Source organism: Schistocerca piceifrons, chromosome 7 (genome assembly GCF_021461385.2).
Source record: "Schistocerca piceifrons isolate TAMUIC-IGC-003096 chromosome 7, iqSchPice1.1, whole genome shotgun sequence".
Classification (NCBI taxonomy): domain Eukaryota; kingdom Metazoa; phylum Arthropoda; class Insecta; order Orthoptera; family Acrididae; genus Schistocerca; species Schistocerca piceifrons.
The window spans coordinates 390,955,268-391,243,625 of NC_060144.1; the positions used below are offsets into that span (position 1 = coordinate 390,955,268).

Consider the following 288,358-nt stretch of genomic DNA (forward strand, 5'->3'; position numbering starts at 1 on the left):
CACACCTCATCCCAATGGCTATTCCCCCTCTACACTAACAGTATTGCAGAGTCTCTCCAGCGATATTGTAATCCTGCTTGAAACCCAGGAACAGGTGCTTCAATCTGTTGAAACTATATGCTTCCAGAGACCTTTTCAAGTCTCAAACATATATAATTATATACTGAAGCGGTGAACGAAAATTTGTACTACAGTTGTCTGAGACATAAAAATGTCTCTGGAACTATGTAACTGCATTCGATTAAACCACATACGCCTGGGTTTCAAGCAGTATCTCTCGTTTCATTCGGTGCAATAAAGGTGGAGAGCAACCGCAGTGATGTTTGAGTTTAGGGAAGAATACTAAGTGGACTGAACCACGAATGAGAATTGGCATTTGGGAGGAAGGTGTGCAAAGCCACTATACCAGGGTGGCATAGTGGTTACCACAACTGCCCAGTTCGTGCGGCTCCACCCGTAGGAGGTTCGAGTCCTCCCTCGGACATGGGTGTCTGTGTTGTCCTTAGCGTCTGTTAGTTTAAGTTAGATTAAGTAGTGTGTAACCTTAGGGAGCGATGACCACAGCAGTTTGGTCCCATAAGACCGTACCACAAATTTCCAATTTTCAACCTTGCTACAAATTTTCATTTGTCGGTTCAGTCTGCATATATACATCACATGTGTTTTATACTTGAAAATGCATCTGGAACCATATAGCTTCACTTGATTGAAGCACTTATGCGTTGGTTCCAGGCAGGATCCCCCGTTTCGTTCGGTGCTGAGGCGACCTTCCAGTACAACTGGGCAGCCTTTGAGATACTATTCGAATTTAGAGGGAAATACCAAGTGGGCTGAAGCCTGAGTGAGAATCTGGATTGAAGTGGGAGACGTCTTCAGATAGTGTAGTTGTGCAAGGTCACTGTGTCGGGTAGCGTAGTAGTTAGTGCTTCTACCTTGTGAGCAGGAGATGTGGATTCGAATCCCGGCTTTGGTAGAAATTTTCATTTGTCGCTTGTGTTTACGTATATACACAATAATATTAAAGTAACAATTTGTCAGTTGATATCACGCCTTTCTTTTGTTGCTACGAGCAAGCCTCCTATCTTCGCTCCAGCTTCAACAGGTCTCATTTATTTTTCGTCTACAGTTTTGCGAATATTTGTCGTAGACTGTGCTCCTTATAATGATTGTTACATACATTTCCGACCTTCGGTTAAGTGGCAGATTTTCCTTGTTCGAAGTTCCCCAGCTTCCTCTTTTTTGTTAATATTTTTTTTAATTTACCATCGAGGTGCCATAGTGTTTAGAACACTGGACTCGAATTAGGCAGGATGGCGGTTGAAATCCGTGTCTGGCCACATTGATTTAGGTTTCACGTGGTTTCGCTAATCGCATCAGGCAAGTGCCGGGATGATTCCTTTGAAATGACACGACCGATTTCTTTCCCCATCCGTCCCTTATCCGACCTTGTGCTCCGTCTCAAATGACCTCGTTGTCGACGGGATGCTAAACACTGATCTCTTCCTCTTCCTGCCTGCTACTAGTTTTTTCTTCGTCTTCTATATGGCCAGAAGTCTTGTGACACCCCATTACATAGGACATTTCGGCCATAAATATAATCGCAGACGTAATTGAGCACATTGCCGTCAATTAATCATCTACATTAAATTAATACTGACGGCATGTGACAGAGAATAATTCTGGTGATACTAACTGATCCTCCCTTCCCTATTCCACTAGCGAATGCGCGTGGCGTGAATGACTGTCGGTAAGCCTCTGTATTAGCTCCAATTTCTCCCATTTTCTCATTATGGTTGTTTCAAGAATGTATATGGCAGGACGTAATATGTTTTCCGTCTCGTCCCGAAAGGTACTCTCCGAAATTTCAAAAGTAAACCTCTCCTCTGTTGTACGCAACGCCTCTCTTATACCATCTGCCGCTAGAGCTTCTACGTATCTCGGTAACACTCTCGTTTGACCAAACGATCCCGTGACCAAAAGCTCTGATCTTCGTTGGGCTTTCTATCCCTCCCTCTCTCCCTCCCACCCCCCACTCTCTCACTCACGCTCTCTCTCTCTCTCTCTCTCTCTCTTCTTCTCCTCTTAGCGTGGTAAGGATCAAAGATTGATGAACCTTATTCAAGAATCAGCCGAAGAAGCGCCCTGTAAGCGAATTCCTTCGTTAGTGAGTTGCATTTCCTTAAGATCCTTCCTACGACTCTCAGTGTGGCATTTGATTTTCCTACTATTTGTTTTATGTGACCGTTTTACTTAATGTCTCTGTGGATAATTACTCCTGCGTCATCAATATGTATGCCTGATACATTACATTTACTGACGTTCAGGGTTAACTACCAGAGCCTATACATCATTCTACAAATCGAGGCTGTCTTCTGGCGTGGTTACTTTCTTAAAGAGCTCCCGACGCTTGCTACTATAACATTTATAAACTGAACTATCGGATTTCCTTGGGTCATTTTGGAAATAACCTTTAAATCTCGATTTTTGTTCCATACAGAGCGATGTTTTGAGTTCTTTCTGCAAGGAAGTCTTGAATCTAGTTGTAAATATGATCCAGTATTCGGTAAGCTCGTGATTTTTTCACAAACGGCAGTGCGGGAAGATGTCCAAAGTCTTCCTGATGTCAAGGAATACGGCATCTGTCTGAACGCTGTTGTATACGTCGCTATGGATCTCATGGATGAACAGAGCAAGCTGAGTTTCGCGAGATCTCTGTTTGCGGAATCCATGTTCATTTTTGAAGAGGAGATTTTCGTTCTCCAAAAACGGAATGATTTTTGCGCGTAAAAGATGTTCCATGATTTTATACTATACTGAGGTAAGTGAAATAAGCATCTGTCCTATGACCTTCTTGGAAGTAGGAGTGACCTGCGCTTTTTCTCAGTCGCTAAGTACCTACGATTAACTGCTTCTAGAAGTGGAGCAAGTTCTTTCGCATAGTCTTTGTAGGATCTTACAGGTACCTCATTTGGTCTTGACGACTGTCTGTTATTAAGCGATTGTAGTTGCCTTTCGGTTCCGCCATTGGTAATCTCAATATCTGCCATTTCCATGTTCGTATGATGATTGAGAGGAGGGGCCGTATTACAGTCTTCAGCAATGGAACCGTTTCGGAACACCAACTTCAGTATTTCGACCTTCTCTCATTTAACTTCCGTTTCGCTAACGCTATGATCACTGAGTGACTGAATAGATGATTTCGAAACGTTTATTGGTTTTACTTAAGTCCGAAACCTCTTAGGGTTATTACTTGGATCGACTGACAAAAATTTACTTTCAATGTCTTTGAACGCTTGTGCCATTCCTCTCCTTAGGCTCACTCTCCTTTTCATTGAACTTTTGTTTGTCAGTTACGTTTTGACTTCAATTAAATTTTTGATCAAGCTTTCATCGCTTACGTAGCAGTTTCTAATACCGCTATTAGACCACACTGGGTCTTTCTCATCCCTTCAGATCTTGCTCGGAAATACTTGTCTTAGGCGTATTGAACGACGCTTTGAATTTTTTCAATTTGTGCTCCAAATCTTCGTTCTAATCGCTGAATATTTGATGATGACTACTCAGATTACAATTTGTATGCTGTCACTCTTCCTAAGAAAACATATTTCCCTGCCTTTTTTTAACAAAATGGTTCCAATGGCTCTGAGCATTATGGGACTTAACATCTATAGTCATCAGTCCCCTAGAACTTAGAACTACTTAAACCTAACTAACCTAAGGACATCACACAACAGCCAGTCATCAAGAGGCAGAGAAAATCCCTGGCCCCGCCGGTAATCGAACCCGGAAACCCAGGCGCGAGAAGCGAGAACGCTACCGCACGACCATGATCTGCGGACTTTTAACGTTCATTGTAATACTCGTAGGCATAGTTGATACATCTTCTACGTTTTTGACTCCGCATGTTTAGATCTGTTTTTTGCTAGGAGGTTTAAGACGTTACATTCACGAGAAGTTCTCTGATTATCTGCTCGAAGTAATTTTCTAAGAAGACATTCTGAATAGTGTCTCATAAATACCTGTATCTGACACCAGTTTCGATTGCATGCTTCTCCCAATCGATAACTGGTGAAATCAAATCAGCCCCTATTGCAACGGTATGATCAGGAAAGTTATTAACGATATTCTGCAAGTTCTCTCTGAAGTACTCTACCACTACAGGTGATCTACAAAAGCATCCAATTAATATTCATTGAACGACCTTTTACGCTTCACTTCACTCAGAGCAATTCAAATTCCAAATCCATGATAACCTCGACAAATATTATTGAATACCGTACTGAAATAAATACGTCACCAACAATGGTGACTAACCTATCCCTACGATGAGTATTCGAAACAGATTTAGGGTTTCTTTGCTATTTACTTCCAGTACCAACCATCTTCCTGTTACTAATACTATAAGGCCATTATGACCTTCAATAAGTGATACGTCATTTGGATGCAGTTCACTAATAGCATATTAACCATTTATATGCCTGATTGCGAGGACGAGCATTTTCTGAGAGCATTGTGGCTGATAATCAGTTAAATTCCATATTTCTTCTGTCACCCAAAGATTTCTTTTAGCCCTCGTCTTTTTACCTACTTGATCCTCTGTTGCCTTCACTATTTCACTTCTCAAAGCTACCCATTCTTCACCTACGGTATTTATTTCCCCCATTCTTGTCCATCGTTCCCTAACGCTCTCCCTTAAACTCCCTACAACCTCCGGATCTGTCAGTTTATCCAGGTCCCATCTCCTTAAATTTCCACCTTTTTGCAGTTTCTTCAGTTTTAATCTACAGTTCATAACCAATAGATTGTGGTCAGAGTCCACATCTGCCCCTGGAAATGTCTTACAATTTAAAACCTGGTTCCTAAATCTCTATCATACCATTATATAATCTATCTGAAATCTTCCAGTATCTCCAGGCTTCTTCCATGTATAGAAACTTCTTTCGTGGATCTCGAATCAAGTGTTAGCTCTGATTGAGTTATGCTCTGTGCAAAATTCTACCAGGCGGCTTCGTCTTTCATTCCTTGCCCCCTTTCCATATTCACCTAAAACGTTACCTTCTCTTCCTTTTCCTACTATGAAATTTCAGTCACCCGTGATTATTAAATTTTCGTCTCCCTTCACTATCTGAATAATTTCTTTTAACTCATCATACATTTCACCAATCTCTTCGTCATCTGCGGAGCTAGTTGGCGTATAAACTTGTACTACTGTAGTAGGCGTGGGCTTCGTATCTATCTTGGCCACAATAATGTGTTCAATATGCTGTTTGTAGTAGCTTATTCGCTCTCCTACTTTTTTATTCATTATTAAACCTACTCCTGCATTACCCCTATTTGATTTTGTATTTATAATCATGTATTCACCTGACCTGAAGTCTTGTTCCTCCTACCACCGAACTTCACTAATTCCCAATGTATATAACTTTAACCTATCCATTTTCCTTTTTAAATTTTCTAACCTACCTGTCCGACTAAGGGATCTGACATTCCACGCTCCGATCCGTAGAACGCCAGTTTTCTTTCGCCTGATAACGACGTCCTCCTGAGTAGTCCCCACCCGGAGATCCAAATGAGGGACTATTTTACCTCCGTAATATTTACCCAAGAGGACGCCATCAACATTTAACCATACAGTACAGCTGCATGACCTCGGGAAAAATTACAGCTGTAGTTCCCCTTGATTTCAGCCGTGCGCAGTACCAGCACAGCAAAGCCGTTTTGGTAAGTGTTACAAGGCCAGATCAGTCAATCATCCAGACTGTTGCCCCTGCAACTACTGAAAAGGCTGTTGCCCCTCTTCAGGAACCGCACGTTTGTCTGGCCTCTCAACCGTTACCCCTCCATTATGGTAGCACCTACGGTACTGTCATCTGTATCGCTGAGGTACGCAAGCCTCCCCACCAACGGCAAGGTCCGTGGTGCTTGTTACAGGCCTTTTATCAGACCACGCGAAACACTCATGACTACTTGTTCTTCCTGTTCTTCGAGTACTCCCTCATTCGTTCATTAAAGGTTCTCTTCTTTCTTCAGTCCACTTTCGCTTTAGGGCTTTAGGTGCTGTTTTCTATGACATCACTTGCCACTTGGACACCTTGTGTCTATAGACGCCTTTGACTACGACACCCGCTCAATCTATCTGAGTGCTTTCCACATCAGTTCTGATTTGTGCTATCCGGGGTGTAGTGGTCTTGAGTCCCTGGAGGTACCTGAGGATTCTGTTGGCTATTCTGGTCTGTGGGAGTCTGCTGATGTGACCATAAAATTTTATTCACCTCTTTCTACTGTCCGCTGCGCTGTTGGAGAACTTCTCTGTGGTGTCCTTTGAGTGAGGTCTATCTCCTACATCCCTGTGTTTTAGTACAATAATTTTCCTAATGATTTTTCTTTCATGTGTGAGAATATTCTCAAGGTCGGTCTTTATGTGTAAAATCAGAGTCTCACTGGCGTTTTGCGCCTCAGGTTTGATTACAGAGTTGTATTGACGAATTTTGGTGCAGGTGGACAGACTTTTCTTGTTGTAAATACCCTGTGTTTTGTATAAGGCTGTCTTCATTTTCAATAACCTGTGTTCTAGGCAATTTACCCCTTTCCAGTCGGTTCGAGCACTTCACCTAGTTACTTTAAGTGTGTGACCCTGTTAATCTTGCCATTTTTTTGTTCAGATTTGGTATGTTTAATTTCGTGCAGAAGAACTGAGTTTTATGAAAAGAGATCTGTAGCCCATTAATTATATATATGGTGTCTGTTCTTTTGTACGACATGACGGGAGTAACGAGGCTAACGAGCCGGGGCACTATTTCTGTAGTGTGTGACATAAGTTGAGAATTTGTGTCTGATATGGGGGTGTGCTAGGGTAGTCCATGTAGTTGCAGCGACCACTGTGCCTAGTGAGCAGGAGGTACGGGTTCGAAAGTCAGTCTGGAACAAATTTTCAACTTGTGCCATTAATATAAATCAAAGCTCAGAGGCTGGTAATATCTGTAATTCCCTTGTGTCTTTACTGCAGCATCAAAGAGATGAACAGGCACCACATACACCTCGACACAGACAACAGAACGGAAGTAAAACCAAGAATTAATCAATAAAACCACATTAAAATGTCCATTACTTCACAGTCGTTTAGCGCACGAAAATTGTAATATCAAGCAGCTCAATAACATGCATCATCAAATTATTTTATCAAATTTTAATATTAGAGAAAATTTAGTTATCTCAATTTTTGAACATCACCCATGTCGTCATCTTGTAAACCCACTTCAAATAATTATAAATAATGATTCCACATCAAAATACTGGCGATCTTTGAGGAACACCATTTAAAATTGCAGCCTATGTCATTTCTATGTTGGTATGTCCCCTTGAACCAAAAAGAATGTTACTGAGAAAGTATTTCAACATATAAACAATTGCATAGTCAATTTTTTACACTTTAAATAGAACAGCCTTGGAAAAAATAAGAAGACTGCTGTGTGCTATTAAAACCAGATGTGTGTCTGTTATGCTTGTCTGGTAACAAATTGTTCTATGATTTTAAGTTGGGCGCACGTGAATCATATTGGCATGTAAGCAAAATGATGTTAGACTATTTGTTTTTTACAAAACATATACGTAATATGGCAACTGTGTGAATGCAAGTCTTTTAACTGATGTGATTTTATCAAAATAAGTCATTAATTTTCAAATAGCGAATAGTTTTGGAGCCCTCGCATAAGCAACTCAGTACAAAGGTAAATATTTACAGCTATTGTGCGCATGAAAATTTTTGTGCTTGTGATAGGATATTGTATTAATTAAACTTTCGCTACTTGAGAGAGCCGCCATGAAAAACGAGTAATTAAAAAAAATAAAAAAATACTTTATGTGGAAATATTTACAAGGGAATGCGAAAGAGAAATAACGAATAAATCGTTGGAATAAACATCTTTTACTTTTCACACGAGAAGGTAACATTTGTTAGTTGCATATCGCATTTATATTCCAGGCTAAAAAGTTGCACAAGATGAAGACCACCTCCATCCACAACAGCCTGAAGTCGCAGTAGAGATACGATCTCACAACTGTTCACAGCACTTTTAGAACTGTGAAACATGGAATGTTGAGCTGTCATGACACAGGTTGTGCACTGTTTGTAGATCGCACATTGCATACTGCATTATGAACCATGACAATTGTGCTGTCGCCATCGCACCGGTTGGTAAAGATGTAGCAAGAAGATCGATAGTAGGCGCTAGATCAAGCGCTCCTATTAGAGGACAGGCCAAAGATAGACTCGCAAGCAAAAGGCCGCCAACGCCCTCACAACGGCAAGTATTTAGATCGAAATTACAATGAAATCCAGACCTTTAGCTGCTTTCAGACGTTGATAAATATCAAAGGGAACAATTGCAAATGTGTGCCCCACCTGGGACTTGAACCCGTGATCTCCTGCTAACAAGGCAGACCCTGTATCCGTACGAGCCATCGCGGACACAGAGGATAGGGCGACTGCAGAGACTTACCTCTGGCACGCTCCCCGTGAGACCCACACTCCCAACTAACTGTCCACACACTACATTTGTAGTGCCCCTGCCCACTACACTCATTACTCGCAGCAGTCAATCTACCGATTCCCGTAAGAGTTCGGGCAATGTGAGTGCATCCGTGCTTAAGATCATTGCCCGGTAAGCATTATGTATATGAAGATGGTATCTGTTCTGTCGAACATGTCCGAAAGAACAGATACCATCTTCATGTAGTATTTAGATCGTAGCTGCTGACCGGAGGGTCTCATTCACTAGCACTAGCACAGTCTTTCAGTTACTAGCTCAGTCACTGACGCACCAACTAGCACTCCAGTTTGGCGTCTGTCAGTCATCGCATAGCGGGACTTGTACCCTGTTGAATATAAGTAGCTTCCTGTTCATGTAAATAATGAACTCTGTTACTACACGTGTGCAGTTGTCTTGGAGAAATAAGATACCACCAGCCACCAAAAAACATCCTTGATTCTTATGGCACAATACTCTACAGTGCCGATGAGGATACAAAAGCAACAGGAACTTCTTCAACAACTGGTAGCGGAACTGGCCGTCGGCCTCTCCCAGGCGTAATTACCAATCGCCAGTTAATTCGAACTTCATAATCATGTTTTCAACCCCGGAGCGGAAAGAGGATCTCCCCGTATTCCTGCAATTCGTCGATAATTGGGAATAACAGCAACACTACTCCTGTTATTTTGATAAAACAGCTTTACGAGTATAGTCCTGCTCACATCGTCCAGAAACATGTTGACTCTCGGCAACTGATGATTGTGTTTGAACCCTATTTCGCCGCACCAGCACTGCCCCCCCAGCGGCAACTCACTAACAAAGTTAAATCCTGCAGCACACAGTCTCAACATTTCCTATCAAGTTAGGTAGTCATACGGTAAATAGTTTTCCGCCTACACTGGCTCAAGTAGCGGAACTTTTATTACAAGCACCCTGTATCCAATATAAAGTTTTTTCTTCTGAGGGAGTAATTTCTTGTTGAATGGCAAATTTCAGTTTAGCACCATTCGGTGCGCCTACTTCCATCTAAAACCCATTCTAGAGCAATTACAATGTATATGTTTTCCTGTTAATTTGCTAGGTGGAATCTACTCAATATGAGTTGTAATTACGCTTTAAATTGACTTGTGTCAAAAAATTTTCGCTACTAGTGAAGTGTGTTACAGAGTACGTTCTACCAGCAGTGTGCAAATTTTCGCCCAGTGGTCTGATTAGGAATTTTCCAAAATTGTAAAGTCAGGTAGCTACAGATCTCAAATCAGTGATCCAGGAATCATGGATAATTTCTCTTACTTGGCGAATACTACTATCTCATTAGCAGTGGATAAGGTAAATTGTAATCCACCAATAAAATATTTTCCTTGCTAGGTCTGTGCTAATTAAACTGCGTAGGGAAATTACGTTCTTCGTGTAACATCTTGGCCACATGTATCACGGTAGTGAATGATGTTTGATGAGTGGAAGCAGAAGGCACACGAAAAGTTCAGTGCTATCCGCATCCTTATCTAGACACTAGCTGACACACCTTAGTGGAAGCATGATTATTTAGCAGAGGAAGCATTCTTCTCAGCAAATCAGCTAAATCGCTGCTCTACAGCCGATAGTTTCAAAGACCTCTACTGGGAAGGTACCGAGATGTCACGGTACCTGGTCCCCGTGGAGGTTCGAGTCCTCCCTCGGGCATGGATGTGTGTGTTTGTCCTCAGGATAATTTAGGTTAAGTAGTGTGTAAGTTTAGGGATTGATGACCTTAGCAGTTCATTTTTTTGTCACGGTGCCTTAGATAGTGTAGCTCAGTTTCCACGACCACCCCATGATTTCTGTTTTACTGTTGTGCATTCATAGTCTGAAATATCATCGCCAGAGTACGTTACTACAGCAATGGAACGTGACATCGCCTTGAGAGGGCACTAGGTTGGTGGATGCACAGAGACTTACCCACAACGAACCCCACACCCTCTCCAGAGGTGCCGCCAGTGAGCACGGGAACCCTGTTGAAGCGGCCTTCCTTCAGTACTTTGATCGGATGCTCCGTCACGATGGCGTCCTCCATTTCGGGCTCGATGACAGGACTGAATGGCAGGTGGTTTATCTTAAACTTTTCCTGAAACGTAAGTATGCTGCATCATTTTGACTATTCGTGAGAGTAAGAGAGACATTCAAATCACACACACACATGCACACACACACACACACACACACACACACAACATAAAAACGGTATTTTAGAGTTAAGTTGAAAAACTTGTGTATAGACTGAACAACATCGGGGATAGGTTACAACCCTGTCCCACACGTTACTGAAGTGCGGCTACTTTTCACGCCCTTTGAGTCTTACAACTGCAGGCTGGTATCTGTATTAGTTGTAATTTAACTTTCGCTCCCTGTATTTTATGCTTGCTACCTTCATAATTTACAAGAGTGCATTTCAGTCATCACTATCGAAAACTTTCTTTACATCTACAAAAGGTTTGCCTTTCTTCAACGTATCTTCTGGTATAAATATGATCAATACTGTCCGGAGTGTTCCATTTTTCGAGAACTCAAAGTAATCTTTCCCGAGCTCGGCTACCACCACTTTTTCCACTCTACTGTAAACAGTTCGAGTCAGTATTTTTCAGTCATGTCTTAGTAAACTGATGGTTAGTTATTATTCACACTGTCAGCACATGTTTTCTTTGGAATCGCAATCATTACATTCTTCTTAAAGTCAGGGTGTATTTCGCCTGTCTCACATCTCTAGGACACCACGTGGCACAGTTTTGTCACGGCTGTCCCTCCGAAGGTTCTCCATAATTCTGAGGCAGTGACATCTAGTCCATTTAAGTCTTTCAGTACTCTGGCAAATTCCTCTCGCAGTATCATATCTTCCATCTAATCTTCATACAGGTCCTCTTTCCTTTCTTCAGTATTGTATTAAGGTTCAATTCACCCTGTGTAGCTCCTCTATACACTTGTTATACCTTTGAACTTTCCCTTCTTCGCTACGTACTGGCCTCCTGTCGGAGCTCTTGATATCCATACAGGTGCTTGTTTTCCTCCAAATGTCTCTTTAATTTTCCTATAGGGGGCACCTGTCTCTGCCCCAGTTATTCATAGGTTTACAGCTTTGCATATGTGCTATAGCCATTCGTCCTTAGCCGTTTTACAGTTTTCTCCAATATCAGATTTTAGACTCCTGTATTCCCTTTCACCATTCTGATTTGCAAAGTTTTTAAATTTTCACCTTTCATCAACAAAATTTACTCTCTCATATCAACTATTTTCAACTGAGCCTTGTATTTTTACCTAGGGAGCTATTCTGAAAGTAAGGAACGATCGGTTGCGAAATGGAAACCACACTGAAAATAAAAACTTTGCTTTGCAACCTTCCAGCAATTTCTTCACATAGTCCCCGCTCCAATTTTCCAATAGCCTCGTGGTAAAAGGCAGACTTCTGTGCTTTCCGACAATTTTCTTCGCCGGTTTGCGGCTCGTTGTTTGTGCCAAATGTTGTCTTCATAGTCAGCGTTTCATTTGAGCTGAGATGAAAAACCGATGGAGCCAAGTCCAGGCTGTTCGGTGGATGATCAAACACTTCCCATCGAAATCGCTCCTGAAGCGTCCTCATTACCGTTGCAGTGTGCGTCCGAGATCTGTCATGAAGAAGGAACTACATGATATTACGTTATGTGGGGTTGCATCAAATCAGAGGAAATTTCCCGGATGGCACCCATACTAGGCAGGAAATACTATTTTCTATGTGTCTTTACGAGCTCTCTATGCGCTCAGAACTGGGAAGGGCGACGTGACGCTATCTACGAGCATACAAAAGACACAGCCCAACATTTCTGCCCAAAGTTTCATAGGATTTAATTGTTTCCAATTCGCGACTGATCATTCATTACTTTCTCAGTAGCCCTCTTATTTTAATCATCTGCTGCACTCCCTGTTTTATCTCTCAAGGTTACCCATTCGTACTGTGTTATTTCTTTTTCATGTATCTGCCAATCGTAGCAAAGCGCCGGCCGTGATGGCCGAGCGGTTCTAGGCGCTTCAGTCTGGAACCGCGCGACCACTACGGTCGCAGGTTCTAATCCTGCCTCGGGCGTGGATGTGTGTGATGTCCTTAGGTTAGTTAGGTTTAAGTAGTTCTAAGTTCTAGGGGACTGATGACCTCAGATGTTAAGTCCCATAGTGCTCAGAGCCATTTGAACCATTTGTTTTTTGTAGCCAAGCGCTGCATTTGGCATTCACGACAAGCAGCGGTTCTTTAGACCCATCCAAGTCCCATCTCCTTAATTTCCTACTTTTCTACCGTTCTCTCAGCTGCAGTTCATAACACATAAATTATTATCAGAGTCCATATCTTCCACTGGTAATATCTTACAGCCTCAAATCTGATTTCCAAATCTCTGTCTTATCCGACTAGTTAATCAGGCTCCTACTGAGTTTAGCAATCTAGAACTTACAAAACATTAAAACACATGTAGGTCTAATTTTTCATTCATTACTTTCTTCGGAAAGGATTTTGTATTTCCAGACCGCAATAAAACATGATACCGCTGATGATGGTACAAATATGCCGAAACATATTTGGGTATTAAAAGTAATGACAGATTCAATGTATACCTGAAATGCTGGAGGACAAATTGGCATATTTTTTTCGCAGTAGCCGCACTACTTACTACTTTCCGTGTAGTTCGGTCAAGAGATGCTTGTCAGACAGGTTATAAATTGACAATAAATGTATGTTGAAGTTGGAAATTTCCCTTTTCAAGGTTTTATGTCCAAAGATTTGCATACTTCTACCAACGTAATAAATAAAATTTTGGATGTTGCCCTTTCGACTGGTTTGTCTACTTATCTCTAAATTTTTGTGGGTAATTGTGTACTTTTTCGACTGAAAAATTATTAGTGCCACTGTTCTTGCTAAACCACAGTTTAAAAGATTTTTGACAGAAATCTGGTAAAAGTGTAGGCCTACACCCACATATAAATCTGAAATGAATGAAAGTCCCCGAAGCGAAATGAATGAAAGTGGCGATAATTTCAGTGAAGATGCAATAACATTACATGATACATAAACTGTTGTACCATTAGATAATCTGACTCAGACTTCCACTGTCACTGAAGTTTCCACGCAAAATTTCTGAGTTAAGTGTTGTTTTATATTTTAACTTCGAAGTTTTCTCATTTTACAGACTATCAGTCGTAAGTATGACTTGATAAAAATAAAGAAATGTTAAGGCAACGTCCCAGGCACTAACGCTTTTGAGGGAGCTTTTGTCAATTTTATTAACCGAGTTCACATGTCATGCCCCGTTAAGGCATCGAATTTATTGGTCTCACAGTGTACGTTGTTTGACAATTTCTGAGTTTTGGTGAGGCGACTTTTTAATTTAACTTTACATTTATTTTCATCTTTTGTATCCTGATACTGCATAACAAACACCTATCATTGTAATGCTCCTTTAATCTTAATTACAAATCTGATGATGCCTGGAACCGAAAAGTCTCTACAATGGAAGAAATACACTGCCAGAAAAAATTCAACACCCTTAAGAACTTTGTTGAGTGACACCAAATTACAATTTATGCGTACTAAGGAGCTGTAGTGTTAGTGAATCAGTTGTCACGTTCATCGGTAATCAGATGGCGCTCAGACAACTGCCTGTACACCCTCTATTTTGGCTCTTCAGGCAATAAATTTTCCGGTTTTAGAGGCGAACAGTGCTTGCAACATTCATTCTAGCGTACAACCATACCCCACTGACGAGTGTGCACTCTTCTATATCAGCTTCAAGCCATCTGAACGACGTCGCACTGTGTGCCTGTAGGAAGCTTAATGAACGTATCGACGGAATGCTAACTTTTTGTGCACAGTGTATCATCAATGGGCTGTGGAACAAACCCACACCTATAGACCAGGTTTCCGACGTCCGCGTAGTACAGATGCTCTTCTAGATCCATTCACTGTGCGAACAGCGATCGCCGAGCGAACAACACGCAGGCACGAAATCCGGATACATGTTGCATTTGCTATGTTATCATGAACCAGACTGAACCGTCTGCTTACAGCAGGATTAAGATCGCGTGTGACTCTGTTCACGCTATCACTGACACCACCACACCACCATGCATGGTTGCGTTGGTGTTGCCACAGAGTTAACTGCAGAGTGGAATGGCGCTCTGTTGTCCACAAAACACATTCCATCCAAGGCTTCGTAGTGTAGGGGCCATGAGGAACAACTTGCGTCCACATCTGTTGTTTCCGCAGAGCAAAGTGACCAGGAGTCGCTACATTGTACAGACTTTTATCCCCGTGCTACTACCATTTTTTTCGACAGGAAGGTAATGTGCTTTTTCAGCAGGACAGTGTAGCCCACATACGGTTGCTGTGGCGTAATATACTGTTTATCTTTACAACTGTCCTGGCCAGCAAGAACACCAGATCCCATGCTAACTGAACGCGTATGGACAAAATATAGTGGAAACTTAGCGTTCTCGAGGGCCTGCAAGAATCACTGCTGAATTGCAACAAGAGGTGTTAGGGACAATGCGTCACAGGACTGCACTCGACACCTTTATGAGTCATTTTACAATACACGCCTGCGTTTCCGCCAGAGAGAGAGTTACACTGTTCGCGCACCCTTTACTTTAACATGTGTATTTCATTTGGTGTGAATTTTTTGTCGTGCACTCCTTCGACGATGTACTACCTGTCACCTCACTGGTGTTTGAGACTGTTGCCTTTCTTTTCCGGGGGCGTATATGAAGCGATGTAAACGTGTTTACTTGCTAAATTTTACTGTCTGTAAAGCATCACCATGGTACATTTAAAAATGGTGGAGGTGGCTGGGAGTGTGAAATCGTCGAAAATGACGAATATTAGCGTTTTATCTCCAGTATTTGATGTTGGTGGATTTCACGGTGACAGTCTCCGTGAAAATTGATACATCTGGATTGGTTGAAGTATGGGAATAGGAGAGAGGTAACACGGAAAACAAAGACGCAACAAATGTGGAACGGTTTCAACCAAGATCGGTACACATATTATCGACAAACTGAAAAAAAAATAGAAACTGGTGACAGGTTGCCTTATACCACTGCATAGGCATGGGGCTGGAAACTTTGTGACATGGGAAATAATCCCAAACGATTAACATTTGTGAATAGAATGATTTGTAGGTCGTTGACTGATTGATCGTGATCCCAATAACACTTCATCACAATTCGTGGCACAGGGATGGGAATGATGTGAAACAGAAGTAGGAGTGGTGTTCGGTAATTAATGCAACGCATTTTTTCCCACCCAGTTTCGATTGAAGGAATGCGGAATTTACTGTGGAATATTCCCTCATCAGTACCTACAATTTAATGATATTCATACAAGTGGCGGCACCAAACATAGCGCTCAAAATAACGTCTGTAACGGAGGTGCATTCCAAGCAGAGAGCTGTCATTTAGTTCCTCTTGGCGGAAAACCAGAGCATCGCACATACTTATAGTCGCTTCCAGAATTTCTACGGAGACCCGGCAGTGAACAGAAGCACCGTCAGTCGTTAGACGAGGCGTCTGTCATAATCGCAAAAAGGTCACACAAACCTGACCGAGATCCCTAATGCCGGCCGGCCGCACACTACCGTGACTCCTGCAATCTTGGAACGTGCGAACACTCTCACAACCCAGTACTTTGCTACTCAAGTGGACATTTCCGCTGGTAGTGCTGACATACTCCGGTAGGTGGGGCAATCAATGGTGTGTGCCAGATGGGTTCCACATCCCCTAAGAGAAGACCAGAAAGACCGGCTGTGCGAACTGATTGCGCGTTACGAGGTTGATCGTGACAGTCCTTTCTGAAATATCGTCACAGGTGATGAAACATGCATACACCTCTTCGACCCTTAAAGAAAACGGGACTCCATGGAGTGGTGCCACATCACTTCTCCTTCGAAGAAAAGGCTGAAATCCTCACCCTCAGCCTGTAAAATCATGGCGACAGTCTTCTGACACTGTTGTTGTTGTTGTTGTGGTCTTCAGTCCTGAGACTGGTTTGATGCAGCTCTCCATGCTACTCTATCCTGTGCAAGCTTCTTCATCTCCCAGTACCTACTGCAGCCTACATCCTTCTGAATCTGCTTAGTGTATTCATCTCTTGGTCTCCCTCTACGATTTTTACCCTCCACGCTGCCCTCCAGTACTAAATTCGTGATCCCTTGATGCCTCAGAACACGTCCTACCAACCAATCCCATCTTCTGGTCAAGGTGTGCCACAAACTCCTCTTCTCCCAAATTCTATTCAATACCTCCTCATTAGTTACCCATCTAATCTTCAGCATTCTTCTGTAGCACCACATTTCGAAAGCTTCTATTCTCTTCTTGTTTAAACTATTTATCGTCCATGATTCACTACCATACATGGCTACACTTCACACAAATACTTTGAGAAACGACTTCCTGACACTTAAATCTATACTTGCCATTGCCAGTGTACATTTTATATCCTCTCTATTTCGACCATCATCAGTTATTTTGCTTCCCGAATAGCAAAACTTCTTTACTACTTTAAGTGTCTCATTTCCTAATCTAATTCCCTCAGCATCACCCGACTTAATTCGACTACATTCCATTATCCTTGTTTTGGTTTTGTTGATGTTCATCTTATACCCTCCTTTCTCAAGACACTGTCCATTCCGTTCAACTGCTCTTCTAAGTCCTTTGCTGTCTCTGAGAGAATTACAATGTCATCAGCGAACGTGTCCTCGCTAATGGCGCGACGATCAGTTCGGAAGTATATCTTACTAGACTTAGGAAACTGAAGAAACGACTTCTGCGTCTTCGTCGCCATAAAAATGCAAACCTCTTTCTCCATGAGAACGCACCTAGGAGGAGCCCACAAACCTTCATTTACTGTTCTTCCTCAATCACCTTACAGCCCGGATCACGCAGATTTCGACTTCCATCTGCTTGGCCCAATGAGGTATTAACTCTGCGTGCAGCAGTAAGTGGATGATGGAAAGGTTATTGATGCAGGAAGTCGTTGGCTCCAACGTCGACGTATAGAATGATACTGTGCGGGGATACAGGCAGTCCCAATATGGTAGCGGAAGGCCGTTGCATTGAACGGAAATTATATTAAAAATACGATTTTGCAAACCAAAAGATTGTTGAATTACATGGTGTTTTTGAATCCTGAACAAAATCCACCGCTTTCAGAAAAAAATATGTGTTGCTTTTCTTATTGAACTCTCCCTGTAAGTAATCGTGGAACGCCAAGTGGTCAGCTGCTATCCCGGCCATAAAGAACTGGCCCGTAAGGTGAGAACAGTCCAAACAGCAGCGCTCACCTCCTCGGTGAGGAGCTCGTCGTCGCGGTTGATGAAGAGCTGGGCGTCCTGCTGTCTGAGGAAGGCGACCAGCTGCTCAGAGTCCTGCGTAGGCGCGCCGAGCAGCGCCGCCAGCCGCAGCGCCATCTCGCGGGGTCTGGGCGCGATGCCCCAGGGGGCCACCGCCTGCCCGTTCTGGCTTATCACGCCGCGGAACAGGCCTGTGCACACACAGAGTTAACCGTATGTTTCAGAAAATTAGCGAGGACGTAAAACACCTCAGATCAACAGCCACGAGGCAATTTGTATTCTGATTTGATCCAATATAAATGGTTCTGAAGGCTTGCGACTGTGACAAAAATAGATTTCTAGAATGAAATTTTCACTCTACAGCGGTGTGCGCGCTGATATGAAACTTCCTGGCAGATTAAAACTGTGTGCCGGACCGAGACTCGAACTCAGGACCTTTGCCTTTCGCGGGCAAGTGCTCTACCAACTGAGCTACCCAAGTACGACTCAGGCCCCGTCCTCACAGCTTTACTTCTGCCAGTACCTCGTCTCCTACCTTCCAAACTTTACAGAAGCTCTCCTGCGAACCTTGCAGGACTAGCACTGGCAGAGGTAAAGCTGTGAGGACGGGGCGTGAGTCGTACTTGAGTAGCTCAGTTGGTAGAGCACTTGCCCGCGAAAGGCAAAGTTCCCGAGTCCGAGTCTCGGTCCGGCACACAATTTTAATCTGCCAGGAAGTTTCAACAATAGGTTTTTATATAAATAATTCTTCTGCTACCAGTCACGATTTTCTTTGTTTCATTTTTCACACGACGCGATTCGGGAAATGATTCCCATTTTCAAGTGCGTTTTTTTGTGTTTGTTGTGCCATTTTTATGTCATGTTGCCGTTGAGTGGGCGTCTGCTTCTTTTCGTTGGCTTTACTGCAGTATATTAGAAACACGTGACATTTAGTTGGTTGTCAATTCTTTGTGTAGTTAGTGGCTTAATTTAGAAGAATTTTTTACTTACAGCATCCTTATGGTCCATTTGTGCATAGTCCCACACACACTAAACATCACACACAACTTACTGTGCACATTTCAAATCTAAAATTTGTATTTTAATGTAGGTGAGGTAATGCAGTATCTTCTCCAGATTTCTCGGAGTCATAATATATTATTACACTGTCTTAAGGCAAGAAACGACAGACATTTCAGAAGTAATGCGCAAGAAGGTATCACTGTGGAGGGTTTGATGGAACAACAATGAAAATTACATCAGATGTACCATGACTGTTGAAGACCATGGGTCGTGCATCAAGCTCGAAACTTTACCCGACAGAGATTCATTGTGCGTTAAGCGAAGTTTGTGGCGAGTTTACAGTGGATCGTAGTACCGTTTCACGTTGGGTTAATCGTTTTCGTAGTGGTGAGGGAATGACTTCCATAGTACCAAGGGAGCTGTAGAGGGCAAAAACTGTAGAGGAAGACAGAGATTGGAATACATTCAGCAAATAATTGAGGACGTAGGTTGCAAGTGCTACTCTGAGATGAAGAGGTTGGCACAGGGGAGCAAGTAGTGGCGGGTCGCATCAAACCAGTCAGAAGACTGATGACTCAAAATTTAATAAAAATAAAAAATAAAAAAATAAATAAAAATAAAAATAAAAAGAAATGTGGTCGTATGAGCATAGCCGAAAAAATCCACGACCTGGAAGGCCAAAAAAGTTCGACAGATGAACGAAGTGTGGAACTTATGGCAGATGCTCTTAAAGAAATCCACAGTCTGATTTGTGAGGAACTCTCCGAAGCGTAGGGAATACCCTAAACGTCAGCATTCCGTATTCTGACATATGATTTGAAGAAGTGAAAAATTTCTGCAAGAAGGTCCCACAGTGTTTGACTGCCGAAGAGAAGCAGAAACTCCTGTACATTGGAACCTTGCTCAAATAACGATTCTGCCGTGCAGGTGAAGGATTCTTGTGTCGATTTGCCGTTATTGATACAGCGTGGATTAAAGACTTTGACCCTGAGGTTAAATAACAGTGGAGAGCTTCAGATTCTCCACATCCAAAAAATTTCGATACGCTCAATTAAAGCTAAAGCAAATGACAATTCTTCCTTATGATCACCAAGTAATCATCATCACAGATAGTCCCAAGTGGAACAAATGTCACAATATTGTGTTACTGTACTTCATGCAAAACCGCGAAGAAAAATCCACAAAAGCCAATCTCGGTTGGTCTATGCTGGGCCACTCTTTCTCCACGACAATGCTCTCATATCGGCAATGTTGTAGTCCCAAATCTGCGCAAATACGATGCTAAATGTTGCCGCGTCCTCTCTACAGCCGGACATGAGTCCACCAGAATTCGACTCGTTCCACATTTCCCACAACTGAAAAACACCTATGGGTGGAAGTCGTTATATTTCTTTGGAAGAGCTTTCTACCACTGTTATTCGAGCCATTCGTCTAACAAAGAGGAATAATGTCATTGATGGAATAATAGAGCTTCAGAGACTCTGGGATTCAGTCATAGAGAAGCAGGGAGTCTATACTGAAGGACTGTAAAGAGACACAGAAAAAAGGGAGTAAAAAATAGTGTGCATTATTTACTAAATTATCCTTTATTTGCACCCCTAACTGCAGAAACAATTTATTTACAGCTATTACTGATTTTCACTGGTACGTTATTTACAGACGTCGGACAATTTGTGTGTATACTGTCATCAGTGGCGTGGTTATGCTTTTGTTCTACAAAACAGTTTATTCTTCCATTAGGTAAATTCCCAGCCACTGCAGGCTTATTTTCAGGTGGTGGGTGTTTACCAGTTGTTTGTATTTTGTTCTGGAGCGGCCAGTCCCTGGGACTGTGGCGATATAAGGCACAACGACAAAATTATCAGTAGGACGGGTATACACGTATATACAACGCATAAAACCGAAATTATCAGAGTAGGAAGAATTTCTTGAGATCTGACGTACAGGTACAGACAATCAAATATTAAAAATTTCAGAAAAAATGGAATATTTATTTAAGAGAAGGAACCTCACTAATGGACCAAGTTAGTAAAGTGTTGTTTCAACTCTGGCCCTTAGAGAAGCAGCTATTCGGCTTGTCGGGTGACTAACAGAGCTGTTGGGCGTCCTCCTAAGGGATATCGTGCCAAATTCTGTCGAACTGCTTCGTTATATCGTCAAAACCCCAAGCTGGTTGGAGGACACTGCTCACAATACTCGAATCATTCTCAACTGGAGGGAGATCTGGCGATCTTGCTGGTCAAAGCAGGGTATGGAGAGGAGGAACTCTTACCGCATGTGAGCGGTCACTATCTTGCTGAAATGTAAGCCCAGGATGACTTACCATGTATGGCAACAAAACGGGACACAGAACATCGCCGACGTACTTTTGTGCTTTAAGTTTGCCGCGGGTGATAACCAAAGGGGTCCTACTAAGAAATGAAAAAGTATCCCAGATCATCACTCCTGGTTGTCAGGCCTTACAGAGGACGACGGTGAGGTTGAGATCCGCTGTCCGGGGCGTCTCCAGAAACATCTAGCCGGTCATCGGGACTCAATTGGAAGCGGGACTCATCACTGAAGACAAATCTACTCCAGGCCGATGACGCGTCTGGACAGCAGTGGGATACCTACCTGAAGATCACCCACGATACGGCGCGACAGCCACCAGTTACGGGCTGTGGTGCCATTTCTTTTCATGGCGGGGCCACTTCTGTTGTCACTCGCGGCATTCTTGTGGCGCAGCGGCACGTCGACGATATTCTACGCCTCCTTTGCCATTCAGGGCAAGCCAGCTTGCACTTTCATGGTGAGAATTTCGACTGCTTGTCTTCATGCTTGTGAAAGCCTACATTAGCCAGCAAGGTTGCCAGGTCTCTCCCCTGTTGGTAACTTTTGGAACATTACAGGTCGGCCCTCAAACCGACTGGGGATATTAACGATCTCTTGCACCAGTTGGACAGAATTTTGCATGGTATCCCTCAGAAGGTATTCCGACAACACTGTCAATCAATGGCAAGCCGAATAATAGAAAAGGTTAGAGACAGAGATGGACCAACGCGTTTTTGACATGCTCTGCTTATGAAGCCCTTTATTTTGAAAAAAAAATTATAAAATCATCCAATTTCTCTGAAATTTTAATCATTTGCTTGACTTTGTATGTACGTAACATGTACCGATGTCAATCCCATTCCGATGACTCCTTCGTGGTGCTTCGATTTTTATTTTATTTTTTTGACTGTATATTTATTCAGTACGCCACTTGCTCTCCTCAAGATCTGTTCAAAACACGTAGTGTACCATTCACGTAATCATGACGTTATTAGAGACATAAAAAAAGACTTTGTGTCTCCACTACTAGCACACCCAATTTTGGTCGCAATGGATGAGTGGCTGTTAATTATAGAGACTGAGTTCAATGAAATTACTTTACTTCTTTAAACAGTTTCAAATTACAAATTGATCAAGCTCTTGGATGATCGGTTGCCGACACCCTCTGGATGACTGAAGATGGAAGACGTCCTCCCGGTTCTTCTTGTGTAGTTATGAATCTCGGTCGAATCTCAGGGAGAGATCACGCAAGACCGGCTCGTGAAACTTGGCCATGGCCGAAACTTCCATACGCTACGGCAGGATCCATGAAACTACTACAACAATTACTACCTTCCTTCTGCATGCGGCTGAGCACAGACTAAATATCTGGCGCCAACAAAGACGACCAAAATATAAAGGCTTAGAGATCGATAAACAGATAAATGTCATTTAACGTGCCCTCCTTTAAACAGTGCGAGTGTGATCCTTAAGGTCTCTGAGGTGCAACGCCAATGCCAGGAACCCAACAACTTAACACTACTGTATGTTTATCCATCACAGACGTCTAGTGTGGCATGTAACTTAAATAACAGATCTTAATTTTATCAATTAAACAACCTAAATGGTGGGAGAAGCAGAATTAAGGCTTTAGCATCAAAACTTATGATCATAAACAAACGAAAACACAAGGAAAAATGAACGTCGCTCATTCTGTCAACATTTTTCAATTGAAGCTTTCTGTGAAAACAGTATAAACCAATTAAGAGAAGGGATGGATGCAACTCGTCTATACCGAATATTGACTGCACAACCGGTGTGATTTAACACACCAGACTAGGGACCATACCTTTTGAACTACACAAATATGAATTATGTGGGAAGTATACAGTGCGGGAGCAGGCATTTAACATATATATATTTACCAGAGGAGCTGATTTTTTCAATAACTGGGTTGACTATGTTCCAGCTCTTTACATAACGTAAAAGTGTGGAGCACAAAATTAGATAAAGTTAAGTAAATATGTGCATTGGCAACCCACTGGCTGGAACAGGGCAATAATTTCACAAAATTGTTGTGTTCCTTGAGGTGTATACGTGAGGCGTCACTATCGCAACATTGTCTTTAATTTTTGGAGAAACATTTTTTTATGAATTTAACTTGGTCATTGAGGGTTTTATTTGGCGACTTTATGAGTGTAAATGTCAAGTTATTCACGACGTTAATGCAGTGTACTGAGGTACCACACAAGAAGAGTTTGCGACATCTGGTACTTGAAGTACCTTGACATCGCTGCGCGCAAACCAATCACGCTGACTGCAAGAATTACACCTCTTGGAGACGCAGCGCCATCAGGAAGAGAGACGCGCACTTAAGTAACAGTGCAGGAGGACAAGTTGTGAACTGCAAGTTGTAAGTCAGTCCGAGTTTTGCTAGAGACTTCCTGCGGAACGTTCATCATGTCTTCTAGTCGCGAATGAGAAAGAAACAGAAGCAGATAGATGAACAGTTTTTAGTTTTTAGAAGAAACAGAACAGTGCATAAAACTATCGTGTATGGACAGAGACTGCCTGCCTAGAGATTTGACTAACACGGGAAGCACCCCCCCCCCCCCCCCCCCCCCATCGCACCCCCATTAGATTAGGTGGTAACAGGGCCCAGTGCATAGCCCGTCAAAAACTGTTCACAGATCAAGCATGAAAACAGGAAGAAGGTACAGTGGACTATGAAAAAAGAAGAAAACTCGAAACAGTGAACAGCACAAGCTCACGATGTGCAACATCGATCGTACGTGAGTAGCTGCGGCGTCGTGGTCATACGGTCATGGTGTTGGACGGCGAAGTGGGAGATCCGCGTTAAGACTCCCTCACAAAATTATGAACTTTCCGTCCGGTTATTGGAGCGTCTGTTCGTTTTATTCAGATTTGTGTCTGTGTCGTCACAATAGCGAGGTGTAAGGAAGGGACCTACACACTTACGTACCTCATGTTTGTTCTACAAAAGTACCACACGTTATGGAAAAATGGAAATGAGCGTTTGGCGTCATTGGCCGGGAGACCCCTTACAGGGCAGGTCCGGCCGCCTTGGTGCAGGTCTTATTACATTCGACGCCACATTGGGCGACCTGCGCGCCGGATGGGATCAAATTATTATGAAAACAACACACAACCCAGCCTCTGAGCGGAGAAATTCTCCGACCCAGCCAGGAATCGAACCCGGGCCCGTAGGACAGCAATCCGTTGCACTGACCACTCAGTTATCGGGGCGGGACTCAGCTATCCGGTTTGGAGGTGTTGATTCTCGAATTGCTTTGTTGTAACATAATTCACATTATTTATTGTTTTCATTCCTGTGTTAGATCTATGCGACATCTCTCCTGTTCTCACTATTCATCACACTAAGTTACGACGCTAATATATACTTATCACCTGACACATAATCTGTAACCAACGAACAGTATGACATTTGATAAGATTACAGTAGGAGAATAGACACGTCAGTGACCGGAGGGAAAGTTTATAATTCTGTAAAAAAAAGGGGGGGGGGGGCACGAAGAGAGATTTGACCACGTATCTTCCGCTCTGCAGTCCAACACCGTGACCACACAACCTCGACGTCGTGATTATTGTAATGCGCTTGATGTTGCACATCTTGAACTTGGACCGTTGACTGTTTCTATGTTGCTTCTCTTTTCACAGTTCAGTACACTTTCTTCCTGTTTTCATGCTTGATCTGCGTCGAGTTTCTGACGGGCTGTCCACTGGGCCATTTTACCACTGAATCTGAGGAGGGTTCGATGGAGAGTTTCCCTCGTGAGTAATGTTAGTTTGGAACTGTTCTTCGAATAGTACACCAAGGCAGAAGATTGGTTTTCTTCTGACTTTACAGAATAATGTTCAGTTTGTATTCATGATGATGTAGCCAACGAAGGTCAGATAGGCTAATGCTAAGTTTGCTATTTGGTATGATAGTGGGCCTATGAATGGGCGAGTAGCATATATAGGTTTGCCTTCTGTGGCGCAGTGATTTGGCTTGGAGTGCATGTCTCCCATACATAGGCCCACCATTACACCAAATAGCAAACTTATTTAAAAAGAAAAATATCACAATCAGCTTTTCCACAAATACTAAATTACAGAAAAAAGTAATCCATGATGTAAAGACCTCCAAGAGTCCCTACAGTAAATCAGAAATATACAAACTGAAATGCCATATATGCCAAAAATTGTACATTGGACAGACAGACAGAAGTTTTGAGGCTAGAAACAAAGAACACATTGATGCTTTAAGGCTTTGAAACTTGAAAAATCTGCATTTGCAGCCCATATTGCTGAAGAAAACCATTCAGTGAGAAATATTGAGAACAACTTAAAAATTTTAGATCTAGCAGAAAAAGGAGACACTATGAATATATTAGAAGAAATAGAAATACACACACACACACACACACAGAAATAGCACCATAGACTATATCCTTAATGAACAAACCGAGATATTTAACACCCCTTTCCTGAAAAATTTCCAAAAAATTTTTTCCACCCTCCAAAGCAATAATATTCCTACGCCTATCTGCAGATCAAGTAGCAAATTTATATGTTACTACAATTCTCATGATGCTAAATGGAAATTAATAATGTACTGTCATACCTATACAGTACTAAAAAAATTAGTATTGAACAACTATATAATTAATGTAACAGTATTCGCTCTAAAGCTCACGTAATCAATATATCTCTGTACTAGAGTAAAAGGCGTTTCAGTTGCAACGAATATATGACATTTTTCAAAACATGGGACATCTTCATAATGTTACGATACAACATAGCATCTTTCACACTCATATGTTTGTAAGCACTTTGTATGTATCAAAACTTGTGGTGCGCATTAGTAATCTGGCCTGTGACAGATCTAAAGTGTTCAGTGAGAGAAAAATGTATGTGTGCAACGATAAGAATGCAGTGAGAATGTATTCACATCTGTTGGACGAATGTAATGAAAACAAACACTCCAAACCGACATATCACGTAAGTCACATCCAATGAAAATCTGTAACGCAACCATCTGTGTGGCGTGCTTATAATTACGTATATTTACATTTCAGAAAAATTAATCTGTAAAAAAACGAACCAAATGTAATGAAAGCATGAAAACCGTCTGAAGATGAATCATAACGATTCGAAACCGGTAACGGTACCCTATGAATAAAGGAACTGAAAATAAATTTGTGGCTGTTTGCTGTCTCAACACCATCAACATTTGTCTTCAAATAACAGCCACAGCCTCCAACCATGTCATCATATGACAAAATTTCATTAAGTGTATTCATTGTATCCTTTAATTAGGACTATGAAGGTATGGATTTCAGTTTCAGTATATGAATCTGGTTGACTGATTGTGATGTGGAACCCTGTTGTATACAGCTAATTCGAAGAATCTCATTTTGTGTTCCTTTGAGTAGCATTATGTGCCAATATTGTTAACAGAAACACAAGTGATGGTTGGGGAGGAGCGGTGGTCTTTATAATGGAAAGGTTTGCTTATTGTTATGACTTGATATATTCAACTCCCTTTGTTACCTGATGTTCAATTAAAATCTCTGTATTTACATTGTTAGTAAAATTCTTTGTTCTTGATTTCAATATTGGAGTCATTTAATAGAATTAGTGATCTACATATGTTTTATAATATATAGTCTTACCTGTATACTAGGGAAGGTTGTTTGGCTGTTGGCCTACAACACCTGAGGGCGATCTGTACTTTCAACATGACAATGCACCACTCTGCACATACTAAATTGTGTCATACAAGTTTCAGTACCAGTCTAAAAAAACGTAAATGCTTGTATGGCTCCTCTTTTTACCTTACCTGCAACGCACGGACATCTGCGACGAGGACATCTGCAAAGGCTACGAGAAATCACTTGATACATTCTCAACTATTGTGAAACCTCTGAAACATCATTTACTCGTTTAGACGTTCTTATTATTTATTCACTTACACTTCTCGTACGCTACACACATCTTATTATTAATTGACTAAGTGTGTCCGGTTATGCGTAATAGAGGGCCTGAAAAACGTAATCTTAACAAGTAAATACGATATTTCAGTCTCTGTGTTGTTCAGAAGTACGATGCAATGTTGCGAATTTCAATAATTAAAATCTCTCCAGTGTACAGGAATGTACATAATTAATATACGACTACAGGTTGTAGACACATGGTTCGCGACTTATAGAAGTTTGGGACTGTCCATGAAGTATGCTCGGATAGCGTAGTGGTATACCTTTGGCTTGAAGTAGTCTGCTTGTTGTGAGGAATACAAGTTAACGTTCAAGGATAACTCAAATCCCGAAAAGAGGCCTAAGGAGCATATGGGTGAATAATCTCCGATGCCTTACTTGACAGCCGTTACTGCGAGGATGTTAAATTATAAATTAATATGGAGTTTCACTAATCTGCGGTTTGTCCCAGAATGTGACACTGTAAGAGATTAATTCGCAAAATGCACTACAGGAAGGGAAATCAATTAATAACAGTGTTAACAGTGTTTATCGACAGGCATAATGAAACAACGGTACCGGTTGTGTGATAACCCGAAGATATTTCCATAAGACAACAGCCTGAAAAATAAGCCTACATTCTTTTCTTGAAGTCACTAGGATTAGATATACGTGTGTAGATTGGTACAACGAAGAGGCTCAACTGTGTCTGGGTTAGGCGAGAGCTTTTCGTCGACATATATCATTAAAGCACGCCCGAGAGAAGATACACAACAAACCAGTTGGCGCTACGTTTGGAAAAAAAAATTGGCTGTGATTTAAAGGTCAGAAATTGGAAAATGACAGTGATCCGCTGGAAAATTTGGGAATATGGAATAAATGTCAAGTAAGTTTTATGAAATAGCTCCGAGAAAAAGGGATAAAACTGACAGTAATTGTTAATGTGAAACATTTGATTACGTGTGATTTAGATTAGTAGTCTTAAAGTAGAAATATTTTGCCACAGACAAAAAAAAAAAAAATACTAAGACGACCGCTGGCAATAAGCGGGAAATCCGGGTTCGAGCCCCGGACCAGCACAAATTTTTGTTGTCGTCATTCCATTACACAGATGATGGCTATCTGTATTCAGAACTGTGAATACCTTTCATGTAGTTAACAAGAAAGATAAATATATAAATAATAAATAGATATCTTTGGGTACTGGGGTGGTCCTTGTCTTTTATCGTTTTCTAGTAGAGTCCACATTACAACTCGTTGTCGGCAGCATTAGTCTGATAGGTGTTACGCGATGTTAGGTGTAAAGGCTCTGATACTTCGACGGAAATGAAAGGTGTTACACCAAGATGCATTGGTCCCATATTTATCAAACCTTGGAAACGTTCATCAAAGAACGGGTATTGTAAACTTTCATTCCTTTCGGAAATGACGTCCATCATCAAGATAAGTATGCTACGTAGCAAAGAATATACTCTTCCTTTCGTTGCGGCAAGGAAGCAGACAACCACAGAGTGTCATCATGAAGAACTTCTTGCCGTGTTTGGAACATGTTCTGTGTCATTTCATGAAGACTGCTGACTAAAGACTGGTATGAAGGTATACGTTTACTGATAGCATCCCAGACACGTCTACCGGGGGAAAAGTGATATGACAGGCAAGCCAGTCATGGATGTGTTCATTCTTCGATGAGTCTGTGGTGTGAAGTGAAGTGTTCAGTATTGCATTATCCTGCTCGAATATGACATTTGGTTCTCCGGTCTTGACGGGTTTGAGAACAGGTTGTACCATTCTTTTCACATATTGGCAAGCATACAAACTCCCTTCTTGTAGTGGCGTCCAATAACTCTCCACTCAGTGATTTCAGAAGATGGGAAGGGAGATGTATTGAGAGTCGCTGCTTCCTGTGGCGTTTCATCAGGCTGTCGACGGATACATTGATGTCGATCTGACCGAGAAACAGGAGCGAGATTCATCGTGGGACACCATGGGATGCCACTCAGTGCTCCGTAAACCATGCTAGTCTCTGTTGGCTGATACAGCGTCAGCAGTAAACGATGCAGCTTGAGGTTTCACAGCAATCTATTCCTGACGGTCCGTGGCCGCGCATTCAGTTGTTCTCATTCGTGTATCCGTCAGAACCAGTCTAACAATCCTACGATCTTCTGGTGGTGGTCCTTCTTGCCGCGCTGTTGTCGCAACTCGTTCTGCAGTCATTGCAGCATAATCAGCTGTTGGTGTTATGTGTCGGTACGATGCTTCCATGTCACTCATGCCAATGGCTTGATCTATGTCAGAGTCCAAATGATAGAGATAAGTTGCATGTGCACGTCCTCTGGAGAGGCTGTGTCGTGATCTACATCTGAAAACATCCAGTAACGTCATAAATATTTAAGAGCTATCTTTCGCTCACTCCATTCTTCATCCATAGTACTGGTATTTTTCTATATTGGAAATGTGGTCGAATAAGGATAATATTCCAGAATGGGGAGACGAGGTACTGGCAGAAGTAAAGCTGTGAGGACGGGGCGTGAGTCGTGTTTGGGTAGCTCAGTTGGTAGAGCACTCGCCCGCGAAAGGCAAAGGTCCCGAGTTCGAGTCTCGGTCCGGCACACAGTTTTAATCTGCCAGGAAGTTTCAAGGATAATATTGTAAACAACATATCCCACAGACGTGTAAATACTGATGTATCACTTTGGAAGTGTTCGGTCAGGGTGCTCATGGTGTAACACTTTCCTACGAGCCGCCCTTGGTGGGGCCCTAAGAAGACCCTGAAGCGCCCTAAACGTCTGTTAGCCAGACAATATATCATCAAGTTCGGCACTGCTGCCGTAACCTAATACCATAATAGTACAGACGCGATCATGGATTCTGACCTACCTGCAGACCTGGAGGAAAGCAGGTGGTGTGAAGTGGAGCAGCCTCCTGCACTTTCACCGCCGATGGTCACCTTGCTGGGGTCACCTCCAAAGGCTGCGATGTTCTTCTGCACCCACTCCAGAGCCATCACCTGATCTTTGAGACCCGCATTACCGGGAACCACCTCGTCTTCCAGACTGAGGAATCCTGTAAATAAGACTAACACTTGTAAAGAATATATTACCGTATATAGCAAAGAAAGAATCGTATTGCACTGTTGGCTGGGAGACTTGGATCCGCAGGTTCAGCAGCCTGATTGGAAAAAGGATTATATTTCTTCATATAACGAGTTTCAGTGTTCTATTGTGATGCTGAAAACTATGAGTAAGAGAAGATTGAGGCTCAAAAACGTTACTGAAAGAAATGCCACCAACGCCGAATAGTGCTGTAGGGTATCGTTGATGTCAACGGCTCCTTCCAACAGACGAATTACGAGTGTTATGGATTATTAGCAGCAATCGAGATGGCAAGAAGTAATTGTGATAACCAGTTTCGGCTTAAACAGCTAGCAGTCTTCAGATTAAAAAAGGACAAATACTACCGTGTCTAATCGACAGGCCGGTGGTAGACACATTGCCATCCCACTGGCCTAGATATGAGACACAGCAGTGTTCACAGTATTTGATCTAAGGATGACTCTTGGTTTTAGCTGAAACTGATTATCACGATTATAAATAAGATTTTGCGATCTTGACTAATGAAGATTTACTTGTAACAGTCCATAACCTTTAACATTACCAATCGCCAGTGTCCAGTCTGGCCATGTCAGGAAACAATAGGACGAACTATCAACGACAGTTTCTCAGACCGCCCTTCCGTTAGTCGATCCTAGACATTGGAAATTTGATCCAAGGCATTGCTGCAGCAGCAGACGATTAAGAAAATGACGTAGCCCCCTCTCTTTACCAGTTGAATATTGACACCCAAAATTTCTTCTAACAAGAGGATTCGAAACTGTTACATCTGAACTGAGAGCCAGAGGATAAGTGTGCGCTAGTGAAGCCGTCTATGGAAGTACTTTCATACTTAAGTGCTTATAATGAAGACTGCGATTGAATAGTATGCAATTCTAATTTACATTTTTTTGTGAAATCCCTGTGTCTATTAACGTATTCTGTCTCGTTGCATAAAAAGAGAACACTTCACAAGAGATAGAAATTTCGCTAAAAGTAGCTGTACCCTCTTGTTGCGGTTGATTTTAACTGAAAGCCATTGAAAACCACTAATAGAGTACCGTACCTCAACCTGTTCAAATATTTAGACTTACTGGGTGTATGGATTCGGGATTTTGTGAATATGAACTGTGGCAGATTGTTGGAAACCATTGGGGCTATCATTTTCAATGTGTAGCAAAGTAATATGAGTTGCAAGTTTTTTGTGACACATTTATGATTAGTTTCAGTAAAAACTCACATCATTCATTTCAAATATAAGCTGTTTCAGTTTGTTGCATTTTGATTAGGGTACATTCTCCAGAATTTTGAAGGGATCGGAAAACGAAAAGTTTTTACGAATTTTTCAGAAATTGTACTTTATTTCTAAAAGGCGAAGGACAGGAAACGGACATTAAATGAAACGGGAGTGAGACAGAGTTGTATCCCATAAGACATTATTTAATCTGGAACAGAGTGAACAAACTTCAGGAGAAGTAGGGGAAAGGTAATGAAAATACAGGGAGAAGAAATGAAAAAACCAAGAAAGTTTGCCAATAGAGACGACTAAGGACTAAGGGCTTGGACGACACTTGAACGGAATGGATACTGTTGTCAAAAAAGGTTATAAGATGAACGCAAATAAAACGATGGGAACAGAGCGGGAAATGTGACGCTCTATGTAGTGGACAAGTTTTCTATTTGGACATCAAAATTAATTATGACGGTAGTGGTGACCGGGACAAATATCTCACGAAATAATAGTCAAACGAATAAACTACAAAGAACGAAACTTGTCTAGCTTTAAGGGGGAAACCAGATGGCGCTATGATTGGCCCGCTAGATGGCGCTGCCATAGGCCAAACGGGTATCAACTGCACTTTTTTTTAACTAGGAACCCACATTTTTATTACATATTCGTGTAGTTTTTTTTTGGTCATCAGTCTACTGACTGGTTTGATGCGGCCCTCCACGAATTCCTTTCCTGTGCTAACATCTTCATCTCAGAGTAGCACTTGCAACCTACGTCCTCAATTATTTGCTTGACGTATTCCTATCTCCCCTCCCCCCCCACGAGTCCTTTTGTACTCCCCTCCTCTACCTTCCCCACTCCCTGGCACATCTGCTAAGCACCCCCCACCCCTCTTATGGATCCTCCTCATCCATTGGCTCCTTTCCCCCCCTCCCCCTTCACTTTTCCTCTCCTTCCCCCCCCCCCCTTTTTCCCGTCATCTGACCAGTTTCCCCCCACCTGCTCTCGGGTGTGGTATGTCATATTTGTGCCAACTTTTAACGCAGTGTTTAAGTGAGTGTTCAGTGTTGTGCGTCCTTCCACAGTGCTGCGAACAGAAATCATGCTGTCGCTGGGTGTGCTTTTTATATCTCTTGCGAACAGAACCCAGACTGTCGCCGTGTTTTTTAATTGTCTGTCTATTATTTTTTCTGCTTCCTGTGTATTTTCTTAGGATCATCCACCCTGTGTTTTATGTTTCACGCTCCAGAATTTTCTGCCATTTTACCTTTAAATCACCGATTTTATCGCCAACTGTTATTATTTTTTATTGTCTTCATATTTTTAAAATGAACTCTGTAGGCTGAAGAGCGGCGTAATAAGCTGCTGCCAGCCCGCCCCCTTTAGGGGGAATCGAAACTCAATAAAGGAAAAAAAAATTCCAATCTCTGTCTTCCTCTACAGTTTTTGCCCTCTACAGCTCCCTCTAGTACCATGGAAGTCATTCCCTCATGCCTTAGCAGATGTCCTATCATCCTGTCCCTTCTACTTATCAGTGTTTTCCACATATTCCTTTCCTCTCCGATTCTGCGTAGAACCTCCTTATTCCTTACTTTATCAGTCCACCTAATTTTCAACATTCGTCTATAGCACCACATCTCAAATGCTTCGATTCCCTTCTGTTCCGGTTTTCCCACAGTCCATGTTTCACTACCATACAATGCTGTACTCCAGACGTATATCCTCAGAATTTTCTTCCTCAAATTAAGGCCGGTATTTGATATTAGTAGACTTCTCTTGGCCAGAAATGCCTTTTTTGCCATAGCGAGTCTGCTTTTGATGTCCTCCTTGCTCCGTCCGTCATTGGTTATTTTACTACGTAGGTAGCAGAATTCCTTAACTTCATTGACTTCGTGACCATCAATTATGATGTTAAGTTTCTCGCTGTTCTCATTTCTACTGCTTCTCATTACCTTCATCTTTCTCCGATTTACTCTCAGACCATACTGTGTACTCATTAGACTGTTCATTCCGTTCAGCAGATCATTTAATTCTTCTTCACTTTCACTCAGGATAGCAACGTCATCAGCGAATCGTATCATTGATATCCTTTCACCTTGTATTTTAATTCCACTCCTGAACCTTTCTTTTATTTCCGTCATTGCTTCCTCGATGTACAGATTGAAGAGTAGGGGCGAAAGGCTACAGCCTTGTCTTACACCCTTCTTAATACGAGCACTTCGTTCTTGATCGTCCACTCTTATTAGTCCCTCTTGGTTGTTGTATATATTGTATATGACCCGTCTCTCCCTATAGCTTACCCCTACTTTTTTCATAATCTCGAACAGCTTGTACCATTTTATATTGTCGAACGCTTTTTCCAGGTCGACAAATCCTATGAAAGTGTCTTGATTTTTCATTAGCCTTGCTTCCATTATTAGCCGTAACGTCAGAATTGCCTCTCTCGTCCCTTTGCTTTTCCTAAAGCCAAACCGATCGTCACCTAGCGCATTCACAATTTTCTTTTCCATTCCTCTGTATATTATTCTTGTAAACAACTTCGATGCATGAGCTGTTAAGCTGATTGTGCGATAATTCTCGCACTTGTCAGCTCTTGCCGTCTTCGGAATTTTGTGGATGATGCTTTTCCGAAAGTCAGATGGTATATTGCCAGACTCATATATTCTACACACCAGCGTGAATAGTCGTTTTGTTGCCACTTCCCCCAAAGCTTTTAGAAATTCTGATGGAATGTTATCCATCCCTTCTGCCTTATTTGACCGTAAGTCCTCCGATTGTAATACTGGATCCCCTATCTCTTCTAAATCGACTCCTGTTTCTTCTTCTATCACATCAGACAAATCTTCACCCTCATAGAGGCTTTCAATGTATTCTTTCCATCTATCTGCTCTCTCCTCTGCATTTAACAGTGGAATTCCCGTTGCACTCTTAATGATACCACCATTGCTGTTAATGTCACCAAAGGTTGCTCTGACTTTCCTGTATGCTGAGTCTGTCCTTCCGACAATCATATCTTTTTCGATGTCTTCACATTTTTCCTGCAGCCATTTCGTCTTAGCTTCCCTGCACTTCCGATTTATTTCATTCCTCAGCGACTTGTATTTCTGTATTCCTGATTTTCCCGGAACATGTTTGTACTTCCTCCTTTCATCAATCAACTGAAGTATTTCATCTGTTAGCCATGGTTTCTTCGCAGCTACCTTCTTTGTACCTATGTTTTCCTTCCCAACTTCTGTGATGGCCCTTTTTAGAGATGTCCATTACTCTTCAACTGTACTGCCTACTGCGCTATTCCTTATTGCTGTATCTATAGCGTTAGAGAACTTAAAACGTATCTCGTCATTCCTTAGTACTTCCGTATCCCACTTCTTTGCGTATTGATTCTTCCTGACTAATGTCTTGAACTTCAGCCTATATTGTGATCTGAGACTATATCTGCTCCTAGGTACGCTTTACAATCCAGTATCTGATTTCGGAATCTCTGTCTGACCATGATGTAATTTAATTGAAATCTTCCCGTATCTCCTGACCTTTTCCAAGTATACCTCCTCCTCTTGTGATTCTTGAACAGGGTATTCGCTATTACTAGCTGAAACTTGTTACAGAACTCAATTAGTCTTTCTCCTTTTTCATTCCTTGTCCCAAGAGCATATTCTCCTGTAACCTTTTTTCCACTCCTTCCCCTAAAACTGAATTCCAGTCGCCCATGACTATTAGATTTTCGTCCCCCGTTACATACTGCATTACCCTTTCAATATCCTCATACACTTTCTCTATCTGTTCATCTTCAGCTTGCGACGTCGGCATGTATACCTGAACTATCGTTGTCGGTGTTGGTCTGCTGTCGAATCTGATTAGAACAACCCGGTCACTGAACTGTTCACAGTAACACACCCTCTGCCCTACCTTCCTATTCATAACGAATCCTACACCTGTTATACCATTTTCTGCTGCTGTTGATATTACCCGATACTCATCTGACCAGAAATCCTTGTCTTCCTTTCACTTCACTTCACTGACCCCTTCTATATCTAGATTGAGCCTTTGCATTTCCCCTTTCAGATTTTCTAGTTTCCCTACCACGTTCAAGCTTCTGACATTCCACGCCCCAACTCGTAGAACGTTAACCTTTCGTAGATTATTCAATCTTTTTCTCATGGTAACCTCCCCCTTGGCAGTCCCCTCCCGGAGATCCGAATGGGGGACTATTCCGGAATCTTTTGCGAATGGAGAGATCGTCATGACACTTCTTCAATTACAGGCCACATGTCCTGTGGATACAAGTTACGTGTCTTTAATGCAATGGTTTCCATTGCCTTCTGCATCCTCATGTCGTTGATCATTGCTGATTCTTCCGCCTTTAGGGGCAATCTCCCACCCCTAGGACAAGAGAGTGCCCTGAACCTCTATCCGCTCCTCCGCCCTCTTTTTTTTTTTAACATCTCATTTTGTTCGTTAAATCTGCTCGGGGCGGACGTCGTAAGACACCCGTTTAAGTTCGTTGTTGATCGATTAACTCAGTTTTTTTTTATTACAGAGGGCTGCTAACCTTCTGACCGAACACGCTGAACTACCGTGCCGGCATTCTTTGACAAGGTCGTTGGCAGAATGAAGGTGACTTCTTATGACGGAAGTCTTCGGCCGACAATAATGATTATTTATCAAAATTTAGGCAGTGGCGGGGATCGAACCTGGGACCGAAAACGTTTTGATTGTGAATCAAAGACGCTACCCCTAGACCACGAGTAACGTATTCGTATAGCACGTAAAGAAATATGAATATTTTAGTTGGACCACTTTTTTCGCTTTGTGATAGATGGCACTGTAATAGTCACAAACATACGGCTCACAATTTTAGACGAACAGTTGGTAACAGGTAGGTTTTTAAAATTAAAATACAGAACGTAATTACGTTTGAACATTTATTTAGGTCGTTCCATTGTGAAACATGTATCTCTGTGAACTTATCGTTTCTGAGAACGCATGCTGTTACAGCGTGATTACCTGTAAATACTCAAAATGATGTCCGTCAACCTCAAAGCATTTGGCAATACGTGTAACGACATTCATCTCTACAGCGAGTAGTTCGCCTTCCGTAATGTTCGCACATTCATTGATAATGGAGTAACGCACGTTGTCAGGCGTTGTCGGTGGATCACGGTATGAAATATCCTTCAACTTTCCCCACAGAATGAAATCCGGGGACGTCAGATCCTGCGAACGTTCTGGCAATGTTGTATGGTGCTTCGACGACCAATCCACCTGTGATGAAATATGCTATTCAATACCGCTTCAAACGCAAGCGAGCTATGTGTCGGACATCCATCATGTTGGAAGTACATCGCCATTCTGCCATGCAGTGAAACATCTTGTAGCAAAGACGGTAGAACATTACGTAATAAATCAGCATACATTGCACCATTTAGATTGCCATCGATAAAATGGGGGCAATTATCCTTCTTCTCATAATGCCGCAACATACATTAACCCGCCAAGGTCGCTGATGTTCCACTTGTCGCAGCGATCGTGGATTTTCGGTTGCCCAATAGTGCATATTATGCCGGTTTACGTTACCACTGTTGGTAAATGACGCTTCGTCGCTAAATAGAACGCGTAAAAAACATCTGTCTTCGTTCCGTAATTTCTCTTGTGCCGAGTGGCAGAACTGTACACGACGTTCAAAGTCGTCGCCCTGCAATTCCTGGTGCAGAGAAATATAGTACGGGTGCAATCGATGTTGATGTAGCATTCTCAACACCGACATTTTTGATATTCCCGATTCTCGCGCAGTTTGTCTTCTACTGATGTGAGTATTAGCCGCAACAGTAGCTAAAACATCTACTTGGGCATCATCATTTGTTGCAGGTCGTGGTTGACGTTTCACATGTGGCTGAACACTTCCTGTTTCCTTAAGTAACGTAACTGTCCGGCGAACGGTCCGGACAGTTGGATGATGTCGTCCAGGATACCGAGCAGCTTACATAGCACAAGCATTTTGATCTCAATAGCCATACATCAGCACGATATCGACCTTTTCCGCAATTGGTAAACGGTCCATTTTAACACGGGTAATGTATCACGAAGCAAATACCGTTCGCACTGGCGGAATGTTACGTGATACCACGTACTTATACGTTTGTGACTATTACAGCGCCATCGACCACAAAGTGGAAAAAGTGGTCCAATTAAAACATTCATATTTCTTTACGTACTACACGAATATGTAATAAAAAATGTGGGTTCCTATTTTAAAAAAACGCGGTTTGTATCCGTTTGACCTATGGCAGCGCCATCTAGTGGGCCAACCATAGCGCCATCTGGTTTCCCCCATCAAGCTAGACGAGTTTCCTTCTTTGTTGTTTTTTCGTTTGATGCTTATTTCGTGAGATATTTGGCCCGGTGACTATCAATGGACCACCCTGTATTCATTGGAAGAAACAGAAAATTTTGTGGTAAAGAGAAACATATAAGTGTAGAATATAAATTTTAGTCTTTGGAAACCTTTTGTGGAAGTGTATCTGTGGAGTGTAGCCTCATATGGAGGTGAAACAAGGACGATAAACAGAACAAACATGAAGGGAATACAAGTTTTTGAAATACAGTGCTACAGAAAAATACTAAAGATTGGATGGGTAGAACCAGTTACTAATAAAGAAGAATTGAATTGAGTTGAGGAAAATTAGAGTATTAATGGCACATCTTGAGTAGAAGAACGGATTAACTTGCATAACACGTCCTAAGGCATTAGATTATTCATCAAAAAGGCCACAACAATCAACCTTGTAATCAGCGAACAGATGACAGTTTTGTATGAGAAAGCCTGCTATATGACCACGGTAGAAATTTCAAGCGGTTGCACCCAGCAGAACTGCTCAGCCCTCGATTTCGACCTAGCGCCAGCCTTCTTGCTGGTGGTGTATGCTTACTGCGCTGCCGCCGAAAACAGACCCATCCGTACTGATGGCTAAGTTGTTTTAACGGCATGAGTCGACGTCGCAGCACGGCGATAGCTGCGCGGTGGTTGTTTACCAAACTGGATTTTAAAATGTGTCGGAGGTTACGTCCTACCTAACGGCGTCTTTCTTCTGGTGTCACAGTTTAGGCCTAATTTTCGATAGAGATATTATGCGAATATACTTGTGTGGCAGATAGCGTGAAGCTTGTATTACAGATCTGAGGTAATCGCTGACAAATAAAAATATAGTCTGAACGTACCATTCAAAAGACGCAATCTTGTAAACGATAGCAACAACCAGTGTCCACATATTGCAAGTACACAGCATTTCTAGAATTATTTTTTTCCAGGAATGTAAACTAACGCCCACTGACGATGTCTCGAAAACATGTGAGTTAAAACGAATACCAAACTGTGTTTTGCTACAAAGTGAGCCGTGCCGCGAGGATCGTAATTTACACTGTGGCTGCTCTTCTGCATTATGTGAACTCGAATGAAATGATTACACCCCGGCATGTAGTTTTGGCGGGAATGTTGTGTGACTCACTCCTAGTATCACTCAGAATTGTATAGCGTTGTGTTAGCCACGTTTAATGCCATTTGGTTAAACCAGCATTGATATGAAAGCCTCAAAAGATAGAGTGTTCTGATCAGCCTTACTGTTCAGTTATTCATGAGTTTTATTCTTTTGTTACCGTGTTTTATAATAAGCTTTTGAGGGTTATTTAAATTGGGCTGTTACTGTGTACCAAAGGTAACAGGACTTGCTCATGTAATTTTACTTCCAGAACGAGACTAGATGTGCGACTAATTTATTCATCTATTTATGTTTTGCTTGTTGGTGAGAAAATTGTGTCTGCTTTCAGAAATTGTTGTACATCAGGAACCGTGCCAAACGATAACGAACTGTTCTCGTTCATTCATTAAATGTCTGGCGTTACCTTGTGACCTTGGTACCTGCCTGACATTTGAATTCTATTGTGTAATGTTCATTCAAGAAACAATTGTGTATTTTCATTTCAAGAAAGGGGTTTTTGATTTTATTCTGTGTCATCAAATTAATACTGGGTACTTAAAAGAGGTACCATTTGTCTGAGGGAAACTCATTACCTTTCTATATTGTTTCTTTTATTAATAGTTTGATCGGTTCAGAGTATTCGAATTTGTTATACGTATTTTAAGATATCTTTATATATGTGTGTTCTAGAGGTGACTGGTGCTTGCGATACAAGACCAGTGTGTGCTGCGGCGCGTCCAGACTAGTGGGAGATACAGGAATTTGATTTATGTCTCACGGTGCGTCACTCTGAAGTGGGCTAAGTGTGTTCTGCTGAAGCAGCTGGTCGTTGTTTTTGCATTGTTAAAACTGCTATAGTTTACCGTAACATGGAAGGTCTAATAAACTGTGTTACTGCTACGAACTATGTTCAGTTTCCCGTTAATCGGTCCTTCCACTCCCTAAGCACCCACTGCGTTTGACCGTGTATCACAAGATTCCGCAGTTAATCACATTCTGTATTTTGGAGGAATAGGAAAGGAGATCATGCCGTTTGGTGCATCTGTACAGAAACGTCCTTATTGAAGTATGGTTGCTGTTGTGGTCTCGGAGCGTATAGATGTGGCAGGTCGTGAGTACTCACCCAGAGCGGACAGTCGGTAGTTCATGGTAACGACGACGATGCCGCGGTCGAGGAAGAAGTCTGGGCCGAAACCAGCCAGCGAAGCCCCTCCATGTTGGTAGCCGCCGCCTGGTATCCAGGCGAGCACGGGCAGCAGCTCCCCGGAGGCGTTGGCCGCCGCCGCCGCCTCCTCCGGCACGAAGACGTTGAGGTAGAGGCAGTCCTCGGAGCCCTTGTCCGGCTGCAGGCACAGCGGCGCCTCCTCCAGGGCGTCCCGTACGCCCTCCCAGGCGACAGGGGGCCGGGATTTCTGCAACAGGCAACACTTTGTTCCCCTGACTCACTCGGCATTTGGCCCCTTCACTGGTGGGCTAGGAAGTCGGATGGCGAAATGAGCGGTATATACGCTCTTAATTATGTATTTCTCAGTTACAAGTTACTCTACCCTTCAGCCCCGAGGGTGTCCAAACAATTTGTCACATTTTCCGTGTCTGTCAAATTATTTTCCGGTGTACTGGCTTGTTTCATGTTTGGAAGAAGACAAATGAAATTTTGGAAGAAATGTTGATCTTTTATTATCGGCCGATTTGACGGAGACCTTGTAGTCAATAAAATCACTCTGAGTAGATTGTGATCAACGCAACAAGGTCGCGCAGACGTTTCCGATCTCAGGCGTGCCACCCGGCCGCATAATGGTGGAATGTGCTGACACTCTCATTCGGGGCCATCGACGGATCATAACCAGACACTTCGCTGCTCAAGAGGACGTCTCTGTTGGTGGTGCTGACACACTCTTTCACCAGTTGAGTACCCAATGGGGTGTACCCACTGGTTTCGTAGCCGCATAACACAAGACCACAAAGAGGAACCAAGGACTATCTGTGTGGAATTGCTTGCGCGTCATGAGGTTGATTGTGACAATTTTTGTCGAGTATCGTCACAGGAGACGAATTATGAGTTTATCACCTCGAACCGGTAACAGAGAGGCAAACCATGGAGTGGTGCCCCACCACCTCTCCTCCGAAGAAAAACTTAGTAGTCGCACCCCCAGCCAGTAAAGTCATAGCGACGGACCTCTGGGGCTATGAAGGGGTTATTCTGTATGATGTCCTTCGCCATGGTGCAGCGATGATCTCTGAAATGTATTGTGCTACTCTCTGGAAACTGAAAAAAGGACTTGAGTTTGTTCTCTGCCACAAAAATACGAACGAACTTCTCCTTCGCCATGACAACGCAAGGCCCCACACAGGTATGAGCATCCGCGAGAAGCTTACAAAACTTCATCTGACTGTCCTTCCTCATCCAACTTACAAACTGGATCTCGCAACTTCCGAGGTCCCTCTGCTTAGCTCAATGAAGGATGCACTTCCAGGGAACCAGTACGTGGCTAATGGGAAGTCATTGGCTCCCAAGTTCGTCAGTGGAATGGTACCATTCAGGGATGCAGGTGGCGTAAAGCCGTCACATTGAACGGGTATTATGTCTAAAAATAGCCAAAAGAATGGGGAATAATGTGGTGCAGTGGAATGCTGAATGAAACCAACCTGCTTCCAGACAAAAGTATTGCTTTACTTAATGAACAATCCTCGTTAAATAAAAGAGTCATAGGGAAAGAAAGAAAAAAAAAAGATTTCAGCCCATGTTACTATAACAAAAATTCGCTCTGGGAGCATAGCGCATTAACGTGATGCTTCCGGGATTCGGAGAGGAGAGCATGATCCGAATCGAATACGCTTGGCAGATTAACGATGAAGGCTTTTAGGCTGTTTCCCACATTCACTTAGGTAAATGCTGGGCTAGGATCCACGTCCGGCTTCAAATAAACGCTACACAATCATTTGGAAATCGTTCTCGCACTTGCACATGTGATTTACTCGAAACGCAGACAGAAAGGTACAAAGACCCCTCCCAGGCGGTGTGGTGACGTCAGTGTCATCCGGCCACCAAGTACGACTGACATCTCCGCAACCACGTAGGGAAACGGTAACTGATAAGCAAGAAGAAACAGAAAGAGAAAGAGAAGGAGATATTTCCATTATAAATCAGTCTATGAGGTGCATTGAGTCATAAAACATTTTCCGGTTCTCACATATCTACAGAGAAACTGGAAAAGTTTACGTTTTACTTTTAAATCTGATAGCGAAGTAAAAGTTTTTAAAAGTTTTATTGTCCATTCGGAGAAACTTTCGATATAACCATCAGTTTCTGGGTGTAATATTTCCTCTATCAGAATTTCATGGGTACATTTAGCTCTCAGTTTCAACTTTTTTCTGTTTTTTTTTTATACACAGTGATAACTCAATGCAAGAAACGCTCTTGGTTCATTCGTTGCCTTTGGAAGTACTGTAAAAATACTCATACTTCGCTACGGGATACATATAAGGTGAGACCTGAAGTACTTCAAAACTGAAATAAAGCTTGACAAACTTGGTTTTTACCTCCCTCGCTTTTTTGACAATCCCTAGTAAATCAAACAATGAATTTAACAAATTTCATCATTTGCAGTGGTCTTCAGAGGCAGTAAAGTTGATCCAAGACGGAGTGAGAAATCTGTGAACGAGATGCGGAAATCCTATCAAACGGGTTTGATCCTCTTGTAGGCAGAGACCAGGTTGATATCAATTGTCGGAAGTTGTGTTATGTTGGTTGCCCACGGATTACAAAGGACAAATACACTTCCATTATTCACCATTCTGTAGCGGATAATGGGATATATTATACTGTGAACACCAAACGCCACTTAACTTGTACTTTAGATTTCACATGCCTGTTGGCTATCTTAACTTAAGCTTCATCCTTATAAGAGTTTATTCCCACTACAGAAAAAAGCCATTCCAACATCAGATAGAAAGTTTGCGTACATCACGGCTACTGTGTGTTGCTGAAACTTTCAGGATAACATCGCAACAGGATGCCCAGAGGAGACTCACGTGCATCTTACCGATATATGTCAGATTTTGAGAAGTTGAATCATTCTTGAAATACCGTAATTTAATAAACTCGTGGCTATTTGCCCAAACTTGCTACTGAACGATCATATTCTGTTTCCTTGTTCACAACTTTTAACAGCAGATACTGCAGATAAAACTATCCACACTACTTTGTAGCCTACTGCTCTCAAGATGTGTCTCACTTGAATATTAACTTCTTTAACATGATACTGCCTCATACAGTCATCAAACTTCACTGTTTTTTGCTCAATTTGTTTCTTTTCTCTGAAAATTGCTGTAATTTGTCATAAAATTAATTAACTGAACATGTCATATACAGTGACGGGAAAAAAATCACAACTCTAAAATATATTTAACGTAGAGCAATAAAATTTCGGAAACATTTTTGTCTTGGTAACATATTTAAGTGATTAACATTGCAAGATCATAGTTTAATGTAAGCGCGAGATACGCCACTGCAAATCTGAAGTGCTAGTACATTAATAACAGTTGTAGCCACCAGAGTGTTGAATACAAGCATGAAAATATGCATAAATTGTGTCGTTCATGTGTCGGATATCAGTTTATGGCATGGAGTTCCATCCTGTTGCATTTTGTCGGCCTGTACAGGGATGGTTAATGCTGATGGTTGGTGATGGAGGAGCTGTCGGCCGATTATGTCCCATATGTACCCGATTGCAGACAGATATGCTGATCCAGCAGGCCAAGGCAACGTGTCGACATTCTGTAGAGCTTGTTGGGTTACAACAGCGCTATGTGGGCGAGTATTATCGTGTTGGCAAACACCCCATGTATTGCTTTTCATTAATGGCTGGTCGAATCACTAAACTGACGTACAAATTTACTGTCAGGATGTGTGGGATAACCACGAGAGTGCTCCACCTGTCATACGAAACCGCATGCCAGACTAAAACTTCAGGTTTGGTTCCAGTGAGTCTAGCATGCAGACAGGTTGGTTTCAGCCCTTCAACTGGCCTCCTTTTAACCAACACATGGCCATCACTAGCACCGAGACAGAACCATGTTTCATCATAAGTACAAGAACTTCCATGCTGCCCTCCAATGAGCTCTTCCTTGACATCACTAAAGTTACAAATGGCGGTGATTTGGAGTCAGTGGAAAAGACGCTACAGGACGTCTGGATGGGAACTGTCCTTGGAGTAAGCGATTTGTAACTGTTCGTTGTGTCGCTGTGGTGCCTGTCTATGTATCGATGGATGGGTATTTGTGTGAGAACTTAGGTCTACCTTTTATTGCCAAGTGTAGATGTGAGACTTGGCCACATATTAGTTCAGAGCAGACATTAATTAAATTCTGTCTTATTCTAATCAGTCAGTAGTACAGTAAAGAGACAGTTATTCGAATTTTGGTTAAGAACAGTAATAGTTAGGTCATCATTCATATACTACAGTGTTCAACAGTATCTGAACGACCTGAAGTGCGTTTCGCCTGAATTGTATGCAACTCACACTACCTGACAGTCTTGCAGGTCCTCTGATCTCTTTTCTGTACGGTCGTTTGACTATACAAAATGGCTACTACAAGAGGCCACATGAGATAACGGTTCTGTAAGCCTATCAATCCAGATGCAAATTAAATCACAATAACGTAAATAACAGTAAACGCGTTTTTAGGGATGACATCCATTACGCCTGTGAAATCAAAAATTATTGCAATAAATGACATTTCAAAAAGCAAGTTTCAACTTGAAATTATTTTAGCAGCATTTTTGTACTGGGCTGAGACCCGGCTCTCCAATTAGTAATTATTTTCCAGTCAACTAACCACGATAGATCCTACATATGTTTGCAATCACAGTGTGCGCAAGGTTTAAACTTTAAACAACAGGGCATAACCTCTTCTGATGGGCTGGGATTCAACCCAGAACCTTATCGGATTGTTAACAAAGCGGAATCAAATGTTAGAAATCGGAATTTTTTACCAATGACGTGCTGATTGGAACTGAAATGACAAGACGAATAAATTTTGACCAACCAAATTTAGAATGGAGCACGTATCGTCATTGACGTCTAGTCACGAATAGACGTTAAAAATGGTTTATTTCACCAATATCGAGATGTAGAAATGTCTGAACTGGAAGTAACATGAAGTAAAATTCTGAGCTGGCTGGGATCGAACACTGCACATATCATCGTCGTTGACTATCGAATTTCTTTCACCAGTAACTAAGACAGGCATTTTGAATCTGAAATGATATGTCGAAAAGTTGTGTGGCTAACTGGAAGTCAAAACTGGTGCCAGTCGCTGTTGCTGAAAACTCACAGAGAGGTTTTAAAAATCGTAACAATTTGTCACCTGCAAAAAAAAAAAAAAAAAAAAAAAAAATGTTCACATGGCTCTGAGGACTATGGGACTTAACATCTGTGGTCATCAGTCCCCTAGAACTTAGAACTACTTAAACCTAACTAACCTAAGGACATCACACACATCCATGCCCGAGGCAGGATTCGAACCTGCGACCGTATCGGTCACGCGGTTCTAGGCTGAAGCGCCTAGAACCGCACGGCCACGCCGGCCGGCTGTCACCTGCAGCTTGGTGTGCTGCAACTTGAATGGCACGATGAAAATTTTTGTGCCACACCAGGATTCGTAGGAGACACCCGCTCTTATGGAGACGTTGAGGAGTTCGGACTCTTGCGGAAACAATGGAACGAGAGAACTGCACCGTCTCGAAGAGGCCAAACCCACCGAGAGGAGAGATCTGAGTTGGAATCCCGGCCGCGCCGGATTAGCCGAGCGGTTTAGGGCGCTGCAGTCATGGACAGTGCGTCTCGTCCCGGTGGAGGTTCGAGTCCTCCCTCGAGCATGGGTGTGTGTGTTTGTCCTTAGGATAATTTAGGTTAAGTAGTGAGTAAGCTTAGGGACTGATGACCTTAGCAGTTAAGTCCCATAAGATTTCACACACATTTGAACATTTTTTTTGGAATCCCAGACCAGTATTAACAATAGAAACATCTCCATATCAGATACAATAAGAAATAAGTGTCCGTTGACCTTACTCGACTAATCGCTTATTAACTTAAAAAAAAATTCGTGTAAGAAGGCAAAGTCGTGACAAAAGTTTCTACCTGGCGTAACTACCGCCTCCGTCATGGGCCAACCTGCAGCGACTCTCCTAAAGTAGACAGTGAAGTGGTGTCATATTTAAAGCGGATTTAGAACAACTGTGCGTTCCCTACATTACTCAGCTTGCGTTACCAGAGGGGAAGAGGGTCTGCTGGTGGTTGTTAAAAATGGTTGCCTGATGCGTGAATCGATCACAGACCTTAAGCATACACAGCTATAATCATTCTAACAGACCATCAACTTACAGGTTGGTTTCTGACTATATTTTAAAGAAGGATGCTCCACTCGGAAAGAGAATTATGATGCTCTGAAAGTTCACTACAACCTGTTCCGCCATTTTCTTGATCGTCTCCATCGATATTTGCGAGCAGCCAACCCCATGCGTTTTTTTGACTCGCTTTTTTAACCGCTGACGTAAAATCATATATTAGCCAGGTGCAAGAAGTGACAACACGGTAGAATGCGGAAATTTCTGTTGGAATTCCCCTCCACTTGTGATTATGTGCTGAAGTGTGAATTTAAGATCTACTCATAATTACAGCGCAGTGTAAACGCAAAGGCCAGATATGGCACGCACCCTCATCGTGAAGCTTATAAATCGCGTTTCGTCTGATATAATTACGTTGATAAGGGCTTAGTGACCTTTCCTCATGCATCATATTATGTGAAGAGTATTGATGTATGCAATCCACCAGCTAAAAGTTCACTTCAAAAACCAACCAAGTGCGAGTAGGACTGAGAATTCCGTTCAAACTTGATTTTATTTATAGATAATAAGAACAATGATAATAACGATAATAATAATAGTACCAATAATTTCATTTGGTGCACTGCCATGGTGCAAGGTGTTTTTTCTGTTCTTCTCCCTCCCCCTCAGCCCTACCTTACGCTCGCGGTAAGCTCCTTCGTCGGCGTTGCTTCTTCGCCATTGTTATTCGTGTTTCTGCAACAGCAATGTCTCGAATGAGATCATTAAATGATCTCTTTTAAAATAAAGAATAATGCCTCACTTGCAAAGAACAAAAAATTAATGCCATGTACATGAGTAAAATGTGGCACATATGATGATAAAGCAAATAAAAATCTCTTTTGTTTCAAAATGAGCGAAGATTTTCTTCATAGCATATCTCAATAAAGAGAAACGCACCTGGTGGGAAAAATCACCCACTATTGTAGTTGCAACGACAGAACAAAAATACCCCCAAGTAGCGCAAATAGTGATTTGTTTTGCGAGTTCTGGGACTGCTGGGATTGTACTAAAAAAATGGTGGTGAGTGGCATGGTTTGATCATTTTCGGCCGGGGTAGCGTGCAGTTTAACACCTGTTTTATTCAAAGAAATACAGCGGTACCTTGCACCTATTGAGAGAGAAACTGAAATTGTAAGCTTTCTGAAGGCCGCTTCTGTATTCACGGCTGTCATAAAAAGCCGTAAGTACTTTCTGTGATTTACTTAAGGATTTGGCAGCTTAGGTGTACCGGTATTAATACCTCGTCGTTAGTGCGCTTAGTTAAGAGACATTGATACGAAAATTCTGCCTCATTCAGGATTGTGCTGCAATAACTATTGGGCTATTTGTTAAAGCATTCATTGGCGCATGTGAAGTACTGTCTGTTATTTAAAGGGAGCGCCATATAGAGGTTAAAATATGGCGATGGTAAACGCTGCTGTTCTAAAATTGAATAGTAAATTCTCAAGTTATTTCCAGTAAATGTAATATTTTATTTTTTGTGAGCCGTATGTTGGGGCCGTGTAGAGTGGGATGTAATACTATTGTAAGACGGGTTGGAACGCACTAGATGCACTTGAATCTTTTTTTTTTTTTTTTTTTTTTTTTTTTTTTGTTCACTGGCAGCTGTCTCCTAACGGCCAACAGTTTGATCTCGGCCATCTTCTGTAGGTATTTATCATGCACTATCTGACTGTATAACCTGCTCGTCTGGAGCGGTATTTACCGCGTATTCTAACCACGTATGTGCAGTAGAATTTACCATTCTAAGCTATCCATTTCAGAGTCTAACATTTTCAAATTATCACCAGTTTTGGTGTCATTGTAAGTGCACGTTCCTTCAGTAATGGATTTGTCGCCCGTATCTTATTGAGCCAAAATTGTGTAATACTTATATTAACTAAGTTTGAGAGAATTTATCTTTAGACCTGGGGATCCGGTCCTCCCACTCAGCAGCCGATTCTGCTGGCGTCAAAGAAGCGCGTATGGTTTTACTGGGGTCTTGAGATTGATTCTCACAGGTGGCATCGAATGCTGTATTTAGCTGTTCGTGTGACAGGAATTATATCACGACACTATGATCAATGTAGACGACTTGAGTACCGATCAACATTCTTCTTACTAACTGGCGTTTGTTCAGTTGCCCAGTCGTGCCTCTCAACTTCCGATGTTTGAAGTGTTCCGCTGGACTTCTAATATCTCTGTCACAAGAGTTTGCTTTTCCAAGAAAGTTATGTATTGGCATTAAAGTACGTTGCCAAAAGTGGAAGTTACTTTGAATTGATCTGTCTGCTGTCATATCATTTTTTGACTTACTTTGAAATGCGGAAGTTCTGTGTAACCTATATTAACTTCTACCAGCAGCACAACAGTTGTTGCCTCTGCCTGGCAACTCACATGCAATTGTCGGTGTGTTTTTGTAGAAATAGCAAAAGACTTGTGTGTTCCTGGTCTGTTCTGTGCTGTGTGTTCAGGAATTGAGTATAACTCAATGCGGAGTGGCCCCGCTGTGACGTGCGAGCAGGGATTAGTTACACATGTCGGGTGTGTGTTGGCAGTCCAACGGTTAGAATTGTTCTTGCCGTCCGTAACCACAAACTGTTGTCAGAGGCGGTTTGTAACATCATTGGTGGTGTGTTCTCGTTTGTTTGGATGGCAATTTCGTCATTCGGTTAAAGTTTCACTGCGATTAGTTCCACTGTGACCGGCCAGAATAACAAGTCGCTTAGGAATGAAATAATTAGGAAGTGCTGGGAAACTGAGGCGAAATGGCGGCATGAAAAATGTGAGGAAATAGAGCAAATGATTGTCGGAAGGACTGACTCACAACGTATTAATGTCAAAATAACCTCCGATAACACGAAAAGTAAGGGTAGTAACTATTTAATGCCGAAGAGAGAGCAGATAGGCGGAAAGAGTCCATTGAAAGCCTCCATGAGGGGGACGACTTGTGTGACGATGTGATGGAGTCGACAGGAAAGAGATAGGGAATCCAGTACTAGAATCTGAATTTAAAAGAGATTCAGATGTCAAAACAGGCAGAAGGGATAGATAACATTCCATCAAAATTTCTAAAACGATTGAGGGAAGTTGCAACAAAACGACTATTTAAGTTGGTGTGCATGAGTCTGGTGATATACCATCTGACTTTCGGAAAAGCAACATCAACTCGATTCTAAATATTTCAAGAGACGGTAAGTGTGGGAATTGTCACGAAATCAGGTTAAAAGCTCGTGCATCCAAGTTGGTGACAAGAATAATATGCAGACTATTAGAAAACAAAATTGAGGATGAGGTAGATGAGGGCACAAGGGAGACAATTCTGACTATGCGGTTTATAAAGGTGCAAATATGTTGTCAATTCTGAGAAACATAGGGGCAACCTATAAGGAAAGATGAGTAATATACAATATACTAAGAGCCAAGAAGGAAAAGTAATAGGTAAGACCATGAACGAAGTGCAAGGATTGAAAAGGATGTAGTCTTTCGACCCTGATTATATGCTCTGTAACAGGCAGTAAACATATGCGTTTGAGCATAACGATGCTCCTCCATGATACTGACAAGAGGGAGATTGAGTTAATAATTAAATCACTAAAGACCAAGAACTCTCATGAATATGACAGGGTACCTATCAGAATATTGAAGTATTGTTCTACGTATGTTAACCCAGTACTTAGCCATATCTGTAACTTTTCCTTTAGGAATCGTCGGTTTTCTGACCGATTAAAATACTCGATAGTGAAGCTACTTTATAAAACGGGAGACAGGGATAATGTTGACAATTATAGACCTATTTCTATGCTATCGGTGTTTGCTAAAGTTATCGAGAAGGTTGTATATACAAGGTTACTGGAGCATTTAAATTCACATAATTTGCTGTCAAATTACAGGGATAATGTTGACAATTATAGACCTATTTCTATGCTATCGGTGTTTGCTAAAGTTATCGAGAAGGTTGTATATACAAGGATACTGGAGCATTTAAATTCACATAATTTGCTGTCAAATTTACAGTTTGGTTTTAGAATTGGTTTAACAACTGACAATGCTATATTCTCTTTTCTCTGTGAGGTTTTGGACGGATTAAATAAAAGTTTGCGAACGCTAAGTGTTTTCATTGATATAAGGAAGGCTTTTGACTGTGTTGAACACAAAATATTACTGCAGAAGTTGGACCATTATGGAGTAAGGGGAGTAGCTTACAATTGGTTCGCCTCTTACTTTAAGAACATAAAGCAGTAGCTAATTCTCCGCAATATTGAGAGTGGTAGTGATGTTCAGTCCCAATGGGACACTGTTTAGTGGGGTGTTCCCCAAGGGTCGGTGCTGGGACCACTGCTGTTTCTTATTTATATAAATGATATGCGTTCTAGTATTACAGGCGGTTCAAAAATATTTCTGTTTGCTGATGACACCAGCTTGGTAGTGAAGGATCTTGTGTGTAATATTGAAACATTATCAAATAATATAGTTCATGAAATAATTTCATGGCTTGTGGAAAATAATTTGATGCTAAATCATAGTAAGACTCAGTTTTTACAGTTTCTAACCCAAAATTCAACAAGGACTGATATTTTGATCAGACAGAATGGGCATATTATAAGCGAGACGGAACAGTTCAAGTTCCTAGGCGTTCGGATAGATAGTAAGCTGTTGTGGAAAGCCCATGTTCAGGATCTTGTTCAGAAACGAAATGCTGCTTTATTTACCATTAGAACAGAATCTGAAATAAGTGAAAGTTCAACACGAAAAGTAGTTTACTTCGCATATTTTCGTACGCTTATGTGATAAGGTATTATTTTTTGGGGTAATTCTTCTGATTCAGAAAGGGTATTTTTTGCTCAATAACGGTTTGTTCAAGCTATATGTGGTGTAAGTTCGAGAACCTCTTGTCGACCCCTATTCAATAGTCTGTGAATTCTGACATTGCCCTCACAGTACATATTTTCTTTAATGTCGTTTGTTGATAGCAATATTAGCTTATTCCCTAGAGTTAGCAGCTTTCACTCAGTTAATACTAGGCAGAAATCAAATCTGCATGTGGAATACACTTCCTTGACTCTTGTGCAGAAACGAGTGCACTATTCTGCTGCACCCATTTTCAATAAGCTACCACAAGAACTCAAAAATCTTAGCAGTAGCCCAAACGCTTTTAAGTCTAAACTGAAGAGTTTCCTCATGGCTCACTCCTTGTATTCTGTCGAGGAGTTCCTGGAAGAGCTGAAAAATTAAGCAAATTCCAGTGTTACATTCTTGATTTTCTTTATTTACACTTACGAATTGTCCCCTGAATACGTTTCTTGTATTTCATTTTATCTGTTTCTACTATCGCGTTATAATTTCATTTATTGACTCGTTCCATGACCATGGACACTTCTCCTTAATTTGGTCCCACGGAACAATAAACAAATAATTAAATGGGAGGGGACTAGCTAATTTTGTCAGCGACGGTACAATCAACGAAATGTCACACTTTCAACGTCACTAAAGGTATTGTTGCAGTCGCTCGGTAACGTGATCCGCTAGTATCTCGTCTTTGTCACGCCAAGTAGGAGTCTAAGCAGTCGAATTCGCATCTGCTGAACAGCAGCGGCAGAAGTCGAGTCTATCGAGCAGCAGTCGCAACAGTCTTGCTTGACAATGTTGAGGAAGTGGAGCCATAGTCTTTTCCAGAGGCCGGTTATGAGGAACGACGGTCCGATGTACTGGAAGCTGTGCTTCCTGGACTACATGGGGACCCCGCTGGGTGTCGTGGCGCTGGCGGCGTTTGGCATGATAAGTGCAATGTGTGTGCTGTCGGATGTACAGGAAGTTACGCAAAGCGGTGCGCAGGAAACGGAAGGGGCGGCCGGAGCCGGCAGGGCTGCGGATGGCGAGCGGCGGCCCAGACTGGTGAGCCCAGAGACAGAGAGGTACCTCAGACTGTCGCTGACCATCTTGAACCTAGAGAACCACCTGCTGCTGGTTGCTGCTGTCCTCTGGAACCCGTTCATAGTGCTGCCGTGGCTGGTGGTGCAGTCTGTGGAGGTGGTGGTGGAGGTGCTCCGGTTGGTCTGCCGGCTGTTTTTGTGGGACGTCAGAACTAGCGTGACGCAGTTCTGTGTCGCAGGATCGGCTGTTTACAATTTCCTACAGGTCGTGTGTTTCTTGTTCAAAAAGCTTTCATACTGTTACAATTGAAGAATTCACGGTTCTACTATTCATAATACACTGTACTAATTCGTCTCAGACGCTGTGTCGTTGCGTTTACGTAAACTACCCGAAACCTAAGCAATGTGTAAAAAATTATCCAATACAGTTACATACGATCCTGCTCGCGCTACCTATCAAGGAAGATGCTGGGGAACTTTCTGAAATAATACGTCTCAACTGAACATTGATACCTGAAACAGATGAAAGTGGTCAAAATTGAACGGTGTTGTGGTATTTTCGATTTTGTTGTGGCACAAAGACTACTGCATGTTCCAGACATATCTTGTATTCCTGCAGTATATTATACATTGTCTTACGTTTCAATATATGATAATTATACAATTATAAAGTGCCGGCAGTGTTTTCATTTGTGGTAGCATTGATTGATCTGTTGGTAAACTAGTGATTTTAATCTGTTTTTTGGGTCTACAGCAGGGAATAACGGGACTTTATTACTTTTAACTACTAACCCCTATTGTTTTTTTTATCGCGTTCACTGATACAGTTGTCGTACCAAACGAGGCCTATGGCCGCACTATGATTAATGGAACTAGGTGGAATTTCTGCCCTGAAAACCAGTAAAACAATTTCTTTATTATGATGCAACGGAAACAAGTAGAACAGAATCCCCTTATTGAGACGAGCCCAATATTTAGCCTATCTCACATATATTTTTTAAATCATTTGCTGATAATCTGAAAATGACCTGGGGTGCTTGAAGTAAAAGATTGAATTAAACCTTTCGATTTATTACAGCTGCTTTGTATATGCAGAAAGATTAATTGGGTAACAAGTAATGTTCTTAAAAGCTACTGAACATACGAAATGCGCACTTGACAATAGCTTTGCACTTGAAGTGATCACCATGTCGAAGTGATCAGCATGGAGGCTAACTAATAACTTATTAGTTATTCACTGAAATTCACGGCTCTGATAATATTAAAACTTCACGAACCTATTTGCACGGGACAAGCAAGAGCATGGCTATAAAAAAGTCGATGTCAATTAGTGACTGAAGAAACACCGAATACACTGTTCGACCTAAAATAGGGTGCTGTAAAGAAGCTAGATTAAGACACACGTGCCAAAGACTTTCAGGAAATCGGAAAGTGCTTCGGACAATGAACTGGAACTACTAGCCAGCTCTGATCACTGACAAACAGTCGGTACTCTAGCAAGCAGTTCCATTGCATCTCACCGTCATGACCTCATGGTACAGCAGCACAGCATGTCCTCACCCGCCAACAGCACCTTCAACGCGGCCGCCTGTAACTCGTCCCGTCTTCAGCTGCCTCGCTTGCTCCACTACACCCGCGAGAGTTCGCACTTTCTGGCGAACCTTCCGGCCAGCCACAGTACCTAGCTGACGTAACACGACGGTTCGCGTCAAAAGCGAACACTATGAATATATGATTCGCCCGTTTTAAAGGACAGACTCTCCCGAAATATTTCCAAACTTCTACCAGAAACTTACAGCTGGCAATGGACGTACACGCCCACAAATTCTGCAGGAAAGATCGTTCCAGCAACGTGCCCCAAATAATGCACGACAAGACGGAGAAGTCTGATGTTCTCTGCCACCAACTCTCTCCTTGTTCTACGATTCACCCCCCTCCCCCCCAGCCCTCTCCTGCTATAGTCCTGCACATCGTATTGTTCTGCCCTTAGTTTCTAAGCTTGAAGAGAGCAGAAAATTTACTTTAGCCCACAACCGAACTAACAGAATGGATTTCATATTTCATCCCAGATAGGGATTGTTCATGCAATAGTGTCTGCTGATCATAAACGGAGAGTCAGAATGAAAATGAAACACATAACTCATATATCACTTGTCACAAGCATTAGTCTGAGTAGAAAATGATAAAGACGTAATATGAAAATGATAAAATACCGTATCTAATTGATTGGCTGTTCTCTAACGAAAGATGTACTCAAATCAGCTGACGTCTTTCACAATAATACTTATCAAGTGAACACTGATGGCAGAAAACCTGCGAAGAGGTCACGATTGATCTGTGTGGTGGCGTTTTCCACTTTTTTGTGGCACAATGACAACAGCAAATGCTTCAGATGGTCTTGTACGAAGGTTGGTTATTTAAAATGGTTCAAATGGCTGTGAGCACTATGGGACTTAACTTCTGAGGTCATCAGTCCCCTAAAACTTAGAACTACTTAAACCTAACTAACCTAAGGACATCACACACATCCATGCCCGAGGCAGGATTCGAACCTGCTACCGTTGCGGTCGCGCGGTTCCAGACAGTAGCGCCTACAACCGCTCGGCCACTCCGGCTGGCCGGTTATTTAAAGCTCACTGAGAATTAATCTATAGTTCAATTTGATCCATTTCATCATTGTATTATCTTGAGACTGCATTACACTTACAATGGTCAACGATGATTACACTTGCTCCTGTTTTACCGTTTAGTCAGCTCCTTTAGTAACACCTGTCGTGCTTATGTTGTACTTAACTACTTAGCGCTCTATCATACTTACGTTACACCATTGACAGATACTGTTTCCAATGAAACATTATATAAATCTATTAAAGATCTAAACGCCGAGAAGAGCAGTAAGGCGCGCGTCCGCAGAATGGCAGGAGGTGAGGACGAGTCTCGGTCGGATCACTGATTTCTGAGACTTCGTTCTAAAGTAGCCTTCACCTCTCAACGATGTTAAGTGTCCACGTTGAACTTAGGTCCTCTTTGCCTGGCTAGTTAAATGGGTTAGGTTACGCATACACAAGTCTAGAGCTTTTGTTGTCATGTTATAAAAGTGTAGCTATTTACGTTTTCAAGGAATTTATTTTAAGCGGAACATCGGCTTTTATTTTCAAACAAGAGATTTTTTATTTGCTTTATCATTACAACTGGCACATTTTACTCATGTAGTGGGCATTTATCTTTTGTTCCCCACAGGGAAGGCATTATTCTTTACTTTAAGAAGAGATCATTTAATTAGTTCATTCGAGGCACTTCGGTTATAGGCAACGCAATAATAATGTTAAAGAAGCAGGCCGACGAAAGCGCTCATGGAGAGCATAAAGAAGGCCTAAAGTGGAGGAAACAGGTGGATAAACAAAAAATATAAACGAAAAAACTAAAAATATTAAAAAAACAGGGGTGCCAATTGAAAGACTTGCACCAGGGCATTGCACCACACGAAATTATTATTATTATCATCATCATGCATACACAGAATCAGGCTTGTACGGAAGTCTCAGAGAACGAGTTCTACTTGCAGTCTTCCAGGATTTAGCTAAACTTTGCCCTCGTGGGTTACATACAGCAGTACTGTTCACATAATGTCACTAAGTCCTTATGTAATAACGTGAGTTGAATTAAAGTTTAAGAACTTAAAGATGAGAGTGTGTGTGGACCTCTTCCTCCCTGTCTCGTCGTCGAGAGGGGGCAATTTTAAGTAGACTCCGGATTGGGTACTGTCTTTCTAACCATCGATATCTTTTAAGGGGCGAGCCTCCCCAGCTTTGTCCCCACTGCTCTCAATCGTGGACGGTGAGACACCTTTTACTTCAGTGCCCCTATTTTACTCGGCTACGCGCCCGTCTCCAGCTATCGCTTGATACATCTTCCCTTTTAGCGGATGGCGCGCCCTCAGCCGACCAGTGTTAGCGAGGTGACATCGGTCATTTGAACCTCTTTTCGTGGAAAACAACCCGCCCTCAATAATAGTTTCCTGAGATTTTCTTCCATTTTTAGTTTCCCTACTTCTTGAGTTTGGCTCCCATACTGCAGATTTAAATTTCGTTTTTTACCCTTCACTAAGCTACAGAATGGGCACGTATGAGCGTATCAGTTTTTAGCCCTAGAACCATAATCCAAAAACAGAGAAGATTCACAAGTGGAAAGTAAATCCTTCAGCAAAAATTCACCCATCCTACTGTGTGGCCAGTTCGTGCAGCAAGGTGCTATGTGGCTTTATCTCAGTGATTAAAAATCGGGCCAGAAACGCGAATTGTGTAGGCACCTAGTGAATATCGCTGTGGAATAACAAGCAAATGAATGCAACGAACTCGTTGTAGTCAACTTCAAGAGAAGCATCCATCATTCCTACACATTCAAGAACCAGTCCTCTGTGTACGTTGGTGGTCTGTTGGAATGCTGAATGTCCGGAGCCGATTCACCTCTTTTAACAAGCACAAACAGACCGTCTTCACCTCTGATAATGCAACTTGAACAATGTAGGGAACGCACAGTGGTTCCAAATCCACATTAAACATGACATCCCTTTGCTACTTGTCGGGTGGAGAGTCGGTGTAATCGGGTCATGAAAGAGGCGGTAGTTCCACCAGGTGGAACCGGTTTCACGAGTCTGTTTCCTTACAAGGGAAGCTTTTTATTTATTCATTTACTTGCTTCTTATTCTATCTGAACTTGGCAGCCCCACCCTGTGACTGAATAACCAACGAAAGGATAACGTTCTACGCGTCGGTGAGTGGAATGTCAGAAGTTTGAACGTAGTAGTAGTATTCAATCTTTTATTACTTTTAGAGAAAAGCAGCGAACGGTGGACGTACAAAGTTTCCTTTATTTATCTGTTTCATTTAGTATTTTGATTCTGCGTATCATGAAATGGTAATGCAAAAATCTATGCCAGACTGTTAGAATTTTTCAATCTTTGGTAGATGTCTGTCTTTATTACTGCAAATAATATTAATAAAAAAAGGAATATTCGTTTAGTAGTCAGGTTAAGCTCGAGATGAAAAGAAAACCGATTGTTTCAGTCATAGCCGCCATCCCTAGCTTACACTCGTGCAGTCATCTCAAAGTGAGTGGAAGTTTACAGATAACTGTATGGGTGCCCTCCTGTCAGCAGATGAAAAACAGACAACAAAAATGTGGCGCACTGTCAATGGTACGTCACAAGCATGGCACCCTGGCTGGTCCTGTAACTGGAAGATAGACTTATGCTTGAGCAGAATTTATTCAGCACGGAGGCGTGTCAGCAGCACTTTATTGCGCCTCCGTGAGTATAATGAATTGAGCTGCTGCTTCACAAACCGCCAGTAGTTATCTGTCATTTGCAGACTGACTATTTCTACAGATTATAGTGCATGGAAGATGAATGTCCACGGCGGCGCAGCATCGCACTACTTACCACGAACCGCAGCTCCCCTAGCGGCGGCTCGGCGAACGGGATGGCGAGGAATCGCTGGTAGGTCGTCCCCAGCACCGTCTGTTCCACGCTGCCTCGCAGGTCGCCCTGCTCCACGGTGGCGTACGTGTACTGCGCCTGCGGTCAGTACAAGGTGGAATATAAAGATGTGTTCCATGTGTGTCACTGAATGTATACTCCCAACTAATTGGAATAGTAAGAGAAATAAATAAATACACATATGAATTAAAATATCTGACATGATGCATGTAAAATGATGAACACATACTTATTATAGAAATGGATATACGAAAGTAAGGATACTAGGAAAATTCTCTCAATACAGTTTCATTTACTTAATTTTGTTGCAGTAATTTCCGCCACATAGAATACACCTCTCCATCCTCAGAAACCAATCCATAAACCAATTCTCCCACGTTTCTCTACAGAGTAAGGCACACTCGTTGTGCCAAACCCTCGGGAGGTCTTTATGACTTGAAAATTGCACTCCTTTCAGCTTCATTTCACTTGCGGGAACGGCAAGGAGCAAGGCCTAGACTGTAATATTCGGTGCTGTGCGGTGAGCTGGAGCGTTGTCGTCATGGAGGAACCAAGTGTCCATCCCTTACTTCGATCGAAGGTTCTTCGAAGACTGGATGACTCTTCGCAGCCACTGCTCAGAGTACCACTTAGCTGTGACTGTCTTCTGTGTGCCCAAAAAAACAGGCTCCACAATTCCACTCGATTTGATAAGAGCAGCTATCATTTTCTTGACATCTTGGGTTGTCGAGTGTTTTGCCATATATCAGCGTCGTACTTGCACGATATTTCGGTAGCGTAACTCGTTACCTTCATCAGGTGTGACCTGAGACTACTCCTCGAGTGGATCGCAGCGAGCGGGCGCGGACCGCAGAGGGAGCGCCTGGTGGAGGGGAAAGGCCACAGTCATAAATACTGGACCAGGTCCACTCGAGGAGTAGTCTCTGGTCGCACCTGATGAAGGTAACGAGTTACGCTACCGAAATATCGTGCAAGTACGACGCTGATATCTGGCAGAACACGCGACAACCCAAGATGTCATTAGATCGCCGGGAAAGCCTGAAGAATTAAATCATTTTCTTCTTTACTGATCGGGGGTTTTCTGACAGCAACGGGTGTGTCGTCATCTTCAAAGGCCCAAACTTTGTTTTGAGTGTTAAACGGCACGTCGTAATAGTACAGCCACATCTCTTCACCTCTCACGATCTTATTCACATACTGAGATTGTCCCTTAGAATACTTCTTTAACATCTCCCGGCACCAAGTCATTCGTCGTGCCATCTGGCTCTTCCGACAGTCTACGCGGTAGACAGAGACAAACAAGTTTCCTTACTTGCAAATGATCATGCAGAATCAAACGAAGGGCTGGTGCATTTAGCCCCAAGGTATCCTGTATCCGCTTATAGGTCACTCGCTTGTCATCGTCTAGCATTTCCATCACAACATCAATGTTTTCCTCCGTATCTGACGATGGTGGTCTTCCCGTCCTCTCAGGGTCCTCCAGAGTGAAAATTCGCCTTTGGAATTCTCTGTACTCCCTGAATATAGTTCTACGATATGGACACACATCACTAAGTGCAAGAGTCAGTTCTTTAAAGTACTGGTCTATGTTTAAACCTCGCTCGAAGTTGTGCCTCAAAACTGCTCGAGTCTCACTTTGTGACCACGATGCCACAGCAAGCACTTCAAACTAACCCTACTAGTGAACCACTCCCCCCACAACTTGGCAAAACGTTTACAATGCAAGTATGAAGTATTCTCAGAACACAGTAACAATGAGCTTCCTGCGACTTAGTGTTGCGTCGAATTGCAAAACTTCCATAGTACTGTATGTCTGTCCACATCTCCCCCTAAACTACTAAAAGGACTTCAATCATTGGCACACTTATCACTTAGTGTCTGGAAAGAATCGCTGTATGGGTAAGAACCGCTTCACATACCAAAGGGGCAGGAGTGGGCGAAACACCAGTGTGCCCCACGATGCACAAATAGTTACCATTTACTCATCCTTCATTCAAGAATGAGACCACTTACCAACAAACTTTACACATAATTTGAAATCTTTATGACACTTTTTCTCACTAATAGCCCTCACATACTGAAGGCAGAAAAAAAGTTATGGCTTACTACACTCCTGGAAATTGAAATAAGAACACCGTGAATTCATTGTCCCAGGAAGGGGAAACTTTATTGACACATTCCTGGGGTCAGATACATCACATGAACACACTGACAGAACCACAGGCACATAGACACAGGCAACAGAGCATGCACAATGTCGGCACTAGTATAGTGTATATCCACCTTTCGCAGCAATGCAGGCTGCTATTCTCCCATGGAGACGATCGTAGAGATGCTGGATGTAGTCCTGTGGAACGGCTTGCCATGCCATTTCCACCTGGCGCCTCAGTTGGACCAGCGTTCGTGCTGGACGTGCAGACCGCGTGAGACGACGCTTCATCCAGTCCCAAACATGCTTAATGGGGGACAGATCTGGAGATCTTGCTGGCCAGGGTAGTTGACTTACACCTTCTAGAGCACGTTGAGTGGCACGGGATACATGCGGACGTTCATTGTCCTGTTGGAACAGCAAGTTCCCTTGCCGGTCTAGGAATGGTAGAACGATGGGTTCGATGACGGTTTGGATGTACCGTGCACTATTCAGTGTCCCCTCGACGATCACCAGTGGTGTACGGCCAGTGTAGGAGATCGCTCCCCACACCATGATGCCGGGTGTTGGCTCTGTGTGCCTCGGTCGTATGCAGTCCTGATTGTGGCGCTCACCTGCACGGCGCCAAGCACGCATACGACCATCATTGGCACCATGGCAGAAGCGACTCTCATCGCTGAAGACGACACGTCTCCATTCGTCCCTCCATTCACGCCTGTCGCGACACCACTGGAGGCGGGCTGCACGATGTTGGGGCGTGAGCGGAAGACGGCCTAACGGTGTGCGGGACCGTAACCCAGCTTCATGGAGGCGGTTGCGAATGGTCCTCGCCGGTACCCCAGGAGCAACAGTGTCCCTAATTTGCTGGGAAGTGGCGGTGCGGTCCCCTACGGCACTGCGTAGGATCCTACGGTCTTGGCGTGCATCCGTGCGTCGCTGCGGTCCGGTCCCAGGTCGACGGGCACGTGCACCTTCCGCCTACCACTGGCGACAACATCGATGTACTGTGGAGACCTCACACCGCACGTGTTGAGCAATTCGGCGGTACGTCCACCCGGCCTCCCGCATGCCCACTATACGCCCTCGCTCAAAGTCCGTCAACTGCACATACGGTTCACGTCCACGCTGTCGCGGCATGCTACCAGTGTTAAAGACTGCGATGGAGCTCCGTATGCCACGGCAAACTGGCTGACACTGACGGCGGCGGTGCACAAATGCTGCGCAGCTAGCGCCATTCGACGGCCAACACCGCGGTTCCTGGTGTGTCCGCTGTGCCGTGCGTGTGATCATTGCTTGTACAGCTCTCTCGCAGTGTCCGGAGCAAGTATGGTGGGTCTGACACACCGGTGTCAATGTGTTCTTTTTTCCATTTCCAGGAGTGTACATTTTCGTTGTTCACACAGTAAAACTGACGCATAAAGCATGAGGTTTTAACTTATTACGTCTTTACTCCTAACTGTATTCGCACTACACGTTTTGTAGACGGTATTCTCATATATCTCTGAAAGTAAAAGCAAAATTATGTCTTTATAAGACATATGCTTTAGGAGATATTACGTCATAAACACTGAGATGCGTGAAAAACCGTAGCATCATGGCTGACGTCTCAAAATATTCCATTTTTGCTACTAACTCTGCCCGCAACGTATTAATCAGGCAGTATCCATACAAGTCTCTGAATATACCTATAATTTAATATCATTGTGCAACACGTAGTTCAGGAGATATGATGTCATAAATATAGAGCATCGTGAATATGTATTTCGAAATTCGCCAGAGAACCAGGTGAAATATGTGTAGAGATAGGTATGTAATATGTTAAATATATGTGAAATATTTGACATGCCCCTAAGTGATCAAAGCCAAGGGTAAACAGCTCATCCTAAGCTCCTCGAAGATTTAAGTCAAATGTGGTGCGATCTGGAAAGAAATACTGTTGGTGCAAAAGCGATGAGTCTCCTTTTGTGGTGGCAGGAGGAGGGGGGGGGGGGCATTTACGTGGAGAGAGATATGGGGAGGAGGAGATGGACAAAGAGAGGGACACGAAGAGGTGGACAGAAAGAGGATCGGAAGGAGATGGACAAGAGAGGTGGGGAGGGGCGGAGGGGGAGCAGGAGGTGATCAGAGAGTGTGCTCCCTGCCGCCGTTGGATAAGCAGCTGCCAGCAGCAAGTCGTATACTCTTAGCTCACTTATTTGTTACATAGTTTAATCCTTAATTTCTTTGCGTATTTTTGGATACTTGCATAGTATAATTAATAAATTTCGAGCGTATTATAGTATTTGAGAGTTGTAGCATCACGTTTTAGTTCCTGAATAGCGTAAAATCGCGCAGTCTCCTTATGCCGCCAAACAGTGTGTCAGCAGTGCGCAAGTAGCAGCATTACTGCATTTACTAGGCAATCTTGTATTTTAATAACCGTTTAAATTTTACGTCGAATTGTTTGTGCTCTCCCTAGATTAGTTCAGACGTTCTTTGTACAACAGTATTTAGCATGCCAGTGGGCATCACTGTGGGTTTGTCGGGGAATGGCCAGCTCGTCCCACACACACCCCGATAGGACTTCTAACGTGGCTGCCCAGGATACTGCCCACATTGAGGCTGACCCCTCATCCGTGGTAGAGTGGGAGGTCGTCTCGAGGTGTGGCAGGGGGCAAAAGACATTCCGGAAGGATGAACGGAAGGCGTCTCCAGTTTGTCTGACGAACCAGTTTCAGGCTCTGTCTCCGGCTGATACTGATCTTCGGCCAGGCATGGCCTGTCCTGTTCCAGAGGTTGCCCCTCAGTCTGCAAGATCCGGGCGGTCGCAGAGGGTGGGCTTACTGGTAGTTGGGAACTCCAACGTCAGGCGCGTAATGCGGCCCCTTAGGGATATGGCTGGGAAGAAAACCAATATGCACTCTGTGTGCATACCGGGGAGTCATTCCAGATGTGGAAAGGGTCCTTCCGGATGCCATGAAGGGTACAGGGTGCACACATCTGCAGGTGGTCGCTCATGTCGGCACCAATGACGTGTGTCGCTATGGATCGGAGAAAATCCTCTCTGGATTCCGGCGGCTATCTACATCTACATCTACATTTATAATCCGCAAGCCACCCAACGGTGCGTGGCGGAGGGCACTTTACGTGCCACTGTCATTACCTCCCTTTCCAGTTCCAGTCGCGTATGGTTCGCAGGAAGAACGACTGTCTGAAAGCCTCCGTGCGCGCTCTAATCCCTCTAATCTTACATTCGTGATCTCCTCGGGAGGTATAAGTGGAGGGAAGCAATATATACGATACCTCATCCAGAAACGCACCCTCTCGAAACCTGGCGAGCAAGTTACACCGCGATGCAGAGCGCCTTTCTTGCAGAGTCTGCCACTTGAGTTTGTTAAACATCTCCGTAACGCTATCACGGTTACCAAATAACCCTGTGACGAAACGCGCCGCTCTTCTTTGGATCTTCTCTATCTCCTCCGTCAACCCGATCTGGTACGGATCCCACACTGATGAGCAATACTCAAGTATAGGTCGAACGAGTGTTTTGTAAGCCACCTCCTTTGTTGATGGACTACATTTTCTAAGGACTCTCCCAATGAATCTCAACCTGGCACCCGCCCTACCAACAATTAATTTTATATGATCATTCCACTTCAAATCGTTCCGCATGCATACTCCCAGATATTTTACAGAAGTAACTGCTACCAGTGTTTGTTCCGCTATCGTATAATCATACAATAAAGGATCCTTCTTTCTATGTATTCGCAATACATTACATTTGTCTATGTTAAGGGTCAGTTGCCACTCCCTGCACCAAGTGCCGATCCGCTGCAGATCTTCCTGCAATTCGCTACAATTTTCTAATACTGCAACTTCTCTGTATACTACACCATCATCCGCGAAAAGCCGCATGGAACTTCCGACACTATCTACTAGGTCATTTATATATATTGTGAAAAGCAATGGTCCCATAACACTCCCCTGTGGCACGCCAGAGGTTACGTTATGGTCTGTAGACGTCTCTCCATTGATAACAACACGCTGTGTTCTATTTGCTAAAAACTCTTCAATCCAGCCACACAGCTGGTCTGATATTCCGTAGGCTCTTACTTTGTTTATCAGGCGACAGTGCGGAACTGTATCGAACGCCTTCCGGAAGTCAAGAAAAATAGCATATACCTGGGAGCCTGTATCTAATATTTTCTGGGTCTCATGAACAAATAAAGCGAGTTGGGTCTCACACGATCGCTGTTTCCGGAATCCATTTTCATTCCTACATAGTAGATTCTGGGTTTCCAAAAACGACATGATACTCGAGCAAAAAACATGTTCTAAAATTCTACAACAGATCGACGTCAGAGATAAAGGTCTATAGTTTTGGGCATCTGCTCGACGACCCTTCCTGAAGACTGGGACTACCTGTGCTCTTTTCCAATTATTTGGAACCTTCTGATCCTCTAGAGACTTGCGGTACACGGCTGTTAGAAGGGGGGAAAGTTCTTTTGCGTACTCTGTGTAGAATCGAATTGGTATCCCGTCAGGTCCAGTGGACTTTCCTCTGTTGAGTGATTCCAGTTGCTTTTCTATTCCTTGGACACATATTTCGATGTCAGCCATTTTTTCGTTTGTGCGAGGCTTTAGAGAAGGAACTGCAGTGCGGTCTTCCTCTTTGAAACAGCTTTGGAAAAAGGTGCTTAGTATTTCAGCTTTACGCGTGTCATCCTCTGTCTCAATGCCATCATCATCCCGGAGTGTCTGGATATGCTGTTTCGAGCCACTTACTTATTTAACGTAAGACCAAAACTTCCTAGGATTTTCTGTCAAGTCGGTACTTTCGAATTCACTGAACGCTTCACGCATAGCCCTCCTTACGCTAACTTTGACATCGTTTAGCTTCTGTTTGTCTGAGAGGTTTTGGCTGCGTTTAAACTTGCAGTGAAGCTCTCTTTGCTTCGCAGTAGTTTCCTATCTTTGTTGTTGTGCCACGGTGGGATTTTCCCGTCCCTCACAGTTTTACTCGGCACGTACCTGTCTAAAACGCATTTTACGATTGCCTTGAACTTTTTCCATAAACACTGAACACTGTCAGTGCCGGAACAGAAATTTTCGTTTTGATCTGTTAGGTAGTCTGAAATCTGCCTTCTATTACTCTTGCTAAACAGATAAACCTTCCTCCCTTTTTTTATATTCCTATTAACTTCCATATTCAGGGATGCTGCAACGGCCTTATGATCACTGATTCCCTGTTCTGCACATACAGAGTCGAAAAGTTCGGGTCTGTTTGTTATCAGTAGGTCCAAGATGTTATCTCCACGAGTCAGTTCTCTGTTTAATTGCTCGAGGTAATTTTCGGGTAGTGCACCGAGTATAATGTCACTCGATGCTCTGTCCCTGCCAACAGTCCTAAACATCTGAGTGTCCCAGTCTATATCTGGTAAATTGAAATCTCCACTTAAGACTATAACATGCTGAGAAAATTTATGTGAAATGTATTCCAAATTTTCTCTCAGTTGTTCTGCCACTAATGCTGCTGAGTCGGGAGGTCGCTAAAAGGAGTCAATTATTGACCTAGCTCGGTTGTTGAGTGTAACCTCCACGCAAAATAATTCACAGGAACTATCCACTTCTACTTCACTACAGGATAAACTACTACTAACAGCGACGAACACTCCACCACCGGTTGCATGCAATCTATCCTTCCTAACACCGTCTGTACCTTTGTAAAAATTTCGGCAGAATTTATGTCTGGCTTCAGCCAGCTTTCTGTACCTATAACGATTTCAGCTTCGGTGCTTTCTATCAGCGCTTGAAGTTCCGGTACTTTACCAACGCAGCTTCGACAGTTTACAATTACAATACCGATTTCTGCTTGGTCCCCGCATGTCCTGACTTTTCCCCGCACCCGTAACGGCTGTTGCCCTTTCTGTACTTCCCAAGGCCATCTAACCTAAAAAACCGCCCAGCCCACGCCACACAATCCCTGCTACCCGTGTAGCCGCTTGTTGCGTGTAGTGGAGTCCTGATCTATCCAGCGGAACCCGAAACCCCACCACCCTATGTCGCAAGTCGAGGAATCTGCAGCCCACACGGTCGCAGAACCGTCTCAGCCTCTGATTCAGACCCTCCACTCGGCTCTGTACCAAAGGTCCGCAGTCAGTCCTGTCGACGATGCTGCAGATGGTGAGCTCTGCTTTCATCCCGCTAGCGAGACTGGCAGGCTTCACCAAATCAGATAGCCGCCGGAAGCCAGAGAGGAATTCCTCTGATCCATAGCGACACACATCATTGGTGCCGACATGAGCGACCACCTGCAGATGGGTGCACCTTGTACCCTTCATGGCATCCGGAAGGACGCTTTCCACATCTGGAATGACTCCCCTCGGTATGCACACGGAGTGCACATGGGTTTTCTTCCCCTCTCTTGCTGCCATATCCCTAAGGGGCCCCATTACGCGCCTGACGTTGGAGCTCCCATTTACCAGTAAGCCCACCCTCTGCGACTGCCCAGATCTTGCAGACTGAGGGGCAACCTCTGGAACAGGACAAGCAGCCATGTCAGGCCGAAGATCAGTATCAACCTGAGACAGAGCCTGAAACCGGTTCGTCAGACAAACGGGAGAGGCCTTCCGTTCAGCCCTCCGGAATGTCTTTCGCCCCCTGCCACACCTTGAGACGACCTCCCACTCTACCACAGGTGTGGGATCAGCCGCAATGCGGGCAGTATCCCGGGCAACCACAGTCGTAGTCCGATCGGGGGATGCGTGGGACGAGCTGGCCGTCCCCGACAAACCCCCATCCGGACCCCCACAGTGATGCCCACTGGCAACAGCCTCAAGCTGTGTGACCGAAGCCAACACTGCCTGAAGCTGGGAGCGAAGGGATGCCAACTCAGCCTGCAACCGAACACAGCAGTTGCAGTCCCTATCCATGCTAAAAACAGTTGTGCAAAGAACATCTGAACTAATCTACTGAGAGCGCAAAAAAATCGACACAAAATTTAAGCGGTTATTAAAATACAAGATTGCCTAGTAAGTGCAGTAATGCTGCTAATTGCGCACTGCTGACACACAGCTCGGCGGCGGAAGGAGACTACGTGATTTTACACTATTCAGGTACCAAAACGCGATGCTACAACTCTGAAATACTATAATACGCCAGAAATTTATGAATTAAACAATGCAAGTACCAAAAACACGCAAAGAAATTAAGAATTAAACTATGTAACAAATGAGTGAGCTAGGAGTATACTACTTGCTGCTGCAGCTGCTTATCCAATGGCGGCACGGAGCGCCGGCCGAAGTGGCCGTGCGGTTAAAGGCGCTGCAGTCTGGAACCGCGCGACCGCTACGGTCGCAGGTTCGAATCCTGCCTCGGGCATGGATGTTTGTGATGTCCTTAGGTTGGTTAGGTTTAACTAGTTCTAAGTTCTAGGTGACTAATGACCTCAGCAGTTGAGTCCCATAGTGCTAAGAGCCATTTGAACCATTTTGAGCGGCACGGAGCACACTGATTTGTTGAAGACTGCCAGTCTCGATAGTAAGATGAAAGCAGAGCTCACCATCTGCAGCATCGTCGACTGGACTGACTGCGGACCTTTGGTACAGGGCCGATGGAGGGTCTGAATCAGAGGCTGAGACAGTTCTGCGACGGTGTGGGCTGCAGATTCCTCGACTTGCGCCATAGGGTGGTGGGGTTTCGGGTTCCGCTGGATAGGTCAGGAGTCCACGACACACAGCAGGCGGCTACACAGGTAGCAGGGGATGTGTGGCGCTGACTGGGCGGTTTTTTAGGTTAGATGGCCTCGGGCAAGTACAGAAAGGGCAACAGCCTCAACGGGTGCGGGGAAAAGTCAGGACATACGGGGACCAAGCAGAAATCGGTATTGTAATTGTAAACTGTCGAAGCTGCGTTGGTAAAGTACCGGAACTTCATGCGCTGATAGAAAGCACCGAAGCTGAAATCGTTATAGGTACGGAAAGCTGGCTGAAGCTAGAGATAAATTCTGCTGAAATTTTTACAAACGCACAGACGGTGTTTAGAAAGGATAGATTGTATGCAACCGGTGGTGGCGTGTTTGTCGCTGTTAGTAACAGTTTATCCTGTAGTGAAATAGAAGAGGATAGTTCCTGTGAATTATTATGGGTGGAGGTTACACTCAACAACCGAGCTAGGTTAATAATTGGCTCCTTTTACCGACCTCCCGACTCAGCAGCATTGGTGGTAGAACAACTGAGAGAAAATCTTGAATACTTTTCACGTAAATTTCCTCAGGATGTTGTAGTCTTAGGCGGAGATTTCAATTCACCAGATATAGAATGGGACCCTCAGTTGTTTAGGACGGTTGGCAGGGACAGAGCATCGAGTGACATTATACTCAGTGCACTACCCGAAAATTACCTTGAGCAATTAAACAGAGAACCGACTCGGGGAGATAACGTCTTGGACCTACTGATAACATAGAGACCCGAACTTTTCGACTTTGTAAGCGCAGAACAGGGAATCAGTGATCATAAGGCCGTTGCAGCATCCCTAAAAATGGAAGTAAATAGGATTATAAAAAAGGGAGGAAGGTTTATCTGTTTAGCAAAAGTGATAGGAGGCAGATTTCAGACTACCTAACAGATCAAAACGAAACTTTCCGTTCCGACAGTGACAATGTCGAGTGTTTATCGAAAAGGTTGAGGGCGATCGTAAAATGCATTTTAGACAGGTACTTGCTAAACTGTGAGGGACGGGAAAATCCCACCGTGGTTCAAGAACAAAGTTGGGAAACTACTGCGAAAGCAAAGAGAACTTTACTGCAAGTTTAAACGCAGCCAAAACCTCTCAGACAAACAGAAGCCAAACGATTCATTGGGAGAGTCCTTAGAAAATGTAGTCCTTCAACAAAGAAGGTCGCTTACAAAACACTCGTTCGACCTATACTTGAGTATTGCTCATCAGTGTGGGATCCGTACCAGGTCGGATTGACAGAGAAGATAGTGAAGATCCAAAGAAGAGCGGCGCGTTTCGTCACAGGGTTATTTCGTAAGCGTGATAGCGTTTCGGAGATGTTTACCAAACTCAAGTGGCAGACTCTGTAAGAGAGGCGCTCTGCATCGCGGTGTAGCTTGCTGTCCAGATTTCGAGTGGGTCCGTTTCTGGATGAGTTATCGAATATATTGCTTCCCCCTACTTATACCTACAGAGGATATCACGAATGTAAAATTAGGTAGATTCCAGCGCGCACGGAGGCTCTCCGGCAGTCGTTCTTTCGCGAACCATACGCGACTGGAACAGGAAAGGGAGGTAATGCCAGTGGCACGTAAAGTGCCCTCTGCCACACACCGTTGGGTGGCTTGCGGAGCATAAATGTAGAAGTAGATGTAGAGAGGGGATGGATAAAAATGATGCGATTGACACAGGGGGGAGCGTGGGAGATGGGGAAAAAAGAGGGAAAGGAGGAGATGAACTAATAGAATATTGGAATAAACACGTTCACGGGCAATGCTGACCACTCAACTAGTTAATAATTAAGAAGGAACTGCCAAATTTTCACTCTAGAAATCGCCTTCTCCCAAAGATACATCTTCTAATTAATGGTGAATAATGGTGACGGATGAAATGCTTTGGACTTTTGACAAGTCTCAATACAATTTTAGTAGTCAATGTGAATTACATGATGCCCTCTCCAAACTCACTCTCTTTTAGTGGAGAGTCGGCGACTACAATCCCCCGATCCTCGATGGGTACTACTTCAAAATTATGTTTACTGAGCATGTAAGGTGCTCTTATGGGAACGCAGGTCAGGCATTCACCAGCACGCCCAGCAGTAGCTGATACTACAGTTACAAAATAACGCTGTTTTCGTCACAGACACTCATTAGTATACTTTTTTAACCTCAGCTGGCTGTACGTTAGCTTCAGAACCAGCTCTCTATTACCAATCTTACAGGGGAAAATAATTCTCAAACACGAAATAAACTACTCGTGTGAGTAAAAGAAGACAGTCTGAAAATAAATCTGGACGAAATTCTATAGCTAAGGAAGAACGAAAACTATAAATCAATTAAATGTTTTGTGTGGTGTTCAACTCGAAAACTGGTTAGCTCCAGCTCTTCGCACATTCTGTGCATCTTGGGGAGAACTCACTGTCCTGCTTACGCTGTTTTTATTTTTCAAACAAACACTTTATTTCTTGCTTTTTTCCTCTTAGCTAACTTCCTACCCTTGGACATTTTCAAACTATCTGGTAGTGAAACGAATGACAGAAGTTACAGCTGCTTCAAGAATGGTAAAATAAAGTTAAAAATGTATAAAAAATTTTATATATCTACGTCAAAGGGAAAAACTGTATACACATATCTTATTTTCCACACAACAGTGTTGAGGAAACGCCATCTGATGGTATCCCTAATACACGTTGCTTATGAACATGGCTGTAACGGGAACGAACTGTATACACATTACTAGTTTGCAAAACTCACATCTTCATATCTGAATAACTGCTGCAACCAAAATCCATTTCAGCTTGCTAACCATATTCATACCTAGGTCTCCCTCCAAAATTTTTACTTCCGCATTTCCCTTCATTATGAGACTGTCTATTCATTGAGGTTTCACAATATGTCTTATCAACCGAAGCCTTCTTTTAATCAAGATGTATTACTTTCCCCAATTCGATGCACTACTTCCTCCTAAATTTATCGATCCACCATTCATTCTGCATCATTCCTTCAATTCGATTGTCTTCCTGCCTGAACCGCTTATCGTCCATGACTCACTTACGTACAATGCTACACTCCAGAAAAATACCTTCAGACAGTACTCCCTAGCACCTAAGAGTAAATTTACACTGGATGTTAAGAAATTGCTCTTTTTAAAATATGCTTTTCATGCTAGAGCCACTTGGCGTTCTCCCTTCTGTTCCGTCCATCATCAGTTGTTTCCAAAATAGCAAAACTCCTGTACTATTCTTAGTATCTAATTTGCTAATCTAATTGTCTCAACTTCTCCAGATTTTGATGGACTTCTACCAATTTGTAAGGCTCCAGTATCACTGCTTGGGAATTTTCTTGTCGATACTTTATAGTCGAGATTTATCAATCTGTTATCACAAACCTCCTTCTTCTCGATTAGAATTATTACATTCTTCTTGGAGCCCTAAGATATTTCGCCTGTCTGAGATACCTGCTTGCATCGACTGTCAGTGCTCTGTCAAACGCTTCTCGCAATATTATTTCTCTCATCTCATCTGCCTCTACTTCCTCTTCCCATTCCATAGTATTGCTTTCAAGTTCATTTCCCTTGCACAGCCATTCTATACTTTCTTTCTACCTTTAAGCTTTTCCATCATCGCCTAATCTGCTTTGCCATGTGAGCTCCCGATATTTATGCAGCTGCTTCTCCTATCTCGAAAGGCCTCTTTAATTATCCTGTAGGAGATATCTATATTTCCCCTGGTGATACATGTTTCTATGTATTTGAGTTTGTCCTGCAGTCGTTCCTAATAATCCATTTGGCATTTCATATCAATTTCATTTTTAAAAGTCTGCAATCTGTGTCACCTGCTTCATTTGCTCCTTTTTCACATTTTCTCCGTTCATAAACTACATTGAGTACTTGCGTGTTATACAGAGAGATTTCTCTTGTGATCCTTTGCTACCTTCACCATTTCATCTCTCAAAGACATCCAGTCATCTTCTATCGTATTCCTTTCTCAGGTTCCAGTGTACCGTAGGCTAATTCTCCCCCTGAAACTCTCTTCAACATCTGGTTCTCTGAGTTTATCCAGGTTATACAACATCTAATTCGTACCTTTTTGCATTTTCTTCTGTTTTACTCCGCGATTCATAAATAAGAAACTATTATCAGGGTCCCCAGCAAACGTCTTACTGTTTAAAATAGGGTTTCTAGATCTCTGTTTTACCATTATTCAATCAATCTGAAATCTTCCAGTGTCTCCACGCCTCTTCCATGTGTATATTCTTCTTTCGTGATCCTTTAAATAAGTACTGGCGATGATTAAATTACACTCTGGGCAAATTCTACCAGCTGCTCCTTCTTTTACTTTTCCACCAGTCCATGTTATCCTACTATTTTCTTTTCTTTTTGCTGTTCGTAATATCGAAATTCAGTCACACATCACAAATTTTCCTCTACTTTAACAATCTGAATAATTTCTTTTATCTCATGATGCATTCTTTAAATCATTATTAGACCTATTCCTCCTGCGGCTGTTTATGTGTTGATAATCCTGTTGTCACCAGACCATAAGTCCTGTTTTCCTATCACCACATTTCACAAATTCCCAGTACATGTAACTTCAACCTAACAATTTATCTTTTTAAATTTTCTAAGCTACATATCCGATTAAGCGATGTAACATTCCACGCTCCTACCCGTAGAATTCCTGTTTTGTTTTTTCTTGTTGAGGATGGAATACTATTTAAAAAAAAATCTTCCGTTGCACAGAAACTATGCAGTAGAAACCTAATGGATCACAAAGTATTCACGCAAGAAGGAAACATGACGTGTATTGATCTCAGCAAATTACTCAGTAGCGAGTTCCATTAAAGGATAACTACGACCTGACTACAGACACGGTGCCGCAGTTAGGACATCCTAAATATATCAAGAACGTGTGTATACGAGGGATATTCAAATAGTAAGTCTGCTGTGACCATAATGGGCTGTGTTTTATTTGTTTTTGTTTTTTTTCTTTCGATTTTGAACGTTGGCCACACTGAGTGGTAGAGGTGGAGGGGAATCCCCTCACCAAAACTAGCGTCGCAGGCACGCGGTAGTTCGTAAATTCAAATTCTAGTGTTGAGTTGTGTGAATCATGTTGTTAACAAATCCCACCAAGAGCGAGGCAAGTGCTGTGAGCCGCTTCCTACTCGCGAAAAGAATAACACCTACTGTAACTTTTTCGTTAAAAAACGGTTTGTGGCGAAGGTGTTATGAACAGAACGAGTGTGTTTAAGTGGTGTAGGTAGCTTAGTGTCGGAAGAAAAAAAGTTCATGACGACCAGAGGAGTGGAAGACCTTCCATTTTGACTTATGAGTTGCTGCAAAAAACGAGGAACACCTCCGATTGACAGTGGATGAAATTTCTACGATCTTTCCACAACTATGCAGAACTCTCTTGTAGCAGACATTCACATAAACGCTGGGATACCAAAAACTTTGATCAAGGTGGGCTCCAAAACAGTTGAATGAGCGGCACGAGAAAAATCGGGTCAGTAGACCGGCAAGTTTCTTCAGCAACTCGAATTGGAAGGTAAGGTTTTTTTGAGCTATATGATAACTGTACATGAAACAAGTGTGGCTCGTTACACGCCTGAGACAGAAAGACAGTCGTCACAAGGGGATCACACCAATGTCTCACCTGCCAAATACTTCAGAACCACAGCTTGGGTAAAAAAAAATTATGGCCTCTGTGTTTTGGGACCGAATAGACATCATTTTGGTCGAATTTCTGCCTCATAGTGAGACCATAAATGTACAACGATATGACGAGGCTTTAAAAGACTCAGAAGGAGCATTCGAAACGAAAGGAGAGGAATGCTGACAAGAGGAGTGTGCTTGCTGCACGGCAACGCTCGTCCACATACTGACTTAACCACTAATACGCTCTTTGACTCAGTTCAAAGCTTACCCTAAATACATTTATGCTAACAAATATAAAAATCTAGTACTCTTACTTTCTGAATGTGCATCGTATTCTGAATTACGGTTTTCGGTATGAGGGACAATGGCACGAATTGTAGGACGTACGCATAATTTTTTGTTTATAAATGTTAAGTTGTGACAGGCACCTACTTTCTCTTAATGGCACTATATACTTATCCCTGTAGCATTATAAAGAACTATCTGTTCGGACTTAAACGGTATAAAATATCTAGAACTTGATAAAATAGTAACAAGATAAAAGCACCGGCGTCGTGAGAAAAGGTCCCAAAAACGTCTGCATTACTGTATCAGATGTAGACAAACATCTAATTCAGATAAGGTTCGAGTGTTTATCACTAAGACTGTCATATCAAGTGCTGAAGATGTTGACTTGGAGCAGTGACACATGCTACAAACCGATTCTGAGCAGACAATACTGGTCGTCGAATTTCGTCTGGAGGTATCGGATCACACTTCCCTGTTGTACGGCTTTCCGAGCGTTAGAGAGTCTTTGGCGTTCACTCATAAACGTCTTGTTTCAATTTTCCAAACAGTACATCTCTGGTGAGAGTCGAGGATGTCTTGTTTTCCGAATGACCGATCCAACCATTTCCAAATGTCTTGTAAGGAAGTCATCTTGTGTGCGGTAGTATATCTGTTAGGAACTGCAGATCTTACTGTTGACAGTAACGTCAATCAAACAGTTATCATTTATGCTGTTTGGACTGTTCTCACACATTTTTCACTCTCCGAGTTTCTGGACATCTTTCCCAAAAGTAAATTTCTTCGCAGAAAGGAATTCTGTTACACCAGAAAATATTATTAGTTTGTGTTAGAATGTACACGGAAGCTTAACACAGTTATATAGCAGACCTCCAAACTTGGAAGAGAAACTGATTTAAATAAATTCAGATGTCTGAAATGATAATTCTTGTTGCTTATAATATTATCTTGGTGGATTCCTTAGTACGCAAAACGCAGGAACAAGAGATGCACTCTCTTCTTTACCCTGTTCTCGAGACATTACCCAAAGAATGCAATAATTGGTGCACGGTACATATTTACGGAAAAATCTTACTAGATGTTGCCAGAGAGCTTCAATGTCGGAAATTAGAAACATCATTTTATGTGCACAACACGGCTGAACGCTTTTGTCAGATAGCACTCCAACTTTGGAAAATAGTGGATTACAACGATGAACCAAAACATTATGATCACCTTCTCAATAGCTTGATTGTCCGTCCTTGGAACTAAATACTTCATCGATTCTGCGTGTCAGGCGTCCGACAGTTTGTTGATGGGTTTGTGGTATCGGACGTCTATGCATAGATAATGGACTGCTGACTTTCGCACGTGGTGATGGCGTCCGATAGCGACCCATATTGGTTCCATGGGATTTACGTCAGCCGAATTTGTTCTACGATACATCAATTTGAGTTCACAATAACGCTCCTCAAACCACTGCAGCACGGTTCTGGCTCCGAGACACGGACAATTACACTGCTGAAATACGACATCCTCGTCGGGGGAGACATCAAGCATGAAGGGACAGCAGGTTGTTCGCAGCTGTTAGCGTGTCTTGGATCACTATCACAGGTTCCATTCCAGTGAAGGAGAATCTCTCCCACAGCATAATACTGTTACCACCAGTCTGCGTGCGTGGCGCGCTGCACGTTTCGAGTCGCCGTTCACCTTGATGAAGAACTTTGTGGAGATGACCATAAACCTAGTGTAGCAATAATGTGATTCACCCGAAGAGCCAACGCGGTTCCATTGACCGGCGGTCGAATCCCAATGGTCCCGTGCCCACTGCAGTTGTAAATGATGATGTTGGGTAAACATGTGAACATGCAGGGGTGCTCTGATGCGAATCTCTATGTTCAACAATGTACGATCAACGGTGTGCTCTGAAACACTTGCGCGTGCACCAGCATTGTGCTCTTTCGGCAGAGATGCCACAGATCACCATCTGTCCTACTTTACAGAGCAGAGAAGCTACCGACCCCCTCGCTCTGTGAACGGTTGTGAACGTCGAACTATTTAGCGCCTAGTGGTATTTTTATTGTTCTAGATTTTTCCGTAGATGCTCACGACAGTAGCACGTGAACTTCGACCAGATTTCGAGATACTTGTTCACATGCTCTGCGTAGTAATAATCTGCCCTGTGTCAAAGTGGTTTATCTCAATGGGTTTCCACATTTGCAGGCATATCTTCGCTGCGGTGATCTCCCGTCCGTGTCTGCTCCGCTTACATACTTTTTATACATTTCACGTGCCCACAACTCCATCAGACGGCATCCAACGTCGCGATGGGCAGTGGTCGTAATGTTTTTTGGGCTTATCAGTGTATATGAAATCACTTGTAATTGTGGCAATTTCTAGATACGTCGGTCTGGCGGGGGCATATGCACCCGCTTGAAGGAACACAACAGAAGTTGGAAACTTAGGAAAGATGACACTACTTTCGCAGACCACCTGCTTAAAGAAGGCCACAACTAAAAGTTGAAACACGATGTATTACACCACTTCCATAAGGTAAGGGAGATGCACTACCTGGAAATAATTGAAATTAATAAACGTATATTCTTCACCCGAAGCTTAGTAATGAATTACGAGACACAGTTCACTTATTCACTACTTCTGACTGCAGATACTACTCATAATCCCGCCCAGGCCATGTTGTACCACTCTTACGCGCAGACCCCATTTTCCTCTGTTTGAATACTATAATTTCCCTTGATGTACGAAAAAATTTTACTTTGTATAACTACAGCTGCTTCACTTACCTGCTTAATCTCACTAGTTTTGAATAACCACAGCTGCTTCACTTACCTGCTTAATCTCACTAGTATATCTTATTTGCTTATAATTTAGAACCCGCTAAAGGAAAAGTCATTGTATTCAGCCACGCCTTTGGAGCACTTTACCAAAGTTTATTGTTCAATTTATTTTCTTCTATGAACAATTTTGTAATTTGTATAAAGTTCATTAGTTAGTGTTTCATTTATTTTATGTAAGCCAAATAATCATACATCCCATTTCCACTGAAATAACACCTATAGTTTTATTCCCAAATCAACATTAACATTTTTCATCTCTGGAAATGGGGATATTCTATAGGTGCACTAGTTTAAAATCTTTGATCCCAGAAAATTTCGTTGCACCACATACTTATCTTTGTACCTGATGGTGGCGTAAAAACGAAAAACCGGTTTGTGGAATCTCGTAGAATATAACACCAGTGTTGTGTGTGTTTTGATTCGTAATGTGTAAAATATTGTACTTAAAACCGAGAACTGTCAATCAATGCGACAATACGTTCCTTTCTCGTCAGAGAGCATAGCACTTCTCGTGCTTAAGGCAGAAGGAAGTGAGGTTATGCTTTAAGGTCTCGTTCATGTTCAGACTATAATTCATAGATCTTGCTCTTGAACTATACGAGAATGAGGAAGAAAATCGGTCGTGATTTCGTTTCCAGGAGCAACACCAGAGGAATATTTGAACATCGATCCATCCTCGCTACGAGGATGAAAGTTTATGGTGTATCAACCATAATGATACCTCTCTTATGTTCGTTCCTAATGCAACTTGGATGTATTAGTAGTACTTACATCACATGGCAGGGCAGGAAAGACTGCTACAATGGCAGCCAGCAACCAGTGGAAATCCACACTCTTCATTTGGACACTTGTATCGTGCTGCAGGGTGCAAACGCTCACGTGCGTTCACCTTACAGCCTTTTATTCAGTTTCCCAAAATCTACTCTTTCAGAAACAGATTGTGGGAAACGATGAATAGCTCTTCTACTAAAAGATAGGGAACTAGATGCTCCGATAATGCAGTTGTTTTCGTTCAGCAATCACGCTCATCTTTAATGTCGCTCTCATCTCGAAATAATCATCTGAACACTATCTTGAAAAACTGTGGGAAAACCGAAGAACACCTCAAACTCAAATAACATGAGGTCATCACCGATCTTTGGACACGTAGATGTAATCTAAGTGGAACCACACTGAAGTGTGTTGTAGTTTTGAATTACATTGTGAGGAAAAGCTGTTACGCATTTTTTTTGAAATGAGAAGCTTCAGATATAATAATTCACAAGCAACTATACCCATTTTAAGAATATCTTTGAGCTTTACTTGACCTATTGTCAAACATTTTTCTTCAACAGCACATACTGCAACGTAAAATTAGAGTCAATGGGAAAGCAGAGACAGCTACATGCAAAATTGAAAGGCAAGCAACTTTTTTCTAACAATAAAAATATGAATGAGGTCAAAACAGTGGAAAGGCACCCATATAAGAATCGAAAGCTACACATTACCACCCAAGTATCCAAAAACCAAACAAACAGAAACCCTTATGGTCTTGCGTGAAGTACTCAGCGGATCAAACTCGGTCGTCTGAAAACTCGGTGCTCATGGTGATAGCGAAGTGGATCGGTTGACTAACCAGCGTAACGTTTACCTCACAGGCGTCCGTTTAGGTACTTCAATCAATTTATTTCATCCAAATCGAGAAACTGTCACTAAAGTGCAAGTAAAGAGGTACTTCCAACTGACAATTATTGACCAGGAAGGGAGACCGTATGGAGAGACACGTGGTGGGTAACAGCCCTGTGGAACTGATGAAGTGCATACTCGACTTCATTTCAGAGGATGTTAGACGTTTCTCTGTGTGGAGCTCCCAACAACTCTACCGCATGACCTCCAAAACTTGGGTCACGAAAAGGAGAAATAGTCAGAAGACCTGTTTTACCTATCATCGAAAATTTCACGGTCTCTAGTATTCGTTAGGAGCAGGAACAGGGAACGTTATATTATCACATATTGTCCAGTCACTAACGCTGGATCTGCTTGAAAGGCTGAGAGAAGAGGAGCACTGGTTATGGTCGATGCATTTTGAAACATCACATTTTTCTCTCTGCTAACTAAGTTCCTCCTTTCTGTAGTTTCCATACCCCGTTAGCGCAGGGGCATCAGTATTTTTAGGCGAGTCTTTAAGGCACTAAGACACTTAGGTGTTATCTGTGCCATTTATGTTCCTTTGGACTATACGAGTAGGTTACAGATTTCAGCTTCTTGATGGATGCTCAGCAAGACATTGTCAATGTAACTGTCCCACTTTGCTGAGCAACGAGAGCTTAGATGGACGACTTTGATCCATTGGGTGATATATTGATCAGATTTTCTTTCATCCTGTCCCTTGCCTTTCCACCAGGGTGACAATGGATCTTAGTTCGTGAATACTCGTATTCATAAAATCTTTATACATTACAAAAACGTTACTGAAATTCACCTTTATTGTGAAGATCTAAAATGACCTGGATTTTCATCGAGTGACTTTGCATTTTGGACCTGAGCTGCTAGAAAAGTACAGGCATTCAACAACAGTGCTATATTCTTCAATCAATTTCATAAACTCAGCGTTGCTACAGCGCTAGTAGTAATTTATATACGTAACAATATGACATTTTCTCCGAGATTCTTGTTATCCTTTTCAAAACAAGAAAATACTTTCAGATATATGAATGTTATGTTAGTAAACTCGGTATTGAACCGTCGTATTTTGGAGGAATACGCAGCAAAGATATTTTGTTACATCGAGCGTTATTGTTTCCATATGGTAACCGCATCTTACTGGGAGTATTTTGAGTTTTTGAGACAGAACCTTTGCGATACCACAAGTAGCTGGAGAAATAAAGTTAAAACCTGATGCAATAGGGATGCAGAGCCGTCCGTTAAGACCATGCAGGCAAGGTAGTAGTCATACCATTGTTTTGACACATTGCGTGGTACCGCATACGCACTGGTTCGACACTAGAGGCAATGCAGTTGCTGTACGACCTGTATGAAGCAAAACGAGACGATGTGATAAACCCCAACTGTAATTTAATCTCTCTCCTTTGTTCGAAGTTTTTCACATTCTTATATCTCACTCCTTGACTGTAGTATCTCTTGCTGTCGAGATTTCTTTCCCTGAAACCACTTTTCCTTAACTGGTACTGGTGTAAACCTGACACTTTCTATCACTCTAAAGATAATGCTTGCGATCTAACATTTTTTCGAGGATCCCATGAACGAAAATTTGTAGACCGACAAACATACGATGCCCGTGGATATCGCACTTATTGTTTAAATATTTCATCTCACTGTCTTCTAAAGAACTGCAGGATCATGGTTTGGCTTCAGGTTTTTTGAGGTTCTTTTTGTTAATGCAGGCGAAGAATAAAAATCTTAATTAATATTTTGATTTATCTGTGAGTTGGTAACAAAACGAGACACTAATATTAGCGTTTGCTAAAAATTCAACGTAGCTGAAAACACTGTTGCCAGCATAATAACCGTCACACGAACACATTGATAAACATGCAAATAACACGTAATGCCGCATTTTGTGTTCACCTGTGGCACCGACACACTGCCTAGCCTCAGCGGAGACAGTTTCTTTTAACTTGTGGCACGTGATATCAGTATTTGATTTTACTCCTGTTTCTTGCGAACGTATTGAAGAGTATAGGTGATGGTACTTCCTGAATGGCTGTTGTAATTGATATACCACAGATTTCTCCGTTCTACTGATTTTTATTTGCATCTCAGAACTTCAGTCTTCAGTTTAGTTTTTAAGGTGACAATTTTCTTCTGCACATATGAACCATTTTGATAAGCAATCAATGTACTGTTTTTTAAGCTAGGAAGAAAGAAATCAAGTGATTGGTAACTAATGCCCGCTGTTTTTCTTATACAGAAACTATTGTGCAGTGCAGAGAAAAACAATTCCAACGTCATCCAGCAGTGAGTGCCTGAACTCATTTTTCAAGTCAGTGAAGCAATGGCTGAGAAGGAGTGTACGCGTACGCCATCCTGGAACATAATATTCAGCGCCGGTTTAATTTTGCAGCATTAGAGTAAAGATAAATTACTAGTGTATTATATAAGTGGCGTTCAATAAGTAAGGCAACACATTTTTTTCTCTAAGTGGATTGGTTTTATTTAAAATTCCAATACACCATATTATTCTCCACAGGTTTGACTACGAAACCCTATTTTTCAACATAATCTCCGTTCAATGTGACGACCTTAAATCACCTTACTGCGAGGGCTTGTATTCGCGCGTTGTACCACTCTACTGGTTGACGTCGGAACCAACGTCTTGTCGCGTCAGTAATCTCCCCATTATCCAAGCACTGCTTCCCGTGGAGAGCATCCCTAATTTGGCCAAACAGATGAAAGTCTGAAGGTGCAAGATCCGGGCTGTAGTGTGGATGAGGAAGAAAAGTCCAACGAAGTTTTGTGAGTTCCTCTCGGGTGCACACACTTATGTGAGGCCAGTTGAGCAGCGAGGTGTTTGGTTGTGATCCGTCGATCATCTTGAAAGGGAGTGTCCGCACGTTCCAACATGGCAGGAGTCACAGCTCTGTACTGCCGGCTGGCATGAAGGAGATCTAAATAATTTTGTGATCTTCCTCGTGAATCACTCTATATGTTACTGAAAGCCAGATCAAAAGCACTGCAGCTGCTCGTGAGATTCATAACGTATTGCGAATGCAATGTAATTTTGCAATGGAATATTTTTATGTGCTACAATTTTCCGTTACTTGTACTGCGAATAATTGCTTATTTTCAAATTTCATGAACCTACAGCAACATGAAGTACCCTATAGGCGTTGATGAGTGAGTTTGCGAGTATCAAGAAGTTGCGATACCTTTTGATTGCATTGACTTAGAAGCTGGAATTTTTTTGCATCGCCAAGGAACAGTACACGTACGTGACATAACGTTCGACTTGATTCATCTACCCTTTCCTGAGAAAAATAGGTCATAAGCGTGGGAAAGACAGACAGGCAGACAGATGGACAAGTACAAGTTTGCAAAGATTGAGGTACTGAACTCCAAACATGAAGTCAGGGTCGGATGGACCCCCGAATTTTGGCTCATGGGGAAGAAGGATCTTGACACATTAAAGCTGACCACAAGTGTACCGTATTGAAGGATTAGGAGGTCACTGAAAACATCCAACATTATGCACCCCCACGCAATGACACCCGGACCACCAAACCGATCATGTAAGATGTGGTGTCGCCGCCAGGCACCACACTTGCTAGGTGGTAGCCTTTAAATCGGCCGCGGTACATTAGTATACGTTGGACCCGCGTGTCGCCACTGTCAGTGATTACAGACCGAACGCCACCACACGGCAGGTCTAAAGAGACTTACTAGCACTCGCCCCAGTTGTACAGCCGACTTTGCTAGCGACGCTGCACTGACAAATACGCTCTCATTTGCCGAGACGATAGTTAGCATAGCCTTCAGCTACGTCATTTGCTACGACCTAGCAAGGCCCCGTATTCAATTGATATTTATTATGTGAAGGATGTATCATCAAGAGCGATGTTCTACAATTATGAATTAAAGTTGAGTTTTACATCAACTACGTACTTTATTTGCTACTATTAATTCCCTTAACTGTCGCAGACCTCACGCCAATCTGCGTGAGCTTTAAAGGCGTGCATTTCGGCCTCCTCTAGCAAAACGGTGTTGGCTCTTCTGCCAATACTTCATAAGACAATGCTGGAGTATCATCATATGGGAGAGATGGGAACACGAAGTATACCCTGCAACATTGTGGAATATGTTGAGGCATGGACATTTATCCAGGAACTGTCAAGATAAAGTTAGAGACGCCAGCAGGTGATGGTGAAGAAAACGAGTGCAGCAAGCAGTCCTAGGGTGTTACAGGAGCCTTTTATATATGTTAGTGTTAACGGAGATCCATTATCTTCACTGCTCAATATGGGCAGTTCTGGTACCTTTATATATTGTATAAGGATCTTTGTAAATTTGTGGCATTATCCACGAGAGGTGAACCATGTTTGGTGGCCAGTTCAAGCAAACAGCCGTTGTTGTGTGACCTGGTCACTCAGGTGCTTTTATTTAAGGTAATTACGTTTCTTGGGTGGTGGGGGGATTTTGTCTGTCGGGTAACGCTACGTAATGAGAAAAGGCTTAGCTCTGATTTTGTTCCCAGAAAGTTTACTGAATTCTGCAGACGGGTAGGCATTCGGTTGCGCATTCCGCAGTCACTGATAGTGGCACTAAGGTATTGCTTTATCAGCACGAACAGCCTGGTAACTTTTGCGAAAGGGTAGGAGACGTTCTCACTAATCGTCTAGGACTTGTAAGTTGCAAGTAATGTAAAATAGTACTAACTGACAATATTCCAGTCACACATCCTCCATATCGTCTGTGTTCCCTGTGAATGAAGCAGTTAATGGTCACACTACATGGGATACTGTGAGAAGGAGTTATAGATCCCCTCAAGTCTCCGTATCCTTCATCTACTTTTCTGGTCATGATATCACAGGTCGACGATCATTCTGCACTATAGTTTGGCGCCTCATTTAAACCCATGTTTTTTTATCTTTTCAGTAAGCCGAAGTTTTTATTAACTTTGACCTTAATCAGGCTTATTTTCAACTACCCTTGGCTCAGGGGTCAAACAAGTAACGGCTTTTGTGAGTGATTGGAATCTTTTCGACTACAACCAGATGCCCTCAGCCTGTCAATAGAAGGGGTGGTGCTATCTCGTGTATTGGATAATGTCATTTCGGACCCAAATTTTGGCTACATTTATTACTATTTAGACGATCTTGTTAGTTGACGGGGCTTCCTCTCCCTTCTAAGGATGTATCGGAACGACAAGATGCACATTCAGAATTCTCTAACTAAGGGGTGGTTAAGAAAGACTGACATTATAAGACCAATATGTTCAATAGAGAAATATCCAATGTCGCCCTGCTCGGGGACATTAGGGTGACAAGACAGTAATACCGCCTCAACTTATACCATGTCTATTCAAATAATATCATAAGTGACCACTTCTTCCATTACATAACAAGGTTGTAGATTCGTGAAAACCCACGCCTTGCCCCGTGATTTATTTAGGTTTTCTGTGATTTCTCTAAATTACTTCGGAAAATGACGGGATAGATCCTCCTTTGACACAGCACTGCCAATCTCCTTCCCCATCCTTGAATAAGTCCTAGCTTATGCTCTGTGTCTAATGACCTCGATGTCGTCGGGACATTATACCCTAATCTTCCTTCCTTCTTACACATTGTCAACTATAATGAAGACTCAATTGCAAAAAAAAAAAAAAACCCTAGCTAACATTTTTTTCCCATTTTCGTTATTTCAGCGAAATCTTGTAGCCATCCACGAGACTGACGATATGTTCTAATCAGATATACTTACGTCCCTTCTCCTGACTTACTGCAGCTCAAAAATGTGATGGTTCTACAAAAACAAGTTTTGTCAAAATAATTTCTGCCAAAAACAGCCTTAGTCATTTGAGAACGACTATTTTACTGTGAAAGCATGCGACGATGGACCTCAGTGTTCATTGTCGCCTTCATAATACTTTTTGGATTATTTCGGTCTAAGCTTCGGCAAGAGACAGTTCAGTATCTGTACTTCTGTAATGAATTCCGAGCACAATGTTCAGTGGTCTAAATCGCAGAAACTTCACGAAAGGAAGAAAAATGTAATAAAGAGGAAGTTGATAGGCAAGCAACACACGAATTATGTCGGTAGAAGTGTTCCCGCCAAACGTGTTGAAGTTTACTGCAGGACAGCAGTGTCTATGTTCTTTATTTCCATCATTAAATTTTTCCATCTGTTCTTGACCTCAGCACCCTTTGGCTGCAGAAGCAGAGGACTGCGCTGTTTTTAAACCACAACAGATGAACAAAGCCAATAACTTTCCTCATAGATCTATGGAATGGAGTCAAAAAATGCACTATTTGGCTGGTCTTACCACTGAAGACAATGTGAAACAAAGAAGGTCGCGCAAAGTAGTGCTTTAAGACGGGGCATTTGATGGCAACGGTTCACTATCCAGTACCCCTTTTGTATGCAATATTTCTTTTTATTATAAAGTCCGAGTGATTGCTGATGCTAACTGTTTGTTGAGACCCACTGATGACTTTTTGATGGCTTTTTACGAAATCTCTCAAGGTCGACTACGCACTGTGCAATAGCATCTGATCTGAGGCAACGGTTTTCCAAGGGATATGAGAGGCAAGCACAGTAACAGACTCTGTGCACTTTCTCGGTCACTCAGAGCCCTTGCTGAGCATCACATATATTTATCTAAATTAAGGGTTTCTCATGACTCATTCGGTAAGAATTTGTCCAAAAAGTGTCTGTTTGAAACTCTGGGAAGAAAATGGGTGAATGATTCCTGGACTAATATCAAATTAAAGTAGAATACAAATTTGCTGGAAAGCGTTCAATACCTTCAACATATCTTTTGGATAATATCTTTCTGACAATTGTACTATCTGTAACGCTTTAGTGAAGCAGATATTTGCTGCTAGAGGCAGTGACAAATCTGGATTGATTGGTTAAAAATAACACTTACGAAGCTCTTCACAAATTAAGAATTCGCTTCAAGCAGAATCTTCGATCGGAGCTAGTGAAAAGTCGTTTCTTTCGATTACATGTAAAACTTTCCTGCACCTCAGTTAACAACTGACTAAGTGTTTTAAGCGGTACAGCAGCAATACTATATTTCTGGCGTACACGACCTTCCCACTGATGAAGCCTTAATGTTTACTTGTCATGAATCAGTTGCCGAGAGGGACAGAGTTAAGTGACCTCTTTATTGTTTCGTACCGTCTGGGGAGTGATTTACTTTTGATTTTAAATAGAAGCGCTGGTCAGAATGAAAATTTTGTCGTTGCGTATTTTCTGCAAATGCTAGTGCACAGTCTAAAGACTGAATAATTTGCACCTACCCAATGAGACTTTATTCTTTCTTTCTCAGTGATGAAGATTTATCCTTAATTTCACGCAAGAAGCAGAGAAACATCCTTGAAATATCTGATGATTGGGACAAAGTCATCACCTCTTATCCAAAACATCCGACACATTTCTGCATCGGCAAAGTAGACTAGTCAACGATACCTCAAATTATCAACGTAGAAAAAAAAGTTAATTAGAAAGGGCTAATGGGTTATAAAACTGAGACATCCACAAGCTTCAGTTTTGCGTGGAACAGTCATATAGGACCTTGGCGATGTACTTCGACATAACCTGAAGGTTTCACGTGAGTTAAATTTCAGTCAGATTTACGACAATGTACTCAAGATTAAGAAGTCGAAAGCTCAAGCCCTCAATGAGCGTTTTTCTTTTCAGACGAGTGATAGACAAAACTTTTCCAAAACACAGACAGGCCTCGAAGAGGAAGAAGATGGGCTTTTCCGCAATCATAAGATGTATTCACTAGGTAGTTTTCATGTATCCACCCACCTGTGCCAAAGATATTTGCAATCCCTTGTCCTCTTATTAATTGTATATATTCTTGATTCAATGAGTGTGACGATAGTGGTGGAGAGGCCCAGTGAACGTTTAATTTATCAATTCTGTGCATCTTTAATGTAACTTAGTCTTTTGTTCTGTAAAAAGTTAGCTCATTAAGAGGTTTGAAAAGTATAACTGACGCACCCAGCGAGTGTTTCCTTCATACTCTCCACCGAAAGGTGATTTAGTAAACTGTCAAAAATTGTTTTAGACATTTTCAAGAAGCAACATAAAAAAATGATAGACGGACTTTAACTAATTTGAACGTATTTTTACTCTACTGAAAAACGTAAATTTTCGACAAGTGTTATTCTTATTAAGTGTTACTGATCTGTAATGAACCAAGCCTAGCAAATTTCCACCTATATTTTCATTTCAGAAGGTTAATTAAATTGTGTGGCTCTGTATTTTAAATCTTTCCAATGAACTATATGACATAATTACGTCATTGCTTTCGAAATTTGAGCCTGATTACTACCCCCCCCCCCCCCCCCACCACCACCACCCACCCCCACTTCTCTCCGCCTCCGACCTTTGTGCTAAGCGTGGATGTGTCGTCCTGAGAACTCACACTCAGCGGCAATTTAAATGTGGCGCCAAGGCAATGCTCACATGACAGCAGTGAAGCACGCCGCCGAATATGGTCGTGCGGCGTTGCGGATACAGCTCGACTCTAGAGGTGAGCCCCGGAAAACAAGGCTTTTGGATGGGCGGTGAGTATTGGGATGGATCACCAGCTGTGCCCGGGGAGGGCGATGGTTCCGAGGTCACAACGTGATGTCGACGGCCTGTAGGATACTGTAGTCTCGGATCTTCGGATTACTGCACTGTTATGCAACGATATTTTATGTTCTCGGTATATTTTATAAATAGGCGAATAGTTTTGAACAAAACTGGTTACTCGAGAATTTTTTCTTTGGGTTATTAATATTACCGGACAGTGTGTCTACCTGGAGCGTCGGTTTAAGACTAGCCATTGTAAGGACAATGATTATGTTGTTATTACCTAATATCATCGCGGAGGTTCTGTAGAGAATGTTTGTACAATTATCCACGTGGTAAGGTCGAATCGATAAGATTTTCATTTTAATCGTCCTGATCTCTAGTTGTGGCAAGGCGTTTACTTGTGAAACCAGTGATATTTTAATCCTATACGCGTTCAATTCTATCGGCGTAAAAACTATGGTTAGAGGAGCGCTTCTACAGTAATCAAGTAACAGTATTATTGATTCAGAAGTGTCACAACTTTAATTAATCTATATTGTTGTTAAGTCAAAATTTCAGTGATTTCGCGTATTAATACAGAGTTATTCCATTCACTAATTACCGATTGGCTGGGTACTATTAAGATTAAATGCGTTTTACTTAAACTCTGATGGATATGTACAAGAGTTCCACAAGAAAGCAATCATTGTTTACATGATTTTTGGAGGAGTAATGTTGTCATATGAAACATTATCACTCAATGCGTGATACACATACAATAAGTTTCTGTTGCTGCCTTGTGTTTCATTGACGACCGATAATTTCTTTTAAATGCATGTAACTTTGGTTAGGTAAAATATGTTCACTCACAGGTCAATATGGCCCTGCCACTTCCCTTTTCCACTGTTAAGTGGATATAGATTACACAAAGCAGAATCTGAAGCACAACGTTTCCAGAAACAGAGGCAATCATAGTCATGAATGTACTGCGAATCGTACGGCCTGAGCATCTGCTCAGTGGTAATAAGACCTTTCTGCATGGCTAAAATTTCATCCAGCGAGTGAAGAAGGTCTGGTTTTAATGGGTGCTTTAGCATCGTATGTTCTTGAGCACTTGCTCAGCGGTAATAAGATCTTCCTGCATAACTATAAGTTCATCAAACGAACGGAGAAGTTCTGGCTTTGATGTGTTCTTTAGGTTGGTCAGGTTCTGTGTCGGCAACATGTCGAGAGCTTTTCGCAGCAAATACAATGAGGGCTATGGAAAGATCATGTTAGCATTCCAATGATAGTATCTGGAATGTGGAGGGCAGCTTCCACTTTTTCACAAGCAGTACCATTAACCACTACCTTTTAGTTCCAGCCTCGTAGTTCTCTTGTGTCAGCCCATTTCATAACAGTTTACAGTTACTGTTCTTGGTGCAAATACGAGTAAATACAACGCATGCTTATCCTTTGGAAATAAGGATGTAGCGTCAGAACATCCCTTTGGCATCCTTCTGCATTCATTTTACCTAAAACCTATGGTATCTCACATGATTTCCTTTCGATCTGGACCATTCTGGTTGAGTATATATAGTAGCTTTTTCTTCTTGGCATTGACAAATCTCATCCATCGACATAAACGCATCGCTACCCTTTCCTTGGAAACCTACATTACCCCTTACGTACCTACTTGCACCTATTTCCCCAGAGGTTCCCATTTTTACGCCAATAGTATCGCAATCGTGCGTTCGAACCCCACCACAGCATAAATTTTAAATAAAAATCGTCAGTAATGGCGAATGAAGACTTCCGGCGTAAGAAGTCACCCTCACTCAACGTATGGCCTTGTCAAAAAGGGCAGAGGGACGGACAGAGATTCAGGACATTCTCTTGCTCTTTGGGTGGTAAACTGTCCCTATAGGTACCAGAATCAGCAATGATCAACGGCATAATGATGCAGAAGCCAATGGAAACCACTGCATTAAAGACACATAATGTGTATCCACAGAACATGTTGCCTGTAACAGAATAAAGTGTCATGATAATCCCTCCATTGTCAAAAGATTCCGGAATAGTCCCCCATTCGTATCTCCTGGAGGGGAATGCCAAGGGGGGGTGACTATGAGAAAAAGATTGAATGACCGACTAAAGACTATCGTTCCACAAACCGGGGAATGGAATGTCAGAAATTTGAAAGGGACAGTGAAGCTGGAACGTTATAGGCTTATTCTCAAGAAGAAGGTGAAGAAACAGAGTACGTATGTGAGAATGTTGAACGGGTATTTCAGTACGTTAAGGGAGACGAAAATTTAATAGTCATGGGCAGATTGGAATACAGTCTAGGGGAAGGAGTAGAAGAAAGCGTTACGGGAGAATATGGAATTGGTAATAGGAATGAGAGAGGAGAGAGACTGATTGAATATTGCAATAAATTTCACCTAGTGATTGCGAATACTCCGTTGAGGAATAGCGAGAGGAGGAGGCATACATGGAAAAGGCGGAGAGATACGGCAAGATTTCAGTCAGACTGCATCACAGTCAAACAGAAATCAGATACTGGATTGTAAGGAATAGCAGGAGCAGATGTAGGCTCAGATAACAAATCAACAGTGATGAAGAGTAGGCTGAAGCTTAAGAGCCAAGTCAAGAAGAATCACTACGCAAACATGTGAGCTACGGTAGTAAGAAGAGTTGAAGGAATGCGTTCGAAGTTCTTTTTGAGGTTACATATATTACGATAAGGAAGAACTTAATAGACAGTTCAGTTGAACAGAAGTTGACATCTCTAAAAAGGGCAAATACAGAAATTGGAGAGGAAAACATAGGTACAAAGAAGATAATTGTAAAGAAACTATGTGCAACAGAAGACGTATTTCAGCTGATCGATGAAAGAAGGAATTACTCAAATGTTCAGGGAAACTCATGAATAGAGAAATACAAGTCACTTACGAATGCAATAAATCGGAGGTGCAGCAAAGCTAAGACGAAATGGCTACGTGAAAAATGTGAAGAAATCGAAGCAGAAATTATTGTCGAAACGACTGGCTCTTCATATAGAAAAACCGAAACAACCTTCGGTGAAATCAAAAGGAAGGTTAGTAACATTGAGCGTGTGATGGGAGGTCATCTGTTAAATGTAGAGGAGAGAGCTGATAGAGAGAGCTGATAGGTGGTAAGAGGACATCGGAGGCCTGTATGAACGGGAAAACTTGTTTGATGACGTGATAGGAGAAGAAACAAGAGCCGATATAGAAGAAATAAGCTATCCAGTATTAGAATCAGAATTTAAAAGAGCTTTGGGAACTTACGATCGAATAAGGCAGAAAGGATAGAAAACATTCCATCAGAATTTCTAAAATCATTTCGGGAAGGGCAAGAAAACGACTGTTCACGTTGTTGCGTAGAATATATGAATCTGCGAATAAACCATCTCACTTTTGTAAAAATAGCATCCACACAATACCGAGGATTGCTAGAGTCGACAACTGCGCGAAATATCGCGCAAACAACGTAACAGCACATGCAGCCAAGTTGCTGACAGCAGTATAACACAGAAGAATGGGAAAGAAAATTTAGTATGTGTTCGATGACGATCAGTATGGTTTTAGGATAGGTTAAGTCATCAGGCAGTCAGTTCTGACGTTGCAGTTGATAAGTTTAACAAGACCAAATAAAATTCAAGGCAAGACACGTCCATAGCACTTGTCGACCGGGAAAAATCGTTCGACAATGTAAAATGGTGCCACATGTTCGAAACTCTTAGAAAAATAGCTACAGGGAAATACGTGTAGTATATAATATGTACAAGAGCTAAGAGGGGAAGATCAAGAACGAAGCACTCGAATTAAAAAGGGTGTAAGACAGGGGTATTGTCCTTCACCACTACTATCCAAACTATACATCGGAGAAGCAATGACGGAAATAAAAGAAAGGTTCAAGAGCGGAATTAAAATTGAAGGTGAAAGGATATCAATAATAAGACTCGCTGATGACATTACTATCCACATTGAAAGTGAAGAAGAAGTATAGGATCTGCTGAGTGGAATGAGCAGTCTAATGCTTAGAAACTGTGGACTGAGTAACTCGAAGAAAGACGAAAGTAATTAAAAGGAGGAGAAATGAGAGCACCGAGAAACGTAGCATCAGGATTGGTTTCCACAAAGTAGATGAAGTTAAGGATTTCTGCTACCTAGGAAGCAAAACAACACATGCTGGACGGAGCAAGGAGGACATCAAAAGCAGACGGGAACTGGTAAAAAGGGCATTCCTGGTTAGAAGAAGTCTTCAAGTGTCAAACATAGGCCTTAATTAGAGGAACAAATTTCTGAAAATGTACGTTTGGAGCACAGCATTTTATGGTAGTGAAACATGGACTGTGAGAAAACCGGAACTGAAGAGAATCGAAGTATCTGAGATGCAGTGCTACAGGAGAATTTTGAAAATTAGGTGGACAGAAAAGATAAGAAAGGAGACGGTTCTCTACAGAATCGACAAGGAGAGAAACGTATGGAAAACACTGACAACAAGAAGGGGCAGGATGATAGGGCATCTTTTAAGACATTAGGGAACTGTAGAGGGTGACAACTGCACAGGAAGACAGAAATATGAATACATCCAGCAAGTAATTGAGGACATAGGTTGCAAGTGCTACTATGACATGAAAGGATTGTCACAATTCGTGGCATGCTGCATCAAACCAGTCAGAAGACTGATGACAGAAAATAATACAAAAGAAGTAACGAAACCTGGAGGAAAGGAATCGTATCACTCTATCTCCTCTCTTGAAAGTTGAAATCATGGACACACAAGGCCCACTAACACTACGTTAACTACCATCACCATTATCAAAACACAGTAGAAAATGAAAATAGAAATCGCGTTAACCTAACGCAGTGCAGTAACCTCAAAAAAAGAAAACAAAGTTATAAGCATAACACAATGTAGTAAAGAGTTTCTACGAACATTCGGAAAGTCTTATCTCTTATCGGCACAATTTGGGTCCGTGAGACACCTCGTGTGTATCCTAAGTGTGAGTTTTTGATTTCTTCCATTCTTTCTTGCCGTTTACCTCCTCCACAGGTAGTGGCACGGCACCTGTGGTACAGCATCCGAAGCGCGCTTAAATGGTTTTATGTGCCCCTCGTGGTTTATGGGGTCTTGCGTCTGCAACGGTAACTTTACGTTTCTGCGTTATGCTGATTAGGGCCCTCGGTGCACTTCAGCGAGTCAGGGGCTGGCAGGGTTTCTTCAGCCTACAATAACAGCTGATTGTCCTGCTCCATGGAGCTGACCAAATGCGCGACAGGATCCCAGGATACTGCCGCTGCTGCGGGTCACAAAGGGCTGGGACACGTCGCTGTTGCAGACGGTGACAGGCTGTACGACGTCTCATTCAGTGACGAGCGAAAAAGAGAAACCGTGACAAGCGATGATGGATGCAAAAAGACTCATCTTCCTTACACGGTTGTAAACACAGACATTAGGCAGGGGTACTCACTCTCCTGCAGCTTCGTCCTATTCTATTGCAGCTGTGTCCGGGTGGCACTGGACGATCTTGACTGGCGCTTCATGCTGGCTGACTCACTGCAACTGAGGCTGAGAGCTGCTGGGCTCGCCTTATATCCTCGGTGTGATCATATGCTGCGTTCCTATTGGCTATTGCCAATTTCATGAACATCTGGTGGTGTAATGCTACGGGGGTGAACTTTGGCGTTCCTTCCAGGAGGTCCAGGATTCTTGACCCAGAAAGGGCACCATCATTTTTAATTTCCAATCAATTCCCAGGTAGGGGTGAGGAGGAGGGGGTGTGCAGTGGGATGTCAGCACAACTTGGGACACAGAAATTCGCGACAAAAATTCGAAATTGCAACCAAAATTCGAAATTACCACAAAAATTTGAAATTCCCACCAATAAGGGAGGAGGTGGAGGGGGAAGGGTACGGAGGAGAGAGGGTGCTGGAACTCACGTGCAGGCTGAGAAAAACACATGATGTTATCGAGGGGTGGAGGTGATCATGATTGGGGGTGGGGGATAATTAATTGATCAATTTGACATCGAAATTGCTCCAGTAGCCCCATCTCCCGACTATTGGGCAGGGGTACACTACATTCTCCACAAGACCAATTTGGCCCCTAGGTGTCCACCATGAACATATTAATCTCCGCCACCATGGTGAACGAATGAGGTGTACCAGGCTACACATAGAATGAGACGCGAATCAGCGGCGTCGAGTTCTCTTCACCGAAAAGTGCATCATGCCTTATGATGATCATAGAAGAATGTGGAGGCGGCCTGGTGCCAAAGCACGTCTCAGGAATTCAGTACCCTCTGTTCAACAGGGAGGCACGTTATGGGCCAGTATGATGGAGGGAGGTCAGACGCCTCTAATTACTATCGAAGGGTATCTACCTCTAAAAGGCAGAAATCAACCAAAACGAATAGCATGCGGTATCCGCTGACATGACCTCAACAGCACATGCCTGGGCTCAGTTGAATTTGGTAATGCATCTCCCTAGAAACCTCCTCATACACTGAATTACCTCAATAGAGCAATTGTAGAAGTGTGTGCAGCAGCGTCCAGGTTTCTGCAGCACGCTAAGGAGGATTCACACAGTTTACAGTGAACAGTGATAGGTGATTTCAGGGCGCATGGCTGAGGGAGTAGGTGGACCAGACCCAATTAACGCTACAATATAGCAGTATCCCTTTCACTTCCTTTATTTACCATAACATAATAGTATAGTATCACAGCGCACAGGTATCAGCATAGATATTCAGACTACAATAACCGGTTCTTAGCCGGTAAACTTTATCTAAGTAAAACGTAACAATAAAATGGAAAACTTAAACTGAAAACATATTGAATTTATAGTTCGGAGCAACCGGCGATTAGCCTGAGAAATATAACAAACAACAATTCTTAGTAAAAATAGAATATTTTATATGAATGCCTCAATGTAAAACAAAATCACTCTTCTAAAGTAAACAAATAGATAAGCCTAGTGAAATTATACCTCAACTGATTTTAACCATCAGGTTCAAAAAAATCGCAATTCCATAAAATAATGAATCATCTCAAGGATACATCCAATTCCTTGTTAAGGGGGACTTTAAGGATGACACAGTTTCACAACATCTAAACCAACTTATCTTAGAGAACAACAGAAGAAAAACAAAATCCTTCGAACGGCAACTTTAATTGGTATGTTCTGCAGCCCTGTGGGTCCAGTAGAATCAATATTCTCTACCTCCTCTTGCTTAAGATAGTACGATTTACAACTGAAACTTTTTCTTAAGGAAGGGGCTTTCTCATCAAAGTTGTGTCGTTACACTATGGTCACTTGAGAGAGTGTAAGCCCCACTGACTGCGCCCGACGGTAGCAACATCTGCGGCAGCTTCAAAAATGGTTCAAATGGCTCTAAGCACTATGGGACTTAACTTCTGAGGTCATCAGTCCCCTAGAACTTAAAACTACTTAAGCCTAACTAATCTAAGGACATTACACAAATCCATGCCCGAGGCAGGATTCGAACCTGCGACCGTAGCGGTCGCGTGGGTCCAGAGTTTAGCGCATAGAACCGCTCGCCCACTTCGGCCGGCTCTGAGGCAGCCTCGGACACAACACAAAGAGGTTTCACTCCACAAAATATGGAAAAACCAACAAATTTATAGCCAAGCGTTGTGACGCTTGTGAATACGTCAGCCTTTTACTCAGCACTAATCTAAGATAGCAAACATTGAATTAACCGATCAGATGAACCAAATGTTTCGTTAAATACCACACAGCTTATATTGTCGTTAATACGGAAAAACTGTCAGACAAGGAGGTGAAATTTAATTGTGATTAGTTGGCTCCTACCATTCCTCTTTACATAACCACAGTGCAATAGGACAGCACTTCGGTATTTAATAACACAAGTTATAGAAACACTGGGCGATGAAGAGCCTTAACTGACCTAAGTAACAGCGAATACCAGTATCATGCAGCAAACCGAGTAACACCTCCTAGATTGAATTTAGTTTAAGAATAAGTAATAGAACTACAGGAGCTTAGCGTTTTTCGCAGGCTTCACGTTAAAACATTTTAAGTGTCACGTGCCTGGCACGACCATATAAAACTTATTTTAAAGCCATAAGACAACTTATGAAAGTATTCGTAATTGTATACAAGGGGCGGAATTGTGAGTCAGCTGAGCCACGAAGCAGTGTAGTACAATCACAACATGGCACAGTTTCGAACGGAGAGATAACTCCCAACAACTTGGTATTTCGGAGTACAGAACTTAAAATAGTTCGCCCTCTAGAAAGTATGCCGTCTGTAACTGTCGCATGAGGGTTTCAGATACTGCGTTTTGCCACAGGACAAGACACAGTGACACTCAGGCCTAACGGCCCACGGACAGCAACGGCTTCCACTGCGGACGCTGACAAACGCAGTTCCGCTACGACTACGTGGCTTTTGCGCTACGCCAAACCAACAGCGGCCCCGGACTGCTCCAGGGCAGACTGCTCGCTGCGAACACTGTAGCCGTACACACTCGGTACACGAGAGCACTGCCGTTTCCCGAATGTTCTCATAGCGCCCTCGAACCTCACTGGAAACCAACCTATCAGCCCGTCTTATCCCGCACCTTTTTAAACTCGACGTGGCCAATCATGCTACAGCAAAGCATGCTAAGGCGAAGAGCTGACACACGGCTGGCGCGAGATATGCGAGGGTTGCCCAGAAAGTAATGCATCGCCTTTTTTTTCTCAGCCGAAAAAAATGCTATGGATGCGAAACGTTACGTATGTATTATTTGAAGTCTCCTGAGTGAGCGCGCCAAGTTTCCGTCACTTTCGACAGATAGCATAGCAGCAGGACAGTTTCAAAATGGCGTCTGTAAGTGATTTACGTTACAAGCAACGTGCCGTCATTGAGTTTCTCACTGCAGAGAATAAAAAAAAAAAAAAACTGTGGGAATACTAAAATGTAGACTTTCACGGCCGGAAATATCATGTCCATTATAATTATCCGGGCTGTTATGCCATGGTCGGTTGATGAATTTTGTCTCAATTCCCAACGTTTCGTCTCCGACTGCGGGAGACATCTTCAAGGGGGTCCGTAGGTCGATGGAAGGTCCAACACACCCAGTAGCGAGCCAGTGGGTGTGTTGGATCTTCCATCGACCTACGGACTCCCTTGAAGATGTCTCCCGCAGTCGGAGACGAAACGTTGGGAATTGAAATAAAATTCATCAACCGACCACGCAATAACAGCCCGGATAATTATAATGGACTGTGGGAATATTCACAAATGCTTGTGAAAAGTCTATGGAGCCTCTGCTGTCGACAGACGTACAGTTAGTCGCTGGGAACAGAGGGTGAGGTCATCATAAGCCGGTTCTGCAGAGTTCCACTATTTGCAGTGGTCGGGGAGACCATCCCGGCTGTCACTTCTGACATGTTCAAGCGATCTCATGTCATTCGCGAAGACAGACACACTACGCCTCAGGAATTAGGGCCGCATCTGTCAATCAGCGAAGGATGTGTGGATGCAATTATGGATATTCAAAGGCGTGTGAAAGACGGGTCCCGCGGTGAGTAATGCTGGATCAGAAACCGCACGGAAGAAACATTTGTCTTGATTTGTTGCAACCTTTTTAAGCTGAGGAGAAGGTCTACTTGCCGCGGATTGTGACAGGTAATGAAAACTGGGTTCACCATTTTAAGCCAGAAACAAAACGACAGTCGATGGAATGGCGTCATTCCTACTCCCCACAGAAGAAAAAATTCAAATCAACGACTTCCTCCGGTAAAATCATGATCACCGTCTTCTGGGACTGTGAAGATGTGATTCTCATTGATGTGAAGCCAAAAGGCGGTACCATTAATTGAGAAGCTTATGTCATCACTTTAACAATACTCAAGACGGGCTTCCGGCGACTTCGGTGCCACAGCAACTCAGGAGATGTTTTGATGCAACACGATAACGCTCAGCCCCACAAAAGTTCAAAATGGTTCAAATGGCTCTGAGCACTATGGGAGTTAACATCTGAGGTCATCAGTCTCCTAGACTTAGAACTACTTAAACCTAATTAACCTAAGGACATCACACACATTCATGCCCGAGGCAGGATTCGAACCTGCGACCGTAGCGGTCGCGCGGTTCCAGACTGAAGTGCCTAGAACCGCACGGCCACACTGGCCGGCCCCACAAAAGTCTGAGGACTGCTGAACACATCACAAAACTAAGTTGGAAAGTGTTACCACCCCCACCCTGCAGTCCTAACCTAGCCCCCTCGGACTTCCACTTGTTTGGGCCATTAAAGGATGCCATTCGTGGAAGTGATTTTGAGGACGATGAGGAGGTAAGTCACGCAGTGTAGTACTGGCTCCGCCACCAGAACAAGGATTGGTACCGACAGGTCATTACACGGCCTTGTTTCGCGCTGGAGGAAGGTCATAGAACGGGATGGAGATTACCTGGAAAAATAGGGAGTGATGATAAAACACCATTCTTTCGTGTGTGCAATTCTCATTATGTTCAATACAGAATTGTTGAAGAAAAAAATGCGATGCATTACTTTCTGTGCAACCCTCGTAAAGAGATGGCGACACGGCTCAAATAGGATGGTGCAGCACGATACTGAATGTTGATTAACTGCAGACTTTGACTTCACGAATGTAAACTTTCGAAAAGACTACAGTTATTTTGGTGATTATTTTGTTTTTGCACTACCCGACCAAAGAAGTGCAGTGGGCTGAGGAATAGTCAGATGTCAATGTAACTTGGTATACGTTAACTCCGTCGCCTGGTATGTAAATGATTAATGCTGTAATTTTGTGTAACAGGTAGCACGACCGCCAGAGCGCATTACTGTTGTTAGTATTTAGTGTTGTTGATATATAAGTGGAGTAACCTTTGTCAAGGACACGGAGATGCAACGTACTGGTGGGAGACAGTGTTGCCAGCACTTCGAAAGGTCCTCATTATGGGTCTCCATTTCGCCAGTTGGTAGAATCGTGCAATGCCCACATTTGTGGGGTACTCGGATGCGACTGTGGCCCGATGTTGGACGACATGGAAACGTGAGGGCCGACATACTAGTCGTCAATGTGTAACTTCCATCAGCGTGGATCGTTATATTGTGCACCAAGCACATGGAAAATCCCTTTACAGCTTCGCTAGCCATCCAGGAAACAGCAATGGAATTCCCGCTCATTCAGTGCGATATTACATCATTGGTCGGAGAACAGCAGCATACGGTCTAATGAATCGTCGTACCACGCGTAGACGACCGTTAACATTACAAAACAAACAGCTGGATTTGGAGTGACGTGACTGGGAAGGATGGACTGCTGATGAATGGCGTCGCATTGTGATCATCGATGAATCGCGGTAGCGCGTTACCTCGGATGAGAGGCATTGGCGATTGCGGCGGTAGCGAGATGGGGAGAAGTCCCATTCTTCCCTGTGCTTTAGAGTGGAAAGCAGTGATACTCGTCGCGTCATTGTGTGGATTGCCATCTGGCATAACTTCAGTTCACAGCAGGTGGTGATTGATGAGGAACCTGTGATTGCATAACGTTGCATCACGCAACGCACTAGTTCCTCATTTGTTACCTCTCATGCAATGATAACGTGGCACCATTTTTGAACAGGACGATGCTCGTGGAGACTGGCACACCTTCCAATCAACTGTCTGCGTGTTGTTGTGGTGCTCCTATTGGCCAGCAAAATCCCCATATCTGTCCTCAATAGAGCATGTGTGGGACCTGTTCGGATGTTAACTCTATCCCAGTGCCACTATCTAGCTTCCCTCAGGTAGCTTTACGACACCTTTCTCAACGGAATCATTTCATTCATCCAGGTCATAAGGGGTGAAAGACTTATAATGCCTAGATCTTTGTAAATTAGGCTCGCTGTTGTGATCTCTAAAATACTAATAAATACCTTCCGAACTTGTGAAGTTTCGTATCGTTTCCTCCTCTCTTCTGAGTGTGTGGCAGGCGGTGTATTTCGAGATGTTTCTTTTTTCAGTTACTCAAGGCCAATGGTTTCATTTTTCTGCATCATTAACTTGAGCGCACTAATAGATTGGCAGGTGGGGAAAAATGTTTTGAGCATTTTATAAGATGTGTAGTTTCAGAAGATAAACTATTCATCCTAAAAACATGATTCTTTTTTAATAAATCGAAGAAGTAATATTGCATTGAAAACTGTTTAATTTCAGCGTCTGATTACCTTGGTTAACTGTATTATTTAGTAATAGACCCATGATAATTAGATAGTAGTGTCTGACTACCTAGAAGATAACGACCTGATTAGTAAGGCCATCATAATTCGGTGGTAGGCATTACAGCGACAAAAAAGTCGTTCTAGAGCTGATATTATCTCATTTTCTTTGTAGCACTTCGAAACATCGTCTAGTCACAAACGAGATTTCAGGATATCATTTGAAGGTTAAGAAGGTGATGTCGATAGGCACTAGTAGTTATCTCCGCGCTATCGGTAAACAGAACCATTTAAGTAATACAACATGTCTCGTTATGAGTGTGTTATCGAAGGGGGCGACGCTTGATAAGAACCTCAGAAGGAAGAGCACCCAGGGCCTGTCGAATTCCCGCGCGTTGAGACAGCAACTCAGCTCAGCGAAATGGACCGACTTGCCTGGCAGCTGGCAGCAGCGGTTCTTGCCAGTTTAGCGTTCTCGTGCGATGTGAGTATGCAGCTTGGTATCTTTTCAGAAACAGTATCAAGTGTTCTCAGAGGACTAGATTGATTTATTAGCCATTACAAGTAATAAAATGATGTTTAACATAGAACAGGCCTGGCTAATACTTGCTCTTCAGAAGCGCGCTCGCACTCCGCCACACGTTGCCGAATCTGCTCAGCACTCAGCTCCTCCCCACTACTGTGCTTTTCCAAGAAGATGTGTGAATGAGATGACCAAATGCCGCAGCCTGCATACGAGGGAAACTCAGACGTGTTTGTGACACAGTGCAACTACACCTAAGAGGCGAATAATGTAGCACACTTTCATAAACAGGATTTTATCACGTGTGTTTCTTTCCAACTTTTAATTTTTCTACTGTAGCAGTAATTCATATTACTTGATTAAACAGTACCTTTGATAGTGCCAATAGAGTGAGCAGTACAAGAAAGCTTCAGGGTGACAATCATTGAACTATATGAAATGAAATCGTCATAATTTCTGAAAGGTTTGAGTTAGCACGTTCAAACTGTACGGTTGGCCGCTGGCCATGATGGGAATAAGTATGTGAATGCACGGTTCGGTTTAGCGACGAAGCCCACTTGCGTTTGGATGGATTCGCCAAAAAGCAAATTTGGCGCATTTGGAGGACTGAGAATCTGCATTTCGCGATCGAGAAGACTCTTCACCCTCAACAGGTGACTGTGGTGTTTAGTGATCAGTCGCGGAATAAACGGTGCCATATTCCTTGACGACACGGTGACTACCGAATGGTACGTGAAGGTTTTGAAAGACAATCTCATCCCCTTATCCAAAGTGCCCCTGATTTCGACCAGATGTTGTTTGTGCAAGACGGAGCTCGACTCCATCGAAGCAGGAGGGTGTTTGATGTCCTGGAGGACGACTTTGGAGACCACATTCTTGGAAGGTCCTCGTTTTGCCGCCATATTCTCCGCATCTGAACACATACGACTCCTTTTTGTGGGGCTATATCAAAGTCAAAGTGTACAGCAACAACTCCAAAACCATAGCTGAGCTGAAAACAACCATTCAGGAAGTTATCGACAGCATCCATGTTGTGACACTTCTGTGGGTCATGCAGAATTTCGTTATTCGTCTGCGGTACATCATCGCCAATGATGGCAGACATATCGAACATAGCATAACCTAAATCTGAAAATCTGTAGTGACGTTCACATGTTGAATAAAGTGTGTGCACGTCATATTTGTAAGTAATTAACGTTTCTTTACTTAGTTCGATAATTGTCACCCTGTAACATTACGTTTTGATGTTTATAAATTTATACACATTTAGATTTCAAAATATGTAATACACTGACGGAGGAAAACATTAACAACAAGAAGGAGTCGTGTGACGTAAGAAAAGTTGGTAGGCGTATTTTTACATCTGAAAGACGAAGTCTATTCAAATTTCACGCCAGTCGCATAGGAGTGGTGCTAGCAACGGCGTCACTATGACGACGCAAATCAGGTTTGCTTTAAATAAACGCTATAGTGGCCGTGAGCGTTATTACCTTTGAGACCGGATGAGGCGAGTTGATGTTATTCAAGAATGCCTTTGAGGCGGGGTATTACAACAAACGGGCCGACTTGGAGCAGGAGAGGCACCGCAGGACATTTTAATTTCCACTGTCTATACTTTTACAAATAAATTCATAAACCTTCATGAGAATTACCAGAAAGTATTCAGGATTCACACTCATAGCAGTGGAAGCTCAAAAATATTACAAAATATTTTTTTTAGATATGAAATTTCATCGTTTTTTCATTTACCATTGGCTGCATTTGTTGCGATAGGTACTCTTTCCTTCATAAGCAAGAAAGATTCTTCGATGAATTTTGCACAGCATACAAACCATACTTACAGGTGTATGAAACTCTAGAATTTTCCAAATCTATTAAAAACTGTGGTAAAAATTGAGATACTGAAGTGTAAAATTTTGGTTTTTTCTAAAGATGAAGTTTAAAATGTGACAGCTCATTCATTTTTTCGTGAAGTAAGCAAATTCTAAAGTTTCATACACCTGTAAGTATGGTTTGTATGATGTGCAATGCAAAATTCATCGAAGATTCTCTCCCACTTAGGAGAAAAAAGTGTACCTATAGCAACAAATGCAGGCAATAGTAAGTGAAAAAATGTTGAAGATTCATATGCAAAAAAACTTATTTTGTTATGTTTTTGAACTTCCCGTGCTATGAGTGTGAATCCTGAATCTTTTCTGGTCATGCTGACAATGTCTTATGAATTTATTTCTAAAATTATAGAAAGTTGAAATTAAAATGTCCTGTGGTGCCTCTCCCGCTCCACGTTGGCCTCTTTGACGACTATCCCCTTTAAGCCGACCAAGACACCACTATCAGCATCTCACTGAGATTGGGCGAGGTCGTTTACTAGGGCTACGAGTAGTTGGATGTTCCTTCTGCGATACTGCGTAACGAGTGGGCAGGAATATAGCCATTGTGCATGATTGCTGGCAGCAGTGGTCACGAGAATGTACGGTCTTAAGAAGAGTGGGCTCCTGAAAGCAACGTGGCACTACCAAGAATTAAGACCATCGTGTTTAGTGTATGGTTCTGGCGCACTGCACGGCATATGCATCAGAAATAAGAGTAGCCGTTGACACCGTTGTGACGAAACAAACTGTTGTAAATCGGTTACTTCAAGGACAGTTCAGAGAAAGAAGTTCTGAATTCCACTAACCCCAAACCACCAACATTAGCGACTTGAGTGGTGGCGAGCAAGACCTCTTTGAAGGGCAGGGTGGAGTTCGTGTTTTCTGATGAAAAATGGTTCTACCTTTGTGCTAGTCATGGCCGTGTGTTGGTTAGAAGACGGCCAGTAGGGGGCCTGCAACCACCTTGTCTTTCTTCTAGATACATTGGACCTACATCTGGAGCTATGGTCTGGGGTACGATTTCATGTGGCATCAGGAGCACTCTGATGGCTATCCCACGCATCCTGACTGCAAATTTGTACGTCCGTCTGGTGCGTCGACCTGTGCTACCATTCATGAACAGCATTCCAGGAGGTGTTTTCCAACAGGCTTACGCTCGTCTACATAACACTGTTGTAATCCAGCATACTCTACAGCGTATCAACAGTTGCTTTAGCCTAATCAATCACCAGATCTGTCTCCGTTAGAGCACATATGGGACATCATCAGATGACAACTCCAGAGTTATCCACACCATACACAAACAACATTAACCATTCCTGTATCGACCGACCAAGTACAACGATCATGGAACTCCATTCCACAACCTGATTTCCGGCACATGTACAACACATTGCATGTGATTACTCCGACTATTAACGTACCAGCATTTCACATTTGCAATGGTTTATTTCGTGCTTACATTAACCTATGATCTTGCAATGTGAATCACTTACACATGTTACCTACACAAATATAGGCCCGATATTTCATTACTTATATTTCTGTGTTGCAGTTTTTTTCGTCAGTGTATACATGGAAATATGATTTGTGATGGAGTCAAGCACATGGAGATGCGCAGATTAAAATCTGTTAAACCCGAACGCTGGCTGGACTTTGTCAATTTCAACAGAAGAAAAGACTTCTCGTACTTACATTGAACCAAAAACTGAAATAATTTATGCGGCTTGTCTATGTGGTCGAGGATTTTGCTCTTTGGAAGCTGTTCCATAAGGTTCTTGTAAATTATTAGGTTGGAAAGTGGGGCGTTGAGCTGGCTCGTACACAGCACGTCTATCAGCTCAAGTTGAAGGTAATGAGGTACATCAGAACCCGAAACAAGAATGGTCTGAGAAACAAAACGAAATTAGTATTCAGTGTTTCAAAATCTTAGAATCTCTTTGAGAGTTTTCAGAGAAATGTTTCGGTTACTGAAAAGCAGTCAGTCAGTCCTTGTTCACAAGTGATTGCCTTGAGTTCTGGGAAATTGTTCCTTATAATTAATTTGAAGCTGAATTTTCCATAGGATTAAATTTTGTTTAACAGCATCACCCTTGTCCGCCGTATCTGTTACCAAATGATTCCCTCTTGCATTAAGCCGCATAATGAATCCAAATAATTAGTCATGCCACCGATAAAACATTTTGTTACTGCTTTTCTAATCCTTAACTCAGTTTTCCTTGACGCTCACCCGCAGTCAACCAGTATTCAGTGTTGTGCATCAGATCGTCGTTGTGGCTGATGTTGCACAGACGTTCCAATAAGGGTTTTTCCTGCTTATGATAGTGTGATGGAATATAAAGAACTTCGCTCGGCCATCAGACGACAGTAAAGGTATAGAAATTATCATCCGTTGTTGAACGATGTGACTTCCCCATTCTTTTTTTTTTTTTTTTTTTTTTTTTTTAAGTAGGGCGTAGACGCCGCAGTTTTCCTAAAGCAGAACGTAAATGTAACAAAACGCAACTACACTCATGCTTATAAATTAAGGATAATTGCAGAATGTGGTGCCACACAACGTGGCACTACACAAAACTCGCGCTAATAGCATAGGCACATACAGAACACACGCGACACAGATCTGTAACTCCACGGTATTGGTGATAAGCTGAGAAAACCGCACCGAAATACATGTGATACAAAATGCCACTGGTTCCTGCGCATGTACCCCGACTACAGTATGGGATATGATCACCAAGCACACGTACACAGGCCGCACAACGGGTTGGCATACTCTGGATCAGCTGGTCGAGCAGCTGCTGGGGTATATCCTCCCATTCTTGCAGTAGTGCCTGTCGGTGCTCCTGAAGTGTCGAGGGGTAAAAAAGACGTGCAGCGATACGTCGACCGAGAGAATCCCACACGTGCTCGACGGGGTTTAGGTCTGGAAAAAAGGCAGGCCATTCCATTCGCATGACATCTTCTGTTTCAAGGTACTCCCCCACGATGGCGATCGGTGGGGCCGTGCGTTATCATCCAACAGGAGGGAGGTGGGACCCACTGCACCCCTGAAAAGATGGACATGCTGGTGCAAAATGACGTCCCGATACAGCTGACCTGTTACAATTCCTCTGTCGAAGACAAGCAGGGGTGATTTGCACCTATTATAATACCACCCCACACCATCAAACCACGACCTCCATACAGCTCCCTTTCAAGGACATTAAGGGGTTGGTATCTGGTTCCTGGCTCACGCCGGATGAAAACCCGGCGAGAATCACTGCTCAGACTATACTTGGATTCGCCCGTGAACATAAGCTGGGGCCACTGTTCCAATGACCATGTACTGTGTTCCTGACACCAGGTTTTACGGGCCCTCCTGTGACCAGGGGTCTGTGGAATGCACCTTGCACGTCTCCGGGCGAATAAACCATGTCTATTCAGTTGTCTGTAGACTGTGTGTCTGGAGACAACTGTTCTAGTGGCTGCAGTAAGGTCCCTAGCAAGGCTTCCTGCAGTACTCAGTGTCCGTCTGCTGCCACTTATGGTGAGACATCGTCCCGTACTGGGACACGTTTCCTGTCTGCTGAATCATTGTCATAATCTTGAGATCACATTTTGAGGCACACGGAGGGCCCTTGCTACGACCTGCTGTGTTTCACCAGCATCCAATCGCCCTAGTATTCTACCCGTCATAACGTCATCAATATGTGTTCTTTCAGCCATTTTCAAACACAGTCACCATTAGCAAGACTGAAAACGTCTGCACACTTAGCTGCCAGTGCCACAGTGCGACGACAGCAGGTCAAATGCACCGCATGGTCATGGCCCAAGGTGATTTACACCCGCAAACCGCCCACCAGAGCGTTGTTTCACCATGTATCAGAATTATCCCTGATTTATGAGCATGAGTATAGTATTCTTAGCATACTGGTTGGCGTCCGACGAAGGTACTGCCTCGCTCTAGCGGCGACTGGCTGCCGACCTGACCTTTCCTCCTCGCCACTCAGCCCCAGTCGCCACTTTGGTCGGTGCGCTGGACAGTAGTTCGATCGGAGCGCTGTTTGGTCAGGCCTGACGTATGAAGAAAGAGTCATGCGGTGTTGTTGGCTGGGAGACCTAGAGCGTAGAATCAGCCACTCAGTCGGAAAGGGTTTTATCCCTCAGAGCAGAGAGTTCCTTTGATCCAGTGTTTGTTGTGTAGCCGGTGACTGTGGAATGTGCGGATGGATGTCTCTTGCGTACCATTCCATTTTCGGTGACTGCTGTGAGTGTGTGTGTGTGTGTGTGTGTGTGTGTGTGTGTGTGTGTGTGCGTGCGTGCGTGCGCGTCCGTCCGTCCGTCCGTGTGTGTGTGTGTGTGTGTGTGTGTGTGTGTGTGTATAGATATGCATTGCAAAAATTTCCATTTTCAAATTTTACACCGTGTACGACACAGAAAATTTATGGAAGAAAATTAGAACATTACTCTGGTTCATTACAAGCACTTGAAGATACAATTGTTACATCAGCATTACCATTCAGCACGTCTGCAACGAATAAAACTGGTTTTCAGGTCACGTGTGTCACTTATTAGCTGCTTAAATAGTTCGGAAAGGCATATTGTATAGATTATTGATATCCGCATCAATCTACTAAAATTTAAAGTGGCTTGATTAACGATACAGGAAGCACTTCGTTGCGGAATACTGACTTCTAGTAAAACCATCAAATTAATCTGACGATAATATCTCCCATTCATCTGTCATGTTTCCTTAATTAAGGACTGAATGCGATCTCTCGCTAACAATTGCTACATTAGCGATAACATACTATTTCAGTTCTGTGTAGTTAACTCTTCTTAGCCGGCTGCTGTGGCCGAGGGGTTCTAGCTGCTTCAGTCCGGAACCGCGCTTCTGCTACGGTCGCATGCCTCGGGCATGGATGTGTTACAGCAGTATCTACACAACTCACTAATAGCTAGGCTCGGATTAAAAGAGATAAAGTACGTCTTGTTGCTACCATGCTGGAAGTTCGTAAATAAAGCAGCAGACTAAAAGGTCAACTGGCTCTAATCGAGCCGGCCGGAGTGGCCGAGCGGTTCTAGGCGCTACAGTCTGGAAACGTGCGACCGCTACGGTTGCAGGTTCGAATCCTGCCCCAGGCATGGATGTGTGTAATGTCCTTAGGTTAGTTAGGTTTAAGTAGTTCTAAGTCTAGGGGACTGATGACCTCCGATGTTACGTTCCATAGTGCTTAGAGCCATTTGAACCATTTTTAGCCTATGGCAGGTGTCAATTACTTAGTGACCCACTCTCTTATCATCCATCATTTACTGATTATTAAAACATAATGACCCTTCTCTAGAAACTTCCATTTCAGTCTCTCTTTCACACAGCTTTGCCGTAGTATGAGGTCCGCTGTTTTCACATTGTAATCGGTCAAAACTCGCCGTAGATACACTCTGTCATTGCTTGCATAATTCATGATTTGGAACATTTTCTCCATTGTTTCGGCCTGTAATTGCAACTTCCTTTGAAAAGCGTAGTTGGAGTCAACCCAAAAAGATACTGATCATCACACCTTTCATGCGGGGCCCAGTGTCAATAGAAAGCATCGGTCTGTTTCCCATTATAAACATAATTAGTGCAGCTGTGGGCTGTTACTCATACGAGACAAAACTGAATGATAAAATAAATGTGTGTGAAATCCTATGGGACTTAACTGCTAAGGTCATCAGTCCCTAAGCTTAGACACTACGTAACCTAAATTATCCTAAGGACAAACACACACACCCATGCCCGAGGGAGGACTCGAACCTCCGCCGGGACCAGCCGCACACTCCATAACTGCAGCGCCTTAGACCACTCGGCTAATCCGGCGCGGCAAACGAAATGATATTTAAAGCGGAATTTTATGTGTCCATTCGACAATGTGGTACGAAATTAGCTTAGAGCGACAAACTGTTTATCGATAGGTATTAACGGGGGCAGTAAAACGGAAAGAATTATCAGTACTCAGGCAGGGACTCAAGCGCGCGGTGACTGCTACAATGCAGCAGCGCTACTCAGTCGCTGCTGGAGTGTTAGTAATTCTTTTTGTTTTACTGTTCCTGTTAATATAGCACTAAGTTAAACTGAGGCCACTTTTCGAATGAACACGTAAATTTGTGCTCTAAAAATAATTGTTTTTGGTTGGGAACACACCGACACTTCCCGTTGACACTCGCCGTCGCATGAAACATGTGTGGACCAGTGTTGGTTTGGGCAGATTGCAGCTACATATTGCAGGGACAAACATCTACCGAAACACAAGAGAAAATGCTCCTGACGACTCTTAGGAGAGACACCGTGTAAAGGATGCCTAATACAATATAAGAGAGCGCTTCAAGCGACGATAGAGAAAACAAATAATAAAATACACTTTGGTATCAGTGCTTCCCATTGCAGCATTGCACGCACAGATCGTCTGTTACGCATTTGTGTGAGTAGAGTTCTGTCCTGCAGAGCCAACTGTTATAGTCCTGGCCTTCAGACCTCACGCACCGCCACAAGTAACCGCGAAATGAACACAAATTTTGCAAGCAGCCTCGCTACATCCTTTCTTAAACCTCTGCTGTATGGCTGTTGAGGCTGATAATAATCTTTCGTTTGCTTATCGACCATGTAGCATCAACAACATTAGCTAAGAATTAGTAACATAATTCTATAGAATAGAGGCGTGTCGGGAGGAATGTTAAAACTCCAAAGAGTGGCACTTAGTATGCTAATGTAATCGTCGCTTGTGTACATTACTTCAACTAATGTTCTGTTGGGGAAAAGTTTGGTTATCTTACTGGAAACGGGGATACCTCAAACTCACGCAGACAGTTCATAAAAACAAATGCCATGTGCGAACGAGCACTGTTCTGCACCACGATGCTGTCGCATGAGACAAAACACACGAGGACGCAGGATGTCCGAAAACGTACCATCGTTCCATCTGAGTTCCCTCAATCACAAATAGCTGTGACCTGAAATTATAACCGATGGCTCCCTACACCATGAATCTCGGAGCGACTACTATGTGGAATTTCAAAACATGGGAAGAATGGGACCTCTTTCCCAGGTCGCCGCCATACAAGCTGACGACTGTCATCCGGTATAGTGCAGAACTGCTATAAATCACTGAACGCAATCTAACGCCATCATCAGCAGTCTACGCCTCCCAGTCACGGACTGCCCCAAGCAAAGCCGTTTGTGTTGCGACGTTAACAGCAGCTATGCACAGTAACTCCCTGGTCTCGCTGATGCTAGTCTCAACCAGTGGTAAAGAGTGACACAGAATGTTCGAATAAGTCCATTACTGGTTCTCAGACGGTAAGCGCTGGTGCGAATGTGCCCTGACGTGCTTCGTGTACAATACTGGGATCCTCTTTTGTTGAAGGCCGATGTGGTGCCCCTTGAGGGCAAAAATGCCTGCCCTCACGTTCACGTGCACTCCAGAATCGTGCTAGTGTCATATCCGAATGACCTACAAATTTGGATACGACGAACAGACCAAATGGTGACACACAATGAGGCCCCTTCCTAGCTGTGTTAGGTGCTGATGACGCTGTTTCACACGAGTACATGGCATCTCCAAATCCTTCACAGAGATCACCCGACATCTGACGCTGTTCACGCCCCTCATAACTCTTACGAGGCATGGTAATAACAGCAAATACATGCAATAGTAACGCCCTTTGTTGGTCTTTCTACCTGTCACAAAGAATTGCTGCTCTAATCATTTAGTTTCACACCGATGGTGTATATGTGTACAAATTTAAATTGACAACTTACCATGTCTTCTCGGTGCTTCACGTTTTGGTCAGGCAGTGTTTACTTGTCCGGGTGCTTCACGTTTTGGTCAGGCAGTGTTTACTTGTCCGAAAGAACAGGCATCACACATTCGTATAACTGAATCGCCTCGATGGGTAATGAATCCACCACCTTCATTGTGGATGCACAGTTATGTGCACGTGGGAATCTCAAAATGGCGAGTATGGAGGACATGGTCGGGAACTGATGACAGACGGCGCTAGGTGGGAATGTGGTTCGGCCGAGGGATGTACCGAGACAGTACGGGCAATTGCGATGAACGCTGTGTGCGGATGGCGCAATGGTTAACGCAACTACTAAGCAGGAAATCCCGGGTTCGAATCTTCCTCCAGCACACATTTTCACTTGCCGCTACTGGTTCCACAGAAAGTCCCGATGTAGCTGATTTCAGTAATTGCTTCCCTTTTCTTCAATTAAAATAATAGACAATGTTCTGATACTAGAACGGATGTTCCGAGACGAACAATTTCTGTAGCACAGCAACAAACAATGTCAGATGTTGAGGTGGTTGCGAGTGGTTGCATTTTCGTGTGGCATATGTTTGTCCTTTTCTGATTATATCCTATTGTTACATTAGAGGTTAGAATTGGACATTTTTGTCCGCCAGTTTTCTGTAAATTTAAGATAATTAAAACGTAAGATAATTCCGATTTTCACTCTGCACATGGTGCGGAAGGCAGAAGCAAAATGTTTGTACCTGTAGCGTAAAAATTGTCTATCTCCCGACAGGTTTCTTGTTCACTTAACCATACACTCTCTACTCGTTCCTAGGGATAGAAGTATTAATTTAGAAATCATTTTTAGAGGTAAGTATTTTTTATTTAGATAAGATATTTTGCAGTTGTAAGAGCCACCAAACGACGTATGTATTGTAGCGGCAGTACTTATCACAAAGTAATGTATTATCCATATTTTGTCACAGTAAACTAATATTATTGATTGTGTTTTATGAAGCTTCTCAGCTCATTTACTAAGCTTTTGACATATTCCAAAGAAATAGTACTGTTTGCAATAAACTTCGCTGCAAGCTTTAGCGAGCCTTGTATCACGACTCTCATTTCCAGGAGCTAATGGATGCTATTAAGAGAAGTATATCATTACACTAACTATGAATCCATACGAAATCGTTGTGCACAGCGACTGTATGTTATTGTAAGGAAGGATAGGAACTCAGCAGTCAGTCGCAATCCCGCTGGTTTTTCCTTATTCTTACACATATCCAAATTTCAGATATAAATAGCCATCTTTAGTGCCTTTGAGTAACTTATAACCCAACAAACCTCCAGATGTAGCCTGCATGTCACCACATGATTTTACTGGTGTACAGGCATAAGGAAACTGACTGTTTCCTTCTGCCTGCACACCTCTGAAGTCATACAGTGATTTGTGCTACTGGGAGTTGTTGGATTATGCACTAATGATGGACATTTATACCTGAAATCTGGATATGTGTAAGAATAAGGAACAACCAGCGGGAATGAGACTAATTGCTGTGTTCCTGTCCTTCCTAATACATCATTGGCGTATGAACAAACTTAAGGAAAATCATGTTTCGATAAATCGAACCGTCTGTGAAATACTGAAAATTTTCACGTAACTTAAATCACCTTTATATGATTAATATTACAGTTTAATCTTCATATCACAGTCATCAACATACTGTTACTGTTAGATACTGTCTTATCTAAGACACTCCTGAGTAAATAACTTCCCACCATTGGTAGGTAATTCATCTCACTCGAAGCAAATTACAGAGATAAAGCGGTTTCGTCGGAAATAGTTGTACACGACTGCTTGACGTGTATGTGTAAATTTTCAGCACCTGCAACGATTACGTACTTCATTTGACTATTTTATTTCTTGGAGATTATAGCGAAACAATATCTTAAAACAACACCAAAATTAATGCTGCCGTGTGCTAATCGCATGTCTAGGCCACTGGCGTGTTAGGTAAGCGTCTGTTACTCCCAAACTTTTTTTTGGGTTATTAGTCTTCTGACTGGTTCACAGCGGCTCGTCATGAATTATTCACTTGTGTCAGCTTCTTCATCTCAGAGTATCACTTGCAGCCTACGTCCTCAGTGTTAGATATATCTCAATCTCCACAAAAAAGTGTTCGTAGATGTTTTGACAAATGTCCTATCATCTGGACCTTTCTTCTTGTCAGTGTTTTCAGTATGACCCTTCTTTCGTCAATTCTGCGGAGGACCTCATCGTTCCTAATGTAATCAGACCACTTAATTTTTAACACCAATCTCTAGCAAGACACATTTGCTTATGTTTCTGTTTACCCACAATCCAAGATTCACTACTATGAAATGCTACAGTCAAAAAGTACATTCTCACGAAATTCTTCCTTTGATTAAGTTCGATGTTTGATTTTAGAAGACTCTTGTCCACCTGCACTGTTCTCCTTTTTTTAATGTCCTCCCTGTCTCGTCCATCGTGTGTTATTTTGCTTCCAAGGAAGCACAATTCCTTAACTTCGCTTACACACTGTCGATGTTAAATTTATCGCTAATCTCATTTCTGTTACACGTCACTAGTTTCGCTTTCTTCGATTTACTATTAATCCATTTTCCGTACTCATTCAGCTGTCCTCTTCATTCAACACATCCTGTAATTCTTCTACACTCTTACTGAGGACAGCAATGTCATCAGAAAATCTTATCATTGATATCTCTCTGCCTTTAACCCTAATCCCAAGCTTGAACCTTTCTTTTAATTCGGTCATTACTTCTTCGACATATGGATAGAACAGCAGGGGCGAACGGCTACATCCCTCTCTTATACTCTTTTTAATCCGAGCACTGCGTTTTTTGTCTTCCACGCTCTTGTACGTATAGAATATTATCCGTCTTCCCCTATAGCTTACTCCTACTGTTCTGAGTACTTCTTTTACATTATCGACAAATCCTAGCAACGTTCCGTGGTCTTTTGTAAGTGTAGCTTCCATTATCATTCGCAACGTCAGGCTGCTGCTGTGGCGTCTGTATCTTTCCTAAACGCAAACTGATCATCATATAATATATTATAAAATTTCCTTTCTTTTGTGTATTCGTCTTGTCAGCAAGTTGGTTGCATGACCAGTAGACTGTGCGATAATTCTAGCAAGTATCTGCACTTGCTGCCTTCGGAATTTAATGGGAGATATTTTTCCATGCAATTCGGTGGTATCTCCAGGCTCATACATTGCACACACCATCTTTAATAGTCGCTTAGCTTCCACTTCCCAGCTGACTTCAGAAATTCTGAAGGAGTATTATCTGTCTCTTCTGTCTTATTTGATCTGAAGTCTTCGAAGCTGTATTAAACCTAAACACTGTATCATCTAAGTCTCCCATTTCAGCCACAGTCATATCATCAGACAAATACTATCCCCTGTAGTGGTCTTCAATGCACTATATCCGTTCTCTCCTTAGCTCTTATCGAATTTCCATAGCCATTAATGTTGACGTCATTGCTTTCACTTTCACTGAAACCTTTTTAAACTCTTCTCTATGTTGTAAACTTCCTTGCGACAATATTTCTTTTCGAGTTCTTCACAACCGTACTGTGCATTGGATTCCCTGCATTTCCTGTTTATTTAATTCGTAAATGACTTGCATTTATTTCTGAATTTCCCTGGACGTTTTTGTACTTCTTTCGCCGATGAGTTGAAGTATTTCTTCCGTGTCCAAAGAGTCTTCGCTGTTACCTGCCTTGCCTGTCCCACTTCTTTGATTCCCGTTTTTAGAGGTGCCCCTGTCAGCTTCAACTGATCTACCTATGTAGTATTCATTATCGCATAATTTATAGCCACAGTGACCCTATTCCTGGGTTCTACAGTATCCCATTTTTTCACATTTATTCTTCTGGACGAGTCTCTCAAATTTAAACCTGATTCTGATAACTACGAAATTATCACCCGCACTTTTATCTGCGTACTCCTTGCAACCCAGTATACGATTTCGATACCTCTGTGCAACCGATGCAGTCTAGCTGGAATCTTTCCGTATCTAAAGATTTTCTCCAGGTATACATCCTTCTCTTGTGACTTTTGAACAGTGTATTTGCTATTATCGGGTGGAATTTAAAGCAGAAATCAGTTACAGTTTCTCGTCCCTTTCTTACGACCAAGCCCAATTTCTCCCACAATCCTTTGGTCTATTCCTAACACTGCTAAAAGTTGAAATCCTCCATGATTGTCAGACTATCATGTCCTTCCACATAGTGATTTCCTTTTAGTAGCCTTATATATGTTCTCTCTCTTCTTTCATCTTCTGCTTGTGCCTTTGGCATACATACCTGAAATTCTGGACTTAACAATCCGAAAATTTGCGTCACTGTGATGACCTCTTTTGGTGAAATATTCTGTAGTTTTATTGTCGTCACATGTGATTTGGTATCGTCGTTCTCTATGAAACACATTTCATACTATCGCTCAATGAAGCACAATTGCCGTACTGTGGTGGCTTGGGAAATGCCTTAAGTTTACGAAAAATAGCGGAACATTTTGTCAAGTGCAATGGCCGTCATAAACATTCAATTATATAGGTATGACACAGACATTCTTTTTGTTGAATCCGTCTTAAGTGATCGGTGTGATACATGTCACTAAACTTGGTAAACACGGGAATAAATTGCACTATGCAGTTTTTATTTACAAATAAAGATCTACAACCCAAATCCAAACCAAGCCAAGAAAAGTGAATGGAGAGTCCGAAAACGTGATCACGACCGTTTTTTGCTACATTAACAAAGTTCCAGTCTCCAAGATTCAGTAAATTTCTAATATATGACGGAGGTCTGGAGTATCTTACTATGGGTGCATTAATTATACTCAGCACAAAAAGTAACAGATTCCAAACCAGTTTTGTGTGTTTCTTGTCATTCAACAAGTTACGTCATGCAAAGGAGTACAGCGCGTTTCGTCACGTGTCTATTTAGCAAGCGAGAGTGCATTACGTGCGGCTGTTGTTGTTCTTGTTCCGGTCTCCACTCCAAATATTGATGTTGTTGTTGTTGTTGTTGTTGTTACGGTCTCCACTCCAAAGAGTTGTTCGATGCAGCTCTTTACGCTAGTCCACTCTGTACAAGTTTCTTCACATATAGATAACTGATAGAAGCTGCATTCATTTGAACCGGGATCTTTATAATTTTTAGTCCACACTCTTACCTTCATTATCAAACTAGCGGAGGTACAGTGCTGCAGGATAAATACTGTCAAGGAATCACTCATTTCATTCACATTGTGCCATAAAGTTCTTTATTTCTCACTACGATTCGCTACGTACTCATTAGCTAACCGATCTATTCATCTTACCCTTCACAATTCTCCTTACTCGTTTCAAAAGGCTCTGTTCATTTCTTACTGAACGGCCTATCGTCCACATTCCCTTCCGTATTGGACTACACTCTGTACAAATACACTCAGAAAAAACTTCCTAATACTTTCACAGACGTTCGAGCTTTACAGATTTATCAGCAACTACCGACCAGTCCCGACTTCGCACGAGTACACTTTTAAGTATCCACGGTCAGACGCAAAACATTTGTAATTACTAAATTACTTGCCCAAAACGTTTTGGATAAAACTGTTATTATCTAAATGCATGAAGCGGCGATCATATTTAATTTGATAAAGGTTCATTTTTTGTTACCATTATAACTCATTTAAGGTGAAGTTTTTCATCGTGTATCTTGGAAACTAATCTATTTGTTATTGTGCCTTTGTCTTAATAGATATAACGGAGTGTCCTCGACTTTTCTTTAGCTCTGGCAATAATTGCTCCACATCATTTTTCGTATAACTAGAACTATTTAATAGCAAAGGTCAGGAAAACTTGCAAGAGCCACAACTTAGTGGACAAACAGAATTATAGTTCAGCGAATTTGCGTGAAATATTTACAAATGAAATAGACAAACATTCCTCATGTATCAATGTAGTAGTGAAACCCATATCTAAATGCCTACAGTAGCTCCAGTGATTATTCTGTACGTACACAGAGAAAAACTCCGGGCAGAACGTTATAATAAGCGCATATATTTGTTCACGTTTCGCTGCTGTCTTGAGTTGTGGCGGCTGTGTACTGCCTTTCCCATTAGACATGGCCACCTGTGTAACTGACCAGCTCGTAGCTCTCATCATTGCTCCGAGATGTCACTCGACATGGCAGCTAATTATGGAACTGATAAAAGTACATACATTGCACACATATCGTTGCTTAGTGGTAATACGTTACATCCACAAACATTCCTCCTGAACGAGTATATCTAACAGTGGGAACCGCATCAGAATCCCTTCAGTAGTTCCTGAGAGTATTTAAGACATACAGGCAGAAACTGCGGCAGAGTATTTCAATTTTCGTGCTATTGTCAGTCTAAATTTTATGCAGGGTGATTTTTTCCACCGTGTACAAGCTCTAGTGATTGATCAATGAGAGGATAAATGCGCTGGCCGGATTGGCCGAGCTGTTCCTGGCGCTTCAGTCCGGAACCCCGTGACTGCTACGGTCACAGGTTCGAATCCTGCCTCGGGCATGGATGTGTGTGATGCCCATAGGTTACTTAGGTTCCAGTAGTTCTAAGTTCTAGGGAAATGTGACCTCAGATGTTTAGTCCCATAGTACTCAGAGCCATTTGAACTATTTTTGAAACAAATACTAGAGAACATTTATTCAATCATAATTTGTTACAGAGACCGCCGTCTAATAAGCGCTGTACCATACAGCCACAGTTACACTGTGTATGGTTTTCTGCTAGAGGATGGTACTGCTACTCATACGTCAGGCCTTAGCGGCCTCTCCTATCATAGCAACTGGTAATGTTGTGTCCAATTCACTTCTCTTGCTGACTCATCTTGTAGTGAATGTGGTACAGCGTTGTAAGCAATGATTCTGTATTCGATCAAGAGGTTGTCGACATTATGTTTACTTGCGGAAAGGCAAATGGCAACGGGTGGCGGGCAGCAAGGTTGTATTAGGAGACCTACCCCGTCGACAACAACCACGGCAATCAATGTTTGCAACAGTGTTTCGCCGTTTGTCCGAGACAGGGTCGTTTTAGGAAGCAGGAAATCATGAAGGACGTACCCGAAATATTCGGACTCCAGATCTGGAGGAAGATTGATTAACAGCGTGGAAGGCTACCGCCGTGTCAATACCAGGCAGTTGGCCCGCCAGTACAGGCTAAGCCATACGACCGTGTGGAACATTTTCAATTGTTACTAGCCTTTTCATCAACAGCGTGCGCAGGGCTTACTGGCGACCGACTTTCCACATCAGGATCAGTTTTGCCACTGGTCTCTTCACCAGACAACCACAATTCTGGGATTTATGTCAACCAGCTAGTTCGTCGATGAGGCCATTTTTATGAGGAGTGCTATCTTCACCTTTCATTAGAGTCATCTGTGGGATAGTATGCAGAACGCCCATTGTATGGTGACAGCGAATCATCAGCATCGGTGCAGCAGTAATGTGCAGGTCGACATGATTGGTGACCGTATTTCCACGTCGCCTAACAGACCGGAACTATGGGCGTTTCTTTCGGGTGACTTTGCTTCCCCTGCTGGAAGAAGGGTTATGTGGCTGCTACATGATGGTTCGCCAGCTCACTTTGACGTTAACGTCCGGACGCATCTTATGTGGTCGATGGATCAGACGAGGGGGTCGAGTGGCATGGCCTGCTCGTTCACCGGATCCCAGTCAGTGAGATTTCTGGTTATGTGGCCATCTTAAAAGTGTAAGCAGAGCCCATTCCAGATGTGGAGACACTGGAGCAGCGCATTCATGCTGCCTCTGGCACAGTTCGGATGCAACCTGGCCGATTTTACGTGTGAGACAGAATATGCTACTGCGCGTAAACGCATGCGTTGAGTCACATTTGCAAATACACTCCTGGAAATTGAAATAAGAACACCGTGAATTCATTGTCCCAGGAAGGGGAAACTTTATTGACACATTCCTGGGGTCAGATACATCACATGATCACACTGACAGAACCACAGGCACATAGACACAGGCAACAGAGCATGCACAATGTCGGCACTAGTACAGTGTATATCCACCTTTCACAGCAATGCAGGCTGCTATTCTCCCATGGAGACGATCGTAGAGATGCTGGATGTAGTCCTGTGGAACGGCTTGCCATGCCATTTCCACCTGGTGCCTCAGTTGGACCAGCGTTCGTGCTGGACGTGCAGACCGCGTGAGACGACGCTTCATCCAGTCCCAAACATGCTCAATGGGGGACAGATCCAGAGATCTTGCTGGCCAGGGTAGTTGACTTACACCTTCTAGAGCACGTTGGGTGGCACAGGATACATGCGGACGTGCATTGTCCTGTTGGAACAGCAAGTTCCCTTGCCGGTCTAGGAATGGTAGAACGATGGGTTCGATGACGGTTTGGATGTACCGTGCACTACTCAGTGTCCCCTCGACGATCACCAGTGGTGTACGGCCAGTGTAGGAGATCGCTCCGCACACCATGATGCCGGGTGTTGGCCCTGTGTGCCTCGGTCGTATGCAGTCCTGATTGTGGCGCTCACCTGCACGGCGCCAAACACGCATACGACCATCATTGGCACCAAGGCAGAAGCGACTCTCATCGCTGAAGACGACACGTCTCCATTCGTCCCTCCATTCACGCCTGTCGCGACACCACTGGAGGCGGGCTGCACGATGTTGGGGCGTGAGCGGAAGACGGCCTAACGGTGTGCGGGACCGTAGCCCAGCTTCATGGAGACGGTTGCGAATGGTCCTCGCCGATACCCCAGGAGCAACAGTGTCCCTAATTTGCTGGGAAGTGGCGGTGCGGTCCCCTACGGCACTGCGTAGGATCCTACGGTCTTGGCGTGCATCCGTGCGTCGCTGCGGTCCGGTCCCAGGTCGACGGGCACGTGCACCTTCCGCCGACCACTGGCGACAACATCGATGTACTGTGGAGACCTCACGCCCCACGTGTTGAGCAATTCGGCGGTACGTCCACCCGGCCTCCCGCATGCCCACTATACGCCCTCGCTCAAAGTCCGTCAACTGCACATACGGTTCACGTCCACGCTGTCGCGGCATGCTACCAGTGTTAAAGACTGCGATGGAGCTCCGTATGCCACGGCAAACTGGCTGACACTGACGGCGGCGGTGCACAAATGCTGCGCAGCTAGCGCCATTCGAAGGCCAACACCGCGGTTCCTGGTGTGTCCGCTGTGCCGTGCGTGTGATCATTGCTTGTACAGCCCTCTCGCAGTGTCCGGAGCAAGTATGGTGGGTCTGACACACCGGTGTCAATGTATTCTTTTTTCCATTTCCAGGAGTGTACATACAGTAACGGTGGCTTCATGGTACAGCGAGTATTAGACCGCAGTCTCTGTAACAATATATGATTGAATAAATGGCCTCGAGCATGGAAACCGTGCATTTCCGGAGATAAGTTCATCAGATCTTTTCTGTTCCGCTTCCTGACATCGGCCAATCCCTAGAGTTTGTATGCGGTGCAAAAATCACTGTGTATAATCTCTGCTTCGGTCGTCGACATTCTGCCAAAATGGAAACCACTCTTAGAGTCTCATTTCCTAATCTATTTTCCTTAAAATAACTTGTTTTAATTCAAGTACACTTCATAACCCTCATTTTGCTATTTTCCATATTCACCTTGTAATCTCCTCAAGACTTTGTCTATTCCATTTCAGTGTCATCTTCAAAACAAAGTATTTACTTCTTCCCCCTGAAATATAATTCCCTTTCCTAATCTCTGCTTGGATTCTTTTTCTGCTTGTTCAATGAATATTGCCCGGGGTTACTCTACAGCCATGTCTCCTAATCGCTATAAAAAAATAGAAATAGTTTTAACGTTAGTAATTCAAGCCAGATTCGAATAGCACGCAGAATCTCTTGCTGACATGTTACCTCCGTCCACAGGCGCAGTACGCGTACGCCACGGTGGAGCAGGGCGACCTGCGAGGCAGCGTGGAGCAGACGGTGCTGGGGACGACGTACCACAGGTACCTGGCCATCCCGTTCGCCGAGCCGCCGATCGGGGAGCTCAGGTTCGTGGTGAGTATATCGACGTCTTCTCTGCTGTAGTCGGCCTCCAGTTGAGCGTCGTCCGTAGACATTACAATGGGTCGATGGCACTTGTTTCACTGCCTGACTGTTCAGACCGTCACATGGAGTGCCCCTCACATCTCTATAAATATCTTCGTCGACTCGCTCAAATCGTCAAGCGTTCAGCAACTATTTACGAGATCGGTAATATCCGATATGAGTATTTCCGTATTTTTCGGTAAAAGAAGCCACGTGACACTAAGCTAAAATCATGTACGGCAACGGTCCCAAAACTGACCGTTATAGCGACCAAGATCTTGAAGGGGAGGGTTGTTTTATCACTTTACTGGGTACTGGGGGCAGGGTGGACGGGGGGGAGGTGACGGAAAGATAAGGGTTTCAGTGAGAGTGGAGACGTTGCAAAGAGAAAGGGGCGCGGATAAGACGGTGGGGAGTAGGCGTTTTGTGCTTCCTTTCACGGATGTACACGTAGTTACTTTCGGAGAGAAATATATGAAAACTCAGTTCCCTAAATATTGGTACGACAATACAAGACGGTTTGTAATACGTTCTCACTGAGCCTACTCTAGCTGACTAACCATACCCTCTGGTATTCCTTATTGTTGCGTTTTTTTTTTTTCTTGTGGTGGCCGGGACACTGTCGCATCCAGCAGATAAATGATTACGGTTGACATCGACCGACTTGACATCTGGAAATGGAGTCACGGCAAATGGGCAAGTGAAAACATGAGAAGTACTCGAGCAGTTATACTTCGAGCGGCTGTTGTTTGATGTGCGTGGTGTAACGGGTATAAGAGCATATGTCTTTATATGTGGCACCTTGATCTGAACACACATCAGTGTATTGATTCTTTTTTCTCTCCGACGAACAATCTTCCCACAAACGCTTCGGAAACTTCACGACCTGTCGTGCGCTGCATGGCCTAACTGGGCGGCGAAGTGAACGAAATCTGGCACTATAGACTAACCGTTTTGCATCCACGTGTCCACACTTCAACACGTGACCTGCTTCCCGGGGGAAAGTAGGTGTTAATAGCTTGTTCTTGCCACATGTATTTGAAGGTAATACCCAACTTAAAAACATAATACACGTAATAGCTATTACTATTAGTCAGCAAATGACTTAAATATGGTTATAATGTTGTTGAGTACACCGTCTTCAGCCAGTAACAGAAAAATTTGCACTTCTACCAGTTACACCCTGCAGAAAGATTAATCAAATGACGTGAATTGCAGACTATTTCTCGTTGACCAGAAGTAAATTTACGCAACCAGATGTCACCCACACAGTTTACGTGAATACCTAACATTAATATCGATACAGGCACGCCAAATAGTTTATAACCTACATGAACAAACAATGGTTTCTGTGGAATAAACGACTTTAGTTTCCGAATTACGTCACTGTAAATAGTAAAGACATACGAATAAACGACTTCAGTTTCCGAATTACTTCAATGTAAATAGCAAAGACATATATGGGCATGTTCTATCGTTTGAAGATTAATCAAGTAAATCAGCGGACGTTGCCTTTTACTGTCGGCAATAATTATATCTTTTGGTAATTACTTACAACCACGTCGCGTGAGGTAGCCACAAGGTATCACTTGTTACCAGGTATGTTCTGTTTGAAACTTTCCATTCGAAAGATCCGATTGTCTTCATATCGAATGAACTCTAGTTTTTCAAGAAACGGAGGGCGAACTTACAAATTCAATACTACTGATTAAAATCATATTCGACCAGGAGTTTCTTTATGAATGACACCATAAAAATTTCAAGAGATTACGTATGAAGATGACTTCAGATAAAGTTTTATACGTATTAAAACTTTAACTTACAAGCCCACCGCAATGTCATAATGTATTCTGTGTTGCTGTCAGTACTGATACACCAAGTCGGAAGAGCTCAGTATCAGAACAAACCCCGATAGGGAAGTTTCCAAATCCACACGGAATTTTTCACACCTTTAGCAGCCACCGAATGTTGGAACTGGAACCGCTATAGCAACGTTTGCGTTTTGGTGCGTTGTGGCAATATTCAGCGCAGCACTGAGAAAATCTTCTGTGTCTACTCAGTGATACAACACGCTCCCTTTAGACACATATTTTCTCAAAATCGTTGAGAAAGGGAAGTACGGCCAGTGATTGAATTAATACCTCAATGTGGATTCATTCCTTAGCGTACATGCACTATGTAATCAAAAGTATCCGGAGACCTTGACGAAAATGACCTACAAGTTCTTGGCCCCCAATCGGAAGTGCTCGAATTCAATATGGTGTTGGCCCACCCTTAGACTTGATGACAGCTTCCCCCTCGCAGACATACGTTCAATCAGGCGCTGGAAGGTTTCTTGGGGAATGGCACTTAGGAGAGGTATCGATGTCGGTCAGTGAGGCCTGGCACGAGGTCGGCGTTTCAAAACATTCCAAAGTTGTTCTACAGGATTCAGGTTAGGACTCAGTGCAGGCTAGTGCATTACAGGGATGTTATTGTCATGTAACCACTCCGCTGCAGGCCGTGCATTATGAACAGGTGCTCGGTCGTGTTGGAAGATGCAGTCGTCAAACCGAATTGCTCTTCGCCAGTGGGAAACAAGAAGGTGCTTAAAACATCAATGTAGGCCTGTGCTGTGATAGTGCCACGCAGAACAATGAGGGGTGCAAGCCTTCTCCAAGAAAAATACAACCACGCCATGACACCACCGTCTCCAAATTTTACTGTTGGCACTACACACGCTGGCATATGACGTTCGCGGGGCATTCGCCATACCCGCACCCAGCCATCGGATCGCCACATTGTGTACCGTGATTCGTCACCCCACACAACTTTTTTCCACTGTTCAAACGTCCATTGTTAACGCTCTTTACACCAAGCGAGGCGTCGTTTGGCATTTACCGACGCCATGTGCGGCTTATGAGCAGCCGCTCGACCGTGAAATCCTAGTTTTCTCACCTCCCGCTTAACTGTCATAGTACTTGAAGTGGATCCTGATGCAGTTTTGAATTCCTGTATGATGGTCTGTATAGACGTCTGCCCATTACACATTACGACCCTCTTCAATTGTCGGCGGTCTCAGTCAGTCAACAGACGATGTGGACCTGTACGCTTTCGTGCTGTACGTGTTCCTTCACGTTTCCACTTCACTATCACATCGGAAATAGAGGACCTAGGGATGTTATAGAGTGTAGAAATCTCGCGTACAGACGTATGACACAAGTAACGCCCAATCACCTGACTACGTTCGTAGTCCGTGAGTTCCGCGGAGCGCCCCATCCTACTCTCTCACAATGTCTAATGACTACTGAGGTCGCTGATATAGAGTACCTGGCAGTAGGTGGCAGCACAATGCACCTAATAGGTAAAACGTCGGTGTTCGGATACTTTTGATCAAATAATGTATACACAACAATCACTGTGTTTCGTTTATGAGAATGCACTATCATAGGAACCTTCCAGACTAAGTGCTCACCTTGAAAGCCATTTTCATTTTCCGAAGTTTCAATTAAGACAACATTTATGGTTAGAAATAGTCATTATTTCCAAGAAAAGAGTCTTCACCATCAGATCTAAGTTGTTATTGTATCTACAAGAAACAATTGTGCAAAGGTTCAGGGCAATGAAATATCTCTTTGTCAGTCTCACAAAGATATCGTGTTGAAAAATGCCAAAAATATACAAAAACATGCACTGTCTTTCGTTTTTTCTTAAAAAAATGCTTGGGGGGGGGGGGGGGGGGGAGGATGATGCTGTGGAGGTTTGATGGACAGGTTTCTGGCGACCATTCCTGGGCAGCAACAGGCTAACAATTGGTTGTAAAGGATGGAGGACCACAGCTTTAGGCCACCCAAAAGTTGAGTAAATGGCTGAATGACTTCCAGGCAGTTAGTATCTGGGATGGTAACGTGCTACACAAAAAGAAAACAAACTCTTGTTAATTTCGTAACAGAAGGGAATGTGGTACGCAGGAATTGCAGGAGAAGAGTAACGCTTGGCGAGAGTAGTTGTCTCAAGTGAATGTAGGTTGCAACAGCTATAGAGAGTTGAAGAGGCTAGCATAGGATAGACTGCTGTGGGGAGCTGCACGAAACCACACTGAAGGCCACAACGACAACACTCCTACCCATGCTCAAAATAAAGCGTGATTTCGAACTTATTCTTTTTATAGTTCAAGAGAAATGTATGGCTATCGTCTGATATTCATTAAGTTTTCTATTTAATTGTAGCGCAGTATATCAAGAGCCTTTTCAAAACCTATGATCCTAAAATGAATTTCCAAGTATTTAATCCAAAATAACGAGTCTAGTCGCATCTAATAAATTCAGTCGGTGACCATACTGGTCACCATTTCGAGCAGATACGGAAATAATAGCCAGCACAGGCAATAACAAGAGAAAAAGTCTATGAATTGAAGTAGAATAGGACTGTACGAGACATTTCACCTCAATAAAACTCTCCGATGTATCCTCAAAGGAAACAACCCCAGCCTATCGATGCCTGTCTTAGAAATTTCGCACTGCCGGTATAGTGGGTTACTCTGTTGTGGGTCGCATCCAGATGAAACGCAGCACATTGATAGCTTCGCGCGCTGGAGTTTCGATACAAGATGAGTACCAATCCACCGGCTCTATACCACCAAACTCTAATTCAGGTTGCGCCTCCCACCATCTCTGAGGTGGCGCTAGCTGTGTGCACCCCCAATTTCAAAGCGCCACCTCGCGGGTTTTCGCGACGTGAAAGCTGTGCCTTTCTCATCCATGACGGACGCTCCCAGTATCCCGTCATGGCACATTAATTCAACATTTACCGTGCGAGTTGGAACAAAGTGTTGCCTGTTGCAGAAATCCCGGCCCCCTGTCGCCTGGGAGGGCGTACGGGACGCCCTGGAGGAGGCGCCGCTGTGCCTGCAGCCGGACAAGGGCTCCGAGGACTGCCTCTACCTCAACGTCTTCGTGCCGGAGGAGGCGGCGGCGGCGGCCAACGCCTCCGGGGAGCTGCTGCCCGTGCTCGCCTGGATACCAGGCGGCGCGTACGAACACGGAGGAGCTTCGCTAGCCTCCTTTGGGCCAGACTTCTTTCTCGACCGCGGCATCATCGTCGTCACCATGAACTACAGACTTGCAGCTCTGGGTGGGTATATACACTACTGCCCATTAAAATTGCTACACCAAGAAGAAATGCAGATGGTAAACGGGTATTCATTAGGCAAATATATCATACTAGAACTGACATGTGACTACATTTTCACGCAGTTTGGGTGCATAGATCCTGAGAAATCAGAGCCCAGTACAACCACTTCTGGCCGTAATAACGGCCTTGATACGCCTGGGCATTGAGTCAAACAGAGCTTGGATTGCGTGCACAGGTACAGCTGCCCATGCAGCTTCAACACGATACCACAGTTCATCAAGAGTAGTGACTGGCGCATTGTGATGAGCCAGTTGCTCGGCCACCATTGGCCAAACGTTTTCAGTTGGTGAGAGATCTGGAAAATGTGCTGGCCAGGACAGCAGTCGAACATTTTCTGAATCCAGAAAGGCCCGTACAGGACCTGCAACATGCGGTCGAGCATTATCCTGCTAAAATGTAGGGTTTCGCAGGGATTGAATAAAGGGTAGAGCCAAAGGTCGTAACACATCTGAAATGTAACGTCCACTGTTCAAAGTGCCGTCAATGAGAACAAGAGGTCACCGAGACGTGTAGCCAATGGCACCCCATACCATCGCGCAGGGTGATACGCCAGTATGGCGATGACGAATACACGCTTCCAATGTGCGTTCACCGCGATGTCGCGAAACACGGATGCGACCATCATGATGCTGTAAACAGAACCCGGATTCATCCGAAAAATGACGTTTTGCCATTCGTGCACCCAGGCTCGTCGTTGAGTACACCATCGCAGGCGCTCCTGTCTGTGATGCAGCGTCAAGGGTAACCGGAGCCATGGTCTCCGAGCTATAGTCCATGCTACTGCAAACGTCGTCGAACAGTTCGTGCAGATGGTTGTTGTCTTGCAAACGTCCCCATCTGTTGACTCAGGGATCGAGACATGGCTGCACGATCCGTTACAGCCCATGCGGATAAGATGCCTGTCATCTCGACTGCTAGTGACACGAGGCCGTTAGGATCCAGCACAGAGTTCTGTATTACCCTCCTGAACCAACCGATTCCATATTCTGCTAACAATCATTGGATCTCGACCAACGCGAGCAACAATGTCGCGATACGATAAACCGCAATCGCGAAAGGCTACAATCCGACCTTTATCAAAGTCGGAAACGTGATGGTACGCATTTCTCCTTACACGAGGCATCACAACAACATTTCACCAGGCAACGGCGGTCAACTGCCGTTTGTCTATGAGAAATCGGTTGGAAACTTTCGTCATGTCATCACGTTGTAGGAGCCGCCACCGGCGCCAACCTTGTGTGAATGCTCTGAAAAGCTAATCATTTGCATATCACAGTATCTTCTTCTTGTCGGTCAAATTTTCGTGGTGTAGCAATTTTAATGGCTAGTAGTGTACGTGTTCTCGTGGTGTGCACCGCTTCGTCACGTTTCTCTGTTGTCCACGAAAATTGGAACAGAGTGAAGGTAGCATGTAACAAAATGCCTATATAGTACAGCAGGATGAATAAATGATTAACTTTGAAGGTGAATTGGGAGGCATGCAGGGTGTGTAATTTAATAGTGAGTTGCCACACTAGACAGATACAGTGGCTCCAACGTGGAAGGGTGTCGAGTTGAACAGAACTTTCATTACTGATTCGAGAATCTTCACCACGGTGGTTCGATTCATTGTCAGAACATCAACCTTAGGAGCAGGCGCTTATGAGGTGCCAGTCTCTACGCAATACACAACTACATACTTTCGATGGGTAACATCTGGAGAACGTGTTCGTGAGAGCAACAGTCGAACAGCCCCTGTGTAGAGTTATATCACAGCCAAGAGGTATTGCATTATCAAGTTGAAAGACAATGTCACAGTGATTTGCAACATAAGGGCACATCTAAATGCCTCACTACACTGTAAACACCTGTCAAACGAGCCAGAGACGATCGTGCTGTGTACCCAGCTGGAATGATGACGATGAATGTAAATTTGGCAACGTTCGTTCTCTTTGGAACCTCCAAAATTGGATACTTCCATCGTGGTGCTGTATGCGAATTCTGGAGTCATCTGAAAAAGAATACGTGTTGTTGACTCCTGCGTCCGGTTATGTCAAGCCTCCCTTCCTCTGCTGCCATGTGAGAATAAGCCGCAGCCGTGATGGCCGCACTGAAAGTTTGTGGTTCTCCAGATGTCGTTAGACCCATTTAGTTGATGTTAGAGCGGCCCAAACATTAGAATCTAGCTTCAGTGGCAAAAGGCATGACGGAAAGTGTTATAGTGTTATTGTTAAAAATCCTGTTTCGCACATTTCAAGATAAACTAACAATATATTACTACCTTTTCCATGCGTGTCTGGAAATAACCAATACAATCCAAAAAGATCGTGCTTATTAGGGGCTCACTGAAAGTCACTTTATTTCACCCACAATATGCGAATTCTGGAGTCATCTGAAAAAGAGTACGTGTTGTTGACACTCCTGCGTCCGGTTGCGTCGCGCCCCCCTCCATCAGCTGCCATGTCGGAATAAGCCGCACCGTTGATTGCCGCACTGAATGTCTGTCGTTCTCCAGATGTCGTTAGACCCATTTGGTTGATGTCAGAGCGCCCCAGATATGAGAATCTAGCTTCAGTGGCAAAAGGAATGACGAAAAGTGTTATTGTGAAAATTCCAGTTTCGCACATTTCAAGATAAATCTAACAAAATATTACTTCTTTTTCCATGCTTGTCTGGAAATGGCATATACAATCCGAGAAGATTGTGCGTATAAGGGGCTCACTAAAAGTCACTTTATTTCACACATAATTATTAACAAATGTTTACGTCGGTGCTCGGTGGAACAGCATTACGGTAAATGAAATGCACTGTATTGCATATGTACTACAGGACTAATTTATGAAGTTTTCGGCTTACAAGGCCATCGTCACAAGTTACAATGTTTCTAAACAACATTAGAAAAGAAGCTAATAATCAAAACTGAGGCACAACCGTACTGTAATAGTCATCTTTGACAGTGTGGTGGTAATATAATTTAAAAAAGCAAGAAGTAGCACAATAAATCAACATAAAGGGACCAAACAGTTGAAGGAAATACTCAATCAGATAATAAAGAGCTTCAGTTGTAAAATATTTATTGCTTCAGTCACGACCGGTTTCAGGCTACTAAAACCTAATCATCACGTGAAACGAAACCGAAGAGGCGCGTGGCTGCCGCACACTGGACTCGTATCATCCTTTTTGTTTCACCCGAAGCTGATCTTAAAATCACCAGAAACCGTTTGAGAATGAACAAATCAATCCTTTATAACTGGAGCGGTTTGTGATATGATTCCACGATGCTCAGTTGCGAATATCTCGTCAACCAAATGTTATACACACTACGCTCGAAAACTGTGCCTATAACAGATATCATTAATAAATAAACACAATAAAATAAGTTTAATACCTCACAGAACTACTTTAAGAGATATTAAATGTGAAAGTGATAGAGAAACCAATTACAAGAAAGAATTAATAACAGTAACATCCGAATATATGCAGTACTTCGGCTACCACAACCACGACCAAGGTTGCAGGTAAAAATCTACTTGTTGGTGTACAGCTGGCTGAAACTAAAGCACATATTCTGCTTCCAGGTTTCCTGAGCCTGGAGGACGAGCTGATTCCTGGCAACGCAGGCCTCAAGGACCAGCAGATGGCGCTGCAGTGGGTGCAGCGCAACATCGCTTCCTTCGGCGGCGACCCCGCCAAGGTCTCCATTGGCGGAGAGAGTGCGGGAGGCTGTTCCAGCTCGCACCACTTCATCACGCCAAAGTCCGCTGGTAAGCCTATGTTTAAACAGCCAACTGTTCCACCCAAATGTGTGTCCACTCTCACAGCGTGGCACTGCAAATTGCTTATAAATCTATACTCATTTACTAAGGTTTGAAGCTACTCTTGTTCTTCTTCCATGTCTGCGAGTTAAAATTTGTTTTGAAAATCAGCCTGATCCAAACACAATTCGTTTATTTTTTGTGTTTAGCCACACATGTTTCGACACCTATGTGTCATCTTCTGTATGTCAAATTTTTATTTCTGCAAAGTACAATATGAAATTTATAATAATTTAACTGTTGTAGGCCTAAGAATTACAATACGTGCAATTTGTTTTGTTTTGTTTAGACGCCCACCTTAAAATTGCATCGCAAAATGAACTGTGTGTGTGTGTCTGGAAAACAACACTCAAACACCCTCAAAAGAAAAAAAGACCTTCTGTTTTCTCATTCCTTCCCAACCCCTTACTCCAGCTCTCCCTCCCTCTCTTCTCTCTCTCTCTCTCTGTCTCCACACACACACACACACACACACACACACACACACACACACACACACACACATACATACAAATTACATGCTCTCTCCCAGCAGCCAGACCACACCAGTTCTAACATAACATTCAAAATCATTGCCTAAACAAACACAAGGCCAACGATCAACAAGTGAGCAGTGGCAATAATATAACACTTTTCACTGAGAATGGAGTCAGAAATGTCTGCTCAGGTCACGTTTCGCCATATTCTGTGTAAGTGCATGTGAAGTGAACCAGTGAGCAAAAATTGTGTGACGAACTGTGTGGAGACAGTACACTGAATAGCCATTGACCGAGTCACCAACCAGACATGCAACGGGACGAAAAAATGTAAGTACAGAAACGCACATAACCTCTATCCATGAAAAAATTCTTGATAAAAACGACGAAAAAGAACACAAAAAACCGTTATATAATAATTCAGTTCAATTAGCGATATAATTTTAAGGTGAGCGTCTAAACAAAACCAATCGATTTTATCATATTGTAATACTTAGGCCTACAACAGTTACATTATTATACATGTCAAATTGTACTTTAAATAAAAAAATTGACCCACAGAAGATGACACATAGGTGACAAAACATGTATGGGTAAATACAAAAGTATACAAAGTGTGTTTGCATAACGCTGGCTTTCAAAAGAACCCAATTTTATAAACCACTATTTGATTATTTGTCAGGTTCCCTTCCGACTGCACTCTACGACCTAGAAGATGTGTGGACATGTAGCTTACTCATCTATGAGTCTCGTACAGGAATAATCAAGAAAAGGCAAAATTATACTATGACCTAAAGCTTTCAAAGCGCGTCACATGCCTGTGTGACAAGTCACATAACTTTTAGGTATGGCGTGAAGTTTTGACAAGTGTCCTAACGTATTGAGGAACACGCCACGCCCCTCTCATGTGCACAACATTTACTCAAACGCGTGGGAACCCACTGAATACCGCGTGATGAATCTTGTTGTTAGTCCCTTTCTTTCGTGTTTTCATTGTGAGCAGAACGTGCTCAAGACAAGGGCTACCATTACTCCTCCGTTGGCGCTGTATGTCTTACCTTGCAATGATATTACTGTGCTAAACCTAGTGGATAATTTAGACTGGATTTACTATCTTGAAATATGGTACTTGACGGATAAGGCCGTGGCCTAAGCGCAGCGTCTTTGGCTAGTAATGAAAATATCGTAAGTTCCGTGGTAGATCACATTAACTGATGCCAAATAAAAATCAACAGTAATGGCGGCCGAAGACTACCAGTGGAAGGAGTCACACTCGCTCTGACAATGGTCGCTTGGCAGTAGGAATAATATAGACCGTTAGGGATGGAGTACTAGCTCGTGTTAAGGAAGGATGCGGAAGGAAATCCGTCACGCCCTATCAAAGGAGTCTTCTCGGAATTTGCCTTAAGTGATTTAGGAAAATCACTGAAAACCAAAAACTGCATGATTGGAAAGGGGATTTTAACCATCGTCCTCGAGAATACTAGTTCAGTGCGCTAACCATAAGAGAAAAGGAAGACTAATTGAGTTCAGCTAATAGTGTATATAGTGTTCGAAAATCCTAAGAGGAGGAGGTATACTTGGAAAAGACGTAGAAAAGAAGGGAAGATTCCAGCTATATTCCAAAATGGTGACACAAAGATTCGTAAATCAAGTATTGAATAGTAAGGCGTACCCAGAAGCAAATGTAGACTTAGGTCAAAGTTTAATAATAATAAAGTGTAGACTGATGTTTAAGAGAATCGTCCAAATTCACAATTTAGAAATAATAAAGAGTAAAAGTGGTTCAAATGGCTCTGAGCACTATGGGACTTAACATTTATGGTCATCAGTCCCCTAGAACTTAGAACAACTTAAACCTAACTAACCTAAAGACATCACACAACACCCAGTCATCACGAGGCAGAGAAAATTCCTGACCCCACTGGGAATCGAACCCGGGAAGTCGGGCCAGGGAAGCGAGAACGCTAGCGCACGACCACGAGCTGCGGACAATAAAGAGTAGATAGAAGTTCAAGAGAATCGTCTCGAAAATACAATGCGGAAGGCAATAGAATACTCAAAGGCTTAGGAAAGATGAGGTACGTTTGAAGTTTTCGAAAGCTGTCGATATTGCGACAGTGAATAACAAAGTAGGTAGTTCACTTCGAAATGAATGGACTTCTGTACAAACGGCTGTTACAGAAGTTGAAAAGACGAAGATAGGTACAACCAAGGTAACTGCAAATAAACCATGGGTAACACGAGAAATACTTCAATTCATAGACTAAAGAAGAAAGTATAAAAATGTGCAGAGAAAGGCAGGAATACAACAATACAAACTGATGAACCGAAACATTATGACCATCTGCTTAAAATCTTGTTTGCCTGCTTGTAGAACGAAATACATAAATTACTCGGCGTGTCAAGGATCCGAAAGCTTGTTGGTAGGTTTGTGGAGATATGTGGCATTCGATGTCTACGCACAAGTCATGTAATTAGCGTCAATAAGGGGCCGCTGACTTCCGTACGCAGTGATGGCGCCAGATAGCGACCCGATGGGTTCCATAAGATTCACATCAGATGAATTTGGTCGCCGGGACGTCAACGTGAGTTCACTGTAACGCTCCTCAAGCCACTATAGCAGGGTTCTGCCTGCGAGATATGGACACTTATACTGCTGAAAGATGGCATCGCCGTCGGGGAGGACATTTAGCATGAAGGGATGCAGGTGGTTTGCAGCTGTCAGCGTGTCTTCCATTACTACCACCCGAAGAGCAGACACGTTTGCACTGACTGACGGTCGAATCTCGATGGTCCCGTTCAAGGGCAGGAGAACGTCTCCCACAGCATAATACTGCTTCCACCAGCCTACGCCCGTGGCGCGCTGCATGTTTCGAGTCGCCGTTCACCTCGACGACGGCGCTTGTGGAGACGACCATCGACGTAATGTAGCAAAAATGTGACTCACCCGAAGAGCAGACACGTTTGCATTGACTGACGGTCGAATCTCGATGGTCCCGTTCGCACTGCAATCGTAATTGACGATGTTGTTGTGTTAACAAGAGAACACGTAGAGATAGTCTGCAGCAGAGCTCAATGTTCAACTATGTACGAAGAACGGTGTGCTCCGAAACACTTGTGTGTGAAGCATCATTGTGCTCTTTCGGACAGAGATGCCAGAGGTCACCATCTACCCTAGTTTACAGAGTATACAAGTCTCTGCATCCCAGATTGTGCGAAGAGGCGTCGACGTCCATCCACTTAGGGTTTAGTGGTAGTTTCATTGTCTTTCTACCTCTTTCTGTAGATCTCAAGCAAGCACGTGAACATTCGGCCAGCTTCGCTGATTTCGAGTTATCCGTTCACACTATCTGCATAGTAATAATCTGCCCCTTGTCAAATCGCTTATGTCGATGGTTTTCTCCATCTGCAGTCTACTCTTGGGTAGGGTGATGCCCCGTCCGTGTCCGCTCAGCGAACATACTTTTGTTACGCGTCACGTGTCCGCAACGTTACCAGGCGCCATCCAGCATCGCGATGGACAGTGGTCGTAATGCTATTTTGTCGAAAGTCGACATGTTGAGAAACGTGGCTGTTTTTTATATAAATTATAAACCTAGTGGTCGTAATGTTTTGGCTTATCAGTGTAAATAACTTCAGAATGAAACAAACAGGACTTGCTGGGAAACCAAGGATGAAGGAAAAATATGAAGAAATTAAAAAAAGGAATGAAAATTCAGCATATAGAAAACTCAAAAGAAAAACATTTGACGAAATTAAAAGTAAGGGCAACAACATTCAGAGTGCAAGTGTAACTCCATTATCAAGCGCAGGTGAGAGATCAGACCCGAGAAAAGAGTACATTAAGGGGGCCGCTTCGACGGACAGGTCTTGCCTGATTACCTGATGGAAGTAGAGATGGGACTCAATATGGAAGACACAGGCAGAGTTTAAAGAGCTTTGGAACACATTCAATCAAACAGAGAACGGTCTAATAAAATTTATTTGTAATTTCTGAAACCAATGTGGGAAGTAGCAACCAAAAGAATAATTCAATGTGGTGTGTAGAATCTATGAGACTGGAGGCATAGCATCAGACTTTTCGAAAAATGTCGTCCAAACATCCAAAACAGGTAGCAAATCAAGTAAATGCAAGATTTATCGCACAGTCAGCTAAACGGCTGATGCATCGAAATTGCTGATAAGACTAGTAGGAGGAGAATGGAAACGAAAATAGAGGACCCGTTACCTGATGGTCAGTTTGGCTTTCGATAAGGTAATGGAACCAGAGAGGCAGTTCTGACATTGAGCTTGATAATGGACATTTTTACAGTATTTGTCGAATTAGTAAAGGTGTTTGAGACGGTTGAACGATGAAAGATGCTCGAAATTATGTGAAAAACAGGCGTGAGCTATCGGGAAAGATGGACAACATACAGTTTCTACGAAAGTCACGAGAAGATAAAGGACAGATTGCTCGGATTAAAATGGGTTTAAGATGGGGCTGCATCTCTCGTCCCTTACTGCTCAGCCTCAACATCGAAGAATCAGTAACGTTAATAAAAGTTGGATTAAAATTAAAGGTGGAAGGACATCAGTGATAATAATCGCTGATGATATTGCTGTCGTTACTGTAAGGGAAGAAGACTTGCAGCACGTACTGAATGGAATTAAAACCTAGTGAGGAGAGAAAATTTATTGAAACCGAAGAAAGACGAGATGAGGTTAGTGATAAACTCAAAATCAAAATTGATGATTACGTAGTAAACGAAATTAGAGAACTGTGACACTTAGGAAGCAAAACGAAATATAACAGACGAAGGAAGGTTGACATGAAAAGCAAGCTACAATAGGCAAAGAGGGCATTCCCGACCAATTATCGTTTATTAGTTACAACATGTATTTTGAGAACGAAATTCATAATAATATGTAATTAGAGCGCAGTTCTGTACGGTAGAGAACCATAGACTGCGGGAAAACCGGGAAAGGACATAACAGAAGTGTTTCAGAAGTATTGCTACAGTAGAATACTGAAAATTGAGGGGAGCGACAGGAGGAAGAATGGGGAAGTTCGCCGCAGATTTGCCGGGGAGAGGAAGTGTGGAAATGATTAACAAGAAGTTGAAGCATGATGTCAGAGTATGTATTAAGACATCACGGAAAAAATGTGCTTGATGTTAGAGAGAGCTTAGAGCACGAAAGTTGCAATGGAAGACAAAGATCAGAGTATATACAACATAAAAGTGAAGAAATAGAGGGCAGTTGCTGCTACTCCGAGACGAAGAAGTTGTACAGGAGAGTACTTCGCGGCGGACACATGTTACATAACTCCTTTCTCTAAACAGCGGGTCACAGGTTCTACGTATTTAAAGAAATCCAGCAAAGATAACATCGAAAGCTATTATAATGGGGATTTGTTCATGGAGTCCAACAGTCATTTTAAGTCACGGGTGAACAGTACTTCGGGTTAAAGGAAATTTCCTTGGTGTTAGTGTTCACCCCTGAGTTGATTATGAGTTGTCCGTGTACAAGCTGCAGAGCGAGCACGTGATTCCCCGCTATGTCTTTCCCACTACGCTACAAAAAGCTGTTTTTTGTGACGTCATTTTGTAGGCCTGCAGTTTGCGGACCTACCTGAATGAAGCAGGGAACGGTGTGACCACAGCCCAGTGACCTACCTTCCGGGGCGTTTTTACACTCCACCACTATCCTGCACTCAACCTTCTGGCACTCCCAGAACAAAATATATGCATCAATATGGCTCTACTGCACATAGACGTGACACACAAATTTACTATTTGTTCTAAACCCACTTCATTTAAAAATTAACATTAATTTCATAGCATTAAAACACCAACTTTAATAATCTGCAATTTTTGCATCATGTACAGCACGGCAACTATTAGGTGTGGAGAAAAAAACGAATAGGACCTTTATTGTAAGAAATTTAGTGTAGTTTAATTTTGTTCCGTGAAATATTTTCGTTACACGCCCCGATTTTCGAGCTTTTCCAGATAAAGATAAAAAAAGTGACTGTCAAATGCCCCTCCACCCCTATGTTCCCCAATGGGAAATTTTGCTACGTTGTTCATGACACTCTCTCCCACCACCGTACAAAAATTTGCAACTGCTGAAGTTTATCTCTCTATTCCACCATTTTTGGTCTTTGGTAGGCTGGACTGTTATCGAGCTTCCTTCATGCTGTTTTAATGCTGCCAGTGTTCGCGAGTGCGACTTCATTTTTGTCGTCCTCTCATTTTGCGTCAAAATCCTCTTCAGCGAACGTCCATCACGATCACTCGGAAAAAGATTCGTACGCGTTATGGCAGCAGATGATGTCGTTCCTGACTGGGTGTTCTGTGAACTCCTTAGCTTAGTTAGGTTTAAGTAGTTCTAAGTTCTAGGGGACTGATGACCATAGATGTTAAGTCCCATAGTGCTCAGAGCCATTTGAACCATTTTTTTGATGTCGTTCCGCTTTCTCGGTACGCGATATATATCCAAGATAAGTTGCGTCGTGAAACACTGAACACTTTGGCTATCTTCGTTACGAAAGCACGCACCACAGAAGCGCCATCAAAACGTTCGCTTTAGAATTCCCTGAGCACCGACATAATGCACTGAAAATTGCTGCTCAGAACACTGTTCTGAAAACGACTGACAATTGCAAGACTTTGAGGACATTGTACAGACGCTGTTCGTGGTCAAATACAACAGTGGGTTCTGCAGGCTTGGCTAGCATCTGCGTTTATGTTCAAGCATGCATATCCCGCGGTGTTTCCTTATTGCCCAACGTCTGTAAATTACACACGTCGTCCCGCACTACGACAACTGCGTAACAAGAGTAGTGCCTTGTCAGAAGAAATTATATATATTTTATGGTTTTTCTGTAGACACAATTTTGCTGCGGTTAGGGAAGCAGATGCATGAAAGTGTGGGAGTGAAGTGGCGGGACAACTACAAACTTTCTCTTAAGTTAAAGTACCCTATACTGTACGATTCTTGTGGGCAACACATCTAATTTGCACACAAATTTTGGTGGTATGTGGAACAAAGGCAATGTCGCGTCCAGCGGTAGTGAAATGGTGCCAACAAGTTGATCTAAGGTGCACGGATATGAGTAGGGGGCAACGAGAAGGAAGCCTTTCGAAATCGACCACAGAAGACAATGTACAGGCAATCGAGGAAATGATTCCCAGCAATCACAGATTTTCCGACGATGAGAACCTTCACGAGGCGCTTCTCAAATGGACCAAGGAGCAAATTTCAATCGTCGAGGATGCGAACGAGTGGTAAAACATTGTAATCCTTGTTTACAGAGACTTGGTGACTTTGTTGAAAAATAGTGTCGTGTATCTGTCTCTTCCAATCTAAATGTAGCATTCAATAAAATTTGTTTGCCGTGACACAATAATACGGCCTTGCCGCAGTGGCTACACCGTTTCCCGAGAGATCACTGAAGTTAAGCGCTGTTGGGCGTGTTCAGCACTTGGATGGAAGGCCATCCGGGCCGCCATGAGCTGTTGCCATTTTTCGGGGTGCACTCAGCCTCATGATGGCAGCTGAGGAGCTACTCGACCGAATAGTAGCGGCTTCGGTCAAGAATACCATCATAACGACCGGGAGAGCGGTGTGCTGACCCCAGGCCCCTCCTATCCGCATCCTCCACTGAGGATGACACGGCGGTCGGTTGGTCCCGGTAGGCCACTCGTGGCCTGAAGACGGGGTGTGACACAATAATATGTAACTTACCTTTTCGTATCGACTAGTTTGATAACCATTATTTGCATCTTTTTCCTGCGGTTTGTAAACTATCCCCGAGCACAACGGATTGTTCAGCAACAGATTTTATTGCCTTGTAGGCCTCCCGCATGTATGTTGGTCTGCACGCAGGTCTGTTCCGGGCCGTGATGATCCAGAACGGGCAGTCGGTGTCCCCGTGGGGAATCTTCCAGAACGCGCGCGGCATGGCCTTCCGGCTCGGCGCCCTCCTGGGTCTGCAGACCAACGACTCTCAGGAGCTGGCCGCCTTCCTGCGGCAGCAGGACGCCAACCTCTTCATCGACCGCCTCGACGACCTGCTCACCGATGACGTCAGTATTCACAAATAAACACTTCTACTATGCTACGTGTCTAATGATAAAACCTTATTAGAGACCTCGTATTGCACTGCGCTCTTAGCTTAAACGTGGTTTACGCTTCTCAAAGATTTCCATCTACGCTTCTTTCGAAGACAGTATCCCATTTTACGCTGCTTACATAGCGCCTCACACAAATTTTTCTGGCTTCTATTTTACTGCAGAAATTTGTTTTATCTCACCATTTAGATTCATACACTGGACAATATTAGGATTCAGTGCTCTCTTATAATACGTATACAACATCCAGTTCTTAACGCAGAGTTCGTTATCATCATTAACGTGATCATTAGCCATTCGGTATCGAATTCTTACTTTCTGTATACTGACATTATTCCGTCTAGTATGGGATTCGACTTTTCAGGATTTTACAGTTTCTTTTTAACCTTGTGGCCGGACGTCGTTTATCAGACCACGGTCGTAAAAGTGACCTAAAGGAAAGAAATCATGTGGGCCACCTGTTTGTAAGTAAATGAAGCAGGCAAAAAGGAATACAAACGTCTCAAAAAATGAGATCGACAGGAAGTGCAAAATGGCTAAGCAGGCACGGCTAGAGGACAAATGTAAGGATGTAGAGGCTTATCTCACTAATGGTAAGATAGATACTGCCTACAGGAAAATTAAAGAGACCTTTGCAGAAAAGAGAGACACTTATATGAGTATCAAGAGCTCAGATGGAAACCCAGTTCTAACCAAAGAAGGGAAAGCAGAAAGGTGGAAGGAGTATATAGAAGGTCTATACAAGAGCGATGTACTTGAGGACAATATTGTGGAAGTGGAAGAGGATGTAGCTGAAGATGAAATGGGAGATATGATACTGCGTGAAGAGTTTGACGGAGCACTGAAAGACCTGAGTCGAAACAAGGCCCCGGGAGTAGACAACATTCCATTAGAACTACTGACGGCCTTGGGAGAGCCAGTCCTGACAAAACTTTACCATCTGGTGAGCAAGATGTACGAGACAGGCGAAATACCCTCAGACTTCAAGAAGAATATAATAATTCCAATCCCAAAGAAAGCAGGTGTTCACAGACGTAAAAATTACCGAACTATCAGTTTAATAAGTCACAGCTGCAAAATACTAACGCGAATTATTTACAGACGAATGGAAAAGCTGGTAGAAGCCGACTTCGGGGAAGATCAGTTTGGATTCCGTAGAAATGTTGGAACACGTGGGGCAATACTGACCTTACGACTTACCTTAGAAGAAAGATTAAGGAAAGGCAAACCTACGTTTGTAGCATTTGTAGACTTAGAGAAAGCTTTTGACAATGTTGACTGAAATACTCTCTCCCAAATTCTAAAGGTGGCAGGGGTAAAATACAGAGAGCGAAAGGCTATTTACAATTTGTACAGAAACCGGATGGCAGTTACAAAAGTCGAGGGGCATGAAAGGGAAGCAGTGGTTGGGAAGGGAGTGAGACAGGGTTGTAGCCTCTCCCCGATGTTATTCAATCTGTGTATTGAGCAAGCAGTAAAGGAAACAAAAGAAAAATTTGGAGTAGGTATTAAAATCCAGGAAGAAGAAATAAAAACTTTGAGGTTCGCCGATGACATTGTAATTCTGTCAGAGACAGCAAAGGACCTGGAAGAGCAGCTGAACGGAATGGCTAGTGTCTTGAAAGGAGGATATAGGATGAACATCAACAAAAGCAAAACGAGGATAATGGAATGTAGTCGAATTAAGTCGGGTGATTCTGAGGGAATTATAATAGGAAATGAGACACTTAAAGTAGTAAAGGAGTTTTGCTATTTGGGGAGCAAAATAACTGATGATGGTCGAAGTAGAGAGGATATAAAATGTAGACTGGCAATGGCAAGGAAAGCGTTTCTGAAGAAGAGAAACTTGTTAACATCGAGTATAGATTTAAATGTCAGGAAGTCGTTTCTGAAAGTATTTTTTGTGGAGTGTAGCCATGTGTGGAAGTGAAAAATGGACAATAAATAGTTTGGACAAGAAGAGAATAGAAACTTTTGAAATGTTGTGCTACAGATGAATGTTGAAGACTAGGTGGGTAGATCACGTAACTTATAAGGAGGTATTGAATAGGATTGGGGAGAAGAGAAGTTTGTGGCACAACTTGACTAGAGGAAGGGATCGGTTGGTAGAACATGTCCTGAGGCAACAAGGGATTACAAATTTAGCATTGGAAGGTATCGTGGAGAGTAAAAATCGTAGAGGAAGACCAAGAGATGAATACACTAACCAGATTCAGAAGGATGTAGGTTGCAGTAGGTACTGGGAGATGAAGGAGCTTGCACAGGATAGATTAGCGTGGAGAGCTGCATCAAACCAGTCTCAGGACTGAAGACCACAACAACAAGAACCTGTTTGTGAATCGTATTTACCTTGATCTGTGTATTATCGTACACAAATAGGCAAAAAGTTAGTACACTCTTTTAGAGGTTTCCAATTCACTCAATATTCATTATTGCAACAGTGCATATGTGTGTTCACTAGTCGCACAAGTCACTTCTCGTTCCATCACATACCACACGTCCTCGATTGGAGACAAGATCGGATAACATACTGGCCAGGGTAGTTGCTAAGCGGCTTGCAAAGAACGTTTTCACGGGTAGTGTGTGGGCATTGTCGTATTGAAAAAACACAATGTTTAGCGCCCCATACACAGACACCAAAGTTGAATGAGAACTGTAGCTTATAGCACCCCAGACCCTATGGCCTCGGATGGGAGTGTGTGTCTAGTACGAATGCTCGCTACGAAACAGCGCTCTCCCTGTCTCCATGGTACCGGGAAAAGACCGTCACTTGCGTGCGTGAAGAATCAGCTTTCATCACTGAAGACCACGAAACGCCATTCGATCTTCCAAGTGATCCTTTGACGGCGATGCTGGGGCGCGAGTGGAAGACGGGCTAGAGGTGCGCGTGCCCAAACTTCCACTGCTAATAACCGGTTGGTAACAGTCTGTTATGGACGGTGGGCTCACAAGGCTTATAGGTGCTGTTGTAGCTGTACGATCTGCCACTGCTGCCCTTGCAGTACGATGATCGTGGCGTGCGTCTCTGCTGCACGGACGTCCAGAACCTTGTCTGCGAGTATGAGAATGTTCACGTGACCATGGTTATCAGCATTGTTGCACAAATGACGTATCGCGTGTAAACTGTGAGGCAGTTCTCCGAAAGGACCATCTTGTCACTCGGAAGACGACAACTTCACCCCTTTCAAACTCGCTCATTTGCCACGAGTGCATCTCCGTGGCATTGATTACCTGCTTGCACCACACAGAGCTTTCTAGCTATGAGTATTCCCTACTGAAGGGCGGACATGCTATGCCACTACGCTATCTGTTGACAGACGGCTCTGAAACTATTATCAGTGTATCAATTGTCCCTCAGGCGGCATGCCGTCGCATCAAAATCGACATCGGCTTTCCAGGAGTATTACATTTTTTCCTGTAGTCCAATTTGACTGTTTATTTAACTTTTCTCTCAGGCGAAATCTGGTGATCAGCCTAGCATTTGCCTGAACGAGAATGCCTAAGAACTACACACAGGTTGCCCGGGGTCGGTAATCTGCCGTGCGAATCCGATTTGGGTCTTTCGCTGTACGAACTGGTATTACCCATTCCGCGTCCCTTGTTAGATAAAGGACTCATCCAGATTGTTCAGTGCATACGGTCCTCAACTATAAGCGCCCACGTTTATACTACTTGTCTTCTATTGCCTTATGTCCACCTGCCATTTAGTCGTCGTTTCGATCTCTTCTCGTCTCTTGGAATCCTGCAGAGAACTTCTTTACTGCATTTGACGATCGAATCGCCAGCACCATGTCCAGTCTATCTTAATTTAATTTCCATTACTGTCCTGCTCGCGCCCTCTAACCTGTCCCGTACAATCATTTCAATATTACCCTGCCTCTCCTAGTAAATGACGTCATTGTTTTCTCCATTTGAAGTCCACGTATCAGTGCAGTACTTAACAAAATGCGAAACACACTGTAAGCGTTACTTTTCAGGCACATTAAACCTTTGTTACGAAAATCCCCTTTAGATTAATCTTCTGTTAATTTTATTGCTGTCCTACGAGTCATTGTTTCGAACTGTTGTAAGTAAAGAAAACTTATCAGTTCCTTCTATATCTTCATTGTTAACTTACACTAGTTATTCAAGTTCATTCTTCGAATTTATTTGCACTGGAGGAAAACAGTACATTGTCAAAACCAAATAAGTTCTAACAGGCAATTGCTCTTTAATTTTCTGTACAAGAATCTCAAAACACCCTCAGCGCTTCTGAGATTGGTTCCAGTTGTACGAAACCACAATGTTTAACTCTTCTTTATGCTTTGAATATACATATATACAGAGGTGTTCCGAGGGTTTCAGTGCGGGCTGTATACTCCTCAGGACGCCGAAACCTGAAATATCATAGTTACGTTAATTAGTCGGTGCGTATGCGGAGCACGCTGAAAAATAATTCCACTTCCTGCCATCAGGTGAAAATATGGCGCTGTAAGCACACAGAATGTCAAATCCAGAATGGAAAGTAGGAGACGAGGTACTGGCGGAAGTAAAGCTGTGAGAACGGGGCGTGAGTCGTGCTTGGATAGCTCAGATGGTAGGGCACTTGCCCGCGAATGGCAAAGGTCCCGAGTTCGAATCTCAGTCCGGCACACAGTCTTAATCCGCCAGGAAAGTTTCAGAATGTGGAATGTTTCCCACCTTGCCGTCAGCATGCTGTTTGTCGAGTGGCGACGCGTGCTGATTTCTTTTGTGAAGTTACTATTAGTGTGAAGACTGAGAGGCCACTGAGAAGAAAGATCGTGCACAGCTGGTAAAGTTGTTTTATCGGAACGGTAGCAATAGCAGCGCTGCATTGCGGGAATGCTGAAGCCAGAACCTGCTGCGAAGAGGCCCCATGTCAATGAATCGGTTAAAGAATATGACCAATAAATTTAAAGAAACGGGTGAATTACTACTCAGGGAGAGGGAGGCGGCCCATACCCAGTTAGTTCTTAATGACGTCATTGTAGCTATAGCCGACCGTGCAGTACATGTCTCATTTTCTGCAGCCAGTGTTCGAGCTGTGTCATGGGAATTTTCTATCCCCACTCAAAATTTCAAGAAAATTTGCAGCGCATTTTACGCTGCAATCCTTATAAGAAACAGATTTTGCACCAAATGAAGCCATAAGATAGACTACAGCAACGCAACTTTGCCTTTCATTTTTTACACACATGAAAATGGAATACATGTGTCTGGGGAATAATTCTTTGGACGAACGAGGCACATTTTACTCTGCACGATGCCGAAAATGCACAAAACTGTCCCCTATGGGGTTCTACTCTGCCTCATGTTCTGCAGGAACATCCAATTCACTCAGCTTATGATGTGGTTTCAAAAGTTTCGTCATTCTTGGACCTTTTTTCTTCGAGGAGATAACACCTCAGGGGTCTGTCAGGTGTGAGGTGTAAAGGTGACACTATAAGGACCTCCTCATGCAAGACGTGCTTCCAGCTTTGCAAGAACACAACTACGTCCACGCCACCATTTTCGTGCAAGATAGGGCGACAATACAAGTCGGTTGCCAGGTGAAAGATTTGCTTCGAGGAACTTTCGGTAATAACTGCATCATCTCTAGGCATTTTCAAGATATGTTCGCCGACCTAGATCAATGTAACATAAGGCTGTCTGGATTTAACCATACAGTAGCGGTGCGAGCCCTCGGGAAAAATTAGGGCTGTCTTTCCCCCTTGCTTTAATGCATTCGGAGTACCAGCGCAGCAAGTCCGTTTTATCTGTTATTACAAGGCCAGATCAGTTAATCAGGTAGAATATTGTCCCAGAAACGTCTGGAAAAGCTGCTGCTCCTCTTCAGGAGCCAAACGCTTGTCTAGCCTCTCAACAGATACCCCTCCGTTGTGGTTGCACCTACGGTACAGCTATTTGTATCGCCGAGGGACACAAGCCACGCCACCAAAGGCAAGATCCATGGGGATGGTTACTCCTGACTGCTAACTGCTTACGGCGCCAGATTTTCTCTTGGTGGCAGAAAGTGAAACTATTTTTTTCCGGCATACTCAGAGAGCACACCGACTAATGAACATACCTACGCTGCTTCAGCGTCCTACCATGTGTACAGCCCGCACTACAGCAATGGGAACACCATCAGTTTAATTACAACCACCCGCTATTACATGTCATGCACATCACTTGGTCGACTTTCTCCCTTCTCTGATGCAAATTGCATCGTTCTACCATAGAGAGCTCCGAATTATAGCGTGTAACACGCTGGTGTGTAATGTAACTACACTACTGACCATTAAAATTGCCACACAGAGAAGAAATGCAGATGATAAACGGGTAGTCATTGGACAAATATATTATACTAGAACTGACATGCGATTACATTTTCATGCAATTTGAGCGCATAGATCCTGAGACACCTGTACCCAGAAAAACCACATCTGGACGTAATAACGGCCTTGATAGACCTGGGCATTGAGTCAAACAGAGCGTGGATGGCGTGTACAGATACAACTGCCCATGCAGCTTCAACACGATACCACAGTTCATCAAGGATAGTGACTGGCGTATTGTGACGAGCCAGTTGCTCGGCCACCATTGACCAGACGTTTCCAGTTGGTGAGAGATCTGGAGAATGTGCTGGCCAGGGCAGCAGTCGAACATTTTCTGTATCGAGAAAGGCACGTACAGGATCTGCAACATGCGGTCGTGTATTATCCTGCTGAAATGTAGGGTTTCGCAGGGATCGAATGAAGGGTAGAGCCACGGGTCGTAACACATCTGAAATGTAACGTCCACTGTTCAAAGTGCCGTCAATGCGAACAAGACGTGACCGAGACGTGTAACCAATGGCACCCCATAACATCATGGCAGGTGATACGCCAGTATGGCGATGACGAATACACGCTTCCAATGTGCGTTCACCGCGATGTCGCCAAACGCGAATGCGACCATCATGATGCTGTAAACATAACCTGGATTCATCCGAAAAAATGACTTTTTGCCATTCGTGCACCCAGGTTCGTCGTTGAGTACACCATCACAGGCGCTCCTGTCTGTGATGCAGCGTCAAGGGCAACCGGAGCCATGGTCTCCGAGCTGATATTCCATGCTGCTGCAAACGTCGTCGAACTGTTCGTGCAGATAGTTGTTGTCTTGCAAACGTCCCCATCAGTTGACTCAGGGATCGAGACGTGGCTGCACGATCCGTTACAGCCATGCGGATAAGATGCCTGTCATCTCAACTGCTAGTGATACGCGGCCGTGGGGATCCAGCACGGCGCTCCGTATTATCCTCCTGAACCCACCGATTCCATATTCTGCTAACAGTCCTTGAATCGCGACCAACGCGAGCACCAATGTCGCTATACGATAAACTACAATCGAGATAGGCTACAATCCGACCTTTATCAAAGTCTGAAACGTGATGGTATGCATTTCTCCTCCTTATACGAGACATCACAACAACGTTTCACCAGGCAATGCCGGTCAGCTGCTGTTTGTGTATGAGACATCGGTTGGAAACTTTCCTAATGTCAGTACGTTGTAGGTGTCGCCACCGGCGCCAACCTTGTGTGAATGGTCTGAAAATCTTATCATTTGCATATCACAGCATCTTCTTCCTGTCGGTTAAATTTCGTGGTGTAGCAGTTTTAATGGCCAGTAGTGTATGTATCTCAAAAAACCTCAGAAAACTTAATGCGCGAAATAGAATAGATCTTTCACATGCGGAGCACCCTCCCTTCAGCTTGTCAGTGCCCGACCACAAACAAGGGCTGCGACATCTGCAACAATCCGACGCCCTGGTTCCACTGTGATCGGTAATCCTCCTTTAATTCCCGACTTTACCCCAGCCGCGTTTCATCTGTTTCTAAAACTTAAAGAACAGCTTGGAGAACTTCACTTTGATGGCGATGAAGCTGTGTAAGCAGATGTGAGGCTCCGTCACCAGCGTAAAAAATTCTAAAGCGACGGTAGTAACAAACTGGTCTCTCACTGGGAGAAATCCGTTCGTCACTAGGGTGCCTTTGTTGAGAAATAAATATACAGACACGAATAATAAAAATGTAGAACATTAACAGAATTTGGTATATTCAAAATAGTTTAAGAGTTTTCACGGGAAAATTTCGAAGGCATTAATTTTTAGCACGACCTCATATTTCAAGTAACCTAGGTAGGCAACCCATCTCACACCATGTGCCCCAGTTGTGGATGATGCAACATGGGATGCCTGTTTTCAGGTGCATGATTTTTCTCACCCTATAATAGAATTGCCTCAAAATAGTTTTTATTTCGTTTTATAATTATTGTGAGAAAGTTTCGTACGTTCGAAGCAGTCAAACCATGTAATTCACTACCACGTTTTACGAGAGCCAGCACGTCACCTATCAAATCTCCTGAAAGCGGATATCTATTATCGGTTGAAAACTACGTGAACTGCATTTGCATTACCTGTACGTCTGCGTGTTTGTTAAAAGATAACAGATATTCATAAGTAACGTCTCAGGCACTTTAAGTCAATGTTCTTGTGAATGAACAAATAATTACACGGTGACTGTGATGCAGTAGGCCATACCTTAGCTGTATCCGAATCCGCGATGATGACTACAGTCCCGATTATTTAAGAGATGCTGTAGTGCCTTAGAGCACAGAGAGGTGTATAGACGACCTTTGGAAGGGGAGAGGAAGGAGGAAGAAACGGTACACGCACTGCAGAAGAAGACAGCTTGTTGTGCACACTTGCACATCCTGCATTACGTCATCACACGCATCTCTGGGTGGATCACTTGCAGTGTGATTTCATATACATCGACATATTCACGTTCAGGCACAAATTATCGGTGTTTGTAACTGACCCTGTAGACCGTTGTAGTATCAGGTAAAATTCAAAAGTGTCTACAGCACTACTGACAGTATACCATTCCACTGGATCACTGGCAGTCCTGTTCCCAGAAAAGTCAAGATCGCCTTCGTTTCTGAAAGCTTTGCACCTTCGACAAACTCTCTGTAATCGAGTTGTCCACTCTGCCGTTGTTTCGTTCGATGCAGCTCTTGAGCATGAGAACCGTCTCCTTTGAAAGTGCATCATGCACTGACTTTGAGTGACATAACACATTTGTAAACTGTCCCTTATCATAATGGAATGTAAGATCTGTTCTCGTGCTTGCAGTAAATAATAATCAATTGAAAGTTTCCGCCTTCTTTCTAGAACTCAATTTTGTTTCTTTCTTAAACAAATTTCATCACAGCGGATGTTTCTTTTATTGCTTCTGAATGATAAACATACAAAACTTTTTCTGGAGTACAAACATGAATATACTGACAGAGCTTTTTTTCTGTTGATTAGATTACAAACGGCCTTTGGTTTTAAACTTTCGTTATAAGAATGTCTGCCCAGTGAGAGTAAAAGCAAATCAGCTGCAAGTCTCGATTAATAGAATATGCCATCGGAAAAGCAGGGACGTTGGGAAAACGTCAGTGTGCGCGAGAAAAACAGACACTGTCTTAACGTCCCTCTGTTACAGGTGACAGAGAAAACTGATGTTCATAATCCATCCAAAATTTTGTATGCATATATTTCAGAGGCAATAAAAAGGAAACCCAATAAATGTGACACAACTGCGGTGAAATGTGTTTGGGGAATAAAACGAAACTGCAAGAAGTCAAACACTTTTAATTCATTATCAGTTCCTGATGTTTGGAGGACATCGTAGACTCGTCGGTCTATTTGCCTCATAATCGACATCTTTATACATCACGGATACATATATTTTGGGCTATAAAGAGGAAGCTGGTCAATACGCCATATTGACGATATGCAAGACAAACTGCAGATAACTATCAAACCTACTTATTTCTGAAGCTATTGTTGATGTGGAAAGGAGGTTATCGACAAGTCGTAGTACGAAAAGATTCGAATATCATGCTGGTATCTTCATTTCTCGTCACTACATCGGTCGCCTTTCAGGAGAAAGCAAGACTGTCCCACCTCGGCTTCGCACCTGTCGTCGAACCCGACGTCGAAGGCGCTATCGTCACCGAACACCCCATCAAAGTACTCAAGGAGGGACGCTTCAACAAGGTTCCCGTCATCACGGGAGTGACATCTGGAGAGGGTTTGCTCTTCGTAACAAGTAAGTGACTTCACACTAGCGTTAATTACTGTCTTGTTATGGTATAACTTTAATATTTATCCTAGTGCTTGTCTACTATTTCCATATTCTTGCGATATGATCTGGAATTCTGACAAAAGTAAGTTATTTCCTGACATGTTTTGTGCACCAATTGGACCGTTTCTAGCTTATAACTTGTATCTTTGCCGTGAGGTTACACTCTTTATTCGCAAGTAGCTGCATGTACCACTTTATCGCGTTTACTGTTCACACCCGTGCTCCTGATACGCATGTATGTTTCTATGTGCTTGATAATGGAGCCGCACTTAAATGACAACAGTTAATCACTCGTCCACAGCCCTAAGATTGTAGACAAATTTTACATAACGTTTAATACATTGAAGGTCCAAAGAAACAATTATAGACAGGCGTAATCAAACACAGAGATGTGTAAACAAGCAGAATACGGCGCTGCGGTCGGCAACGTCTATTTAAAACAATTGTCAGGCGCAGTTGTTAGATCAGTAACTGCTGCTGCAATCGCAGGTCATCAAGATTTAAGTGAGATTGAACGTGATGTTATAGTCGGCGGACGAGCGATGAGACATAGCATCTCCGAGGTAGCGATGAAGAGGAGATTTTCCTGTGCGACCATTTTACAAATGTAACGTGAATATTAGGAATCCGGTAAAACATCAAATGTCCGACATCGCTGCGGTCGAAAAATATCCTAGAAGAACGAGACCAACAACAGCTGACGAGAATCGCTGAATGCGACTGAATGTCAAGCCTAAGGGCCCGGGTTCGATTCTCGGCTGGGTCGGGGATTTTCTCCGTTCAAGGACTGGTTGTTGTGTTGCCCTAACCATCATCATTTCATCACCATCGACCCGCAAGTCACTAAAGTGGCGTCAAATCGAAAGATTTGCACCCGGCGAACGGTCTACCCAACGGGATGCCCTAGTCAAACGACATTTACATTTTAATAAGACAGAATTCCAACCCTACCGCAAATTGCTGCAGATTTCAGTACTGGGGCATCAAAAAGTGTCTGCGTGCGAACAATTCAACGAAACATCGTCGATATGGGCTTTCGGAGCCGAAGTCCGACTCGTGTACCCATGATGGCTGCGCGACACAAAGATTTACGCCTCGCTTGGACCCGTCAACACCGACATTGGACTGGAAACATATTGCCTGGCCGGCGGATGTCGTTTCAAATTGTATAGAGCAGATGGGCGTGTACTGGAATGGAGACAACCTCAGGAATCCATGGATTCTGTATGTCAGCAGGGGACTGTTGAAGCTGGTGGAGACACTGTAATGGTGTGGAGCGTATGCAGTTCGAGTGATATGAGACCCCTGATAGACTAGATACGACTCTGACAGGTGGCACACAAGTATGCATCCTTCGTGATCACCCGCATCCATTCATGTCCATTATGTATTTCGACGAACTTGGGCAATTCCAACTGGACAATGCGACACCCCACACGTTCAAAACTGCTACAAAGTGGCTCCTGGAACACGCTTCTGAGTTTATACACTTCATCTGGCTACCACATTCCCCAGACATGAACATTATTGAGCATATCTGGGATGCCTTGCAACGTGCTGTTCAGAAGAGATCACCATCCCCTCGTACTCTTACGGATTTATGGACCGCCCTGCAGGCTTCATGGTGTCAATTCGCTCCAGCACTAATTCAGACATTAGTAGAGTTCCTGACACGTCGTGTTGCGGCACTTCTGCGTGCTTGCGGGGTCCCTACACGATACTAGGCAGGTGTGCCAGTTTCTTTGGCTCTTCAGTTTATCACACATTAGACGAGAATCCTGGGATAAGGAAACATATCTAAGAAAAACAGACATCCACTTGTGCTCTCAGTACAAAATGAATTTCGGCTTAAATTTGATTAAGGGTACTTGCACGGCCATTACAGGAGTATTAAAGTTTTTTAGGCAAACTTTTGATAATTAATAGTACACTGTTTTCTGAAATCTCAGCCCTGAATACTATTACATGTCATGCCTTGTTTCCTACTAACCACCGGGAAGAGTAATTAAAACTTTGCATTAATGCCGATTTGATCGGCGACGCTAGTCACGTTGCTGGCCTAGGCAGCTAGCTCGGCGAACAACGACTTTCCCCCTTTCGAGGTACTGCCAGTAGACCCTTCACACAGTGATAAGTGAGGATCACACAGACGGAGTATCCCAGGTATCGAGTATGATGTGTCTGCGATTCACTGAGATAATATCAAGCGCCTTGTACGCCATACAACATGATGTGTATGCGAACAGATGAGGTAGTACCAAGTGTCTTGTACATCCTACAGTCTACCGTCACGCGGAAGGCAAGTAAAAGATCAGATTACATTCCAATCGTGTGGCAGCACGCCGAACTATCCCATACGATATGGTAACTGGAACAGGTAATGTCCCATTCAGTAGGAGTCTACATCCGCAATGAGTAAGTGAATACTTTCTACATACATACTTCAGTTGAAGACCTTTGGTATATGGGAATGTTGAGGAATGGTAAGATTCGTGAAATAAGAGATGTTCAAAGATACGGGTTCCTCGGGATCACTATGTACAGGTATACGCTGACCAGCTAGTCTCAGAAAATAAATATTTTAAGATATTTGACATCGAACATATAATACGTGGGCTACCAAAAAAGTGAAACTTCTGGAGAGAGGACGAAACGAAATTAAGCTCCACGTGTTAAGGCGATATTTGACATTAAAAATCGAGTCAAATTCGCTACTAATCAGTATGGCATTTTGCTCCCCTCTGGCCTGGTTGCAGGCACTGTTTCGGTTGGGAACGTTCCCCAAGTTGTCGTATCCTCTTCTGAGGCAAGCTAGTCCACAACTCTTGTAACACTTGAAACATATCTCTGATACTGGTACTGGAACAGAGTTGACATTCGAGCTTGTTCCTCACATACTCAATCGGGGCAGACCTGGGGATCACCTTAGCATCACGCAGACAGTTCACTGAGACAAGAACTATGTGGGTACGAGCACTGTCGTACAGAAAAATGGCAAAAGAATACTGTCCCATTGGAGTTAACACAAGAAGACGCAGGATGTAGGCCTACATGACGTATTGTTGTATCACCAGAGTCTCCTCAACCATTGACATCCGTGACCTGAAGTCGAACTTGAAGGCCCCCCCCCCCAATCATGAGCCCGGGACTAACACCTCTGTGCCTTTCCAAAATATCGGAAGAACGGGAACTCTACCTACCACACTCGTCGACGATTGTCGTCCAGGAGACAGCAGAACCGCGATTCACCGCTGAACACGACGTGCGCCATTCAGCAGCAGACCATGCTTCCCATTCAGGGCACCGTTCCAGACGCAACAGTTTATGTAACAGCGTTTAAGCCAGTTTATGCGTGGAACGGCAATTCCCTATCCCAGCTGCTGCTAGTCTACGACCCGTGATGCGGCATGACACAGAATGTTGCAGAAGTCCACTACTTGTTCTCGGATGGCAGATGCAGGCACGGGGGGCCTACGATGTGCTTCGTCCACCACACTACGATAATCCCTTGCAGTGGTGAGATGTTGTCGACAGCAAACTTTAGGATGAGTATGTCTGCTCTCTCGTTCGTATGTAGTCCAACATACGACCACTGTCACATACGACTTCCCAAAATTATGAATATTGCACCATTCGACCAGCTGGCCAAATGGAAAGCCATTCCGAACACTGTCAGGTGCTTATAATGCTGCATCATATTAGTAGGCGTCATCTCCGTGTCCTTCACAGTGATCAATCAACATCTGACGCCGTTCTTGCTTTTTTCCTACCCTGCCATACCTGGTAACAACACTAAACGCGAAGTAAACTAATGCAATCGTTGCCATTCTACTTGTTACAGAGAACTGCAACTCCAGTCATACACTTATCGGCCGAAAGTGTGTGCGTACACGAAGTTACATTGAAATGCGACCATCTGTTCTGTGTGTTTCACTTTTTTCATCGGGCAGTGTACTACGTCACCTGTTAAACATATCACGGTGCTTTCCTGTCCAAGAGAGACACTGTATTGGCCTCCCGTACCATTTCATTGTTGTTGATTATTCCAATCCGCTTACCATAAAGGGAAGGTTGACAGGACGCATAATAATCCATCAAGAAGTAGTTGATTTGCTCCTGTACAAATCTTTTCACCTTAGAGTAGCACTTGCAACAGATATCCCATGTTATTTGCTGGATGTGTTCCAATTTCTGTCTTCCTCTGCAGATTTTATCCTCTACAGCTTCCTCTAGTACCGAGGTAGCTTTTTGTACTGTCTTAACAGATGTCCTGTCATCCTGTCCCTTCTTCATGGCAGTGTATTCACCGCCGATTCAGACCAAGTACACACATTCAAATTTTTTTAGCTTTCAGTATTTATGAAACAATGATGAGGCGTTGAGAGATACACTATAGAAGTGAAAAAAACTAGGACAACAGCAACAACAACTGCCACAACCACAGAACCATTACAGGATGTTGCTGAACGAAGCTGTATGTAGATGCTGCAGTGACTCTTAACGCGTGTAAAGTTGTATTAATAAACATCTGCTAAGCGTCTTGTTTCTTGCAGATGAAGGCCTCCTGGCCGACCCGGCGGAGCTGCAGAACTTCAACGACAAGTTTGAAGTCGCCACGGCCCCGCACGTGCACTTACCCACCGAAGAGGAGCGCATCAACGCCACGAGGAAGATACACGACTTCTACTTCGGGGACGGCGACATCACACTGGACGATGCTCAGGGTCTTGTCGATGTGAGTACTGAAACTTTATCGGTTACAAGTTTCTCCTTCCGTCGGTAGTTTGGCACGCTGGTTGCCGTTAGCTGCTTGTCGTGTCTCTTGCCGTGACATTAAACATGTGGCCATCGGCTTTAACGTGTCCTTTAGCGACTTTTCGGCTACCAATGTGGTTCCATAGAGACCGCGTAATTTGACTGAAATCAGCACTAGTATTCACTAGCGTAAGACCGACACGATTGCGTCACTAATGACACAGTCGTCGGCGACGCAACTGACATCAAGTCATGGGAAAAACTTATCAGAATACACGCTGGCTACCACCCCTGGAAATCGCGGGCCCGCAGACTTACTTTATAGAAGGTATAATGGGGCGTGTATGCACAAATGGTAGACAGAATTTGCTTTACTGGAAAACTACTTCAGCGTTTCGTCATATGGTGCTTACATCATAAAAAACGAGAGTCCCTCTCGTGGCAGGTGCAGGCGTGATAGGACCGCTTCTGTTTGCAATGCGTGTAAATGAAATAGTAGGAAGTGTATGATGCTCTTAAGACTGTTCGAGGATGACGCGATTGCCCGTAACAATGTAGCAACAGCAGAAAACAGAATCGATTTGCAGAGTGACGCTCAGAGGACTGATTAATGGTGCAGACTCTGGTACTTGAGTCTGAATGTAAATGAATGTAATTCACTGTGCATACATAGGAAAATAAAGCCACTACTGTACAGCTATTGATGAGAAACTGCTGGGAGCAGTATCTTCCATAAAATATGTAGGAATAACTATCCATAGCGACCTTAAGTGGTTTGTCCACGTAAAAGAAAAAGCAGGCAAAGTAGATGCCAGACTGAAATTCATAGAGTGAATCTGAAGGAAACGTAACTCATCCACGAATGGAGTGATTTATAATGCACTTGGTCGTACTGTTCTTCAGTATTGTTCATCAATCTGATAGTGAGACTCTTACTAAGTCGGACAAATACAAGAGACAGAGAAGATCCAACGAAGAGTGGCGCCTTTCGGCACAGGAGCGTTCAGTCGCGCGAGAGCATTACTGAGATGCTCAACAAATTCCATTATCAGACGTTACAAGAGAAGCGCTGTACATCACGGGAAGTTTACTTTCCAAATTTCGTGAAAGCACTTTGCGGGAGCAAACGGATAACGTATTACGTCCTCCCACATACATCTCGCTTACCGACCAAGACGAGAAAATTCGAGGAATTGGAGCCCATACAGAGGCTTACCGACATTCATTCTTCACACGCGCCATTCGTCGGTGGATCAATGTATGGCGGGGAGGGGGGGGGGGGGGGAAATCAGGTAGTTGCACCACAAGTATACTTCGCCACACATCATGAATCGGCTTGCGGGGTATGATGTGGATGTAGATGTTGAGATGTAGTTGTACAGAGCCGCAGGCCAGTTTGTGGGGAAGCGTGTCACGAAGCATACAGACACCTAGTGAATTGTCTTGGGGTAAGATTTATATGGATCTACTCTGTATTGCTCTGCATTTGATGCAATTTCGGGGAGGCCAGGTTGGGGATAAATGTAAAAACAGTCTCCATAACAGTTCAGTACATCGGAACTTCGTCATCATCATGTGCATCGTCGAAATATTGTTACCGTCACACGCTATTATCTGGAGAAAGGCCCATGAAGCTATAAGTCAGTTTCAGCTCTCAAAAAATAGGAAATTTTACCGGCTAATTTCTTAAAATTCATTTTTGTCCAAATATGAATGCATAGTTTTACTCACATTCTTGGCAAGACCCGCGTTGATAATTCTGAATGTCACAAAGTACGTCATTTACACGTAATGTCTCACTTAGGGTGACACTATTAACAGATCCGAAAGAAAACGTAGTCATGACGAGGCTATAGTTCAGTTGCACTCATTTTTCTGTGGTAGGGTGGGCACAAACGATACCATATTTGTGGTTATTTGTATCCCACAATCTCTTAGTGATAGGTTTTTTGCTTCACGATGAATTTCCTTATTTCCCTGGGGTAATGTAGATTGCTGATAACATAGTCTCGGTACATTTGAGCTTAATAATTTACTGGTAGCAAATTATTGTCACAGATTCTTTCCCTGAGGTTGGCCACAACAGTTCCCTTGCTATCATAGTTGTCGTCGTACCGTGCGATGATTTATTACTGACTCAGACATCCCTAGTACGTGAAGTTCCTACCATCTCGAAAGAATGTTCGTTGCTGGTTATCTATGGGTCTTTTGCTTACATCAAGACTTGGATTTTTCTCATGAACAAGACTATTCTGCAGGGATCCGCCGTTTAATCAAACGCCGGAGCTGCGTTTACGTCTGAGGTACCAAAGCGTTGTTGCCGGCATATAGGAGCTCGTACACAACTACGTTAGTAGCTTTGCTTTTTGTTTAAGGCGAGCAACATTGATAATGATCCCATCAGCCTCTGTGTGTAAATACAGTAGTGGAAATCAGTATAAAAGCAAGGATATTTTAGGACAAGTAACATTGTTGGTTAAAATAGTTGCGCACAGTGCATATTCAATAATATGAGATCCAGTATACCGACGAATGCAGTCGTACAGTTATGGCATTTACCGCCAGTTGTACAATATACAACAAGACGTCAACGATTCATGTGATAGAGGGTAGAACTCGGTTCAAAAGCAGTCGGTTCTGTGCGGTGTTTGTGCGTGCGTTCATGGCTTTATTGCAGGCGGCAGACACACATCATTATTGACATACATTAAATGAATCAGCAACTGCGAATATCGACAACCATCATTTGTAGAATGGAATGACAGCAATGACAATTTTTGCCACACCATTTGGGCATACGTGCATGACTCATCGACAGACCCGAACTTCTATTACGTATATTCCCCTACTGGTCAGACGTTGTACTTGAAAGTCGCTTGCCCGGTATCGGTAGATAAATACGATAGTGCAGTGTCTCTGTTGTTCTGATTACGATGCAAACTTTGCATCGTAATCAGAATAACACAGGGACTGTAATATAGTATCGTCGGCATTAGCGACAGTACATATTGTGCTCATAAACCACGATCGTGAGCCGGCCGTAGTGGCCGAGCTGTTCTAGGCGATACAGTCTGGAACTGCGCGACCGCTACTGTCGCAGGTTCGAATCCTGCCTCGGGCATGGACGTATGTGATGTCCTTAGGTTAGTTAGGTTTAAGCAGTTCTAGGGGACTGATGACGGTAGATGCTAAGTCCCATAGTGCTCAGAGCAATTTGAACCATTTTTTTGTTCTACGGAACTGATGAGGTCAGAAGTTAAGTCCCATAGTGCTCAGAGCCACTTGAAGCATTTTGTGCCACGATCGTGACTTTGCCACACGGAAAACAGTTATCGTGTTATGAAACGGCAAAAATCTGTGCGTAGGAGGAAATGGGACTCTCTAATCGATAAATTGCCAAGAAATTGAACTGTTCAAGTACAGTGATCGATAATTTAGTTCAACTGGGCACACGATATAGACGGAACGGGAAATATGGGTCAGCTAGAAAACTACATAAGGCTTCAAAACGGTCACCTTTGTGCAAGGCAAGGGCCACAAACCGTTATTCGTCTTAGCTTGGTTGGCGATTTACAGTTGTCAATAACTGCCAGCCGTGTACGACAAATTTCACCAACTGACAAACATCTTGCGTTCAAGAAACGACTGCAATTTGAGTTTTCCCAAAAACGCCTGCAGAATGGGATAAAGTGATCTTTAGTGATGAGAAAAAGTGCAGTTTAGATGAGTCGGAGGGTTTTCACTATTATTTGCATGATCTGGCAGCAGAGCAGTTGGTAAGAATGAGCAGAGATTTTGGTGGTGGAATTGTTATGATTTAGGCTGCCTTCTGTGGTGAAGGTAACTCACGCATAACCTCGCTGAACACTACAATTAACTCCCACTTGTATATTGAGGCCGAGCGGTTCTAGGCGCTTCAGTCTGGAACCGCGCGACCGCTACGTTCGCAGGTTCGAATCCTGCCCCGGGCATGGATGTGTGTGATGTCATTAGGTTAGTTAGGTTTAAGTAGTTGTAAGTTCTAGGGGATTGATGACGTCAGATGTTAAGTACCATAGTGTTCAGAGCCATTTGAACAATTTGTATGAGATGGTAGGGGCAGTAATGATTAGAATGTATGACGCCCTAGGGAACGAAAGTCTAATGTTACAACTTAATGCATCCTTGCATATTTCTGATACAACCAAACAGTGGTTTGAAAATAAAGATATCGATGTCTTGCCCTAGCATGCGCGCAGCGAGGATTGTAACCCCTTGTGAAACCTTCGGAAATACTTGCAGGGCGTGCGTGGTTATTGTAATGGAAGGCAATTGGAGGCCACATGTGAGCCGGAAAGAGCGATACGAGAAGAGTGGGCGACAATTTTAGTGAAAGAACTACAAATCCTAACAAAAACAATGCCGGTGACAATTTATGAAAGAAACTATGTGATTCCGTCATGATTTTTTGTCTTACATCCATCAAGTACTTTTATAATAAACTCTATACATGCTTGCTTCAGACATTGTACTACTACAGTAGGAACCCTGCCTTTACACTAGTTTTCACTAGTGTACACACAAATTCAGTAACGACAAGCAGTTTTTTACGGTCATGTGTTAAACAAAAGTCCCAAACAGTACTTCGGAAGACTGAATCAGCTGTTGAAGCGGCTGGGCACTTCACCTTCGGTTTATGCTGTTGCTCTGAGGCGGTGGTTATCGCGTCCTCTGTAGAACAGGGGCGCTGCAAGCTGTCCACAGCTGTAGCAGCTGTAGCAGCGCCATAAAAATCAAGTTCGGCAAAGCCTTGCACTTCCTGGAGTTAGATTACTGTAAGCACGTCAGTGTGATGGTTTAGAATCTCGTCTCGGATTCTATTATCAGGAAGATACTTGAATAATGGCATCACGATTCATTTCATCTTGAAATGAGACTCCACAAGTTCAGTTGAACTATTCTCATTCGTGGCCTTGATTTCAGCAATCCGTTATTCTGTTGACTCGTACGAAAAAATTTGAAACGAACAACAGCTACATGAATATGAGCGTTGAAGAACAGACCAGTTTTTGAAAAATGTCTTCATGTGCTAGTATTTGGGGCTCTGAGGGAACAACTTCCTATACAACCCAGAAATATACACTCCTTCCAATGAACAAAAGAAAGGGCATCGTGATTCACCTGATACTTCGTAAACTGCGAAATGCTGCTCTGAGTTCAGGCGGTAGGCCTATTCTGTCCACTACTCTTGTTTTGCATCAAAAGAGGGGAAGGGAAGGGGCAGCACACAGCAGCTGGGATTCTGTGCTTCAGTCTTAGTTTGCTACGTTTGCTGTGCGTCCAGTAATCTGCCAACGGCAGTGCTGAAAGATGTAACTTGTTAGCTCTGAAAATGAATAAGTACATTTAATGACAGTTCTCCAGAAGTTAGCTTGCTTACACTAAGTATAGATATTGTAAAAGACATTCAACACAAAATTTTGAAATATTTGCGAATTTATGACAATTGGCTTTCTTAGGCATCAGTCTCTTCACCAGTGGATGTCTGATGTGTTATTTGTTAGTTTGTAATTACATCACAAGGAAATAAATTATCTTATGTTATCCGACTGTCTGTCTGTCTGTCAGTCCGTCTGCTAATACTACTTTTTCTCAGGACTGGGTAGACGTGTCAAGTTGAAAGTTACGTCACTTCCTAAGGTCTAACGTCTCTTGGCGCTGTAAGAAACGCACGCTTCTAAATTAATAGACTCGAATGATACAGCTATTTATGTCACATATTTTTATACTCGCAAACTCACTGATCAAAACATATAGTGTACTTCACTTTAACCAAGAGCCTTGAAATCTGGCAAGCAGCAAGATTTCATAATGAAAGTAAAGGAAAAATCCTTGTTAATTCGTATGTAAAACACATGAATATTTCTCATTATCTCTCATCCGTCTGTGTGTCTGTCCCCCCGTCCTTCTTTCTCAGGAACGGGCAACATTTCAAGTTAAAATTTATGTCTCATGCAGTCAGTCGCGGAAACTTTGAGCTCCATTTTACCAGGTTTTGAAAATATTGGACACTAGGTAAATCACACATCACAACAGACCTTTTACATGTATATTGAGTGCTTGGAAAAGTGAAAATGTATGTTAACTACGTCCTTTTTTTGTCATCAGTCTCCTGACTGGTTTGATGCGGGCCGCCAATAATTCCTCCCTTGTGCTAAACTGTTCATCTCTTGCAACCTACGTCCTCAATTATTTGCTGGATGTATTCCAGTATCTGTCTTCCTCTACATTTTTTGAACTCTACAGCTCCCTCTAGTTCCGTGGAAGTCATTCCCTCAACAGATGTTCTATCATCCTGACCCTTTTCTTTATCTGTGTTTTTCACATACCCCTTTCCTCTCCAATTCTGCGAAGAACCTCCTCATTCATTATCAGTCCACCTAATCTTCAACATTCGTCTGTAGCACCACATCTCAAATGCTTCGATTCTCTTCTGTTCCGGTTTCCCACAGTCCATGTGTCACTATCACACGATTCTGAACTCCAGACTTACATTCTCAGAAATTTCTTCTTCAAATTAAGGCCGATATTTGATGCTAGTAGACTTCTTTTGGCCAGGAATGCCGTTTTTGCCACAGTTAGTCTGCTTTTGATGTCCTCCTTGCTCCGTCCGTCATTCGTTATTTTACTGACTAGGTAGCAGAATTCCTTAACTTCACCTACTTTGTGACCATCAATCGTGATGTTAAGTTTCTCTTTTTTAACATTTCTACCATCGTCTTTCTTCGATTTACTCTCAGTGAATATTGAGTACTCATCAGACCGTTAATTCCGTTCAGCATATCATATATTCCTTCTTCACTTTCTCTCAGAATAGCAGTGTCATCAGCGAATCGTATCATTGATTTCCTTTCACCTTGAATTTTAATTCCACTCCCAAAGCTTTGTTTTATTTCCATCATTGCTTACTCGATGTACAGACTGAACAGTAGGGGCGAAAGACTACATCCTTGTCTTACATCCTTTTTAATACGAGCACTTCGTTCCTGGTCGTCCTCTCTTATTATTCCCTTTTGGCTGTTGTACATATTATATGTGACTCGTCTCTCCCTATAGCTCACCCCTACGTTTTTTTTCAGAATTTCGAACATGTTGCACCATTTTACATTGTCGAACGCTTTTTCCAGGTCGACAAATCCTATGAGCTTGTATTGATTTTTCTTTAGTCTTGCTTCCATTATTAACCGCAACGCCAGAATTGCCTCTCCCGTGCCTTTACTTTTCCAAAAGCCAAACTGATCGTCGTCTATCGCATCCTGAATCTTCTTTTTCGTTCTTCTGTATATTATTTTTGCAAGCAACTTGGGTACATGAGCTGTTAAGCTGATCGTGCGATAATTCTCGCACTGGTCAGCTCTTGCCGTCTTCGGAACTGTGTGGATGATGCTTTTCCGAAAATCAGATGGTATGTCTCCTGACTCATACATTCTACACACAAATGTGAATAGCCGTTTCGTTGCCACTTCTTCCAATGAGTTTAGAAATTCTGATGGAATCTTATCTATCCCGTCTGTTTTATTTGACCTTTATTTCACCAAAGCTCTTTTAAATACTGATTCTAATACTGGATGCCCTTTTTCTTCTAAATCGAATCATGTTTCTTCTTCTATCACATCAGACTAATCTTCTCCTTATGGAGGCTTTCAATGTATTCTTTCCACCTATCCGCTCAATCCTCTGAATTTAACAGCGGAATTTCCGTTCCACTCTTAATGTAACCACCCTTGTTTTTAATGCCATCGAAGAATGTTTTGACTTTCCTGTATGCTGAGTCTGTCCTTCGACAATCACTTCTTTTTCTATGTTTTCACATTTTTCCTGCAGCCATTACGTCTTAGCTTCCCTGCACTTCCTATTTATTTCATTCCTCAGCGACTTGTATTTCTGTATTCCTGAGTTTCCCGGAACATTTTTGTACTTCCTCCTTTCATCAATCAACTGAAGTATTTCTTCTGTTACCCACGCTTTCTTCGAAGTTACCTTCTTTGACCCTATATTTTTCATCCCAGTTTTTGTGATGGCCCCTTTTAGAGATGTCCATTCCTCTTCAACTGTACCCCCTATAGAGCTATTCCTTATTGCTGCATCTGTTGCCTTAGAGAACTTCAAGTGTATTTCGTCATTCCTCAGTACTTCCGTATGCCAGTTCTTTGCGTATTGAGTGTTCCTGACTAATGTCTTAAACTTCAGCCTACTCTTCATCGCTACTATATTGTGATCTGAGTCTACATCTACTCCTGGGTACGTCTTACAATCCAGTATCTGATTTCGGAATCTCTGTCAGACCATGATGTAAAAAAACTGAAATCTTCCCGTATCAACCGGCCTTTGCCATGTATACCTCCTCCTTTCGTGATTCTTGGACAGTGTATTCGCTATTACTAGCTGAAACTTGTTACAGAACTCAATTAGTCTTTCTCCTCTCTCATTCCTTGTCCCAAGCCCGTATTCTCCCGCAACATTTTCTTCTACTCCTTAGGCTACAACTGCATTCCAGTCCCCTACGACTATAAGATTTATATCCCCCTTTGCATACTTTATTACCTTTTCAATATCCTCATACACTTTCTCTATCTCTTCATCTGCAGCTTGCGACGTCGGCATATGTACCTGAACTATCGTTGTCTTTGTAGGTTTGCTGTCGATTCTGATAAGAACAACCCTGTCACTGAACTGTTCACAGTAACACACTCTCTGCCCTACCTTCCTATTCATAACGAACCCTACTCCTGTTATAGCATTTTCTGTGCTCTTGATATTACCTTATACTCATCTGACCATAAATCCTTGTCTTCTTTCCACTTCATCTCACTGACCCCCACTGTATCTATATTGAGCCTTTGCATTTCCCTTTTCATATTTTCTAGTTTCCCTACCACGTTAAAACTTCTGACATTCCACGCTCCGACTGGTAGAACGTTATCCTTATTTTGATTATTCAACTATGTCCTATTATAACAAAATTTCAATTTTAATCCTGGTACAAAGTAATACTCTAATTCAGAATAGCTTTTGATCAGTCTTAAGAAACAAATACTTCTTCCTTTCTCTAATGTTACGGGTAAATTTAGATGGTGCGAGATGCGAATTAGGTATTAGTAAGAAGGAAAAAAAAAAACAATGTTAATTCAGTATGCAGGTTTACTTTAAAACTTCAAGATATCTGTATCGCTCTGGTATTGTTCAACTTAAATCACTATCACCAGAAGCTCTCTTTACTGCCAAAGCAATTAAGGATAATCACGGGCTTAAGAGCTTGTAGGAAGTTGGAAGACAGCTGAAATACTAATCAGAAAGCACAGAGGTAATAAAACGTTTGTTTTAGTACAAAATAATGCAAGTAGGTGGAGCAGCAGTTATTTGAAACAAAAGTAATAACTGGTACAATGATACCCTCAAAGGTAAAAAGTTACGCTGATTGATGGTGCTAAGATCCAAGGTCTCTTGGCAGTGTAATAAATGTAAGCCTCCAACTCAATGCATTCAATAGACACGTCTATTTATGTCACATATTTTGATACTTGCAAACTCATCCACTAAAACGAGGGATGGTCTATGACCGTACACGAGAAACGCGCAACGGTAAGGCAAATTCTCGATAATTTTTCAAGTCCTCTTGAGAAATTGTCGGCGGTGCTGCGCTGTTTGAGCGACTGCAAGAAACTATTCAACTATTGAACAAGGAAGCATTGAGCCTCACGAGTCGTAATCGTTATGTTCCGTATGTGCAAGGAAGAATTTCAAATTGCGCTTTCTACATTGGTGTGAAGTGTACATCCTTCACGAATTTTTATTGACTAATAGCATATTATTCAGAAGACAAAAATTGTAGAATGATCATATAATTGTTATTTAAGAAAAACGCAGAACTCGCACAAAACAAAAACTTTATTCTTTTCAAAAGAAAAAAAAAAACATTACGCTCTCCTCACGTACGTACACTTAAACAACTTATTATGCCCAGAAACTCCTACATAGATTTACTTATTATAGACAAAAAGAAGTGTTGGCCACCAGAGCGCATTTTTACTTCCAGTTATAGCACTAGCGTCAATTTTCGATTAGAGCCAGTTGGATTTTCAGTCTGCTGCTTTATTTACGAACTTAAAGCATGGTAGCAACTGCACATACTTCGGCTCTTTTAATCCGAGCCTAGCTTCTCTTTTAATCCGAGCCTAGCTATTAGTGAGTTGTGTAGATGCTGCTGTAACTCCTTCGCTACCGTGTTAGCCCACTTTCCTTTGCATACGGTTAGAATTAGCTTCCTGATTTTTGGAGTAACTTCAGAAAGACAGGAATAGATTTCAGTAGGAATTTCAGTGTTGAGAATTAAAATGGCTTAAGTACACTCAAAAATTTGTTGAAAGCCAGTCTTTATGATATGTATGGGAAGTGTTTCAGTAAAAGTTAACTTAATATTTTGATTTTCCCTATCCTGTAGAAAACAAATTCTGTACAAAACAAACTTAATATCTGTATTATCAATTTCTGCTTATTTGAGTCAATCTTCAGAGGACGTAGAAACTTAGAAGTAAGGCATATTACTTGGACTTTTTTCAGCTTAATATATATAATCGTTTACGGTATAACTAAAACTTTTTGTAACAGAAATGATTTTTTTAAGTTACAATTTTATCTCTAATACAACTCAACAAAAATTAAAATGACCAATACTCCAAGGATGGAAAAATACGTGTAAGAAATCGACCAACGTATGTTCCTGTCAGACTGAGATCTATAATTCTGGTAAGGAAGACCTTATGTATTTACTCAACGAAATTTAGCATTCAGCAATCTCAAACAGTATCTTTTATGAAAAATACTTTGCCCCAAATCATTACGATCGAAACCACAGTGACGTGGAGGACCATAAACATCTAAGGTATCAAAGCCTGGAAATGAGTATTTCAAAACCTTACACCACCAGAAATTATTATTTTTAACATTTAACTTCTTAGAGGGTTAAACTCCTCCCCTGCCGTGTCGTTTCCGTGGTATTTGTTCCGGACACAATGTATTGGACAAGCGATGAATATGACGGTCGCTGAACTCTAAATTTCACTAACTCAGTACAATCTTCCTTTGTTATCGGTTGCACCTACTTCATCTCACAAAAAATCTATTGCATTCAAACGCTCAACTTCGAATCCCTTTCTGCATTTCCAGGCCGTAAAACACTTCGCTTAAAGATCTCTTGTAAGCGTAGCAAAGCCACACACATATACCTTAATTGCTTGAGGTACGCTTGAAAGATGGCTGTCCTACTGGCTAAAATTTTTCTGAGTATGTAGTGGGTCACGAATATGAGTTAGTTTGTAAATCTGGTAAATGTTCTCAAAGCCTTGTAATATCGCTTTAACCGGCCGGAATGGCTGAGCGGTTCTCGGCGCTTCAGTCTGGAACCGCGCGACCGCTACGGTCGCAGGTTCGAATCCTGCCTCGGGCATGGATGTGTGTGATGTCCTTAGGTTAGTTAGGTTTAAGTAGTTCTAAGTTATAGGGGACTGATGACCTCAGCTGTTAAGTTCCATAGTGCTCAGAGCCATTTGAACCATTTGAATATCGCTTTAACATTCCCTTTATGATTATGAACACTGGAACTACACTACTGGCCAGAGATGCTGGTCAGAGAGGTTAGTTTTACTTTTATAGAGCGTAGCAGTTTGTCAATACGTATCGGACAGTCTGGCTATGTAGTTGCTTTGAGAAAGGTAGAAGCTGGCCTGGCGTGTGGTGGAGGCAGCATTATTTCAATCGGATATTGAAATAATATGTTCAGAAGCAAATTTTGGGGAAAAGAGATTATATGAATGCAGAATTTTTAATATATAATTGTGTAATTTCTTATTGTTGGAATACTGAGTGTGGTTAAAGTTTGCTGCAGAAGTTTTGTAGTGAAGCATGTGAACTTGTCTGGTAGCTGCAGTAAGTGTCAAAGAAGGCAGTTATACACTAGAAAAGTTTTAAGAAATATTTTGCTGATTTCTGTAGTTGTGAGAACTTTATGAAAGGGTGTATTGTTGTTATGACTTAATGAAGCATAGTTTAACTTGGAGGCTCTGTTCTCAGTTATCGGTTGTTAAGTTCAGCTCCCCATTTTTCACTCTTTACCTTTATGAACGTGTTTATATAATCGAATTGCACATCGCGAGTTGTGTGCTGTGGAAGCATTTTTGTGAAAATTAATGAGATACCGTATTGCATTGTGCATCGCAAGTATGGTAAATGAACTATCTTTTCTGATAGTTTCATCATTATCTTAGTAATGACACGTTGCTGAACAGACGAGCGTTCCGTGCGCATAGGTAGGCCAATGAATTTAATTGCCATCAAGGTTCATGTCCATTGTAACGCACATTGATTGTCAGAGCGTTATTTGTGAAAGTAATATATCAGTTCATCGGCTTAATAGCTGTAGAAGAGCTCAATAAATTGCTGTCTTGTGAGTTTTCAAGCAGTTTTATCAGAAAGTCAGATGTGTTAAATATTATATTCATTTGCTGTATAATTACTACAGTCATTGTTTGCAAGACTAAAGTTAAGATTACCTATATGCAGTGCCAACACTTTAAACTGAATTATTTGTTTTGCAGGCAGACAGGATATGTAAATTTCATTGAAAACCGATTGATTTCTCGCAGGCGAATTGTCTGGTGTACGGGCTAGTTTAGAAGTTTTTACGTTGATCTACGAGGCGGGTTGTTTAAATAAGTACCGCTTTGCCACACCGCTGCCGCAACGCTGTGGTCAGCGCTTCGTGCATGCTTACTGGGTACCCACATCTGCTGTCTACGCACCGACGCCATTAGTCTGATTCTTCCTTGCTTACATTGTGTTACTGAGTTTTTAAGATGCCCCCGATAATCGTGAGTCCCGCCGACTGCGAAGTACGGGCTGTTAAAGATTTCTTAGTGTTAAAGGCCTGAAAGCGATCGATATTCATCGTGAGATCTGTGCAGTTTACGGAGAAAACACTATGAGTGATGGAATGGTAAGAAAGTGAGAGAGAGCATTTAAAGATGGCCGCACAAATGTGCATGATGAACAACGTAGTGGGCGTCCTTCAGTCGTTAATGAAAGTTTGGTGCAGGAAGTGGACAATAAGATGAGAGGAAACAGACGCTTTACGATTTCCTTCTTGCAGGATGACTTTCCTAATGTTTATCGTAGTGTTTTGTATGACATTGTGGCCGAGCAGTTGAATTTCCGAAAATTGTGCGCACGTTGGGTACCGGAAATGTTGACGGATGTGCACAAAACCAAACGTTTAGATAGTGAATTGACTTTCCTTGAGCGGTACCACAACGACGGTGCTGATTTCTTAAGCCAAATTGTTATGGGCGAAGAAACATGGGTGGTCTACGTCACACCAGAATCGAAGCAACAGTCCGTAAAATGGCGGCATTCAGATTCACCCAGAAAAGTGAAGTTTAAACAAACAATTTCTGCCCGGAAAATCATGTGGGACAGAAAAGAAGTATTGTTTGTGGAATTTCTGCCTCATAATGAGACAATCAATGCAGCAGCCTACTGTAAGACATTGCACAATCTGCGCCGTTCAGTTCAGAACAAAATACGTGGCATGTTGAGCATGGGCATCGTTTTGCTGCAAGACAATGCCTGTCCACATTTAGCGAATCAGACCAAAGTTATCATCACATCTTTTCAAAATGGTTCAAATGGCTCTAAGCACTATGGGACTTAACATCTGAGGTCATCAGTCCCTTAGAACTAATTAAACCTAACTAACCTAAGGACATCAGACACATCCATGCCCGAGGCAGGACCCGAACCTGCGACCGCAGCAGCAGCGTGGTTCCGGAAGCGCCCAGAACCGCTCGGCCAGTGGCCGGTCACATATTTTCGATGAGAAACTCTAGATCATCCTGTGTATAGCCCCGATCTTGCGCCCAGTGACTACCATCTTTTCCTGCACTTGAAGAAACACTTGGGCGGTCAGCGTCTTCAAGACGATGACGAAATCAAAACAGTGGTGATGCAGTGGTTAACAAGTCATGTGGCAGACTTCTAGGACGAGGGTATTCAAGAACTGCTACAACGGTATGACAAGTGCCTCAATATTGACGGAAATTATGTAGAAAAGTAGATCAACGTACAGGCTTTCATGTAAAAATAAAATAATTGAGATATCTTAGCAGGTCTTTTTTTAATTTCAAAACGGTACTTACTTAAAAAACACGCCTCGCATCACGCTGCTACACCCTGTATGAGAGCAACTCCTGGCTGACTGACCTCTTGTGTTGCTGCAGCTGGGGACGGACCAGCACTTCGCCGAGCCGACAGACTCGCTGGTCCGCTACGTGTCGCAGCTGTCCGACCAGCCCGTCTACTACTACCTGTTCGACTACCGCGGCGCCAGTGGCGGTAACACCACCTATGGTACGTAAGCTGCGACACCGGCTGTTGAGCGCTTTGTTTTAGAAGCGAGATAATTTTAATAAATTTAAACTTTCTCGGTGTACTCCGTTAATCCAACCTAGTAAGGATTCCAGACCGCGCAGCAGCACTTCAAAAGAGGACGGCCAAGTATAATGTGGGCAGTATCTGTAGTAGATGTGTTACATTTTTTATGTGTTCTGCCAATAACACGCAGTCTTTGGTTTCTCTTTCCTACAACATTTTCTATGTATGCTTTCGAATTTAAGTTGTTTGTAATTGTAGTTCCTAGGCATTTAGTTGAATTTACTGCCTTAAGATTTGACTGATTTATCGTATAATTGAAGTTTGACGGATTCCTTTTAGCTCTCATGTGGATCACCTCACACTTTTAATTTTTGATTGCGTCTGTAATTACATCTTCAACTCTACTCTGTTCGCTGATACATTTTACTGTTATTCCTATTTTTTCGTGTAAATCCCATCAGGCATCTTGCATTTAAAGACCATACCATACTGTTATAAGACGAAGTACATAAACACTGCAAACTTTCGCTCTCATCAGCATAAGAAGTTTAGTTTTGAAAGTAATATTTGGCTTACCAAAACAAGAACCGCATTTCTTTGTTAAGTGAGACCAAAACGTGTCCTAGGAGTCTGAAGAAACCTTCGTCTGGAGAATGAGACAGATGCCTTGCGCGAACTAAGAATTTGTTCACTATCTAACTATGTAGTATACCTCATGTTGCATGGCATATGTTGCTTGTCTTTGTTTAGATTAGTTTCAAGAAGCGGTTTCTATATACACTGTCCACTTACAAAAATGTGACCAACTGTTAAAAGCCTGAAACCTTTTGCAGCGCGGACAGCTGCCGGACCTGCAGGAAGAGAGTCAGTGAGACTTTTGAACATACTGACAGGGATGTGGATCTGTGGAGTCACGCCAACTCCAGGGCCATGGCCGGCTGCGCTATCTTTCTCGGTTGAGGACTCATGGTGCGAACAGCCCGATCGATGTGCTCCCACAAACTAATGAATGGGTTTAAATCCGGGGAACTGGTGGCCCGGCGAACATGATAAACTCATCCTGGTGCCCTTCAAACCACTCACGTACACTGCGAGTTGTGTGACACGTTGTACTGTCGTGCTGGAAGATGTCATCGAGGGAGGAAGAACAAACTTTATGTAGGGATGCTCATCATTCCCCAAGGATAAATGCATACTTGTGTTGATCCATTGTGCCTTCCAGAATGACGAGCGCACGGAATGCCACGAAAATATTCCCCGGATGATAAAGCTCCCTCCACCTCCTCTTGTTTCCAGATGTTTCACTCAGTACACTCCAACGGCCATTTGTCCAATGATGATGATGATGATGATGATGAGGTTCCACACTCCGAGGAGCGTAAGGGACGATGCGGGAAACCCACACAGCTCTACTAGGCAAGGCCTTGGTGGAGGTGGTTTCCCATTGCCTTCCTCCGACCGTGTGGGGATTAATGATGATGATGATGATGATACAAGAACAACCACTCATCTCAAGGCAGGAAAAATCCCTGACCCCGCCGAGAATCGAACGAGGGACCCTGTGCGCGGGAAACGAGAACGCTACCGTTGGATCTTTAAATGTGATTAAATGTGATTCCCCTGAAAAGGCCACGTGTCACCGATCAGTGGACGTCCAGTTGCGGTGTTGGCTTGCAAATGTCAGCCTTCACCAACCATGAACGGCAGTCATCATGGGTGTGTTCACCAGGCGCCTGCTGCGGAGGCCCGTAGCCGGCAATGTTCGGCGATCGGTCGTTGAGAAGGCACTCCCTTTAGCCCCTTTGTTGATCTGGGCAGTCAGCTGCTCATCCATCCACCCGTACACATCTCCACAGTTCTTGTTCACGCCTGTCACCTGGGACATTTGATGCACAACGGTTTCTGTTAGCGCCATTTTACTATGCGTGGGATACTTAAGCCACAGCGTACAGTTTATAAACTCAAACCTTTTGGGAAATGCTTCAGCCCCCGGCTAAAATGCCAGTGACCATGCCATTTAGGACGACAGATACATCACTTCGTTCCGGCATTACGACAGCGACTGCACGGTTTTCCACGTCCTCATGAGACACTTTATATCCCCTCCACTTCTAGTGCTAACATCTGCCGTCTGTGACTGGTTATTGCATGTTGAAGTCGAATATAGGAGACGATCACATTAATGTCGCTGGGCCGTGTACGTTGGTATTTCCAGTGAGTTTTTTGGTTGTGAATTAGTTCGTTAAATAATCAGTAAGTGCGTTCTTTTATTAGGCGATGTAATTGATAATCCTTCCACACTGTAACAAAATCAGCACAGGCATTTTACACTGTAAAGAGCGATGAGTCTTTTACAGTGTGTTGTACACTCATGTTCATAAATTAAGGATAATTGCAGAATGTGGTGCACCACACAACGTGGCACTACACAAAACTGGCGCTAATAGCATAGACACATAGGGAACACACGACACGTACCTGATACCTGTAAGTCCACGATATTAAGTTGAGAAAACCGTCCCGAAATACATGTGCTACAAAACGCCACTGTTTCCTGCGCATGTACCCCGATATCAATATGGGATATGATCACCATACACACGTACACAGACCGCACAACGCGTTGGCATACTTTGGATCAGGTGGTCGAGAAACTGCTGGTGTATAGTCTCCCATTCTTGCACCAGTGCCCGTTGGAGCTCATGAAGTGTCCTAGGGGTTTGGAGACGTGCAGCGATACGTCGACCGAGAGCGTCCCAGACGTGGTCGATTGGATTTAGGTCTGGATAACAGGCAGGACACTCCATTCGCCGGATATCTTCGGTTTCAAGGCACTCTTCCACGATGGCAGTTCGGTGGGGCCGTGCATTATCATCCATCAGGAGGAAGGTGGGACCCACTGCACCCCTGAAAAGGCGGACATACTGGTGCAAAATGACGTCTCGATACACCTGACCTGTTACAGTTTCTCTGTCAGAGACCTGCAGGGGTGTACGTGCACTTATCATAATTTCACCCCCCCCCCCCCCCCCCACACACACACACTATCAAATCGCGACCTCCATACTGCTCCCTTTCAAGGACATTAAGGAGTTGGTACATGGTTCCTGGTTCACGCCAGATGAAAACCTGGCGAGAATCACTGTTCAGACTATACCTGGACTCGCCCGTGAACATAATCTGGGACCACTGTTTCAATGACCATGTACTGTGTCCTTAACACCAGGCTTTACGGGCTCTCCTCTGACCAGGGATCAGTGGAAGGCACCTTGCAGGTCTCCGGGCGAATAAACCATGTCTGTTCAGTCGACTGTATACTGTGTGTCTGGAGACATCTGTTCCAGTGGCTGCGGTCAGGTCTGGAGCAAGGCTACCTGTAGTATTTCGTGGCCATGTGCGGGCACTGATGGTGGGATATCACTCTTCTGGTATTGTTGTACACTGTGGACGTCCCGTACTATAGCGCCTGGACTTGGTTCCTGTGTGCTGGAATCGTTGCCATAATCTTGAGATCACACTTTGTGGCACACGGAGGGCCCATGCTACGACCTGCTGTTTTTGACCAGCCTCCAGTCGCCCTAGTATTCTACCCCTCATAACGTCATCAACACGTGTTCTTTGAGCCATGTTTAACACACAGTCACCATTAGCATGTTTGAAAACGTTTGCACACTTACTCGCAGCACCGTACTGTGACATGCACCAACACACCTCTTCGTATGTGGACTGTTGCCAGCGCCACCGTGCCACGATCGCAGATCAAATGCACCGCATGGTCATACCCCTAGGTGATTTAAACCCGCAAACTGCCCACCAGAGCGTGGTCTCACCATGTATCAGCATTATCAAAATTGGTTCAAATGGCTCTGAGCACTATGGGACTTAACTTCTGAAATCATCAGTCCCCTAGAACTTAGAACTACTCAAACCTAAGTAACCTAAGGACATCACAAACATCCATGTCCGAGACAGGATTCGATCCTGCGACCGTAGCGGTCGCACGGTTCCAGACTGTAATCAGCATTATTCTTAATTTTTGAGCATGAGTGTATTCAAGGGGTGTAAAATACGAAATATGATGGAACAAGACAAGTCCTAATCAGAGGGTTCAGATATATAAGAAAATTTGTTTTATCGCCATAGAACGCGTGAGAAATGATTATCAAAACACGTTATATGATTTAATTGAATCACGGAGGAAGAATGTCAAGAATTTGAGGAAGAAACGTCTTTACACCCATTTTCAACATATTAGTCTTTCAAACAAAGGATGAATTGGTCCCCAACCAAAATCTAGTACTATTACATAAACTATGGCTTTGTGTAAAAGAAATGATTCACTTTCCGTGAGAGAAATATTCGTGGAAAGAATCTGACACTTTACACTATTAACATAGGTCCGATCTTACGGAATAGGTTCTCAGATGTATGAGTGTTCGAAGACTTTTTATGTTATAGGAGGCAATACGTTGTCCTGGACGGTAAGTGTGCGTCGAAGACAAAAGCATCGTTGGGAGTGCCCCAGGCAAGTGTGACAGGACCACTGTTGTTCTGTATAGACGTATGTGATCTGACGGATAATCTATGCAGGCTTTAAGACTGCTGATGACGTTGCAGTTCCCGGGTAGTGTCATCAGAGACTGACTGTACAGGATTTTCTATTTGGTAAGATGAATGGAAGCTTGTTATGAACGTGGCAAAATGTAAATCAATGAGCCGGCCGCAGTGGCCGCTACGGTTGCAGGTTCGAATCCTGCCTCGTGCATGGATGGGTGTGATGTCCTTAGGTTAGATAGTTTTAAGCAGTTCTAGGTTCTAAGGTACTGATGACCTCAGATGTTAAGTCCCATAGTGCTCAGAGTCATTTGAACCATTTTTAAAACAATGCAGATGTGTGCGAAAAACAATCCTATAATTTCCGAATACAATTTTACTGTTGTGCTGCTTGCTACAGTCACTTCGATCAAGCATTTAGGCGTAATGTTCCAAAGCGACATATTATGCAACGAGCACGTAATGTCAATTGTTAGGAAGACGAATGATTGATTTCAGTTCATGTTTGATGGAGACTGCATTGAGAACACTTTCGTGACCACTTCTGGGTACTGCTCAAGTCACTGAACTCCTCATCAGGTCGGAGGTCGGATTAAAGGAAGACACCGAAGCAATTCAGAGATGTATGGCTATATCTATTACCGGTAGATTTGATCAACACACATGTACTACGGAAATGCTACGTGATTTGAAACAGAAATCCCTGGAGTGATGAAGGCGTTCTTATCGGTAGAAAGTATTGAGAAAACTTAGAGAGGGACATTTGTGACAGGCGGCAGAATGGTACTACTGCCACGAAAACACATTACGCGTAAAGACTGCGAAGACAAGAGTGATCGTGGATCGTACACAAGCATGTAATCGCTTTTCCCTCAGTCCATTTGAAAGTGAAACAGAAAAGGGTAGGGCGAACAGCAGTACAAGGTACCCTTCACCGTACCTTTAAGGTGGCTTGCAGAGTACGTACCGGTATGTAGAAATAAACGGACAAGTAGACAAGTCGGCTGAAAGAACTCGTAGCTGGAGGAGGCAAGTTACATTCTCTCTGGAACAAAAGTAGTTTCGAAAACTGTTCCACATTTATGAAACCTGAAGTCAGTGAGTGAACTTTGTGATTAGGTAAATCATTTTACATTACGGTAGACGTACAAGAATTCCGAAAGGACATACCCCTGAGAGAGGGTGATAATATAAACAATTAAATCCTGATATGGTATGCAGTTCTCTTGTGATCTGAAATACTTTCATGGTTTTTCTTTTTCAATCGCTCTAATGGTCAAACGCCTCTCACTTAAATAACCCCATTGGAATAATCTATGTAAGCCTATCACCGATAAAAAAATGGTTCAAATGGCTCTGAGCACTAAGGGACTCAACATCTGTGGTCATTAGTCCCCTAGAGCTTAGAACTACTTAAACCTAACTAACCTAAGGACATCACACACATCCATGCCCGAGGCAGGATTCGAACCTGCGACCGTAGTGGTCACGCGGTTCCAGATTGACGCGCCTAGAACCGCACGGCCACATCTGCCGGCCTATCACCGAAATACTGTACGGAAATTTTTACGTGATTGACATATGTCTTCATGTGCAAGTAATTTTTTATGGTGATGAATCCGTTTTTGCTAATGGATGAAGGTCTCCACATAGATTTACAAAACGCTGTACGAAGTTAATATATCTCACACTATTTGCTTTGTTCGCAAGCTGGTGTTACTATAAAGCAATTATCTCTCATAGGTACCCCTCACGCAGCGGAAACGAAATTCCTGTTCCTTAACACCGCCAGCACTGTAGAGTGGGACCCGAACACTCTGGAGGGTGCTTTGAGACAGAGGATGGTTGACACATGGAGCAACTTCATAAAGTTTGGGTGAGTATACAAAATAAGGTATTATCAAGAACTGCATGACAGGTAAATTTACTACTATGTTCCCTGCTTCTCTCCGCTAACTTTATGTAAATGGTCGCCTTGCATCGAAGAAAACATTATTATACACCGGTCAGAATCACCAGATCGGTTTGTTGGCTGAAGTTTATCGCGGTACTAGGAATTGGGAGTTTTGTTAAATTCTGTAGGTTAAGAGCAGTGATTAATCAAAAAAAATAAATACTGAATACTGCAATATTATTCACTCAGTACTGTAAGATTATTTACTCTGTTAAATATTGTGGGCTAGCATGAGACTCTGAAATAACGCAGCACCACGATAACATACGTACGGACATTGACTATTCCGAAGTGCGCACGAAATAATATTTTATACACAGCGCGCGACACACCGCCTTCTAACACGTAGTTCGCGTGGCGCTGCTATTATGCAGAGAAAATATGAGTGCTTTTACCCAAACTATAATGATTAATTTGGTTCTCAGGTGCTACTGGTCATTTATGTACCAACTTTCACAAAGAAACTGAGATATTTTTTATGCTTATTAAACGGAATATTTTTCTGTATTTACTATTCGTTATCTGCAAGGCAAAAGCTGAGGAGAATCTCATCTGCCGTTAAGTGGCCAATCTTAAATATACTAACTCATTCAGTACGAATACATTAATGAATGGAATTTGTCTTTACTTTACTAGCTTTGAAACTATTAAAAGATCAAAATACAGAAGTCTCCCTCATTTACATTTATTATTACAGACTGAATTTCTAACTAAAAAAATATCGTCAGCGTAATGGCCGACCAAATGCCGCTAGGGAAAGACAGCTCCCCGCAATAAGAAGTTCTGAAATAGAGTTATTAATTACAATTAATGGTGGCTATTATTGAAGGTGCTCACTACAATAACCAACACTTTCTAATAACAATTGGAATATATTCTGATAACTTACAGACGACTTACATTAAATATCAGACTGTGAGACGATGGCAGCCTTCCGCTAGACGAAGCGAGCTAGGAAAAGAAATCCAACCCCAAAAAAATTATCTCTGTTCTTCTTCATCTACATTACACAGATACTATAAACAAAAGGCTATTTGTTCAACGCATCGCTGGTTGCGAGCTTTACAGATAATAAACTACACTTTTTAGTATTTGATATTCATCGCGCCCATGGACACAGTCTTTCAGCAATTTATAGTTCACACCTCACTGTTTTTTAGCACACAAAAAGCCCTTTTAATTTTTCTCGAAATGTCAATTTATGTGAAATTCCGTAACAGGTTATATACAGGGGGCTCCGTCAGTCCTGACCACCACAAACAGCCTTTAGTTCAGAAACAAAATAAAATAGGTATCAAAGCAAATGGTGAACTACCAGTTGGACATAAAGTCTTTCATTGATTTTCTCGTGGTCTCGTTCGTTACAAAGATGTGAGCAACAATTCATCTTTTTAAATAACACTCCATATTTTTATTCGGTAATCCAGTTACTCTCCTGAATGCCTGTTTAGCAACGTGTCTCAGAGCAGCTTCCTCCTCTACTATTAGCTCACAGTGCAGCAGCATAGGACAACACAAGGAAAATGATGATCGATCATTCAGTCAACTGTCTTCAGTTGAAGACTTATGCGAGTACAATTTACGCGGGAACAGAGATGAGGGTAGAAATGCTACTCATTTGTGGAGAATGTGCGTTAACAGCACAGTAGCTGCAATAATGATTTCTTATTTACAACACGGGTGCATGTGGTACAGTACTTTTAAACGATAGGTTGCATTTCTACCTCCAGTTCGTTGGTGTACGTTGTATTCAAACACAAAAACTCGAGACAGTAGAGAGAATGACTGGTGTGCATTTGAAAGCTGTCATCTTCTGTTTCCGCAGCACTCAAGCCAAAACTTAAGCAGTTTGTAACTGTTTATAACCGTTATTCCGACGGAACCTATTAAACACACATCAATATTCATTACGGAACAATGACATGTAACATTCACAGGCCAGTCCAAAACAGATTCTTGAATAACGAAAAGTAATGATTACCAAATACCATAAAAAAGATAGGCGACTTAGTGAATTCAAAGTTTAAGAACTTTTTGCAAGTGTGGTAGAAATCGCCTCGTAGGAGGTCATCCGTGCAATGCACATGTTGTGCAATTTGCATAATCTGAAAACTCTGAACATTGGTTCAATACAAAAGCCCAGAGCTCTGAACATAAAACGAATTATTGTTGGGTGAGATCTGATCTGTAGCGTATGCTGACTGCACTGCTGTATTTACCATCAGTCTGCTGCATGATTACTTAATCAAAAACGCTGAAAATCATGTAACACATAAAAATACAATAATATATAATAACATAGCGCTGGGAAATATGCAAGATATTGGTGTGTGTGAGGTGCAATTAAACATTGGATAGTGAGCTTACATAAGAACACTGTCACGGAAAAAAACGAGGAAAGTTTCGGGGAGACAGGCACATTAATACCATATTTGCTAATAAATTGCTGTACTAGTAGAAACTCTCTACATGTGTGGGCGGCCATTATCTTGTTGAAATCTAAGTCCAGGATGGCTTACCTGCCGCCAAAATTTATGACTTTGCATTTTCCGTCGATACCTCTATGGATTTCAGTTTGTGGCCAATTTGCATAAACTCCTCCAAGGTGGATCGTGTTTTTCGTGTGTGTGTATGTGTGTCAGAGTTTATATCCAGCAGCCACTCATGTAAAGAGAACATGCGAACTCGCCTGACACAGTGCAACATTCGCTGCCTCGTTTCGGTTGGCATTCTGAACTGAAATGGTCTCGAAACCTAGCGGGTCTCAAATGTTCAGCCGTGAGGTTGATTGGCAGGAGAGCGCCATTACCGTCTTCTGTCTGACTTCCTCTTCATTTCCAAGTATGTGTTACATCCAACGTCATTCATGGTCCGTTGTATGTATGGTATTCTTGGTCGCCCCGCCGATTCCTTCCCTCAATAGCTCCTTCTGCTACTGTTCCAGTGATGTTGTAGTGTAGTAGGATTTGCCCTACAAGTTTGTCTCTTATTGTTTGGATGTGGCTCCACAGATATGTGGTTTCCTGTACTCTTCTAAGCACTTCTTCTTTTGTTACTTTGTCTCTCCAGCTGATCTTCATCGTCCTTCTATAGTACCACATCTCCAGGGCCTCTAGCCGTCTCTTCTCTTCTCTTCCAACTGTCCAAGTTTCACATCCGTATAGGGCCACACTCCAAACGAAAGCTTTCATGATACGTTTCCCTATTTCCAGACTGATGTTCTTGCTGGTCAGTAAGATACTCCTCCGATCAAATGCAGTTTTGGAATTTTATATTCTGCTCGCAATTTCTTTCCGGCTTCTACCATCCCTTTTGATTTTGCTTCCCAGGTAATTAAATTCCTCTATCACTTCCAGCTCCTCTCTTCCAATTCTCATTCTCAGTGGTTCTGCTCCTGTACTGCATACCATCGCTCTAGTCTTTTTCTTGTTCATTCTCATTCCATGCTAATTGCATAGCATCCTTTCCATTGTTCTGAGGACTTCCTGTAGATCTTTTGTCTCCGTGACTGTAGCAATATCATCTGTATGGCGTAGCACGTCTATCTTCTGCCCATTAATTTTGATCCCCGCCTCAGTAGTTTCTCGAACTTGGTCTATAGCTTCCTGGATGTAAGCGTTGAATATAAGAGGAGAGAGAGCACATCCTTGTCTTACCTCTATACTAGTATTTGCTTCTTGTTCCTGCAGACTGTTCCTAATCACTGCCACCTCATTCTTATAGAAACTGAGTCTTTGTACTTCATTCCACTTTTCCTCAGCACTCTGAACATCTGTTGCCAGATAACGTTACCAAAAGCCTTTTCCAGGTGTACAAAGGCAATATAAGTGGGTTTACTTTTCTGTAACTGCTTTTAGAATAGGAGCCTCAGTGTCAGAATCGTTTCTCTTGTTCCCAATCCCCTGCTGGAACCAAACTGATCTTCACTCAGCATATCCTCCACTTTCTCTTCAATTATCTTTAGAACTATTTTTATGAGAATTTTTGATATATGTGATATTAGGCTTAAAGTTCGGTTGTTGTTGCTGTCTTCAGTCCTGAGACTGGTTTTCTGCAGCTCTTCATGCTACTCTAAACTGTGCAAGCTTCTTCCAGTACTTACTGCAACCTGTATCTTTCTGAATCTGCTTAGTGTATTCATCTCTTGGTCTCCCTCTACGATTTTTACCCTCCACGCTGCCCTCAAATGCTAAATTTGTGATCCCTTGATGCCTCAGAACATGTCCTACCAACCGGTCCCTTCTTCTTGTCAAGTTGTGCCACAAACTCCTCTTCTCCCCAATTCTATTCAATGCCTCCTCATTAGTTATGTGATCTACCCATCTTATCTTCAGCATTCTTCTGTAGCACCATAGTTCGAATTCTCCTATTCTCTTCTTGTCTAAACTATTTATCGTCCATGTTTCACTTCCATACATGTCTACACTCCATACAAATACTTTCAGAAACGACTTCCTGACACTTAAAAATCTATACTCGATGTTGACAAATGTCTCTTCTTCAGAAACGCTTTCCTTGCCATTGCCAGTCGACATTTTATATCCTCTCTACTTTGACCATCATCACTTATTTTGCTCCCCAAATAGCAAAACTCCTTTACTACTTTAAGTGTCTCATTTCCTAATATAATACCCTCAGCATCACCTGACTTAATTCGACTTCATTCCATTATCCTCGGTTTGCTTTTGTTGAAGTTCATCTTATATCCTCGTTTCAAGACACAGTCCACTCCGTTCAACTGCTCTTCCAAGTCCTTTGCTGTCTCTGACAGAATTACAATGTCATCGGCGAACCTCAAAGTTTTTATTTCTTCTCCATAGGTTTTAATACTTACTCCGAATTTTTCTTTTGTTTCCTTTACTGCTTGCTCAATATACAGATTGAATAACATCGGGGAGAGGCTACAACCCTGTCTCACTCCCTTCCCAACCACTGCTTCCCTTTCATGCCCCTCGACTCTTATAACTGCCATCTGGTTTCTGTACAAACTGTAAATAGCCTTTCGCTCCCTGTATTTTACCCCTGCCACCTTTAGAATTTGAAGGAGAGTATTCCAGTCAACATTGTACTATTCACATTTTGTAGCTGCTGCCTTCTTTGGTACAAGAACAATGATACATTTCTTGAAGTCTGTCGGTGTCTGTCCTGCGTTATAGAGGGACCTAATAAGCTTAAGCAGCATTGTTTCCAAGCTGTCACCAGCATTCTTTATTAGTTCTGCAGGGATGTCATCAATACCCGTTGCTTTGTTCTCCCATAGTTCTTTTAGAGGTTTATGAAATTTTTCTTGCAGAATGTCATCTTCCTTGTCATCTTCGTCTAATTGCTCTTCTCTTTCTTTTATTTCCTCCGAAAGAGGTGTTCCGGCATACGACTCCTCTATGTATTCCTTCCATCTCTTCACCATGTCTTCAACAAACAGCATTTTCCCTTCTTTATTTTCCATTTTGCCTGAGAGTGCTGTTTTACGTTTCTTAAACATTGATTTGCCGTTCTGTAGGCTAAATCAGTTCTTCCGTATGCATATTTTCTTACACTTCCCTGCACATTTCCTCAAGAAAATTTTCTTTTGCTTTCTTATCTTCTCTATTGACTAAATTCCTTAGTCTTCTACATTCAGCTTTTCCTTGTTCAGCAGTTACATTCTTGTGTAATCTCTTGCTTTCTAAAAGCTCAATAATATCTGCTGTAATCCATTTCCTCTTGGTTTTGGTTTTAGCTTTTCTAGCTATCTTTTCTGCTGCTTTGTATAGATCGGATTTAATTTGATCCCAGTCTTCATTTACTCCGCCACGTTGAAAATTTTTGCTAGGTTGTCTGTTTCGTGAGCATAGGCCTTGGCCAGTCTGTCAGTTTTCAGTTTTTCTGTTTCCATTTAAGTTTTAATAACTTCTTCATCAAATGTTTGAATCTGAGTGAACTTTTCATCAGGACCAGGTTATGATCACTGCCTATGTCTGCAGCTGGATACCTCCTGCAATCTTTTACCTGGTTCCTGAAACGTGCTTCTTCTAGAATGTAGTCAATCTGTTGTCCCTCTGGTCTCCTGGGGCCAACCATGTGTATCTTCTTCGCCTTTTATGTTGTAAAAGTGTGCTTGCAACAACTAATTGGTGCCTGGAGCAGAACTCGATTAGTTGATCTCCTCTTTCATTTCCTCTTCCAAGTCCATATTTGCAACAATTTCTTCCTCTGGTTCTTCACCCACAACCGCATTCGAGTCCCCCGTGACAAAATCAGGATTTCATCTCCCTTAACATTTCTCATCGCGTTACTTATTTCTTCGTATATTTCGTCAACGACTGCATCTTGTTCTTCGGATGTTGGCACGTATATATGTATTATCATAGTGTCCTTTGGTTTAGTTTCAAGTTTGACTAGTATTATTCGAGAGCTATATTGCACATATGCCTTGACACGTGAGCCATAGTTTTTCCTCAAAATTATTCCAACTTACCCCATTCTTGGTCTATCTTGGTCAGTTCCGGTGTGGATGACTCTGTGTTCTCCAGGCCTGAAATCACCTGGTTGGGGCCATCTCATCTCCGATATGCCTGGGATATCGATTTCCAGTCATTCCTTTTCAAGTTTTACATTTTCTAGCTTGCTACACTGTAGCAGTGTTCTCACATTCCAAGTTGCTATGTTGAAATCGGGATTCTTTTCGTTCACCTTATCTGTATCTTCTGTAAACCACAACTGGAGTTTCGATTAGGGGACTATTTCATCTCCGGAAAATTTTACAGAAGATACTGACATGGTTTACTGCTGATGTTTGGAATAACCGTAGTTCTTTAATGTGATGGTTTCCTGTTGTCTTCCACATCCTATGACGTTGATCACCAGCTGGTTCTTCCGCCTTTGGAAATGATTTCTCATTTCCAGAGCAAGAGGGTGCCTTGCCCACAAATGCTGGGTTGATGACTTATCACACTCATCCCTCGGCCTCTGTCTACGTTATTCATCACATGAAGTGACGTTGCCCACTCTGTACCGCGTGGACGTGTAGATCAGGAGTTTCCCTTCATCGGGTCTAGGAACTTAATGGCATTTCCTAGTCCCCTCCAGTACTTTAGAAAGCGATACGTGGTTGCCTTACTCATTTCAGATTGTCGCCTCGATTGTAATGCAGCGGTATTCAACCATCACAGCCTTTGCTTCTCTTATAGTTCTCGTTCAAGAGAGGTAATATGACACTTCATATTTCGTCACTAGCATTTGACCACACTGGAAGTGTCTGCACGACCTCACCATTGCCTGGTATGAAAATTGATTACCGAACGGTACTCATTTTGCGGCGTTTTGTTTCGGATCTTCCAGCTTCATGCTACTGAAATGCGGTATGAGGGTTGGAATGTGTACAGATACTATATACATGTCATGACAAAACTTACCTCGTATTCCATGAAGTTTTGGGGTTGCAGCCGGATAACGCGCGGACTTCTCGCCACGATATTTCGGCAGACAACCATTCATCCATCTCGAGGTGAGCGCTTATCAATGGAGACTGCTAGTTCACATCCTAACTTCATATCAAATATTGTGCCCTTCTCTGTTCGGCAAAGGACGATCTGGTGTTGCAGAGGGTTGTAGTCTGCACAATACCTTGACAGTGTGGCAAAGCCTGCATTGGTCTGGCAACGCTCACAAATTTGTGAAAGATGCGTTGGACATAGTCACCACACACATCTTTCGCAGCCCAGTTAAGTCAGACACAGCTGAGCATTCTATCTCCACAGGGAATTCCATTTTTTTCCTTTACTGTTATTTGAACACCTTTACAGAAGGAGGGCTGGCTGCAGCATCCTACACCGCTCTTCAGCCACAGGTTTGACAATGAAAAAATATACAGAAGACACAGAAAAGACTGAACAAAGTGGCCGGCAAAAAGCAGTAGACACAGAGAACAAGAAACACGAAGCCGTTCACGCTCGAAAAAAACACATTAAAAACTGTCGGCACGGCGCACAAACACTGACGACTTCGACGGCACAGGTGAACGTAGGATCGTGACGGCGAAGAGCACTAAACACAAACACAATGGCACATGTACGAGAAACAGATGGCGATGATCTCTGGCGCTTGAATCTCAGCGTAACGTGTGCTAATCCAGGGACCTGCCAAGAGGGGAAGAAGAGTGTGGGGAAGGGAGAGGAGAGAGCAAAGATGCCAATGGCAGAGGAGATGGTAGGAGGAATGGAGGTATGGGGGTAGGGGAAGCCTGGGGGAGGAGTGGGGAGAAAGGGAGGAGGGAGGGAAGGGGTAGAGAAGGGAGAGAGGGTGCCCATAGGAACAAACACAGGAAGAGGGAGGGAGGATCAAAGTTGGCATGAGGGGTAGATGGAGGGGAGGAGGGCATCATCAGGGGGGGGGGGATCTGGTGGAAGTCACCTTGGGACAGGGTATGGAGAGTGGAGAGATGGAGAGCAAGTGGGACATGGAAATACAGTCGCGGCAGCGGACGGGGGTAGGAGAGGATGGGAGAGACCATCGGGTGAGGGGGATCTAGTTTACGGGAGGTGTATGGGAGCCGTATCTGTTCGAGGAAGTGGAGGTGGTGGGGGAACGGAATAAGGTCGTAGGAATTCCATGGATTATTCTGCCGCTTAAATCTTGGCATCGACGTGATTCTTCTGGGATCACTGGAAATAGATACATCTCGCACAAGATCTTATTAATCGCGATGGCGGCTTTCAGCTGGATAAGTCGTGGGAGCCGGTGATCTCTTTGATTTCTTCATAAAGAGAACACTTTATTACTAAAGACAGTTTAGCGACAGTTAGTTTTATCAGTTTTGACGTCTGTATCTTATCTCCTCGAGAGCGCATTCCGACAGAGAGCGCGCATGCAGTTCCAAAATTACGTATGTGCCTGCACGCTATAGATGGAGCAATACTCGAAGAAGATACGGAACTCGACAGAGGTCTGCCTTTGCTCCAGTTTTTGGCAAGAAGTTAGCGACATGATCTAACAATTTCCAGTGGTAAACACTCCCGAAGATGGGTGAATGCTTGTCAGCCGAAATATCGACGTTATCCGGTTTTCAGTCCCAAAACTTCATACAATACTCTTTGTGCCTGGAAAATTTCAAGAACCACAACTTGGCTCGTTTCCATTAAGGACACCTGAGATATTATTTGTTGAAAAAAGGGCACTTGCTGACGAACATTGTGATTACCGCTGCAGACTCTGACATCCGATAAGACAATGAACGTTCAGTGACTACACAAGAGGACTATAGTTGTTCGATGAACACTTCAGGCTTATTGAATCTGCTTATTTAGCTGCCAAAAGTAAGTGACCTCTAAACTGTTGAGCACTTGCACCACTAATTTGCGTAAGGTGATGTAATGCATTCAGAAAGCTACAGCATAGTGATTTAACAGGAACAATAATTTCACGCATACGCTCGTACCCAAAATCTAAAATAACAAACATCTCGTCATTAATCACTGAATTTTTACGTATCGCTATACCTAATAAGGAACTGCATGGTAGCATATGAACTGCCTAACACAAAACAAAGGGTGCTAAATCAGTGTCTCGCCTCCTACACAAAAATATATTATTCTTGGTTTATGCGACACGACTAATTAGTCAGATGACATTGTCTGTCAGATCCCCACAACGTTACAAATGATGAGCATGGTAAGACAAAAATTCTGGTGGTCATTCATAGACACACATGTTACAAAATTCGCTGATACGATCACGAGCCATCACATCTCTACGTCACATATGTGAGGGCTCTTCAATATAAAATTATCATTTTTTGTGGTCATAATTTCCTGCGGAGGAATTTAATCTTATGATATTCGGTTAGCTTAATGTATAATAAACACGCTGTACTAGTTTCATTGTTGGTATGCTTGGTTCTCGACTGTGAGAGGCGGGCAAACTGCAGCGTTCGCCTACCGCAACAGCAGGTGTGCGAGATTGCAGAGCCGCATATTGATGATGTTGTTAATGAAGGTCCTACAAAAAACAACGTAAGTGCATCCTTTACCATCCCCATAGTCCGGATATAGCCGCTGGTGACTCTTTGATATTCCTTAACCTGAAGAAATAGCTTCGTATCTGGCAGTTTCCTTCTTAAGAAGTAGTAATTAGAGCTGGCGGTGGCGATTCTGAAGGATCTTACAAAAAAAAAAAAAAAAAAAAATTGTAATATGCCTGTGCACGCTGTCTGAAACCCTGGGACTAGTACTTTAAATTCGTATGAGACTAATTTTAGTAGGACACCCAACGTTATGAGGTTGGGTAAAGGTATGTATGTTTCAAAAAAATTATGATCATTCTTTATTGAACTTCCCTCGTAGTATTTTATGGAGGTCACGGAGCGAGCGGGCCACTGCCCTAAAAGAGAATGAACGAGATCTGTGGTGCAAATAATTCACCCGATAATTACAGTTTTACAATATTGGATGTTTTTTCTGTGCTATACTTTTAATATAATTAACCTGACAAAGACGTGACTTTGTGAACCAATGATTCATCATGGAAACCATCAATCATGTATTGCAGGGATCCAAATGCTGGCAATGACAGTGTGAGGTGGGAGCCATTCAGCGTGTCGTCGCCAAACTTCTTGCACATCACTGAAGAGTACAGTCTGGAGCAGAACAAGGATAAGGAGCGGATGGACTTCTGGCACGAGAACATTCCCATGTGAAACTGCGTTCGGTTGGCGAAGGAGGACGACCTTCTGACTACAGTGTGTCGTAAAATTTCTACAAGACGTCTAAGAACTGCGAAATTCATAAGCTAAATGCTGGTATAGTTACTACACAAATACTGTATTGTCTACTGATGTTTTGTATTACATTTTTATATGGGAAATACAAGATCCAGTTTGATGAGTAGTTACTCACTCTTCCTCACTTAACGACAGACGTTGAAGTAATCTTAATAACACATAGATACACTTTCTTCGAAAATATTCTGGAGTAAGACCAATCGAATAATCTTCAACTGATATACAGTAGGTACTAATACACGTCATCAAGAGTGGATTGGCCATTGCTAGACGTACATCGAAATCCAAAGTAGTAGTAAAGCATACTAGCATACCCACACCTGCACTGGATTGATGCAACTTAAACTTTATAGATAAACCGAAATAAATTCATACAGCACAACCAAAACTGTGTAGGATGCAGTACAGAGAGTGTTTCTCAACCACTGGAACGTCTAAATAAGTGTGCAATTACATTGCAGATGTATTATGAATTGGAGAGGGATCCTACATAACTCACTTTGCCTGATAATGATTTCGTCACATAATATAGCGTTTATTGTGTGTTATTGTAGTAACCAAGTCATCCGGATATATCTCGAGGTCAGGCATAATGAGTATATCTACTAACATTATTTCATTTAAAACATTCAGAAAGACATCAGGTCGACCAATATGTCTTTCCTACACTTTCCTGAATTCACAGAAAGCTCTAATTTTCCACTGTCTACATGTTTCTAAATTCTGTGAATGGAATTCATCAACTAGTGCCTCTTTCATCCCGTAAAATTTTCAGAGAGCACTGAACCATCTTCTCATCTACCCTCAAGAGAGCTACAGTTTAAACTATAATATATTAGCAATGTTCTCCAATATATCTAAATTACTGAAAAAGTATTATCAAAAACTCTCCACTTTTTTCCCATCGCCAGTAAATGTTACCATGTTTTCGTATACTGACGACTTCTCTCAAATGTGATTCCTCTAACGAGAGGTGTGGTTTTCCTGCATCTCTATTCCGCTTTTCTTAATATTAAAGATTTGTCAACGACCTGTCTAAGAGTATCTGTCTCCTACATTTTTCGACTCAAGAGAATAAACTCACAAGCCAAAGAGCTCTGGTTAGTAATTTCTTTCTCCTTACTTTCTGGACTACTGAGATAGCTCTTGCCTTCCTGTCGTTTCCAGCTCCTTTTACATCTCGTATGTTTTCACAGACGTCAATCCACGCGTATTTTTTATTCCTTTTATAATCTCCTAAGAAATATTTCTGGAAGGTCGAGAAGCATGCGTGGCTCTATTAAAGAGTACAGTGTAAGACTTGGCGGTGGTAGGTAATTTCACTGACTTCGATCATTTCAGGGTTCATCTCAGAGTTCTTAGCTTCTGGAATCATGATAGTTGATTAATATAAGAAAGAAGGTTAGAACATAATTAGTATGTATTCGGTTTGTTATTTAAGATCTGTTGGTCCAAACCGCATTGTGATCTGACAAGGATCGTGCGATATTCCACATTTGGTTAAACGCTGGATTCAGAATTTGCTGTAGCGTTTGAAGGAGGAAGGAATCTATTGTCGCACTTTGTGTCGGTAGAGTACCCGGCAATGACAAGTCACAATGGCGGGGGTTCGGAGCGCGGCGACGGAAAAGTTTTTGGAAACCTGGCTTAGGAATACGAAGGACAAGAACTAATAGTTGACGCAGTTTGTGGAGTAGACTCACCTTAGTATCAAGCAGGAGGATCCATGTCAGGCCTTGAAGCTGAGAAAGGAAACATAATCCATCCACAAATTACGTTTTTTATGAGTTGGCATGAAAGGAAAATATAATTTCAAGTAGCATTCTGAAAGAGTCTACACAGGAAAAACTGATGGAGTGCACTATATTGTCAAAAGGAAAAATATTATTTATGTTGCTTGTCTGATGTCACAGTAGTCCAAAATGCCATAAATAGGGGTGACAAACCATTGTGTAAAAGGAAAGCTGAGGCAGGACCTGAGTCAAATAGGAGATCCACCTCAGCTGCGAAATAAGCTTTCTGTTTGCTCGTTGTATGCCGACAAAATCTGTATACGTACATTCATATAAGCAGTGCTTTTAGTTGGTGTCGTTAAAGTATGTTTTGATATTTACATTATATACAGCTTCTAGTATGATAAAAAAATTATTATTATTATTACGTTAAATATATTTCAATTCTATCAATTTAAATCTGTATTTCATACTAGAATGCCGTGTTCCCAGTTTGGCACAGCTTTGCCACAGGACACACGAAAGCGGTCGAAGACGTCCGTCTTCTGGTCGGCTCCTGATCGTTGTCAGAAGGAGGCTAGTTTCTGATTACGCAAAGACTTCTATTATTTGGAAAAGAACAACCCGGATTTCTTTACGTAATCAATATGAATTTTATAATTACCTAAGGGACCTTTAACAATGAATAGTAAAAAAAATTGCTTTTGCAAATGAAATCATTAATAAATGGGGCAGCCATGAGTTGTTTAGAAGACAAGGAGCGGCCTTCTGTCTACGACCAGGATGCCGCAGTATTCTCTGCTGTAGTAAAGGCTGTTTGACATTTATAAAAATAATATGGCACAGAGGATAAAAAAGTATAAAGGAAAAGAACAGAATAAGAAGTCTGGTAAACACTAAATATATTCAAACAGTTCTCACTAGCAAATTAGGGCTTATTTATAAACAATACAACTTACATAATTACTTTTCTAACACTATGGTGCGATCAGATTTCAGCCTGTCCTGTGCTGTCTCCTTGGTACACGTTTTTTTTTCCACAAATTATAGTCACTACTTTTCTCCTTTCGCTGAAGACAATTCTTGCACTGTTCAACACCTCCGATAACAATAACTTGTTGATTTACAGTTTCGAACATGAATTACCTTAATTTTATTAATTAATAATGTTGTCTGCACGCTAGCAAGACCGCTCACTTTTTTTAACTTAAAGTCGACCTCCTTTACGTTTTCACATAACAAGCAGAAGTAGTACATTAAAATCTGAAGATCTACAAAAGTTTTCTACCGTCATCTTTTATTTAGATCGAAGCGGAACGACAGTTCAGCTTCTGTTAAAATGTTTCTTTGACTGCGCAATCGATGTATTAGCGTCCGCGCTAGATGCGCATCTTTACAGTTATGTAAATTTTACAAAACAAATGTCTTTCAAAGGGTACTCAAAGCTTTCGCAGGACGGAAATACCAATAATATTACAAGCTTTAGATGAAGGTAGTGCATTGAACAAAACTTGTGTCACGTAATACATCATTCAACCTAATGTCGGTAAGTTGATGTTGAATATCTGGTTTTATATTTTCTCAGTGTTGTTAATATAGCATCACTCACGACCAGGCGCGGCTCGTGGTTTCTATACTGGGGAAGGCTGCGGCATTTATCGATCGGAGCCAACATAGACCTCGGGTCATGCTACAGATTAGTCTGACATAAACAACTAAGAATTCAGGTGGACGGGACCCATAATTTTACGTACTGTATCTTCTATAATCAGGTATTAAATATCATTAGAAGCTAATTTCGAGTTAAAATCTTTGGTAAGTGTTTTTATACGTCATCATTACATTTTCTGACACTTTGCAGCAAATCATATGGAAAGACGCGTTTCGGAGAGATCTTTAATGCGGGTCTGGATGCACAAAGTTCTTTCACTTTCATTCTATGGCCGTGTTCCAAGTTTTTACCTATTAAATTGCACACTGAATTCATATTGCGCTTGTTTCACACTCGCGGTATGTCGCAGATATTCACCAGCAATAAACTCACTAAAATCTTGCAAAATATACTCCGAAAAAGAAACTTGCTAATATTACACGGTATCAACAAAAGCAGTCAGCATCAGCAAGCAAGGAAAGTAAAGTAACGGGACAAATATCGCGCGGTTTGTCCTCTAACCACTTAGGAAACTCTCGCTAGATGGCAGTACTGGTATGTTACTGTAGTGTAGTGCACTCTGGCGGGATATTTGCAAACTTATTCTAAATGTGGATAAAATAGCCAATGGCTGAAACAAAACAACTATGTAAAACGTTATCAAAACAGTAATACTAAACGTCCATTAATGACGCATCGAAGCGTAGTAGAGATGTGCAGAGACAGAGATTGGATACCGAAGTTTCGGCCACTCTATATTCCTTTATTACATAGATAGTGGAACCTGAAAAATGTGTGGTGGTTGGTATGACACCCTTAGGCTGCAAGCTCTGAGACTTCGGGTCGCCCATAAAGAGCAGTACCATATAGGAGCTACGCCCCAAACCACTACTAAAGTGCGCGTCATTTATATTGGCGGCCGAGTTTAGATTCGTTCTGCGCATCTGACGTCACAACACAGTCAGCCAATGAACAGAGAACGACGTTGCCAGATCTCGACTGCAGTGCAGAGCATGGACGAGTGTCTTCAGTTTTAGAAACGTTCAGTCATAAATAAAGTAATAGAACAAAAGCAATGTCTTGATAGCAGACATTCTTTTATAGTAAGTTTGGAAAAAGCATTCTTTATACCAATTGCCTCATATTCTATTAATTAATTAAACCAAACATGCAATAAGACTCCTAATTCAGGCGATAGCAAGGAAATGTGTTTGTATCAATCTCACAAACCGCTTTTTCGCAATAAAGAACAGCGGCAATTGTTTATTTCCTATTGTACTTCGATGAAGCGTGAGTAATTCATAGTTATACCCATAGTGTTTGTCAGTATTTTGTGTGACGTGTTATAGCCCTCACAGGGTAATGTAGTAAAATGAGTCGCCATAGCGTAACTGTGAAAGTGTTGGAATGCTATGCGAAAGGTTGTGAGTTCAAACCTTCTGCAATGCTTTACATTTTCATTATTTGAAAACAATATCGAAGTGCCTTACTTCACGAATTAAATTCGTTTGAATGCAATTTTTTGAAATTTCTAGTTCTTTGTCTCTTCATTAACCCTTTCGCTGCTGCAGACACGTGCTCCCCGCATTCCGCGCTGTGCTCGATTTTGTCATCGCTGCACTGCTCGCCTGTGCAGACACATGGTGTTCCCACTGCTTTGACACACTTATCATTCGATTTCACAAAAACTATTTGGCCCAGAAATTTGATTTTTACACTTCTTCTTGACTGGTAGCCCTCCCTCCTTAAATGACTTAATTTTGTTTCGATGTTCAACGCAGTTATTACGCAGCATTAAATGTAGTAAACCATTGCACGAAATTTTGAAGAGTTTGCAGAGGTAGAAATCAGTAGCGTATATTTTCCGTATGGTCGATTTTAGTTGCCACAATGTTGAGAATGAAATGTGGACAAGATACCTAAATTTCATATAAAATTTACTGCATAACAATATCTCATTTAATTTAAGTACCACATAGGTGTCGTATGTAATATTGAGAAATATTCCGTCTTTCGCGACTGTAATAAAAGTTTTATTTACATCGGACGCGTTTGGCTTTATTTTAAAGCACTACAGTCAATGAAAGGTATGGCACATACACAATGGTACACATGTTCTCTTTCTTGTTTTTGTTCCACAGTCGCAGTTTTACCAATGGTACTGAAATACTTCTGCAACTGTAATAAGCGACTTATTTAGGCCAGACACGTTTCTCTCTTTTGAAGCATCTTTAGTGCACAGTATTTTGTCTCCTCTATTGCCAAGTCACCTTTCGTAGTTTTGTGCTGCGATAACACAATATTCAACGTTTGTGTTGGCTGATCAGTGTTTTAGCAAATAAATGATGTTTGTGTGTGCCACACACAAAAATTATATTTCACATAGCTCAGAGCACTTCACTGATAGACGGTATATTCAAGTCCTAATGTTTTTGTAAGTCCACAGTTTTGTCTAATGTATTTTGTCTACTTCCTTGTGATTGATTAAAGTGCTTTAAAATAAAGCCAAACATGCTCAGTGTAAATAAAACTTTCGTTAGAGTCGTGAAAGACGTAATATTTCTCAATATTACATACGACACCTATGTGGTACTTAAATGAGATATAGTTATACACTAAATTTTATATGAAATTGTGGCAACTAAAGTCGACCATACGGAAAGTATACTCTATGGACTTTTACCTCTGCAAACTCTTCAAAATTTCGTGCAATGGTTTACTATATTTAATGGGGCATAATATCTGCGTTGAACATCAAAGCAAAATTAAGTCATTTATGGGGGGAAGGTATCAGTCAAGAAGATGTGTAAAAATCTAATATTTGGGCCAAATAGTTTTTGTTGAATCGAATGATAAGGGTGTCAAAGCAGTCGGAACAAGATGTGTCTGCACAGGCGAGCTGTGCAGTGACAAAATCGCGCACAGCGCGGAATGCAGGGAGCACGTCTTTGAAGCAGCGGAAGGGTTAATGCGGCCGTCATGGCTTTAATTCATGAACTGCGCGCTCCCCCCTAAACGTAAGCTTGCGAACTATGCTATACTATGGCGCTGCTTCTATTGGCGCGTGCGTCGTGTGCAACTGGCAACGCAGCAATCTACCGCGTCTGGGCGGGCATGCGCGAGCCGCCAAGATAAAAGAATCCAACTATACATGCAGCTTACCGACGTTCCAAGGCGCAGCCTAAACACTACTAACCGTTCGGAAAACATCTATCGATACAAACAGTTCCAAAAACGTTGACCGCCGTTATTTTAACCGGAATGGGAAATATGCGAAATTCGTCCTGATAATTTAAATTATGTAATACGTTCTTGCGAAATTTACTTTAACATATATTTTGGGGCGGCTCCGCCTCAGAGCCTTTAATTACGAGCCGCGCCTGCTCACGACCCTCTGCTTGCAACTTTACATTTAGACTATTCTGTGTCTTGGAGAATATCGTGTCAGCAGAAGGAGAACTATCCTGGAGTTTCTTTTCCTGAGTCCCATGCGGCGGAGCAGCAACTGTTTATTGTACTTTTATGCAATACTAGCTGTTTCGGTGAAGGTGGAAGTGTCTCGACAATCGGAATTAGTTTTAGATGAATTCTGCTGATTATCAGTTGCACCTCTGTATAGTTTTTGTAACTATGTACACCATCCAAACTGGAGGACACATGGCCACAACAACGTACCAAACCTCCACGGTGGTTTGTAAATGTAATGTTTAGTCAGGTATCCCGTTTGGGAGCGCAGCGCGTGAACAACTGGCAGGTAAGGTTAACAAGTCGAGCTTGTACAGCTGGTCTTCGAGTACACAGCATAATAAGGTAGATCGGTGCTTTAACTTAGTCATGCGCTCCTGCTAGTCTTCCGTTTTCTGGCCCAGGCACTTTGTTATATATTACGTCGCAGTTTTTGGATTTGTAAACTGATGTATAAATAGGTCAGGAACAGTTCATCAGTGAAGTGTCGACTATGGCAGGTCTTATTCTTATGAGCAGCAAAATTGGTAAATGAATTTATTTAATAACAGGGAGGAAATAAAATATTCCAAGTGTATTCCGCAAGAGGCAAAGATTCAGTGTCTGGAGTTCTGAACCTCGGTCGGTAAAAACGGACTGCTACGTCAACTCGTTCATAATTCCTGGACAATAATGGCTGACCAAATTGCAGACACAGTCGGAAGTTCACCGAGCACAGGAGTGGCCAAAATACACTGAACACGCTCGCAAATGCTGGTTCACTTTGCCAATTTCTGAACTTGTAAAAGAATGGATCTTTCTGCCGTAACGCATTACTGCACCGGAATATAAAAATTTACTAATGTGTTTCCTACATAAGGCTCCGTATTAAGGGCCACGTTGGATAAACTGCGAGCGTAAATCACGACCAGTCTGCACTCATTGGTTCACTGATTGATGAGAGGTCTGTTTACCTAATGTCTTCTAAGGATACGTCGTTGATTACATTGGAATGGAGTCGCAGGAACGGATCCAGAGCCCAGCTCTGGGGCACTGGGATACGATCATAGTTTGTAAATGTCTTTGTGTCAGTTTTCTTTCTTCTGAGGGTGGCGGGAAGCGGGGCGGGGAAGGAATCGGGTTTTACCTTTCTGTATCGCCTGCTTAACTTCCTGTGGTTTGCAGGTTCCACCTGGACTCATTTTTTAGACTTAGCTTCCATGTTATATTATTCTGTTACAGTTAACCATGAAATTTGCAGATCGACGTACTTGTAGTCAAGTAGTAAGAACATATTTTCCAGTGATACGTGCAAATTTGCGTTATTGTGTTGGTAAACATGTCAGAAAAGCATATGTGCGGTGATATTTATACCGAGTATGTAGTCTCTGGTCAGTTGTCCTAAATTTTACATGTGTTTTTGTAATAGCGGTGGTTATATCTTTTGCGTGCAGAGGAATAATAGAATTTGTATTACATTTCATTGTATGAACGATAAAAAGTGCAGCGAAGTTCTTGTATTGTCAGATATTGCTTTTGATGAGTCTGCTAAGACCAAAACAGGTTGACGGGTGGTGTACGCGTTTTGAGGAAGGTCATGAAGACGCTGAAGATGGCGGGCGCTCTGGACGTACCAACACGCCATCAGCCAATGACATCGTGAAAAAAGCGAGAAAAATGGTTGTGAACGATCAGAGAAGAAGCTGACGATATTGGCATATCAGTTCAACCATGCTGTGACAGTATTAGAGATATTTTCAGTATGAGGCATGTGACAGCTAAACTGTTCCTTAACTGTTAAATTTCGCACAAAAACAGCAACAATGAAAGTCAATGGTGAAATGAACAATGACGCAGAACTACTGAAGTGTGTCATAACGGATGATTAGGCGTGATTCTACGTCGAAACCAATGCTCAATCGTCTCAATAGAAGCAGTCTGTATCGCCAAGATTCTGTATCGCCAAGCTTGACATGTACGGTCACAGTGCTTATTGCAGTCTTCGATTTTAATGACGTGGTGCGCCATGATTCCTTGTCGCAATGCCTAACGATCAATAAGGACTGTCACTTTCCATTTTGAATGGCATTTACGTGAAGCAGTCCGAAAAGAAATAGCCGGATTTGTGGAGAAATGAGCCATAGCTTCTGCGCCATGGTGATTCACCTGCTTGCAGTTTTTGATGAAATTTTTGGTCAAAAACAATATTGCAATGATGTCCCCAACACAAAAAAAAGTTTAATTTTGGAATACAATAATGTGTTGAAAATTGTGTAAGCTTGTTTTGCACGTTAATACAGTTTCATTCTATCCAATCGTGGGTCGAGAGTTCAGTGGATTATGAATGCTGTCCAGTTAAACGCTTCACTGGAGGTTTCTAGAAATAGCCTTTTGTATCCACGCGGCAGCCGTCAGGGCTGCTGGAGATCACGTGTGTCATAGGAGAGTGGCGGTGAGGCTTAAGTTGTGTGATATTTCGTGCTCTTTTCAGTCCTAGTTTAACAAAACGTTTTTTAGTAGCATCATTTGTTAGCGCAGATGGTTAACTAATTACATTTCAGCTTGTGCAGAGCGAACACATGAGTCTTTATTCACTTGAGTCTTTATCTCGCGAATTAGATACGCAATTTTTATTTCGCGAATTAGATAAGAAACCATTTTCAGGCTAGACTTACGAAACAGAGCATTCATAAAGACAATCAATCAGTCCTTAAAACAGTTGTTGGGACTATAACAGAACATTTGAGTTTTCTTGTATAAAAAATTTCTTGGCTTACATGTTGTTCTGTAACAAGTAAACCGTATTGTTACACATGTATTTTATTTGGTGAGCGTGGGACTGAAGAAGAATGGACGTCAGGCACTTTCGGGGTGTGTACGACCAAAGTTTGAAAGGAGAAAATAAGAAAAGCCCAGGAACACCAGAATTCAAGACTGCACCTTCAGAATCAAAAGAGTTATCAGTTGTTGGGTCATGGACTAACTGAACAGTCAATCTAGGATGAAGACAAACTTCTAGCCACAAAACATAATGCAATTGCGCAATAAATTGGATTAGTAATGAAGAAACTTATTGATGTCTGTTTCTTGGGCAAGCAAGGGCTTCCGTTCAAAGGACACTTTAAAGATGAAAGTTCCGGTAACAAAGGCAATTACGTTGAATTACTAGACCCTTTATATAGAGACGAACACTTTAATCGTGATCACTTGCCGAGCACTTCTGGGTTCAAAGGAAAATCAAACACAATTAAAATTGAATCGGTTACCAATTTAAATCAAGATCGCATTAAAGAAGAGTTAGAGTCGTATGATTTCGTCGGAGTGCCATAAGATGGAAAGTTGGATGTTCCTTGTTAGTCACAGATGAGTATTATCCTCAGGTTTTGTACACAAGGCGGTCCCATAGTTAGATTTATTGGCTTTCAGAGTGTTTCTAGTGACAAAACTGCCCAGAGTTTATCAGTAATTGTACTGAATGCACTTGATATTTTGCGAATACTGACAAAATATTGAGCCAAACGTATGATGAAGCCTCAGTATCGGCAGATAAACGTGGAAGTGTCCAAAATGTTGCTGAACAAAACGTCTGTGACCTATGTTTTTGTACTGTTAGGCTCAATGACTTAATCTAGTGCTATGACGTTGTTCTAAAAATATCAAAACAGTTAAGCTTTCCATTTACAATCTTGTAACATTCTATTCATTGTTTAGCAAGAGCTTAAGGAGAATTAAACTCTTAGAAAATAAAGGATTCAGAATGCGTCCATCATGCACTGCATGCTGGAATTCCAGTTAGCGATATGTTCAGACAATATATCTTAAATATTGACATTTTCCAAAATTCACCACAAATGATGAAGATTGGAATGCAGAGTCGTTCAACAGTGCTTCCGGCTTCAGTAGCGTTCTTAATAAAACTCAATTCCTTATCCTGCTTTGTCTTTATAAAGAAACAGTTGTATCTGTTGACCATCTCTATGCACTTCTACACAAAATCTTATGAGATTTTAGATAATATGAAACTGCAAACGGAAATGCGTTTTGTAGGTTTTCAGAATATTCCGTTTATGGAGTTGCTCCACAAGACTCACTTCAGAAATCAAATTCCCAACAATGAAATTGAGCGGGCTTCTCACAACTCACACATTCTTCAACAAAGAACGACTGGAAAATGAGTTAGTACACATTTACGTTGCCAAAAACGAATACTTACCATAGACCTTCTGACATTCGTATGGACAATGATCTTCAAAATATTTGTAAGGTAGTAGTAAACTTTATCAAATTGATTCTTACAGTTGTTGTCACTACATTTTCTTACGCAAGAAGTATGAGCGTCCTTAAAAGAATAAAAAATAGTCTTCGCAAATCAGTGACATGTCATAGGCTACGATCTATCTGCACAATTATCACAGAGAGAAGATTGGTTAAACAACCTACAAGTGATTAGTAATTTAAAGAAAAATCGAAGCATGTATAAAAATATAAGCCTACCCAAAATTAATCCATTAGCTTCAAGATATTGTGCGATGCGTCGCAGTCAGCGAGATCTTACGTTTTAGTGCACTAAAATTCCAATTGAGACCCTTCAACAACGTAGTGAGGAAATAAGTCAATCAGCTATCCGAATTATTGTCGGAGGAGAGGTATACAATGTAGTAGTGGCATGGAAACTGCGCAGTTTGAATAACGTGTGTGTGTGTGTGTGTGTGTGTGTGTGTGTGTGTGTGAAATCTTATGGGACTTAACTGCTAAGGTCATCAGGCCCTAAGCTTACACACTACTTAACCTAAATTATAATAAGGACAAACACACACACCCATGCCCGAGGGAGGATTCGAACCTCCGCCGGGACCAGCCGAACAGTTCATGACTGCAGCTCCCTAGACCGCTGTTTTTTTTTTTTTTTTTAATTTTGTTGCATCTGCTCGGGGCGGACGTCGTAAGACATCCATTTAAGTTCGTTGTTGATCTGTTAACTCAGTTTTTTTTATTACGGAGAGCAGCTAACCCTCTGACCGAACACGCTGAACCGCTCGGCTAATCTCGCACGGCTGAATAACGTGAGCCGAGGCAAAAAGGTTCACTTCGCAAGGGGCGAAGTGAAGTGAACCTTGACGGGTGTGGAGAAAAGTTGGAATTAAATCTAGATTTATATTTTTCCGTGACCTGAAACACAAGTTACACATAATAAAGAAATCATTCAAAAAACATAATAAAAGAATGGCTTCTTTTCCAGTATTCCAAAGTTTGTTCAGGCCTTAATCCTGTAGAGAGTATTGGAAGAACTTAGAAGGAAAGGAGAACCACCATCAACTCAAAAGATCTGAAAACGAAGTTAAGGAAAGAATGGGTTCTTATTGGGTCTCAAGGCACCACAAGAATCGCTAGAAACGTAAGAGAGCGTTTAAAAGCGGCTACAAAGCACAAGATATATTCCACAAATTGGCAGAGCTCCAGTATTATTCCAATATTCTAGTGCTGTGCTGCGAAATATTGTTTTTGTAAATATTATCTTCCTACGTTACTTTCGAAATTTGATTTTTCATTTATTCAAATTTCACTTGTTTGTTGAATATGTGTTTGAAAATGAACACTACTCGAAACGGCGAAGAGATAAACGAAATAGGAAGAAACCAAATATTAATTGCAGTCCCGGATATTATAACGTAGCACATAATCACCCACAGGAAATCTACCGGTCGTGAATCCCCTATCTGCCGCAAGGGGCAGCAGCTCCCTGGAGTGAGCTCCACGAAAGGCAACTAGTGTGGATGCGGCCCGCTAGATGGCTGTGGTGTGCGGATATTGCGTTTTACTCACCGACTCCGCGTTAGCTGGACGCCTTTGATGGCGACATAACGTAAGTTGCAGTGGCGGAGAAGCGGCAGTAACTTGATTTGCGTCCTTCTAGTGAGCCATTGGGCAGAATACATATGATTTTTTCGGCAATTTTTTACGATTGCTTGCTACCTTGGATGCAAGTTATCGTCTCCACCGACCATTTCTCACTGGAGGCATGGACTGTTCGTATCTTCCCTATTCTGTTATGTTTCTTTTTAGAAGCTCGACTTCATGTTACCTTTTCAAAGGTGTAACAGTCATGGTCCCATCTTTACAGTTGACAAACAGCATTTGAGGAGGGCGGCAGCACTGAAAGAGGCACCAACCAAGGCATGACACAAAACGTTTTGGTTGTGTTGGTGATTAGGCACTTCGAAGACTAATGTTTGTCATGCAGTGAATAAGGTAATGTTAACAGTAAGGTACCGGTATAATGCCCCAGAGATACAATTTTCGCAGTGACATTAACGAAGATGCAAATGACTTCACTGATGGCGTTGCCACAGTAAAACTTTGATGTAGGGTGAAAAGTGTAGTAATAACCACAGCATTTCGCAGTTTGTTTACTGTTTTCACTTCTTTGTCTCATGGGCCTCAGTTTCTCCGCCGTCGATTATATACGAAATCTGGAACACCGTGGCAATTGTCCCTCTTCAAGGCGCTTCCGTCCGGAACCGCGTGACTGCTACGGTCGCAGGTTCGAATCCTGCCTCGGGCATGGATGTGTGTGATGTCCTTAGATAAGTTTAGGGGTTAAGTAGTTCTAAGTTCTAGGGCACTGATGACCTCAGATGTTAAGTCCCATAGTGCTCAGAGCCATATTTGAAGTTATCCCTCAGATTTTAACATCACAAAGTGCTCTCAAAAACTGATCACAAAAGATTTCTTTCCCCTTTTGCCATTTTGTGTTGTCTCTGAAGTAGGATGATGGTCTTATAAGAAACTCCTCATTTCTCTGGCTTACAGATATAGTATTTCCTTCGTTGCACTTTATTTATGTTATAGAAATGTTAAAACAATGTTTCCTAGAAAAAAGCACCCTTTCAACGAAATTAAATAAGTAGCTTTAGCAGAATCTCATTATTGAGATAAAATACATCCTAAATGAACGCTTAATATTTCTTAATCTATGAAAATGCTGGTCAGTTTCGTTTTCTTCCACAATTTATTTTGGCTTTTTATAAAAGTAAATAAGTAGCTTTAACACCGTGTCATTATTAAGATAAAATACATCCTAAATGCACGCTTAATATTTCATAATCTGTTAAAATGCTGCTTAGTTTCGTTTTATTCCACAATTTATTTGGGCTTTTTATAAAATTAAATAATTAGCTTTAACACCGTGTCATTATTAAGATAAAATACATCCTAAATGCACGCTTAATATTTCATAATCTGTTAAAATGCTGCTTAGTTTCGTTTTATTCCACAATTTATTTGGGCTTTTTATAAAATTAAATAATTAGCTTTAACATCGACTAATTATTAAGATAAAATACGCCCTACATGCACGCTTAATATTTCATAATCTGTTAAAATGCTGGTCAGTTTTGTTTTCTTCCACAAACTATTTTGGCTTTTATGAGATGCAACGGAGAGACATGTACAAGGCAGGTTGTACTTACATCATTTTACAGCAATTAACTTCAATTTGTTCAGCGGATTTTGACTTTTTTATAAATCATATACAGTTAAATTATTTTTTAAATTTATTGTAAATATAGCAACTATAAAAAGAATGAAACACAACAAAATTAGTATTAATGTCATTTGACACGAAATACATTCTCTACCTGAGGCAGAACATCACGTAGCTAGATATTTATTTCAAAAAATGGTGATAAAAATAGTGACAAAAGTTGTACAAAACAACAGCGTTTCCTTAGCCGAAAATGACGCGATTTTCTTACTTCTTAATAATTTTCTTTCGAATCAATATCGGGGTCGACTTTCGTGATGTTAACAGATTTTCTTAAATAACTGTAAAATTAGTCATACTTCAGTGAGTTTAATCTGTCGATAGCATTAAGTCCGACTTCTTTTCATGTCATATCAAATCTGAGCTTTTGAACTTCGTTGGTGGTGTTAAGACCACCAACTTTACCCCTTTTTCTATAATTTACTGCCAAGCACCTGATGAAATGTGGGGATCAGGCTTGGACAAGCCCTTCTACTGATTTGTAAAAAGAGAGCAGAATCGGTTGAAATGTGGTGGTACAGAAGAGTGCTGACGTTACACAGCGAGATTGGATAATTAATGAAGAGGCACTAATCGATATGGGGAATAAATGTTATGGCACCAATCGACTAATAGAAGGGATCGTTTGATAGAAAACATTCTGAGGTATCAAGGAATCTCCAATGTGGTAATGGAGGGGAGAAAACAGAGAGAATAATCAGTAAAGTCACAGAAGCGCTTGATATGTTTTTACTGAGCTGAAGACAGACTGCCTTGCATGGAGAAATGGACAGATGATTGAAATCAGTTTGCGAAGTATTTGGTAAGCTACATAAAGTTCTAAAAATTAAGAACCCATGTGTCTGAAAAGGTAATTCTTCAGAGCCTGTTTATTAACACTTTGGTTCTTACGTGCAGGACATGGACCCAAGAGCTGAGAGTTGCTTAGCGATTTATGGAGAGATGCTTGTTGGAGACAGGATATTTTATAATTTATTATAAATCTTAATGCCCGTAAGACCGGCGACTCTACCATCTTTACGACGTCAGCAGAGTCTGCATGAATGATCTTCCTAATTTCCGTGTTGTTTAAATACGAAAATTACATGCAGTTTCAAATTTGTTACCTTCGTGAGTATGCGCAAATTTCTGTATGTACCAAATATGTATGCTGTAAATATACTGATAAGCCAAAACATTACGATTACTTACTTAAATACGTGTTGATCGACTTCTGGAACGCAATTCAGCAGTGATTCTGCGTGCCATGGATTCGACAAGGCCTTGTTAGGTGTCCAGAGGTTTGTAGCACTTCCCGCAATTTACGGGCAGTTGTTTTTTGTGGGCAGAGATGGTGTCCCATAGCGTCCCAGTTGGGATTTCATCGCATTTTGGTGACCAAGACATCAACGTGAGTTCACTACCATGCTCCTGAAACCATTGCAGCACGATTCTGGCATTGTGACACGGACAGTTATCCTGCTGGAAGATGGCACTGCCGTTGGGCGAGAAGTCAAGCATAAGGGATTGTGGCCGTGCGGTTAAAGGCGCTGCAGTCTGGAACCGCAAGACCGCTACGGTCGCAGGTTCGAATCCTGCCTCGGGCATGGATGTTTGTGATGTCCTTAGGTTAGTTAGGTTTCACTAGTTCTAAGTTCTAGGGGACTAATGACCTCAGCAGTTGAGTCCCATAGTGCTCAGAGCCATTTGAAGCATTTTGAACCATAAGGGATTACAGATGATCCCTAATAATGTTCACGTAATCCCCAGCTGCCATGGTGCCTCCAATTACTACCGTAGGTCCCAAGGGAGCCCAGGTGAATGTCCCCTCTAACATACACTACTGGCCATTAAAGTTGCTACACCATGAAGATGACGTGCTACAGACGCTAAATTTAGCCGACAGGAAGAAGATGCTGTGATACGCAAATGATTAGCTTTTCAGAGCATTCACACAAGGTTGGCGCCGATGGCGACACCTACAACGTGCTGACATGAGGAAAGTTTCCAACCGATTTCTCATACACAAACAACAGTTGACCGTCGTTGTCTGGTGAAATGTTGTTGTGATGCCTCGTGTAAGGAGGAGAAGTGCGTACCATCACGTTTCCGACTTTGATAAAGGTGGGATTGCAGCCTTTCGCGATTGCGGTTTATCGTATCGCGACATTGCTGATCGCGTTGGTCGAGATACAATGACTGTTAGCAGAATAAGGAATCAGTGGATTCAGGAGGATAATACGGAACGCCGTGCTGGATCCCTACGGCCTCGTATCACTAGCAGTCGAGATGACAGGCATGTTATCCGCATGGCTGTAACGGATCGTGCAGCCACGTCTCGATCCCTGAGTCAACACATAGGGACGTTTGCAAGACAACACCCATCTTCACGAACAGTTCGACGACGTTTGCAGCAGCATGGACTATCAGCTCGGGGACCATGGCTGCGGTTACCCTTGACGCTGCATCACAGACAGGAGAGCCTACGATGGTGTACTCAACGACGAACTTGAGTGCATAAATGGCAAAACTTCATTTTTTCGGATGAATCCAGGTTCTGTTTACAGCATCATGATGGTCGCATCCGTGTTTCGCGACATCGCGGTGAACGCACATTGGAAGCATGTATTCGTCATCGCCATACTGGCGTATCACCCTGCGTGATGGTATGGGATGCCATTGGTTACACGTCTCGGTCACCTCTTGTTCGTATTGACGGCACTTTGAACAGTGGACGTTACATTTCAGATGTGTTACGACCCGTGGATCTACCCTTCATTAGATCTCTGCGAAAACCTACAGGATAATGCACGACCTCATGTTGCAAGTCCTGTACGGGCGTTTCTGGATTCAGAAAATGTTAGACTGCCTCCCTGGCCAGCACATTCTCCAGATCTCTCACCAATTGAAAACGTCTGGTCAATGGTGGGAAAGCAACTGTCTCGTCACAATACGCCAGTCACTACACTTGATGAACTGTGGTATCGTGTTGAAGCTGCATGAGCAGCTGTACCTGTACACGCCATCCAGGCTTTGACTCAGTGCCTAGGCGTATCAAGGCCGTTATTACGGCCAGAGGTGGTTGGTTGGGGGTACTGATTTCTCAGAATCTATGCACCCAAATTGCGTGAAAATGTAATCACATGTCAATTCTAGTACAATATATTTGTCCAATGAATACCCATTTATCATCTGCATTTGTTCTTGGTGTAGCAATTGTAATGGCCAGTAGTGTACTGATGCTCCTACCGGCCTGCGTCCGTGGCGCGCTGCATGTTTCGAGCAGCCGTATGTCTGTATGACGGCGTATCTGGTCACGACCACCGACCTCGTGTAGCAATAAACTGGATCCATACGACCAGGCGACACGATTCCATGGATCCGTGTTCCAATCGCAATGACCCCGTACCAACGGTAATGATAACTGAAGATGTTGCTGGGTCAACAAGAGAACATGTAGGGGTCCTCTGTTGCAGAACACCATGTTCAACACTGTGGTGTGAACGGTGTGCTCCAAAACACTTATACCTGATCGAGCACTGTGCTCTGTCTTCAGATCTGCCACAGATCACCGCCTATCCCGCTTTAGAGACCGGCTAGCCTCCGATCTACGTTGTGTAATAAGATACGGACGTCCAGATTCTTGTCGCCTGCTGGTGGTTTCAGCATTCTTCAACCACATTCCATAGATGCTCACGACAGTAGCACGAGAACAGCTAACCATCTTCGCCGTTTCCGAGATGCTCGCTCCCAGGTACTTGGCCACAACAATTTGGCATTTGTGAAAGTCACTTAAGTCGGCAAATTTTGGCATCTGAGCCACGTATCACCGGTAGAATGATTCCCCATTTTCCTCTGTTCCCCTCATATACTTCTCTTGTCGCGTCACGTAGCTTCTGCGCCACCAGGCGGCATACAACCTTGTGGTGGGCAAGGTCATGATGTTTTGGGTCGTCAGTGTAAATTTGTATGTCGTAAATAGCTCCCTCTTCATATACTGCACTCTGAGAGTTGTAAGAGGAATCAAGCCACCACATCTGAATGGTGCGGTTGACCTACGTTAATATTGGTCAGTATTAATGGCGTTAATAACCTGTTACATACTTGACTGATGTGTATTAACGCCCATAAAAGTGGCAGTTGTAATTTTAGTTTTCAATTTACTACATTTTTCTAAAATTATTTTAATAATCATGTATGTTTTATAAGACATGTAACCTCCCCACAGAATTTTTGAAAAGACAATAATTAAATGTTAATGGGAATAGAACCAAGTGTAACCTTCCCACAAATATGAAAGAAAATAATTAATTAAATGTGCAAAAATGTTAATTCCCAACAAAATTAACGTTAAGATCAACCTGATAAATTTTATAAGGGCAGCTGCGCTGACCTTAGGCCCTGTGCAATAATTAACCTGATAAATTGATTCTGGGAGGAAAAGCATAGGAAATATTGTTTCAATTGGAATGATTCTTTTCTTAAAAAGATTGCTTTGAAAACAAAATTATTATTGGGGCATTTCTTGAACAAATTAATTATAATTAACATACATTACATTATCAGATGTGCGCAATGCTGCTTTATTACCTTATTTAACAATATACCTCGTCCCGAACCTTGACCAGAGACCCATGTCGACACCCGCCGACTCCTCACACACAACTCCGACTCGCAACAGCCTACTCGCAACTGAGTCCAACTCCCAACTGAACACTCGCGCGGTCAAGCGCAGACTAGCAACGATAAACAACTTTCTGGTCAGAGATTCTGTCATGCCTCGCCATCGCTGCTACTGAATATATATGTGTTTCATAACCCTCCACTGGGGGGGGGGGGGGGGGGCAAAAATTTGGCAGCGATGGTGAGTCATTTGGACATGCCATGAGCAACAATTTTTTTTAACTAATTAACTTTACAATCACAGAATACTCAGATGTAGAAAATGAAGTAAATGTGGTGCACATGCACCGAGTACAAAATATATATACAATGAGTACAAAACAAATGACATAAGTGCACACGCACTGAAATACTCTTTAGCATTTTCACAACAAATAAACATAATGGCAAATAAAAATCATGTTGACAAGTGACATAAGTGCACATGCACTGCAGTTCAGAACATATCAGCAAATCAAAATGTACATACAATGAGTAGTAATCATGTTAGAAAAATGACAAAAGTGCACACGCACTGAAATTCAGAATATATAAGCAAATCACAAAATGTATATACAATAAGTAGAAACCATGTTAGAAAAATGACAAAAGTGCACACGCACTGAAGTTCAGAATATTTCAGCAAATCGAAAAAAATGTATAGGCCATGAATATAAATCATGTTAGAAAAAAATGATTTTCACTATGTTACAAGAATTAGGATAGGAAAGGGAAGGATTGCATCATGGTTGTAGCATTTTAGGTTGCACGCAGCTGCACTGAAAGTCCATATCTTTCCACAGAAGTACAACACCAAGTGAGACAATCTGAAGTTCTTTTCCCACAAGTATTTATCAGCGTACCCAAGACACTGAAATGTCGTAGTAATATTCCATGATATCATTTTGCCAGTACATCAGGTACACCAAACAGTGGGACCATAATAACGTCTCCATCGCTCACGGCGGTGGACAGCATGTCGTGTCAACACCACGCTCTTACAAGGCACACCAACGTAGAATTAGTGCAAAAACCAAATATAGTACTCCATGATCAAGAGGATATACAGGACAAATGGATATTGCAGTAATTCAGGGTAGTTAGGTCAGAAGGTGAAGGACATTAAGTCACATACTAGTCTTCATTGGAAATTACATTAGTAGTTTGCGGCATTCATAGCCCAGTTATTGAACATTTTTGTACCATGTATGTAGTATTAAAGAAAAATGTTCATTAATTGTTTTACAGACAACTTTGGCACTCATTACAAATCATCAGAAGTCATTATTTAAAACAGGAGGTAGTCAATATTACAGAATAATGTTGAAAATTAATCATTGGTCAACCCAATACAGTAATCAGTAGCATTCTTTTCCCAGTTACAAAGCATAATCAGTAGCATTCATTTCCTAGTTACAAACCATTATTAGTTAATCATTGTTCATCTCAATACAGTAATCAGTAATCAGTAGCATTCATTTCCCAGTTACAAAGCATTATCAGTAGCATTCATTTCCTAGTTACAAAGCATAATTAGTAGCATTCATTTCCTAGTTATAAAGCATAATTAGTAGCATTCATTTCCTAGTTACAAAGCATAATCAGTAGCATTCATTTCCTTGTTACAAAGCATAATTACTTAATCATTGGTCATTTAAATACAGTAATCATCTCATTTAAATACAGTAATCATCTTAATACAGTAACCAGTAGCATTCATTTCCCAGTTACAAAGCATTATTAATCATTGGTCATTTCAGTACAGTAATCAGTAGCATTCATTTCCCAGTTACAAAGCGTTATCAGTAGCATTCATTTCCTAGTTACAAAGCATAATTAATTAATCATTGTTCATCTCAATACAGTAATCAGTAATCAGTAGCATTCATTTCCCAGTTACAAAGCATTATCAGTAGCATTCATATCCTAGTTACAAAGCATAATTAGTAGCATTCATTTCCTAGTTACAAAGCATAATTAATTAATCATTGTTCATCTCAATACAGTAATCAGTAGCATTCATTTCCCAGTTACATAGCATTATCAGTAGCATTCATATCCTAATTACAAAGCATTATTAACAGCATTCATTTCCTAGTTACAAAGCATAATTAATTAATCATTGTTCACTCAATAAAGTAATCAGTAATCAGTAGCATTCATTTCCCAGTTACAAAGCATTATCAGTAGCATTCATTTCCTAGTTACAAAGCATAATTAGTACCACTCATCTCCTAGTTACAAAACATAATTAGTAGCATTCATTTCCTAGTTACAAAGCATAATCAGTAGCATTCACTTCCTTGTTACAAAGCATAATTAGTTAATCATTGGTCATTTAAATACAGTAATTATCTCAATACAGTAATCAGTAGCATTCTTTTCTCAGTTACAAAGCATAATCAGTAACATTCATATTCAAGTGACATATTATTCATACCTGATCAGCATTACTCAGAACTCTCTTAAACTGGTATCATTATTTGGGATTGGTAATACATTGTTTTGTTAGCAATGCATTGCTTTGGGTAATTATAGGGGAAAGAAAGGAAAAGAAATTTGCTTCTGGATTGTTGCTGTAAATGAAAATGTGTAACGTCATTCGTCATGAGTCTGCTGTTGCAAGATTATGAAACAAGTAGAGTATATGTAATCACATTCATAAATGACATAGATTTAATGAATAACTGCTTATAACACATTAATTTCATAGATAATTTCTCGTGCAAAAATGTACAAAAAATGGATTATTAAGCTGAAAGAAGAAATGCATTTTATGCTGAAAAGTAGTGAACTTCGAATTAACAGGTAGTGAAATGTGCATAAAAATGTGTTCCATAGCTGCTCTTTCCAAAACCTTCCGTCATTATAATATGCAGTATAACACCTGCTGTCAAAGCAAACTGCAACAAATACTTAAATAACTACATAGCATAAATACATAACTTCAAGAATATCCTCATCTGTAAAGAAAAAATTTCATTATCCATCACTTCATTATCATAACTCCATTATTATCATCACCTGTAAAGAAAAACTTCATTATCTATAGTAGCATATTCTTCATCAATATTCATCAGCATTCATTATCATCTGCAAAAAAAATCATTTCATTACTCATTACGTAACTATTCCTTATCTCTAGCATATTCCATCACTAAAACTAAGATGTGTAGTTCTGTCTGACAATCTGCATCAATCGCCTTGTATTCTGAAAGAAAAATTAGTTAAGACTGCTATTCTACGATGTGTATAGTATATTCTTGTTAATGCTTGTTAATCCTGATCCATTTACTCTTCATCACGAGGTTTGCATCTTCTTTCGTTCATTCCGAAAATTCCCATTTCTGTTTAGTTTATTTCTTTTACGCATCATTTTTTTCTGAAATTGATGAACAAAGATTAATGTCTAGCATTTACATCATATACTCACTAAATAGTGACTGGTTCATGATAACATAATTAAGCATACAGCATACCATGACAGAAAACGTAATATGAAAAAAAATAGACAGTGTTCAAATGCAAAAATGTACACAGAATATCACAACACAGCAGCAAAAAATGTAAAACATTCACGATGTTGAGATATCATAGGGCAAAAATGTCAAAGTCAACTGGTGTGTGTTATATCTTAATTATTTCACAGTGCATATAAACAAAATATGAAAACAATCGTACATACATAAAAATAATGATGACAAGAAATGTGACCTTCTTTGAGTTCACCTTGTACGTTGTGTAGATAGTAGAGGCGAGAAGTAAAGACTTTAATGGAGAGAGAATTTAATAAAATTAATATGTCACGAGATAAAATTGCATAATTATTCATAAGATACGTAAGTTTCTCTGGAAAAAATATGCACAGTCTGATATGTAACGACAAGAAGAGCGACCTGCTAACCTTACCTTGCCGGGCACTTGCCAAGAAAAAATATGATAATCATCAATAAGTAGTCACATAAATATAATTGCTGAAATAGTCATAAATGTGTAAATTCATCTGGAAAAATATGCACGGTCCGATGTGTAACGACAAGAAGAGCGACCTGCTAATCTTATCTTGCCGGGCATTTGCCAAGAAAAAAATACGATAATCATCAGTAATTAGTCATGTGAATATAATTGCATAAGTGATCATAAAAATTAGTAAATGGCATCACGTAGTATGTTGAATCATAAAGTGTCTTTATTCAATAAAGGATTTAATATTAGAGACATGGTGGTTGCCTTTAATTTTTCTAGTTCTCAGAGTTTCAACGTGTACAACATTGGGGTGAGGAATGCTGCGAATCCGATATGGACCTGCGTATAGAAGTTCAAATTTACTGCACTTACCTTTTATTCTGCTGGATAAATAGTGTGTACGTACTAATATCTTCTGTCCAATGTGAAAGTCACGGCGTATACAAACCTGTTTTTGCTGTCTTCTCCGGCGCTCTGCGGCACGTTTGATGTTGTTCAGCGCAATGTTAATTATTTCATGGTGTCGTAGTCGACGAAATGTAGGAAGGTTTACTAATTCTGTAATTATGTTAGATGGTTCAACATTTTCCAATATAACAGACGGAGAGGGCATCGTGGATTCATTTGGTATGGAATTAATTACATCTTGGAATGAGAATATGTGTGTGTCCCAATCAATATGTCTTTTGTGGCAGTATATTCTACACAGTTTACCAATTTCTTTCATTAATCGTTCACAAGGGTTCGAAGAAGCATGGTACTTGGATATATAGATCGGAGAAATATTTCTAGTTCGTAACATACGTGTCCATATAGCAGAACGAAATTGTGATCCATTGTTAGAAATTACTTTCAGCACATGCCCTACATGAAATAGAAAATGCTTTACAAATGCTTTCGAAACGGTTTTAGCAGTAGCTTTGCGTAACGGAGTGAAAGTAACAAATTTTGAAGTGAGTTCAACAGCGACAAAGATGTAGCAAAGACCTCTATTAGTTCTCGGAATTGGACCAAAAATGTCTACAGCGGCCATATGTCTCAATTTAACAGGTACAATGGGATATAATGGAGGAATACGTGAAGTCGTGTCTGACTTAGCTTTCTGGCAAATTTTACATGACGCTAAAACTCGTCGTATACATTTCTCCATGTTGGTAAAATAACAGTTCTGTCTCAGTATAAGAAAACATTTTCTAGCTCCGTAATGTGGGTAACTTAAATGAGTATACCATATTAATTTGTTAACAAGTTCGTCGGGAATGCATAATAACCAATTGTTGCTGTCAGGATGAGAGCGGCGAAACAGAATGTCATTGCGTACAGTGTAATGGTTTCTAATCGTAACATTATTCTTATCTTGCCAAGGGTGTTTAAGTTCTTTCCACACGTTGTCTTTATTCCGCTCTTGTGCTATGTCCTGTAATGACGACGAAATAAAATTTTCAAATGCAACTTGTTGAATGTACATCACGCTGAAATTTGCTTTACAGAAGTTGGTTGCGATGTCTTGCTGATTGTTGCTGAGAGAACGAGATAGTGCGTCTGCTACAATATTTTGTGTGCCGGGAATGTGAACAATTGAGAAATTAAATTCCTGTAAATAAAGTTTCCATCTGCTTAATCTGTCGTGAGTAAATTTAGCTGAAATTAAAAATTGTATCGCTCTATGATCTGTGCAAACTGTAGTGTGTCTCCCATAAAGAAAATGCCGAAATCTCGTAAATGCTCAAACAACACAAAATGTTTCCAGTTCTGTAACGGAATAATTTCGTTCAGCAGGTGACAGAATGCGACTTGCAAATGCGATGTTTTTAATTACTGTTGAGCCATCTTCTTCAATTTCCTGAAAAATGTGTACGCCTAAAGCGGTGTTGGAACTGTCGGTGGCAATGGAAAAATTTCTGGTAACATCTGGGTGCGATAAAAGTGGTGCATTCAACAGAGCATGTTTCAGGTTCACAAATTCAGAATGTGCTTGCTTATCCCAAGACCAAATAGTGTTTTTACCTGTCAATTGGCATAATCTAGGTGTGTCTAAAGCAGAGTGATGAATAAATTTACGAAAAAAGTTAATTAAGTCTAAAAAGCTGTGTAGTTGTTTTTTCGTCGTAGGACAGGTAATGTCACGTAGAGCTTGAAGTTTTTCCGGATCAGGCGCAATGCCTTCTGCTGAAATTACGTGTCCAAGAAATTTTATATAAGTTTTACCAAAATGCGATTTACTGAGGTTAACTGTGAGTCCTTGAGCATGAAAAGTTTGTAACAGTTGTTCTAGAATCAGATTGTGTTCAGTCCAGTTAGCTTCTGCGATAAGAATGTCGTCTAGGTACGTCGTGATTCTGTCTTTAAGTTCTGTCGGAAGTATTGTGTTGAAACCGCGAATAAAAGCTGCTGAAGAAATATTTAAGCCGAACCGTAATTTACAAAATTGATAACAGTCACCAAAACAGAGAAATGCTGTATACTTTCTGCAATTCGGATGAAGCTGAATTTGCCAAAATCCCGATTTCAAATCTAGTGTGGAATAAATAGCCGTACCATGAAATTTCTGTAGTAGTTCCTCTAGTGTCTGTGGTCGATCTGTTTCATTAATAATTATGTCATTGATGTGACGTGAATCAAGTACGAGGCGAAGTGAGCCATCCTTTTTCTTAACAATATGTAGCGGGTTTATGTACGGACTAACTGCCGGTTCAATAATTCCTTGGTCGAGCATATCTTGCAACTCTTTTTTAACCTGTTCTCTATGAATATACGGAATGTGATAATGCTTTGCTTTAAATGTGACGTGCTGTTTGACTTGAAATTCATACATAAAACCGGACATAGTACCAGGAATGTTGTCGAAAACTGGAGCTTGCTGTAAAAGAATTTTGTGTAGTTGCGTGCGTCGTCGTCTGTATTTGCATAGCTCTCCTTAACCTTATCAGAAATCATCTGCATTACATCATAGTCAGCTTCGTCTGGAGTATTATAGTTATGTACGTACGTATCTGTGAACAATGTTGAATTACAATCTATGTTACGTCATACGGAAATGACCTCTGTGCGATTAATTGTCTGTTCTTCCGCAGATAATAAGTGTTGAAATTCCAAAGCCAATTGTACATTTTCATCCTTCAAAGCTTGGTTGACCTTGTGTACTGCATTGTTGGTTAGGTATGCTAATCGGCTGGTTTTGTTGTTGTTGTTGTGAAAAACCTCTATTGTTACTAAAATATGGTTCCTGTTGCTGATAATTTTGACGATATTGGTTAGTAAAACTGTGTCTGTTATTAAAGTCCTGGTGGTTCTCGTTCCTAAAGCGTCTATTAGCTTTACTATTGAAATTGCGTGGTTGATCGTAATTACTGTAAATTTGTTGGCCTTGGTTGTTATATGAAAAATTTTTGTTTATAAACGAATAATCCGATTGCTGTACTTCCAAAAGCTGTAATAGATCCCTGAATGCCGAGATATTTTCTTTTTGCTGACCTGTTAAAAGTGACACTCTTAATGACCGTGGTAATTTAGAGATACATAATTGAATAAGTGCAGATTCACTATAAGGTTCACTTAAGTACTGGTTTTGTTGGACCATGTGTCAAAAAATTGCGTCACACTGGGAAAATTTGAATTCTCATAATTTGGCAAACTAATTAGTTGACCTTTAATTCCGCGCTGTGTCGTCTTCGACCAATACGCTGATAGAAAAGCATTCTGAAACTCTTCTACCGAATAGCATTGTCTCGCGATCGGTCTCATATGAGTTGCCTGTTGGCCCTCCAAAAAACTACAAATAAATTCAAGTTTGTGCGTTACGGGCCAAGTCGGTGGAAAAGCAAAGCTAAATTGTTGTATCCAATCTAGCGGGTGAATCTGTGTTCTATCATTTTTAAATACTTTGAATTTTCTCTCTGATAGAAAATGTTTGTAATCAAAATTATCATCTCTGTATGTCGGAACCGGTTCAGAATTAAATGAAAATCTATTTGACTGGGACTGTTCGGAATCTAACTCCCGTACTCTCTGTAGATTACCCAAATTATACGCGCTGCGTGAGTCTGACAAATGTTCGCAAAGTGGCGTCTGCTGTGATGTGTTATTAACTGAAATACTTTTCATCTCTGTTACTTCTTGCTGTAAACTTGAAAATTTTTTACGCAATGTGTTATTAGACGAATCGATCTCATTAATTGTCTGCTGTAAATTTTGGAATTCAGGTGTTTGGTTAAATGAAACCGGTGAGGTATCGTCTGATTTGCTGTCATTATTACTTTCAATAACGTCAATACGACTGGCCAATTCATCATATTTTTCAGTCAGTATTTTTACCTTATCATCGGTTTTAATGTCAGAGGCATTAATCTGTTTTTGCATTTTACGTGTGGTTTCGTTCAATTTTTTAACGTCAGCTTTGACGACATCGGAATCCTGTGTTAGTTCTAATTGTTCGAGTCTGTCGGTCACTGTTTGAAAATCTACTGTGTGTGTATCTGTTTTTGATTTAAGGTCAGAAATCTCATCACATAATTCTGTGTTCAACTGTTTGATGGTATTAATTTCGTCGGACACTGTAGCAATATTGTTGTTTACGTATGTTTTTGCCTTCGCAAACATTTTACGTTTATCTTCTTGTCTCTGTGCATTGATTGTTTCCATTACTTGTCGTTTTACTTTATTCTGATACTGTATAAATTTACGGAAACGCGTATCACTGTTTTGTATGTGATGATTAAAACGTTCGTCAATCTGAGTGTTCTGTTGGTCGAATTTCGCGTCTATCTTTGCATCCATTGTGCGCGAAAGTTCTGCTGTCATTAGTTTAAACTCGTCGCGTAATTGTGTAGCTTTTTCAGAGCATTGTTTACAGACTGTACTAATTTTGTCTCTGAGTGATTCTGTTGCAGCTGTTTGCATATCCCTTAATTCTTGAGCAACAGACCTAATTTCTTCGTTACTTTTCCTAGCACAAGTCTCAATTTCCTTGCGTAATTGTTCCTTAGAATCATAACACTGCGCGGCAACGGCTGTAATCTGCTCGCTAAACTGTCTGGAATTGTCTAATTTTTCATTAAGGTTGTCATGTTTTTCATTAAGCTGTTTGATCTGTTCACTAAGGTGTCTGGAATTATTGTCTAATTTTTCACTAAGTTTGTCTTGTTTTTCATTCTGTTGTCTGAAATCTTCCTTAAGTTGTTTGAAATTTTCACTAAATTGTTGTTGTAGCAATCTTGCCATAATTTGTTCAAAGTCAATATTACCGGCTCTATTCTCTGTACTGTATGTTGGTGTATCTGCAATTGTCGCGTTTTGTATGACCATTTGGTCATTCTGTCATTTTCAAAAAGGTTTACCAATCGGATGTACATTGTTAGCCACTACACCGGAATTAAACAAATCTGTCGTGCTTTGAGTATCCTGTTCATTTTCATTAGAAAAATTTATCTGTTCGTCACGTAAATTTCCCAAACCGGGTGTGTTAAGCTGGGCAGCGCTCATTACAATAGAGCGCCCCGCGTCATCAATTGTCGTCAAATTAACAGAGGAGACAATTGAGTTCGTTTGTTCATCATTAAGATAAAAATCATCATTAGTGGATGGAACGCACTGATTGTCAGTGAACGCAGGATTGTCATCATTACACTGCGTGTCACAATTACTATCGGTCAAGTTGTTTAATTCGGTTATTTCACTCATTATACCTCGCGATGCACTATTAATAGTCTTTCGCGGCATTTTTACACTAGTCACAATTATTCACAAATGAGACAAAGACAATACAAAATGCAACAAACATAAATACAACAAAGAGCAACGAATTGCCGATGATCTCAGGAAAGAAAGTCACAAAATTAGTAAAAGCGTTGCGCAAAAATGCTAATTATATTTTAGTAAATGAGAGCATATCAGACTACTTTTCAGAACATTCTCAAAGAAATACGATCCTGGTCCGGATGTCGCCAAGTGTAACCTCCCCACAGAATTTTTGAAAAGACAATAATTAAATGTTAATTGAAATAGAACCAAGTGTAACCTTCCCACAAAAATGAAAGAAAATAATTAATTAAATGTGCAAAAATGTTAAGTCCCCACAAAATTAACGTTAAGATCAACCTGATAAATTTGATAAGGGCAGCTGCGCTGACCTTAGGCCCTGTGCAATAATTAACCTGATAAATTGATTCTGGGAGGAAAAGCATAGGAAATATTGTTTCAATTGGAATGATTCTTTTCTTAAAAAGATTGCTTTGAAAACAAAATTATTATTGGGGCATTTCTTGAACAAATTAATTATAATTAACATACATTACATTATCAGATGTGCGCAATGCTGCTTTATTACCTTATTTAACAATATACCTCGTCCCGAACCTTGACCAGAGACCCATGTCGACGCCCGCCGACTCCTCACACACAACTCCGACTCGCAACAGCCTACTCGCAACTGAGTCCAACTCCCAACTGAACACTCGCGTGGTCAAGCGCAGACTAGCAACGATAAACAACTTTCTGGTCAGAGATTCTGTCATGCCTCGCCATCGCTGCTACTGAATACATACGTGTTTCAATGTACGCGTGAACTCCCGAAAAAGCAGCGGTTACTTGCCTTTGTTTAGTAATATTAGTGTTTTTTGTGTTACATTGTTTTACATAAGGCTTGATGATGTTTCAAGGAAAGTGGTTATCGATAGGGCTTTGAGTCGATCGACAAGAAATGGTTTGCAGTGCGGTTTAATCTTAGAATGTGCCTGATAACAGAGCGTACACGTTAACTGTATACAACCGACTTACTCCTTTTTACGTATGACGGCGACGCTAGATTTGTAACTTGTGGCGATCGGCTACGAAATGTGAGATATTACGTTTTAAGCTGAAACAATGTATTTATCTTACTCTCTTTCCACAGTTCTGAAGATCTCGCGCTGATCAATTGAAACGTGTAAAAAACATGCGAATTGTGGGAGTTTCCCCCGCAGAAAATGATGTGCTCGCTATATAGGAGCATCATCTATGCTTCTAGCTAGAGGACTTCATGTAGAGAAAAGTCTAGAAAACGCCTTTATCCGAGCTTTGGTTGTCAAATGCCTGATGAGGAGGAAAATGGCAATTTATTTTCGAATATCAACTTCAGAAGCAATGATTGATATACTGTGAGAAGCATACGCTATTTTCTGCATCAGAATACAGCAGACATGCTGCGACGAGAAATTGCCAATACTTGTCACTGAGAACAAGTATTTAAAACGTATATTCTGCGTTATGATGGTAGTGTAACAGACGAAGAGCTTAGTGGGTGAAGCACACATTGTGAATGACGCGCCGTTGTATGTAGGGTGAAGAAAAATTCGCACACTCTGAATTCCGAGCGCGATTCCTCAAATACTAGCAGTACAGAATGTCTCTCACAAAATTTCGTCTTGCGCATATTTCGGGCAGTAAATGAACGTTAAAGATTATAATCACGTTACGGTAGCTCCTCCTGTTGCGTTTTGGGTTAGCATACAGGAGGTCGATTGTTCGATTCTGGGAAGAAGCTTATTTGTTTAATTTCCTAAAATTAATCTACGTGATACAGTATCTGGTGTCTTAATCGTCATACTGCGATTGCAGTGGGTCTTCTACAAAACATTTGCAGTTACGTACTACGCACACAGAAATGGAAATACAGTCGTTTTCGTCGGTCAAATGTAAAGAAACCTTTTACATGTCGTGGACGCGTATTGTTTCACACCACTGCACCTACCATATTCCAAACGGTTTCGTGTGCAACCTCCGTCAATTGTCCCATTGATTAATAGCAACTATTATTCTTGCCACGTACAGGTGCATTACATTTCGTTAGGGCCTTACGTCACCAGTAGGGCTAGCAAATTATTTGCAAATAATTTCGGTGGGACCACTGGGTAGGGTACGCAGAAAATAGGTATGGAATCTAGCAATGGCAGTGATGAGAGACAATTCGTGTCTACGACGTGTAAAAGCCTTCTTTAAAAGCTGACCAGTGAAAACGATTTTATTTCCATTTCCGTGTTCGCAGTACGAAATTGCAAATGTTTTGTGAAGACCCACTGCAATCACTAATGAGGATGAAGATGCCAGATACCGTACCACGCAGACTACCTTCTACACAAAAAAATGCCTCTACCCAGAATCTAACCCTCTACCTCCTGCATGCTAACTCAAAACGCTATACATTGCAACCGACTTTTTTAACTTTTTTATGAACCAACAATATTACAGAGCTCGACCACGTTACAAATGTTACAGCTCATACCATTAAAGTGAAAGTAGTCCGAGAGTGGTCAATAGCAGACTGACTACATTTTTAAACACGTACATGACAATAATTATTCATTTTTTATTTCACTGTAATATCGTAATCACTGCAGGAGATGTACAGTTTTCTCTCCCAGCTTGGGTGCATGAGAATATGATGAGGGTATCACATTCATGTAGTAGGTGTCTTCTTTTAATATTCAAATGAATGTTGTGCATGAATGCTATTCACAGCTACCGGCCGGAATGGCCGAGCGGTTCTAGGCGCTTAAGTCTACGATCGCAGGTTCGAATCCTGCCTCGGGCATGGTTGTGTGTGTTGTCCTTAGGTTAGTTAGGTTTAAGTAGTTCTAAGTTCTAGGTGACTGATGACCTCAGAAGTTAAGCCACATAGTGCTCAGAGCCATTTGAACCATTTTGAGCTATTCACAGCTAATAAACGTAAGGAAAAGGAAGGAAAGTTGATTTACTTCGCAGCAATATGTAACCGTTAGTTTAAAACAAAGAAAATAAAACCAAAGAAAAGATTTCTCCAACAAATTAAATAACATATCTCCTTTGACTACTTACAGTTTTCTTGATTATCGTGTGTACATGTGATTTTTGTCGCGCTTGTGTACCTCAACTATGTGTGAGTTACTTTTCCGAACATGAAGTAATACAATGTGGTAAAGTGCAGATAAGAAAGTTTTGGAACAATTGTTTATACTTAGGATGTTTGTTTCAAATTATGATGTTGTTTTGTGTATTCAGGAACAACATAACAATTTGAAAAAAAACATCCTAAGTTTAAACAATTTTTCCAAACTTTCCTATTTTACTTTACCTCACAACTGAGAGTCATTCCACGTTCCATTACTTCATGTTCGGAAAAGCAACTTACACATAGTTGAGCAACACAAGAGCGACAAACGCACATGTACACACGCCAGTCGAGAAAACTGTTAATAGTCAAAGGAGAAATGTTATTTCACAGCAATGCTCCCTTGCTAACAGAGTTAGTTACCGTACACGTGATTACAGTGTTACCCGACTGCCAATTGTTAACGCTCATTTACTGCCCGTGATATGCGCAGGACGAAATTTTGTATTGCTGGGATGTGAGAAATAGCGCTGCGAAGTCTGAGTGCGGGAATTTTTCTTCATCCTGCATACAGGATGGTCAGAAACAATCTGATAAGGCTGTAAGATTGTTGCAGGAGAGGTTGTGCTGAGAAATACTCGATTGTAATATTAGGGAACATTACGTTGGTGGTGCTGACGTAAGCTGACTGGGAATCTCTATCGACATTCAAAACTGCTCTGTATAAGGTGGTCGGTTCTGAGATCTGCTTGAAAACACACTGTCTCACACTGTTGTTTGTACAATGCCCCCATTTTTTCTGGCCAAACTCCTGTACACCGTGTAAGACGTGTATATTTCTATTGTCAAACCACAATTTGTGAAAGATGTTTATATTTTATTAATAGGATTAAGTAGGAATAATTAATATTTGTCGTGTTGGATATAATTGTGGTAGCAGGGAATGTCTGCACCAAAGTATTGTTAGCAGGAGAGACCGCTCATTGATATAATTTTAAAACGGGCGAGAGAGACCGCGTATGGATACATTTTAAGAAAAGAGCGGGAAAGACCGCGCATTGATAGATTTTGTGATGGTAGCAGGGATTGTCCGCATTAGAAAGCAATGTTGGCGCGAGAGACGGCACTTTAGCGTTCGTAGGTAGTCATTAGTAAGCGAGAAGTCAAGCGAGCCGGGAGCAGGTCTGAAGCGAGAGGTTGAAACTAGCGGTGTGCCTTCCAGCCACCAGCTATGATTTACAAGAGATTATAAACGGATGTACAGAGACATCAGCTAACTATTATCATCAGAGGAACTATTATTATGGAATTATTTTTTTGAGAAACTCAAGACTACTGAAGGTATGTTTGCGCGATGCTAGTTGTAAGATTATTGTAAAAAGTAAGTCCCATTTGAACGTTTGTAAAATCATTTCATTCAGAATATAATTAATTTTTGCCGGTAATATTGCATTACTGATTATAATCCATCCCAAAAACCATCAGCGTAAGACTTTGCAAAATTTTATTGTTGTCAAGAAAAAATTTAACTATGAATTTCTTAACTTCAGTCGAATTAATTAAAGAATAACGTCAGCTTTTCTATTAAAGAATAACGTCAGCTTTGGTAATAAATACAGCCACTAATTAGGACAGCCCACCAGCAGCTAATAGAGTATAGTAAAACAGAGTAAGTATATTCGTGTCGCAGTTCGATGTAGCAGATGGCGATCCAGTAACAGTAAAAAAGGTAAGGAACAGTTTTGGGTTATTGCAGGTAACGACTGAGGGCCACGACGACGACACATTCTATGCTTCGTCAAAATAATGAGATAATCACTTTTAATAAGCAGCATTTAAATTTGTATGCGAAGATTGAGAAATAGAATTAACTTTTAAGGGATGATTTCATTTGTTATTATTAAGTAAGAGATAGAAATCCTAAGGGAAAGTTTTATAGGTTACTGTAGAAGGGAAGTTTGCGTAAGAAAAGAGATGTAGAGGAGACAGGAAGGTTTCAACCGCAAGGCTTTGTTTACTAGTGAAGGCTGTTCGCATGTTTGATCACACGTGAATCCACGAGGTACTCGACCTCGTGATCATCGACAGCGATTCGATGTTAATGTGTGAACCGGCATTCTGGACGATAGGTTGATTGTTCTATTCCACCTCAACGGACGGAGATATTGCATCTTGGAGGCTTAAGTGTTGTCAGAATTGCTGGAGTATATACCTCTGAATGTTAGACAAAGCACATATTTCCAGCACGATGGGACGCCAGGCTATTTCAGCAGTGCTGTAAGGAATCACCTGAGAGCTTCCTTTCGGGAAGCTAGAATCTATGACTCGGGCAAGATAGCCCTGTGGCCTGGCCATACGCTTCACCTGACCTCCAGTGTGTGGATTTCTGCTTCTGGCGGGATATGAAGCAGCTGCTGTATGAAACCGGTGTGGAAACAGTAGAAACCAGCTTCGCTAGAATTGCCGTCGCTGCTGGTATCATTGCGGACATGCCAGAACGTTTCGCACAGACGCGACAATCAATGGTCCGACGGCGTGCTGAGTACATACAGGTCGCCCATTCGAGCATTTCCTGTGAATGCCATTGCTGTAATTACCGTGCTTCACTACCTACCGTAAATCACCACCAGCATTAGAAATTGCCGTCGGGACCTATGTAGCGTAACTAAATATATTTGTATTGATGTGCTCTGCATTCTGTATTAATTTGAACGAATAGTTTCAGAACACCCAGTATTCAGTTTAGTAGTCTTAATTCTTACAGCGTAGTCCGTAATGGATGTAATTGTAATAGTCAACATACGTGTAACAGGAAAGAATCATATCACTGATGAGAACTGCGATTCGTTCCCGTATTAAGCGCAGTGCTATGAATCTCTGCGCGAGCCAATTTATGCCCTACCTGCGGAAGGCACCTGCCGATTCATAAACCAGAGCGACCAATTTGCGCGCTATACTGCCGCTGTCAAAGGCCAGTAGTCTGAGCTTAATGTCCGACATCGAGCAGAGATTAACAGCCTTGCTCTCGCTTCTTCCTCACCTACGCTCCCCGTATCCCCTTTTCCGCCGCACGGTTGCTTAATAGGAATTCCTCTCGTCAGATATATTGAACAGATACATTCCTGCTAAATTTTGTACAGTGCCCAACCGCATACACTGAACTGTTATTAGTGATGTTCTTGGCTGTACTGCGTCGTCTGTCTGATGAGATGGATATAGAAAAATTAGTAAGATTTTCGTATAATTCGTACTTCTGCGAAACTATTTACGGTTCAGATTATTGGAGTTGTCGAACAGTGAGAGGCTCATCCTTTTCTGAAACACTAACTACGTGGAAGCTTCATTATTTTAAATAGTGTGTGGTTGTAAAATAAAGAATCTGATGCTGTCACAGAGTAAGTACGCATGCGCCCATGATTACCTATAGCTATGAAGCGTGAAACCTTCTCAATCGAATTCGGCATCTTTGGTGTGTGTGGACAAATCATTGTAGCTGCTATTTTGTGTTGTCGAAAAAAAATGTAAGTGTGATAGCAGAGCGACGAATTGTTGAGAAGTTTCTCATGAAGTTTGCAAAAACTGTTACTTAAACTTATCTTCTGCTAAAAGAAATGTATGGTGACGATTATGTAACACGTGCGCGAGTTTTTGGATGGCCGATAAGACGTTGAACATAACTCACAATCAGGACGCTCCTCAACACCAGAAACGGATCGATATTTCAAAAAAGTGGTTGAGTATTCGATAGATTGCTGAGACTGTAGGAACTGACAAAAAACCTGTAAGGCAAATTTTACACAACCAATTTAACACGAGAAAAGCGTGTGCGAAACAGGAGCCGAAAATTCTCACCATTGAACAAAGCGAAGCTCGTCACAATGTTTTTATTGACAATTTGAATATCACTGAAAAGATACTAATTTTTTTGTACAGAGTGATAACATATGAGAAATCTTAGTTTCTTTATTTATGATCCAGAGACTAAGCGGCAGTCCATGCATTGGAAGGACCTCACTTCGGCGAAAAAAGCTCGAATGAGCAAATTGAGATTCAAAGCGATGATTGTTTCTTTTTCCAACATTCATGGAACTGTGTAACTTAACTGGACTCCTGATGATCAGACTATTAATGAACACTACTACCTTGAATTTAGTTCTCAACTCCGTGAGAAAATAAGAAAACAGAAAGAAAACAACCCGAATTGTGGAAGAACAAGTCTCGGTTTCTGCATCAAGACAATGCATCGGCTCATACCACACTGTCTGTTAAGAGGTTTCAACAGAAGTACAGAATCCCAGCGTTAGACCACCCTCTTCATTCGCCTGACCTAGCACCATGTGACCTCCATTTATTGCGCAAAGTCTATTCTGCATTAACATGAACAAGCTTTCAGTCCGACGTATCGGAGAAACGAAAATCGTGACACGTCATCAGCGAGCTCACAGAGGATGATTCAACACTTTTTCCATCGATGGGAAATCCGCTTGTAGCGTTGCAGGGATAAAGAAGGGGACTATACAGTATTGAGGGCGGCTATAACTAAATTTGTATGTTTTCGAAATAAAATGGTTTACAGCAACAGTATGGTTATTTTATAGCCGCACCTCGTATTTCTCGACAGAATTTTGCAATTTCGTCGTATTTTTTAGACTTGACATATGACACGATTTATGGCCACGCGTGCTCTTCTTTGTGTGTGTGTGTGTGTGTGTGTGTGTGTGTGTGTTCGTGAGAGAGAGAGAGAGAGAGAGAGAGAGAGAGAGAACGCTCGCCACTCTGCCTGTATGTGTGCGTGTTTGTGGGTTTGCACGTGCATTACATCTAGCGATAGTCCATCTGTGCTGCTATCCGCTAACGTCAGGCGATCCCGTTACGAGACGAAATTACACCAATGTAGGCGAAGGGACAGTTAATCTACGGACACGGTGTAAAGTTTCCGGCAGTACTGTATTAGTGAAATGGTATTTCATAGAATCATAAATATCACGTTAATGTGGGAGACAGTTTTAAGAAATCACTGAAGTGACAACTGGTATGGCCCCTTCAATAATCAAATTGCAGTCAGATAAATTCCAAGACCTGACCGCTAGACTAGAAAAGTAATATCGTTAACGAACCTGTTTAATTTCGAAGTAACCCATTGCAGTATCCTCGGAAATATTAACACGCGCTGAAGAGGAAAATAAACTGCTGTAGGTGTGTGTACTCAAATACAGAGATATGTAAACAGGCAGAATTCGGCGCTGCGGTCGACAACACCTATATTAGACAACATGTGACTGGAGCAGTTATTAGACCCGTTACTGCTGCTATAATGGCCGGTCATCAAGATTTAAGTGAGTTTGAACGTAGTGTTTAGTCGGCGCAGGAGCGATGGAATACAGCATCTCCGAGGTAGCGATGAAGTGGGGGATTTTCCCGTATAACGATTTCACGATTGTACCGCGATTATCAGGAATTCGGTAAAACATCAAATCAATGACCCCACTGCGGCCGGATAAACACCTGCAAGATATATGGGACCCCTGATACGTCTAGGTACGACTGTGACTGGTGATAGATACGTAAGGATCCTGTCTGATCATCTGCTTCCATCCATGTCCATTGTGCGTTCCGACTAACTTGGGTAATTCCAGCAGGACAACGCGACGGCCCACATGTCCAGAATTGCTACAGAGTGGCTCCAGGGACACTATTCTGAGTTTAAACACTTCCGCTGGCCACCAAACTCCCCAGACATGAACATTATTGAGTATATCTGGGATGCCTCGCTACGTGGTGTTCAGAAGAGATCTCCACGCCATCGTACTCTTACGGATTTATGGATTCACGTTGTCAATTCCCTAAAGCACTACTTCAGAGATTATTCGAGTCCATGCCATGTCGATTGCGGTACTTCCGTGTGCTCGCGGGAGCCATGCACGATATTAGGTAGGTGTACCAGTTTCTTTGGCTCTTCATCGAAATTCCAAAAAACTAACTCACCTCATACCTCAAAAGCTTAAAAGCGCAAACAACTAACAACACATATGACTCTTCCACCATAAAAGTCCCAATTGAAGATGCGTGGCTGCCACTTTACACTCACAAGTAGGAAAGACATTAGATTCGGATCTAACTGCTGCCAAATACTAGCATCGTCTTGGGCAAAATCATCGTACACTCGATTGTTGATCCAGTACTTAACATTGCAACGGTGCTATCTTGAAATCATCATGCACACCTTTAATGAAATAACCATCTCCATCTATAAAATAGGGAGCGCCGCTAACACACAACGCGTAGGTGTTATGGGACCTGCCTACCTCCGTTCACGACGGTCCACAGTCGATTTCTAGTTTCCGATACCTGAGTGCAAATTGTTAAATGTTTATGCTTCTTGCCCAGCCAACGTTGCAATTGTAAAATTCTCGACTTCTACCTCACTCACTCCCATTCCCATTGATTGAGCTTCTTACAAGTGGAAATAAATGTTCCTGATACGTCACAGGCATTTTCAGTGAAGAGAAGGCTATCTGGGATCGCACGTAAGTCATCTACGGATTCTTACCCTAAGATAAGCTTATTTTGCTCACACGGGTCGAGGATAGGCAAAGGTGTTTTGCGCACAATTTCAGGGTTTGAAGAAAATATGCATATCCCTCTGAAGGTTACAAACAAACGAAGAATACCAACTCCCACGCAGTTCCAAACGTCTTTTGATATTCCTGAGGCTCCAACTCGTCTCAGCGACTACAAATGTCTACCGTGTCGTAACTGAACCATCTGAAATTAAACTCCCTATAAACATACGGAACCAACGATCACTCGCCCGGCAATCATTCCCTATCTGCATAGAAAACACATGTTACAGTTCACTGGAGTGGGCCGACGAATGAGACATCGTAGAATGAACGTGAACTGGCGACCTATATCAATGGTCTGTGATCACACTAATGTTTTGTGACATTAAATAGAAACGTGCAGGACTGATGTCATCTCAGCGATAGAATTTTAAGTAGTTGGTTCGAGATCAGAAACTGGGCGCAACACACTTTAATGGTTTCACTTGTATTTCAATACGTCACATCCCGCACTCAGCAGTAACGGGAGTTATGTATACAGAGTGGTCCATTAACAGTGATAGGGCCAAATATCTCACGAAATAAGCGTCAAATGAAAAAACCACAAATAACGAAACTTGGCTTGCTTGAAGAGGGAAACTAGATGACGATATGGTTCGCCCGCTAGATGGCGCTCCCATATCTCAAACGGACATCTGATCTACACTTATATTGTTACATTGTTAATTTGGAAGGAGTGGAGATTGTCTCTCAGAAGGCGTCAAATGAACTTTCTGCTTTCTTCAATAGGCATATTTCTCATTTATTTTTGAGGCCTTGGGGGTTACAATATTCAATCTCGTTACGACAACCCTGTTTTCATTAATCCTGCATCTGTTTTGACGCAAGTTATTAACTCGGGGTTATTTGTTGTTAAAGAGGTCAAGCATGTTCTCACAACCGTTTACTATTCGCGTGGGCTCACGAAATAACTGCTCGAAACAATTTTCAGAGAATGCGTCTAGCACAATTTTGGATGATGTTTTATGCGTACCTCCGGAACACGTATTTTCGCCAACAAATGGAGGGTAAATTAAAGTCACCACCAACTATAATTGTATGAGTCGGGCACGTCTTTGAAATGAAACTCAAATTTTCTTTGAACCTTTCAGCAACTGAATTTGGATGTTAGTAAAAGGATTCAATTATTATTTTTTCCAGTTGCCAACAATGACTTCTGCCCACACTGTCTCACAGGAACCACATGCTTCAGTTTCGCTACAAGATAAAGTGCTTTCAACAGCAACATACACACCACTGCCCAATGTGTTTAGCCCGTCCTTTCGGAATACCGTTAGGTCCTTCGAAAAACTCTTGACTGAGTTTATCTCCGGCTTTAGGCAGCTTTCAGTGCGTATAACGAGTTGAACCTCACTACTTTCTATTAGCGCTTGGAGCTCTGGTTAGTTCCCAACTTAGGTACTACAAATCATAACTGTTATACCGATGGTTCCTGTATCTACGTTCTTCCTGTGTTCGGCCTGTATCCTTTGTGACTGAAGCCCTTTTTGTGTTTTCCTGAGACCCTCTAACCCATAAAACCGCCTAGTCCACGCCACACAGCCCCTGCTACCTGTGTAGCCTCCTCTTCCCTACAGTCGACTAGTGACCCTTTCAGCGGAACCTAAGACACAACCACCCTTGGCGCAAGTCGAGGAATCTGCAGCCTACACTGTCGCAGAACCGTCTCAGCATCAGATTCAGACTCTACACTCCACTCTGTACCACAGGTTCGCAATCGGCCATGTCGACTATGCTGCAAATGAAATTACAGTGAAATCCAGCCCTTTAGCTGCTTGCAGGCGTTGATAAATATTAATGGGGACATTTGAAAGTGTGTGCCTCAACCGGAACTCGAACCCGGGATCTCCTGCTGACGTGGTAGACGCTCTATCCGTCTGAGCCACCGAGGACACAGAGGACAGTGCGACTGCGAGGGCTTATCTCTGGCACGCTACCCGTGAGACCCACATTCCCACCTTACCGTCCACACACTGCATTTGTAGTGCCCCTGCTCACTATACTCATTACTCGCGATAGTCAATCTACCGATTCCAGTAAGAGTTTGGGCCATGTGAGTGCATCTCGCACTGAAGAAGATCATTGGCCAGTAAGCCTTATCTATATGAAGATGGTATCTTTTATTTCGGACACGTCCGAATAAACAGGTACAATATTCGTATATGCTGCGAATGGTCAGCTATGCTTTCATCTCACAAGCAGGACTGGCAGCCTTTACCTCTTGCGTTGGGTGCTCGAAAACAGAGAGAATCTCTTCCGATCCAAAGCGACACACATCATTGGTACCGACGTGAGCCACTACCTGCTATTTGCTGCACCCTGTGCTCTTCATCGCATCAAGAAGGACCCGTTCCACATCTGGAATGACTCCACCTGGTATGCACATGGAATGCACATTGCTTTCTTCCCCTTCTTGGCAGCCATGTCCATAATGATCCCCATATCGCGGCTAACATTGGAGCTCCCAACTATCAGTAATACCACTCTCTGTGACTGCCCTGATGTTGCAGGCTGAGAGGTTTCTTCTGAAGCAGGACAGGCGACAGGATCTGACTGAGCGGCAGTGTCAGCTACAGACAGCGCCTGGAACCCATTTGTCAGACTAACCGTGGAGGTCATATGTGTGGCCTCCTGGAAAGTCTTTCACCGCCTGCTACGCCCAAGGTCGATCTCCCACACAACCACATGTGAGGGATCAATCTTAGTGCGAGCAGTAAGTGGGCTGGCAACTGGTGAGGACCGATCAGAGGACTCGGACATGCTGGACGACCATTACATCCCCACGACCGGCCCACAACAGTGGTGCCCATCCACTGCAGCTTCAAGCTGTGTAACAGAAGCCATCACAGCCTGGAACTGATAGCGAAGTTTCATCAACTTGGGTCGCATCCGCACACAACACCAACAGTCGCTATCCATTGTAACCTCCCCACAAAATAAAAATAAAAATAATATGAGTAATGATTCTAATTTACGGTAACTTCCCCACAAAATTCATTTACATTTAATCTACCCACAAAATTCTTTCTGATTTAATCTAAGCTCAAAATTCATTCACATTTAGCGTAACCTCACAACAGAAAAATTCCTAAACCTCTCAACAGTAAAAATTATAATTATGTCGTTCACATTCAGTGTAACGTCCCAATAAAAAAATAAATTCAGTAACCTGGTAATAAAACAATGTAACTAAGCTCTCAATTAAATTGTCACTCACTTATGACTTTTCAATAATTCACTGTGAATTTAACCTGGTAAATTTTGGACGACAGCAGTGCTGCGTCATGGCCCTGAAAGATCATTCTGAATAAAAAAAGGAAAAGTTCTTACCTCAATGAAGTCGCCGGATATATCTGCTCTTACAATAAATTTTTCCGGCACAGCTCTGTGCAATGCTGGCCGACCTATCTGTCATTTATGAAAGAAAGCAACTGATTTTTCTATTGCAATAATCGGGATGATCATGGATGGGAGAAATTAGTAAATTCTTTAAATTGAAATGAATGGTTGTTAAAAGTTACTTTTTATGAGGAAGATTATTATTACGAGAGTTTTAAAACATTTACATGCGACTTGAGATAACATTACTACATATGCGCGAGGCTGCTTTTTACCTTGTACAATAATACTCACGCTCCGGCATCGCTGCACCGCGACCGGGCCAGCCAACGCGATACACCAGACCAGACCAGAGCAGACTCCAGACTAGCAACAACTTACTACTACAGCTACACAGTTCCTACTGAAATCAACACTGCCCTCTGCTCAGACACCTTGCATATCGCAGGCAGCGTATGAGCAATACATCGAAATTACATCTGCTCGGACCTCTTACACTATACTAAAGACCGTGGAAAACTAAACTTTCCAGTTAAATGGGTTATCGGCACATGCTACGGAATTCTACCATAGACCCTGCCGAAAACGCTGGATGTGTGTCTAATAAATTAAATGAATATCCAGAGATTCAAAAACGTAACTACGGGAGCACCCAGGTGAAACAAAGTAATTCGGCCATGATTACAAAGTTGTAATATATCACAAAATCTGCTTACTTTCCGACGCAAACGAAAACGCGAGAACTGTGGGTATTAGAAATTAAACTAACAAGCAGGAACTCAAAAAACTAAAATATTAACTCACACATATGATATTATGTAGTTCGCTCCTGGTTAGGAACTCGTAAAAATCACAAAATCGGCAACTTCTATGTTGCTACATCTGTCACGGCCGGCTCCTTCAGGGTGTATAAGGTTCATTGGTGTCCTCGTATAATTAAAATTAAAATCGATACTTCAGTTTTCGAGTTTACGTATAAACATTGTAATCTATATTACTCGGTCGATTATCTCATTTCGCTGAAGCAAGTTGCAACTCTCTCCCGCCAAAGGGCTTGTACCAAGGCAGTATGTAACATAACTATGTCGGTACGTGAGAAACAGCGTGTGTAGTCGATTTTCTAACTGCGGAAAACGTGACTCCGATTGAAATCTATAAAACAATGAAAGCAGTGAACGGTGGTGATGGTATTGACGTGTAAATTCGCGTAGTCATCTGTGTTCTGTTTTTGTTTAGAACGGCCATTGTCGGTTGGTCACAGCCAGTGCGCTCCCTGCCGCCGTTGGATAAGCAGCTGCCGGCAGCAAGTCGTATACTCTTAGCTCACTTATTTGTTACATAGTTTAATTCTTAATTTCTTTGCATGTTTTTGGGTACTTGCATTGATTAATTCATAAATTTCGGGGGTATTATAGTATTTGAGTGTTGTAGCATCGCGTTTTAGTACTTGAATAGTGTAAAATCGCGTAGTCTCCTTCTGCTGCCGAGCAGTGTCAGCAGTGCGCAGGTAACAGCATTACTGCATTTACTAGGCAGTCTTGCATTTAATGTGTCGAATTGTTTGTGCTATCTGTAGATTAGTTCAGACATTCTTTGCACAACAGTTTTTAGCATGGATAGGGAATGCGACTGCTGTGTTCAGATGCGGGTCGAGTTGGCATCCCTTCGCTCCCAGCTTCAGGCAGTGTTGGCTTCGGTCACACAGCTTGAGGCTGTTACCAATGAGCAGCACTATGGGGGTCCGAATGGGGGTTTGTCGGGGACGGCCAGCTCGTCCCATGCATCCCCCGATTGGACTACGGCTGTGGCTGCCCGGGATACTGGCTGCATTGAGGCTGACCCCTCACCCTTGGTAGAGTGGGAGATCGTCTCGAGGTGTGGCAGGGGGCGAAAGACATTCCAGAGGGCTGAACGGAAGGCCTCTCCAGTTTGTCTGACTAACTGGTTTCAGGCTCTGTCTCCGGCTGATACTGATCTTCGGCTGGACATGGCTGCTTGTCCTGTTCCAGAGGTTGCCCCTCAGTCTGGGTGGTCGCAGAGGGTGGGCTTACTGGTAGTTGGGAGCTCCAACGTCAGGTGTGTAATGGGGCCCCTTAGGGATATGGCAGCAAGAGAGGGGAAGAAAACCAACGTGCACTCCGTGTGCATACTGGGAGGAGTCATTCCAGATTTGGAAAGGGTCCTTCCGGATGCCATGAAGGGTACAGGGTGCACGCATCTGCAAGTGGTCGCTTATGTCGGCACGAATGATGTGTGTCGCTATGGATCAGAAGAAATCCTCTCTGGCTTCCGGCGGCTATCTGATTTGGTGAAGACTGCCAGTCTCGCTAGCGGGATGAAAGCAGAGCTCACCATCTGCAGCATCGTCGACAGGACTGACTGTAGACCTTTGGTACAGAGCCGAGTGGAGGGTCTGAATCAGAGGCTGAGACGGTTCTACGACCGTGTGGGCGGGAGATTCCTCGTCTTGCGCCATAGGGTGGTGGGGTTTCGGGTTCCGCTGGATAGGTCAGGAGTCCATTACACACAGCGGTCGGCTACACGTGTAGCAGGGGTTGTGTGGCGTGGACTGGGCGGTTTTTTAGGTTAGATGGCCTCGGGCAAGTACAGAAAGGGCGACAGCCTCAAAGTGTGCGGGGCAAAGTTAGGACATGCGGGGACCAAGCAGCAATCAGTATTGTAATTGTAAACTGTCGAAGCTGCATTGGTAAAGTACCGGAACTTCAAACGCTGATAGAAAGCACCGAAGCTGAAATCGTTATAGGTACAGAAAGCTGGCTGAAGCCAGAGATAAATTCTGCCGAAAATTTTACAAAGACGCAGACGGTGTTTGGGAAGGATAGATTGCATGCAACCGGTGGTGGCGTGTTTGTCGCTGTTAGTAGTAGTTTATCCTGTAATGAAGTAGAAGTGGATAGTTCCTGTGAATTATTATGGGTGGAGGTTACACTCAACAACCGAGCTCGGTTAATAATTGCCTCCTTTTACCGACATCCTGACTCAGCAGCGTTAGTAGCAGTACCACTGTGAGAAAATCTGGAATACATTTCACATAAATTTTCTCAGCATGTTATAGTCTTAGGTGGAGATTCAAATTTACCAGATATAGACTAGGACACTCAGATGTTTAGGACGGGTGTTAGGGACAGAGCATCGAGTGACATTATACTGAGTGCACGATCCGAAAATTACCTCGAGCAGTTACACAGAGAACCGACTCGTGGAGATAACATCTTGGACCTACTGGTAACAAACAGACCCGAACTTTTCGACTCTGTAAGCGCAGAACACGGAATCAGTGATGATAAGGCCGTTGCAGCATCCCTGAATATGGAAGTAAATAGGAATACAAAAAAGGGAGGAAGGTTTATCTGTTTAGCAAGAGTAATAGAAGGCAGATTTCAGAGTACCTAACAGATCGAAACGAAAATTTATGTTCCAACACTGACAATGTTGAGTGTATATGAAAAAAGTTCAAGGCAATCGTAAACTGCGTTTTAAACAGGTACGTGCCGAGTAAAACTGTGAGGGACGGGAAAAACCCACCGTGGTTCAACAACAAAGTTAAGAAACTACTGCGAAAGCAAAGAGAGCTTCACTGCAAGTTTGAACGCAGCCAAAACCTCTCAGACAAACAGAAGCAAAGCGATGTCAAAGTTAGCGTAAGGAGGGCTATGCATGAAGCGTTCAGTGAATTCGAAAGTAAAATTCTATGTACCTACTTGACAGAAAATCCTAGAAAGTTATGCTCTTGCGTTTAATCAGTAAGTGTCTAGAAACAGCGTATCCAGACACTCCGGGATGATGATGGCATTGAAACAGAGGATGACACGCGTAAAGCTGAAATTCTAAACACCTTTTTCCAAAGCTGTTCACAGAGGAAGACCACACTGCAGTTCCTTCTCTAAATCCTAGCACAAACGAAACAATGGCTGACATCGAAATAAGTGACCAAGGAATAAAAAAACAACTGGAATCACTCAACAGAGGAAAGTCCACTGGACCTGACGGGATACCAATTCGATTCCACACAGAGTACGCGAAAGAACTTGCCCACCTTCTAACAGCCGTGTACCGCAAGTCTCTAGAGGAACGGAAGGTTCCAAATGATTGAAAAAGAGCACAGGTAGTCCCAGTCTTCAAGAAGGATCGACGAGCGCATGCGCTAAACTGTAGACATATCTCCTACGTCGATCTGTTGTAGAATTTTAGAACATGTTTTTTGCTCGAGTATCATGTCGTTTCTGGAAACCCAGAATCTACTGTGTAGGAATCAACATGGATTCCGGAAACAGCGATCGTGTGAGACCCAACTCGCTTTATTTGTTCATGAGACCCAGAAAATATTAGATACAGGCTCCAAGGTAGATGCCATTGTCCTTGACATCCGGGCGACGTTCGATACAGTTCCGCACTGTATGATATATCAGGCCAACTGTGTGGCTGGATTGAAGAGTTTTTAGGAAACAGAACACAGCATGTTGTTCTCAATGGAGAGACGTCTACAGACGTTAAAGTAACCTCTGGCGTGCCACAGGGGAGTGTTATGGGACCTTGGTTTTCACAATATATATAAATGACCTAGTAGATAGTGTCGGAAGTTCCATGCGCATTTTCGCGGGTGATGCTGTAGTATACAGAGATGTTGCAGCATTAGATAATTGCAGCGAAATGCAGGATGATCTACAGCGGATAGGTACTTGGTGCCGGGAGTGGCAACTGACCCTTAACATAGACAAATGGAATGTACTGCGAATACATAAGGAAGGATCCTTTATTGTATGATTATGTAATAGCGGAACAAACACTGGTAGCAGTTAATTTTGTAAAATATATGAGTGTACGCGTGCGGAACGATTTGAAGTGGAATGATCATATAAAATTAATTGTTGGTAAGGCGGGTACGAGGTAGAGATTCATTGGGAGAGTCCTTAGAAAATGTAGTCCATCTACAAAGGAGCTGGCTTACAAAACACTCGTTCGACCTATACTTGAATATTGCTCATCAGCGTGGGATCCATACCAAGTCGGTTTGACAGAGGAGATAGAGAAGATCCAAAGAAGAGAGCACGTTTCGTCACAGGGTTATTTGGTAAGCGTGCTAGCGTCACGGAGCTGTTTACCAAGCTCAAGTGGCAGACTGTGCAAGAGAGGCGCACTGCATCGTGGTGTAGCTTGCTGTCCAGGTTTCGAGAGGGTGCATTTCTGGATAAGGTGTCGAATAAATTGCTTCCACCTACTTATACCTCCCGAGGAGATCACCAATGTAAAATCAGAGAGATTCGAGGGCGCACGGAGTCTCTCCGGTAGTCGTTCTTTTGCGAACCATACGCGACTGGAACAGGAAAGGGAGGTAATGACAGTGGCACGTAAAGTGCCCTCCGCTACACACCGTTGGGTGGCTTGCGGAGTATAAATGTAGATATAGATGTAGACGTAAATGTAATGTGCGACGTTGTATTGTTTGTGCTTGTAGTGAGGGAACTGTGGTGCTAACCTCAACGTTTGTGAAAGGGTATGGAGTTTACAACTGCGAATGGCAACCGTCGAGAATAATCGGAATCGGTTTGATGTGCCCATCGGAGAAAATCGTCGGATAACACAGACACTGCTCTCAGGAAAGAATGGTATGTCACGATAGCGGCTGGCCGCTGTGGTCGAGCGGTTCTGGACAGTCCGGAACCGCGCGACTGCTATGGTCTCAGGTTCGAATCCTGCCTCGGGCATGGATGTGTGTGATGTCCTTAGGTTAGTTAGGTTTAAGTAGTTCGAAGTTCTAGGGGACTAATGACCTCAGATGTTAAGTCCCATAGTGCTCAGAGCCATTTTTTTCACGTTAGCGTGTACAGTCAGACACTGTAGAACCGCGCTACAGAAAACCGTGTGCACGGTGGGTGCCTCGAATGCTCACTCCTGACATAAAACAGAGGAGACTGGACATCTGTCAACAATTTCATTTGAGTATTGAATGTAAGGGAGAGGGATTTCTTTAAAACATTGAGCCGTGTATCGACTCATGCTACACCTTGTATTTAGATTGCATTGGTTTTCCTTCTCTTCCCCTGACATGTTTGTTTCATATGTTGTCTGTCATTAAGTGGATGCTTGGTTGTCTTTTCCCTCTGCTATCGATATCTGCTTTTTTGCTACCGGGAAACTGCTATGGAGGAAGTGAGATCTTTGACCGGTTGTAACCTCGGGCAGGTGGCGCGGAAGTAGGGGTGTTGCGCGCAGAGTGTGGTAGACACGGGAGGTCAGGGTGGCTCTCCAGCACAAAGCAGGCATGGTCAGTTGTACCGAGTCGCCACGTGACGTATGTCGGTTGTGTGTAACAAGTGGGTCGAGTTCACGGAAGAGCTCCCCGTGTGTTGGTTGTATACAGAATCACCCCACGACTAGTTGCTGTTCATTTCGCATTGGTTGGACGTTAACAAGCTTCTTTTAAAAAAAATGAGACACCTAACATGGTGGAGCGGTCACTATCCATCAACGTTGCAGAGAATACGTGAACTCCGGTGACAGAGCGTGTTGCCACGTGACCGTGGCGTGTTGGGTACGCTGGCGACGCGTGCGCGGTCGGGTGTGTGGATCCTTACCATCCGAGGTCATATACTGCCTGTTCGAGCATAACTGCAAGTTAAGTTCGTGGAAGGTTTAATCATTAAGTAATAATTTTGTGTAACCAGTGTCTCTTCTGCCTTGTGGCCTCCGGCGACCGGGTTTCCTGTCCCTGGCACCGGTGTAATTGAAGACAGTGATCTTTCCTCCTCCTCTCGTTACTGTCCGATGGGAGGTGTAGTTTTGGCAGTTAATTGTTTCGCTATGATGTCGTGGGTTATGAGTAAATTCATGCTTCTTGTTGGTTGATCATGTGGTCGCTCATTCAGGATGTGTGGTGTAATGTTTCCTTGCAGGAGGTTAGCTCTAATTCTGTCAGCAAGTTAAGCCATCTTATAACAAGTTTTCGCTGGCTAAAAGTCGGTGCAGTGACCAGCCTGAGAGTGGCAATTGTGTTTACGGGCGTATTTAAATTGGTCAGTATTCTGTCTAACCTGAGCATCCGTGAGTGGGTGATTTGTGGCCGCCTTACGCGGGTCCGTCATATCTGTTATGTTCTAATGATATTCCAGGACACTTTTGTTTAAAGGTTTTTTAAATTCCTCCAAGTTTGTAAATTTCTTTTATTGCCATTAATCGTGTTTGCTGAGACCTGTTTAATTTTTTTAATGGTGGTGTTGGTAGCTTCACTACCTCACCGTACTTTATAAACAAAGTTCTGTATTTGCTTTAATAGCCTGTTTACTACTGTTCTTTAAATTTTTTTAAAATTGTTGTACTGCCATAAATTACTTGATTGCCGTTAGCGGCGTGTTTGAGAGGTTGTTTATTGCCGTACTGCTAGTTTCTTTAAGATACACATTTGTGAAAATCTCAACTCGACAGTAAACTACTAGAAATCTGGCCCCGTTCCCAACTTGTGGTGTGGCTTGTAGTAACCGTAACCACTGTGTGTGTCAACATTGTGACAGCTGAGAAAGCTGGGTTCACCATTCTGATCCCGAAAACAAGAGAGAGTGAGTGGAGTTCAGCCACAAAGGATCACCGACGCCAAAAAAGTTCAAGATCGTGCCAACAGCAGATAGTCTTACTCTCAGTGTTCTGCGATGTTCATTGTGTAATACATTTAGAATTGATTTCTAAAAGCACCACCACAAACCCTACAAGGCACTGAAACACCTTCAGAAAACTGGAACCACGATTTCGATGAGTTTGTCCACAAATGGGGCTCGCTCTTCTCTAACATGGCAATACCGGAATACGTGCGAGCACTGTGACATCTGCAACAATCCGACCCTTCGGATTTGCAATCATCGATCATCCTCCATACAGTCCCGCCATCCATTTTCATCTGTTTCCAAAACTTAAAGAACATATTCGAAGACTTTACTTTCATGGTGATGAAACGATGCAAGCAGAGGTGAGGCTGTAGCTCCGACAACATAGATTCTACAGTGACGATATCAAGAAACCGATCTTTCATCGTGAGAAACGTGTTTGTCGTCAAGGTGACTATGTTGAGAAACGAATATGTAAACACGAAGGATAAATATGTAAAACTTTAATAACGTTTGTTTTATTTAAAAATCTTTCAGACTTTTCACATAAAAATTACTTTTCGACGTGCCCTCGTAGAAACATTTCGCATGCATCCACATTTGGTATATTTCCTACGATGTCTACGAACGAAACATAAAACTGCCAGCTGCACTCCATTTATATTCTCCAGATTTGTTAATTCAGTGCCATTATACTAACAAAAAACACATACATTAAATGTGTCATATTAGTGCAACGTTGCAGTTAAGTCCTTTCAAATGGAAACCACTAAAATTAATTCCGGCAGTACCTCCTCTCCTACCTCCCAAACTTCACAGAAGCTCTCCTGCACACCTTGCCACAAAAATGCCTTCATAATTGCAACTGATGCAGGTAAGGGAGTGGTCCTGTCTTGTTGCTTGTCGTATCGCGATCCGCACCCACGTATCGTATCGGCTTTAGTGTCGTCCCAGATGAGTGTCGCACCGTTCAACGCCACTTGGCGCGACCTTTATGGCGACATGTCGTATCGCCTCTCGCATCAATGAGTAAAACCCGAAGAGCTGGCGTTTCCGAGAGCACCGTCTCTCAGCTGGCTCTCGAGGAGACTACGTCGCATTTTGGTGTGCAATGCGATGCAAAACAGTTACAGTTCGCATTAACTTTGCACTTGGTATTAACTACTGCTACCGCATTAATATGAGTTACTTAAAGTTCAGAAAGAGGAGAAAGGAAAGGAAGTGCGTGTGCACCCGTCTAATGCTGTTAATACGATACATATAAAAATCTTGAATGCTAGTTGCTCCGCTGCTTTAAGATTTTTGTTGAAGGACGACTTGTAAACAACATTAGCTGCACTTGAAATCTTTATTTGTCAAACCAGTTTTGAAGTGTCAGTGACATCTGATACAAAGGAGTAAGCAGTAACATGACAACTGTATATCTGATGGCAGAACTATTAGTGCACATAAATTATGTATGTCTATAGAAGTGACATACGTGTTAGTTAATATGATAGGATATGAAATCAGATAGCACTATTGTCAGAGAGTACTATTGTCAAATAATAGGCAGTGACAACTGTTGATCACGTCCGACGTAGCTGTCTTATAGTGTACACCCGGGACTGACAGATCAAAGAGTCTACATTACCTGTCTTTTGTTATTTCTAAGATGATACTGATATACATATGTGACATGCAGCCATATCAGACATACACTACTGGACTGCCAATTCCGTATATGTTATCACTAGTGTCACTGAAGCCAGTAGTTTGTTGGAGGCGAGGATAGAGTATAAACGACGTGTAAACAACTGTTTATTTACTGATAAAATAGGCTTAAGAAATGTGGATAAACTGACATAACTACGTTACTTTTAGAGTTTCAACATAATGGTCAATACATGCTTCGTGTTTGGCTATAGTTTTCACAAAGGGCGGAAGATACAAGGTAAGAAACATGACTGAATGCTTTAAAACGTGTGTGAATGTAACTAGATGTCCTTCTCATTACCCGATTCCCCAACGTATGTTTTAAATTAAATAAGCAAACAAATATTTACTCTACTGCAGAACTTGTTTGGACAGCCTCGAATAGTTTACATTTCCTGACGCCGCTATCTTAATTCATCAAACATCAGACTTCAGTAAAAGATGCGCCTTTGCCAGTCTAGTATCATATGTCTGTGCGTCATATATGCAAATACAATTTTAAAATAACTGGTGTATGAAGGTAGAATATACAAAAGGTATATAATATCAAAATAATCCATCAAGTCAAGTAAATTTAGACAGTTTTACGTACAGGGTATTGAGAGACTTGAACACAAACTTATTCTCTTGAAACACCGTTGCAATTTTGTATGTGTGTCTTATTCCATAACGTTGCTTGGGTGTATATTTAAATTTCTTAAAAATATATAATAATCTGTCTACTGCTGATTTATGAAGAATTTTAATGTTTTATTGGTGTTATTAGCAAAATATCTGTATGCTTTTAAATAAGCAGTGATTGATGAGGAACTGGCTTCTCTAACATTAATATGCTGTCCTACTTCTAGTCTGAAGTTTCTCCCTGTTCGACCACCATTAAATTTATCACCTTGAAGACATATTCTGAGATGTACGCCCGACATGTTATGTTGGGCAAACAGGGAGAAACAGTAAAACGAAAGTAGGACAGCATATTAATTTCAGTGAAGCCAATCCCTCAGCATTCAATGTTCAGTTAAGTGAATACAAGCGTTCGGCTAATGACGTTAACAAAAATATCACCATTCTTTATAAAACAGAAAAAGGAAGATTATTACTGGGAGAAATTTAGATATACCGCCCTCCCCCCCCAATTATGATGAAACAACCGGACAACATACTTAAGGAACAGACATAGTTATGCAATGAGATGCACACAGCAAAAATGTATCAGTGTTTTAACAAAATGAGCTCGGTTTGGAGTCTCTCCAAACCCTGAATGTAAACTTTTCTAATTTGTGCGATATCATCGGTTGTTTTGCCATTTTATACATCTTGTGTATTCTACCTTCATATATTTGTTAACGAAAGCTTCTATTTACGTATACAGAAGCACCAAAGAAACTAGCACAGGTACCATGATAAAATAACGGAAATCAGAGATCGTAACGAAAGATATATGTGTTCATTCTTTCCTCGCGCTGTACGAGATTGAAATAATATGGAATTGTGAAGGTGGTTCGATGGACAGTCTGCCAGGCACTTGAATGTAATTGCAGAGTATCCATGTAGATGTAGATTCAGATGAGGCATGCGTATTCAAATACAGAGACCGATGACCTCGCTGTCTGGTCTCCTTCCCCGAAACAACCAACCAACCAATAAACACCATTTCTTTTCTTCTGTTCCACAAAAAAGAGTAAATATCGACAAAAAGGATACATGATCTTTGGAACCTAGGCAGCTTATCTGCAGTGGGATACAAGAAAGGATATTGTACAGTGTATCTATAAATATCATAATGGGCTTAAAGTGAGGGAGGGTATGTAATTAGTGAGACCACCTTCCTGTCTTTTAGTGTCGAAATTCTAAAACCGGAGTCTGTACTTCAAATATGTTGTTACCTTTCCCCAGAAAATTGAGTGGGTAGCCCGTCGACCTGGGTTCTCCGCGAGGATTTTAGAAGCGCTTCCGCCTCCCCTACGCAGATTGCGCTATAAGTATTTCAGGCGAAAGTCGCAAAATCGGCTAACAAAGGAGTGAAAAGTGTGAACAGACAAATGGAAATCCATTCCATGTAGATTGGCGGACATGATCATCGCGTTAAATTATGTCCTTACCTTACTCCTCTTCCTCTCACGGAAGAAAAACCTTAATTTCCCCCTGTTACATGAAGTAACTCCTGTGAGACACATTACCCGATCAATTATTTTTGCTAGCTCGCCTATCCACAAACTTCTCCCACTGTGTGCATAGAGCAAGTAATCATGAATAATGGAAACGCTTATCACTTCTAGGTTTTACAGGACGGTGGCGTCACCAAGTAAATCTTGGGTGAAATTAGTCTCACGCAGACGCTCTTCGGAAGACTCGAACCATAAATCTTGAATCAGGTATTACTCGAGCAGGAGCCGTCTCTCCGTCTCTTCACTTTTTCACTCTCCTTCTGATGGAGAGACCACATATCATGTTACGCTCTCAATATGAGTCACCTACGTTCGCAATCACATGAGACACATGGCCCGATGTATCATTTATCTGCAGCCACCGTCTCCTGTCGTACTTCCCCTTCACTATCCATTTGCAGCCTATCTTATTACCGTTCCGAGTTAATTTGGTCTCCCTTTCAATATGAAAAATGTTACGTTATCCTCCAGTCATATGTAAAATCTCTAAAATCTAACAAATCGTTTCACAAATGTTCACAAACTGCACCCACGTATCGAGAGAGAACCCGTAAGAAATCCTTGCAATCTGGAACAATAATCGTATTCCCAGTTAAAGACAGAATTCATTTAATAGTTGTAAAAGCTGATAGAGGTAATAGATATTTGTAAACTAGCAGACATTTAAGAGACATCGAAGCTTTCTGATACCTCACTGTGATCACGAAAGTCGGCCGCTGTGGCCGAGCGGTTCTAGGCGCTTCAGTGTGGAACCGCGTTGCTGCCACGGTCGCATGCTCGAATACTGCCTCAGGCATGGTAGTGTGATGTCCTTAGGTTAGTTAGGTTTAAGTAGTTCTAAGTCTGAGGGACTGATGACCTCAGATGGTAAGTCCCGTAGTGCTTAGTGCCATTTGACCCATTTGTAATTACGAAAGGAAATTCTTAAGAATAATTCAGCTGAAACGGATCTAGAACTCCTCCTAGCAAAGAGAGTTGAAATTACGATCCACGAAAGTTTAAATAACTAAGCTCATGCTGAATTCTGCGGTCTGAGAAGCAAACTCAATAAATTAAAAAAAAAATGACATTCGTTACTAAACTTATGAACAAACAAGCATACATCAATGTATGCTCGAAGTTTTGGACAACTACTCCTTAAATTACATTCACATTATGCCTCTTAATTCTTATAGAAAATGTGAAAGAATATTTGGGGCCCATTGATCCACATCTGAACATACAGTGCCTAAGTCAGTGCACACATGTGTGAAGAAAATAGTTCAGGGCAGCCAGTCACAGTCTAATTTAAATCGCGTTTCGAGTGAAAATATTTGTGACTGCTTATGCCTCCTTTTTCCTCTCCCCCCCCCCTTCCGCCCCACGTCCCACCCCCACGCCCCGCAATCTTTGATAGTATTGTCCGTCATTGGTTCTCTACCTTTACTCTGCAGAGATAAAGACGGATATACAGACTCAGTAGAGTTTTAAATCCCCTGACAAAATATTATTTCTGTTTTGTAAACCTTTCGGTTAGGGTTCCTCTTGGGCTGTACCGATATTTCCCTATCATAGCAGAGCGTCTCTATATTTTCTCCACATTTTCTCTCTGGCCAACTTCATGATGACACCAAACACTGGCCAGATTTGTAAAAGGCTTCAATACCAGATGCAACGAAGCAGGCCAGAATTTTCGAACAAATTCAAAAATTTCATTTCCCTTCCCAATAAAAATTTTAAGTTACTGTTTACTTTCATTACTTCACTTTGTTAACCCTAGGTGGTTAAAGACAGGCCTGGCTACATAACATTACCAATAACGATGAAATACTATACTCGGAATCATTTTCGGTTCATGTGCATTTTATATGGCATTTATTGACGATTAAGATGAATAAGGTGCCACACTATTCTGGCGTTTCCTTGCAATCATCTGGTGATATTGTTTTGGCAGTCTATGTGAAGTACTGATTCTGCGTGATAGAAGATTAACATACGTCACCAATAATAGCAACACGAAGACGCTTCTCTGTTATATGGATCCTTTGTGGCTGAATATTTGCTCGCTTGATTACGACATAGCATCCAATCTAGGCAGAACACGGGACCCTCTCTGTGGAATATTATCACTGTGGATACTATTACGTGCTTTGCCTCAGGCCTTCTCATCGTAAATCAATGGAACTTGCACATGAGGCTAGATATTAATAATTTGTTTTCCACCACGTTCTTTTTTGACAACGATAATACATAGCGAAAACTGAAAAACACGGAAACACTATTAAAATATCCTCATTAATTTTCAACGTACGTTGTAGCATAAAGTTTCTTTACTGCGATCATTAGGTCCAGTATCGAACTGACTGCCTCTAAGTGAAAGCGAGTTGTTTCTTTAAGCTAGATTTTCGTGTATTATAAGTTGGTTCTGATGTAAGTAACATACTCTTTCGGTTAGAATGTGGCATTAATTGAAATCCCTCGTCCCTCGTTATATCAATAGCTTTACATACATTGACTCCATCCGTTGTCGTCACGTGGTCTGCGTTTTTGTGTTAGACTTCCTTTTTTAGAAATTGTGCGTAATATAGTAAAGTAACGAGCTACCCCTCACCCCCACCAACTCCACATAACTACGAACAGAAGGTAGTTATGACAAATAAGTGTTAGCAATTTTCTATTCAAAATTGTGTGGTGAGGGGGCAGCTTGCATGAACTAATTTTATATATTTTTCTTAAGAACTACATTTTGAGCTAATATTCAGATTCAGGCAGATAGTTTCTATCACAGGAATACATTTAATGGAAGTGCATCAGTTCAAACATAATTAAGAATACAAAAATTACTTTTCATACAAAATGCCTACACAAAGTATGAGTGCATAACAAAACGAATGCCACCGCCTCACATGTACATCTCTAACATATTTTTATTTCAGTAATTTTATGGTAAATTTGGTTTTTAATGATTCTAGCTTTTCTGTCCCCACTTTCAATCAGCATTTCCGTGCATACTGAATCGACACCCTTAAGGGACTCCAATTACTCTTACGGAATATTAAATTACATTAATTCGTCCTCATTGAACCGTTGTACGGAACAGTAATTGTACATGACAATAAATGTTCAAATAAAACAATTATCTGAGACAGTTACTCTTTTTGTTTCATCTCACGACACCTTTCGGGAGTTTACACTTATCTTCAGGTGTAACAACGACATTGTTACATTTTTGCCTACTGGATGGAGCCAGTTGTTTGTTGTGGGTTCATATCTCCAAACAAATGTATACCAAGCACTTGTTAGCGCGATATGGCACTAAGATTATAAATTATAAACGGTCATGGAGGCACTTACGATCTGTTCCAGTGCACAGAATCCTGCCATTAGTCATACGTATTTTATAAATACACGATGAACATCAAGGTTCTGAGTCCTGGAACAGACTGTAAGAAATTCTGCCACCATTTAAAATTCATAATCTTAGTGCAACCATTACGTTACCAATTGCTCCACCTAAATGTGAGAATTCGAACTCTCGAAAGGCGTGGTAAGATCAAGTAAAGAATGACTGACGCAGATAATGGTTTTACTTGAATATGTATACTGAATTACAGTATAAAAAATTTGATCGTCAGACTACATTGGAAATATCAGATGAACTGAACATAACTTCTTCCTTATCTCCCATAGCTCGTTTGACGCTACGACAGTGACAGCACCAACGGCTATGTTAAGTTGCCTATTCTGATGGAGGGCAGTGTATGTGGCAGTCTGAGATACATGTAAACGTCAGCGTATTCTTTTCACTTAAATTTATGGTGAGAACATTGACTTCAGACATATTTTTGTCCAGTGTCATCTTATGATACTTGGTGTACAAGAGGAGAATAAACAGACATAATTAAAAGCCTCCATGAAAAGCCTATCTTTTAAGTGATTCATTGGTAAAATAACAATAAAAAATCCTTATTTTAAGGCAAGCGGATGAAACAACGAGGTCAGACGTCAACATAGGAGTAGGTTAGTATTTAACGCCCCATCGACAACGAGGTCGTTAGAGACGGACCACAAGTTCGACTTAGGGAAGGATGGAGAAGGAAAGCGGCCGTGCCCTTTCAAACGAACCAACGCCGCACTTGCCTTAAGAACTAAATCAGGGTGGTCGGACGCAGATACGTTAGAAATATAAGTGTACCAAAGGAAGTTGTGGATTTACCGAGCCGGCCGGTGTGGCCAAGTGGTTCTAGGCGCATCAGTTGTAGTGAGACGAAATTAAGCGTCACCCATCCACCAAAGTCAGCCCAGTTTGCAGGTGACTATAAGTTTAATTTAGTTTTGTTTATGTGTTTTCTTATTATTTATAATAGATGTGAATTATCTAAAAGTTTTGTATTTTTTTTTTTTATGTGTTTCATGTACGGAGAGATCGGCGCAACGAACGGGGACAGCATCTTCGTTGCCGCGACCAGAGAGGAAATTGCTGGCCGCTATACGTCGCGGGTCGACAGCCAAGGAGCAACAGAAGATCCTGGAACTGAGTTGTTGCGTCGTGTTTCTAAAAATTAAAAATGAATTTTTATACTCTTTTTGTACAACAATGACGAGCTTAATCTTATTGAAAAGTTAGTCACTGTCTGTCAACGCTCAAGTTCACATCTGTATGTGTAGGAAGCTAATAAAATAGTGTATGCTACTAAAGTTGAAACACGTGTCTTGAAGATTTATTTATGAAGAGTTATGTGAACGGATTAATAATATATTTGACAAGATTATTGATTCAGGCAGCGTTGGCCGAAACTTTGAATCTAAAAGGTTTATTTAATGTGTGATTCTGATATCGATTAGATCAAGATAACGTGTGTCGATATAATTTTCTGAGGAGAAACAAACGAACTTTAAATTCGAAAAAGTTACGAAAACCAATTGGCCCAAGTGATGTAATTCTCTGCACACGACTCAACTGATGTTTTACAGTTTCGTTCAAGAACCATTCTAGGACAATTTAAAAAAGAATATAAATAATTTTGAAGTGAGTGTAACTGACGTGGGTGACGAAGTCTGCACATGGTCATATAACAAACGAAAACCTAAATACGTCGTTACACCGCACCGTGGCGACCTTAGAAACAGGACTTGTGTGCAACTAAGGCACACAGGTACGAAACGAAACATCAAGAGTCCTTCCGAAGTCAACGCGAGTTTTCGTGGAGCCTTCACCAGCCAGCGGCGACTTCGCGGGTGTGGGCATCTGACGGAGTGCAGCCAAGCAGTACGGTCACGCAGTTGTTCCACGAGAAGGCGCGTCTGTTGGGCAGCAGCTGAACGCTGCAAACCCCGACAACCTTTTTTCTCCCTAAACTAATAGGCCCAGTACGTCAGCTGCGGGGCGTTCCTCCGGCTGATATTAGAGGTGTTGCTGAGGGCTTCGCCTGTCTACAGCGGTGCCGGGCGTGGTTGCAGCCAGCGACGTTTCCGGTGTTCGACTCAGCGTCCTGCCGGTTGCGGAAACGGGGTCGCAGCATCTCAGCGGCTGCATCGACGGCTGTTACATCTGCAGCCCATAGCAGCACACTGATCATCGAGAACTACAAATTACAATATTAAGTGTCCGGTGAGTTTGTTTCAAGTTGGAAGTGGAGTGTTGTACATAGGAAGTGTGCTTTTACAGGATTGTTGATTACAAGTCTGCGTGTGTAAATAGTTAATATTTTACAATAATGTCGGGAAGTGAAATGTCAGACGAAGAGCAATCTATGTCCGATAGGAGCATGAGATCCCTTTTTAGGGCGATCGCTAAATTAAAACAATCTAACGGGGATTTCCTAGCTGAATTAAAACAGTCTAACGAGGAATCTACTGCTAGATTAAAAGAGGAACTAAAACAGGAATTAAAACAGTCTAACGAAGAATCTACTGCTAGATTAAAACAGTCTAACGAAGAATCTATGGCTAGATTAAAACAGTCTAACGAAGAATCTATGGCTAGATTAAAACAGTCTAACGAAGAATCTATGGCTAGATTAAAACAGTCTAACGAGGAATCTACTGCTAGATTGAAACAGGAACTAAAACAGGAATTAAAACAGTCTAACGAGGAATCTACTGCTAGACTTAAAGGGGAGCTAACAAAATCAACAGACAGGTTGCAGGAATATCTTAATGAAACCAGTCGAGAATTAAGTGATAAAATAGAGTCTTCTAAAGTTGAAATGCAGGAAAAATTAGTGGGACTTAGTAATAAGATTGCTGATAATTGTAAAAGGTTAGAAGAACATATCCAGGAATCGCGCGAGGGAAAAGCTCGCATGCGACACGATATTACTGACTTATCCGAGAGACTAGATAGTGTCAATATCTTAGTTGTAAATGAAATACAGAAAAATAACGATATGTTACGAGATGAATTTTCTATGCAAACAGAAACTGTTCGCAGAGAATTATTGAAATCTATTAAAGAGGTCTCTACCAAACCTGTAGAGATTTCTTCAATAGATAATGTAGAATTAGAGACATTAACTCATCAAGTAGAAAAGGACCATACCGAAATTGAAAACATGAAATTTTTAATTACTGAAATATGCAGTAATCTTGAGACTGCCAAAGATAATAATATTGACGAAGGTACAGAGCGTTCACATCGTGAACACAGTGAAGAATCGATATTAGCTAATCGCGTATCCAATACAGAAATGCGGATACAGGAAATTACTAAACGGTTATCGGAATTAGATAATAACGAGAACATTTCAGGTAGCAGAGGTAATAACATAATCAGAGACAACAGTCGCATCGAATTTGCTAGCACGGACGACAACAATATGAATAAGGCAATCACGGCAAGCCAATCCGATGCAACTCCGTCTCTGCAAGCTAAACAAAATCCGACTATTTCTCTCGCAGAATGTCTGGATGACATAACAACAAATTCAAATGTAGCAAGTCGATTTCCTGTATTCAAACCAGGAGGCGAACTGCACCCTATAATCTTTATAAAAGCTTTTGAAACATCATTATCTCCTAAATGGAGTAATGAAAAACGCATTCAATTTGTAATAGGACATTTAGAAGCAGAAGCTGCGGAATGGGCAGTACTGCATAGAAATGAATTCAGGGATTGGGATGATTTTGTTAAGCAGTTTAAACAAAATTATTGGTCAAGAGGAAAACAACAACACTTAACTTTAGAGTTGTTAGCCCCTCCTCCATATTCTAAACGGTGGAGAGGTTATAGGAATTATTTTGAATGGAATTTAAACCGTGCTAAATTAATTGAAAGTCATCTAATGCGAGTCCTAATTAGTGGATTACCGTATTACATAAAGGAAAGAAAAATGTTACTCTACGAATTATACAAAACCTTAATAATGGGGACGAAACAGTTAATACGCGGGGTGTGTGGTTATATTTTAACAACTTGTTGTATTGGAAAGCACAGAGGGAACACCAGAGATGGAAAATCTGCATTCCGAAAACTGTTGTGGACGAGTTAATTACTTATATTCATGAAGGTTACGGGCATTTTGGAATTCATAAATGTATTAAACATCTAATGAAGTATTATTATTTCAAAAATATGTCACGTATTGTGAGAAGTATTATTAGGGCTTGTGAAACCTGTCAAAAGGTTAAAGTTAATAACAAATCCAAGCGTTATAAATTATATGCTGTAATTCCTCGAGGTTTGTGGGATCTACTATCATTAGATTTTTTCGGCCCTCTGCCTCGGAGTTCAGGAGGATTCACATATGTGTTTGTTGTAATGGAATGTTGGTCCAAACATGTGAAACTGTATACTTTGAAACGAGCGAATACAGCAAGCGTTATACGCTGCCTCACCCGAAATTACTTTGTTAACTGGGGAATTCCTAAACGACTTATGTCTGATAACGGTAGTGCCTTTATTAGTCAAAGATTTCAAGATGTGATAAGACAATATGGAATCAAACATATCTTAATTTCGAAATATCACCCTCAAAGTAATTTAGTAGAAAGAGTCATGAAAGAATTAGGACGATTATGTAGAACTTATTGTGCACATAAACATACTCGGTGGGCCAAACTAATGCCTGAATTCGAAAAGATATTAAATGAATTGCCTCACCTAACGACGGGATTATCACCTATAGAAATTTTAGGCAAACGAATTATAGGTGAGCCTTTACTAGCTGCTTTACCTTGGCCACCAGTAAATGAGATACAACAAGATATTCCAGACGAAAAAGTTTGCGAACAGATTGTAAAAAATGCCGAACGGAGAATTAAAAGTTATAATCAACAGGCTATAGAACCCTCATTTCAGGTAGGAGATCTTGTGTTAGTACGATCTCATCCTAAAAGTTCTAAGATCGGTAAGGAATGTAGAAAATTCTTCTTTATCTTTGAAGGTCCATATGTTGTACATAAGATTGTACATCCCAAAGCATTACTTCTTATGGAACCTTCATCAGGTGTAATTAAAGGATTATATAGTGTTGATCAAATGAAACTCTTCATTCCTAAATAAGTTAATATTTAGTATATGTTACATACGGAAGAGCGTTCATAGTTTATTCATGTGAAGTTTTTCGTGATAGTTACGTATTATTTTAAAGAATAGAACAGAAAGCTTAAACAAGTGTTCTGCAATAATCTACTGGTACTTCAAAAAGAGAAAGATAACCAAAAAGGGGGATTTATATGGAGGAAACTTTGCTCTTAGGTCAAAAAGAATTTTGCATAGTTTAAATTTACTCGGATAGTAGGAACCAAAGGGGATGGTTAATAGTTTTAGGGAACATGGGCGTCCAGAGCTATATGGCTCACGAGAACATAGCAGAGTGCCTTTAATAGAGGTTTGCAATAGTGTTAATATAGAACACACCAAACGGGGCTCTCTCGCTTGTTTCTCCTAAATAAATGGCCATTACCCAACAAGGTGTCCGAAGGTAAAGAAAGCCGTGCCGAGATTCTAAAGAGAGTTTTGCTGGATTTCTTCTTGACCTCAGGCATAAATAAGGCATTAGGGAAGAGAATGACGTAAAGTAAATAGTACTATTAGTTATTGTGAGAAACTTATTAGTAATATACATTCTTGAGAAGAATAACTCTAGTAAATAAATGAAACTGAAACTAATCTATCACAATTTGAACGCTCTGTCCTAATGTACAACGTTAAAGAACGTACTAAATTAGTATTTATTAGCAACTATTAACTGAAGAGGAGCAATCTCCCTATATTCGGTTACGAATTACCATAATAGCACAATTAAGAGTAAATGACAAATAGTCACAACAATATCGTATTAAAAGGATTAAATCTATCTAAGAGCAAGGGCTCTAGGTTACGTAAAATGTGAGAAAAATGTATTAACAGTTAAATATTGTATATTGAAAAGTTTTAATTTCGGTTAAAACCTGACAAACTGAGCTTGTGGGTGGGGTATGTAGTGAGACGAAATTAAGCGTCACCCATCCACCAAAGTCAGCCCAGTTTGCAGGTGACTATAAGTTTAATTTAGTTTTGTTTATGTGTTTTCTTATTATTTATAATAGATGTGAATTATCTAAAAGTTTTGTATTTTTTTTTTATGTGTTTCATGTACGGAGAGATCGGCGCAACGAACGGGGACAGCATCTTCGTTGCCGCGACCAGAGAGGAAATTGCTGGCCGCTATACGTCGCGGGTCGACAGCCAAGGAGCAACAGAAGATCCTGGAACTGAGTTGTTGCGTCGTGTTTCTAAAAATTAAAAATGAATTTTTATACTCTTTTTGTACAACAATGACGAGCTTAATCTTATTGAAAAGTTAGTCACTGTCTGTCAACGCTCAAGTTCACATCTGTATGTGTAGGAAGCTAATAAAATAGTGTATGCTACTAAAGTTGAAACACGTGTCTTGAAGATTTATTTATGAAGAGTTATGTGAACGGATTAATAATATATTTGACAAGATTATTGATTCAGGCAGCGTTGGCCGAAACTTTGAATCTAAAAGGTTTATTTAATGTGTGATTCTGATATCGATTAGATCAAGACAACGTGTGTCGATATAATTTTCTGAGGAGAAACAAACGAACTTTAAATTCGAAAAAGTTACGAAAACCAATTGGCCCAAGTGATGTAATTCTCTGCACACGACTCAACTGATGTTTTACAGTTTCGTTCAAGAACCATTCTAGGACAATTTAAAAAAGAATATAAATAATTTTGAAGTGAGTGTAACTGACGTGGGTGACGAAGTCTGCACATGGTCATATAACAAACGCAAAACCAAATACGCGTCGTTACCCCGCACAGTCTAGAAACGCGCGTCCGCTACGGTCGCAGGTTCGAATCCTGCCTCGGGCATGGATGTGTGCGATGGCCTTAGGTTAGTTAGGTTTAAGTAGTTCTAAGTTCTAGGGGACTGATGACGTCAGATGTTAAGTCCCATAGTGCTCAGAGCCATTTGAACCATTTTTGGATTTACCGCTATAGATATATACATTCGCGGAAGCTCGTATCGTTTGAAAAAAACGTTTCAAAAGTAAAGCCAACTCTATTAGTGTACATGTAAGTTGTTCCCATTCCCCTTACTATACAGTTTAAGAGTGATAGATACGATAAATTTCCCATCACGTCGTCTTAACACCCGTATGACAATATGAAAAGTACTCAGTTCAATTAGCCATTATTATGCCCGTTCCTATGAATGTCTACGTAATTCAATTGTTGCTACTTTATTGTATTCTTTGCAGTTTAATTTAAGAGATTTACAACTACGTTAGCTATTTTCTATGGATTGTGTGCCATAGATTTGGTAGATTTTAGTTTAGTTAACAGCAAGAGTGTCATACAGACGGCAAAAAGAGGCTAGAAGACCACTTATAATTTTTTAAAATTTTCTTTTTCTGTATGTTTATCTCTTGTTGTTAACCGAAACTGTGAAGGATAATGTGCTTTGTCCGATACCTGCCGTACGTTACCGAATAATTTAAACAGCAGTTTACGGCGTCATATAATGATAGTTCTAAAGTATACATAAAATTTGAACAAAACGAGACAAAAATAGTCTAGTCACTCGTCTTTATTCTGTTACGAAGGACTATATTTTCAGATAACAAAGCTGCACATATTGATACTCATCATATCGTATGTATCACACACCAGAAGGTTGCTTAACATCCCATTCAAAGTGCCTATTAATATTCAGTATGTGTAGTTGGTCGCTTGTGCGAGGACTAAGTTTTTTCAACCTTCGATCGGTCGACAAATGAAAACCACAGTGAAAATAAAAAAAATATTGGCAGCATTTAGCCACACATTACAGTTACAGCTGAAATACTAAACACCTTTTTTCAAAGCTGTTTCACAGGGGAAGACCGCACTGCAGTTACTTCTCTAAATCCTCGCACGAACGGAACAAATGGCTGACATAGAAATAAGTGTCCAAGGAATAGAAAAGCAACTGAAATCTCTCAACAGAGGAAAGTCCACTGGACCTGACGGGATACCAATTCGATTCTACACAGAGTACGCGAAAGAACTTGCCCCCCTTCTAACAGCCGTGTACCGCAAGTCTCTAGAGGAACGAAAGGTTCCAAATGATTGGTAAAGAACACAGGTAGTTTCACTTTCCAAGAAGGGTCGTCGAGCAGATGCGCTGAACTATAGGCCTATATCTCTGACATCGATCTGTTGTAGAATTTTAGAACTTGTTTTTTGCTCGCATATCATGTCATTTCTGGAAACCCAGAATCTACTCTGTAGGAATCAACATGGATTCCGGAAAAAGCAATCGTGTGAGGCGCAACTTGCTTTATTTGTTCATGAGACCCAGAAAATATTAGATACAGGCTCCCAGGTATATTCCATTTTCCATGACTTCCAGAAGGCGTTCGATACAGTTCTTCACTGTCGCCTGATAAACAAAGTAAGAGCCGACGGAATATCAGCCCAGCTGTGTGGCTCGATTGAAGAGTTTTTAGCAAACAGAACACAGCATGTTGTTCTCAATGGAGAGACGTTTACAGACGTTAAAGTAACCTCTGGCGTGCCTCAGGGGAGTGTTATGGGATAATTGCTTTTCACAATGTATATAAATGACCTAGTAGATAGTGTCGGAAGTTCCATGCGGCTTTTCGCGGATGATGCTGTAGTATACAGAGAAGTTGCAGCATTAGAAAATTGCTGCGAAATGCAGGACGATCTACAGCGGATAGGCACTTGGTGCAGGGAGTGGCAACTGACCCTTAACATAGACAAATGCAATGTATTGCGAATACATAGAAAGAAGGATCCTTTATTGTATGATTATATGATAGCGGAACAAACACTGGTAGCAGTTACTTCTGTAAAATATCTGGGAGTATACGTGCGGACCGATTTGAAGTGGAATGATCATATAAAATTAATTGTTGGTAAGGCTGGTGCCAGGTTGAGATTCATTGGGAGAGTCTTTAGAAAATGTAGTCCATCAACAATGGAGGTGGCTTACAAAACCTCGATCGACCTATACTTTAGTAATGATCAGTGTGGGATCTGTACCAGGTCGGGTTGACAGAGGAGATAGAGAAGATTCAAAGAAGAGCGGCGCGTTTCGTCACAGGGTTATATGGTAAGCGTGATAGCATTACGGAGATATTTAGCAAACTCAAGCTGCAGACTCTGAAAGACAGGCGCTCTGCGTCGCGGTGTAGCTTGCTGTCCAGGTTTCGAGATGGTGTGTTTCTGGGTGAGGTATCGAATATATTGCTTCCCCCTACTTATACCTTCCGAGGAGATCACGAATGTAAAACTAGAGAGATTCGAGCGCGCACGGAGGCTTTCCGGCAGTCGTTCTTCCCGTGAACCATACGCGACTGGAACAGGAAATGGAGGTAAGAACAGTGGCATGTAAAGTGACCTCCGCCACACACTGTTGCGTGGCTTGCGGAGTATAAATGTAGTTGTAGATGTAAATGTATTTCTCCACATAGTCACGACTTAGACATTTGTCGTAGCTTGGTACCTAATTTCCAATAATCTCTTCATAGAAGGCAGCTGCTTGTGATTTCCGCCAATTCCTACACTGGTCTGCAGCTCTTTGTCTGTGCCGAAATGCTGTTCGCAGAGACAGCGGTTCACTTGAGCGAAGTGACGAAAGGCATGAAAATCAGAGGGGTGCCAAGTCCGTGCTGTACGGTGGGTCATCCAACACGTCACATAGAAAAGACTGCAGAATCGTCTTCGTTGCCCCTGCAGTGTGCGGCCGAGAATTGCCATGAGCAAGGAATCGCATCACAGTTACGTTATGTAAGCTACACGAAATCAAGCAACACCTATTTATAGGCACTTCCCACGTAGCGCAAGACACCACTTTCTAGGCATTTTACATATTCACCGTGCGCTCACAACAGAAAAGTGCAACAGACAGTGCGGTAGACAGGTACACTAGGGGCTGCGCAACATATCGGCGTAAAGCTTCAACGGATTTCCACAGTGGTTTTAATTTGGCGGCCGATCGGAGGTTAAAAACCAATAGCCCTCGTATTAAGGTAAACATGTCATACGGTGAGCAGAAAAAGATGTTGCTACCTTAGTGTCCTGCAAACTCGCTATATTGCGTGGTTTTTACATTTTGACGCTGTTGTTTCTCTGTGTGGAGTCATCACGTGTGTGGTTAACAGAAACAGAAACGTCTCAGGGATTTGTGCCTCAGGCTTTTAGCAGAGAATATAGCTGCCGTGCGTGTTAAGAAGACAGAGCTGCAGCTTATCCAAAGTGCTGTTTATCGTGTATGCTGTAGAAACGATAGAGCGAGTCAAACAAAATGTCAGAAAAGGAATAAATGAGTGAGGAGAACAAATATCACTTCGAAGATTTACAGAAGTCATAATTCTTCTTTCCGAGATAAATGGCAACTTTGGAGATACATTAATTAGATCTGATAGCCTACTTAGCGTAGAATTTGAGCTAAAATTTTAGAAAAAGCTAAGCCAATAAATGAAATCTGGTACAAAGAACAGAAGGGGCTTGATTAAGTTCGTTATTAGGGAAGAACTCGCTCTACCAAAAATGAAAGTGTTCTAATATTACGTAAAACAACTATACACAATATCTGAAGTAAATTAGTAATTAAGTAAGTATTGTGCTTTGAAAGTAGAAGTGAATTAGAATGTACGGAATCTGAACTATTAAGCGACACTTTTTAAACAAAGGAAAACAAAGTATTCTACGATTCAAACATTTCCGTTCTTTGTTTTTGTACAACGTGTCATAAAAGAGCAGGAATATTATGAACAAACCGAGAAGCAGTGGTTTGCAGGTCAGTGATCCCATGAAGTAGTTTTATTTTACTGGCATGTCGCGTACTTCCTCCAAATTATATTTTCTACCGTTAGATCTCTTTCAGTGTGACGCGATGGACATGCAGGCAGGAAGCTGTGAAACTCTGAATGTTTGGATCGAGATCACTAACACGGATAAGTTACGATAACTTAAGATCTGCTGTTCGTTGATTATAACCTCTCAGCACATGAAGAGCTACTGTACCTAAAAACCATTATGAGTCTCTACGGACAACGTGATAGGACTAATACCCCTACAGCAGCAGTTTATGGTCAGTCACTGGGGCAACATCACATTCCTTGTGATTGGAAAAAAAAGACTCAGAATATTTTTCCGTTTCTAAGGAAAGTCACGGACGAATATGAATAATAGTGGACCTGTATCGCTGACCCCAATCTGCTGTAAAATTGCGAAACTTGTTTTATGTTTGCATATTATGATAGTCTTTGAGAATGAAAATCTTCTTTATAGAATTCAATATGGACGTAGAAAAGAGTGACACCTGTTCTAAACGCCAGTAAATAACTGTAGCCATGATGATGCCATGTTTATTGAATTCTGGAATATATTCAGTACAGTTCCACACAAAATACAAGTTTTCGCCATAACGGACCAGACTTGTGACTGACTTTTTTACCAAGCAGAATACCACATGTAGTTCATAAAGAGGCGAAATCGCCGAAAGTAAGAGCAATTAGCGGTGAATAACCCAAGAAATTGGTGAGCTGGTCTTGATATTTTATATGCCCTGGCCTTTGTCATAAGCACATCTGGCATTGTGAAAACTAAGAAAGGTCCGAAAACTTACACAAAATCTCAGCTCTCTATGCCATATGTTCACCAATAATAGTTCCGTCGGAGTAATTATTCGACATCGACTACGTTAATCGCCGTTGTGTAAGTGGTGGAGTGGAAAGATAGTATATGTAACAATATTAAACACTTTCTCTGAACCCCACATAGAACTATATTTCACAAGCCCACTTACGACAAACGACAAAGGCCTTGCCGCAGTGGATATAACGGATCCCGTCAGATCACCGAAGTTAAGCGCTGTCGGGCGTGGTCAGTACTTGGATGGGTGACCATCCGGGCCGTCATGCACTGTTGCTGTTTTTCGTGGTGCACTCAGCCTCGTGATGCCACTTGAGGAGCAACTCGACCGATTAGTACGGCTCGGGTGGAAGAAAATCATCATAACGACTGGGAGAGCGGTGTGCTGACCACACGCCCCTCCTAACCGCATCCTCAGCTGAGGATTACACGGCAGTCGGATGGTCCCGATGGGCCACTTGTGGCCTGACGACGGAGTGCACTTATGACAAAGATACGAGGGCATACTAAAAACATTACCGCCGAATTTTTTGTATGAAAACTTTTAAAACTTTTTAAATGGGAAAAACATTGTTAGCATTCTAGACCATTATTCTTCAAGTCTACATATCTGCAACTCTCTGCTGCTAGACAGCTCCTCTAACATGGCGGTGTGTAACGTAACTATGTCGTTACTTGAGAAACAGAGGGCTCTAACGGAATTTCGAGTTAGAAGAGTTCGTCCACACATGGAACACCCGCTGCTTCAGCGTGACAATGCCGGACCACACACCAGCAGTGCAACATCAGCAACAATCCAATGCCTTGCTTTCACTACTATCGATCTTCCTCAATACAGTGTCGACTTGACCACATCCGATTTTCATCTGTTGCCAAAACCTGAAGAAGACCTGAGCTCTTCACCTTGCTAGTGAAGAAGCGGTGCAAGCAGGGAAGAGGTTGTGGCACCGACACCGAAGTAAAACATTCTACACTGATGGTATAAGTAAACTGATCTCTCATTGGGGGAAACGTGTTTGTCTCCATGGTGACTATGTTAAGAAACAAATATGTAGACACGAAGCATAAAGATGAAGAACGTTAACGTTTGTTTTATTTGGAAAGTTTTGTGTTTTCACGTACAAAATTCGGAGGCTCTACTTTTCACCCGGCTCTCATATAAGATGTAATAGTAACAAGCAGGCCTGGCCTCTTTAATGCTGCAGTCAGTGGCCATGAGAAAGCTATAGCAACAACTATTACCCAATAACTTAGGGTAACTAAAAGAAGTATAAAGATTCATATACTCAGTAAAGTGGATGAAGAGGCAGTAGTAACTTACCTCAAGGACGAACTAGAAACTTTTAGTTCTGCGCAGGGGCATTCTTAGTAAATATCGCTCAAATGTAGAAGAACAATGAGCAAGTACTAGATAGAAAAGTACGTATTGCAGCTGTCTCTGAAGGCAGCGATGTTCCACTATATATATATATATATATATATATATATATATATATATATATATATATATAGAGAGAGAGAGAGAGAGAGAGAGAGAGAGAGAGAGAGAAAGAGAGAGAGAGAGAGAGAGAGCTAAATCAAAATTTCTGACTGTCTAAGGGACAATGTGTGAAACCTTAAACTCTTAATGTAATACAATATTGTCGAAAGACCCGCCACGTATACCCAAGAAAGTGCCGTCATTTGTGTAGACTGTTGGTGGAACCGAAGTTAATGTCCAGACACTCATGGATGACACAAGAGCTGAAACTGAGAGTACAAAATCAAAGACGGGCAACCTGAACTTCGTTCGCAGAAGTTCCGTTACAAAGTCCACAGGTGCGACAGATCCTAGGAGAACTGCACCAGTTTAACACCTGCTAAACTGCTGTGAGGATCGACGGCGCCGTTGTGAAACAACTGAAAGCACTAATTTCGAGCGAATCTGCAAGACTCAAATTTTGTACAGTATTTCCTGTTGAATTCAGCACTATTTCAACCATACCATACGGTAGATCTCTCGAACAGAAAACTATACCCAGTAATTGGAAGAAAGGACAGGTCACGTCCATCTTCGAGAGGTGCAGCAGGAGTGATCTACTCAACCACATCCCAAATGTTTGGCATCCAGCATTCGTACATAATTGGAGAGCACCCGTGGTCTAGGGGTAGTGTCTTTGATTAGTAATCAATACGTCTACGATCCCGGGGGCACGCGGGGTAACCGAGCGGTTTGAGGGGCCTTGCAACCGTTCATACTGCTGCCCCCATTGGAGGTTCGAGTCCTCCCTTGGGCGTGGGTGTGTGTGTTGTCCTCAGCGTAAGTCCGTTTAAGTTAGATTAAGTAGTGTGTAAGCCTAGTGACCGATGACCTCAGCAGTTTGGTCCCATAGGTACTTACAACAAATTTCCAAATTTCCGATCCTGGGTTCGAAACCTACCACCACCACTTAAATTTTCATCAATGTTCTGCAGTGGCAGCCGAAGACTTCCAGCGTAATAAGTCACCCTCATTCTGCCAATGGCCTTGTCAAAGAGGGCAGAGGAGCGGACAGAGGTTCGGAGCATCGTCTTGTCCTTGCGGTGGAATACTGCCCTTAATGGCCGCATAATCGGCAATGATCAACGGCATGAGTACGCAGAAGGCAAAGGCACATAACGTATATCGACAGGACATGTAGCCTGTAATTGAGAAAGTAACATGATGATCCCTCCATTGCCAAAAGATTCTTGAATAGTCCCCCATTCGGATCTTAGAGAGGGGACTACCAAGGCGAAGGTGACCATGAGAAAAAGATGAATAATAAACGAAATCATAACGTCCTACGAGTCGGAGGGTGGAATGTAAGAAGCTTGAGAGTGGTAGGGATGCTATAAAATCTGAAAAGAGAAATGCAAAGTCTCAATTCGGATATATTAGGGGTCAGTGAAGTGGGGTGGAAAGAAGACGAGCATTTCTGATCTGATGAGTGTAGGGTAGTATCAACAGCAGCAGAAACTAGTATAATGGGAGTAAATTTAGTTATGAATAGGAAGGCAGGGAAGTGAGTGTGCTACTGTGAACAGATCAGTGACAGGACTGTTCTTGTAAGATTCGATAGCAAACCAACATCGTCACCGATGGTTCACGTACACATACCGACTTCGCAAACTGAAGATGAAGAGACAGAGGAAGTATATGAGGATTCAGAAAGGGGAATACAGTACGTAAAAGGAGATGAAAATCTAATAGTCATGTGGAATGGAATGCAGTTGTAGAGAAAGGAATATAAGAAATGGTTACACGATAATATGGGCTTGGGACATGGAATGAGAGAGGAGAAAGACTAATTGATTTATGTAATAACTTTCAGCTAGTAATAGCGAATACTCTGTTCAGGAATCGCAACTGGAGGAGGCTGAGTGATAAGGAAAGATTTCAGCTAGATTACATCGTGGTCACGCAGAGATTCCGAAATCATATGCTGGATTGTAAGGTGTACCAAGGAGCAGATGTAGACTCGAATCACAATGTAGTAGTGATGAAGTTTAAGAAATCTTGTCAGGAAGAATCAATTCACAAAGAAGTAAGTGGGATATGGAAGTACTCGGGAATGACGAGATACGCTTGAATTACTCTAAGGCTATAGATACAGCCCTAAGCAATAGCTCAGTAGGCACTACAGTTGAAGAGGAACGGATGTCTCTAAAAAAGGCAATCACAGATGTTGTAAACAAAAAAATAGGTACGAAAAAGGTAACTGCGAAGAAACCATGAATCACAGAAGATATACTTCAGCTAATCGATGAAAGAAGGAAGCACAAAAATGTTGAACGACATTACGGACTACAGAAATACAAGGCGCTGAGGAATCAAATAAATGGGAAGTGCTTGGAAGCTAAGACAATATGACAGCACGAAAAATGTGAAGAAACCCAAAAAAATGATTGTCGGACGGACTGCCTCAGGATATAGGAAAGTAAAAATAAACTCGGTGAAATTAAAAGCAAGGGTGGTAGCATTCAGAGTGCAACGGGAATTTTAAGAGAGCTTTGGAGGACTTAAGATCAAATAAAGCAGAAGGGATAGATAACATTCCATCAGAATTTCTAAATTCATTGGGGGAAGTGGCAACAAAACGACTATTCAAGTTGGTTTGTAGAATATATGAATCTGATGATATACCACATGACTTTCGGAAAAACATCATCCTCACAATTCCGAAGACTGAAAGAGCTGATAGGTGCTACAATTATCGCACAATCAGCTTAACATCTCACGCATCCAAGTTGCTTACAAGAATAATACACGGAAGAATGGAAAAGAAAGTTGAGGATGTGTTAGACGATGATTAGTTTAGTTTTGATAAAAGTAAAGGCATCAGAGAGCCAATTTTGACGATGTTGCTGATAATGGACGCTAGACTAAATGAAAAATCAAGACGGGTTCATAGGATTTTTCAACGTGGGAAAAGCGTTCTACAATGTAAAATAGTGCAAGATGTTCGAAATTCTGAGAACAATAGGAGTAAGGCATAGGGAGAGACGCGTAATGTACAATATGTACAAGAGCCAAGAGTGAATAATAAGAGTGGACGGCCATGAACGAAATTCTTGGATTAAAAAGGGTATAAGACAGGGATGTAATCTTTCGCCCCTACTGCTCAGTCTGTACATCGAAGAAGCAATGATGGAAACAATAGAAGGCTTCAGGAGTGGAATTAAAATTCAAGGTGAAAGGATACCAATAATACGAGTCGCCGATGACGATGCATCCTGAGGGAAAGTGTTGAAGAATTACATGATTTGCTGAGTCTAATGAACACTCTAATGAGTGAAAAATATGGACTGAGATTAAACTGAAGAAAGTCGAAAGTAATGGGAAGTAGCAGAAAAGGAAACAGCGAGAAACTTGACATCAGGTTTGACGGTCACACTGTAGACGAAGTTAAGTAATTCTGTTACCTAGGCTGCAAAGTAACAATTCAAGGACAGAAGAACAACATCCGAAGCAGACTAGCACTGGCAAAAACTGCATTCCAGGTCAATAGAAGTCTATTAGTATCAAACATAGGCCTTAATTTGAGGAAAAAATTCTGATGTACGTTTAGAGCACAGAATTGTACGGTAGTGAAACATTGGCTGTGGGATAACCGGTATAGCGGAGAATCGATGCATTTGAGATGTGTTGCTACAGAATAATGTTGAAAATTAGATGATTTGATAAGGCAAGGAATAAGGAGGCCCTGCGCAGAATTGGAAAGGAAAGGGAATATGTGGGAAACACTGACAAGGAGAAGGGGCAGGATGATAGAACATCTGTTAAGACATCAGGGAACGACGTCCTTGGTATGTAGGCGAGTTGTTCCTCCACCTAGGGCTGGTAATGAGGAGAGATGAATTTTCTTGCTTGGCTAGGTAAGAGCTGTTGGAAGTTTCCCATGAGAGACTGAACGTGTGGCCGAAAACTGGGAAAATCCCAAAGCTGGGAATTTAGACAGCTGTTACTCGCATGGCCTTTGTGTAGGAGATGCTTAAGAAATGATGGAGTTTCAGACAATGTTAAAGACGCCTAAGTTACAGCTCATTGAGATTTAACAGTAACTCATAGAAAAATATTAATACAAATCTGAATACATCTGTGATCTCAGAAAAATGAGGCACATCCAGCAGCACATCAATATTTCAATATTTGTGAAACTACAAAAGTTAATAATTTACAGCGAACAAATATTCACACAATGAACCTCAGATTTAACAACTTTATACGGTTCTTGCGATTTCAACAAACTATATCTCAAATACTAACATTGAACTACAGTATCATCTCTGAAAGCTATGTATCAGTATATGTCTAACTTCTGCATTAATTATGTCTTTTACATCTTTTTTACTGTTCAAATGTTGGTGACAATATCTTATTTACCACACTTACACAGTAAATGAATTCAGCATCAGTACTTCATATTTTGCCATAGTCGTGTATTCATTTAATGAATTATTTTGCCTGTAACTTTACTCAAATGTTGACTGCAAGTGCTACTAAAAAAATGTGCTAATTTAAAAGTGGTCACTCACATGTGCTATGGGACATTACAGTCGAAAAGAGAACATAAAGACGCTTCTGTCAAGAAGACGTAAATAATTGTTTGATCAAAATTTAACTACATTTCCTTGTCATTTAACATGGCAGCACTTGCGCAAGAATACTTGTGCATAGGGATCATATCAACCTGCACCGCATCAAAAGCAGGCTGAAGATGACGCACTGATGCGTTGAAACTAGTAGCGACAAAATAAAATATAATCATAAGGACGGCTGTAGGTGTTTTTATTTATTTGTCACGATGGGAGTTTTAGAGTTACGATCTCAGGGGAGCAATTCTGGTCAGTTTATGCGGAGTTCTTGAAGGCAAAATACCTGCCTAAGGTAACGGGCATGATTTGGACATATAGGTGTTCGATTCTGGGCGGTGAATGGCGGCTATCGTACTTGAATCTCTGAAGGGGCTTTCTATTTCGAGAGGTATGAATGTGATCCAGTACAGGCCTCTAACTTATTCCGAGTGTGTTAAGGAACTGAGGCTAGACAAAGTATTAATTACTGTTCTTTGAATTGTGTGCATCAATTTGTGAACTATCATGCTGAATTCTCAATTGTTATGAGCTGGTGTATATTTCATTTATCGTGAGTACGTAATGGACGTAGTTCTCATGTACCTTTCCTTACAACTTAGTTTGAGACTTTGCTATCATTCACGTAACACTCTCAACGTAAATTTAGTGCATTTGATAAAAGTATTTTCTGTTTGTATTTTAAATCGATATCACAGATCACTTCCCATTTATTTGAGATGCCCTTTCTCGAATAAACATTTTTAACACAATTATCTGGCGTCTACATTAATTCCAGACTTTATAATAGAACTCTTGTTATGCCGTTATTCGTTTGAATTTTATTTTACAATTTTATGTATTTTGTTATTCGCAATTCTACCCAATGCATAAACTAGTTGACTGCAGGATCACAGCTAAAAATTAAAATATTCTGCGGAACATCAAAGCAAACGTGCACAGTTCGACCCTATGGCTACATCGAGTTACTCTTTTCAGACAGAGCTGAGTATAGCCCAATACCTGAAGTAAGAATAAACACAGGTAAACACAGCTGGTTTGCTCGTTTGGGATGCCGTTAGAAGAGCATATCTTGGTATGGTGGAGGGAGATAGATATCTTCGTTTGATGGACGGGTGTGGAAGTAACTTAAGGCATGCGAAAGGGTGGAATTTTGAGACCCTTGTTGTTCTTGCGTAATTAGTGTTAATGATCTTGAAGACGACATCAATAGTGACCTCAGACCTTTAGCAGATGACACAGTAATGTATAACGGAGTACCGTCTTAATAAAGCTACGCAAATATTCAGTCAAGTCTCCATAAGACTTCAAAGAGATGCAAAGTTTCGCAACTAACATTATATCTTCAGAAGAGTACAATTTTGCACTTCCTACTGTCGTTGAGTCACAGTGAAATCTGTCAACTCACACAAATAACTTAGTGTTACAATGTGTGAAGATGTAAAGTGAAATCAGCACATAGGCTCAATGCAGGTAAAGCAGATGATAGACAGGTTCACTGGTCAAATACTCGGAAATTTCAATCGGTCTCGGCGAAGTATTCCGTCTTATGCGCGACACCTTTGTGGTGTAGTTTCACCAAGATATGATTCACCACTTGTTGTGCTACCTTCAGCGGTTTTATTTCTTTATCTTCCTTCTCAAAAACTGTTGTTAAATGCTAAACTTTAAAGAAGCTTTTGGTATAAAGTATTTACATCTGTAAAATGAGCGATTATTATCAAATATTGTATTTGGTTTGCATACAGAACAGAGTTGACTCATGTATCATTGAGGTGAGGCATTCTGTGTTGTTTATTTGCGGTACGTCTAAAGATTCTAGTTTTGTAGTTTATTTGGAAATAAAGTATATGTGTGCATACGTTTGCATATCTCACATGAAGCTATAGGAAATTCATGCTACTACGTAATCTAAAGCTTGCCGTCTGCAAACACAAAGAAGTAATTTTATTTCTTTGTTTGTTACTTATTTTCGAGGTCGAATCACTATGTATTTTGTTGTCTAGCATGATACTTACAGTTTTTGATGTTGTTGTATCTCCACAACACCTACGATCTTACGTATATCTACACATACCACCACGATCCCTTCTTTCTAGCCTTCCCTGAACAGTAGTTTTTAGCAACGATTCGTGTTATACAATATGTGGCCAGTCGTATTCTTAGTTTTCATTATATTTGTTGTGGAATACGAACTGCTACTGTGATTCGGCTTGATGGATTACGTAGGTATGGTGTGCAACGAGTCGTGTTTTGAATTTTACACGGTTTACTATACAATTAAATTGTTTTTGTTTTGGCCACTGAGGACTCGATATGAGATGGATCTGTTACAAGAGTATTATTATCTGCACCATGTATAGCTATTGATAGGGTACTGTTAATCACATTTTCTTGTGCAATCCATATCCCCTCTACTTCTCCATCTAACATCGTGGACCGTATTTCCTAATATCTTATCTCCTATAATCCTGACTCTTTTTCTCGTCAGTGTTTTCTACATGTTTCTTTCTTCAGTGATACTGAGGAGAACCTCCTCATTCCTTACATTATCAGTCCACGCAAATTTCAGTCTTCTTCTATAGCACCACATCTCAAACGCTTCGAATCTTTTCTTTTCCAGTTTCTTCACAGTCCTTGAATCACAACTATAAAATGCTTTGATCCCAACTAACATTCTCGGAAATTTGTTCCTCAGATTATGGACTATGGTACTAGTAGGCTTCCTTAGGCCAGAAGTGCCCTCTTTGCCTGTGGTAATCAGCTTTTTATGTCCTCCTTGCTTCGTTAACACTTGTTAGTTTGATGTCAACGCAGAATTTGTTATCTTCTTGTACTGTATGATCCCTATTTTTGATGGCTAGTTTATCATTAAACTCTTTTCTACTAATCATGGTCACTTCCATATTCCTTTGGCTTACTCTCAGTCCATACTTCGTACTCATTAGACTGTTCGTTCCATTCAAGGTGTGTTGTTCACTTGGACTGAGGATAGCAATGTCACCAGCTATCTGTATACCTACCTATCACAAAAACTGAGGAAATTATGGTCATTTGTATTGATTTTTAGTGACACAAAAGTTAATGTCCAGACACTCATGGATGACACAAGAATTCAAATTGAAGATAGAAAATCACAACGGAAAAGATGAACTTCGCTTACAAATGCTCCTTTACAAAAGTCGTAAACGTCATAAATCTAGGAGAACTAAATCAGTTTAACACTTGCTCAATCGCAGTGATAGTGTCGGCGTCGTTGTGAAACAATTGAAAGCGCTAATTTCGAGGGAAGATGCAGGACTCAAATTTTGTACAGTATCTTCAGTCGATTTTGACCCAATTTTGACCACATCTTACTGCAGCAATTTCGAACAGAAAAGTGTGTGCAGTAATTGGAAGGATGGATGGGTCACATCCGTCTACAAGAGGTGTAGCAGGAGTGATCCACAAAACAAGCGTCCAAATATTTGACATGTAACATTTGCACAGTAGTAGAAAGTATTCTAAGATTGAATGTAACGAGATATTACGAAGAGAATTGCCTACTGAATGTCAACCAAGAATGATACCGAAGGACCGGTGGTGCGAATCTGAACTCCCTCTAATCTTACATGACGTCCTGAAAGGCATGAGTCAAGGCTACCACACAAACTCACTAAGTCTTGACTTCCGAATTGCATTTGACTCAGTAACAGCCCAGAGTTTACCAGCAAGAGGACAATCACATAGGATAACACAGATATATCTTTATGCGTGTTCTGGCGTAACCATAAGCGCCGGTACGAAGATGAAGAACGCAAGAGAAGGCGGTGAAACGACGTCGGCCAATGGTGCGCTGATTAGGACCGCACCACGACAGGAGCGGCCTCTACAAGAGGAGAATATAAGCCAGCCTCGGCCGCTCAGTATTCGGACAGTATTTGCTCAGCTGTAGACCGGCACTCGCAGAACTGTTGTTAGTGATCCATATCCATTGCTTACCTGGACATTGTCTGTGGCAAAGAACGTTACTTATATGCATGTCGTCCATCGCTTGCGACACTGTTGTAAAGCCTAAGTATTTCAATCTTCTTAGTTGTAATAAAAACTACTAATTTTATTTGCTTGAATTGTTGTATAGCATTCTGGGAACGCAACATCCTTTAGGCATCCTATAAGCGACGAGTGGGCACGACCCCACAGTGCGGACCTGGACGATTACAGTTTTGCCCTCATCGTTTCCGCGTATGCAAAGACTAGTACTGTAAAAATTTGCCGTCAGTATTGCTCGCGCTCTGATATCTGTACCTCTGCTGTTGGTGTCTTATGGATCACTAGAACACTTAAATTGATCGTGATTGATCTTAGAAGCAATCGTGTCGTACCTTTGCAATTATTTAATTAGTGAAAATGTTGGGTGTAAATTAATGACTGTCCCTATGGTGGGGATAAAGTGTACCACTGAGACCTTTACTTGCTGTGGAGTACCAAGGCCTTAAGCCGTGTAGCAGTTTCAAATCCAGTGGTTTATTATGAAACTTAACTTTCACCTCATGTCTATGGAAATTTGGTCGTCAAGCTTTACCCACTTTTATTAAGTGGGTCGGGAACCGTGTGCCGTAATTCCTGTCCACTGGCTTTAAGATCCTTTTACTTTTTGTGAGGTTTGTAATGTTATCTTTTAATTATTTTAAGTGGAATCCCCTGTATTAATATCTACGTTTTGAAACTAGGTTGTAGATGGTTGTCAAGCCTGAGATCTGATTCAGGGGAACAGTGTGCTTAATGTCTAATCACTAGCAAGGGAAGCTCCGCATCGCAGCCTCTTCAGATTTAGTGGTAAGTTGCCCCATTCTACAGCCCGTCAAAAACTGAGCACAGTTAAAGCATGAAAACAGGAAGAAAGTGTACTGAATTGTGGAAAAAAGAAGAATAACAGAAACAGTGAATGGTCCAAACTTAATCTATGCCGTATTCAGCAGCTTCACTCACGCTTATGTCGTGGTTGTGTGGTTACGGTGTTAAATCTCACTCCGTCCGAACTTTTTTCTTTTTCACAAAATTACGTACATTCCGTCCGGTCATTGACGTGTCTGTTTGTCGTATTCAAAATTGTGTATGTGTCGTGACGTAAGGTTAGTTTGCAACATCGGCGTGTAATGAAGGTACCTCCAGACAAACGTACCTCCTATTTTTTGTACATAGATACCACATGTTATGCCTCATGCGTTCCGTTTCGAAAGTTCTGTGTCTTGAATGCCTTCGTTGTAAATTAGTTCACGCCCATTTATTTGTTGTTTTCATTTCTGTGAGAGGTGTTTGAGACATCTCTCCTGCTGTCACTGTTCATCACATTTACTTGCGACGGTAATATGTTCTTACCACATGACTCACATTCTGTGGTGAATAGTGAGAGCAGGCGAGACGCCACATGAACTCTTACAGAAATGAAAACAACTAATAAACGGGTGTGAACTGTTACAATGAAGAAATTCAAACTTAAAAAGTTGCAAAACGGAATGCAAGAGGAATAGCATGTGATATCTGTGTGGAAGAAATAGGAGGTACGTACGTCTCGAGGTCCCTTCGTTACACGTCGCTCTTGCAAACTGACATTACGTCACGACGCATACACAAACATGAATACAGCGTACAGACACATCAATGATCGGACGGAAAGTTTGTAATTTTGTGAGAAAAAGAAAGTAAATCGAGTGAGATATGAACCCGGATCTCCCTTTCGCAGTCCAGCACCGCGACCACACATCGACAAGAGCCTGAGTGAAGCTCCTGAATATTGCATAGATTAACTTTGGACCGTTCACCGTTTCTGTTTTTCTTTTTTTCACAGTTCAGTATGCCTTCTTCTTGTTTTCATGCTTGAGATGTGTTCAGTTTTTGGCGGGTTTTCCAATGAGCCAACTTACCCCTAAATCTGAGGGTGGGTGCGATGGGGAATTTCCCTTGTTAGTAATCACTGGAAGAATAAGGTTAATCATCTATTTGTTCCATCTGTTTGATTCAAATAAGCACCTGGCCGTGCAATTTTAGTGGAAAGTTTTCATAACCTGTTTGGGGAGACGTTAACTATTACATTTTTATACTCCCATAGGAGTGATTAAAGATCTATTTCCTTTAGGCAGTTTCGAGTTGGGAGTAATATTTGGTACCTTATTTTATGGTGGAGTTTTTGGGCTTATAGCCGTGATCTATTGAGGAGGTGGCGATTGTAGTTCGTGTAATTCGTATTTCTGCAGCCTATATGTCACCTATATGGTGCTTGTTAGCATTGCCCTTAAGCCTTGTGAAGCTCGAGCTCCACATTTCGGCTGCGAAGACCTGTTGCTGTCCTGTGTTTCCCGCTATTGCTATAGTCGATTTGCTCACCTTGGCGGTTTGCTTTCTTTAGGTTCAGTTTCACCTTTCCCTTCTTAAGGCTCGGATGTACTTGCTTTAATATTGTGCTTCAAGGCCTATTTGTGAGCGATGTTGTAATTAAATTTTGAGGTAGTTCCTTTGTCTGTTCAAATGTTTGTGTATATACTTGGTGTACTGAGCAAAATATTAATTCAGTTTCCTTTATGATCGTCGTCTCCTTAGATTTCTATTTTTATTTGTAACTCACTATCTTTGTTGGAGCTTAGTATGTCATTATATCCGCTCTATGAACGTGAGACGATTTGACCGATTTACCATGCTTGGCTGTTTATTCTAAAGTAGGAGTTCTTAACTTAATAACTGTGACAGTTTAAGAAGATTGTGCAAGAGCTTTATTTTACTTATTTAAAGTTTAAGAGGGGTTTTGTTAGTGTCGTGGTGTTGGCAGCAGGTGGTGGGTCGATACGGACCGATGAAAGGTGGCTGCACTGAGCCACTGCGCCAGAGATTGCGCCAAAGAGTATTATTAAGCCGCCTACACAGTGCCTGTTAAGAACTCGTAGAAGTCAGTGCGTGTTTAGAGCTCGTAGTAGTCAGTGCCTGTTGAGAACTCGTAGCTGTCAGTGTTGAGATGTGCTAGTGGGCAAGGCTTGTCGAGATGTTGTAGCAAGGAGTGCTTGTTCCATGTTTTATGCAGTTGTTTGATGGGAGAGATAGCAGATGTTATTCTAATGAAATTACTGTGACGATAAGAGTGCTTTTCGCCAATATATATGAAGGTAAAATATTGAGTGTTTTTTTTTATTATTTCCATGTTTTAAATAATGCGTCATTACAGGTTCAGTCAACAAAGCATCTGGCTTGTGTTCTTGTATTAGAGTGTAATTCTACTTTCCTTGAGCAATTATAGTATTTCTAATTTTCTTTTATCACGTCAGTATAATTGGTATTCAAAATTCCTTGTCTTGTTGGAGAAGAACCGTGCCAGATGTGTACGTTGAGTCACACTCCCACATACAGAACAGTTACTCTTGTGCTTTGGTTTCGTAGGTTTCATAGTTGCTGGGGACTTAATTAATTAATTGTGTTAACGAAATTTTCATTTCATTCTTTGTCGTTGTTCTATGCAGTCAGATAGCGTAATTATACTAGTCAGGGCCAACCGTTTACGAGACTTGCGTAATCGGACATACTAAACTAAAAATATTTTCAGTCTTACATTTAATTAAGCCCCCATGCACGTGGCGACCGCTGCTTCGGATCGTCCCTTGGAATTTTCTGATTGTAAAAATAGTAGATGGTAGTATTGTTGTAGTAATTTGTAGTTTAGTAATTGTAGTCTATTTTGCATGTGTAGATTTGATAATTGTCATTCTTCTAATGGTATTTTTCTCAGAATTTGATTTGTTGTCTTGTATACGGGTTTGACAATTTAGGGCAATTATTTCAATTGTTTGATTAATCGTGTTTGAGGGAAACATTTCATGTAAATGGTATTGTTGGAGATGAGGAGTCATTGTGTGTAATTTTCATATAGTGACGAGTTTTGTATGTTTTGTAAATGATTACGCGATCGATGAAAAAGACAAAAATGATGAATAGTCAGAATAACGAAATTGTTGACATGGCGAACTCGCCAACACAGGACAACAGTATGATGAATAATGGAGTTGAAAATAATTTAATAAGTCGGGAAGACAGTCCGGAACCATTTCAAAATTTTTCTCAATCAGAAAATTCACAGAATCTGAGTTTAACGACAGAAGATTCTGGAATAGTATCGAACACAGATAGCCTTATGGCTATGCAGAAGGAAGTTAGTTTTGCGGGAAATGTTAGGGGCGAAAGGAATTCTGAACAATTTAATATGTAGCAGCTGATGAGTGCAATATTAAATTTGGGATCACAAATGGGAACAATTAAAACAGAGATAGGAACAATTAAAACAGAGATGGGAACTTTACGATCTGAATTAAAAACTGATATGGGAACAATGGAAACACGGATGGGAACAATGGAAACTCGGTTAGGATCTGAATTTAAAACAGAGATGGGAACTTTGGAAACACGGTTAGACTCACGAATAGGGACATGTTTCAAAAATATGAAAGATGAATTAAAGAAAGAAATCAGAGAAGAAGTACAACCAATTTTGAATGCTCACAATAATAGATTAATTGCAGTAGAAATCAGACAGAGGGAACAGGATAGAGAACAGGAAGAAAGAGATCGCGTGATAGTACAGAAATTTTCAGAGTTAAATTTACAACGTGCAAACGATAAGGAAGAAATATTTGAGAGAATCGAGGAATCCGTACCAAATGACAGAATAAATAACTTAACACAACAATATGAACAGTTAACTACCAAATGTGTCAATACTGAAACCCGAGTCGCGACACTTACGGAAGACGTAAATAAACAGAAAGAACAATTAGGTGACTTATCGGAAAGAGTTGAGGAAATTTCAGATAAACTGACAAATCTTAGTTTACATGGGGACAGAGATTCGGATGATACAGCTCCAGTACCATTTGCAGAAACCGAAGAGTATCAGAACATAAATAAGCATGTTGAAAATCAGGGAAAATTTAATGAACGCGTGAAAAGGGAATTTGAGGTATTAAAAAAGCAAGTCAAACAAATTCGAGGCGAAATCGTACGAAAAGACGGCAAAGGAAATTTAGAATCACAGATACCATAAGGGTTTGAAGAAAATAATTTATTTCATTTACGGGATGCAACAAGAGAGCGCCAGGGGCGCGTACTTTACAATAATCGACATTCGGACTGGGACAGACGCGGTAGGTCCTTGTCGCCACGAGGCGAAAATTTTGACTATAAACACTTTTTGACTGTCCGGAAATTTAAGATCTTCCGCAATTCTAAGAATGACATACATCCATGTTCATGGTTAGATCAATTTACGTACGCACTTCCGCCAAAGTTGCCATTAAGTCACAAACTGGAAATTATGTGCGGTTATTAATGTCCTCAGGGGATTCACTACTCTAAGTGAATATGTGCCGTAGCGAGCATAGGGTCCCGAGCTGTAGTGGTGCTATTTCCCTTTTAGTTTTCTGTACCGCTGCCTACTCTTTTACTATTCTTTGCATCTGTCAAAACAACTCTTCGACTATCAATCTATCTAGTGAGTAAGTAAACAATAACCGGATTTGACTAATTTACCCAAAAGTGATTTCGGAATTTACCGTTTGGTCTTACTGTACCTTCAGCAGCATTCATTCGTAGTTAAACGAAATTTTACCTGTTTATCTTCGTGACAATGTTACTTCATATGTTGACGACATTCTTATTGCTAAACATTCTTGGAGTGAATACAACAAAATTTTGGATTCATTATTACGTATTTTTGCAAGAGTGGCATTACTGTGAACTTAGAAAAATCTGAATTTGGTCGTTCTCAGGTGAAATTTCTCGGTCACTTTATTTCTACAGAAGGTATTCTTCCTGATCCAAAAAAAATTAGACGCTATTCGTAATTATGCTGTACCTACCACAAAACGTGAGGTTCGTAGTTTTCAAAATTTTTGTGGAACGATATACTTTTAAAAAATTTTTGTGGAATGACATACTTTTGAGAAACCAACAGCTAGATGTAAACATGCGGAGAGTACAAGGATACCGCGCTGTGTTTTGGCGGCGGCGTATACTCAAAGCAACAGTCAAGTCTGCGCGCCGCACAAAGCAGTCGTTGACCGCGAACAATTGCTTCCTACGTCACGCGCCTACAGCTGATCGAGCTTTCAGTGCGAATGCACTGACAGCCATAAACAAATACACAGTTTAATTTCTCCGATTAAATTCAGTATAAAGCTATAGTGACTTGATGAATTATGTTATTAACATTCAGTATTTTTCAGGATACGGTTCTATAAAATATTTAAGAACTTCAGGTAAATTCTGTGTGTCTCCGACGTTAAGAGGACTTGCTATCGAGAAATTTTCAGGAAGAATGTAATTTCGAAGAAGAAACTAATAAACTAAAAAGGGTAACTATTAATTGAGTTCAATTTTCAGGTAACATATTTCCACTTAGGTACGTACTTTAGACGTAATTTGCTGCTCGCGATTACGTGATTCATACTTTGTGCTAATTTCATGTTCTATGAATTTACGTGTAAAGCGACGTGCTTGCGTACATTTGCTGATTTTTGTCAATGTTTTATTAATGAACAGGATTGTTATTTGTATATATTATGCATCGCTTGGCTGCACTGCTTTTTCACTGATGTCATATTTTTTAATTATGTGTCTGCTGTGCTTATTTATTTAAATTATAATTGTAACCTGATTAATTGTGCTGACTGTGATTATGTATGTAAGTTATACTTTGTGATTTATCTGCTTGCGCCTTCATGTTTACTTATTAAGATGACATATGAACATTTATTTGCTTATGCTGATATGATGCTAATGACGTGTTTATTATGTTAGATAACATATTTGCTGCCTTGCTTATGGATTGCATATTTACACATTTCTGTTTTGTTGTCATAATTACTCTTTAATTTGGTATATAGAAATGCTGATATACTGTGTACAAACATAGAGTTTAGGTCACACTATTGTATTAATTATAGATTGTTAGCTTGGCAGAGCCTCGTTGTACGAATTGTGCTGCATCCACTTGTTGACATTCTATTCTCTACTGGCACATTTACTCGCTATTGCTTGTTTTGCTTACGCTTAGTGCCTTATATTTTTAAGATAAGAAAATGAACTGCTATAATTCGACGAACGACATTAGTACAAGAAACTTCATAGAAGTCACATGAGCTGAGGTTTTATGGAAGCTGTATAAATTTATGCTAATAGGAAGGAAGCTAACGACATGACATACCATTACTAGGTTTAGACCAGTAACAATTATTACACTGCATTTTTCGTGAGCAATTGAAATAGTAAGTGACACTTGACACAAAAAATACTCCACATGTTTGCTTCTGTTTGCCATAATTCTTGAAGTGATGTATGTACACACTGTGAAATATTATGATTATTCACACTCCGTAATCGTACTTAATTACTGAGAGTTATTCGAACTAAGTGTGTTAGAGGTCATGTATGCATTTCTTTGTTTATAATTCATAATGAGTAGAAGATTTGGGTCAGATGGGTTACACAGAGGTTGTGTGTTGACAGTGTGTCTTCGGATTGTATGGGATGATGAGGTTTGCATTAGGATTTTATCTGTACTTGTTCGAGGAGACTGACTAGAGGAAAGAGTTGTTATGGAAGTGAAATGATATTGGTAATAAGGTTCATATTTATCGACGTATTAAAGAGGTATTGTTGAGGTATAGAGATTATATGAAGTTGATGATTATTGGAGTTTTTGTGGACAGGAGGTAAGGTAAATGATATTGATGATAAGAGTTATATGTGTCGACGTAAGAAGTATTAGTGAAGTATTGAGATTATGTGATGCTGATGATTATTGGAGTTTTGGTGTATAAGAGGTAAAGTAAGTGAGGAGCATATTTTTTTTTGTTGGTTTTAATGGAACAAGGAGGATGAAGATAGCAGACTAGAACACTAAAGTAGAAGGAAGATAGTCTATACACACACTTTGTTAAATCACTAAGCAGTATATACTTTTTTTTTTGAAGAGAGGAAGTATTTGCATATCTTGGCTCACTGACAGTTGTTCAACAACAGTACATTTGATCTGGCTTGGCAAACATTGGTCTTGACATGATGACTATGACGTTGACCTAACTATTATTGACTGTTACGCATTGCTGCCACTACTACTTGATACACAAGATGCACATCAGATTTTGACAGAATTGCATTTACACAGTTAACACTATTCAGTTACACAGTAGTACTTAATGTGGATGAAAGATGAGTGAGTGTGTTTTGTGTGTTTTCCTTTCCTAATCCTACCCACCTATCTCGTAAATATTATTTTATTTGTTTGTAATGGCTTGCACTGACACCCATAAATATTATAGGTTTACTGGTATTTGTGTATTTGTAAGAGTTAATATGACAATTATCTGATATCATTTGTGTGTTTATTAGAATTTGTATGTTTAGTGTAAGAGCATTGTAAAAGCATTTGTATGTGTATTCAAACTATTGTTCATGCCTGAAGTGTCTGATTAGTGATGGTGAATATTATGGACTGTTACCTGCACTTTTCAACGTAATGTGTGACACTTAGAAATGATTAATTTCTGCTGATGAACTGTGTGATCAGTGATAGTGAATATTATGGACTGTTACTGGTACTTTTTGTACATGATTGGTGCCACTAGGACATGTTTAGTTTCTGCTGATGAACAGTGTGATTAGTATGTGTATTCAAACTATTGTTCATGCTTGAACTGTGTGATCAGTGATAGTGAATATTATGGACTGCTCTCTGGACCTGCTCATCATTGCTAGGTGCAACTGATGGAATGCTTCTATTGAAATGATGTCACTTCTTGCTGTCTGCACCTACTCAACATTGCTGGGTGCCACTGATGACTGTTTCTACTGAACTAATGTGACTTGTTGCTGTGTGTACCTCTTGAACATTGCTAGGTGCCACTAATGGAACTGCTTCTACTGAAATGAAGTCACTTGTCGGTGTCTGCACCTGCTCAACATTACTGGGTGCACAGATGAAGCTACTTCTATGGAAATGATGTCACTTGTCGGTGCCTGCACCTACTCAACATTGCTGGGTGCCACTAATGGAACTGCTTCTACTGAAAAGAAGTCACTTGTTGGTGTCTGCACCTGCTCAACATTACTGGGTGCACAGATGAAGCTACTTCTATGGAAATGATGTCACTTGTCGGTGTCTGCACCTACTCAACATTGCTGGGTGCCACTAATGGAACTGCTTCTACTGAAATGAAGTCACTTGTTGGTGTCTGCACCTGCTCATCATTACTGGGTGCACAGATGAAGCTACTTCTATGGAAATGATGTCACTTGCCGGTGTCTGCACCTACTCAACATTGCTGGGTGCCACTGATGGACTGCTTCTACTGAACTAATGTGACTTGTTGCAGTGTGTACCTCTTCAACTTTACTGGGTGCCCCTGATGGACTGCTTCTACTGAAAAGATGTCACCTGTTGGTGTTTCTTTTTTGTATAAACTAATCATTGAAAGCATTTTATGTGAACATTTGTATGAACTGATTTTTTGTGTATTGTGCAAACTATTATGTAAAGCCACATTTATGAAAGAATTTGTATTGCTTACTGTATTTTATATATTAGGTTATTGAAAGGTCAGTGCAAATCCAAAATTTTAACTAATTATGTGATATTTAGGTATTAATATTATCTTTTATTTTGTCTGTATTTTTTCTGGACGAATTTGGTGGTATTTTCACCACCAATGCTGGCAAAAATACCATCAAATTCTGGCCTGTGGAGGAGGGGCATATGAAAGGTGGCTACACTGAGCCACTGCGCCAGAGATTGCGCCAAAGAGTATTATTAAGCCGCCTACACAGTGCCTGTTAAGAACTCGTAGAAGTCAGTGCGTGTTTAGAGCTCGTAGTAGTCAGTGCCTGTTGAGAACTCGTAGCTGTCAGTGTCGAGATGTGCTAGTGGGCAAGGCTTGTCGAGATGTTGTAGTAAGGAGTGCTTGTTCCATGTTTTATGCAGTTGTTTGATGGGAGAGATAGCAGATGTTATTCTAATGAAAATACTGTGACGATCAGAGTGCTTTTCGCCAATATATATGAAGGTAAAATATTGAGTGTTTTTTTTTTTATTATTTCCATGTTTTAAATAATGCGTCATTACAGGTTCAGTCAACAAAGCATCTGGCTTGTGTTCTTGTATTAGAGTGTAATTCTACTTTCCTTGAGCAATTATAGTATTTCTAATTTTCTTTTATCACGTCAGTATAATTGGTATTCAAAATTCCTTGTCTTGTTGGAGAAGAACCGTGCCAGATGTGTACGTTGAGTCACACTCCCACATACAGAACAGTTACTCTTGTGCTTTGGTTTCGTAGGTTTCATAGTTGCTGGGGACTTAATTAATTAATTGTGTTAACGAAATTTTCATTTCATTCTTTGTCGTTGTTCTATGCAGTCAGATAGCGTAATTATACTAGTCAGGGCCAACCGTTTACGAGACTTGCGTAATCGGACATACTATACTAAAAATATTTTCAGTCTTACATTTAATTAAGCCCCCATGCACCGTCGCCTCGTACAGTGACGGATAGTCGGCAACTTTCAGCCGGGTCCAGCTCTCAGCGGTGTCCCCGCTTTGCGGCCAGGTCCCAGACCGACCTCTACGTTGACTGTTCGCCTTGGGTTGCGCAGCTGAAGCAGCGTTGTCGGGCGGCAGATATTAGGTTAGAAAACTGCAGTGGGAGTGCAGTGTCTCATTCCCAAGCACTGGCTGGTAAGAGTTCGTTCATTTAACAGGAAACAGGAATACAATAAGTCAAAAAGTGATGAATATCGAGATAGGAGTAACGATCAGAAGCAGTCGGCAGACTAAGTAGGTTCAGTCTAACCTACCGTCTCTTCACTTTTTATCACTTTCCTGAGCTCACAGATCCCTCAAATATTTCGTTTCCTCAGCGTTGCCAGTGGAGGATTGAATATGCAGTGCCACCCAACAAATGATCGCCGTTACAGGACCACGCCTCCCAGTGCACGGTGGAAATTTTCCTTGTTGCGTGGGCTGATGTATGACACGGGAAATGTTTTTCGCGTATGTTTATAGTCGTGGCTGCTCCCAGTGTTGGTCTAGGACATTGTTCCAATGCTTTTCCGCATTTGCTGTGAAATGTGACACGTAACTCTTCTTTATAAAGGTTGTCCCTCTATGAGGCTTGGACAAAGTATGTTCTCACTGTCTGGAAAAAAAGTAAATAAAAATAAAAATAGAACAGGTTGACTTCTTCCTCAATTCCATAGTTTCACAAACCTCCCTGTGGTAACTGTTGGCGCTTTTTTCTCTATGCTTTGCCAGTGCCTGATGGGGTCCACGAACGTTTACCGTTTTATAAGGCAGGCCTGAACTGTTGTATCAAACTAGGAGTTTCACACGCCGCCATACATACATTCTTGACGCTTTACTTGCTACACTCTATCTTAGTGATTGCAGGAGTCCACGAACTGTCGGCATATTTCTTCTTGTCCACCAGGCCCTTCACATGGGGTCCATTACTAAGCAAGCCCAGGGCATGCACCAGTCTACCCCCTGTGTGGCAGCAAAATGGCCTCATGTCCAAGTCTCTGCAGGTCACTCTGACATGTCAGAGTTTCCCCTCGTCCAGGCCTTCTGGCACTGGGAATCAGCGGAAGTGTCCACCTGTTTAGAAGGGAAGACGTAGATTGAAATGTCATGTGTACTATGTACGAGAATTGAAATCAGAAACAGACTGCCTTTTTACGAAGAATAAAGTTCTTACGATCACTAAGATGTAACTGAAATGAATGTATGCTGCATACGCATTTGCGAGGAACCCAATGTTCCCGATAACACTAATGAAATATGGTGTTATACCAAGCCAAAGTAGTCCGACAGTTAGCGTAGCAGACGCACGAATCTTGCATCTTCACTCTAGTCAAGGTGCTGGAGGAGGTGGTTTGCCGTTGCCCTCCTCCTACCTGTTACGGAAGTGTGAAGTGCGTATCGGTGTCGTGTGAATAGCTGTGATGAGGTATGTATGTAATGTAGAGCTTGTGTTGTTATAGACGTAGGGAACGGAGAGGATGTATCTTTAATTGACGGTGGGAACTTTTTCCTCCAGGTTTTTTCTTTTTTCTTTACGGTCCGTCTCGTTTGTACAAAACATCGACGTTTCCAATCATTTACTTGCTTGAAGACTATGTGTCATTGATATCCTGACTGCTCTACTTTCTCTTCCTTTCCCTAGTTAGACACATGTTATTTTATTATTTGAGTATGCTGCCGGAAATCTTCCTGAGGTCACAGTCGTTGTCCTCTAATGGAGATAAGTCATGGGTGACGCGTGCGTGTGATTCATGTAAATTATGTTGCGTACGTTAAAGTGTTCTAACTGATCTTGCATCGTATCCTCTGAGGTGGAGTTTCTGAACCAGCCCAGGATTTGCCCAAAAACTCACTCTCAGGATGACCAATTTTCCAGCCCACGTCCGGGACTGGTGTACCAGCTCATCAGTAAGTTAGTGTACTGGGTGATACACTATATATTGGCAGTCCTACATGTAATACAAATCAAATTAGTACATTCACCAAAAGAAAAATGTGCATGCTTCCAAGCACGAACGACCTCCTAGATACGAGTCCAAACAGTGGCTCTCCCTCATGTCGTCTCTAATGACCACGATGTCCACAGGACGCTAAAACCTATTCTTCTTATCCTTTGGTTCCTCCATCATGCATACTACCACACTTGCTCCGCGTTGGTGCGGGCAAATAATAATGTATGATTAAAGTTATGTAACGACACATAAATTACGAAACTTATCGAAATTTCACACATGTACCGTACTTTACTAGCGGACCTAAGCCTGCTTCGCAAAGGTAACACTAACATGGGGAGGCCACCAATGTTCGGATCACGAATGTACTTCTAATTTTGTACATTTTTAATAGTCCATTAGGGTAATATAACAAGCAAGGAAAGGAGTACTACTCAGGCGATTTTGAGAAAATCGCAAAAGAAGTTTTACGCGTCAGTGATGTATCAGTGCTTTGGAACCACATGGACGAGATGCGGAGGCTATGTGATTAGCGTTCAAACTCCGAAGTGGGTGGCTCGCTGGATACAAACCTGCTATGTTTATTTTTGTTTATATTTTTTCCATTGGCAGTCATAATATTTTATACATATTACATACGCAGGTAATATGATCAAAAGACACGCGTATCTACATGAATATTAATTGAATCTCCAGCGTTATTTCGGTGAATACTAGTTTTCTTTATTACAAAAAATATTATGCGACTCTTATTTTACAGGCGGGTTAAAAACTTTATGAAGTGCCTTCAGACTTGTTCATCAAGAAATCCAAAAACATTACACTTACATCTCGTCCCTGGTTTTTGCTTATTGCATTTCATTACTTCTGAAGTTCTCCATCCAACTAAGGAAAACTCACTAAATTGAGCCATTGGACAGCGGTCGTTTCGATATGAGGAGCGCCGGAACAAAACCCGATATATCCACTTTTGCTGTATTTGCGTGTTTGAGCTGTAGGGGGCAGATACGGGAGTAATACATGCTGCCACAAAATAATTTTTTCAGCACAACGCAAGTGTTTTATGGTGTGTTTCTTCTTTCTGTGTCTTGGGGAGCCATTTAGATATCACTATTTGTTACTTTGTGTTTTAACAGCAAATGCGGATTTATCGGTTTTTGTTCCGGCGCTCCTCATATGTAAACGTGTCTGAAAGTGTGTACAGAGTAACGAAAAAACGAAAATCATTTCTTCTTTTGTTTAGCAACGGACGTGGAATTCAGGTATACTGCAATGTCCGGATACGGTGCAGGCCGCACAAGAACCACATTTGTACAGAAACACTCTGCCGCGTCGGAAAACACAACAGGCAAACTTTCCACAGGTTTGAAAATAATGGCGCATGCGGTTCCACCGCAGCCACAGCCGTAGCGCAGGCGCCATCTCGCGGTACTTGTTTGCATTCTCTGCGCAGCTGCTCCCGTCGACCGTACGCGGTAAACAAGCAGCTGTGGATAACGCTTCCCCTGTCGCTAATCACAGCACACAATACGCGACAGCACATGTGTGCATGTAAATGTGTTGGTTGACGCATTTGCGGCTGAGAAAGTGAGGGAAGCAGATTCGAGAGAAACCGAAGAGAATTTAGAAAACAAATTCACCGTAGCGTCATCCTCGAAATATTCAATTAAAATTACATAAGTATATATTTACTTCTACATCCATATTCAGCGAGTAGCTGCGATATTTTTGGCCGTGAGCACTTACTACTTAACATGTACTGAGGTTTCATCCCGTCCCATTTATAGGTGGAGCGTGGGGAAGAATGTTTGTGCACGCCCCTGCGAGCTATTATTTGCCTAGTTTTATCTACACCCGTAATGAACCGATAAATATATAAAAAAAAACTTTTGTATCACCCATTTATCCCGTATTTCATGGCACAGAAAACAAAAAATCCGTCTATAGCAAGCTTTTATGAATATTTCCAATGTGACCAGTTCGGAAAATAAAGACCACTTCTGTTACTACAATTTCGTCTCTTTCCCACGAGAAAAGTGCGTTTCGCAGCACTTTCAAGAACATCTCACTCATAGTAAACGTCCAGAAATGTATCAATTCAGCCGTTGAGTCCGTAGATGGTGGTATAATGGACGTAAAATATAACTGGCCACGCTTTATCAACAGAGTTTTGCGATAATTAAGCCAGTCCGTCCTTGAATCGGCTTAGTGAGCCATTGCGTAGGAATTCTGTTATATGGAATTCTATTATATGGAGATGCTCTTGTAGTTTCATGTCCCCTTGCAGAGCCGTAGCAGCACCGTTGCATTATGAGAGTGCAACACTACTGTCGACGTTTTAAGCAATGAACTGGGAAGAAATTTTCGTGCATTTAATTTTTGCACGGGATGCCATTGTGGTGGGTTTATTTAAGCAATACTGTGAAATGAACTTGTTCCCACTGATTATCAGCTAGCTATTGACGGTACGAGAGCATGGTCTACCGCATGACTGGATCGAAAGGCATCCTATCGACGACAGCTGACTAAGGCGCGCAGTCTGCAACTTGAGCGTACAATCGACGTAGTTCGTACAAGATCGATATGTCAAAATTACTAATTTATTTATTAATATGGACTTTCCCCGGCACTATAGACACCGGAAGATAGATTTACGACTTGTAGACACCTCCTAAAGTCTGAGTGGCAAAAGACATTTGGTAGCAAATATTTATTAACAACCACTACTTGATTCGTGAACAGAATAAATGTACTTTCCCCATGTATCTCGTTGCTAACATCACAAGTGATTTCTGCCTCAGCACCTCCTCCCACTGGCTCTGAATGCAGCGTGGGAACCTGACACTCGCACCTTGCACCGAGCGTACTGCAGCGTAGATACTCCTGGCCACTTTGTATTCTGTTCTGATATATAAAAGTAACAAAATTTTCGTCAGTTTAACCATGTACATCCACATGTTCATTATGTGTGGAAGGTCCAATGATAACGATAAACAGCTGAGTGTACCAAATACACATATCTATAGCCAATTATTTCCTAGGTCGTAATTTTTGTATTAATGGAATCTCTCGAAACTGACACCTGTCTGCAAATGCAGTCCTGCTTCTCTGACGAGCACGCTGCAGCTTTTCTGTGACTGATTTGTAGGAGAGATAGTCCTTTTTAGTTCTGTTTGTAGAATGTACGTACATATGACTGTTTTCATCATGTGTGACGGCACTAAATGTTACCCTGTGCCTATTCTAAAATGCAATACACTGTACAGGGCTGTACAACTATGAGGTGTACCTATTAAGTGTTATTGAACAATTGATTACTTTATTCTGAGAGGGGACTAATTAAACTTAAGCTAATACCTATGCTTTCTGGTTAACGTTACCCATTCTAGCACTGTTTACTATATCATAGGTGTAATTTATCAGAAATCTTAGTCTATTATTCTCCCTGCCTCACACCTGATCCTCTTTTAAACTTACTGATTTACACGTAGTGTGTACCTCGAAGTGGAACGTTAGTTAAATAGATATTGGTCAGACAAGGTGAGAAGGGATGGTTTTAGGACGAACCGTTGTCTATATGACGTTAGTGTGTAAGGCATTATTTGTTGTCAAATATAAATTTGTTAAATATTCTGAACGAGGATGTCCTATGACGGTAGGAGTGAGTTTGCACATAGACCATCAGAATTAACCTGTTCTATATACGTATCTACCGTCATCCCCGTTCCCTCCAAGTAAGAGGCGTCATATTCGGCTTCTGTGCCAGGATACGTCTTATTATCAGAGTTCATATACGGAGTTAATCAGACAGTAGCCATGCGCTTTTGATAGGCAGTTGGTTTTCACCTTTTGTAAGCAGGACTCTGTTAAGGTGATGTCTTCGAATATTAACTGTTATACTTCCGTATTGTAATATCACAAATACTGACACCAAGTTTTTAATATATAATAAATACTCATTTCCAAAGCGCAGTTGTTGGTTGGAAATATTTGTAATTTTGTTATTCAGTTCACTCAAATTACACACTGTTAATAACAGTTGGCATACTTATCGCATCGAATACTTTCCGATTACAGACTACCCCCTGAGCTCTGCAAAGGCTGTAGAATACTCCGCATCATGTAACAGATAATAACTAAAGTAATTTTAAATTTAGTAAATAAAACTCACAGAAACATCATCTAAATAGTATGTTGACTATTGTGTAAGATTTATAGTGTCACACTACATATTGTTCCTGATCTAAATGCATTACTGAAGACTAATCTGATATTTCAGAACAGGAGACTAACCCTTCGCTTATCAGAACTAGATCCCAAATTATTCTACGCTGTCCACCTACTGCTCTCAGAAAGAGGAAGGACGTTTTTTTCTGAGGGGTGGAGAGAGACGCCGTGCAATCATCATTCTTCCTGGCCTTGTATATCTTGGTACTTCCACAAGTCAACCAATCACAGGCCTTTAGTTGATTCCAGTATTTTGCCAAATTATGACCTCTAAGAATGGCAGACCAACCAGAACTCATAAACTTTTGAAGAAACTTAAATTTAAGAAGTATCTAGAACTGCTGATAAACTAACCTTTTATTCACTATTAGTATCGATCAAACTAACGTCATTAGGGAACACAAAAATATTTACATCCCACCGTATGGTATCAACCTTACAGCGGTGTGAAAAAAAGGAATAATGCATCCTGCACCACTGGAACTTCTGAACCGTAAAATATATTAATAGTTTCAGCAGTAACATCGGTTAATATAGCTAAATAACCTTATTACACTGTCTATATTCAGCTTATATTTCCCCGTGTGGAGCTTACTACGTCCGCTGAAGTTCTGTCTGGGCCGTCACAATTTCATATAGACTATACCTACCAGTTACAATCGTATCAGCTTCCCTCGGAATTCGTTCAATATCTACTGTTATGCCTGGTTTATAGGGACTATAAACTCTGTAACAATCCTGTACAATTTGTCCCACTAGCGTCTTGTAAACTACACTGCACAACACAAAGGATCACTTTTGGAAGCCCCGTAATTGTCTCACTGCGACGCAAAAGTTGAAAATTTGGCTGATAGGTGCCTGCAATTTCCCGCTGTAACACACGAAATGCATTCACAGTTGCAGATATGAACCACTTCCAGCTGTAAAATGGAATGACGGCAATGAAAATTTCTGCCGGACCGAGACTCGAACCCGGATTTCCAGCTTTACGCGAGCGGTCACCTTAACTGCTCCATTTTTTTTCTTCATTGTTGCTCGTTGCGTTTGGTCTAGGGCGGACGTCACATGACATCCGTTCAAGTTAATCGTTGATTCAGTTCTATTACAGAGGGCCAACGCCTCTCTGACCGAACACGCTGAGCTACCGTGCCAGCATCTGCTTGGGCTATCTGATCACGACTCACAGCCGGACCCAAACTCCCTTCCGTCGTCATCCATACATCATATCTGTACTCGTACATCTCATTAATGTTATTCCCATATAGGGGAGACATTTTATTTATAAGTCGCAGGTCCGGATCGGCCGACAAGTACGAAATTGCTGTGTCTGTTTTGCGACGAAGTACCATGTATTTCCTTCGAACCTGCATGCATGTTTTCCTCTGAAAGGGTGCAAATTCGGTACGCCCTGCGACGTCAGCCTCGAGCTCGATGACGTTTCAGACAGCAAGGTGTCGACACCCTCCCCCCCCCCCCCCAAAAAAAAAGGAAGGAAAAAAGGAAAAAAAGTGAGACGTCAGAAGTTCATGTATCGTATAAGTTGGATTAAAGATGTCACCATTGTTCTGTCCTAAAAATGTACCTGTACTGAAACAACAGGTGAAATACTTATATTATTGCACAATGTGTTGACAATGCACGTTATACAATGTTGCATCAGACATGCATGCATACAACACAGACATTGTAGTACAACTACTACATGTCCCTCGCTGGCGTGAATCACGCAGGGTGTGTGCGAGCTTTAGGAGATGCAGACAAGTGTGACATATTGTGGAGCGATAGATGAATACTCAAATGGTCTTTACTTAGTTATGTCGTTATGAAAATATACTTTAATTCTGTACTACATGTCCCTCGCTGGCGGGAATCACGCAGGGTGTGTGCGAGCTTTAGGAGATGCAGACAAGTGTGACATATTGTGGAGCGATAGATGAATACTCAAATGGTCTTTACTTAGTTATGTCGTTATGAAAATATACTTTAATTCTGTACTTGTTTTTCATCTGCCTTCGCCGAATGCAAGAGCCTGAAAACTACTTTGCGGTCAGCCATAAAGCGATGGAGAACATACTGACCATAATTTCCAGTCTTCAAGTCCACGTTACTCTTTGCGCTCACTGAAAGAAACGTTCCTACTTGCTATTTAGTCAGCGGGGTCAGGAACTATGACTACAAGTAAAAGTATTGACTTTTAACTGATTGATACAGCCAGTAAAAGTTCACACGCTCAAAATATAATTCTCCGAGTTCTATCTAATATACTTATCGGGAACGGCACGACTAAAAAGAGACCTCTATGGGAAGTTCCGAGTAAAAAGGTCTATCGCCCTGACTTCTAATCAACAAAAGTTACCTGCTCGCCTTAAAAGTGGAAAATTTTCTCTCCACTAGCCACGCAGTTTTATCAAAATTATGGACGGCATGCAAGCAGTTACTTCCGTCATATCTAAGCGATGCAGGACTGTCCAGCTGAACGGCACTGTGCATCAGCCAGAAAGTGCTGGCAACAGACTGCGTGACATGTGATCTGCGGTCATGTGGTGGCAGCCATCATGATGTACGCAGACGCAGATGATACCACATTCTCCCCCCCCCCCCCCCCCCCCAGTCTAGTGTGGTAATGTACTGTGGGGGAAAAATGGCAGTGGGGGCTCTGGACTAGAGAGGGGGATGAATTCAGATCAGGAGCTGGTCTCAAAATGGCTGACCCATATCCCAACATTCACTGTCTGGTCTCCCACGAAAACCAGAAGAGCAGCTAAGGGAAAATGCGCTTCCTGTGCGACTTGGTGTGAGTGATACCCCTATGGCGTTCACGAGTCCACGCCCATGAGCATCTCATGAGATGACGACGGAGAAGATGGCGGCTGTGGCAATGCACGCAGCAGTGGTGCTCTTCCCACATCTGCGAAAACTGAGGCTGAAGTACTGAGGGCTGCATAAGTTAGGGATGAGGTTGCAGCAGTGGACTGAGTGACGTGCATGGCCAAGTTGACGCTGCGTCTGGTGGCTACGGTGAGTGTTGCCGTGGTGCTGGAAACCTGAAGGTAGTGATGGGCAACTGGTACAAAACTGCTGTTGGCCAGTGTTGTGGAAACTGCCTGCTTGATCATGCCCTGTGATAGAAAGGTCTGTAGCAGGACACGTGACTGCGTCAGAGAACAGAAGATTCAGGTCTCTCAGACGATGATATGCTGACCTGTCCTGTACCACATAAGTTACTCCGCCTGAGGGTGTCACTGTAACAGCCAGGGTCCCCACGAATGACCACTTATAAAGGCTCTGAAATACACCTTGGCCTGGTCCAATGAGTTTTGACAGGTACAGAGGCTAGCCTTAGGATCGTGACGATGGAGAAGATGCGGTGTAGTCAGTTAAGATATTCCATTCAGAGGTTAACCTAGCGACTTTTATCCCTGTGGCATGGTATGGTATGTCAATGAGAACAGGAGCAGGATATTTACTCTGGTGTAGAACTATCTTGATTTCTACATTTGCACCCTGAAGGAATGCTTGAAGCGGATTGCTTTCATAGAAGATTGTGGTATGATGAGTCTTGAGCTGAAGTGGGTTGGTTTTATAGAAATATGCGAATTCCGTTGAAATCATTTGTGGGTCAGTGTCTGATATGACGGTTTTTGACAGAATATAATTCCTAACATGTGAAGTGTGCTGGCAAAAGAAGTGCAATTCATAGGGACCATAAAAGGGAATCTGGAAAATGTGTCCACTAGGATGAGCTCTTTCGAACCCCAAAATGACCTCACAAATTCGATATGAAATCGTTGCATGGGGCCATCTGGTTGGAGCCTCTCAGTAGCTGTTAATGAGAAGCAGGCTAGATCTCTATGCATTCCATGCAATATGTAATCATGTGCCGAATGTCCCTGTCCATCCCCAACCACGTTCTATGCTGCTTGGCCAGTTACTTTGTATAGACAGTGCCAACACCTGCTGCAGCAGAGACGCAGAGATCAGCACATGGGTCTAGTCGTTTGGTGTGTTTAAGAGCACAGCTCCGTTTAGAACTCAGAAGACACCCAACTGACGATACTAACGCTGAAGTGATTTATTGGGAAGCTGCTTCATATCCATGGGCCAGCCTGTCTGAATAAACTGTTGTAGGAACTAGAATGGTGCAATCTTGCCCTACAGCCATGCCAATTAGATTGTGGTCAGTCGGAAAGATGATGTGGCTTCATCAGTCTGGTCAATGTGAAAGCAAGCTTCCTCAAAGAAATCAAACAGTGCATCTGATTTGACAGGGAAACGAGGTAGTATCCATAGTGACTTGGCTTCATAATTAAAATTGGCATCCATCGTCGGAGTTTTAAGGTTTGAGCAGGTGGGCACAGTGTTGGCTGGGTGAAGAAAGCTGCTGAGAGGTATGTGGTCCACTAATAGAAAAAGTTTCGCCATTGAAGGTACAGATGGAACTAGGAGACTCTGAAGACGATCACCAAGGTCTCCATGTATAACTGACTCCAATTCGTCTAATCTTTAAGTAATTTTGATGTGAAAGTAATTGGGATGACTGTGGCACCGATACTTTGGGATAGGACCATCCAGAAGCCATAGGAGGAGGCATCCACTGTGAGGACCATAGGGCTCGCAGGATGAAAGTCGACTGGAAGTCTGTCAGGAAGCAAGGTGTATTTCGAAGACTGGAAAGGCTTTTCATGCTGAGTCGACCAGATGAAAGGAACATTTATCCATCTTAGAGCGTGTAAGGGTCTGAAAAGTATTTGGTATGAATCGAAGAAAATATGGAATGTTGCCGAGTATAGTCTGGAGCTCAGCGAGATTTTTTTGAGCAAGTGTGCTTCTAAACAGCTTCCAGCTGTTTGGCGACAGGACGAACTCCATGCGATTCGATTATATGACTGAGACACTGTATTTAGGTACAGAAAGATTCGCCTTTCTCCTGATTGCATCCGATAATTTCAAAGAAGAATAACAGGTTTTGGAGTTGCTCACCTGAAGTACTGCCAGAGACAACTATGTTGTCTGGATAATAGGAGCAGGAAGGGATTTTTGACGTCAGTTGTTCTAAAAACCGTTGGAAAATGGCTTTTGCAGAAGCGCAGGCAAAAGGCAGATGCTGATGTTGGAACAGCCCGATGTGCGTATTTGTACTGTGTGCGCGCGCTTTGATATCGATAGTTCCTGCTCGTTATTAGCTCCGCTGGGCGCACTAGCTTGTCGAGCGGTCTGTCGCCAGCAGAGGGCAGGTCTGTCGGGCAGCATTTAATCGCTGTCGCAGCTGGAAAGCGCTCTCGAAGTGAAGGGTGGTTGAGCGGTGTGTTTGATAGTGGCTGGAGTAAACGCCATGACCTCATTGACAGCAGTATCTTTGGCCTGCTGCTAAAAGTTGCGATTTTAGACACTGCAGGTTCGGTATGACTAAGTGCCACCTTGTGCTCTGCAGACTGCTGGTTGAAATATCTCTCTCGGCACGATGCACGGAACCCAACTTTTTCTCGGCATTCGAATTTGCAAGAAGGCTGTGTCCATTGTGGTACCAGGTTGGGTTTCCGTCTGCCAGTTTCAAGAGCCGGGTGCAGGGGCATCTGGTAAACAGGATCTGTTAGATCCTGATTCTTAGCAAACTCATCATAACATCTGCTTGATAGCAGCTCTTGGTCCAGCGGTTCTCAACTTACGCTTCAATCAGCAATAAATTATGGTTAACGTCCTATTAGCGTGTGCATGATCATGTTGTGTTGCACCGCGGCTATTCTAACTCGCCGTCCCGATTATCTACCGTGATGTGTAAACAATATCCCATCATGAATACCTTAAATGATCTGAATCCAGTTGTATTTCTGTGCTAAGCATCTATCAAATTTTCTAACGTAATGTTGTTTTCAAAAAATAAAGTTTTGAATTTCATTCAGTCATTTCTGGAAGTTATATAATATGTACCAAAAACTCTGTTGTAGAAAATTGATTTAATTGTAGGGGCAGCTGCTCGGATTGTCTTGCATCATTTTCTGTGTGGCAATAAATTGGTTTGTATTTTTACTAAATATTGTAATAAATTTGTGGACCAGAATCCTTCCACCGTATTGGAGTGGTAGCAGAGCGTGGTTGTGATCGAGTGGCTGGATTCCGATCGCCCTTGGTGGTAGGGAAACATATTAATGCTAGGATTGTGTGGAACAGTTTACTGTATTAGGCATTTCGAAAGTGGATCATGGATTCAAGGCCGGTGTGTCGCAGTTTCGTACTTGAGAAGGGAATAGATCTGTGGGCAAAATCAGGATGGCAGTGTGACTGAGTCTTCGGAGCGCCTGCGCGGCACGCTAAATTATGACGCTCGCTCTATTTGTGGCGGCCTCCTCGACAGCTTGCAAGCAAACCTTCAGTTACTTAACAAATCTTCTTGTTAATCATTTTGGAGACCTTAGTGTCATTAATTCTGACCCTAAACGGAAACCAGTCATTGAGATATTAAAAGATAAAGTAAATAAGCTCCAGCTTGAAGTGAGTCTTGAACGGGCAAGTGAATGCAGCCAGGGAATAGGGTTCTGACTCCAGGGAAAATACTGTGGAGGGGAGTAGTTTGCGTAATTGGAATCTGTTTAATAAAATGCCAATTCTGTTCTGAGCGTACTTCAGGGCGTTTCTAATCTGGGTATGGACACGAACAAGCAAATTATTGATTTGTTTTGCTGAACAGTTCGCTTGAAGAATCAGGGATGGTGTTAAAACTTTCTGATGCTACCATTTTTCGGGTCATTATCCAAACTTAGTGTAATAGTTGCTGACGCTACTGCGGAAGGTACGTCGCTGGAAGTGTTCCAGGAAAGATTCTTAGAAAATAGTTTGTCCAGCAGACTTCGCTATGGTCTTGATACTCATTGTCTTCATCATGTCCAGAGGCATGGGGAGAGTTTGGCCCGATACACTGAGTAGATTAGAATGGCAGTTCTTGCCTTATGTCTTAATGTATCTGAATTGGAGGTTGCGAATAATATTGTTGAGGGAATGAGTCCTGAGTATCGATCGCAAGTACTCTTTGTTCATAGGCCACAAAGTTTTTCCGATCTCGATGGGTTGGTGACCAACATTGAGAAGTTTTGTTTTAGAGACAAGAGGCGTGGCGTAACTAGTAACGATTATAGCTTAGTAGTTGAAAAAACTGTAAATAGGGAGTCCATAAGAGCAGAGACCCACTAAGGCATGGCACGTTTTTGTTGCCACATTTCGTGTGTGAATGTCCAATGCTCCGAGAGAAAGGAAAGCGGAACTGACATCAGAAGCGTGCAGGTATCTGTGGAGGAAATGTGTACAGATTAATTAAAAGAACGCGAAAAATCACAGCGGCATCTTAGGCTTTGGCCTTTGTGTGCACCACACTAGGTCATGAATCAGTTTCTGGTCTGTTAGATTCTGGGAGCAGCCACTCGCTTATCAGTGAATCCTGGTATCGTAGGTTTGCTCGAATTTTCAAATTTCCTAAGCTTCAAAAGTCTCAGGTTTAATGTCAGATTGTCAATGGCGGCATGATCTCATTTCTAGGGAATATGGCTCTGTATTTAAAGATCGAACAATTGTCGTGGCCAATTGATTTACTATGGTACAGGGTTTGAGTATCGACGTATTGTTAGGGTGTGGTTCTTTTTAACGCAACGGATTTGTTGAATTATGTTGTTAAAGAAATTACGTTTATATTCAGCCTTGGAGAAATACCCTCTATGCGATTGTATGTGTAGCCGAGGAATATTTGCACTTGAAGAAAATGGGGCTCTTTTAAACTTTCACATTTGGACCCGGAACAAGCTTGTACTTCGTTACAGGTGTTAGATCAGTATCCGGAGGTGCTGATGGATAGGCTAGGCGCCATGAATAAAACTAGGTACACCATTCATCTGATAGATAGCGTTCTGGTACGGCAGTCACTTTTTCGATGATCACCACCTAAAATGAAAGAAAGTCGCAAGATAAGTCATTAGCATTTGGCTGACTGCTTAATTTATTCATCTGCTTCTCCCTATACCTCTCTAGTATTTTTAATGGCAAAGGCCGGAGGTCAGGTATATGGTCAAGTGGTTGACTGCCGTCAACTGAATGAAAAGGTAATTTAGAACCAGTTGCACTTCCTGCTTTAGATTATTGTCTTACCTGGTTTTCGAGTGCTCAGGACATTTCAGTCCTAGATCTCATTCAGGCATATCATCAGATACTGCTAGCAGAGGAGTCGAAGATGTTGACGACATTCTGTACAGACTGGAATTTGTTTGAATACAACTGTGTTCCTTTTGGGTTGGCCATGGGAGCTGGATTATTGTTCCATCTTTTAGATTCTGATTTGTGCGACTTAAAGTTCAAGAGCGTATACTACTATCTAGAGAACATCGTTATTATTAACAAATTTGAAGCTATTGGCATTTTATATGACCTGTCAACTCACTTAGACTGTGTGAATCATAGCATTCTCTTAAGTAAATTAGAATATTATGGTGTCACTGGCAATGCTGAGAAATGATTCTAGTCCCCTAACTGTCAGGAAATAAAATGTGTCTTGCGAAATACTTGTGAAATAAGCAATCAGCCTTCATCCGACCTGATTTAGGTTTTCAGTGATTTCCCTAAATTGCTCCAGGCAAATGCCGGGATAGTTCCTTTGAAAGGGCATGGCCGATTTCCTTCCCTGGCCGATGAGACCGATGACCTCGCTGTCTGGTCCCCTTCCCCAAACAACCCAACCTTCTACATCTACATCTACATTGATACTCCGCAAGCCACCCAACGGTGTGTGGCGGAGGGCACTTTACGTGCCACTGTCATTACTTCCCTTTCCTGTTCCAGTCGCGTATGGTTCGCGGGAAGAACGACTGTCTGAAAGCCTTCGTGCGCGCTCTAATCTCTCTAATTTTACATTCGTGATCTCCGCGAAGCAAGCTACACCGCGATGCAGAGCGCCTCTCTTGCAGAGTCTGCCACTTGAGTTTATTAAACATCTCCGTAACGCTATCACGGTTACCAAATAACCATGTGACGAAACGCACCGCTCTTCTTTGGATCTTCTCTATCTCCTCCGTCAGACCGATCTGGTACGGATCCCACACTGATGAGCAATACTCAAGTATAGGTCGAACGAGTGTTTTGTAAGCCACCTCCTTTGTTGATGGACTACATTTTCTAAGCACTCTCCCAATGAATCTCAACCTGGTACCCGCCTTACCAACAATTAATTTTATATGATCATTCCACTTCAAATCGTTCCGCACGCATACTCCCAGATATTTTACAGAAGTAACTGCTACCAGTGTTTGTTCCGCTATCATATAATCATACAATAAAGGATCCTTCTTTCTATGTATTCGCAATACATTACATTTGTCTATGTTAAGGGTCAGTTGCCACTCCCTGCACCAAGTGCCTATCCGCTGCAGATCTTCCTGCATTTCGCTACAATTTTCTAATGCTGCAACTTCTCTGTATACCACAGCATCATCCGCGAAAAGCCGCATAGAACTTCCGACACTATCTACTAGGTCATTTATATATATTGTGAAAAGCAATGGTCCCATAACACTCCCCTGTGGCATGCGAGAGGTTACTTTAACGTCTGTAGACGTCTCTCCATTGAGAACAACATGCTGTGTTCTGTTTGCTAAAAACTCTTCAATCCAGCCACACGGCTGGTCTGATATTCCGTAGGCTCTTACTTTGTTTATCAGGCGACAGTGCGGAACTGTATCGAACGCCTTCCGGAAGTCAAGAAAAATAGCATCTACCTGGGAGCCTGTATCTAATATTTTCTGGGTCTCATGAACAAATAAGGCGAGTTGGGTCTCACACGATCGCTGTTTCCGGAATCCATGTTGATTCCTACATAGTAGATTCTGGGTTTCCAGAAATGACATGATACGCGAGCAAAAAACATGTTCTAAAATTCTACAAGAGAT

General features: G+C 42.0%; 2 protein-coding genes across 2 annotated transcripts; one reads left to right on the forward strand and one right to left on the reverse strand.

The window, feature by feature from the left end:
* Positions 1 to 10,321: 10,321 nt before the first annotated feature.
* On the reverse strand, positions 10,322 to 46,671 carry LOC124805732 (venom carboxylesterase-6-like). The gene is made up of 6 exons (XM_047266303.1): positions 46,666 to 46,671; positions 40,072 to 40,360; positions 30,034 to 30,219; positions 17,858 to 18,057; positions 10,467 to 10,632; positions 10,322 to 10,374 (listed from the first exon to the last, which is right to left on the reverse strand). Exons 1-6 carry the CDS (start codon positions 46,669 to 46,671, stop codon positions 10,322 to 10,324), a joined length of 900 nt encoding a protein of 299 aa, XP_047122259.1.
* A 5,331-nt stretch (positions 46,672 to 52,002) lies between these two features.
* Positions 52,003 to 183,131, forward strand: LOC124805733 (venom carboxylesterase-6-like). The gene is made up of 10 exons (XM_047266304.1): positions 52,003 to 52,395; positions 118,853 to 118,987; positions 123,841 to 124,129; positions 127,747 to 127,932; positions 136,335 to 136,534; positions 146,532 to 146,697; positions 151,287 to 151,468; positions 165,798 to 165,927; positions 172,249 to 172,381; positions 182,984 to 183,131. The coding sequence occupies exons 1-10, from the start codon at positions 52,003 to 52,005 to the stop codon at positions 183,129 to 183,131; spliced, it is 1,962 nt and encodes a 653-aa protein (XP_047122260.1).
* The last annotated feature ends 105,227 nt before the right edge of the window (positions 183,132 to 288,358 follow it).

Excerpts from the sequence above, each read along its gene's own strand:
- LOC124805732 (XM_047266303.1), bottom strand. Across the intron at positions 18,058-30,033 it reads GCTTTCCTCCAGGTCTGCAG|GCCTGTTCCGCGGCGTGATA; the intron begins GTAGGTCAGAAT and ends GTGTGTGCACAG. Across the intron at positions 10,375-10,466 it reads GGGTGTGGGGTTCGTTGTGG|ACTATGAATGCACAACAGTA; the intron begins GTAAGTCTCTGT and ends ATGATATTTCAG.
- LOC124805733 (XM_047266304.1), top strand. The coding sequence starts at position 52,003 with ATGAGGAACGACGGTCCGATGTACTGGAAGCTGTGCTTCCTGGACTAC. Across the intron at positions 52,396-118,852 it reads GCCGGCTGTTTTTGTGGGAC|GCGCAGTACGCGTACGCCAC; the intron begins GTCAGAACTAGC and ends CTCCGTCCACAG. Across the intron at positions 127,933-136,334 it reads CATCACGCCAAAGTCCGCTG|GTCTGTTCCGGGCCGTGATG; the intron begins GTAAGCCTATGT and ends GTCTGCACGCAG.